Raw genomic sequence first — 258,785 nt, 5'->3', positions numbered from 1 at the left:
ATTTTCAAAGAGCACAATTCACATTGAACCTCGCCACCTTCGCACACATTTTTGTGCCCCTAAATAAAAATAAATTGAAGCAATTATAGATATTTATATAAAAAATATCGACGTATCACAATTGTATTTGGATTTTCTCAAAGTATCTCTTTTGATAACTGAAATGAACGGCAAAAAAATTCATTAAAAAAACTCGAAATATAGATATACAAAAACTTTTAATAATTATTATTATTATTTGAGACCTCCGTGGAATCAAGGATTCATCGAGGGAGGCCTAAAATTACCCAAACAAGCTATCATACCTCCCCTTAAATTCATTCACAATAGATGCACTCACTACCCTCTAAGGACAAATTATTCCACTCACTCACTGCTCTCTGGGAGAAAAACCTAGCTCTCACCCCTTTCTTGACTATGAACAAACTTAACTTGCATGGATGCCCCCATGTTCTCTCTCTCTCTCTCTCCATCTTCCATACAACGAAAAATTTCATCAGCTGATATCCTATAACACCCATTCAAAAGTTGATACACCTCTATCATATCACCCCCTCTTTCTCCTGTTAACCGGAGTCTACAATCACAATCGCAATCTGTCCTCATACTCTAAATCCCACAATCCGGATATAATCTTTGTAACACTTCTTTGCACCCTTTCCACAGCTTTTTTTTTATCCCCTTTGAACCCTCGAAACCAAATCTGCACACAATAACCCAGGTGTGGTCTTATCAAAGCCTTATTAAGAAGCAAAATTACTTCCTTATCCTTACATGTCAAGGTTCGCGTCAATAGCAATTATCCTCTGAGTTGTATTTGCAACTTTTGCTATGTGATATATGCACTTTAAATTCCTATCCACCAATACGCCAAGATCCCTTACCTCTTCAGTATTTTGTAACATAACCCCGCTAATATAACATGCCGCTGGAACTCTAATCACGCCAAAGTGCATAACTTTACACTTACTAATATTAAACTGATAGCCATTTTCGTTTGCCCAAATTTCCAATCTATTCAAATCATTTAGTAATTGCTGAATATCAGTAGCATCCCTGATTGCCCTGCCTATCTTCGTATCAACGGCAAACAATTGCACATCTGATGTTAGATCTTAGATTCTGCCCGATGTCATTAATGTATAAATTGAACAATAATGATCCAAGGACCCCTGAGGTACACCACTGTCACCTTAAATCTGGCAGATTCACACCCACTGTATACCACTTTTTGATATCTGTCTGTCAAGAGTTTATATTCCAATCCCATATTCTCCAGTTTATGCAACAGCCTTTCGTATGGTATCCTATCAAATGCCTTAGAAAAATCCAATATTATCATAGTGTATCCATTCCCTTTATCCAACAGGGCCGTAATAACATTGTTATGAAATACGAGCAAACTGCTAAAACATGACTTCCTTTAGTAAACCCATGCTGCTCCTTGCAGAGCATAACATGTTTGTCTACCCATTTCAGTATGCGAGTTCTTACCAACTTCTCTAAAATCTTCGCTACTACACCAGAGATACTGAGAGATCGGTAGTTAGACACATCAGTTTTTGCATCATCCTTGTACAATGGAATTATTATACATTCCTTCCATTCCTGTGGTATCATTCCTGAGCTGAGACTCAAGTTATACAAACATGTGAAAAGCGTGGTCAATTGGCTGAACATTCCTTTAGCAAACAGGTTGATATTCCATCTGTTTCTATAGACAAATTGTTATCCAGGTTATGCAACAGTTCTTCAATCTCATTTTCATGACTTTCTAATCCTAGGGATTTTTTTCAAAAATTATATTATATATGTTTACATTATTCACATACATGAAGTTGTCCAGAATATTAAAATATAATGCAGTTTATGCATTATATTTCATATATTAAAATGTGATGCAGTATATGCATAACACTTGTATACACAGTAATGCATATACTGCATACAATATAATCGGGAACAGTTGATTGGCAGATCAACTGATTGCCGATTATATTGTAGAAAGAAACTGAATTCCCATAAGGAGCCAGCCTACCATGCATGAAAACACAATTCTGGGAGATATTAATGTTTTCACGTATAAAAATAAATAGCGCATTGAGTCACTTGTTAAGGCAACTAACGGTAAAGGGAGTAAAGGAAAAAATATGTCAGGGGGGGGGGTCAGTCCAGATAAACAATGCGCTCGTGATTCACGCTATTTATTTTGCGCGCTTTTGAAATAACTCGTCGTTATAAGTAATAATAATAAATAAATGTTATCATATGCATAAAAAAGTAAAATAACGTGCTATATGGCTAAAAAAAGGCTCAAAATCAACTGCTGTTGAATTTTATTTTATTCTTTTTATTTAAGCTGCTTTCCAAACTTTGGGTAACTTCTGTTACGGGATTCCTTATTGAGGGCGTTTCTGATACACCACTTGACTTAATTAAGCGGTCTCGGCATGCGCCAGCAGGACAAGAGTATTTTTAAAGTGATTCCCACAACCTTCGGAGAGTACATTATAGTGCATTAGTACAAAGTGGACTAAAGTTTTTTTTAACTAATTTTATAATTTTTTTGTATTTTATTTATTTTTTTACATAGTCCCGAAACCCTGCTCCAACATGGAACTTTTTTTCAAGCCATTTCAGGTCTCTAATAAACAGGGTGGTGGTCCAACATCGGGCGATGAAATTCGTCTTCAGTCTGATATTAAATATAATTTTCTGCTAGTTTTTGTAAATTATTGTTTTGCATACAAGCTTTTTTTTTTAATTACAGTTTTTGTCAATTATTGCCTTTTCAAAATTTTATTTCCTATTTTTTTTAAATTAATTTTTACTAGCACCTTTTCGAATTTTTTAGCTGAGGTAATTTTTAAAATTGTCTATTGTCATCTTAGTAAACTTAAAATGTAGGCTAGTGGAATTAAGAAAATAAAATCAAGATCGTAATGCATCTGTGTTCATCGGAGAAGTATTAGTCTCTCCTGGTTTTTAATAATAATAATAATAATAATAATAATCAGCTAATGCCTTTTAGTCCCTTATAGGAAGCAGGCAAGGCCTTTTAGTCCTATCTAGCTTTTGGAGACTGAGTGGGCGATTCAGTCTTCACCAGTAGCCAATCAGAGATAGCTGGCCCATTACTATCACTAATTATAAGCGGTAACCGATGGAGAGAGAGGAAATAAGTGCTGCCATCTCCTGGCACCTAACCCTAACTCGTTTTGTTTCCAACCGCAAAAAGGCATAATACGCAATTAACAGACATAATACACTGGCCTGGTACCTAAGTTAGTTGCTTCAGCCATAATTCAAAATAAATCTACAATCCAAAGGATCGCTCCACATAATACTAGTTGCATGATTTCTCCTTTTCCTTGAAGCGATTGAAGTAAGTTTTTTTCATACTTGCGGTCTTTATCGTGAAACAAATGGAATGTTTGCAGCAACACAAACAACTGTTAGGTGTCGGGGGGAAGTTAGATACACACACAGACGAAACTTAGAAGCAAGACAGATGCTCATCTAAACTTCAAAATTCTGTCCAAGAAATGTTCGCTTTCGAATGTCAACACCACAATGAACATTTGTAAGAATTGTTTAACCAAAGGTAAGTTAGCTGGTCTCACACAGAGGCATGATTTTTCCCTTTTGGAAACTACCGCTTTAGAAATCGCAAGATGATTGTTGGGTTTGAGATTAGACAAATGTCTAGTTACCTGAAGAATGCAAATAATCATTCACTGACATTATTTCTCTGTCATTTATATGGAAAGGTAATAACTCAGATTCATACAAGTCAGAGGATTATACAGCACGTAGTATTAGCCTAAATGTTCAATGTTCAGAATGAAGAATTCATTTATTCATTCTCTTAAAAAAAAAAAAAAAGTCACTTCAAATATGATTTTTCACGTTTCGCCTAATTCGGTCAAACAAACTAAAACTGAAATGAAATGAAAGAGTTCAGCAGAAATATATTCCAAATTTCCTTAAATTCTATTCAGTCAGAGAAGAATTAACATGTTATAATACTCAAATGCTTTAGCCCTTTTTCCTATCCTATCCTAAAGACCCCGTGAACACACGGCTACAGTCATAAAAATATACTATGGCAAGGAAGGCAACGAGAAACCACCGTGTTCATAATCATTTCTCTAGTATGGGATATACCTATCCCTATTCCCTCAACTATACAGCTAGTAGGGATAGGTATATCCCATACTAGAGAAATGATTATGAACACGGTGGTTTCTCGTTGCCTTCCTTGCCATAGTATATTTTTATGACTGTAGCCGTGTGTTCACGGGGCCAATTTGCCTGTTTTGAGGGATGAAAAACCCCAGTTACCAGGAGGAAAAAAACCATCCACCACCGTATGAGAGCAGTTAATTCACCTTTAGTCGAAAGAGACCAGAAAAAGGTTCCTCACGTCTATAGGTTCCTTCGTCTATACCGAATGAGGTGAGAAGACTCTAGCCATTTTTATGTCCTTGCAAATAGTTCAGTTTAAACTAAAATTGAGATGGCGCGACAAAATTTTGTACAGATTTTAAATACCAAATTTCAATAAAATTCTTTCAGACAAAACAGAATTGTTATATGCGTTCGTATTGCAACAACTCTGCTTCATAATAGATACATAACCGTTATGAGAAAGGCGTCATAAAAGACGGAAGGGGTATCACTTTAAATTATTTCCTATTTTGGTGCTATCCGACTGATACTTGAACATCGGAAAGCACTCTGACTGCTGAAAATCCAGCCAGTGATAATCACTGAAAATGATTTTAGGAATATTATTTTGTTATTAATAAAGTAAGGCGACTTAAACAAGCACGTGTGTTGAGGCTAAAGTGCCTGTGAAGAATTCATGTTAGAGGTTTAATGGAATATTAACAGCACTGAGAAAAGATTAAAACTAATTTTAATACTTCCAATATTTCGTCTCCGTCACAGACACATCTTTGGGGATTACAAATTAAGCCCCACCGTAAACTTGCTACCCTTATCTGCTCCACTAAAGACCAGCTCCCTCCTCTTTCAGTGCCTGGTGTGTATATAGAGTACCTTGTTCCTGTAAACTTGCCTACTTCAGACAAACAGGCAGGTCAGCGTCCATCCGGTTAGAAGAACACAGTTCTTACATCTGCAAACACGATTATGGTCAGTCTGGCCTTGCAGACCATGTTTTGGATACATCCCTCAGGATCTCCTGAAAAAAAAAACACCATGCTCCACCATAGTAAATTCAAAAAAGAAAGACTATTCTTTGAATCTGCATCTGCACTCAGGAATCAACCTAATTCAAACAAATACGACTGCATTAAACTTCCCAAAATTTGGGAAACTTTAATTATCAGAGATCCCTCTTTACATCCCAGGCCACCTGCAAATGCCCATAGAGGGCGCACCACCTACATAGGACTTTCGTTTCACTTATATTATATTTGTGTGTGTGTGTGTGTGTGTGTGTTGTTACAAAATGTTTTTGTAATCCCCGAAGATGTCTCTGTGACGGAGACGAAATATTGGAAGTATTAAAATTAGTTTTAATCCTTTCTCAGTGTTGTTAATATTCCATTAAACTGCTAACATGACTTAAAAAAGCAGTATGATTAATAAAAATTATAACAAAATTCTCTTTATTTCGCTATCCATTTATATTATTATAAGTGTGTGTGTGTGTGTGTGTGTGTGTGTGTGTGTGTGTGTGTGTGTGTGTGTGTGTGTGTGTGTGTGTGTGTGTGTGTGTGTGTGTGTGTGTGTGTGTGTGTGTGTGTGACTCCCATCTACGAAAGCTCGTAATAGGTGGGGTAGAATTTTATTATTATTATTATATATTTTTATACATTTTTAAAAATTTATTACGTAATCTGGAAACCTCCTCTAGAGACCAAGCACAAACCACCCTCTTCAAACCTCTGATAAGCGGAAAGGTGGTCTCACACTGTGCAATGAAATTCATCTCCTACCTAAAGACAATCACAAACATCCATTGTTCACGGCGGGGATTTGAACCAATAGCGTATTGGTTAGAGAGCGGATATGCCAACTATTCGGTCAACCAGGACAAGTATTTGCATATTGTAAATACTTATCGTATTTATAATATATAAATACTATATACGCATAATATATGCTCAAGACCGCTGGCGCGCACATACAAATACTCATGCACATTCTGTCCCACCATAGATGCAAGAACCCTGGCTGGCACAGTGTCAAGAAGAGTCAATTCATGTTGAAGGGAAGAAAGGAATAAGGCGATGTACGAATTCGTCATCAGCACGAAATCACGTACTTTATACGTAAAAATTTCCAACTGTTGTACAAGCAAAATAGTTACCATTTTAAAAACTAGAATTTTCATAAAAGAAAAGCTAATTTTCCGACGTATAATGATATTCCGACACTCATCATTGAATCGTCATCACTCATCGACACTCATCATCACAACCTTATTAACGGAATGGATTCGCCTTCTGCCATGCGCAGAAGTGTGGAGGGATCTGTCATCTGTGGTCGGACAGTATGTATATACTTAAAAGTATAATTTACACATAGTTTTTAAATCAGACCTATATAATCAAACATAACGAACTAACATGTTTGATTAAGAAACGATAAAAAGGTAGGAGCAATTCTAGTTGTGTCAGGGTGCTTGTTTATAAGAATCAATATTCAAAGCCCGAGACGTGTAACGGTTTATATAAAAATGAAGATGTCGAACAAAGATTTATTTTAAAAATAGTAATATGCGGGTATGGTTGTGTTTTGTTTAAAACAACCACACGAAATTAAAAGAAAAACTGTAAAAAATGTTTAAAAATTAACACATTTGTAAGTAAACGTTTCGAAACTAATTCTTAGTTATATCGGTGGTGAATGGGCGTGTGTGTGTGTGTGTGTGTGTGTGTGTGTGTGTGTGTGTGTGTGTGTGTGTGTGTGTGTGTGTGTGTGTGTGTGTGTGTGTGTGTGTGTGTGTGTGTGTGTGTGTGTGTGTGTGTGTGTGTGTGTGTGTGTGTGTGTGTGCCTTGTATTACTATCATAAATAAGAAAAAAATGCTAGAAAAAACAGCATCTTAATGTGCAAGTTTTAATGTAAAACGGAAAACTTTTAATTTCTGATATTTCAAAAGAGCATTGGACAGCCTAGTGGCGTAGCTAGAGCTGTTGCCGCCCCTCTCAATACACACCAAAAATACTACAAAAAATCAAAACGACGTATAGGGGGGAAAAAATTAAAACACTATGTTTAGTTTTGAAGTAAAACTTTAATTTCAACATTCTAAAATGTTATTTTTCTTGCTTTTCTGTTAGCAAAATCATCGATGACATTGGCGAAGTCTATTTCATGGTAATGTAGGTAATTCTTAATCAATTTTTATTTAGAAAAACTCCTCTCACAACTAGCAACACTTACAGCAATTGTGAGGAAATTCGCAGTAGTATTACAATATTTGGAACTGAGTTCTCGAGATTGTATTTTAGAATTAACTGCAAAAGTTCAAAAACGTACAAAGTGTCGCCCGGGTCGGACCTCCCCCCCCCCACCCCTAGCTACCGCTGGCACAGCCAGAAATACTTACCGAAATATACAATGGGTCTGAATGCTCATTCTTAATTAAGTCCTTCTTCCAAAACTTCTAAATAAATAAACAAAATAAAAAAAAGTGCCGTACGTAGAATAAAATGCTTCCCGATATTGATCTTTAACATAGAAAAATGGATCTTCATGAGATATTTACAACAAGCTGTTTGCGGCAAGTTGAAATTTCGTCGATTTGTAAAACAGACTTCAAGATTATCTAAATCATCACTCACCCAGTAAGAGAGGTTTTACAACCTTTCGCGAATGGGATTCGAACAAAAACAATAAAATGCAATGTCCGAAAGGTTAGTAAGCATGTTGGAGAGCGACTATAAATGCTAATAGAAACAAATTGTGGCATTTTTTTTATGTAAAATATTTGTGTGTTAAAAAGTGCGAAGGCACTTTTTAACACACATTTTGTCATCATTATCATTTTTTAAAATTGAACACAAGCCGATAGACTGTAATTATCTTTAATTATTATTATTACATGAATAATATGAAAATGGATAGCTTCCGCTACCATATGAATTTTCAAATTTATATGGTAGCGGAATTTCATATAAATATAAAATTTATATCAAATTTATATAAATTTCATATAAAAATATGGATAGCTTCCGCTACCATTTTCATATGGAAGATATTAAAATCTCAAACATTAATTGCCAATAAAACTACATATAGACTTAAATGATTATATATATATATATACTGTAACAGTGACGCACTCAGGATTTAATCTTGGAGGGGGCCGAGCGCTCAGGATTTAACCTTGGGGGGAACCGAGTTGAGTAGACGATTTACGAATACACACTACGCATCGCATACGACCTATGACTGAGCATCTGCAGTGATCGCTAATTCATAAGTAGTATAGAAATAGAAGACACGACAGAACATAAATTTAAAAAAAAATGAATTTTAATTAGGAAAAGATTTTTGGAAAATTTTCTAGTGTTTTTCCTTTTATTTGGGGGATGCCCCCCTCCCCTCTGGGTGCGCCACTGTACTGTAATAAGTTCATAATTTTTACAAAGTATAATAAAAATAACTTTGTCTATGGCCGACTTTGTGACGCACCCTTCTGTGTTACTACTGCAACATTAGCTTTGAATTACCTACTCAAGTATATTACACAATCAGTGGAAGAAGTGGGGCAAACTCCGTATGCTATTAGCAATGTTATTTCTTTCGGAAGGTTTCGTTTCTAAGTACAAACGTCGGTCTACATTCACCAAGTAGAATTCTTATTTAGTTTAAAGGCAACAACTTTTTTTAAAAAAAGATATCACACATTACCGTTCTTGTATTGGGCAGTTTCTAAATTAACGACGGGAAATGAAAGCTGTGTATGGGTAAATACAAGAATAGGTTAAAACAAATCAACTTTATTTGCCAAATATTTCAATCTGAGACAAGAAGGTGATCTTTAGCAGCGGCTAATATGAACAAGGTAGAACATGAAGGAGATGACCTATCAGTCTCAGGTTGGAATATTTGGTAAATAAAGCTTATTTGTTTTAATAAATATATGCTTGTTTCTATATGTACACAACTTTCGTTGTTATGGTGCGATTATTTTTAAAATAGGCGTAGGAAATGTTTTTCCTTCTTTCTGATAGATCTTCCATTTTTGTTACAGCACCCGCCCTAATCGTTAAAAAAAAAAAATAAATAAATAAAGTAATATGAAAGCAAATATGATGGGTCATGAATCATCCTGTTTATCGAACGTGAACTATCCGGTGGGTTATTTAAGAAACAAACACTTAAAGAAGGAAAAAGGACCTTTTGATATTTTAGTGGTTCTTATTTCTGTTGCTATTACAATGAAATTAGATTAATTTTTATTATTTTTGTGATGAAAGTTCGTTTCATCACGAAATTTCCATTTTGTGATGAAACGAATGTTTTTTGGAGCTTTGAATAAAATTATTCTATCCCTTTTCCGAATACTACAGTGATTAAAGCAAGCAATTCCCCTCTCTCTTTCATTTTTATTCTCCTTTATTATTCCTTTTCCGAATATTACATCAACATAATGATTTACGCAAATAATTCCTCCCTCTCCCTATCACACGGAGCATAAATTTAATTCGTTCATAAGACAGTAAAAGGAACTGCATTATTTTCATTTTATTTACAAGTAGCTAATGGATATAATTTTGGAAGAACACTTACGGGCATTTCGCATCTCTCAAATTCTTTTTCACAGAAAGAACACTTTATAAGTGTCTTAGGACAGCTGTCCTGCAGGTGACTATCATAATCCTTTCGGTGTACTTTAGCAATGCAGTTGGGGCATCGAAGTTTGATAAACTCGCAAACATTATTGTGGTCCTATATAAAAGCACAATAGAAATCACCAAAAAAGTAAAGAAAAATCTACTTTCATGTAATAATAGAAATAACATTAGCATGGAGTGACACGTTTCAAATGGATAATAATGAATGGCGAACGACAAAGAATTCGTCACTGCAGTCGGTCATAATCAGTGGAGAGAAAAACAGATAAATTAAATAAAAATAATGTCAGATTTCTGTTTTAATTTTCCGTATATGAAATCGTATTATGTTAATTATTTGGCTGCATTCATATCTTTACTAAGCATATATTTTATGGTTATGCTATTTTTGGAATGTTTATTTCATATTTTCTTTCTAATATTATTTTTTTAAAAAAGTTCGTTATCGAAATATGCGGGCGTGTTTCTTATATCCTGTCGAGGAGAAAATGTAACTCAATAAATTATTAAAACTCCACGATCTTTGTATATGATATTGTGAGAGGGCGCTCCTGTCCGAACTTTGCAAGCATTATTTTAGGTTAAGATGCTGTGATAATATATACTTGCTTTAATAGTTTTTTTTTTTATTCATTGAAAGAATAAAATATAATAATAAATAAAATGTAATATTACAGCTTCTAATATAAAGATTTCTTTCCAACTTACAAGTATTGCAGTCTTTCGAATCTCCAGTCCACAAAAGAAACAGTTCACAAATCTTTGTGGGCATCTCCCGTTCACATGCTCTTCATAATCCTTACGAACTACCCTCTGATGGCAATATGGGCAATCCAGTGGAAGAAACTGACAAGCACCTTCATGATCCTCAATAAATAAAAATGAAAATACATGTTAATTTCAACAACATAGATTTGTGACTGTCTTCAGGTAGGTTTAAATTACCATCAATTATTATTATTTCTTCACTTCTAGAAGGAGATATATGTTTGTCTAAGGTGAAAATGTCATGAGCTATATTATATGTTGAAACATCGAATGTAGCTTAAAAAAAAGTTACAGATCGGATTTTTTATGAGACTCCCACCCAAGAAAGTTTGTAAATCTATAGTACATTGGTACTGTGAGTGGGCTACGGATTTTTTATAATTTGTAATTAATTTTTTACTTAATCCGGAAACGCTGCTTTAGAGACCAAACATGGAAAGGTTTCAAGGCACTTCAGACCTCCAATACGTGGAGGTGATAGCACACCGGGCGATGAAAGTCATCTCCCATCTAAAGACAATCACAAATTTCTAAGCTCACAGTGCGATTTCAACCCGCAGTCTGTTACTTGGAGAGCGGGTACACTACCCACTCGGTCCATCAGACTGGCAAATTTAGGTTTATAACTGATTAACTCAGTGTGGACAAATAAATAAAATGAAATAAAAATAAATTGATTCATTAATAAGTGATCGACAAATCAACTTATATTCACAGTTACACTCGCTCCTTTACATTCGTCATTTCTTGGATGTATTTAGCGAAATGGAATTCGTTTTATCCATCCATCAAGTACGCCTATAACAACTTCACTTTAGCAGGACGGAAGTTAATGAAATTTGGCATTAAAATTTCTTAAAATTTGTCGAGACATCTCAATATTGACTTATCGCGGGGCATTTTTAATGGTAGAATAATTCAAGTGATATAAGGTAATAACTCCCCGAATGTGATTTTTTTTTTTTTTTTTTTTTAAATCTCATACCCGGAAAAGTCGAAAGTTCTATAGTACACTGGTACTTAGGGTGGGTTCGTTGGATTATACGCAATCTTGAACCAGAGGCTAAACACTGATTTTTTTTTTCTCCCCATGCCATTTCAGGCCTGAAGTAAGCAGGGTAGATGTCTGACACTGCGTGACAAAAATCGTCTACCATCTAGACTTTTAAGAGCATTTATTCCACCTCAAGATTCAAACCCACACTGTTGAATATAAAGAGAGTGTTGAATATATGCACTCATCCTACCAGGTCAGCCACTTGTTTATTTTATTTAGTTTTTATTTTTATTTTTAACGGGCACTAAACAATTCGAAACATGTTCGACAGCATGAAATTGCATATCAATAATTTGCTCATTTTTTATAAATTATACTTCAAAATCGCCAGATCTTGCACAGAGCACATTTCATTTGTGCCAGTCAGTTCAACGGACTGAAATAAACGAAATATATCAGTTAACACGAGAGACAAATGATGACTTAGAATTGCATTAATTTAACAAGGAATAATCCAGAACTTACAATATATCTTGGAAAGCTGTATCCACAAAAGGTACAGGTAACGAATCTCATGGGACAGAGGCTGGTCAAGTGTTCAGTGTATTTCCACGGAGAAACCCATATCTCACAATTCTCGCAGTGGGGCATTGCGAAACTGCAACACCTTGGATCTCCTGAAAATAAACAAAGTAGTATATCTTGTCAAATGTATTTCAATGATGTCTGTGACGGTCGTTCTTATAATTTCTATGCTAAAATACATATTGTTACACCCTGATAACTAAGAATGTAATAATTTCAGTTATCATGGTGTAACAAGAAAATAAAAATATAAAATCCTATGTAAGTAGCTAATACAAAATATTTAAAAACAAAAAAAAAAATGCTTGCATCGAAGAAAATTAAATATAGTAGAAATTATTTGTTTAACTAAATAATAAAAAAGGGAATCTTATTACAAAAAAAAAAGGATATGGAAAAAATAGGTAAGTAAATAAGTAAGACAAAGAAGATTAGAGATAAGAATTTGTATGTGAGAGGCTAGTTTAACACTTGAAAAAAAAGGAGATTAAAATATTCAAGTAAATTCTAAAAAGGGGATTAATTTAGTATAGAGGCTAGCTTAAAACAAATGACGTCGCTCAAGGTCAATTCCCGAAGTGAGACGTCGTCACGTGAGAGTCGCGTGCAAGAAAACCGTAGCATGTTTTGGACAGAAAATCACGACTTTAATTGGTGAGTGAGATCGACTTCAGTAAGGGGGGGGGAGGTGGAAGAGAAGAAGATGCCGATAGGAACCATGCAGATAAAAGGGTTCGTCCTAGAAAAGGCTTTATTTCCTCAAACAAAGTGTGCGGGGAATTCGATTCCGTATTCCAATTGAAAGAGACGAGGAACGCCGTATAGTTACAAGAAGGAAGAAATTGTCTATGTATCTCATCATCCAGTACTCGTATCGAGGGAAAGAAAATCCATACAGAAATCCGTGCTCACGTGATGAGTTCCATAGTGATAGAATAGAAGATCATGTGGTGTGTGTGTGTGTGTGTGTGTGTGTGTGTGTGTGTGTGTGTGTGTGTGTGTGTGTGTGTGTGTGTGTGTGTGTGTGTGTGTGTGTGTGTGTGTGTGTGTGTGTGTGTGTGTGTGTGTGTGTGTGTCCTTTATTCAAGCACGAAAGGTATAGATCGTGAAAACTAGAATTCGTCCTAGAAAGGTACTGTAAAATCTTGTATTAATTGAAATCGCATATAATTGCAATCATTATTAATTACTGGACAGTCGAAGATATAGTAGGACTTTAGTACAAATCAGAGTAGAATGAGAGTAAAACTAGTTTATATTATTTGAGAAGCATTCATGTGCTAGAGAGTTATGTATGCACATGGTATTTCATATGAGTGTCTTAAAGGTCAAATGTATGTATGGGCATAGCGCAAGGATAGTTTAACCTATGTTGTTTTGTTTTGTAAGTTAGATAAGGTAAACTGAATTTAAACATTAATGTCCATGGTATTATAGCAATATAGAGCATTCTGACTAGTATAAGGTTAAGTAAAATGTTAATTTGTTCCAGAATTATATGTGAATATTTATGTATATAAAGTCTGCTTATGATGGCTTGATCACAAATTTCCCCATAGGATTTTGCCCTAATACTTGTATGTTGCTGGTGTAATTTTGTAAATTTATTCTTAGTATTGAATTGTGTTTTATATAATAGAAATTGAATTGTACCATGTTTGAGATCTTAAATAAACCTTTGTTCATTAATAATACAGTTGTCTGAAATTGCTGCCTAATGCACCACTTGAAAAACGCACGAACCAAATCACGCAGGAAATTGATGTGTTAAGTTACGAGATAGAGGGTCACGACTGTTTAATAGTTTCGCATTCGGACATATTTTTGTAATTGCTCCTTGTTTTCGAATTATATATCCTAAACTAAATGTTCTGAAAGGCGCAGTATAATATAAATATTAGGGACACTAAGGGGAGAAAAGGCATAAATGTTTGAATTTTGTAATATCTCATGCATAATTAAGATTTGAATAAAGATATAATAGAGATTCACTTGAAAGGATAAAAGAAAGTTTAATAATCGTAGATAGGGACACAATATAATTTCATATACTTGCTGATCTCTCATATATAATCCTTCTTGTTTGGTTGGTTTCTACTAAGATGGATGTAATATGATAGAAATTCAAAAACTAAACGCCAGAAGCGTGATTGCGGAACAGGCGAATGATTGACTTTTTTTTCCCCTGCAATGTAATTGTATATTTAGCTCGCAAATGGCATATACTTGTGAAACTTAATGCTGGAAAGATGTGTGGGGGAATAGTTTAGAAGTACGGTATCAAATCAGCAAATATAGATGTCTCCTTTCGCTTGCAAGTACAGTATATGTTAAGCATTAAATTCTGCTGGTAAATATCTGACAACTTGATTTTGACAAGATGGCTATTACGAAGAACTGAAACAAAACAAGAACTGTATAACTGTATGTGTGGGATAACATGATTTATTGGACTTTAGTATGTACACTGTTATCACTAAAGATGGAGCGATGAAAAACATAAGGTAGCAAAATGCAGTGCGACTAAAATCAACCATGATGAGTTTACTGACTCCATGGAGGTTGCTGTAATAATAATAATAACTTTAGAATAGTGTAAACTGAGTTGTGGGCAGTTGAGTACTGACAGTCCTTGTGAGATGCGGGTATCACGCAAACATTAATTTAGAAAAGTCTCAGGGAACCCATATCAATGCTAATCTTGCAGTTGTATTTATTTTTAAACTTTTATTAAGCGTACAAAAATATAGTTCAGAAGGCTTGGCTACTGCAACTGCACACCAAAAGCGATAAAAATAAAGGAAACTCCCTATTCGCTGGCTTACATGCTCAAACAGAAGTGGAATGTTTATTTGTTTATTTTTAAATAAATAAATTTAAATTCTAGAATCCCGGTTTCTTCACACAAAACAAATAAACAAAAGTGTAGGTTAACTGAATTGATATACTGTATGATACTGTAAAACTCGATGTAGCTTGGAAGTACCAAAGCGCTTTACATCGATTTTTACAGAGGTCAAGTCTCGTGAGATTGTTACAAAAATAACCTTGTTTGTCTCCATGTATTTTATGCTAAATATTAATGTGAATAACCCTATGGGAATTGACTGTACTTACTGCTTTAACAAAAATTCTAGAATGTAAAAAAACAAAGGCAATGCTTTGCCACCAGAACTTTACATAATAGCTATGTATAAGGGCACAAGAAAGCTGTTTACGATTTAAGTGTATGAGAAAGTTGTTTGTGAGCTCTGCACATAAACACCTTCGAAGTCAGTGTCAAAGAGATCGGCAAGTTTCCACTGCCCGACAAGATATGATTAAACGAGTGCACGAAGGAGAAGAAAGAACGGGTCGGTCTTAACAGAAGATCAAAGAGACATGCCGAATTCTTCGGGAGTTACAACCCTTGGTGCAAGGTCCCGGAGAAAGCAAAATAAAAAGGGACTGAGCCGAACATCGTGGTGGACAGTCATCGGCAGTGGGCAGTTAGAACCAGAGACAGTCACCGGCAGTTAAAAAAGCCCGCCAAATCTCCGACGAGATGCCGCTGAAGCAAGACACTCCAGAAGGAAGCCAAAAACCCGAGATGAAAGAAGAGGCATAAGAACGTTAGTGAAAGACCTTTGATTGAGTGTGACACAGAGCCTCTGTAAGTTTGTTCCATCTTTTATTGTACATTTCCTTTATAATCTAGGAGATATGTTATAGATGGACTGATAAGAATTAAGTTAATAGTAATAAGAAGTATCCATAAGAGAGTCATTTGACATGTTAATAATTGGTATAAGATTTGTGAAATAACTTGGCATAGCTAGCTAACCTCTTTGTGAGTAAATTAGTTTCAATAATTTGATTTAATAAACAGAGAAGTAATTGAGTAATTATATTGTATAGTCATTTAATATTGAAAAGGAAAAGTTTCTTTCTTTATGCTAAAAGTCTAACGGATAGGTAAAGAGAATACCTCCCTATCGTTTAAGTAATGTACTTTGTTATTAATGTAAATAAATGTTTTTATTATATGTCAATAGAGTGCTGCCTGATCTTTTATTTTACAATGCACTGTTCCTAAATAAAATGGATCTGTGAGCGGGAAACAACTAAGGCATTAAAAGTGTAGTTTAAGTACTTCAGAACCACGACTGTTTATGTAAACTTTATTGAAGGAATTTATGCTAGTAAGAGAGAGAGAGAGAGAGATCAACCGGACGTATTACTAAGTCTTATGCCGATATAGAAATACTGGTGGCAGTCTGAACAAATAAATTTTCCAGTGTTCATAAGCATGCGACTAGTAAATACGAAAGATGAATAAAGATAGTACGCAATAGAATAAGTAAGAAAGGTTACGTAAGCAAAAGTGCACTGCTATAAAGAATAAAGATATTACAATAACGCAGTAGACTTCATTCGTTAAAATACGTTACTGATATAGATGTTGACGAAAGGATACGCATAATGGTCCTTTGCATGTAACAATACCACAGCAAGTCAGAATATATTCTCAAGGTTATTATGCATATTATGTAGTTAAAAATTAGAAGCGTTTTACAACTTGCCAGTACTCACTGCATCTGGTACTGTTGTGTCTGTGGGGGGGGGTAGTTTAACTTTCCAATTGCACTGTTAGCGAAACACCTCATATCATCAAATTTGTTCAGAAGGGATTAAACCCTTCGAGATTTACAGAACAATTTTAACATAGTGTGATAACTCAATGACAATTGTACGATTCAAAAATTCACCAACAGAAAACGGTCTTCATCGATGTATGTGTTCATCAGCGCTTCGCAAAGTATCAGTCTTCTAAATAAATAAATGCTTCAATGTCGATTTTCACATGATATTATGGCGTTAAACACTAAATGATGTATATACTTTGCAGAAAGAAAAACGAAGAACGCAATTAAATTATATATATATATATATATATAATATATATATATATATATATATATATATATATATATATATATATATATATATATATATATATATATATATATATATATATATAATTTAATCTGTTGTCTGTGACGTTTGTCACAGACAACAGATTAAATCTCGAAGATAGCTGAATCAGCACTCAATTATGCTGATTCAACTATCTTTCTCTTCCATATAGAAATATTTCAGTAAAAAAGCTATTAGATTTGAGTTATTACAAAGCAGGATCAATTAAGAACATCTTCAAGAAGAGTAAGATATTCACAACAATGATTTGTAGAAATGCTGCAAGCGAACTAAAAAAAAAAAACGGCTGCTTAAGAAAAACATGAACCATGGAATGTTTAAATCATTACTGATTGGACACCAATAATCGCAAAAAATTCCTAGAATAATTATTATTGTGTATATGCTGCGCAGCGATTTTTGAATAAACGTTTTCCACACAGGAGTGCATTCACAGCGGTTACCTAAGCGTCCACGGTTTTGCTGGGAACCAATTTTTGTCTATAAACCTATTAATTCTGCAAATATATTTTGCAAGAGGAAATATGTCGGTTTGAATTTAAAAAAAAAAAATCTCTCCTAAGACCGATTTACTCGTTTGAAATAGGCCTACAATTAATGATAATAATAAAGAATTCATAGTAGATTCAATGGGTTTTCTCATTTATTTTTATTGGAAACAAAAAAAAACTTTCAACTAATAAATTACATTCATTGAAGAAATAGGCAGGATAAACTTACTGCTGATAAACAGAAAGAGCCACAAGGTACATTCTTCTGGAGTCGATTAAACTAAAACGAGAAGCCAGTGTACCATTCGATTGCAAAAAGACCTGAATTCGAACCTCGTCGTGACGTGAGCAATCTTTAAATGGACTTTTTCAACTGAAGGTGACTTATCTGTTATCAAAATATATGAGATCGGCTTTTTCTCGCAGAAGCTTGGGTTTGTCATCCCGCATACAGACAAATCGGCCAAGATAGCATACACAATTTAGGTACAAACGTACTATTGTTGGTGGTGAGCGGTAGATGGCGTTGTGTATGAATGATATTATGTAGATGGAGCATTAAGTAGGAGAGACGGTGAGTTGTACTTAGTGGAGCAGTGTGCCCTCCTACGATGAGTCCTTAAGCTCCTCGGAGGTGTTGCGTAATAATAAAATCAAAAAATCAAATCAGCTAACACCGTTTTATTCCGGTATAGAGAGTAGGCGAGGCCGTTTTAGCCCTATCTAACTTTTGGAGACTGAGTGGGCAGTTCAATCTCCACTGGCACCCAGAGATAGCTCAACAAGTGTCGCCATCTCGTGGTCCTTAAACCTAACACAATATATTTAATGTCTGAAATAGTGTGGGTTCTACGGTCGTTTTTCTTGAGTTTACGGGACGAAAAACCCGAGTTTTCAGGAGAAAAAAACTCGCTTGCCTGTGCCAGAAATCGACTAACTCGGGAACCGGTCAAAATAAGGCTTAGAAAAATTTCCTCTAGTCCCCAACTACATTCGAAACCTTCCTTCGTGCAGTTACATCCGGTGAGCTACACAGGCTCTGCGTAATAATAATGAAAGTAATAATAAAATTCAACTGTCAACAAGTGGTTTACTGGAAATAAGAAGCAGCAAAACAATAAACAGATTGCGAAACAGAGCGCTGGCTCCTAATTCCATTTCTGATACCATTACAACTTTCAAGTTAACACAAACGAAGAAAGGCATCTCTCAAGAGAAAGCGAAAATTTTCGCGGTTCGAATTCAATTGTGGATACTGATGAGAAAGAACGTTATATTCTTATATAAGGAGATAAAAATAAGGAAACGAAGGGAAAATTAATATTGGCCAGCCAGTTCATTAAATTATAAATATCTGTAGTGCTTAGCATGAGATTTTTTATTTTTGTGTGTGTCCAATCTGCGAAACCTATCGTACATTTAGTATAGTTGATGGGCTAAGGTTAAAAATTTCGATTGTTCCATTCTAAAGATTAAACATCACACCACTTCAGACATCCAATAAAATGGACAGTAGTCCCACACGGAGCGAAGAAAATTGTCTATTATTTATTTATTTATTTATTTTATTTATTATTATTTTTTTTTATTATTATCCATTTTATTAATCACCTAAAAATCTCTCTCTCTTAATATGTTATAATTGTGTCATCACTGACTTGAGGAGCGAGAATTTACTACACACACACATTGTCTTGCGTGGGAAGAGAGAGTTGATCTCTTTACATAAAAGGTGCTTGAAGAATTCATAGAATCTGAAAAGCCAAATTGCCAGTCACACATTATTCATGAAACCTTGAAGTGAAACTGCATTAATAATAAATAAAAAAAAAAAAAAAATAATGTCACTTTCTAATCTTGTTCAAACAAGCTTGTCACAAGAATATCGTCCCACAATTTCTGATATAAAATTTCACAAGAAATAAATAGCTACTTTCAAAAGCATGGTAACTAGTCAATACCCCATAGAAAGTGAAATATAATGGATAAATAAAAAATAGAAAAAAAATAATAGAAAATAAAAAATAGAAAAAAATAATAGAAAATAAAAAATAAAATACATCCTCTAATGCCTATTTATTGCAGCAGTAGACAAAACTCTTTTCTTATTTCTTTACATAATAAAATCATGACAATTTTCATAAAATAATGAATAATTGATGCATAGTTCCTCCGCAAAATATGTTACGTCTCTCCACCCCCCCCCCCCGAGTCTAAAGAGGGGAAACCGGTCTTGACTGCCACTGAACTGTAAGACCACTCCGACTCTCCAAACTGCTACAAAAGCTTTGGACCGGCTGTGTTTTTAAGAGATATAAAGGAACTGCAATTAGTGACTTTCTCCCTTTCAGACGAGATGGAGCGAAATTTGTGTACTAACTTTTTAATTTCAGTTTTACCAAATGTCAGATACTTCCCAGAATTTTCTGGCCAATACTTGGAATCTAAAATCTTAGCACATTCAAGCAAATCAACATCATCTCCTTCACGCAGACGCTTTCCAACAGCTTCTTTCAGACTTTTATAGAAGCAGATGAACTTATTGCAGGACTGTGTCTTTCATTTCTGTGGAACTCAATCCCTTTGAGTTTCACGTTCTTCCAACTTTGAAGAGTAGTACGGACCAGGATTTTCAATTCTTTCTTCAAAAAGTTGAACTGTATTCTTTATCTTCCTGTCTGCTTTGTACAAGTCAATATTTCTCTCTTGTAAATCTAGACTTAGTTCACTAAGTTCTTGGAGAGCATCACACAAAAGGCTCAAATCAAGAACTAACTCGCATGACGTTATTTTTCTTAAAAGGCCCTCATAAAGAAAGCATTCTGTTTTTGCTTCTTCTGATGTCTTCTTTTGCCTCCAGAAAGTGATGGACGAGGGCTTCATAGTCTTGCCACACTGCAGAAACAGTGCAAAAGCTAGATGCAACCCATCGAGTGCTTAAAATTCTGCCAATTTTAAGAAGTTGAAGTTCTAGAATCGCTGCACATTCCTGTAGTTCCCTGGCATTCTTAGGTGAAGCATAATAAGTCACATAATGTTTGTCCAAGAAATTCTTAAAGCGATTCACTCCTGCCACATTGTTCATTGTGTCACTAACAGACAATTCAAGGCGATGGCTAGCACAATGCTAGAAAATAATACTAGGAAACTTCTCTTGCATTAGCCTCCTTACACCATTACGCGCACCAAACAACACGGCTGCACCATCACGTTAAAAAAAAAAAAAAAAAAAAACTCCTTTAAGTAATCTTCAGATAATCCTAAACACTCGAGATGACTAATTGAAGATTTAGAATTCCTCTAGCAGTTACATCTGATAATTCGATCACATCTAGGAAAAGACTTACAGGAACCGAAAGTTCAGGAAGAACTACACGAACAATAACAATCGTTATTGTGTTACTAACAGTTGTAGATTCATCAATAAGTAACGATATTTTGTTCTTGGAGTTCGCTATATTGTCTATTAATGTTTTTCTCATTTCATTTGCGATATGACTCACACTGTTAACGCAAGCATTTGCAGAATGAAGAATATATCCCAGGTCTTTTTGGCACGCTTTGTGCGCTGCACTCTCCTTATGATTATAAATCTTTTTTCTTAATGACATTACTGTTGTTTGCGAGGTTCTCCAAAATGACTGATTTTATCATTTGTCCACTCCGCTGAAATTTTCGTACCCATGTGTTTATCCACAGCAAGACTTCTGACATCACGACACACTTTACAGCCCAACATACAGCCACTCGTTTCTCTCGTAGAAATCATTTTTCTGCAAAAGTGTCCACCATTCGGGCCAATCATTATCAGAATCTGCTTCCTTTTGACCACGTGGATCTTCGATCTTGGTTTCGTAATACTCTTCACCAAGTGTATTTTCGGTGCCTAGTTTTCTGTTTTACAGGATCACAAGTAGATTCAACAATTTCTGCTTCTTCTACTCATTGTTCAAAATGAGTAACTACTTATTTTACTCATTTTGAACAATGGTTGCACTGATTTAACTTAGATTAATTCAAAACTCACGTGAACACCTGCCTGTTGCAGAGTGAATATATAGAACTGATAAACTAATATTGGAAGCAATTGGAAGTGAACACAACTTCCTGTTTCCGACTGCGTACCAACCTATGAAACAGGAAAGCAGGGTACCAACTTATGGGTAATCAAAACTGAAAATTCAATTCGTGAACACAGTACCATCTACCGGAACATTTATAATAAATTTTGCTGTCAATAAATCGGAAATTTTTTAAAACTTAAGAAAAAAAGGTGCCGGTACTGCGTACCGCCAGAAAAAAAAGCCCTGATATAAATTATTTATCCAGGTATTCATTCATCACAATGGTTAAGTTGTGATTAAGATGGTAAGTAATTATATGAAGTTGATATCTCTTGTACATCACTATCGTTGCAATAAAAATTGGTAAAGCACTACGGGAAATATTGATAAACATTTCCGACTGAAAATTACTATCAGAAAATTAACCTGTTTCCTGATAAGTTAAACTTGATTTTGTGTGTGTGTGTGTGTGTGTGGTGTGTGTGTGTGTGTGTGTGTGTGTGTGTGTGTGTGTGTGTGTGTGTGTGTGTGTGTGTGTGTGTGTGTGTGTGTGTGTGTGTGTGTGTGTGTGTGTGTGTGTGTGTGTGTGTGTGTGTGTGTGTGTGTGTGTGTGTGTGTGTTAAAGCTCGTGAATATTGAATTAAAATAATACTGTACTATAAATAACCGTAACACTATAACTTTAAATGTCTACGTATGATCTCTTTAGATTATATATACTAATATGAAAGCTTTTCATCTATATAATTAATATCTGATTTCGGGATTTCCAAGCAAGCGAACCGCAAATGGAAGCCCAATATCGCTTCATTACTTTACTGACTTTAGCTTAATAATCTAAAAACAACCAAGTTGTTATATTAGACAATATAACAACTTGGAAATCCCGAAATCAGATATTAATTAGATAGAGAATCTTAGAATAACCTGACATTCCGTACTTAGCCATTAACATTTTAAATTAGCAAATGAGAACTATTTAAAAGGCATAGAACATCAACCTTCATACTGATTTTGATTTTTAACCAAATCTTAGCGATACATACCATACATCGCTGAAAACATCCTCTATACGTTATATATTGTTTTCGAACGATTTTCCTCACTCGGTAGGTGACTACTTATTGGAGGCCTGAAGTGACTTGAATCCCTCTTAAATAAATAATCATACTCCTAAGATCCAAAATAATATCCCTTACAAATAACATATGAATATATGATCTTATTATTTCACAAGTGACCTCGTGTAGTAATTTGACTTAGGCTTACAGTATGGTGAGTAATTCTTGTGTGAGGATATAAATTACACTTTTAACTGTTTGATTTTTCACTATAAAAAAAAAAAGAAAATGTTCCTCCAATTTCGCAATGAGTCTTTTTTTTTTTAAACGATTAACTTTAACAAAATTAATATAGTATTATACACGTATGTCATTCACTGATAGCAGACAGCAAATTATGATACTACGATTATGATTATTATATGATCACTAAAATATGATTGTTCAGTAATCGCAAAACTAAGAATTCATTACTTATCCTTAAATAAAGTAATGCAGAAAAATTAACTTTACATACCACCAAAAATGCAAACTTCTTGTACTTTGTTATTATAAATATTCACAAAAATCCCATTATGGATTGAATTAGCGCCCTCTTGAAATTTGCAAGAAGCAGCGTGTTAGTTAGTCTGTTTTGTTTTTTTTAACTTCGTATATTAGCTAAATTAAATAAAATAAAATAAATTTATTTAATGATAAATTACGATTAATAATGATTTTTAGAATATTTTGAAGTACTCATCCGCTAACGCCTTTAGCATAGGCAAAGAGATTTCGCCATATCTAACCCTTGGGCAGTTTAACTTCCCCCTCTTGAGCTGAAGGGGAAGTTAAAACTCTGCCAGTCATTTTAAGAAGACAAATATAACAAAATATTATTCTCGCTAATGGGACTTACGTTATATTCTATATTTTGGTGTACTGTATTTTAATTTCTTTGTAACAGCTCCATCTGTTTGTTAATTCTACTAGATGAAAATGCATATCCTTTTATGGGAGCAAGTAGAGATGGGGTAACTGTTTTCTGGAATTCTGCGAGTTTTCTAGAGGAATTCAATAGTACCAATATCAATTTTTTTTTATCGATTAGAGTAAGTCATATTTAACCTACACATACCTTGCCATGAGGCCTCTGTAGCTTAGTATAAGTGGAGCTTGAATCTTCTGCGCTAGGCCACCTGAAGATAGACTTACGGTTCAAGTCCGGTCGCCGACTGGAGGAATTTAATCGAAACCTTTCCTCGACCTGTTTCCCAGTTAGTCTATCTCTGGCAAGGGTAAGCCGGTTTTTTCTCCCGGAAATTCGGGTTTTTCGTCCTGTAAACTCAAGAAAATAGACCATTGAACCCAAATTATTTCAGACAGTAACATATCCTGTTAGGGTAAGGTACCATAAGATGGAGCACTTGTTTGCCGATCTCTTCATCGGTAGTTGCCTATAATTACGGATAGACATGGGCCAGCTATCTCTGATTGACTACTGGTGGAGACTGAACTGCCCACTCAGTCTCCAAAAGGTAGATAGGATTTAAAAAAGGCCTCGTTAGCTTATTATTATACACCTTTCCATATTTTGAGTTGATGTCTTTGTACATAACTTTTTTTAATATATATTAAGCAGCTTAATTTCTAAATATTTCAAAAATTTCTCACAAAATGCAAAATGTTTTGACTTTATGATGAGGATCATTCTAGATGTATTTCTTCCCTTCCACAACAATGCTACATTTCTCCTCAAGACTGATATCACTTTAAGGATAACCACTTGTCACATGTTAACTTAAGGAAAGATATAACATGTGTTAAAGTTGCATTCATTGTTTTTCCCCTGCTATTTTAATCCTACATTGTAGTACTGATATTTGTGATCAAGAATGTGTCAACATACTTAAATTTACTTATCACTTTTTTTTTTGTATGGCATTATTTCAGATAGTAACATATCCTGTTAAAAATACCAAGCAATTTTATAAGCTAGGTATTAATCCTTTTTCCCAAGTAAGCAAACAGACAGATAAGTCAAGTTTGCCCCTGAACGTAGTTCAAGTCTAAGGCAACTCGTTGTAAAGATGGAGTAAGCTCCGATCACTCTCCTTAGTATTTTCCCCTAATGCAAAGCACATCCCCTTGCGGAGATGTATGATGCTATGCATTAAAGGCAAGGACCACTACCCAGACCGGTTTCGACCTTTATTGAGGTCTCATCAGTGGGAGCCAGACCTAAAAAATGCCAAGGTTGAAGTAATGCAGCGCTTATAAATTTTACCTAAACAAGTTGCCACAAGGTGCTTTGACCTGAGTAGGTCTGGGTAGTGGCCCTTGCCTTTAATGCATAGCATCATACATCTCCGCAAGCGGATGTGCTTTGCATTAGGGGAAAATAGAAAGTGATCGGAGCTTACTCCACCTTTACAACGAGTTTCCTCAGACTTGAACTATGTTCAGATGCAAATTTGACCTATGTGTCTGTTTGCTTACTTGGGAAAAAAGGATTAAAGCCTAGCTTTTAACATTGCTTGGTATCTTTAACATAGTATATACCCAAGGTAAAAAAACTTTCTACAGTAGCATATCCTGTTAGGGGTAAGGTACCAAGAGATGGAGCACTTATTTGCCGGTCTCTTCATCGCTAGTCACTTATAATTAGGGATAGACATGGACTATCGTATAGCCATTAGAATATAGCTACACGACTCATTGGCACTAAATATTAAAATTATCCGAATTTTCTTTGTTGTACAATAGCAATGTAAGATTATTACTGAATGGGTGTTCTGTTTCCTCTGTCAAACCATGAGAGAGAGAGAGAGAGAGAGAGAGAGAGAAAAGTGTTCAGACTTGAAAAAAAAAATTGAAAAAATCTAAGAAAAAATTTTTGAAAAACTGTAATTATCAAATATTTGAATTTTACAGCATGTTCTAGAAGCAAAATGCCATAATCCCTCCTCCCAGAATCACACTCAAGACTACTCTTCTCAATAGATCTTAGAGTTCCAAATGTCACATTTCCCAGAATATTCCTGTTTAGGTTAAAATTTCCGAATCTATAATTTTATACACTGCCGTGTATCCAGTGGAGCACTCAGGATTTAACCTTGGGATGGGGGGGGGAGAGCACTCAAGATTTAATCTTGGGGGGGGTTAAGTATACGATTTGAGAATAGGCACTACGCATTGCATACAACCTATGACTGAGCATCTGCAGTGACCGCCAATACATGAAACCCGTGATCTCCTCCGAGCCGGCTCGGGCAAACGAAGTAGTGCTCGGTCTGCTCGAGCACTATCTCATTCGCCTTGCTTTCACAGCAGCCGTGACTCCTGAGAGCAATAAGTGTTCCCCTTATGTGACCGCTTATTCACAAGTAATATAGAAATAGAAGACATGACACAACATAAATAAAAAAATAATAATTTTAATTAGGAAAAGATTTTTGGAAATTTTTCTAGCGTTTTTTTTTTTTCTTTTCCTTTTCTGTTTTTTTGGGGGAGTGCGCAGTGGCTCAACCCCCCACCAGGGTGCGCCACCGTGTATCAGTCCCACAGACAAGAAGTTGTAAAACCTGTAGCCGATCAGTGTCATGCGTGGATAGTCTTTCTTAATCGGGAATTCTGTTTGTAAGTCCCTCCTCCCATCGAGTTTTTTTGTAACATTAGTTTTAAGCCGAATTAAATAGCTCCTGATAAAAGAATGACTTCTATCCCTTGTTCACAGTTAATAATCCTTGACTTTGAGCAGGTTCGCAATTATGATTCCACCTGTGGAGATTTTATTTGACTGCAAATATTCAAAATAAGTATTTCCAGGACATTTCTGTGTTGCAAATTAGTTTCTTACGAAGAAATATAAAACAAAGAAATAATAAATTCAAATCAACCCGTCATTTAGCATTTAAATTTTTTGCTTAATATTCTTAATTATACCTCCTTTCATCGAAGGATAGAATCCTTACCTAAGGCTAGGATCCAAAGTCCTTTAGGGGTCATTATTTATGGAGGATCATTTACGAGGACTGTTAAATATTAGAGTGGATATTAATTTTTTAAATATTTATTATTTTGTAATTTTTCACTAATATAATGTTGTTTGAAAGGTTTTTAATTTTTATTAGCATTTGAAAGATAGATGGATTTTGAAAATTGGCTGTTATTTTTATTTAAATTATAACTTTTTTCCATCTGATTGCCTGTGTGTGTGGGGGGGGGGGGGGTAGAATGACCCTCTTTATCTTTCAATCATACAATCTACCGCTGGTTTATGTACAACAAAATTACGTGCACCACTTAATGATATCGAGAACGTATGATTTTGAACCGCTGTTATAAGTCAATGAATAAAAACTAAACGTGTTTCTTTATCATTATATTTTTGCGCTACTCAATGATAATAGATATACCGGTAAAGAATTGCTAATCGTGAGTTTTCACTTCCTTTGACTATCATATAATCTGTCGATAATCAAAATTCTAAAATTCATTTTAATCAACTTTTGTTTTGATCACCTATGAATTTAAGAATCATGGGACCGATAGAATTCGAATCTTGACGTGCAAGGATTTAGGCAGAAAAAAAAAAGAAAAAAAACTTGATAACTGTCCTGGCCTGTTGGAAAATATATTCTTTGGATCTACTGAAAACAATGGGCCAGCAGTACCAAAAATAAATAAAATAATGTTTTCACACATGGCCACTTCAGAATATGTATGTTTAATATGCCTCATTCAAAGTTAGGAAAAGCATTTTAGATTCGCTAACGGTTGGTGATATCTTAACCCCCCCCCCTCCACTAGTATTCGTAATACGATGAGACTGAAATAGATTACAGTACTTGAACAGTGCCCACCGTTTCCAGGTCCCTGCTTCGCGTCTTTCCAAGAATAGTCGATTCATGCTGAAGGGGAGAAAAAAAATGAAGGACGTCCGAATTGGTCGCCAACACGCGAAATCACGTGCTTTATAGGTAAAATTTTCCAACTGTTATACAAGCAACATAGTTAACTACAATAATCATAAAAGAGAAGTTAATTTTCCGACTGGTAATAATAAACAACTCATCCCACTATACGGACTGATTACCCTATTATCGGAATGGATTCTTCTTTTTCTGAGATGCGCAGAAGTGTCGAGGGACCTCAAATCGGTGGGCGAACTATACTCGCCTGTTGCACAGCGTTATTTTTTGAGTTGAGTAAATTTGAGCTATCGTTTTATTTCATTATTTTAATTTTGCTTTATTTTTAATATTTCAGTAATGCATATAATTTTAATGGATTTCGTGGAATATTTGATTCCCCGAGTTCAAATCGGTATCGACGATGTCTTTGGCTGTAAACGCCGGTTCCTGATCTCGTCTAGGATGCGAATAACCTTGGATTTTTAAACTGAAAGTAAATTTGCCCGCCTCATATGAAGTTGGCAAAGGTTTACACTTTGCAGCACAGTTTTCTTTTTCTGTAAAACACGCATACAAATTGACCATCAAAACAGACGTAATTCTGAACAGCAGTACTTGCGTCGGTCGTGATTCAGAAACCTCATCGAACTCGAATCTTTACGTGTAAGGATTGAGGAAGGAATAAAAAAAAAAACAAGTTATCAAATCCAAGGTTGATTTCTTAGAACTTTGTCCTTCTAAAGGTGACAGCAATTATTTATGATGGAGCAAATTATATACGCCTAGGAAATAACTGTACAGGAAACGATAGTTTTTTTTGAATCTACTCAACAAAAATTGCAATCTGCACATTACTCGTTGTAGATTTAATGGAAACAGAGCACAGTTTGAAGATCTAAATAAATCGTTCTTCCTAAAATTAATCGGTAGTGCTTAATTTAATTTAATTTTATCCCTCTGTGCTGCTATTTATTGCCACTAATTCTACATAATGAATGAAAAAAAAAAGAAGGGAATTATGCAATTTTATGCAATAGGCTGCTTCTACTGATATTTTATGTCTGACATGAAACACATAACATATCAGATAGTGTAGCAGAATTATTACCAAAATAATAAAATGTAAGAAAACATAACCTGGAGAATTTGAAGAAAAATATTATTTAAAGAGAGCTTTTGATAGTTGTAAGATTAGGAGTCATAAATGATTCACTGGTTTTAAATTAAGCTACAATTTTTTTTATGTTGACGCAAGCCGAGATAAAATTTCCTCGAATAACAACTGTTGATACTTGCGTAAACATTTACGAGGATCAGGTTAAACACAGCATCGACCCTTCCCCATCTCAATCGTAAGCAGGCCGTAGAGAAGGTCAATATACGCAACATTAGAAAATGGAACCTCCAGAAACGGTGTTTCAAATAAAAAATGTAGCTTATTATCATAGCTTAGAATCATTTGATTCGTAATTATATCATTATCGAAATCTCCCTTTAAATAATACTTTCTTCTGTTCAAAAATTCCTTTGGATTGTTTTCTCTATAAATCTTTTTTAATTTTTTTTTTTTAAATATAATTCTGCTACACTATCTGATCAAAAAAATACCCGGACACCTTTTCATCCCAACTCTCATTGTAATCTGAAAGGCACTAATATGGATTTGGTCCACTCTTTACTGCTTTAACTTTAACAGTCTTCAATATTCATGGAAAGTTTTCCACTAGATTTTGGTACGCTGCTGCAGTTATTACTCTCGGTTTTCCCAGAAGAGCATTAGAGAATTCAGACTCGCAATGGGCAGTTCATTCCACAGGTGTTCGATAGGGTTGAGAACTCTGTGCAGACCAGTCAAGTTCTTTAACTTCCATTGCATCAAACCAGTCCTTACTAGACCTCGCTTTATGGATTGGGACATTGTCGTAAAGTGCCTTCACCGAATTGTTGCGATAACTAGCAAAGGCTGGTCGATTGGTAGAGCCCCTGTTACTAATGGCTCACGCAAGTAGTAGGGGAGGCACTAGTGACCAGATCAAGATCAAGATAAGATAAGGAATCGTGACATGATTGGTTGATGACGTCATTGTGTGCATGGCTTCATGGGTCTGGAATGTTTGGTATTTCTGTGTGGGCAACTGTGTCACTGGCTTCAGCTCTTTGGGGGGGGGGGGGGTGGGGGGGGGGGGGGGTGGGGGGGGGGGGGGGTGGGGGGGGGGGGGGGTGGGGGGGGGGGGGGGTGGGGGGGGGGGGGGGTGGGGGGGGGGGGGGGTGGGGGGGGGGGGGGGTGGGGGGGGGGGGGGGTGGGGGGGGGGGGGGGTGGGGGGGGGGGGGGGTGGGGGGGGGGGGGGGTGGGGGGGGGGGGGGGTGGGGGGGGGGGGGGGTGGGGGGGGGGGGGGGTGGGGGGGGGGGGGGGTGGGGGGGGGGGGGGGTGGGGGGGGGGGGGGGTGGGGGGGGGGGGGGGTGGGGGGGGGGGGGGGTGGGGGGGGGGGGGGGTGGGGGGGGGGGGGGGTGGGGGGGGGGGGGGGTGGGGGGGGGGGGGGGTGGGGGGGGGGGGGGGTGGGGGGGGGGGGGGGTGGGGGGGGGGGGGGGTGGGGGGGGGGGGGGGTGGGGGGGGGGGGGGGTGGGGGGGGGGGGGGGTGGGGGGGGGGGGGGGTGGGGACCACACGGAAATACCAAACATTCCAGACCCATGAAGCCATGCACACAATGACGTCATCAACCAATCACGTCACGATTCCTTATCTTATCTTGATCTTGATCTGGTCACTAGTGCCTCCCCTACTACTCACGCAAAAAGTTAAGCAAGTTTGAGCGCAGTTAGTAGTTGGAAGGGTTCAATCCAATCGTTCGGTGCGGTTGGCACACTCTCCTTCGATAAGTATTTGGACTCCCTGGAGGTGTCACATAAATAATAAAGTTGGAAGCACAAAACTGCCTAGAATAGCATTATAGAATGCAACATTACACTTCCCATCATTGCTAGGAGTCCAGCCCGAAGTATAAAAAACAGCTGCAAACCATCTGCTGCCATCACACGAGAGAGTGTTTGCAATGCTCCAGATTCCACTGGCGGCGAGCTTTATACCACTCGACGATTGCTGTGGTTCTTGCTGATGTTAGGCTTGTATGCTGCTATGTGGCTATGAAAGCCTATGTTCTTCAGCTTCATTCGAAAAGTTCTGGTGCTAGTGTTCCAATGAAAGACCTCGGTAGCGAGCGTTCAACGTAGAAAGAACAGTTACTTTTTTCGCGTCTTTCAGCACTTAGCGGTCCATCTCTGTGAATTTATGTGACCTATCTGGTCACGATTGTGCTTTTGTTGCTCCCAGGCTTTTCCACTTCACAATAGCATCAATTTTGATCGGGAAAGCTGTCTCTAGAGATAAGGATAACTCTCTGTTAACCTTATTTATTTCATAGAGTGCCTGTTCAACGCAGTCTCAAAAATGTCTCAACCTTTGACGATAGTTTCTTAATTTCAAACTGAAATATTTGGCAGTATATATTTATATATTTGGCAGAACCATAGCAATCGTCGGGTGGTATAAAGCTCGCCGTCAATGGACTCCGGAGAATTGAAAACGCATTCTCTCACGTGATGGCAGCAGATGGCTTGGGGCTGATTTTTATAGTTCAGGCTGGGCTCCTAGCAATGATGGGAAGTCTAACGTTGCGTCTATAATGTCATTCCAGAATATTCTGTGCTTCCAGTTTTATAGCAACAGTTCGGTGAAGGTGCCTTCTGAATCGATACGACAAAGTCCCAGTCCATAAAGCGAGGTCTAGCCAGGAATGGGGTTTTAAAGTACTTACTGGTCTTCATGGAGCTCTGATCTCCAACGTATCGAACAGCTGTAGGATGAACTGAAACCGACTGTGAAACAGGCCGAATCGCTGAACGTCAGTGGCTGATTTCAGTAATGCTCTTCTGGGAAAAATTGGAATTGGAAAAAGGATTAAACAAGAATATAATTTTGGCATTAATTTCATTTATAACCAACTGAAAAAGAAACGTATTTATATTGTTGTAGTGTAAAAAGAATTTTCGCTTGACAACGAATTCTCTGCAGCAAGCTTTTGTACACAACTTAAAACTGCTTTCTTTACAATTTTGTAGGCAATTGTAGCTACTTCATATTACTAACATCATCCGCTTACTTTGTGGGATTTTGAGACAGAGTAGTAACGTCCGCTGTTTAAAGATTTCACTAGAAAATTAATCTGCAAGAATGTTAGCAGAGTGATCAACACACCAAGTGAAGTGGACATTACTGAACGTGAAGAGGTAATCCGGTTTTGGTTACCTACAACTGTCTCAACCACTACACGGAACTTCTACTAAGAATCATCTCCATCAACGCCATCTACCGCCCACCTCCACCACAACTAGTATTTTTTGTCTGTAAATTGCGTGTGTTCTGAAGAGCCGATTTGTCTGTATGCAGGATGAAAAACCCGAGTTTCGGAAGAAAAACCCTGCTACCTCCGTATGAGATCGGCTAACTCACCTTCGATTGAAATCGTCTAGATAAAGATTCCTCCCGTCGCGACGAGAATCGAACTTAGGCCTCTTCCAATCGAAGAGCGCAATCTTCCGTCGTTCTTCCAATTGCGCTACGGAGGCGCTTAAAGCGAAATAGAAATACAAATCTCTCACGCCAATTTCGTGTGATAAAATGAATTTTAAAGTTCCATAATCGTGATGTTGAATTACGGAAATATTTTTATCCATGAAGTCATATCCGTATTTAATTTTTAATGCAGCTATTTGCAGCAAAATTTTAATTCATTTTCTGTCCTTTTTCTTATTAATTTCATATAAAGAAATCCAAATTATTTTTTGAATTTCATACAATTCAAATATTTTTTGACAGATATTTTTTAAATACTGCTCTAATGTGTAGAGCAGTATCTAAAATTACAAAAAGAAATTTATATTAAAATTATCTTTCTTATCACCTATATGTGATTCATCACGCGTTTCATAATCAAAAATTACTTTTCTTTGGCGTACTCGACTTTCTTTAAATTTAATTTCTATTTCTAATAGATTTGACAGTTCTTTAGTAATCTCAAAACAGGTATCAAATCCTGATATTCTCTGCTCTTAAAAGTACTGCACTAACTCTTTAATATGCTTAGTTGCCACGTCTATGGGAATTTTTGCGTTTCGTAATACTTTACTTACTAAATTAACTTTTGACAAAAGCTCATACCAAATTACAACGCTTAGTATAAACTCAAATGAATCTATTTGTTCATATATTGAACCCACTTCTACTTTGATAGTATTATCTGATGCAACTTTAGATAATTTTTTAGTGCATTAAAAAATGTTATACGATATTGTTATATATCTTAGAGTAGTTTCAAATACTACCGCTCTAGCGCTACGATCGTAAAATTTATTCCCTATACCAATTACTGTTTATCCTAATGTTATTTCATCGAACAACAGAACGGCCTTGTGCCACCGCACAGTTCGCAAACCCATGAATACGGCTCTGACAACACACACACACACACACACACACACACACACACACACACACACACATCAATAGCCTAGTAATATATATATATATATATATATATATATATATATATATATATATATATATATATATATATAGAGAGAGAGAGAGAGAGAGAGAGAGAGAGAGAGAGAGAGAGAGAGAGAGAGAGAGAGAGAGAGAGAGAGAGAGAGAGAGTTCTTTTAGCCCTAACTCACTGGAATATTGTGAAGATTATGAACATAAGCAGACATCATTGTATTAACCTAATAATTAATTACTATAATTATTAATAATACTTATTAACCTAATAACGCATCCTCTGTGCTTGGCAGTACAAAGATAGAATTACAAGTTCGAGTCTAGTCACCGACTTGAAGAACTTTTTCTAAGCCTTTCTTCGATCGGTTCCTGAGTTAGTCGATCTCTGGCAAGGGCAAGTGGATTTTTTTCCTCGGAAACTCGGATTTTTCATCCCTGGCGTAAACTCAAGAAAATCGACCGTAGAACCCATATTATTTCACACAGTAACATACCCTGTTAGGATCAGGTACCAAGAGATGGCAGCACTTGTTTTCAGCTCACTTCATCGGTTCGCTTATAATTAGTGACAGATATGGGCTGCTATATCTGATTGGCTACTGGTGGAGATTGAGCTGCCCACTCAGTTTCCAAAAGCTGGATAGGGTTTAAAAGCCCTCGCCTACTCCCTATAAGGTAATAAAAGGCGTTAGCTTATTATTATTATTATTTTATTCACATAATTGATACACAGTCAAAACAAGATATCATATACACAAAAATTTGACTGGTGATACAGAACAATTATTTTTATTATTATTATTATTATTAACAAAAGAACTTTTAGGTCCTAACGAAATATATTTTGAAAAAAATTATATACATGAACTATATCCTAGAGCCGTTTGAGGAAGAATAATTTCTAATAAGGGGATGAATTTAGTCCATTGTTTCTATTCAGACTCCAACAGTGAAGTAAAGTTTTGCAGCTTTCATTGTACAATAAGGCACCTAATAAATAAATACACTAATAAATAACAAATATAAGAAAATAACAATAAGAAGCTTCACTAATCTATTTGGGGAAAAAAGCATTAGATGAATTTTTAAATAGAAAAATAACTAAATATCAGTAAATGGTATAGTATTTTTATTAAAACTATGGCAACCTCTATTTAATTGAATATCATTCAATTACTGATATCATTAAATCTCACTAAATAAAAATTAATACTGTAAGGGTGTCAAGGTAAATCTGTTGACATTTTGGTTGCATTCATAGAGCTATGCTGCTGAGAAAGACCGTTACAAGTTCGATCTAGACTTTGACTAAAGGAACATTTTTAGGCTTTTCTTCATCAAGTTCCCATCTGAATCTTTCGTTAGTTGCAAATAATAATTTATTATCAATTTTTTATAATGTAGGCAGCCTATTTCACCTTATGTTAACTTTGAAGTTCATTACTTTTCTGCTTTACTAGAAAATAAATGTTCCTAAAGCAAACTAGTATTTGCTTGTACATACGCATATCTGTTTTATTATTGCTTTTGCTGAAGCAATTATAAATCTAAGACCCTTCCGGTGAAGAAAATCCTACATTCACCACTAAAGATCCACTAAGTATGAAATCCCTAAAGCCTTACCAAAGTGAGCAGGTGAGATCGTTTAGACCTAACTAAATTATAGAAGCTGGGAGGTGGCCATCTCAACAGTTCCGGATTAAACCCTGTAAAGACCCCTAGGTAGTCGAAATCTCGGAGCCCACCTCGCAAATTATTTCCTAAAATTTTTTTAATTTTACCAACCAACAATTTTAATAAACCAATTTTATAATCCAAAACACAAAGCTTTTAAGAGACAAACTGTAATGTGAACCCGATATCTATGGTTTATGTACTTTAAGTTGTTAATGGGTACATTACATTAATACAATATTTTCTCAATAGAGTCTTTAATGTAAAGTTTTCGTTTCTTTGTGTTGATTCATTTTTTCTTTCTTTTGGAAACAATTTAAGTAAGCTTGATTGTAATTTTCTTTCAAGATCAAGTCAATATTATTTTAATCGTTTGTCGTGGGGTCCCTAAACGGCGTGGGACACATTGGACAGTGACTACTCTGCCTATTAGGTAATCCAGCACTGCACCTCAACCCATTGCTAATCACAAATAATAATGACCTAGACTATGAATGATTTTAAAAGTCATCTAGAAAGAGAGCATGGCCAACAACTACCATAAAAAAGAGAATTCTGAATATGTTTCGGTAACTAGATTTGAACTTATAAGCATTCCTTCTATATACCTAGAGTCATGGTAGTCACCAAGAAGGCAACTAATGATTATTGATTACCAGAAGAATTCGAATTTAGTTTGTTTAATATTTTCAATAAAATAAATTACGGATACAGAAATAATAATGATCAATTCGCCAACAAATTATCCTGAGGGGGTGGTAAGGGAATAATCGTATGGATGACTTAAATTATCCAAACATTCCTCGGACAGAAGAAAAATCTCATGATAAGAATGAAGGAGACTTTATTTATGAGACAACTTTCTCAAGTATGTGAAAGAAGTAACACAAAGTAAACAAGAGTTAGATCTGATCATAGTCGTAGAGTCAGTAGGGGTTTGGAGTTTAAGACAAGGATGTGAAATTTGCTACCAGATGGTGGGTGATCATGCCATACTGTTCGAAGAAATCGCTAACGATACGAATGTTCCAAATAGGACAGGTTACTTAAGTACAAAGCTGGAAAATATGCCAACTCAGGAATGCTATGTTGAGTCTAAAGGACTCAGTTACTGAATGGTAAAGATATTAATAATAATACATGAAAAGCTTTGAAAAGGTGCTTAAATGAGGAAGTATCTGAAATGTGTCCCTAGAGATCGAAGAACGAAAAGGGTGGGGTAAAATGGATATGCACTATTATTAAGCAAGAGATCATAAGAACATGATGTGCAAGGAATACTGTGAGAATATGAAATATATGAAACTTATGAAATATATAAAGCTCAGACCAGTTACGAGTATTGTAATGAAAGCTAAATTGGAGTATGAAATGAAATTGGACAAGCTAAAGGCAACCCGAACTTTATCACTAGCTGCAAGTAAGTTATTCTCCATATTCTGAAAGCATTCACTTTTACCTGCTAAAATATATGCTTATCTAGAATGAAATACCCTAAGATGTATTCCGTAAACAACTCTAGTATGTCTTTCATTCTGACTACTCGACCACTTGTTATTCCATCTAGCAAGGTCACTGGGTCACAGTTATTCCTTCTGTGCCAGGAAGCATAATGAAACAGTTCCTTGGGATTATTCCTTGAAATGTAGTGTCAGTGTCCTCTGGTATTCTGTTCATACTATACTAGCTTGAACTTTATATTCCTCATGCAGTTGTCTCTACTTTTCACATACGTTTCCATTACCTTTTTTTTTTTTGTCTACAACTTTCTGAGCTCCTTAGCCATTCATTTTGTCCCAAATCTTTATTTTTCTCACTTAAGGTATAAAATTTGTCATTGCTATTAACAAATATTTCTGACTTAGCTCATCACTATTGACCTCGTTACTTTCCAATTCATCCATCTGTACAGCTGCAGGTTGATTTCTGGGAGTATTATTATTCACCTGCAACATAAGTTCTTTCTTTTTTATTACTATTGTCTGTCGATGAAATGATTATTTTGATTACATAATCACACCGAACACCTAGACACAAAAATGACATTTCAGCAAAATCAAATTCTCTGACACTATAACCAAATTCAAAACTCTTAATCCTTGCTCGTCTACTATAATGTCTTCTCTAAGACATTCGTACCACAAGAATTTCAAAAACTGAGTTTTAACCGTATGCTACTTCCTTTATTTAGTCACTATTACCATAATTGAAATAGCCTATAATAATCACCCACTCTCTACTTTACAAGTCTGTTTGCCTGAATATTTCCTGCACATCATTGTCTACATTCTCTGGTCTATATCATTCCACTAAATATCTGGTTCTGCCCCATCTCCATTACAAGTTCAAAGCCTTATTCATATCTTATCTGGTCCCTTAATCTGAGAGGGCACAACTTATCAGCTATTACAAGTAACATTAATCAACCGTTGCTCTTCCCCCCCCTACTGTCCTGCCAAAAAATATTATACCCTTACCCATTTTCTGCCAGGGTAGCATCCTCCATTTCACCAGTAATATATTTGCTGAGAGATTTAGTCAATCAATGACACAATTTCTGATACTCTTGACATTAATATAGAGAAAAAAAAATCTGATTGCTAATTCTCTTGTATGTATGCCAGCTATGCAAATACTCCTAGTGGCTCATATTATTATTATTATTTGTGACACCTCCAAGAAGTCTGAAGACTCATCGCGGGTGGACACCCACTGTACAACTCTCCGTCTCCACCACTGCCGAACCTCTACTACCAATGAACTACATCAGCGCCATCTACCGCCCACCACCACAACAAGTATTTGTTGTCTGTAAATTACGTGTGTTCTGAAGGGCCGATTTGTCTGTATGCAGGATGAAAAACCCGGGTTTCCGAGAGAAAAAACCCTGCAACCTCCATTACAAAGATCATATATCTTATTATCTTTACCAATGTTCATATTTTCCACATTAGACTATTCCTACTATTCTCAAACATCTTAATTTTGCCCTACAGCCCCACACTTGCTCCAAGGTTGCTGTTTTTTGAGCAAGTGTGGAGCTTTATTGGAGGACGTTATTATTATTACAAGTTATTATTACAAGACGTAATGATAACCTGCCCAAACACTTGCATTCTTCCATATTCAGTTGCAATCCATCACTAGTATACAGCTCTTCTGACAAGAAATACATTATTATTATTATTATTATTTTTTTTATTATTATTTCAAATATCCATGTATTTCTTCCTGGACATCGACATTCTGGAATTATGACTTTCATTATCCTCGTTCTTCTGCGCAACTCTGTATCATGGCGAGTCGGAATACACTCACTATCCTCACACTTTTTGGCTGCATCATATTCTGTAACATTGTTAGAGAATGTGCAGCCAAATTCTCACATCGGTTTGAAAAATCTTTTGCTACCCGATTAACATTCCTCTCAGGTTATTTGTACCATCCATAACTACTGCGTGTCCATCAAAGTAACGCTGTATTGTTTCCAGAGGCAAGCACTCCTCTTAACATTCCCACTGCCCACGCACCCACCCAGCATCATAAAAAAAAAAAAAATCAGCTAACGCCTTTTTATTCCCGTATACGGGGAGTAGGCGAGGCCATTTAGCCCTATCTAACTTTTGGAGACTGAGTGGGCAGTTCAATCTCCACTGGTACCAATCAGAGATAGATGGCCCAAGGCTTTCACTAATTAAGCGGTACTCAGTGAAGAGAGACGGCTCAAATGTTCCGCCATCTCGTGGTCCCTAACCCTAACACAATATATTTAATGTCTGAAATAATGTAGGTTCTACGGTCGATTTTCTTGAGTTTACAGGACGAAAAACAGTTTCCGGGAGGAAAAACCTGCTTGTCCGTGCCAGAGATCGACTAACTCGGGAACCGGTCAAAAAAAGGCTTAGAAAAACTTCCTCTAGTCGCCGACTAGACTCGAAACCACGTCATCCTTCGTGCGGCCAAGCGCCGTGGTTGGCAAACGCCACACTGAGCTATACAGGCTCTCATTGAATCTCCCTATACTGTATTATTTTTTATTATTTAATGATATTAATTATAATGATTTTATTGCTGGCGAAAGTAATGTAGTTTAATATATTATTAAATCTAGATATTAAATGAAATAATAGTAGTTTCTTTTTATGAATTTGTAGTTTTCAAGGATAATGTACCTATTTATTACTATGTTTCATTGGAGAGAGAGAGAGAGCGGGATTATACTGTGTGATACGTCGTGGTAAAGGGAAGACGAGATACGAAAATTCAGAAACTGATGTTACGTAATTCATAAATGAGCCTTTACCGGTTAACTTGAAATCACGTGGACATGGTTTGTCAACAGGTGGTTCCACAATTGTGGAAATTTTTCCCCGAAATGTGAAAGCTTTCCCTTTAACTTACGAAATTAGCTGTGTACTAATCAACTGGTAAAAACAATATTGATTTTATCAGGTTCCCAGGTAAAATCAATATTGTTTATTTATTTTTTAAAATTTTTATTATTATTATTATTATTATTTGTGTGTATTGTAATATTGCAAAATTAATGGATTTTTATTTTGGAAATCAGTAATTTTTATGAAATTATTATTTTTGTGATTATTAAAGAAAATAGTCTTTGAAAGCTATTGAGAGTAGTGATTTATTCTGATAGACTTCGTTGATACTGGTTTACCCAATAATGTAATATACCAACCCATTGTCAATATTCACTGAATGTTATGGTACAAATTGTCAGACGTGGGAATATAATAATAAACCTTGAAATGTGATGTACTAATTGGCGTACACTGCATTATTCAGGTGCGTGTAAGATTTTTAGTTTTGCTTTTTGGCGAAAAATTATCATAGTAGTTAATTATTGTATGTATAATTTTAATTTTATGTTTATAAATAATTTACAAGATATATAAGGTTTTACTGTGTTTTCTGCACACTCCATGTTCAACTAGACAAATTATGCAAAACTAGTCGGTGCATTTTCCAGTTATAAGTTATTATAACAACTATTTAAAAATTTAAACGATATTTTATAATATTTTTCTTGCATTAATATTACTAGCTGGTAATATTAGTAGTAAAGTTATTTTGCCATTCTATTTCTATTCCACTCTTGTCTGAATGTGTAATATATAATGACGTGCCTTTTTGTTTATGCCACAAAAGGCTATTTGTGCCTATAGTTCCAGAGAAATGGAAGATAAATGCAGAGGAATTTCTGAAGTAATTAGACTGGATGGTTGTCATGGGGGGGGGGGGGGGGGCAGTGGAGAGGATTCAGAGTCAAGTGACCAAGATGGTGAGTGGCCTGTGCAATGTTCCCTATGGGGATAGATTGAAGGTGTTTTGATTGCAGAAGTTGTTTGATAGGAGAAAAAGCGAAGGTATGATTAAAACCTTTTAAGCAACTTAAATGTCTCTTAGGATAGATGCGGGGGAAATTTTTCAGCACTTGGCTAGAGGGACCAGAACAAGGGGTCATCCCTGGAAGTTGAATAAAGCTGTGATTAGTAGGGAGTGTGAGGATTAGATTCTTTGTTTGGAGAGTTGTGAATGAGTGGAATGGGTTGCCAAAGTCTGTTGTTAGTGCTTTGTCTCTGTCAGTGGATTCAAGGAGAGGTATGATAGATTGGGTTTTCAGACTTCATGGAGGTGCCTGTACAGTAATAATAATATGTAGAAGAGAAAGAAAGTGATAAGGGAGCAAAAGGAAGTATAAATCAGGAAATGGAACTGAGTTGCAGCAGAACGAGAGGTAGCGAGACTATGGGAGTGAAAGGGAGTGAAATTGTCAATTGCAAGATTTGATGAAACAGTTATTCAAAATGAAAAATGAAATGAGAAATATGCGGATATTAGTGGAAACAAATGAAAGTGTGTAAAAGAATAGATGACAAGTTATTCGAGAATAGCAGTGTATTTAGATTCCATTGTTAGAGGATTGGTTAATGAGAGAGTCCATAAGAAAGGACAATGATAAAGGTAATTCATGCTTTAGACATGAGGAGGACACAAGCAAGAGAATTAGTGGTGGTTGTGGGGACAAATGATTTAGTGGACATAAGGAGAATGCAACAGCGAATATCAGGAGGTTATTGAGAAATTTGAAAGATAACAGTATAGTATGAAAGGTTGTCATTGTGTTGCCGAGGTATGACGATGGGTTGAGATAGAGAGTCAGAATTGTGAATGGTATGCTTGTGGAACTGTATGAGAAGGGAGTACAGTTTGTGGATGTATGGCATGTGTTTGAGGGTAGAATGGAATTATACAGACATGATGGTTTTCATTTGAGTGCTGCTAATGATAGCAGGGAATTGTACCACATAAGGTAGACATGAAAGAGGGAAATAGTGGTAATGGTTATGAGGCCGTGAGGTGGAGGTTGACAGTAAGACATATGTACTTGGATGTTGCTATAGGCCAAGGGATGTGGAGGGTGGTGATGAAGAAATATTTAAACAACTTGGGTTAGTGAACAGAGTAAGGATGATTATTATTATGAGCAATTTTAATTATGGCAGTATGAATTGGAATGAAGAGATAGAATTTGGGAATACAGGAAATGAATTTCTCGAGTTCTTGAGAGACAACCATCTCAGGCAGCATCTCGATCCTTATGTGCCATAAAGGATTGGACATAAGGATCGAGAGTTTTAGATTGCATCATTTCATCAGAGGATGTAATTGTGAGTGGAGTATTGCACTTTCCTCCAGTTGGTGAGAGATCATGAGGTGATCACCTGGGTGGTGGCTAGCCATATGCAGATTTCTGTAAGGAAAGGGCATATATGGATGTATAGGGCTAGTGATTATGACAAGCTTAGGAGACAGCTTGGTGCTATAGCATGGAATGAGAAGTTGAGTGATAAAGAAATGAATGCTGCTTGGGAACTGACAAATATATAACAGCATCAATGTATGTGAATGTATTCTGTAGGTCAAAAGATTGAATAAAGTAGGTGTACAATGGATGAATGAGGGACTTATTATACATGAAATCTGGAAGAAGGCACTTTGGAAACAGTACAAGATGAATGATGGTAATAATTAGTTACATGAGTATAAAGAACAAGACAGGAGAGTGACTGACTTAGTAAGGACAACAAAAGTGCAGAAATTAACAAATCAGGCAAAGAAACCCTAGAGTTTTTATTAGATGTGTGGCAAGTAGAATGAAGAATGATTATGGTAAGATGATGTTAAATGACGAAAATGGTAGAATAGCAACTGCTGCAGATGGCATTGAGGTATTCTATGATCAATTTATAAGTGTTTCATCCTCATCAGGGTGAAATCAAGAGGAGAGGATGGCTTATTTGTGAGCAAGAGGTATTTGAGGAAATAAATAAACTTGATGTCAATAAGGTGAAAGGATTTGATGACATATCACCGTACATAATGGAATGCTCTAGGGAATTGGCATGCCTGTTTAATAAGATTCTTACAACAGCACAGATTCCAAGGTAGTGGAAAGGAGCTAAAAATTGTTCCACTGCATAAAGGTGGTGATGAGACTGTAGCTACAAATTATAAACCAATGTGTGTATCTCAATTTGTGGTGAGGTACTAGAGAGGTTGGTGAGAAGTAGGATACAGAAAAATGGGTTGTAACAAAATGGATTTGTTAAAGGGAGATCATGTTTTACTAACTTATTTATGTGCTATAACAAGGTGACAAATGTCTTGGACAAGGGAGATGCATATACAGTGGTATACTTAGATTTTGCAAAAGCGTTTAGACTGCCACACAACAAGCTGTTAAATAAATTGAAATGGATGGGATTAGATAATAGAGTTCTGAGTTGGATCAGTGAATAGATGTCAGATAGGTATCAGAAAGTTATATATGGGGATGCAGTATCCCAAAAGAGGAAGGTCACTAGTGGTGTGCTGCAGGAGTGAGTTTTAGGACGATTGTTGTTCATGATATTGGGATGGGTTTTACTGGTGATACAGCTGTTTGCAGATGCTTCAAAATTGCAGAGAGCAATACACAGTCAAGCAGATGTTATGGGCTTACAGGAGGACTTGAATAGATTGCATGAATGTAGAGGTAAGTGGAACTGTCATCTCAATGTTGCAAAGTGTAATGGTTTGAGAGTTGGTAAGCAATGATGGGATGCAAAGTATACGCTTCATGGGAAAACTTTAAAGAAGGTAGAGGAGATGAGAGATCTTGGAATGGTGTTGGATAAAAAGGCCTGAAATTCAGGGTCCACATTGCATAAGTTGTAAAGACATCTCATCAGATAATGGCAATGATGTATAGGACCTTGATATGCAGAAATAAAGAGGTTATGATGCCATTGTATAAGGCTTTGATCAGGCCTCATTTGAATTATTGTGCACCGATTTGGTTACTGGGTTTTCATGCTGACGAGGATATGTTAGAAAGGATCCAGAGAAGATTCATAAAGGTGGTCAGTGGTCTTTAGAATGTGAAGTACAAGGACAGATTAAGAGAATGTAAATTGCAAAGCCTCATGAATAGGAGGAAATATGATTGAATTGAGACATATAATCTAGTCAGGGGTTGTTATCAGGTTGACATGGAAAATATTTTTCATAGAATGGGAGAGAGAGAGAGGGTGTGAGGTCAGGGAGAACAAGAAGCCATTCTGGAAACTGTACGAGGTGGGTGTGAGCAGAGAGTGAGGAAAAGGTTCTTTACATGGAGAGTGGTTGGTGAGTGGAATGCATTGCTTGAGTGTGTTGTGAATGTAACATTGAATCATTTTAAGGCATGGTTGGATGAGCTTTGTGTACAATACTCTGTATCTCCCATAGAGGTAAGATGTTAATAATAGTAATATCAAAAGCTTCTGCACTCATACATGACATTATCTTCATGCCTCATCTGTTTCACTATCCTTCCCAACAATTAGGCATAATCCACACCCTCAAGAATTAAGTATGTTCAGTTTTGAAAAAATGAAGACTATCTCAAGACCTGAACTTAGACTCACTCAGATTTATTTAAGCTTAATGGCTATTCCAAGGAAACTATTGACAAGATTTTATTTCCAACGCTGCCTCTATTAATAACCAGAATGTCCAGTATAGAGACTCAGTTGCCATTCTATATATTGGCAATCAACATTAAAATTTTTACCCTTTTCATTGATCATAACATTAGAGTGACCTAAGCTAATTCAAACCATCCACAACCTCCTCAAGTCTCCTAAGGACTGCATCCCCTTCTACAAAAACAAAGGGTTATATAGAATTCCATGCTCATTTGATTTGGCCTACATAGGGCAAACAAACTATGGATTTGAGTTGAGAAAGAAGGAACATATTTGAGATGTTGAGCATAAAAGAAAGGAAAGATCTGGAGGTATTAAAAAAAAAAAAAAAACATACTTCTGATGGTTACTATGCTGTTAATTGGAACTGTTTGACTATGCCGTATTTAAAAGAAACAAAAAATGTTTACTCCATGCTTCTTAAGTAATCAGTTATGGTTATCCATTCATGCAGATCACTGAATAAAAACCAAGGACTTGTATTAAGCAACATATGGAAATGACTCATTAAATCTTTTGAAATTATAGATTTCAACTTCACTAACAATTACCTTCAGGTAAATGCAGACAGTTAACACATACCACATGACTTTACATTCGTTTATTGAGATGAAATTTGTGTTTTCCTTGTAATGATTTTCAGTGTTTAGATAGCTTTGTGATTTATTTTTATATATGTGTATTTTATAAAGATTCCTCCCGTCACGATGGGAGGAATCTTTATATAGACTTTTTCAATCGAAGGTGAGTTAGCCGATCTCATACAGAGATAGCAGGGATTTTTTTCTCCCAGAAACTCAGGTTTTTCATCCTGTATACAGACAAATCGGTCCTTCAGAACACATGCAATTTACAGACAAAAAAATACTAGTTGTGGTGGTAGTGTGTGTGGTAGATGGCGTTGATGTGAATGATTGGTAGTAGAGGTTCGGTGTAGTGGTGGAGACAGAGAGCTGTACAGTAGGTGTCCTCCTGTGATGAGTCTTCGGACTCCTTGGAGGTGTCACAAATAATAATAATAAAAATATTTCTTATGTTAATTAAGTCCTTCATGTGGTTAACAAAGCTAACACCCTTGTTAACCAACGATGTTAAGCTTGTTTGAATTTAGTGCAAACTTTTTTTAGTGTCATGAAAAGAATTTTTTTGTGGACAACTTCAACTGATTAATAATCTTATTTTTAAGGTTTGTTTTTATTAATATTGCTGAGATTCTTATTACAGTGTTTTTTTTAGTAGATGAACTTAATCTAGAAAACTAATGAGATTTATGCAATTTTGATATTTGCTTCCTAATCTCACATGAAATTAGATTCTTAAAATTTCACTGCATATGAATTTTATATTCTTTATCCACTTTCTATATTTAATATTGTAACTGTGTAATAATATAAAATGATTCATGAAATATACAGCTGCTAGTCATCTGTGAGTAAAACTAAAATAATGACTTCCTTTTTGTATCTTTTCCAGGTAGTTTTGTAATTAATTGTCCACGTTATAGTAAAAAACTACCGTGAGAAATGGATGAACAGGTCAAGGATGAATGTCTTCAAAGTTATGAAAAGTGCCCCAGCTGTAGACGGCAGTTTATGAAGAAAGAAATTAAAGTACGATATTAAAGAATATAACAAATATATAAATATGAAAAAAAAAAGTTAATTATTGGATATGTTTTTTCTCCTTGTCCTCATTCAGCCAAACAATGTCATAACAGTATTCCTTATATAGTAAAACCGTCCCTTACAACATTTCACTTTACAACAATTTGCTCATACGATGATCTTCAATTTGTCTGACCAGTGTCAGATAATTCAGTGTTGTATTCACAAATATGACAGTTTTAGTGATATGATGCTGCTGTAAATCAACTGAGGCACAGTTTTCTGGACTCAGTTTGTTTGAAATGTTATTGCTTTCTACATCTTTTGTGTTTTGTTATTTTGCTGTGAATTATAAACTGTTTATAACTATTATAACTAATTGATGTTAATAATGCAAATAAAAATCAAAGTAAGGATACTGTTCTTCAGTGAAAAGAAGACTCATAAACCTTATGAGTCTTCTTTTCACTGGACTTATAAACTAAATCTTACATAGATACTAAAATTAAAACTTTTTAAATTTAGTGATGGTGTATCAAATGGTGAGATAAGCAGCATGCTAAACTTACCTTGCACTACTGTTATTGCAGTTATTAAAACAAAGATAAAATCCATAATGATGTGAAAAGTACTACACCAGTTAATACTATAATTATCTTTAAACATTCTGAAATAGAAACACTTTGTCATTTATGCACATATATTATTGCTTATAATGTTGTTAAACCCTCTTATGCATCTACAAGGTGTGTGTATGTGTGTTTGGGGGGGGGTGCCAATGATTCGCTATATGATGAAATTTGCTATACAATAATGATCTGAAACCTAACTTTGTATCATTGGGATACATCTGTACTTATGAATAACATACTTTTGTACAATTTCCAGGAAAGGCTTTGTTTTCAATTCTGTTTCTTTCCTGAAAAACTTCTTAACATAAAATACTTTGGCATTGTAGCAGGTTCATGAGTCAGTTAAAAAAAAAAAATAAATAAATAAAGTCAGTCGAATTTTTTTTAGGTATAAAAGTGTAACATCTCTACATATTTAACCATAGCAATTATTAAAATATTTGAAAAATTTCTGAACAAAGACAGTCCAATTATTGATTTATGGTATTGTTTTAAAATATGCTATGGTTATTATGCAAAACAAAATTTAGATGGAAGTTTTAAAAACAAGAATGCATTATAGCATTTAAGTGTCTCATTTTGAACCAGAACATTTACATTATGAAACCAGGTCAGTTTGTAGTTTTGTCCTAAGAATATGTGAGTTACAACTTTTAAATTGCTAATAACTTTACATATCCCTAAAATAGTCATCACCATCATCAAATTCCTACCATGATTTCCTCAAGGAGTGTACAGGATATTATAGTACTAAATGAAAAATTATATCATTACTAACATCCAATCTACAATTTTCCTCCAAATCAGTTTGTTAGTTGTTAAGACGCCAACATTATTAGATCTTATATTTCTATCTTCTAAGGCACTTTTTACTGTATTAATCCACCTATATCTTGGTCTTCCTCTGGGTCTTTTTCTTGCCAACCTGGCAGAGAACACTTGTTTTGCTATTCTTTCCTCTCCCATTCTGTTTAAATGATTATGCCACCTGAGATTAGCTCTGCTAACACATTCCTGGATGCTGACAATGTCAAGTTCTTTCTTAATATTCTCGTTTTTAATATGATATTGTCCTTGATGCCATCTGTTCATGCCCTTAATCTTTCTCAGGGCTCTCATATCTGCAGTCTCTAGTAAAACTCTTTGGTCAAATGTTTTACTTCTGACCCAGCTGTCAGATCCATAAGTTAAAATTGGCTTGAATGATATCTTGTATACAGCCAATTTAGTGTTTTGGCTAATTTCTCTCTTATTCCATATAAATTTATTCAGTTGACTTTCTACCATACCAGCTTTGTTGATTCAGTTGTCTATTTCCATATTTAATTTATCATCTTCACTAAAAATCGTGCCTAAGTAGCTGAAATGTTTTACTTGTTCTATAGGTTCTCCATTCATAATGCAGTTGCTATTGTCATTGCTTCTACCGATTTTCATTGTCTTTGTCTTTTTATTGCTAACCTTCATACCATATCTATTACAACAGTCATTCAGTTTAGTCAGAGAATCTTGTAGACTTCTAGCAGATTTATTTAGAAGTGTATGATCATCTGCATAAAGCAAAGAGTTGACATTAACAATTTTGATATAAGATTGAATACCACTTACTTCATAATGCGATCCATATAGGTAATGAATAACAGAGGGGATAATGTACATCCTTGTCTCACACCAGATTTAACATTAAACCATCTTCCTGTGCTTTTTTCAATTCTAACTGCTGACTTACAACTCAAATAAAGACTAAGTATTGCTTGATATAATGATCCACTGACACCATACAACTGTAGCGTTTTGAATAGTTTCTTTCTTGGCATCTTGTCATATGCCTTTTCCATATCTAAAACTTAAATACAGATCTTTGTTATATTCCCATGATTTCTCAACTATTTGTTGTAAATTGAAAATCTGATCCTGACAGCCTCTATTTGGCCTGAATCCATCTTGTTCTTCACCATCCTTCTCAACTGTTTCTCAAGTATAATTGTGTAAATCTTACAAGGAACACTCAGTGGAGAAATGCCTTTTGCAATTCTCACATTCACTTTTATTTCCCTTTTTATATATGGGTACTATGAGAGCTCTACTCCAATCATCTGGAATTCGTCTCTCTCTCTGTCCAGGCCTTCTGAACTATGCAATACAGCCACTTCAAGACTTTTATACCTCCATACTTGAGCATTTCTGGTCAAATATCATCTACTCCTGCTGGATTTCCACATTTCAGGCCTTTAATGGTTTTTTCTACTTCAAGTATGGATATCTATTCCTGACTGCATCCCTGTTGAGTGTTTTTTACCACTGTGCTCTCACTGCTTGTTTCATTTAGCAATGTTTCAAAGTAATTACTCCATGCTTCAAAGATGATCTGTTTCTTCAATTTTCATGTCACCTTTATCAATCTCTGATTCCTTTTACAGCACTCTTTCATACATTTCTGAGCTTCTTCAACAACCTTCAGAATATCTTGCCACCTTCTTGCTATTTATTATTTTTGTGTTCTTACAAAAGTCTTCCCATGACTTTTGTTTAGCTAGTTTTACAGTGTTTAGCTTTGTTACATTTCTCTCTGAATTTCTCTAAGAGCACAAGATGACTTATTTGCCAGGAGCTTTTGATATGCTTTCTTCTTTTCTTTCACTGCCTCTTTAACTTCCTGTGTGTTCACCATGGAGTTCTGATTTTTCTATTCTTGCAGATAACCTCACCACATGCCTCTCTGGCTGAATCAGTCAGTGTTTTCTTCAGGGCTTGCCACTAAATCTCCAAGGTTTGTTCCTGTTCTCAAACTATTTCATTTTTTTCTTGAATAATGTTTGTGTATTTTAATCTACAGTTCACATCTGAGAGCTGCTCAACTGTTATTCCCTTTAAAACTTTCTTATATGTTCTTCTTTTCAATATTATTATTACTACCCAAGGCTCATCTGGGAGGTCCTTTTATCATACATACAGCTCATCATACCATGCTTTAAACACACTTAAATTCTCTGCAGACACCACACTCTCAGGCAAGGCATTCCAATCATTCACAACTCTGCATGAAAAAACCTGCTTCTCACTCCCCTACTCACACCTTCCCTACTCTTTATACACTTTCCAGGGATGACCTCTGGTTCTCTCCTGATCTCCCACTGTTTTCTGTAGAACCTCTCCAACATTGATCGTATAACAATCCCTTACTAACTTGTAGGTCTCTATCATATCCCTCCTCTTCCTCCTGTCTACCAGACTGCAAATTGCATCTTCTCAAATCTTTCCTCATATTTGACATCCGAGAAGTTAGAAACTACCTTAGTCAGTCACCTCTGGACCCTTTCCAACATCTCTTCATCCTTCTGAAAACCAGGTGACCGAATCTGGGCACAATAGTCCATGTGTGGCCTAATCAAAGCCTTATACAATGGAACAAAATTCTGCAAGTTGGTGTTCTCTGCATCATTCCCAGAAGCCTTTGTGTTGTCTTCAGAAATTTGGCAATGTGTCCCCTAAATTTCAGATCCTTATCTACTATCACCCCCTAGATCTCTTACTTCCTCCACCTCCAACAATATATCCTCACCAAGCATAAATTCTGCATCCCATCTTTGTTTTCCAAATTTTAAAACCTTACATTTTGCAACATTGAACTTGCATCCCCATTCCTGTGCCCAATCAGTCAATTTATTCAAGTCTTCTTGTAAGGCCAAAACATCTTCTCTGCTCTTCATGGTTTGTTCCAACTTTGCATCATCTGCAAACGACTGAATATCTGCATCCAAATCTTCACCAATATCATTAATATACAAGTTAAACAGTAATGGCCCTAAAACAGATCCCCTGAGGCACACCACTAGTGACTTTCCTTTTTCTGGATATCGCTCCCCAATACACAACTTGTTGATACCTATCAGATAGCCAGTCTTCAATCCAGTGCTCCAATCTAATATCCAACCCCATCCACTCCAGTTTGACTATCAACTTATCATGGGGTAATCTATCAAAAGCTTTTGCAAAATCTAAGTACATTACTGTGTATCCTCTGTGGAAGCAGTCACCTTATTGTAATAAGTAAGTAGATTACTAAAACTTGACCACACTAGCAAATCCATGCTGTCCATCAAAAATAATACCATTGTTGTCAATCCAATTCTGGATTCTAATTCTCACAAACTTCTGCAACAACTTAATCACAACACCTGACACACACAGATAGGCCTATAATGTGATGCTTGAGTTCTATCACCTTTATGAAGTGGCACAAACTTTCCCTCCTTCCACTCCTTAGTAACTTGACCCAGTGCAAGACTTGTATTAAAAAAAAATATGTTAAGCAGGCATCGATTCCCTGGCACACTCCTTCGGAATACATGGTAATATATTATCAAGTCCCACAGCCTTATTAACATCTGGTTTGCTAACTCCCCATTCACCTCTTGCTCACTTACAATCAGTCTCTCCTCCCCATCAACTGCTCTTAATCTCTCTCTCTCTCTCCATGAAGTCACATTCACAAGATTGAAAGGCCTTTATGAACTGCTCATTAAGTATCTCCACCTCATGTTCCATAATGTCCTTTATACCATTTTCTCCAATCATTGTCATCTTTCCATAATCATTATTTCTTTTGCTGGCTACATATCACAAGAACTCCTTAGGATTCTTTTTTGGCTTCATTAGCTAAATGCTGTTCATACCTCACTCTTGCTACCCTTACCAACCAAGTCACCCCCTTGCTTGGTCTTTGTAATCTTTATGGAATTGACTATACATAATAAATAACGGAAAAACTCACGTAGAAATATTATTTAATAGTATAATTTTCGCCTGTGTGTCACAGGCATCTTCAGTACAATTAGGCACAAAAATTAAACATTAACTGACAATTCCAAAAAGCGCCACCTAAGTAGCTGGTGTAAGATAACTAAAAAGGTCAATAACTTTTCTTAAAAAAAAAAAAAAAAAAAAAAAAAAAAAAAAAATTTAATACAATAAAAAGTTAGGAAAGATTAGCTGATTTGTAAAGTACTATCTCCCATAAAGGGGATAGACGTAAGCCGTCGGATCTGTTTAAGTTAGGAGAATGAAGTAGAGTTTCACATGCTTCTTTATAAAGGCGTTCCATGAGAAACTGACTTTTGTGAAGAACTCTTGTCTTTCTCCAATGAACTCTGTGTCTAGTGAAGATGGCATGTTCTGCAAGTCCAGACTTTTCAGGTTTAAAGTATTCAATATAAGATTGGTGTTCTTCTAGCCGAATGGAGGCAGATCTTCCTGTTTGTCAGAAATAACATAATCCACAAGAGCACGGAATCTGGTAGACACCTGGATGATTAAGATGTGGAAGCTTGTCCTTTGGAGAAGCGAGAAAGGTGGAGATTTTTCTAAACGGTCGAAAGGCAACAAAAATATTCAGTGGTTTTAAAATTTTTGCTATACGTTCACTGATGCCTTGTATATAAGGGATGGTAATGCGCGTTATTTCCTCTGTGTTTGAAGAGGGAGACATATTAAATCTACTCAAAGTTCTTTTAATGAAGCAATTCTTATAGCCATTAGATAGAAAGGAAGAAGTTATATATCGTATTTCTTTCTGTAAAAGATCGTCTGTAGAACAAAAGGAGTGGGCCCGATGAACCAGTGTTTTAATAGTTCCTGCCTTTTGACTGGGATGGTGATGAGATTCCGCATGGATATAATGGCCTGTATGAGTCTTCTTTCTATAAACTGAGAAATGTAGGTTACCATCTGGTTGGCGAAGAATTAGAAGATCTAAAAAGGCTAACTGCTTATTTGATTCTACTTCTAGGGTAAACTTGATCCTAGGATGAAATGCGTTTAACTTATTGAGAAATTGTTGAAGTTCATCAGAAGAGCCATTCCATACAGCAAAAATGTCATCGACATATCTGAACCAATGAGTAGGTCTGGGAGAAATATTGTCAAAGATACGTTGTTCAAAATGTTCCATAAAGAAATTGGAGATAGCAGGAGAGAGAGGATTACCCATTGCTGTTCCTTCAATTTGTTGATACAACTTATTTTTAAAAGAAAAATAACCAGAATTTATTACAAAATCAAATAAGTTTACAATGTCTGAAGGAAATTCCTGTTGTAGTAATTCAATACTTTCCGAAAGAGGCACATTTGTAAATAAAGAAACAACATCTAAACTGATCATGATATCAGAAACGTCCAAATGAAGATCTGAAATTTTATTTTTAAAATCCAAAGTATTTTTTATATAAGTATCAGTTCTTCTAGTTGAAGAGGAGAGTAAATTAGATAAAAATTTTAAGATTTTTATTTTATTTTTTATTTATTTTTTTATTTTTTTATTTTTTATTTTTTAGGAAAGTTATTGACCTTTTTAGTTATCTTACACCAGCTACTTAGGTGGCGCTTTTTGGAATTGTCAGTTAATGTTTAATTTTTGTGCCTAATTGTACTGAAGATGCCTGTGACACACAGGCGAAAATTATACTATTAAATAATATTTCTACGTGAGTTTTTCCGTTATTTATTATGTATAGTTATGTCTACTCACGGTTTACCTCTTTTAAAATTTATGAAATTGGTTATTTCCACTTCTCTTATGCTGTCTCCATAATGTCCTTTTTCTCTGTATCGCATGCTTAATCTCTTTATTCATCCATTTCACACCTGTCTTATTTAACCTTCTCACCCTTGGAATACATTTAGACATTGCATCTACTAGATAGATCTTGAAAATCCTCCAAGCTGCATTCTTCTCTTTTCCAGCTAACTCCTCATTCCATGCTACATCTGCAAGCTGTCTCCTGAGCTCTTCATAATCGCTGCCCTTGTAGTTCCACATATACCCTTTTCTTGCAGAGGTCTCACACTGCTGGCAACCACCTCATGGTCACTCTCACCAATTGGTGGGTGATTTGATACTTCATTTATAATTACATCCTCTAATGAGATGACCAAATCCAAGACCCTCAATCCTCGCAAGTCCTCTGTTACATACTGCCTGAGGTAGTTATCCCTCAAAGACTGGAGAAACTCGATATGAAATTCAATTTTATCCTGCTCAAGACTAAATTGTGATCACTTCCAATTTCAAATCCTCTGTACACTTTGGTGTCCTGCACCAGGGGGAAAAAACGTCACTATCGACAATTTTTCCTTGCCTCTTTCATCCATGTGAATTTGTGCACATAAAAATGTGCACAAATTCACATGGTGATGGTAATAACCAGTTTAGAACATAGTGTTAGTAATAACCAGTCCATGTCCTGAGCATACATCCAACAGGTATTTGCCATTATTATTAGCTTTGCTCTTTTCTCCAAATTTTCTCAAAATATTTTTGTGTGTGTGACAATCATTTCCTACACTGCTATTTAGATCCCCAACAAGAACCAACTTTTGCTTTTTCATTGTGTCATTTGCTTTCTCTAAAGCCTCGAAAAATCCTCCATTTCTACCTTAGTAGCATCTTCTGTGGGACCACAGGCACAAATAAGTCTTGTCGTCCAATTCCCCATTCTGATATTTGCCCACATCACTCTATTTGATATTGCTTGCCATTCAAGAAGATTAGCCTCATATTTAGTGTTGAATTGGCTACTCCTTCTTTTTCTTGATTGTCATTGTGTGAATATAACAATTTGTATTTATTGCTCAGAAAGACCTTTTTTTTTTAGTCACCCCTATTATATCGATCTGGTACTTATCCAATTCTTCAGCCAGCTCCATTTCTTTGCTGTTAATGCTTCTTATGTTGATAGTATACTAATCTTGACCTCTGGTTATGTTGAGTTGAGGTGTGTTTCAGGGTTGTTCCAGTAGCTGACATTTCGCTTTCATCCTGGTTCCCTGGCAAAAACAACAAGAGCTTTTTTTAACAGAATTCCATGCCGGCTGGCGACACCCCAGCCGGCATGGAATTCTGTCATGTTGTACCATCATTTTATATTTTACTTTAAGCCAATAAGAGTACAATTTGGTTGGCTAAATCCCAAATTGCCAGCTCATCCTTATTCGTTCAGTATCCAGGTAGATACCTAACAGGATGCACCATGAGAAGGTGAGGATTGGACATTAGGTTAGAAGGCCCCCTGGTCAGTTCTCTACATATTTTTAAAGGCTATGTAGAGGTCTCCTCTCAGTTATACAGCTTTGACTCTTAAGCATTCTTCCTCTTAAAAATAGTTTTAACCATCCATCCAGCCAGCCATGACATGTATACATACCAAAGTTACCATGCATGCGAAGTGCATATTAAAATTGTAATACCACTGATATTACATTGAAATATATAATGGATACAAAGTGTATGAAGAGCGATTATTTTATCAATATTGGCATCGATATGGTTAAATAACTGCCATTAGAGTGCCTCTCCGAGCCTGATTTTTATGATTGAAATGGAGAAAGCAGTCTTTAATAGAAATAGTATTCTCGACTGTTTTTCATTCACATGACGTATTAACATACTACTTTTTTTATAGAACTTCATTAAAACAAAAGACAAAAAAATGTGATTTCCAAGAATTTATTTTACTTGTTACTCTCTAGTTTGATTTAACTCTTTTAATTTTCAAAATGATGTTTTAATTTTTATGAATAGGGCATTTGCTGTTTACTCTTTGAATAGTAAAGCAGTATGTGTGTGTTGACATTTTAACTATAGTAAAGCTATAAATTTGCCATATTTTAAGTTTTTGCACGGAGGAACTTCAATCGCAACAACTTTTCCAATTTTTTCTTTATATATTTATACACCATAGAAGGTGACAGTTATTTTTAACTCTTGCTCAAAGGGTTAATCTTGCAGGATTATTTGAATTAGCATGTATTTACCTGGTAGGTAAACATTAGCTCCAGTAGAAAGACATTTCTTCATTATAAAGAAAAAGAAAAATTTTTTGTTTGTCTGCTTTCTATAAATTCATTCTTGATTTAATTTAAAATTTTATGATAGTTAAAAAAAATCCGAAAAAAACTATTTCCTTTATCCCACAAAATCATTACCTTATTACAGTAAGTAAATTACTAACACAAGATTTGCATGATATATCCAGTTTCCACATTCCCAAATTCTTCCTTCACCTTTTCCCAATACATTAACCACTACTCTTGAGATACTGATTGGTCTGTAAGGCTCTTCCTCTGTCCTCAAATGTAGTAGAACTATTTTGCAATATTTTCTTGAGCTAAGATTTAAATAATCAGTGTGGTTACTGCACAGTAAATTCTCTTGCATATTCTTGTAACATATGAGCTCCCCTCCAATCCCCACTTCTATTGATACTGGATTTTGTAATATCCTAAACATTTTAGTTTGTCTATTTCTATTCCCACGAGTCCCTGTCACTTCAGTATTCCCCATTTGGATGATCATCCCTGCAAAGTGAACAATTAGCAATTCAACTATTCTTTTTGCTTCTTCTATCAGCATTCAATAAAGTTATGTTTCCATAATCATTATTTTCCTTCTACTTATCAAATACCAAAATAACTCTGACATTTCCTTTTGTCAGCTCAGTTAATTTCTTTCCATAACCCTTTTACCCAATTTTCCCTTCTTTACCATGCCTAGTCAGCCTTCTAACCTGTCAGTCATCATTCTCTCTCTGTTTCCTCCATGACATTTTTTTTTTGTTGCTCTTAATGATTTAATTTCTAATTATGCAGTCTGATACTGTTTCCTGCAAGCATCTCTTGATAATTTCCCATGCACTGCTGATATATTTCCCTTGCAATTTCTTATGTCATCAGGTCACTGTCTCTAGTCACCTGTCTTTAGTTCCACATATACTGCACCTTAACTGAAAATTCCACATTTGACCATCCAAAACTATGATTATTCTTTCCAGTGAGAGGCAATATGGCTTCCTTGGTTATGAATAAATTCTCTGACACTATCATTATATACAGCAACATAAAACCTCTATTCCCATCTATCACTTGCTTTTTTCAGGTAATTATCTCTTAGTAGCTGTATTAATTGCATTTCCTTGCCATGCATTTTCCATTCCTCTTTTCTGGTCTGTCTCCATATTTGAAGTTCTCCATAATAATTACTTCTCCTGCACTCAAGCTAATCTGTCAATACATGTTATCTACATCTTTTACCTCCTTTGGCAAAACCTTCATAGCTCAGTTAGTGATGACAATACTATTTTGTTGAAAAGACCTAGGTTTTAATCCTGTCTGGGATTAAAACTTTTGACTTTCATCTGAAAATGAGTTAGCCAGTCTCATACAGTAATAGATGGGTAGGATTCTCTCTCTCTATCTCTTAGAAATTCCTGACTTTCACCCTGCAAAATGAGCAAACTGTCCAGAACTAAAAGTATAAAAATAAGCTAAAACAAACATTGTACTCTGCTTCATAGCCATAGTTGTTTTGGTTGAAAGCCCTTACAATCCAAGCATCCTGTGGCCTATTCAGAAACAGATTGCTATAGGGATTTGGTATACTTTGTCCTGTTAACCTCTTGTTTCACACCAGATAGCTGTCAATGCACTGTTCCCCACAAGTAATACCCCTCCTGCACAAGCTGTTCCCCCATAAGCAGTACCCCTCCTTGCATTCTCTTCTGTCTTCCTGAAATATCTTTTAACATTTTATCTGTATATCATCCTTCATCAACCAAGTTTTGCTAGTCAAATTAATCAATCCCAAAAACCTCTTCCATTTATTTCTGATGCTTTTGGCATTCACAAACATGAGCTGCAGTATTCCAGTAGGATCACAACCACCCTTGCATCTTATAATTGCTGTTCCATTCAGATTACAGACCTGACAGATTATGATCAACTTTTTTTGATCATCCCATTCTCATATTTACTTGTCTGAAGGATACCTGCACATACACCCACCCACCCACTTTCCTAATAGCTTTAGTTTCCCTGATACAATTCCAGTCTCTCGCTGAACAGTACTTACCTTCTCCAGATACCTGACCTTGATTCTGTTCAAATGTAATCATTTGATTATATTCTTTCATTCATCAGATTTGCTCCATCTACAAACTACATTTCATTACCTCCTGCACAATGTGCACATTGACTCATTTGTAGTCATGACTATTCTTCTCAGTTCACTGTTATCAGTCTGGCAATAGACTTACAATCTTTACTTCTTCCATCATTCTATTCTTTATACGTTATTCTAATTAGCTGTGCGTGCTTTCTCTCTCTCTCTCTCTCTGAATCTTCTTACTTATATTATTACGTACTATGTTTATATACCCTTCGCACTAAGAGTCTTATGCCTAAGATACTAGATCATTTATTTAATTTAGACTGCGCCACTAATATAATTTAATTAGCATAAAACTCAATAATACGGCCAGCAGATTTCTCTCTCTTTAACACAAATTCCTTCAATAAAATTTTACACAAACACTCGTGGTCTATTCTTTTACTTAACTTTATGCTTCGGCTATCTCACATAGTTTCCTGCTCACAAGTCCAATTTATTTAGGCACAGTGCAGTTGTAAAAATAAACAATCAGGCAGCACTCCTTTAACAAAAAAAAATAAAAACACATTTTATTTACATTACTATGAAATATACATGAATTAAACAATAGGGAGATTGCTTTCTCTCTCCATCTATAAAAATTCTTTAGCACAAATGAGAACCTTTTTACTTCAACATTAATTAATCTCTTTAACTCAAAAACCTATTAACTCTCTGCTTACAAATTTAACTTATTAAACTCCTAGTTTACTTGCAAAGAGGTTAGAGTTATTTTTACAAATTTGATACCAGTTTCTAACATGCCAATTGACTCTCTTAAGGACACTTCTTATCACTATTAAAGAAAAATCTTAAATGTCCTTCTATAACAACTATAAGAAGAGAATATACAAAAGTGTGTAACTTACAAAGGCTGTGTATCACATATTCAGTCCAAAATCTTTCACTAAAAGTTCTATGGCAATTCTTTCATCTCAGATCTCGAGCTTTCTTCAGGAAATTTGGCTTCAGTAGTATCTCATCAGAAAAATAGCGGGCTGTAAATAGCGACTTGTGGTACTCATACAGCTCCGGCAAAATGTTATTCTCCCACGGCGAAAAGAAAAACTTCTGAGCGAAGCGTCTTCGGATAATTTACATTGCTTTTTCTCTTTTACTTTGGCTCGCTAAAAATGCCTGGATGACGGCCGTCTCAAGTAGCTTGAACTCTCGCCTCTAAGAAACTGTAATTACCTCCAACTGCTTCTTTTGACTCTCGAATGGGATCCCTCTCTCTTCTCGGCGACTGGAAACTTTTCCAATAACTGAAACTGCCACCAACTCTCTACTTCGGGAATTTACGTTGGCTTTTCTCCTCTGCCTTGGAATCGCCGAAATGCCTTGGAATCTCTCTGGCAACTTCTGGAACCGGGCAGCCTACTCTCTCTCTAGCAATTTCTGGATCCGGGAAGCCCCATATGCTTGGCTCTGTTCCTTTTTTATTATGCCTTTTCTGAGACCTCGCACGAAGTTTGTAACCCCCAAAGAATTCGGCATGATTCTTTCATCTTAAGTTTTAAGTTCGGCCCACTCTTTGTTCTCTCCTGTGCCTTCTTTTGATTGTAAGTTGCCGGCTTCAGCAACCATCGGAAAGTCTTTCTGACTGACTTTGGAGGTATTTACGTGCAGAGCTTGTAAGCCTTTCACATACACACAAAATTTCATAAACAGCCTTTCTTATGTCACCATGTAGATCTATTACATACAGTTCTGGCAGCAAAACCTTGCCTTGTTTTTAACACTCTGAAATATTCTTATTAAAGGAGTATATATAGTTAATTTCCAAAGGGCTATTTACAAAAACATCTAGTACAAAATATACAGAGACAAACAAGGTTTATAATTAGAAGAAACACACGTATAAACCACAGTGAAAATTATTTAATTGTAAATATTTCATCCTAAGTATCTTAGGACATCATCAGTACAGTATTTAAACAAAATTAGGAATAACATACAGTTATTCCTAATTTTGTTTAAATACTGTACTGATGATGTCCTAAGATACTTAGGATGAAATATTTACAATTAAATAATTTTCACTGTGGTTTATACGTGTGTTTCTTCTAATTATGAACCCACCACAGGTTTCGTTATTTAAAAAAAAAAAAAAAAAAAGGTTTAATTTCACATCATTCTTATGGGACTTGACCTAAGTAAAAAAAATCGATGTAATATGCTTTAGAATATTATAGCTACAATCGAGGTTTTACAGTGTCACTAATATCCTTAATATTTGTACTAGGAAAACATGATTTCACTACATTATCATGAAATAAACATATAATACTGTCTTCTTACTTCCTCCTTCTTTCTCTTCCCCCCCCCCCCCATCACTTTGCTTTCCTTTTCTGCTCTATTACTGCCTGCTAGACATTTCTCTCCAGTCATTCAAGCTCATGTAAATGATTTCATGCGAGTGCACTGATTTTTCTTATTACAGCCACCTCATTATTCTCTTGAGCTTCCATCGCCTTTCTCACATCATTGTTCATATTTCATTTATTTGATTTCACTCCCACAACTAGCTAGATTACATCCTGACTCTGCAGCAGTGGAGGATGAATACTTTGACATGAACACTTGACCAGGATACTGTGAATAGACCATGAACTAGTGAGAGCCAGAGTAAGACTAAGACTGAAACCTCCCAAGCAGTCACATCCAAATCAGACATAATGAAGGATTCAGCCAAAGAACATCCAGAGCCCAATTAGAAGATAAAGGTCTCAGAATCAGCATGGGATCTGATCAAGGGGAGGATGAAGAAACAGATGCAGTAACTGATGAATATAGGATTGCTTAGAGAGAAATCAGAAAACATCAGACTTGACAAGGACAAATATTATGCTTAGAAATGTGAAGAGATAGAGCATCAGATGAGAAGACTTAATATAATAGGATGTTTGGGTTAGTTTATGAGGTAGCTTAAGCACAAGTTTAATTCCAAATTGAATGTTAGCACTAACAGAAAAACAGGAGATTAAAAAACAAAACAAAAAACTTCAGTCATTGAAAAAGCATTTTAGAGGGAAAGGAAAATTTGAAGAGACCTTCTCAGGGAATTATGAATCAGAATCGCCTCTGTTACCATGACGTTGAAGCAGCACTAAGGAACTTAATGACATTAAAGTTGTGGGTGCAGATGGAATCCAGGCAGAGTTAATTAAGGCCACAGACAATGGAGCAATAAGTGTTTTTTTAAGTTTAATTATGAGTGTGATCTAGAGATGGGAAGAAATCGTATTTGTATTATTCTAAATAGGATTGAGGCCAAAATTGAAGCTGAGATGACTGAAGAACAGCAGATCTCGGGAAATGCAAAGCTACTAGAGATCAAATTCTTTGCTTCAGGCAGATCAAGAAGTACAGAGTTTCAACTTCCTTTTATAATGTTCTTCATAGACTACCCAGGTGCTTTTTGACTGCATTCATTAAATTAAATTATGAAAGGTAATGAAAAGTAGTGGGTTTCTTCAACACATCATCAGATTGATAGCTAACTTGTCTATCTACTGAGCAAGAAACCAGGAGATAAGTATTTGGATTAACTGATGAGCTTCAGGTAGGTGGGTGAGCTAGTCAGGAATATCTACTTTCTCCTCACCTACTAAAGAGTCCTCAGCAGTATCTATGCTGAGGACATCGTGTATAGCACTGGATAAGCTGAAAAACATAAATTTGGATAAGTGATATATGCATCAGCAATCTGAAATATGCTGATAATACAAGTACTCCTTTGTAATGATAGGAAAGTGCTAAGCAAAACCTTGAAAGTTAATGAGATCACTGAGAGAGAGAGCAGATAACTTAATCATATTACTGGGGTTGAGTTTATGGTTTTTGAAGGAAGTATAGACAGAAGGTCCTGAGATACAAATGTACCTTAAAGGGGAAATCATTGAAGAGTTCAGTAAATTGACGTGTCTGGAATCTATTATTTCTGTGAAGAATTGCTGTTCAGATTAGATCTGGCTAGGACTAAAGTCAGACTTATCAGGAAGGACAAATCTATCACCATAGCAGTGTTTCCTGAAAGTATGGTACTCTTTCTGATCAAGAACCTTTTGTGGTATTCAGCTTTTTTTTCAAAACAATTAAATGGGTACTATGTTTGGCTGTGGAGATTATCTAAAAGTCTACATCTGATCTTAGAATGCTGGATAATACAACACTTTAATAACTCCATTCTTTTCAGGCTTACCCTCCCTATTGGCTGAGGTGGATGAAATAGTAAGACCAAATTGCACTTCTTATCCATGTTATTCAACAGGTGTTACAGAATCGTATCCAGATTTAGCTGGACATCTATAGACGTCATGACCGGTTGGGGGTTAATCCTTATCTTACTTGCTTTTCCTAGAATTTTCTAGAAAAAGTAAAGTATAAATATTTGAAATATTATTGATGGGAAAATCAAGTAAAGAGATAGAGCAAACCAAAAAGCAGGTTAATGCCAAACATGTCAATGCATATTTATGTTTATACTCCTGCTGCAGTAATGGCACTGCAGCAGCCAAGTCAGTGGTGCCCATAGCTTCCATCCTCTCATAGTTGCATAACATAATGAATCAGTGAATGAACAAACAGATTTGCAACAAATATATCCTGATGTGTGCGTGTATTATTAGTTGCTAGGTACAGTGTCGTACATAGAATTATCATTAAAGCATGCATTGTAGTAATATTTAAGTACTTTTTATTTTTATTAATTTTTATGAAATCCATTTAGTGTTGACAAGTGGCTGATATCCCTGCCCTGCTGATATAAAAAAAAAATAATTATTTACTGCAAGGAATTCATTCCTTGCATAAAACAATTTTTGTCTCAAATTGTTTTGTTCCTTGAAAATGGTGTTTTTCCAATCTGTTAACCCCCCCCCGTGAAAGTTGTTCTGTAGTTTTGATTTTCCATATCATCCTCTCTCCCATTCCCAAGAGGAGTATACCAATGAGGTAATGACCCCCCCAAAGTGGTACTGGATGCAGCTGTTGATCTACTTATGAATAAGAAACTTGGAGCCTAAGGAAGTTTTATAGGAAAAGAATACCTGCTTTTGAGATGTAATATTACAGAAGACTGGAGATTTTGTTCACTAAAAGGTAAGCAAATACACAGATCAGGCACTGAATTAGAAATCTTTATGCAGATATGTGTAAATATACAGTGTTTGTGCAAAATACTTGGTCATGTGCATCACCATTGTTCTAGGCAACTATTTAAGAATGCTGCTAGTCAGTAACCATCATTATTATTGATCACAATGGGAAAAACAAAGGATCTTTTGGAGCTCGATAAAGGGCTTATTATGATTTCCGCCTGACTGTAGCCATGATTTTGAAAACAGGTTTCTCAAAAGGTGAGATATCCCAGGTGTTTAATCAGTGAAAAGTAACCCAAATTGCTTGTCTAAGAGGCATAACTGTGGTCCTAAGACATTCTGTTTGGAATGAGATCACGTTATCTGAAAAGCTCGTACAGACAAACAGAACTTCCTATGTACAGTAATTGACTGAAGCATTTAATGAAGGCTGTTCCCAACCCACATCTCACCAAACTATGCACAGGGAATTGAAGAGGATTGGTATTGAGAATTACATGCCTATTATGAAACCACTGATTCTGCTTATAAGTTTCTAATTCTATGGCCAGTATGTGTATAGATTGGTCATTGGAAAGATCAACATGACTTTAAGAAGAATTCCTTAAAAGCATTGAGATAAGAAATTTGAAATACTTTGGGCACATGAAGGAGACTTCTCAAAAACAGTAATAGAGCTGAAGAAAGCTTAAAGTTGCTGAAAAAAAGGGGGATACAGTAAACTCTCACTGAGATGAAATATGTGACTGGTCTTCACAGGGCTGAAGCCTCAAGAAAAACTCACAATAGGATCACCTGACATGAGTTTGTTTGGCACAATTTACATTCCCACAACTGCATTCTCATGAACCTTGTGGATAGGCTTAGATGTTGGAAGTTAATTATCCTGCTTTTAATAGTATAATGAATCATGTAAATTTATGAATAACTCATCATGTTAAAGGTTGATAACATGAACTACACTTCTGGTACTTACATTCCAAATACTTCCAACACACACTTTTTGCCATTCTTGATTATCATCCACAGGTCATTCATCCTCAGTAACAAAAACACATGTTTGCAAGCTAGCATATGCACACACACACTGCGTCTCAAGGTATTTGACAGATACTGCATGGTTTTCTGTACTGTAAGTTAGAGCAAAGAGGGTAGAAAGGTATGAAGAGGTTACCAGATAGATGGACATCAAATAATAGCATATGACAGTGTTAGAATGCAGGTGACCAGTGGTGTACTATGAGGCTCTATGCTTTGCCTATTGTTATTTAATTTGTATATTAATGATAGGAGAAATAATTTGAGGGAGAATTAGCTTTGCTGATGATGCAAAATTGGAATGGGCATTAGTTAATATAGGTGATCTAAAAATCATTCATGATGATGTAAATGAGCACAGTGTTAAGTTTGCACTTCTAGAAATTGATTTATTATTATTTTATATTATATATGTTTGAATATGTCATCAATAAATAGAAACCTTTCATTAAAAACAAAATGTAAGGTAATCGTGATTAAGCAAAAAAACAAAATAAACAAACAAAAAAAAACCGACATAAAATATTATTATTATTATTCAGGCCTCCACAGAGTCAAAAGGCTCATCGTGGGAGGTCCTTTCTAAGAAACAAGTCTATCAAGACTCATCGAGGGGGGTCCCTCCTAGGAAACACAAAGTCTATCATACCACTCCTTAAATGCATTGACTGTTCTCACTCTCACCACTCCATCAGGCAGTGCATTCCATGGTTCAACCACCCTTCATGCAAAGAAACCACTCTTCACCCTCATTCTCACAGTTTCCTTTCGTAACTTCCAGGGATGGCCCCTTGTCATGACTCCTTCCCGCTGTTCAACCAAGCAAAAGAACTCCCCAGTGTCAACCCTGTAACCACCTCTCAACAGTTTAAAAGTCTCAATCATATCACTCCTCCTTCTTCTATCCACCATCGAGAGATTTGGAAATGATGGATATGGGGTTGAAGTTCATATTGCAAATTGGATAAAGTATTTCAAAGGATCATGTGGATGTTTATAAACATACTCAAGTTGAGATAAGGAATTATATATATATATAAGCTTTGGTACAGCCACATCAGGATTGGAAAGTTTTTTTATTTTGCAACCAAGCAAAAAAAAAATTTATAATAGACAAATTATTCTTTGCTTTAATTGTTTATTCAAACATAGGAAAAGTAAGTTTGTGTGTGAAGTATTACCAGAACTAGGATAATTATATTCAGAGGATTGTTTGGTTTCACATCAGTTGCCTTAGGTATCCCATAATACACACCACTCTTCCTTTCAGATGTGTTACTATGCATCATGGGAAGAGTTGCTAACCAGACCACTTTCAGTTTTTGATGTCACATCAGTGGGAGTTAGATCACTACCATCCTCGGTCTATCTTCCACTGATGAGACCTTATTGAAGGTTGAAACCATAGTGACCCCTTCCCATAATACATAGCAGCATGCCTATCCGGAAGGCATAGGGCTAACCACCTTATCCTCGAGTTACGGTTGCGAAGTCCAAGAATACTTAAAGGTCGTGGACGCTTAAGTGCCAGTTAGGATTACTGATAGGATAGCATGCCTATCCAAAATGAAGTATGCTGTATATTATGGGATACTAACACAATGATTTCATTAATTGCCTTAAAGAGGTCAGCAGCGTCTTTACACAAGTACCATAGTTGTAAAGATGCTTTTCTTGCAAACTTTGTTTGCTTACACTTGGATAAAAACAAAAGTATAGTTTACCTGTTAAAATTTATATGTTGACTGCTCTTCACAGATTTGACCATCTGGGTTTATTGGAGAGATGAGGAATGGTGTGTAGAGCAGGAGTATCAAACTCAATTGGGCTGTGGGCCATTTGCTATAAAAGTGTATACATCTCAAGTAGGCCACAAAACATTTTCAACTAAAAAAGCCTTCACTAATTAGAATAGAAGGGAAGTGAGATAATGATTGTAAATAAATTGGAAAATTAATAACAAAAATTGTATTTATTCTAAGTTATTACAAGACATATAAAATAATAGTATAATGATTATGACAACTAAAAAAAAAACAAAGAATATTTTTATTATATTTATATTACGGGAATAAAAGGTGTTAGCTGAATTTTTTTTTTTTTATATATATAAATATTTACAATAGATGGCATTTAAACCAAATTAAACCGAAATTCATTTTATTGTTGCTTTGCGTTTGAGTTAGTGGGAGCACACACATCTAACTAAAAACAATAGTTTTTAGTTAGATGTGTGTGTGAGTATATGTTGAGTATAAAGCCATATGTCCGGTGCAACATATGGCTTTGCCTGGGTCGAAACAGCATGGTTAATGTGGGAGGAGACATGTGATTCATTAGTTAGTGCCATGTTTCTCCCAGTTGTCTCTAATTGCACTAAAGAAATATATTACGCATGTTGAGAAATATACAGGGTGTCCCAAAATTCACGCAAGATTTAAATTTAGTGGCATTTGTGTGGTAAAGTGTTGTCAACAAGAAAAAAAGACAGCGTGACAGCTGACAGTTCAGGTTTATTAAAAATGGAGCGCTACATGAAAGAACAACGCATTTTCATTGTTGAGCAATATTTTAAAAATAATGAAGGTTTGGCAGCTACAGTTTGCAATTTTCATACAAAATGTGGTCGAATAGTGATTTAACTTAATCAACTGTGAAAAGATTAATTAAAAAATTCAAGGAAACTGGATCAATTGGTGATCTTATACACTCTGGCCGTCGTTCAACAGAAAACATCGAAGAAGCAGTTCGTGAGAGTGTTGCCGAGAGTCCAGGAACATCAATTCGGCACTGCAGTCTTGAATTGGGCATTTCGAGAAGCTCTTTACAGCGTATTCTCACAAAAGATTTGCATCTTTATGCTTACAAAGCTTAATTGACTCAAGAACTGAAGCCTACTGACCACACACAGCAAAGAGAGTTCGTTGAATGGATTATGGAACAACAATAACAAGTGGATGCTTATTTTTCTAACAAAATCATCTTCAGCGATGAGGCTCATTTTCATCTTGATGGCTTCGTTAAATTGACAAAATTGTCGCATTTGGGGTTCAGAAAATCCACGAGTGATTGTTGAGAAACAAATGCATCCACAACGTGTCACTGTTTGGTGCGGATTTTGGGCTGGAGGCATCATCGGTCCATTCTTCTTCGAAAATGCGGCTAGTAAGGCAATAACAGTTAATGGTGCTCGCTATTGTGACATGATAATCCAGTTTTTTTGTACCTAAATTGCAAGATATGGATGTGGACGACGTGGTTTCAACAAGACGGTGCCACATGCCATACAGCCCAAGAAACAATTCAATTACTGCATGAGTCATTTCCTGGTTGTGTAATTTCCCATTTTGGTGATCAGAATTGGCCGCCCAGATCATGTGACTTAATGGCGTTGGACTTTTTTCTTTGGGGTTTTTTGAAGTCTAAGGTTTATGCCAACAAGCCCACGACCACCCACGCCTTGAAGGAGGAAATTGAGCACTGTATCAACGAAATTCAGCCACATTTATGCAAAACGGTCATGCAAAATTTCGACAAAAGAGTGCGTATGTGCCAGGAAAGCCGTGGAGGCCATTTACCCAATATGCTATTCCATTCATAACCCTATACTGTATACTTTATGAATCAATAAGAAATTACAATTTTTAATTAAAAACCTGTGTTTTCTATCAAAATTACTTCTTGAATTTTGGGACACCCTATATTACACAGACAGCAAACGTCTCTGTACTTTATGATGTGTGCACAAAACTTTTTTTAATTTTTTTTTCGGAAAATAAAATCGGGTGTGAGTAATACGCGAGGACAAGTTATATTCGCATAAATATGGTATTTCTGTTTTATTATAAAAAGCAACCATCCTTTTTTCCCCATCTTTCCTTGAGGCATCATGGGCTGCAAGAAAAATCATTGGGGGCTGCCAGTTTGACACCCCTGGTGTAAAGCAATGATCTTCAACCTTTCACCTCCTGGGAAGCTGCATTAACTTCTTGAAAGACTTTGTGGGCTGCAGACAAAATCTGTTGACTCTTTTTTTAGAGAGTTACTTAAATTATGCCCTCAGCATCAGAGATGGAGGTAGAGCAAAATACTTGAAAATGTAATAGTAAACAGTAAAATTTAGGGAAAATGGACATATCACATCCATGAAAAATTATGGTGGTCAATGGATGTGCAAAATAAAAAAATAACAATATCTGTGCCTAGTCAAAAGATGAAATTAAACTTATGAAATTAATACAGTTATTTATCAGAAGTTATACATATATGTTCAATGCAATATTTGAGGCTGTAAGTAATCAGAAAGTTTATATTTGCTTCAAGATTTGTGACACACAATCTTAAAATGTTATGCAAATGATCATTTGTAAATCTTATCTACACTTTGATTTGATTGCTTTCATTTTTGAAAATGTTCATTCACAAATATATGTGCTGCTACCAAAAATGGAGAACATGACTGCTTCAAATCTCTTTAGCTTCACAAATGTATCAGGTAGTGCTGAATATACTGATGGAGAATTTCATGAAGTCTCGTATATCATAGACATCTATTATTTATCAAACTGTTTTATTTGCATTCAGAATAATACTCACTTCGGGTTGGGCTGTTCAAATATTACCACATTTATAATCACTTTATCACCAGATACACTTTAGAATTAACTGATAAAAAAAAAAAAAAAACACTTGCACCTACACTAGGGAAGAACTCAAACACTTCAAAAACTTACCTGCATATGTCTCGATGGGTACTGACTGAAAGCAGTGGGAATAATACAGTACTACTAATTTGGATGAATTCACACGTCTCACATCTCTAAATCAGTTGTTTCTCAGAGTATTTTTCGCCCAACTGTCATGGAGATCTTCCGATCTCCATGACAGTTGGGCGAAAACTGTTTGAAATGACACCATCTGTTTCCTTTAAATGACATCAGTGACAAACGGTCTGTCTCTGTATGGGAGGAATTTGAAAGAAATTTTAATGCAAATGTTTTTAATGATTATTTATTCTCATAGGATTACTGAAAGTCAACACTGTCAAACATATAAAAATTTGAAAGAGCAAGACTTTCTGGGAGATCCAGGGCTGCATCGAATTGCTCTGGGAGCCATATGTGAGCTGTAAGTAGGGGATCCCTGGTATAGAGAACTTAGGCGAGTAACAGGACTGTGTAATACCTGTCATAAGGGCAGATTGCAAATTTATGGATTACAAAAGTTGTTTGACAAGCAGAAAGAGGATATGGTAGAAACACCATTTACTGGAAGTTTTATAGCATTGATGCAGAAATTTTTTAATACTTGATAAAAGAGGAGAAAGCAAAGGCTCACCACTAGAAATTGTATGAGTGTGGTTAACAAGGGTGGGTGAACTTGATTATTTTGCTTGGAGAGTGGTGAATGAGTGGAATGTGTTGCGAGGCAGTTATGAATACTTTCTCAGTGAATGTAGAAAATTTTTTCATTTGGTTATAAATTGAATTTAAAATTGTATTCCGGTTTAATTCTTTATACAAGTGTAAGCAAAGTTTACCAGTGAAATGTCTTCATGAGGTCTATCCCCCCAATTTAACTGTATGTCAAAAGTCGAAACTGGTTTGGGTAATGACCCTTCCCATAATGCATTATGGGTAGTGACACTTCCCATTATACACATCTTAAAGGATGTGTGCTTTGCATTATGAAATACCAAGGCAATTAATGTGAAATCACGAGCTTCTGTATACAAGTAGTCTAGTTATGAAGAAACCTTACATGCAGACTTTGTTTACTTACACTGACTCAATGTATTTGTTTAAGGAAGGGTATTGTAGATAGCATATGAATTTATAATAATAAATTTCCTAAAATCATTCTCTCAAGTGAAAAATGACTTTAAACTCTCAACTCTTAAAAAAAAGTGAAATTTTTTTATATGTATGATCATGATTATTGTTGCATATTGGAGCAGATCCCAACTAATGTAACTAATCAAATATGTGTAACAAACATATTTTATACTATTGTTTGTATAATAGAATACTTCCTTGTCACATTTGACAGATGCAAGTGTTTTTAACCATACACACACACACACACACACACACACACACACACACACACAGTCCTACCAAAATTCATGGTACACAGACATAATTTGTTATATACTACAGACAGTCAGGGGTGGCAAGTTTTTTTTTTTTTTTGGGGGGGGGGGCGTGCAAAATTGGCCTAAACTATACAAAAAATAAATCATAAAGTCATTTATTCCTTCTCTGCTGAAACCAGTCTTCAGGGTGTCATTAGTTAAATTTTTACATAAAACTTCATTGTGATGTATATTTTTTAAAAATCATAATAATTTAAAATGTTGTATGTTGCATTTAATATTGCACTGTCAGTGTTAATATCAGACAACGTGACAAAATAGCAGAACGCCTTCTATCTTGCATTTATTTCTGATTCCATTGTTGGCCATGAATTGACCTTGACCTGAGGGTAAATCTCATTTAACCAATGAGGAATTTCCTTAGACTACACTTAGTTTAGAGAAATTAGATGACACTGGCCTTATTTGTGCTTTTGCGAAGTTTCATGTCTCATGTTAAGACATGGCGCGTGCTCTAAAATTTAAAAAAATTATATTTACCATAGTTATGTGTTCGTGATTTAGCAGTTCTTCATTCTACATGACGTGATGAGCATTACTTACATGTAAGTTAATAGTAATACGTTATGAAAACAATATTTTTTAAGTTGTGTTGATAGTATTTGTGAGATTAATGAATTTTGGAGCAATAAAATTGATTTTTCAAATAAACTAACCTTTTAATAATTGCTACTTAATTATAATTGAATTAAAATTTACAGCAGGTGCATTTACTTCGCATTTGACGAGTATACTCGTCTTCGCTTGATTTTAATTCCTCACGCAGATGCACATTTTCAGAACAAAATTCCACTGTTAAAGGATTAATTGTCTCTCTTTCTGTATAAAATATAGTTTATGATAATTTTTCATTAAGTTATGAATTTTCATTAGCTAATGCTACTATTTAGAATTTATGATCAAACATGTTGAAGCCCAGCTTAACATCATTACATTTAATGCTTCATTAAAAGAGTTTTCTTGGGGGGGGGGGCAAAATATGCTATTGCACACTGCAGACAGTATGAAGGAGATCACCATAGCTTAATCTCAGAATGGCAGTGAGTTCACCCTAGGGAATTCATTGAAATTCTCCAGTGGAGGAGGATAATCTAGTGAATTCAATGCTACCAAAACAGTCTTGATTTATTTCTCATAAAGAAGATCTTGAAACCTTTTTTACTTTTGATAATCATTAGATCTTCAGTCAGAACCAGATTTCTCTTCTTGGATTGACATCTCTAAGCTTTTTTGTCACAAACATAATATCCTTAGCAGAACCGGCGCTAGGATCTTTGCCCCCTGCATGCAATTTCTGTCTAAGTACCCCTGTAACGATCCGGGCATGGTTCTTTTACGATAATAAAAATTTAAATTATTTGAAATTTCTTAAATAAATTTTGACAGAACAGCCATACGTTGGTTCACAAACCAGGAGTGTTGACTAGGCAAGATAATCATTAAAAGCCAGAATATTCAAAAAATTCTCAAAAGTTAAAGCAAATTTTGATAAAGCCACTTCATTTAATCATTGAATATAATGATACAGGGATTATAGCGACCAGAATCGCTAACAAAATTAAAATAAATTTTAATTAAATTTAAAATTTATTTGAACTGAAGTTTAAAAAATTCTTGCATTTTACAAGTTACTAAATATTTAGTAATTTGTAAAAATTTTTTAATTTTTATAAGTGGAACTATCTTTTAAGAAAATAAAAGAAACTCAGGATAGATGAGAAAATAAGAAAAGAATTCAGAAATAATTAGAACATTTATTATAAGTATTCAAAATATAACATCTTTACAGAATAACAGAAAATAAATTAAATTACATATATATACTTGAAATTTTTTTAAATTAAAATTTTAGGGTTTTTGATTTCATATTCACAAAATTAGAAATAATGGTTCCGCACATATATCATTTTCAATAGCTATTAACGGCAAACTAACAAGCCTATTTTGTGACATACTTGTTCTTAAGTAGGTTTTAATCAATTTCAACTTGCAAAAGGAATGTTCACTGCTCGCTACACTAATAGGTAAGGTTAATAGTATTCTTAAAGCAATTGAAAAGTTAGGGAAAGATAAATTATTGGATGCAATAAAATTAAGAATATCGAAAGGGTTTTGAATATTTAAATTATCCTTCCGAAAAATATCCCGTAAAGCGCACAACTCGTCATATAGTTCTATTGCATTTACGTCTTTATTGTTGCTGTCCTTTAAGAGAATCTCTGAATCGTCACAATTTTTTCGTAAATCTTCGTTATTAATTTGTAGTAATCTATACAAGAAATTGATGTTATCATAATATGTTTTTAGTTGTTCAAAACGTTCTATTAACGAATACATTGCAACGTCTAGAAATGAATAAAACGCATTCACTCTAAATTTATCTTCTGGTGATTGTGGCGTTTCGTCATGATGCTTGTAGTCAAATTGTCGTGTCTTCTTTCATCGTCAAACTTCCTTACCAGTTTTAAATTCTTGTTCTCCATCCACCTCTTTACTCAGTTCTTTTGCCGTGTTTAGAACTTCTTTAAAATTTGTATCTGATCGATACTATTATAAGAATATTTTTAAGTTTTCGATAGATTCTAAAGCAAGTGTAATGTTCATATTTTTGTCTTGAAGCATTTTACTCACAGGGTTTATTCTGTTAAGTAAATCATGCCAAGTTATAAGAGAGCAAATAAATTTGTAATCCTTTATTTTAGCACATAATGTTTGTGCTTCATGCTGAGTTTCTTTATTAAAATTTTCATTATTTAAAATTTCAAAAAGTGCATCGTAAATTTCTCCTAACTGATATCGTAAGGGCAGATTGCATTAATTTTACTTTCCCATCGCGTTTCTGATGGCTGTTTCAATGTTAATGTTTTTTACGAACTTTAAAAGGATTGCCCAACGTTTGTAAGAGAATGAGAAGAAAGTGTATATTTCTTGAATAATTGCAAAGAAACTAATTGTATCTGCATTCACTTTGGCTGCATCATTAATGATTAAATTTAGAGTATGAGCAGCACATGGCACGTAAAAACTTGAGGATTTTCTTTCAAAAGCAAATTTCGGAGCCCATATTTTTTCTCTTTCATATTTGCCCCATTGTCATACCCTTGACCTCGCATGTCTTCAATGGGAATGTTCCATTTTTCCAGTTGTTCAATTATTGTTGCACATAAACCACGTCCTGTGGAATCTGATATATCTGCAAAACCTAAAAGGTTTTCCCAGATTTTGACAATTCATTGTCACAGGATACAAAATGTTGATTATATATCCTGTGATAATTCCATTGTCACAGGATACTTGTTGATTCTATAGCACTGTATATACAGTGCTATAGAACCAACAAGTGGAGGAACCACATGTAAGGATCATCAAATCAGCATACATCAGTGTAGCAGCAACAAGTCATCTTAATGGAAACATTTCTAACATGGAAATAGTGGCATAAGACAAGGTGACACAATTTCCCCTGATACTATTCGCAGCATGTTTTAGCATAAATATTTTCAAACTTCTTGATTGAAAGAAAAAAGTCCGAAGATAAATTGCAGATATTCAAGCCATTTGCATAACATGGTTATCTTTACGTCCACATAAAATGAAAACTTGTTTTTCATTTTATTTTTTTTTACACTAATAGCATAAGCATTTAATTTTTTTAAACTTTTATTATAATTGTAAACTGTATATATATAATGTAGGCTTGTGTTATTTAACTGAAAATTCATTTTCTTTTTGTTCTAATTTCATGGGGGGGGGGGCTTCTCTTTCCCTTTTATTACCACTTTCAGTTCCTGCGCTTATTTTATTTTTGCCATAAATTGCTTGATAAGCTTTATCAAGGAGTAAGAAAAAATTTAAATTAATCTTTTTGCTTAAAATCTAAATATGTAAATTTTTCTAATTTCTACAGGAGCACAAAAGTAGTTGCGATTATGTTGTGGTTGATTGCATTTATTGCAATGCAACAATGAAATCTCAAACTCTAGAAAGTCACATAAATAATAGATGTCCTATGGTCGGGATGCAGTGTCCATACTGTTCAGAAAAAATTCCCAAGAAAGATTTTGAGGTATGTTTCAACTAATTTAATTATTTGTAATAGCAAAAAGGTACTAAAATACTTGGTTGCAGAAGATATTAAATTTATAAAAATGTAATAATCATTGTTATACAGCATAAAAACAATTATTATCATTATCCCAAGATCCCCATGGAGTTACTCATTGTGGGAGGTCAGTTTGTCACATACACAGCTCATCATACTGTGTCTTAAATACATTCAAAATTTCTGCAGACACCATACTAAGGTAATGCATTCCAATTCACAACTCTCCATGCAGAAAACCTGCTTCTCGCTCCCTTTCTGTAAGAAAGGGTGTAAGAAGCAGGTTTCCTTATACAGCTTCTGAGGATGACCTCTTGTTATCCCCCTCCCATCTCCCACCATTTTATGGAAAACTGCTTCATTGTTAATCCTATAATCCCTTACTGTCAATCCCTTACCAACTTGTACATCTCTATCATATCACTTCTCTTCCTCCTATCCACTAGACTCTGTAATTGCATCTTCAACTTTTCTTAATCCAGAGTTTCCTACTAAAACACTTCTTTACTTGTTATTGTTATTTTCTACACATTTGTATAATTTCTTCACAATCCATAGGATTCAGATTTTAATTTTTCTGATACCTTTCTGAAGATTTGTGTTTTTTATTATTATTATTATTATTAAGAGAGACCTCCAGGGAGTTGAGGACTCATTGAGGGAGGCCACATACTACACACACACACACACACACACACACACACACACCAACTGTCATACTTGTTCTTGAATTCATTCACACTGTACACACAACATCCAAAGACAATCTATTCCAATCATGCACCACTGAAAGAAAAAATCTAGCCCTTACACCCTTCTTAGCAGCATTCATTCTCAGCTTCTAAGGATGTCCTCTTGTCCTTTCCCCACCCTCCATAAAATGAAAAATTCTATCAACTGAAATCCTGTATGACTCTTTCAGAAGTTTGCGGGTCTCAATCATATCACTCCTCTTTGTTAGTGTCTGCAATCTATAAATTCTCAATCAGTATTCCATAATCCTGATATCATTTTTAACACTCTCCTTTGCACTCTCTCTCTCTCTCCCCCCCCACCTTATCAGATCACAACAGAAACCAGGAGACCAGAACTGTGCTCAATAGTCCAAGTGAGGTCTTATCAAGGCCTTGTAAAAAGGCAAAATGACATCCTTATCTTTACATGTCAAAGTTGGTTTTTGCCATTGCAGTTATCTTTTGAGTTGTATTTGCAATCTTTGCTACATGGCCCCTAAACTTCAACTTCCTATCTACTAACACCCCAAGATCCCTAGCCTCATCAGTTTCTTCTAGCATAATCCCACCAGTATAATACAAAAGGATATCTAATCACACCAAAGTGCATGACTACATTTACTGATGTTGAACCTGATATCCATTTTCCCATTCCCATAATACCAGCCTATTCAAATCATTCTGCAAGTACTGCATATCAGCTGCATTTCTGATTACCCTACCTATCTTTGCATCATCAGCAAATAGTTGTATGTTGCCTGTCAAATCCTTTCCAATGTAATTAATGTACAGATTGAATGACAGTGGACCAAGAACTGATCCTTGGGGTATATACTACTGGTTACCTTAAATCTTGCAGACTAACATCTCCTGTCTATCACTTTTTAATATGTCAGGCAGGTATCCTCTTATCCACGTTAATATTTTATAATCCAAACCCATATTCTCCAATTTATGCAACAGTCTCCCATGCTGTATTCTCTCAAAGCCTTAGCAAAATCCAAAAGTCTTCTTATGGTGTATCCATTCTTCTTGTCTAGTTCAGTGGTAACATTATTATAGAATGTGAGCAAGTTGCTAAAACATGACCTTCCCTTAGTAAACCCTTGGTGTTCATTGTAAAGTAGAGATTCACTGTCAACCCATTTCTAAATGAGAGCCCTAACCAATTTTTCCAAAATCTTCACTACCACTCCTAAGATACTAATGGGTTGATAGTTGGATGCATCAGTCTTTGCACTGTAAAATTCCATGTAGCTTAAAATCACCAAAGTGCTTTACATCGATTTTACAGAGGTCAAGTCTCATGAGAACTGTAAATAACCTTGTTTGTTTCTATGTATATTTTGCTAAATATTAATGTAGTTAACCCTATGGAAAGTGACTATTTACTGTTTTAACATCAAAACAAAGGCAATGCTTTGCCATCGGAACTTTGTATATAGTTATGTGTAAGAGCACAAGAAAGTTGTTTGTGAGCTCTGCGCGTGAACACCTTCAAAGCTAGTTTTAGAGAAGTTTCCGCTGCCCGACAAGGAAAATATCAAAGAGGTCTTCTAATTTTAGAGAAGTTTCTGCTGCCCGGCAAGACAAGGAAAATATCAAAGAGGTCTGCTAGTTTTAGAGAAGTTTCTGCTGCCTGGCAAAATATGATCAAAAGAGCTGCACGGAGGAGGAAAAAAAAGAACGGGCCAGCCTTATCAAAAAGATCAAGGAGAAATGCCAATTTTCTTCAGGGTTTACAACCCCTTAGTGCAAGGTCTCGAGATCGCAAATTAAAAGAGGACTGAGCCGATCATCAAGAGGTAGTCGGAACCAGAGCAGTGGCAGCAGAGAACGAGGAGAGGCAAGGCCCCTAGTTATGAAGCAGGAGAGTCCAGGTCCAATTGCCGACAGAGGAGTGTTGAGAGAGCAAAGGCGAAGCGTTGTTACCGAAAAGAGCCAGAGCCAGTCGGCAGCAGTTAAAAGCAGAAGTTCCCAAAGTAGGATCCAGAGGAGAATTTGCCCATGTGCTGAAACTTCTTGCATGTGCTATTCGAGTACTGCAGATTGCAGTCCAAAAGCCCGCCAATATCCCGACGTGATGCCGCTGAAGCAAGACACTCCTGAAGGAAGCTTAAGATCTGAGATGAAAGAAATGCCAGAAAGACTTTAGTGTAAGACTCTTGACTGAATGTGCAACACAACCTCTGTAAGTTCTATCCTTTTTGTACATTTTCTCTTATAATCTAGGAGATATGCTATAGATGGACTGTTGAGAATTAGTTTAATAGTAATAAGAAGTGTTTATAAGAGCGTTAATTGGCATGTTAGAAGTTGATATCAAATTTGTAAAAATGACTTAACAGAGTTAGCTATCCTCTTTGCGAGTAAACTAGAAGTTTAATAATTTGAATTGTAAGCAGAGAGTAAATAAGTTTTTGAGTTAAAGAGATTGTTCAGTGTTGAAGCAAAATGGTTATAATTTTATGCTGAAGATTTTTAGATGGGTGGAGAAAGCAATCTCCTTATCGTTTGATTCATGTATATTTCATATTAATGTAAATAAATATGTTTTAATTATTTGTTAAAAGAGTTCTGCCTGATCCTTTATTTTGCAATGCATTGTTTCTAAAAATAATCGAACTTGTGAGCGGAAAACAACTAAGACATTAAAAGCACAGTTTAATTACTTAAGAACCACGACTGTTTATGTAAACTTTGTTGAAGGAATTTACGCTTGTGAGAGATGAAGAGCCCATCATCTCCATGACCGAAAAAGGCGAGGCAGGTCTGCAGCTCAATCAAGTGCATGCTCATCATCTTTTTCGACATTAGCGGCATTGTATATCGAGAATTCGTCCTCAGGGGCCAGACCGTCAATAGCTAGTTCTACTGCCAGGTTTTAAGATGAGGGAGGACATTCGGCGAAAACGACCAGATCTGTGGCGCGCAAAAAATTGGATGCTCCATGACGACAATGCACCCTGTCACCGAGCTCTCCTCACACACGAGTTTCTTGCCAGAAACAACATGATCTCACTTTCGCATCCACCTTACTCACCAGATTTGGCTCCTGCAGACTTTGCCATCTTCCCGAAGATGAAGATCCAGCTCAAAGGTCACTGTTTTGACACCATTGCGGAGATTCAGCACGAATCGCAGGTGCTTGACATGCTACGAAAAGAAGACTTCCAGGACACATTCCAGAAGTGGCAAGAACGCTGGGAGCGCTGTATTGATATGCAAGGGGACTATTTTGAAGGTGATAGTGTGTAAACGTAGATAAATAAAGTAATTTTTTGTAAACAGAGCTAGCTTTTTGATACCACCTCGTACATTCTTTCCATTCGTACAGAATTTTCCCTGTTCTGAGACTCGTATTAAACAGCCTGGTCAAAAGAATAGCTGTTCAGCTGAACGCTCTTTTAGTACCCGTGCTGATATCCCATCAGCCCCTATTCCTATCCCAATGGCTTTAACAGGCCTTTAAGGCCCACAACCTTCCAAGCATGCTTAGATTTCGTAACCAAAGTACGAGGATTATCAGCCCCTATTTCTGAATCCTTATTCAGTTTGTGCAACAGGTTTAATACCTCCTTTTCATACACCTGAGTTTCTTCATCCTGTGAAGAGATGAAGAGATAGCAATAAACTCACTATTGCATACACCAGGTTGATAGCTTTTATCAAAATGGGCACTCATTAGTTGAACACCCTCTGCATTAAGTAGAGTTGTTCTTTCATAATGTAGTTTTTATTCCACACAATATAAACACTGGTTCCATGTTTAAAAAAAAAAAAAACTCCATTTTATTCTGCAAACAATTTATTCTGTATATTTATCCTGGCATGTTTCTGTATTTAATTTGCTATGTTTACAAAAAAAAAAAATGTACTTTGTAGCCGAAATGTTTTACTTATTTTGTAGGCATTCCACTTATTTTTTTTATATTGCTGATTTGTTAAAGCATTTTTTACATTACTTAATCCTGAAGACTATTTATTTACAGGTATGACATTATCTGCGTAAAATAAAAAATTTAGTTAAACTCCCAAGTAAAGCCAGTACAAGTCATCAGAACTTTTCAATTATAAATCAAATCACATAGATCACTATATGGATCATTACAAAGGAAATCGGCACGATAGCATCCACTTACTGTGATCAAGACAGAAAAAGTACTTGCAATAAGAGTATTTCATAATTGAAAAGCAACGAGTGACCTTTTTTTCCCCCTTTTTTCAAGAAAATATGTTAAAATTAGCACAACTGTAAATTGCACAGACTTAAAGACTCAAGTTTTACTTTACTTACAAAATATTTAAATGAAAAAAAAAGAAAATCAGCTAATGCCTTTTTGTTTCCATACAGGGAAACAAAAAGGCATTAGCCTTATCTAACTTTTGGAGACTCAGTGAGCAGTTCAATCTCCACTGGTAGCCAATCAGAGATAGCTGGCCCAAGGCTATCACTAATTAATCGGCACTCAGTGAAGAAGGCGGCTAGTAAGTGAAGCCATCTGGTGGTCCCTAACACAATATATTTAATGTCTGAGAATAATGTGGGTTCGATGGCTGATTTTCTTGAGTTTACGAGATGAAAAACCCAAGTTTCCAGGAGGAAAAACCCGCAAGCCAGTGCCAGAGATCGACTAACTCTGGAACTGGTCGAGAAAAGGCTTAGAAAAAGTCCATCTAGTCAGTGACTAGATTCGAATGCCTTTCGTTGTGCGGTCAAGTACTGTAGATTGCAAACGCCACTTCTACAGAGCTACACAGGCTCTATATTTAAATGAAAGATTTCATTTTTAGGAACTTACTTAGAAATGAAATATAATCAAAACAAACTCAACTAATACATTACATTTTAATACTAAAAAAACTCGAATTTTATAACAAAACAAATTTTTTAAAAAAATTTTCTTTGGCAACCTGTTTTAAAACAAAACCACCACTTCTGTAATCAGAGTTTGTTAATTCAGTGAACAGTGTTTTACTTTCAGTGAAACAAATGAGGAGTATTCCTTGTAATACTCCTCATTTACAAGGAATACTCCTTGTAAATGAGGAATATTCCTTAGTATTACAAGGAATACTCCTTGTAATACTCCTTATTTACAAGGAATACTCCTCATTTGTTTCACTTTCAGTGAAACAAATGAGGAGTATTCCTTGTAAACATGTGAGTTTTATTGGATGAAGTCTTCTGATCATTTTTCATAGTTACGTGGGAGGGGAAAAGAATTATTTTTGGGGAGAGAGAGAGAGAGGCAGGAAACTTTCTTGCTCTCCTAATATCAGTGTGCGACACAGAAGGGATAAATTTCCGACTTTCTTCTGATCATTATGGGGAGTGAGCCATGTTCTTAAAGAATTAATTTTTGCTTCAATTACAACATCTTATTCAGGATAAATACATCTGACTCATTATGACAATCCTTAAGCTAGCCTTGAATGCTCTAGCTTAGTCATGGTCAGTAAAGACAATAATGACTCCAGTTTGTGAAGTCACTTTCCTTTAGATTTTGACTGTTGAGATCTTTTGTGTATATAGCGGTTCTGATGCAGTTTCTTCAATGTTGAGGATTTTTTCAAAGAGACCTTCAGAATGAACAGGCTCTTTCACATCCTGTGATGTCACTTCAAGGCCGATATGTGCTACTTCAGTTACTTTTTTTTTTTTTTTGCTGTTATTGAGCTTGAATCCTTAATCAGGCACAATTTAAGGTCATAAATTTTTTCCAATATTAATGTGAATTTCCGTTTTATTCTCCCATGTTTTGCCAGTGTCATCTGCAGTGGCGAATCGTAGCTTGAAATTGTAGGGGTGCTGCAACTTTTGGAACATACATACACACTGTAAGTACAGTGTATGTGTGTTTGGATAAAATATCAAAATTATGGTAAAAATTAAAAAGAAAAATTAAACATGAAAAAATATTGTTTATTATCGATAAAATTATACAGTTTGGTATAATTCAAAATTACTTAAGAATAAAATATATTCTTCTTGTTTTGTTTCATGAAAAAATATTGTTTATTATCAATAAAATTATACAGTTTAGTATACCGGTAATTCAGAATTACTTAAAAATGAAATCCATTCCTTTAATTGTAATTAAAGGAATGGATTTACAATTTTTGGACATTACAATTAAATCCCTTAATTGTAATGTCCAAATATTTAAAGAGATGGAGTAAACACGATAAGCACTACAAACACTCTAACTGGCACAAACTGCATATAAACAACAGTGGAACTACATGACAGACAGTGCTGCATTACGCTAATAGCTCGCATCTCACTATGACGTGCATATGCTTGTTGGCATAGCATATGCATGTCACTGTGGTAAACACAGTGCTGCTAGCATCCTTCGCCTTCCTAAGTGCTACAAGATGGATTTTTATTATTTTTTATAAAAAATAAGAGAATTGTATAGGATTGTTGATGATAAAATTAAATATTATAAGCAAATATAAATAAATTAATAAATATATTTATATATCGAGAAAAATTGGGGGTGCTGCAGTGCCTGTGCATGAGCCATCCCTGGTCATCTGTATCATCTCTGATGTTATGGCTCTTCCAAAATTCTTTTAATGTCAGTTAGTCTTTACTGCAAAATATTGTTCAAACATGACCTTAATCCGCTTCATCTTAAAGTTTGCAATGATGCGTTGATTTGTTGGTCATATCAGTAAAGTGTTGAGTATCAGAAATTCACTTATGAATCCTGGGAATACTCAAGGTCTAAGTTATGGGTCTAAGTCAACAAATAGGAAAGCCTTCTTCACCATATTCTTAGTCTGAAGATATTGCTTTACCGCTTGGCATAAAATAATTAACAATCTTGAAAAATTTCTTGTCACATGTACCAAAATTTCTTTTGACAAATTTGATAGGTATATTCAACAAAAGTATCACTTCAGGGTCATAGACAATACTGGTTACTTTTTTTCTGATAGACTCCTAATACTGATACCATTACTTTCTCTATGGATGTAAATCTTTTAAGAATATATTTGAGTGTGGACTATATATAGGACATGAGGTATAAATGAGTTAGTGCATAGGATTCTGTTCCTTCATAATCCTGATGCTGTTGTCTGAATATAGCACCTCCAAATAGAATCTAATTATTGTTTTTTGAGTGCAACTATTTTTACTTCTTGCAGTTATTGATGTTATAAGCATAGCATTCAATTTGTTCAGATATTTTAACAACAGAACATGATACTTTTTTTTTTACTTTGAATTTGTGTCACAGAAGTATTCCAACTTTTTTGCAATAGTATAAAGGCAGGTTTCTTCTTGGCTATGTACTATGGAATTGTGCATGGCCAGGGAATTATTATTATTATTCAGGCCTCCATGGAGTCGAGAGACTCATCGTGGGAGGTCCTTAGGAAACACAAAGTCTATAATACAACTCCTTGAACTCATTGACTGTTCTTGCTCTCACCACTCTCTCAGGCAATGCATTTCATGGTTCAACCACCCTCCATGCAAAGAAACCACTCCTCACCCTCTTGCTCACAGCTTCCTTTTGTAACTTCCAGGGTTGGCCCCTTCTCATTGCTCCTTCCCACTGTTCCACCAAGCGAAAGAACTCCCCAGTGTCCACCCTGTAACTACCTCTCAACAGTTTAAAAGTCTCATATCACCTCTCTTTCTTTCCACCAAACTATGCAGTCCACGTTCCCTCAGCTGTTCCTCATGACTGATATTGTATTTATCCCTTTCAAATCCTGGGGACCAAATTTGAGAACAATAGTCTAAGTGTGGTCTGATCAGGGTCTTATAGAACGGAATGATAACTCTTTTATCTCTGCAGGTCATCATTCATCTTAGTATTGCAGCAATCCTCTGGGTTACCTTCACCACCTTTGCAATACGCTCCCTGAATTTCAGTTTTCTATCAATCATCACCCCCAGATCTCTTGTCTCTCCTACTTCCTCCAGTACAGCTCCTCCAATTGAGTATGCAGCCTCCCATCAATGGATCCCAAACTTCAAGACTTTATATTTTGCTGCATTAAACTGATGCCCCATTCATTTGCCCATTGTCTAGTTTATTCAAATCCTCGTGCAGGACTGCTATATATGCACTATTACTGATAACCTTTCCAGCTTCACATCATCTGCAAACAACTGAATATCCCCCCTCCCCCCCTGCAATCCATTGACAATGTCATTAATATAAAGGTTGAATAATACAGGTCCCAGTATTGAGCCCTGTGGAACCTCACTTGTTATCTTCTGCCTCCTTGATGTTGCTCTACCATACACAACTCTCTGATACCTATCAGACAGCCAATTCTGATAGGTATCAGTTGACTAACCCATGTGCTGCAACTTAAATATCAGCTTACCATGTGGCATCCTGTCAAATGCCTTTGCAAAATCCAAAAAAATGGCAGTATATGCCTTTCCCTCATCAACTGTTCTTGTCACTTTATAATAAAAGGCAATCATATTACTAAAGCAAGAGCACTCCTTAGCAAATCAATGTTGATTATCACAGATAATATTACCCTCATCTGACCAATGCTGTATATAGTCCCTCTCTAATTTCTCCAAGACCTTAACAACTATTGATGACACACAAACTGGCCTATAATTAGACACTTCCAGTCTGCTACTGCCCTTATGCAGCGGCACTATCTTGCCTTCCTTCCATTTATTGGGTACCTTTCCTGCAGCCAGACTTTTATTGAAGAGCCAGGCCAATGGAGCTGTCAGTTCTTTAGCACATTCTCTCAAAACCCATGGTGAAATACCATCCAGTCCCACAGCTTTACTGACATTCAGAGTACTGAGTATTTGGAACACACTCTCCTCTAAACCCTGAGCCTGCCCTATCCCTCTAGTATTTAAACCTTCTCCAGGATGAAATAATCCAATAAAGTGCTCATCAAACTCTCCACTATGTCCTCTGCATCAGTCACTCTATTTCCATTTTTATCACACAATATCATTCTTCCACAATCATTTCTCCTCCTACTGGCCACATAGCTAAAAATTCCCTAGGATTTTCTTTGGATCTTAGTGCCAATCTCTTCTCATATTCCAGTTTTGCCTTCCTCACCACACTAGTCACTCTCCTGGCCTGCGTCTTATATTCTTCGTGCATCTGCTCTCCATCCCTCTCCTTATAACCTTATATGCAGTTCCTATTTGATATTGTTTGTCATCCATTTACACCAAATTGTGTCTGCATCTTCATTCATGGAATGCAGCTTACTATTGCTACTAACAAATATTCCTTCACAATTTCCCAAGCACTAATGATATCCTGGCCTTCCAATTCTGCCCTCTGTGGAACTGCCCCAAGTTGATATCTAAGACTATTATAATCACCTGCCTTATAATTCCACATATGTTCCCTTTTCTTTGATACTCCTGCATGTCTATTCATCTTCCAAGTCAAAACACATGGTCACATCTCTCCAACTGGTGGGAGAGATGTTATCTCAGTTATTATCAGCTCTTCTGATGCTATGAGCAAATTCAAAACTCTTGAACCTCTTGTTCCCTCTATGACATTTGTCCCTCAAGAATTCTAGAAATTCCATTCCTTTATTATTACATGCATTTGTAGCAACACTCTACTAAATATCCTGTCTTGGCGACTTCTACCTCACACCATATGCTTTCAAAACCATTAGTGTCACAGCCTTCCAAAGTCTCCACTCTTAGAGGACATAAGTCATCACTTATCATAAGCAGTACTCCATCTCGTTTTCCTTTCCTATCCTGCTGAAAAATGCTATACCCTGCTACTTCAATTCCTGTTTTTATATCATTTTCTGTCAACCACGTCTCCGAGATCCCAATAATCTTTGGCCAGGCTGATGCTGTCAGTGCCACCAATTCGTCTCCTTTATTTCTGAATACTTCTGGCATTAGTATAAAGCATAAAAATGTCACTGCTTCTATACCTATCATTATCCCCCTCTAGACCCCCCCCTCACCTGGACTCTCTGTTACCTGATGTTATCCCCCCCTTTCCCACAAGAGGCCACCCCCTGCTACCAATCACCCTGGGAATTCTAGTTTCCCTGCATTGATACACTGACTCATTCAGAAAACAGCAATCCCTTCCTACCTCCTTCCTCATTCAAATGCAGGTGGTCTCTCACATATAATTCCCTTCTGTCCTCAAATGCCCTCCAAGCATCCACATATTTCAATCCTCTCTTCTGACATATTCTGGCTATTATGTTATTAAGTATTACTGCTCTTTTGGTCAGCTCATCACTATGATACCTGGGCAACACACATAATCTTTCCTCTCTGCGTTTTCTTTTGTTCAACCTCAAGCAAGAATCTCAGATCTCTCGCCACCCAATTTACATTGCCTCTCAAGTCATTCATGCCCACCATCACAATCATTTCATCCATCCTTTCACCCCTCTTAATTGCCATAGTCACACTTTCTATCGTCCCTCCAGGCAGACACTCCTCTGGCATCCTATCTTGCACAACCCGGATCATCAAGTCTCCATACATCACACCTCTTACCACTCTGTTCCTTGATTGCTCGCCTACAACCCTCACTCTCTAACCCTTTCTCTCTGTGTTTCCCTATTTACCTGCTGTCCTGGCATCACTCTATCCCTGGTTCCAGTACTCTCTCTCGCATTCTTCTCATTTCCTCTCTTCTACTGTTTTTATTCTCTCCTTTTCTATCATTCCCATACCCGTCTCTCTCTCTCTCTCTCTCATTCCCTCTCTTCTACTGTGTAAAATCGTGTATAGAAGGATTTTTATACAAAAATACCTTATATACCGATTTTACTGGTAAACACGATTCATTAAAAATACTTGTGGGCTAATAGAAAAATTTTCATATTTTCTAATTTGAAAATATTTTTGTATATTACTGAATATTGTCACCCCAAAAGGGTTTTTGTAGAAGAACAAAAACCCTTTTGGGTTTTTGTTCTTCTACAAAAGTAAGATAAATTGTCTAAAGAAACCTCTTAGTTTCTTTAGACAATTTAGAATTACTGTCTAAAGTTTCTTTAGACAGTAATTCTAGATGGATTAGGGTATTAACTAATGACCTGGGGCAACTGCAACCTCGAAGATCCATATTGCAAGGGGGGTTTTGCACTTTAATGCAATGACCGAAAAAAAGGTAGCGAGTGCAGAACAACGTATAATACCCAAGGGATTAATACGTAGCAGAACCCAAGGTCATCGGAGAGATATGAGGGGATTTGCTACGGCGATATGGAGCTTTTTAGTGGTTTTGGTCAGCGAGAAGTTACGAGGTCACATGAAGTTACGGGCTCGAGAAGGCGACGAGGTCAGCAAGGATCGAGCATTTACTGGGATAAGATGTACGTTACGGCGACGGAGTTTTGCTAATCATTGTAGAAGATGATTCGCAATCGCCAACAGGACCTGCATTCCAGCCATTAGATGCCAGAAGTGCGAAACAACTAATTTAAGTTATTCCTAGAAGAAAGTAGATACTGGAGTTCAATGCCGCCAAGTTCCCGACTCTGGAAAATAGTAAGAGGAGATTTCAATAATCCCGGAGAAAGTACCCGTGTTCGTTGCTTAAGGGCGGTAGAAGGAATCGATTCCAAGGATCAATCGGAGAGGACCAGACAACTGTTTTTAAAGTAAGATCTTTCTGTTGTTTTAGCTATAGACAGAATTGTAATGGTGACTTGTAGAGTTTGTTTGTTGTGATACTTGAGGACTTTAGGCTTTATACTAACCTTTGAATGGTCTTGTTAAATTATATATGAGAGAAAACTTGGCTAATTGTTAAGGTGAAATATTGCGTGTTTAATATTATTGCTAGTAGCTATGCCTGAGTTTGTTTAAGTGAGATTGCTTTAAGTGTGATAAGGTGTTAACAAAGGAAATATTATAGACGTGGTCTTACAAAAATTGTCTTCATAAGAGTAGTAATTGTGAATTGTACTGAGAATTGCCTTTGAAGCATAGAACCTGATTTACTTGAATCTTTAGTTTTAACCTTTTGTACATTTCCTTGATGATAAATAAATTGTTTTCATGTTTAAATAACTTGCCTGATTTCTATTTCCAATGCACTAATTCGAATCTGTGTGTCCTAAAGTTAGATTGCCACTTCTGTAGATTAGTAAATATACGTTGATAGATAAAAGAGGAAAGTTCCCTACATTTTACTGTGTGTTATTCTTTTGGATGGAGATTCAACTCCTACCCACGAATTTGGTGGTGCAACTGGAAACTAAATAAATTTTCCAAATTCAGTTGAGAATAAACACCAGTAGGTCAGACAAAGAGATTGGCTCCAGCCAGAGGTGATTTCTTTGTTCTGTAAATTTTGCACACGTGAGCTTTATTATTTGCAGCCATAAGTCAGAAGTATAGTAAAGGTTAAGAAGAAAGGTTTAAATGAGATAACTATAGTTTTTACAAAGGTGCAGAAGACAAGATATATTTGAAGATTTGATAACATATTTTAATAAGATAATAATAGAATAAAAACATTTTAACAACTGCTCCTATTCTCTACTCTTCTATCATTCCCATACCTCTCTCTCATTCCCTCTCTCCTACTGTTTCTATTCTCTCCTCTTCTATCATTCCCATAACTCTCTCACTCTTTCTCTAATTCACCTTGCATTGATCTCTTCCATTCACCTAATCTCATCTCGTTCCTGAGACATTCCTCCTCCTACTCCTCTTTCAGCTCATCTGTCTCTCTCTGCAAGTTAGTCACTCTTACTCGCCATTCATTCTCCCAATCCAGACCATCTCCGAAAACTTCAGTCATTCAAGTCTTCCTCACTCGCAACTCTTATTTTTTCATATTTCACTCGTCATTCTCTCCTATCACACTACTCATCGCCTGACATTCATTTCCTTCCCTGATGCAACTAGGTCGGTTATCGAAATATTTACTTTTGTGCATATATGCACTCCCCCTTCTCTCACCCACCACATATCCACTCCGGACATGCATACATGCCACAAAATCCTTTATTATGTTACACGTGTCCAGAGTGGATGTGTGGTGGGTGAGAGAGGACTTGGTGACACGGCATTTGTAATTGGAGCTGCGGCCATCATTCACTTACTGCTGAGGAACTACTAAACTAATCTCTAAATATATATAAACGCTAGATAAACTAAATGCTATATAAACACTAGATAAACTAAATGCTATATAAACACTATATTATGTGTGTGTGTATATGTGGTCGACCTATGTCATCCTTGGCATGCATCGTTTTGACTTTACGGCAGTAATCCCATAAATAATTTAAAAAATGAATTTCTACTTGAAGCAGCATGACGTAAAATTCAAACGTCGCAGGCGAACTTGTTTGTGAGTGCGGCGGAAGAATATGCTGTTACACGCCGTTTATTTGGGAGAGGTGGCACTGCTTGGGTCCCAGCATACACTCTTTGGGTACCGTGTGCTTTGTTTACATCCGCTCTCTCACTTTTGTGTTTGTGTTTTTTTGTGACTTTTTACCCTTCAATATGGTTCCCAAACGTAAGATAGACTCTTCTGATGGCAGTGTGTCGAAGAAAAGTAAAGCCATTACATTAGAAGTGAAATTAGACATTATTAAAAGGGCAAAAAAAGGGAGAAACTGCAACGAACATCGGCCGCGCATTGAACTTAAGCCGTACCACAGTCGGGACTATTATCAAGGATGAAGTTTGCATCCTTGAACACGTGAAAGGATTGGCACCCATGAAATCGACTGTGATTACGAAAAAATAGGTTCATGATTGAGGTGGAAAGGCTTCTTGTTCTTTGGCTGGAAGATGGCCTAGTTCTGTTTCTTGATATATACGTATGACTTTAGGGTGTTTTAGGTTAGGCTATGGTAATTCCTTCTTGCATCGAAAATCGCCTTACGTCGGTCCGTAGAAACGGATCTCCGACGTAACTCGCAGACCCCCTGTACTTAAACGCTATATTTAACTATACTGAATAGCGAAAACTTATCTTCACTTCCACCACAAATCCTTCTGTCTCTGACTTCACCTTCTCAGTAACCCAAAATAACACAATATATAACAACGAAACTCCAAAAGCAGCACCACTAAAGGTGTTAGTGAGAAAAAATAATAAAAGAATTCACACTATACATTGTTTAAAAAACACTTTTTTTTTACCACAGCTCAAATCCACTGCCACGTGTTTCAGCGACTCTAGAGCCACCTGAAGTATATAAGTGTTTATGCACACATGGACTCCATTATTCAACATTCATGTGGACAGTATTGATTGTGAAATGTTTAGACAAATTAGTTGGGCAAGTAAAAGGAAGATGATACTAATAGATTTTAATTATAGGAATGTGGATTGGAAAGAAGAGATTAGTGTATAGTAACAAGGAGAGTGAAATTTTTGAGTTTTTGCAGGATAACTATCTAAAGCACCATGAGGTTTATCGGTGTTGGATTTGGTGATATCCTGAGAGGATGTGGTTGTGAATGACGTATCAACACTACTACCTGTTGGTGAAAATGATCATGCGGTATTCGTTTGGAAGGTGGTCAAACAGGAAAATATTATCAAGTCTATATGTCGATTATAAGGTGGGTGATTATGAGAAGTTCCATAGTCAGCTAGCATCAATATATTGGGTTGATGAATTGAGCTATCATATACGAGAGAGATAAATCAAGGAGTCTGACAGGGATGTCCCCCCCCCCAGCAACTCTTTTTTTTAATATATACCTAAATGGAATAATTCCAATCAAGGTATTAAACTTTTTCCTACTGTGAACTTAAACACTCTCCTTTTTTTGCCAATGACCAAATAATAATTACAAATTCTGAAGATAATTTACAGAAAGCTATTTTAAATCTAAATGAGATAGCCAAAGATTATGGAAAGATAATATCAACAGAAAAACCAAAAACTATGGCCTTTAACCTCCCTACTGGCCAATGTGGATGAAATAGTGACACCAAATTGCACTTCTTATCCATGTTATTCAATGGGTTTTAGAGCTTCATATCCAGATTTAGCTGGATGTCGTGGCCAGTTGGGGGGGTTAAAGGACAGTATCCAGTAAGAACTAAAATAGTAATCGATAACAAGATTTTAGAACAGGTGAATTCATTTTACTACGTAGGTTGTATGATTACATATGAAAAAGATATAAACCTAAAAATTGCAGAATATTTAAAAATAACAATGGTAATTAACTCTATATTTAAACCAAACCTAGTTCAAAAACAAAACAGACTAAAAGTATACGATACATTAGCCCTACCAGTCCTATTGTATGGAAGTGAAATCTGGACAATAAAACAAAAAGACAAAGATTAATAACAGCTGAAATGAAGTTTATGAGAAAAACTGCAAAGTATACTCTATTTGATCAGAAAAGAAATGAAGAAATTATGAAAGAATTGAACCAGGAATCAGCAATAGAAAAAATTAAAAATATAAACATAAATGGATGGAACACATTCAAAGAATGAAAACAGAAAGATTACCATAACAAGCCTTAAAGTACAAGCTATTAGGAAAAAGAAAATCAGGGCGTCCTCTTAAAAGATTCAATGATAACTTCTAAGGCTGGAACAGGCCACTCTAGGTCTAAATCCTTAATAGGCATGATGATGATGAATTCTGTAGAAAAGATGTTGGCAGTGCATAAGAAATTTATCTAAACACAAGCATAACTTATTGCATAACTGCATACCAAGAGTTAAGTGAATAAATAGAGTAGGAGTGAGGTGGATGAACAGTGAAATCAAGCAGTGTTATGGAGGAAGTACAAGACAGTTTGCAGTGAACAAATGCATGAAGAATATAAAGTGCAGGCCAGAAATGTGACAAGCATGGTTGAAAAAAAAAAAAAAAAAGTAGAACATGAGGAGATTGGTCAGTCAGGTCAAAGCTAATCTAAAGGAATTTTTCTATTATGTGCCAAGCAAGAGAAAAATAATTATGGCAGGTTGATACTGGTGGATAGTTATGGTAGAAGAGTAACCATAGAAAATGATATAGTGGAATTATTTAATGAAAACTTCATCAGTGTATATCATAGTGGTGTGAATGATGTTGTGCAACATGTAGAAGGGAGGCAAGAATTAGGAGTATTAAAGATGAAAGAATCAGAGGTGTATCAAGTGTTGCTTGGGTTAGATGTTAATAAGGCTGTTGGAATGTATGACATATCACCATATATATTTAAAGAATTTGAAAAAGAGTTAGCTAGGCCCTTGTCCTGTTTATTTAGTGAAAGTCTAGCAGTGGGAAGGTTCTTGAGGAGTGGAAAGAAGATAAAATAATACTTCTCCACGAGCATGGTTTGAGAACAGAAGTTTCCAATTATAGACTGGTCTGTATATCTGCAGTTGTGATCAAAGTGTTGGAAAAATTGATTAGAAACAGAATACAGGATTGGGTTGATGGACATAGGATTCTTTATGATGGTCAGCATAGGTTTGTGAAGGGCAGGTCTTGTTTTAGCAATCTGCTCATGTTTTATGATAAGGTGACAAATGTGTTGGATAAGGGATAATCATGTACAGTTATATTCTTGGACTTTGCAAAAGCATTTGATAGATTACCACATAAGTTGGTATACAAGCTGCAAAGAATGGAAATAGATAGTACATTGGTTAGATGGATTGGAGATTGGCTCTCTGAACAATACCAGCAAGTTGTGTATGATGGAGCCATCCCAGAAAGGAAGGTGACTGATGGCATGCCTCAGGGTTCTGTTCTGAGGCCCTTTCTGTTGAACTTATTTGTTAATGATATTTCATGTGGATTAACTGGGGATCTTCAAATGTTTGCTGATGATGCAAAGTTAGGTAGAATTATCTGGAGTAGTGCTGATTTTAATTCTCTACAGGAGGATTTCAATAGACTTAGCTTGGACATATAAGTGGGGGGTTGCAGTTTTAATATAAATAAATGCAAAGTAAATGAGATTCAGGATCTTGGAGTTGATGGTAAACACTAGACTGAAATTCCAGGGGCACATCACATGTGTTGCAAAGACTGCACGTTGTATTGCTGCTGCGATAAAAAGTACAGTGACATGTAGGGATGATGAGGCAACAGCACCTCTATATTTAAGGCATTGGTCAGATACATGTGGACTGTTGTGCTCAGATTTGGTCACCTAGTTTTCATTGTGATGTAATGTGAAAACACTAGAGAGGGTCCAAAGATGAATAACCAAATTGATCTGGAATGACTTCTAATGGGGCTATATTAATCAAGTACATATAATAAACAACTATGTTATATCAACTAGTTTCACTAACTAAGGCTGTTGGCATCTTCAGGGTACATAACTGATGTAAGGCACTAAAAAGTAAAAAAACTGTTACAAACTATAATGAACCGATTCCAATTATATTAGACAAAGAACAGAGCATCTACAATACATGCATAGAGCATGCATGATCTTAGTTGTTTATTATATATACTTGATCAATATAGTCCCATTAGAAGTCATTCTAGAGCTTTTATGGTCAAGAAAATTAAATGTTTTTTAACCAAATTGATATCAGGACTTTGGTGTGTTGGTTATGAAGAACGTTTGAGAGAATGTGGATTACAGAGGTTTGTGGATAGGAAGAAAAGAGGAGATACAGTAGAGACCTTTGAGTTGAGGGATTCTATCAGATTAATAGAGAAAAAATTATAAAAAGAGTGGATATTAAGATAGGAAGAACAAGAGGCCATCTCTGGAAGTTGTATAAAGATGTGGTGAAGAAGGGAGTGAGTAGATTTTTTTATGTGGAGAGTTGTCTGTGAGTGCAGGTAGTGTAAATAACATCAAAGCTCATTATGATAGCATGTTACTAGTTGAGTGAGCCTCCCATGATGAGTCTGTTGACTCCATGGAGGCCACCAAATAATAATAATAAATTATTTTATACATGAATTTAGCTCTCTCAATGCTACACTTTCTTTATCAGTTTTCTCATTATTTTTTGCTTTCTATGTTGCTATTGAATGAAATGTTGTGTGATGTCATAGATTTCATCAGTGACATCCAGGTTCTTCACTCTATAGTTAGCGATATAGCTGTCAGTCTAGAAGTAAATATCTTCAAAAATCTTCATTGAAATATTATTATTCTAAAATTTCTTCAGTAATTTTATATATATCTAAAATCCTTTGCACATTAATTAAATGTAAAAAAAAAAATGTACTCTATATGTTGTACTAGTGTATGTCACAAAAAAAAACAAAAAAACCCTAACATTTTGTTAAATACTGATGTAATTATAAAGGTTCTCCTGTTTAGTATTTAATAGAGAATGGATGCTCAGTTCTCCTGGAAGAATTGCATGTAGTTTATTTATGGAACGTGATTATTCTGATAACCTTTAAACTATATTTTGTAATTTGCAGAAACACAAAAATAAGTGTGGCTCTGCTAAAGTGCATTGTCCTCATTGTAATGCTTCAATGAAACGTCAAACATTGAATGGACATATAGATGATAGATGCCCACAGGTCATTCTGAAGTGTCCATTCTGTTTAGCACAAATTCATAAAAAAGAATTTGAGGTAAGTGTCAATTTCTGTATATATTTTCAGTTGAGAAAATGCATTAAAATAAATGTCCAATATTTTGTATTATTTATTTGCCAGTGGGATAAATTTTACTGTATTCTACCTAGAATGAAAGATAATAACAAGACACAAGAAAATGAAGTAAAGCATGATTGCTACTTACACATTCAAAAAATAATTTTGAGAAGAAATTATGGAATATTTTTTTATAAAAATTTTTTTAGGAATGGCTAAAACAGCAGTCAGACTTGTCTAAAATCCAGAAGGATGGATCTATCTCCACAGGAACAAAGTTTAGTATTCTGGATGCAGCTCTTTTTCCAACAGTGACTGATTGTGAAACTTGGAATCTAAAGACTCTGGTAGGGAAAGGATAACCACTTTTGAGATGTGGTGATGTGATGAAAGGATGATACCGATGCTAGAAAGGATTTGGTAGAACTTTAAGGGCTCCTTAAGGATATTGACAGATGAAAGCTGAAATGTTTTGGATATGTTGGGAGGACAAAGGAGTTCTCAAAACAGTAATAGAAGGTAAAATTCCTGGAGAAAGAAGAAGGGGATAGACCCTCAATGAGATGGATGGATGATGTGAGTGTATGAAGTGACCGATCTTTAGAGAGTTAAAGTCTCCAGAAAAACATACAACAGGACCACCAGGTGAGGACTAGTGTGGCACATCACTGAAGAATGGAGTGACTATATGGCATCTGATGATGTCCACTGACTAGATGGATGAATTATGTAATGTTGCAACTTGCATCTTTTCTAGGTCCAGTACAACTGCTTATTCAGTTTGCTATAAAATATTAGTGCCAGCATTGATTGTGACTAATCTATTCAAGTTAAAAATTGAAGAGGAAGGAAGAAAGAAAAAAAAGGGAATGTCATTTGTATTGTATTATAGCTTTCATCAAGAAAGAGTTCTTTGTATTTGAAAGAATAAGCTTTTTCTTTCAAAAAACATGGTTAAATACTATTGACAAATTGCTTAACAGGATTACAAAGAAAAATTTCAATTTTTCACTCATGAATTTGCACCTAGAATCAGTGCATGATGTAACAATCCCTGGATTATTGATGGTGAAAAATACAAAAAAAAATTTGAAACATATTTTATTTGTATATTGTAATTAATGTCAGAGGTTGTTTGTGGTGAAACCGTGATCTGGTTGGAAAAAGGATAAGCAGAAGATCTAGTTATCTGCAGTGTCTGTAGCAAGTCTTATCTCTGAATATGCAAGCCTTCAGTTTGTAGTAAAATTAATCTGATTAATGCTTACAACTTAATTATTTAGAACTGACCTGACAGTGTAGCTAGCTGAATACCCAACTTCACCGTTCATCATCATCATCACGAACCATGGGCTCACTGCCCGTTGATGTCTGATGCCTGTTTTACTATCTTCTTCCACCTTTCTTTGTCCAGTGCACAGTGTTGCAGTTTTTGTACACCCATTCCACACCAGTCTTTTATATCATCTATCCATTGTCTGTATGGTCTACCTCTTCTGTTTAAACCATCCAAAATACCAAACATAAATGTCTTTATCTTCTGGTCCTCACTCATTCTACAGATGTGTCCAAATAATTGCAGCTTCCGTTTTATAATCTTCTGCGTTAGATTCTGTTTTGGTTATATCTTCTGATAGAGCTCTTCATTGGTGATTTTCTGTACCCATCCTATTCTTAGAATCTTCCTGTAACAAGTTCTTTCAAATGACAAAATTCTTTTTCTTGATTCCTTATTTATTACCCATGTTTCAGATCTGTATAGTACACCGCTGAAAATGCATGTTTCTAGTACTCTTAGTTTTGTTTGCAGACTGATCACTTTACTTTTCCAGATGTTATCCATGGCCTTCAGATTTGTTCTTCCCTTTGCAATCCTGATCTTTATTTCTTTTTTACAGTCCAAGTCATATGTCATTCCCAAATATGTGAATTGTTCTACATTTTCTATATCAGTTCCATCCACTTGTATCTTTTGTTTCATGTTCTTCTCACCAAATACCATTGTCTTTGTTTTTTCCAAGTTCCAAGTTCATAACAAGTCCAAATCTCTTCCCTTCCTCATTTAATAGTTTCAGTGTTTTTTTGTAGTTCTCTTTCGTCTTCTTCAATAATAACAGTCATCTGCAAATCTCAGATTGTTAATTCTCATTCTGTATATAGATATTCCTTTGGCATCTTCCTTTAATTTGTCCATTGCTCTTTCTAAATGTGCGATGAAAATGCTTGGTGATATTGGGTCTCCCTGTCTAGTACCTCTGCTTGTTTTAAACCATTTCCCCAAATCATCACCTATTCTAACTGCTGCAACTGCATTCTGATAAACATCTTTTAATATAGCTATTAGTTTTTTTTATCAATTCCATAGGATTCCAGAACTACTAATGTCACTTTCTGGTCAATACTGTCAAATGCTTTCTGAAAATCAACAAAGCAAGTATATGTGTTTTTGTTTTTTCTCCTAGCTTTCTCTGCTATTAACCATTGTCAGCTTCACTGTTGCTAATGTATAATTTCTGTTCTTAATCAGTTCAGAGTTTTGGCTTAAAGTATTCCTTCATCCACTTCAAGACCCTGCTGTTATGATGAGATCAAAACACTATTTTTCCTTGGCCAAGTTTGATCACTCAATTGTATTTTCTTGTGAACTAGTGCCAGAAATTTATGCTGTTGACCAAATATAATCATAGTTTCCTGGATCATATACTGTAACTAGCCCAATGTTTACAAGTTGATAGTCTTTGTACAGCACACACACACACAGAAGACTGGCCTTGTACAATTTTTGCACCAAATTTGTTACAGCAGTAGTGAATTTAGTTACAGAATTCTGAAGACTTGGTATGGGTTTATTTAAGAGTATAACAATAAAGAACTGCAATTGAAATCTGTAACAAATTTGGTATACAAATGGTACAAGGCCAGTACCATTAATTATTTGATATAAGGCCTAATGCCACTTTCCTTCATGATGTGATCAGTATAAAGGATGATGAAGAATGGAGGTAATATGCACGATTGTCTCAGTCAGATCATCTTCCTGTGCCTCTTTCATTTCTAACTGCTGACTTGCAATTCAAATATAGACAGTGTATTGCTTAGCCATGTCTGAACAGTTTTTTCTCTATGCACTTTGTTGGTTGCGTTTTCCAGGTCTACAAAATATAAATATAGATCCTTGTTTTATTCCCATGGTTACTCCGCTGTTTGGATTGGTAATTGGCTTTCTGATATCAGAGAAAGAATGTGTGTGGAGGGGAGGGATGGATACAGTATCACTGAGTAGGAAAGTTACAAGTCCATTACTGTTCAATTTTTGTCCATGATATTCTCACTTGGACTACAGGAGATATTCAATTTGTTTGCAGATGTGAAGTTTGGGGGGGATTATAAGTAATAGTACAGATGTGTTGGCTCTTCAGGTGGATTTAAAAAGCTTGAAAGGTTGGCAAATGAATGGGTACATCAGATTAAAATGATTCTAAATGTATGGTTTTGAAATTTGGGATCAACAGATGGGATGTTTCATACTTAGTGGAGTTTATCTGAAAGAAGTAGAGGAAGTAAGGGATCTTGGGATGATTGTAGATAGAAATTTGAAGTTCACAGAACATATTGCAAAGGGTGTGAAGACAACCTATAGAATTGCTGCAATATTGAAGAGGACATCGACCACCAACAATAAGAGGGGTGGTCCCATTTTATAAAGATCTGATCAGATCACATCTGGATTACTGTGCTCAGATCTGATCACTAGGATTTGAAGGGAATGAAATAACTTTGGAGAGGGTGCAGACAGATAACATAAATGATATGAGATCTTAGAATGTTAGTTATGAAGATAGAACAAAGGTATGCAAACTATAACAGTTTAGTGGATAGAATACAAATGGCGGTGGGGGTATGATTGAAATATTCAAACTGTTGAAAGATATATTTACTGAACTGATGAACTGACACCGGAGAGATTTTTCATATGGTAGAATTAAGGAGGGAATAAGATGAGGGATTATTCTTCAAAGTTACCAAAGAAGGGAGGAAGAAATAAGCCTTTTGCATGGAAAGTTTTGAGGGCATGGAGTGCATTGCCTGAGAGGGTAGTGGATGTACAAATAACACATAAGTTTAAGGAGCAGTACAATAGACTTTGTGTTGTCTAAAGTGTATCTCCCATTATTATTTCAGACTTCCCATGGAAGTCTGAAATAATAATAATTTTTCCATGTGCGGCTACATTGTAGGTGGGGAACTGCACATTGAATCAAACTCTTCCTGAGAATAACTAATTTTTCATCCTCTTGTTTATCACAGGCCCTCTACAAGTCATACCCATGCACAAAAACCATAGAAACATCAAATGAAATTCAAAATAAAAAAAAACATTAGAATCTGTAACAACAAATACACCACTTTTCTTAATCTTGCATTCAACATGGAAATGTTCACTTGGGAAAACATTGCTTGTCTTCATCCAGAAGAGTTTGTAGAGGTTGGCAGGATCTCAGAAATATGTCAAACTGCATTTGGAAGATTATGAAGCAATAATAGTAACACAGTCTGAAAAATTACTTTGTGCAACATCTGTCAGGGAAACACACATACTTAACATGTTCAGGTTGTGGCTGTAGTAGCTTGCTCATTGCAAACCTAACTGGTGAAGTGAGTGAAATTACTGGCAATTTCATTCCTACATTTCGTCGAATGTGCAATTTTTAGTAACGGTTTCTTTGATTGTAATCCACATTGAGTGGGGGGGGGATAGATGAAAAGGAATGTTATTTTCAGAATATATTAAAAAAACAATAATTTTAAGAGAATGATATATTTGATTATTAGTTACTATACTTGATTTACTAAAAGATGTAAAGAAGAGCAAATATAAGGAAGAGAAAGAATAGCTGTGAATAAAAAATACTTTCAGTACTGTAAAATGGATTGTAAATAATTTACATCTTTAATATATTGTATATATACTTGTGTTTGCATTTATGATGGTCATAATTAAAAAAAAAATTATGAATATATGGAAAGGAATTTGTTCATGAAATATAAATCACTAACAGTCACTATACTTCAGATCCAAGAAAAACAAGTAGTTTTATTGTATCACTGAATAAGGTACAGAGACATGTCTGTGCAATATATTCGTCAACAAATAATACATTTAGAGACAAATGTGATAAAAAAAAAAAAAAAAATAGCGCCACCTAATGAAACACTTGTCCACCTCCCACAGAAACTATACAACTATAAACAGGTAATATACATAGACTCAAACAAAACTGTTTGTTGTACTGCCAAACACAGTATCTAAGTAAAAATAATTGTCCCAACATTTGTCAAAGTGTTCAATTACATGAAATAAGTGTTTGTTGATTGCATTTGAAATTTTTGATGTCATTAAGACAGATCACAAATGCTACCTTCCTTCAAATAAAATTCTACCAAAAAAGTTGCAACTAACATGCTGCATAAACTTTGTCAGTGATACTGCCTACCAGCCTGATGCGGAAGCAGCATACAAACAAACCGCAATAAAATTCTATCAGAAGCATTGCAACTAACATGCTGTATAAACTTTGCATCGGTTCAGCCCACCTGCATGACATGGAAAGGCACACAATCGGTAATGAGAAGTCCCTTTGGTATGATAAACATGCAAAACATTTCCCTGTGTTTCGCGTTTCACATGTTTCATTCACACTTTGAAGTGAATGTGTTAAACTTTTTCTGACGGTGTAATATCAGAGTTGGGCCTCCTTGATGTTTCCAATTAAGAGATCTACTCTGAACTTAAGGTTCAAGAAGTGTTAGCCATAAGAAGAATCCTCATATACAGGAATGGACACCCAGTTCCTTCCCACCAGGAACATCATCCTTACCTTCAACACACTAAAACCACCATTTGTCAAAGAGGATTATCTCAGCTGTCTAGGCTCTACATAATGAACCGTTTGTGCCAATTTAAATGTCAGATTCTCAAACTGCCTTTGTTGTTCTGCCATCTATGCACAGTGTGATACTAAAGAGTGAGAATAAAGACTAGGAGCAAAACACCGAAATGCTCTGTGAGGGAGACCACCCATCATGCTTACGAGCATGGCAAAGGTGCAAGGACAAAAAGGAGATCTTAAAAATAAAAACAGAGCAGTGTCTTAACAGAAGGCGAAGAGGCAGTATACCACAACACTAGTAGCAACACCTGCTAAAACTCTCATGCTGAGATGGCACCTGCAACATCCCTGAACTGAACAGTATGACTGGCTCACTAACTCCTTAGAGTGAAGAGGAAGATCAAAGAGAAAAATTGATACGTACTCACTTCTGAAGACATGCCAAAAATGGTCCCACTACACGAAAATCCTCTTATTAAAATAAAAGGGGGGGGGGGCATGTTTTGATCCTCTGTGCACCACAGAGGATCAAAGACATGCCTCTATGCCCTTTGATAGATCCTATTAACAGATAGCATGGATGCTCCCCTCCCCACACATAAACGAAAATAAAACAGGTAATATACCAAAAATGAGTTGAATTTGATGTCCTAGATATTTTTCCTGATGAAGAAGAAACAATGGATGCTTGGCCATCCACAATTCTCTAAAAAGGAAAAAAAATCCAAGACTAATATTAATGATAATAAAACCTCTGAACATAGGAATCCAAATGATACCAGCAAAAAGAAATATTGAAAAACATTTTACAATGGAATTGACATGGATTTTGACACAACATCAATGACATCAAGGTTGCTCTTGTAAAAGTATAAACCAATATGCTTCTACATGTAGGAAGTATATTGGTGATCTGGCATTATGAAATATAATTCTCATTCATAAGGACAGGACCTGCCCATGGAGAAGTTGCCATCCTAGGGTGAACTGCACTCACTTCTAGAAGGTCCCACTCAGTGCTAATATAGAGGCAGTTGCCATCTAAGTTTTAATCAGAACAATTATAACAGTAATGCTGCATTTACTTTCCTCCTGCAGTTACCCCCCCCCCCTTTTACTTTTAATGGAGATTTAAATGAATACAACACTGAGATAGAGCATGAATAAATTAAAGGAAAAGATGTGGAGAGCATGTGCTCATGGGGGCAACACCTTCCATATGTCTCTCTGAACGTTCACTGCCATTGATGTAAATGTTTGATCTTCCGCCCTCTTTTTGCTGTTCAAGTGGGAACTGAAGACAACTTGTGTGAGTGTTACCATTTCTAAGTAATATCAACCTTTTTACACAGGCAGTCATGTACTGAATCACAGATATCACAGCAGAAAATTGAGCAAGCTGACTGGCCCAACTTCTCCACTTTAGCAAAACTCAGTTGTGCGATAGTCAGCTCATCTCCTATTAGTCATTCATTGAATCAGGTGACAGGGTATCACATTAGTTGCAACAGCTGCAATTCCTAAAACATCAAGTTTGTTTCCACATTTTTTCCAATTCCCCAATCCATAATGGAATGATGATGATGATTGCACAGCAGCCTGGGAAACTCGGAAGAAAACATGGAGTATTTCCACAGATACCCAAAACAACGAACTTCATTGCTTTCAAATGTGTTTGAGCCTAAGCAAGACACATCAGTGATCATAGCCAGAAGGAATCCTGGCTTCAGTATACATCTTCTATAACAGGGGTAGGCAAACTGCAGCTCGCAAGCCGCATGCAGCTCCCAAGACAATATTGGTTTTCATCGCTATTTTTTCTAAACTTTTATATTAAAAATCTAAAGTAGTATAGTGTGTACCAATATTAGAATATTTTATTTCGTAAATGCTTTACAGATAAGTAAAAAAACATATATTTTGAAACTTTACATATTTAGTTTTAAATGGTACTGGCCAAAAGGGTTGTTAACATGGTTTTTATTATCGTATTTGGTTGGTAAAAAGTGTTTAGACATTTTATGCCTGTGTCGCTCCCACCAAAATTAGTTACAAAAGTGACTACTATGGTCACTGCATTACCCACCACCTCCATTGCCTAGACTCTGCATCATCACTCTTCATGCAGTACACACAAGTTACATGCTTGTGGTCGTAGCAGAACATAACTAGTGAATTTTAGTGTAGATAAGTACTTTTCTGATTAATAAATAATTAAGATTGATTTTAGTGAAAGTTATAAAACCCTTGTTTAAAATGACTGAGCAACAGAAGAGTATAAAACGGAAATACAAACAAACAAGAAATGAGAGTGTTTAACAAACAATTGGAGGATGATTTTGCTTTTACTGTTAAGGGTGAAAGGGCTCTGTGTCTTATCTGTCATACAACCATCAGCCAATTTTAAACCATGTAACGTAAAGCATTATTACATACACCATGAATGTGATCATAAAAAGTTTGCATCTGAATTTCCTCCTGAATCAGGAGGAAAAACTGCGAAAAAACAAGATAAAACGTTTGAAATCTAATTTAGTCACTCAACAAAATAACCTATTTTCCCTTTGTAAACAAAGTGATTTGGCTAACTGAAGCTAGTTTTGTTATAGCTTGGAATATTGCTCGAAGTAAAGTACCTTACAGTCATGGAGAATTTGTAAAAAAAGAATATTAGTGATGTGATTGCATTCTCGCTCCAGAGAACTCAAAACTTGAACAGGCATTAGAACAAATTCCTATCTCCTGTCGCACTGCTGAGAGATGTCTTTCTGAAATATTTTCTGCGGTTCTTGAACATTCAAAAATGTATTATATGTGGCTCTTATTACCGAAGAACTTGCCCACCCCCTGTTCTATAACAAGAACAACTGAGAGCAAAGAAGTATGGGATAAAATCTGGAAAATGAAAGGAAAATATGCTATCCACCAGCTCTCTATCTTTGAACATAATGATTCCCAATTGTCCAACACACTCAGGGAGATTTTTCCTTAAACATCAGTAATATTTTTTATTTCCCTGAGTTTCTTACTCAAAAATGCAAAGGCAGAAAAACAACAAATTCTGTTTTCTTTGAGTGGTATGAAGAATGCAATAGGCCATTCACAAAGAAGTGAAAGCTGATTTATTTAAATGTCACCAGCTTCTGTTGGGCTAGATAACATCCATTGTAATATAGTGAAACATCTGTTGCTATCAGCCATGGATAAACTGTTGCACTTTTTCAACAGAATTTCTGTGAGAATGAGTTTCTGGATACCTCCAAAAGGCTGCTGTTATTATTATTTATTGCATTTCTGAAACCAGGGAATGGTCCAGAATCCCTAATAAACTATCCTCCAGTTGCTCTGATGCTGCCTGTGTGCAGGATTCTGGAAGGTTAATTCTAATCTTTTGTGGTTTCTGGAGAGAAACAACCTATTTTCTAAAAATGTCACTCTACAATTAATCTAGTTGGAGGCACCCATTAGAGATGCCTTTCTTCAATGTGAACATGCCAGTGTTGGTTTTCTTTGATATGGAAAAAAAACCCCTACAACACTGCTTGGAGATTTGGGATCTTGAATGACCTACACAATTTTGGTGTCAGAGGGGAAATCTTCCTCTTTTGATTAAGAACTTTTATCCAACTGATCTTCCTAATTTGAATTAGAACTGCTCTCTTTCAACCATATATCCAAGAGGAGGGAGTCTCATAAGGTTCTGTATTAAGTGTCATGAATTTTGCAATCATAAGCAGTGTTCTCTATGCAGATGACTTTACCATCTTCTGTCACTCGTGTAATATCAAGATCATAAAAAGACTGCTGCCAGACTATCGCACATGGCCATACAAGCTCTTATAAGATATAGATATTGGAGTAAACAACATAGCATATAAGCCACTAAATATACTTCCACCATGGCATTCATGCATATCACCATATAGCTTTTCTTTCCAGGCTATGCAAATTTTTCACCCCTCCTGTTGTCTACTAGCAGCTCTTTGAATCTAATGGAATTGAATACTCTCATTTATTTATTTATTGTTATGGCAAAAGGAATACAGAACAGCCACAGGTCAATGTCCAGTCTGGAAAGCCAATCCAAGGCCGCATCTTTCACCTTGTGGATATCCTGTAGGCCACCAACCGTGCAATTGGCACCTTGGGCAGTTGTTCACAATATGAGTAAGCGTGTGAGCCACGGGGGAACAATCACAATAAGGGTGGTCTAACATCCTCCATTTATGTAGCAGGTAGCCACATCTGTCCTGGTTTGATCCTGTTGATTGATGACCAAATCTTCCTAGGAAGAGCAAAACCAGGCTGCAGAGCACAGGGATCTTCTATCAGGAAGCCGTTTTGTTGGGAGATTGTTGGACCAGTATTCTTTCCACTTGTCAGGTGTTGATGGCAGGGAAGCTGAAGAGAGTTCATCCATGGACCAGAAAGGCTTTCTAGATTTTAGGTGAAGAATAGGTGGATTTATGAGAGTCTGGTTCAGGGGCAGGAGTGGGTTGCTCATTGCTTTATTAAATTTTTTAATCGAGGCTTGTCTTCTCCGTATTTGGTGGAGCAATGTAGGTAGGAGAGAGGGGGGGGTGCATCTCACTGTCCCACTAATTGTGCACATGGTAGAGTTTAGCTGGGTGTTTATAATGTTAGTATGTCCACTTCCTTCCCAGACATGGGGCACAATATTCTGCTGCAAAGAATGCGAGAACTAGTGCAGATGACCTTAGGACTTCTGCACCAGAACCCCAGGTTGTTCCAGCAAGCCTTGAAATGATTGTTTCTCGTTTTAATTTTGTTGAACACGTTGATGATGTGCCTTTTATAGGGTAGGCTTCTGTCCAGGCTCACTCCAAGGTATTTCGGGTGAGGCTCGTGTTCTACCATTTTTCCACAAAAAGAAAGGTTGAGGTGTCGATTCGCCTCTGCATTGTTCAGATGAAATACTGTGGACACAGTTTTTGTTGGATTGGGCTTCAAGTACCACTGCTTGAAGTACTCTTCCAGGATGTTCAGGTCTGTGTTCAAGGTTGATTCCAGGTTAGCAAAAGAAGTAGATTGATGTAGATTTGCTAGGTCATCAGCGTACATATTCTTGCTTGAGCTGGTATGTGGTAAGTCGTACATGTAGATGTTAAAGAGTAAATGGGATAACACAGAACCCTGTGGGAGACCATTGTGACGGAATCTGGGCCTGCTCTTTTTTTTCTGCCAATATGGACACTGATCTTTCTGTTGGAGCAAATGGATTCAAAAAGTGAAAGTTTTTTTGCACCTTATAATATTTCCTAGCTTTAGGAGGAGGGCCCCTGATCCAGACTGTGTCATAAGCTGATGTTAGGTCAATGAAAGTGGCTCCTGATTTAAATTTCTTCTGGAAGCCTGCTTCAATCTGTGTTGTCAGGGCCAGGACCTGGTCACAGCAACTTCTTCCTGGCCTGAAGCCAGCTTGTTCAATCGGGAGTGCTCTTTTGATGAGTGGTGAAATTCTTTTAAGGAGATTTCTTTCAAAGAGCTTAAAGGTGGAGCAAAGCAAGGAGGTAGGTCGTAGATTTTTGACATCATTTGGATCTTTACCTGGGGGCACGGTAATTATTTTGGCTTCCTGCCACAATTTGATAGTTTTCTAGTCATCGTTTTTGAGAAAAGGGCGCCAGCCATATTTGGCCTTGTTGACTGAGATGTTTTAAAAACTCAAGGAGGATACCATCCACTCCTGCAGCCTTGCCATTCTCAGTGAGTTTTAAGGCTACCTCTTCCCGAGATACTGGATGTACAACTTCAGGATGCTCGGGACCTATCTTCAGGATTTGTCCGTTGGAAGATTGCACAGTAATCTTCCTGATAGAGCTGGGATATATCTTGTAAGTTTTCAATAAATGATTAACCCTCTGTTTTGTGTGTTGTTGGTTTTGCCCCACCTAATTTTCTCAGAAGTGACCAACTTTTCTGGCCAGATGTGGTGAAATAGAGTTCATGGATGGTTGAGATCCATCTTTCCTTTCTGTTTTTATCCAGCATTGCTATGAGCTCCTTAGCAACAGTTGGTTGCTAAGGAGCTCAGTCTCTTCATATTTGGCTAAATTTCTACTCCAGCATGACATGTATTGTTTTCTGTAGCCTCTAGGAATAGAGGTTTTCACTGCAGTTTTGATTAGTTTGACAAATCTTGGATAGCAATTAGGGGTGGTAGAATTGCTCTAATGGTTTGCTCGATTTGTTTCTGAAATGCATTCCAGTTGGACTTGAGAAGGTTCTATCTAGTGATTGGTGTTCCGCTGATGACTGGGATTGATGTGCTTGTCTCTATTAGTGTAGGACAATGCTGACCATTAGGGATTCTGTTGAGAATGGTTCTAGTCATTGGCAAAGGGTGATCTTCAGCGTCTTTAGAGACTGTAAACGGAGTTGCTATTACTTGCTATTTATTAAGCCTTTTATAGAACCTGTTTGGTTACTGTGCCTTTGAAATACCATTATTCTAATTAACGGTGAATGCTTTCTCTCTCATAACTTACTTTCTTATAATATTGCGCACTATGTTTATCTACCTTTCACACTACGAGTCTTATGCCTATGGATACTAGAAAATTTATTTTATTGAGACTGTGCCACTAATATCTTTTAATTGGCATAAAACTCCGTAAATTTCTGTCTCTTTCTCTAACACAAATTCCTTCAGTAGAACTTGACACAGTCATGGTTTATTTGCATCTAACTATACGCTTCGGCTATCTCACTTGGTTTCCCGCTCACAAGTCCAATATTTTTTTTAGGAACAGTGCATTGTAAAATAAACAATCAGGCAGCACTCTATTGATACATAATTAAAACACATTTATTTACATAAAAAAAAAACCAAAGTACATTAAATAAGCGATGGGGAAGTTTCTCTCTCTACTTATCCTTTATACTTTTGGTATAAAGAAACAAACTTTCCCTTTTCAATATTAAATGACTATACGCTATATATAATTACTCTGTTACTTTTCTGCTAAAAAATATTAAATTGCCCAGACTAATTTACTCATAAAGAGATTAGCTAGCTATGGCAAGTTATCTTACAATTTATATTCCAGTTAACAATTCAGAGGACTCTCTTATAGATATTTCTTATTACTAATTCTTATCAGTCCATCTATAACATATCTCCTAGATTACAAAAAGAATGTACATTAAAGGAGATGGGCACCCTTACGGAGGCTCTTTGTCATGACACCTTCCAGAAGCCCTGCATCAAAGTCTCTATGGATTTTCCTTCATCTCAGGCCGTGCTTCAGGGGGCGTTTCATCGGAATATCAGCAGTTTTGGACTGCAATCTTCCCGATACTCAAAAGCTCAGGCAAGAAGTTTCAGCATACAAACTTGAAGATTGTTCTGTGGCTTTTGGCTTCCGTTGACTTCCCAATTTTTTCCTCTGGCATGGGTTTGCCGTAAAGTCTGTTTCTCTGGGTCAGTATGCTTCTGGTTCTCTGCCGACTGCCTATGGCTCTCTTTGGTAACAGCGCTTAGCCTCTCCTTCTGTCAGCAACTGGACCTCGTCTCCTCTTGACTTCCTCTGGTTCTTTGCCGAAAAACTGCTCACCCTGATGTTTGGCCCACTCCTCTTTTATTTTTGCATTCTCGGGACCTTGCACCAAGGGTTGTAAACCCCGAAGAAATCGGCAGTTCTCCTTGATCCTTTTGTTAAGGCCAGCCCGTTCTCTTTTCTTCTCCATGCACTTTTTTTTTTCTTGTCGGCAGCGGAAACATCTCTGAAACTAGTGCACCTCTTTGATTCTAGCTTTGAAGGTGTTCTTGCACAGAGCTTATAAACAACTTTCTCACACACTTAATTGTAAACAACTTTCTTGTGCTCTTATACATAGCTATTATACAAAGTTACGATGGCAAGGCATTGCCTTTGGTTTTGACATTCTAGAAACTTTAGTTAAAATAGTAAATACAATCAATTCCCATAGGGTTATTTACATTAATAAAATACATAGAGATAAACAAGGTTATTTTTGTAACAGTTCTCATGAGACTTGACCTCTGTAGAAATCGATGTAAAGCCCTTTGGCATTTCTAAGCTACATAGTTTTACAAGACTATGCACAGATTTGGGGGGTAGGTTCTGTTCCATCTGGCTGAGTGGAGAGTTCCTTCCTGCTTCGCATCGTAAATCAAATACAGGTTATGGATATATGTATCCATCCAGTTAACTAGATTATTACCGTCCTGGTTTTTAGAGGAATAGCCCCACATGGTGTGATGAGAGTTGAAGTCAGCAACATAGATAGTAGGGTGAGGTGGTGGCTGGTCCATCTGATCAGGCCAGGATTGCGATGGTGGTTTGTAGACATTGTAGATGATGGTATTTTGAACTTTAATACCTTGGACTATTCTGCATCAGGTAAACTTTGGGTTGTGTCCTTGCGGCCAAGCCAGATGTAGGTTGCTAGGCCATATTTTGGAATAGTCCATAGGTATTAAAGTTCATATTTTGAACTTTAATACCTATGGACTATTCTGCATTTGGTAAACTTTGGGTTGTGTCCTTGCGGCCAAGCCAGATGTAGGTTGCTAGGCCATGCTTGGAATGGCAGTTATAAGACACGAGAATTAGTCCTGGGATCTTTAGTCTATTGAAGGCTGTGTCAGGCACATGGATTTCCTGGAGAGCTAAGACATCAACTGCTTTGTCTTTAGCTATTTTGCCAATGGTTTTGGATTTAGATAGTCCTTTCTATGTTTAAGGAACATATCTTGAGAGAGTGTTGTTTAGGGGACTGTAACTTATTTTTCAAAGCTTGCCCTCTACCTGAACAAGCAACGTGATCCTTGTTATTCCAGGCAACGATCAAGTCAGCATGGAGCTTTTTAAGTTTATTCATCATAGTTGCTATAAGTGATCCAGGGGGGCTTGGTACCTTTTGGATGCCTTATTTGAGACATTAGCTTCATGTTACCTGTGATTCATCTCTGAGGCTTCTTTTGTCTGAATAACCAGCAATGTATCACACAGTAACACTACTAGTGGGGGAGGGGGACACGGGAAAGTTGTCTCAATCCCTCCCCCCCAAAAAAACACCAATAATTCAAAATCAGAAGCTTTAGTAAGATCTGCAAAATGAAGATCCTTGATTTTCAGAACGTGTGCTTTACATCGATGAAGCTGGATTCACTAGGGAATACATGTGGAACTGCCAAAACAGCCACATTTGATCTAGGGACAATCCTCATGTGTCTCACTGCTATGGATTCCAGAACAAGTTTGTCACCAACATGTGGATAGGCATCATTGGTGATGAGTTGATCAGACTGTATCTTCTTCCACCCTGCCTAAATGGCCAACCCATATACTTGACATTCCTGCAAGAGACACTGCCACAGTTGTTGGAGGATGTGGTATTGTGCATTAGGCAACACATGGTTTCGACACAACGATCCACCACCACACTTTTCACGTGATGTCCTACACTACCTCAACCAAACATTTGGTGGGCGATGGATTGGCAGAGATTGCATGGGCTGTATGTCCTGTGAACGTCTGATTGTGCGTGACCTGTGCCAGACATGCAGGCCATGTCACCACTGCCAGTACATCACCTGTACATTCACTGGATTTGACTCCATTGCACTTTTTTGTCTGGAGTCACATGAAGAGTCTCGTGACCAACTCCCTTGTGGAGTTGGTAGATTTGTTGGCAAGGATATTGACTGCAGTGGGCAAGATCCAAACTATGCCAGGCATTTTTGAAAGAGTGTACCAGCACTTGCTATACAGGTGTAATTAATGCTGTGAAGTTGGTGGTTGCAACTTCGAGTATCTTTTGTAAATGTTCATGAAATTTAAATGTAATTTATCCTTTGTCTGATGTTTACATTCTTTGTGATGTGCACACAAAATGTTTTCAACTTCTGCCATTGCAACATCGCATTTGGGGATGTGGGTTGCTAATCAAAACCTGATCTACCCTTATCCCCATACATACCCCAAAATATATATATCTACATTCATATGCTTTAGTATAGTATCTTATAGATATTGGATCTTTATGCTGTATCTGTATATATATATATATATATATATATATATATATATCTTCTAGGTGTTGATACAAATTTTTCCCAGCTTTTTTCTGTGCTAATTTGTCTTTTGGTTGTTGTTCATCTTTTCTATATTTGACTTCATCTTTTTTTATACATATTTGATTTCATCTCTTGTTTTATTAAACCCTCTTTTAAAGGCTAGCTTTTTATTTCCAATTATTGTTTTTATTTCATTGTCACATATGTGCAATTTTTTAATTTTATGGTTTTTTTTGTATTTCCTAAACTTTCGTATGCTGCTGATGTAATAATTTCTTCCATATTATGTTTGAGAGAAGAATGAAATTATACAAGTGTGATGGGTTGCATTTGAATGGCTTTGGAGTGAGTGCACAGGAGAAAGTGTTGCAGGATGGGAGCACAGCGTGTGATACATGCAAGAGATCAGAAGCAAGAATGAAATGAAAAATCAGGAGAGTGGTATTGAAGAGACAGAAGTGCTTGGCAGCGAAAACAGTAGTAATGTGAGAGATAAAGAGAGAATGGGGAAGGCAAGAGGAATAGGGAAACGGGAGGAGCCCAGGTGGAACAAGGAGACATGGCATAGGGAGAGTGGATGTTGAAAGCGGCAGTGAATGTATGTATGAAGATGGGGTATATTGTGATATGAATGTAGACATTGAGACGGAGCAGTTAAGTGAACAGAAATCACGACCAACAAGTGGCTTGTATAGGACTGTTTATAGACCTAAAAATGAATTACTGTGTTTATTTACAAATGACAAAAGTATCAGAAATAAGGGAAATGAAATGATTTCACTCATATTTATAAATTTTGGGACACAAAAACACACGTGTTGAACAGATTATTTTATTAATTACTAATAAAATAAAACTTGAAGTTTCGACCCCTGTATCGAGGTCATCATCGGAAGAATACAAGTGTATAAGGAACCAAGCTACATGCTCATGCCCTGTATACCAGTAAACTAAATCTACGTAGTTAATTAATCCTTTTCCTTAGCCTGAACTCTAGTGGGAAAAAATAAAATAATAATAATAATAATAGTAAAAATAAATAAATACAACTACAATAAACTGCTAAATTCCTCATGTATTAATATTCTTCTGGATTTCTACAGTTCTGATTGTTATAATATGATTTCTTTCAGTTGCTGTTGAATGTTACAAACACTTCACCAGGTTGTCTTCTTGTAGTGGGATTTTTTTATGGCTAGTTTAGGTTGTTATACAGGTTGTAGATGGGTCCTCCACATTCTTGAAATGGTTAGGCCATCATTTTTGTTGAGGCTTTGGGTTGTGTTTGAGCATTTCACATGACTTTAAATTTTCTCTCAAACCAGGTTTTGGTGCGGTGTAGGGACTTGGTATTTTTCCAATCAATTCTGTGGCATGTTTGGAGTGCGTGGTCAGAAAGGCCGGTTTTTTCAAAATGGAGGTATTTAATGTGTTGTTTGTGTTCGTCTTGTCTGATTGGGATAGTTCGCCCTGTTTTCCCTATGTATGGTATGTTACATGTGCACTGTATTTTGTATACCCCTGGGTGGGCTAGGTGTGGAAGAGGATCTTTAGAAGAACTGAGTAGGCTTAACTTATTTGGGGGTTTAAAGGTGGTTTTAATGTTGTATTTGCATAGTGTTCTGTCTATTTTTTCAGAAATGCCTCTAACATAAGGAATGGCAATAGCATTCCTGAAATCTTTTTTTGTTCTTACTGGTATCTTTATGGAGGATCTTGTGAATAGTTTTTTTACTGTATCCATTTTTTATAAATGTTTGGTTGATGATCTTGTATTCCTGGTTTAGAGCCTGTTCATTAGAACAAATAGAACTCTGTGTTTAAGGGTGCTTATGACACTTAATTTTTGTGTTGGGTGGTGGTAAGAATTTTTGTGTATGTATTGGCCTGTGTGTGTAGGTTTGCAGTAAACTGAGGAGAGACAGCCAGAGGGAAGACATGTGACAAGTGTGTCTAGGAAAGGAAGAGAGTTGGATACACAAACGTATCCATTTCAATGGTGAATTGGATACGTTTGTGTTGTTTATTTAGGTGGCTAAGGAATGTATTTAGAGCTTCGTGGCCATGGGGCCAAATGGCGAAAATATCGTCGACGTATCTAAGCCAAATTTTGGGCTTTAGATATGCTGTCTCTAGAGCATGTTGCTCAAAGTCATCATCAAATTCCTGCCATGTACCCTCAAGGAGTGTACAGGATATGATAGTACTACATGAAAAATTTACATCATTACTAACTTCCTATCTACAATTTTCCTCCAAATGAGTCTGTTACTTGTCAAGACTCCAGCATTACCAGATCTTATATTTCTATCGTCTAAGGCACTTTGTACCGTATCAATCACCTATATCTTGGTCTTCCTCTGGGTCGTTTTCCTGCCAACTTGGCAGAGAACACTTGTTTTGCTAATCTTCCCTCGCCCATTCTGTTTAAGTGACCATACCACCTGAGATTAGCTCTGCTAATGCATTCCTGGATGCCGACAATGTACAAAATATGATGGTTGCTCAAAGTCTTCCATATAAGAGTTAACTATTGGGGGGGAAAGCGGTGAGCCCATGACTGTATCTTCTTTATGAAGGTAAAAATTGTTTTGCCACACAAAATATCCGGAGAGGAGTATGTGGGCAAAGAGGGGCCGTGATGTTGTCTGGAAATATGTTCTGTAAGAGCAAGATAGTGTCACTGATTGGGACATTGGTGAAAAGGGAAGTTATGTCAAAGCCGACTAATAAATCTTGGTCGTTAGTGTAATGTTTTTAATTTTATTAATGAAATGTTGTGTATTTTTTATGTGATTGGAATTTTTCAGAATTGATTGGAAAAATACCAAGTCCCTACTGCTCAAACACAACCCAAATCTCAACAAAAATGATGGCCTAACCATTTCAAGAATGTGAAGGACCCATCTACAACCTGTATAACAACCTAAACTAGCCATAAAAAAATCCCACTACAAGAAGACAACCTGTGAAGTGTTTGTAACATTCAACAGCAACTGAAAGAAATATATTATAACAATCAGAACTGTAGAAATTCAGAAGAATGTTAATACGTGAGGACTTTAGCAGTTTATTGTAGTTGTATTTATTTATTTTTATTTATTTATTTATTTATTTTTACTATTATTATTACTATTATTTTATTTTATTTTATTTTTTCCACTAGAGGTCAGGCTAAGGAAAAGGATTAATTAACTACGTAGATTTAGTTTACTGGTATACAGGGAATGAGCATGTAGCTTGGTTCCTTATATACTTGTATTCTTCCGATGATGACCTCGATACAGGGGTCAAAACGTCAAGTTTTATTTTATTAGTAATTAATAAAATAATCTGTTCAACATGTGTGTTTTTGTGTCCCTAAATTTATAAATATGAATGCTGATCACCGTGTAACCTTAAAAGAAAGAAATGATTTCACTGATTGAGTTTATTTGCCCCAATATCTTTAGAATAAGTGAACCATGGTTGAATGAAGATGATGTTCTAATGGAAATACATATGGAAGGATACAGTATTTTGTTTTGTGAGGATTGAAAGGACAAAAAGGGAAGGGGAGTGCTGCTGATGATAGCAGGGGAATTATGTCCACATAATGTAGACATGAAATAGGGAAATAGCGGCAGTGGTTATGAGTCAGTGTGATGTGAGGTGGAGATTGACATTAAGACATTTAGTTGGACGTTGCTATAGACACAGAAATGTGGAGGGTGGTGATGAAGAAATGTATAAACAATTTGGATTAGTGAACAAAGGAAGGGTAATTATTATAAGTGATTTTAATTATGGTGGTATAGACTGGAATGAAGAGATAGCATTTGGAAATAAGGAAAATGAATTTCTTGAGAGATAACCATCTCAGGCAGCAAGTAAAGGAGGGCACGTGACAATCGAGAGTTTTAGATCTGATCATTTCAGTAGAGAATGTAATTAACAGTGGGGTTTCATACTTTCCTCCAGTTGGTTAGAGTGATCACCTGGGTTGTGGCTAGCTATATGCAGATTTTTGTGAGGAAAGGATATATATGAAATGATAAGGCTGGTGATTATGACAAGCTTAGGGGAACAGCTCGGAGATATAGCATGGAATGAGGGAGTCGAGCAGTAAGGAAATAAATGCTGCTTGGTAACTGACAAAGAAATACATAATAGCATCAGTGTGTGAACATATTCCGAAGGCCAAAAGGCTGAATAAGTTAGATGTAAAATGGGTGAATGGGGAGCTTAAGTATGAAATCTGGAAGAAGGAGGAGGCAGTAAAAAGTGAATAATGATAATTCGTTACATGAAGAGTATAAAGAACAAGCCAGGGAAGTGACTTAGTAGGGAAAACAAAAGTGCAGTGTGAGCAGAAATCGGCAAATCAGGCAAAGGAAAACCCTAGAGAGTTTTTTAAATATGTAGCAAGTAAAAGGAAGAATGATCATAGTAAGATGATGTTAATGGATGAAAATGGTAGAATGGTAACTGCTGCAGAAGACATTGCTGAGGTATTCAGTGATTAAGGGTCGAATCATGAGGAACTTAAGTGTATAGGACATCAGAGAGAATGGCTTAATTGTGAGGCAGCAGGAGTTATTTCAGGAAATAACCTTGTTGTCAATAAGGCAATAGGATTTCATGACAAATCACCATGCATCTTAAGGGAATGTTTCACGGAATTGGCAGTGGCATTGGCATGACTGTTTATTAAGAGTCTTACAAAAGCATACTATAGGAATGGAAGGAGGATAAAATTGTTCCACTGCATAAAGGTGGTGATATGACTTACTTCAAATTATAGGCCAATCTGTATATTGGGAGTTTGGTGAGAAGTAGTGTAATAATAATCATAATTTAAAATTATGAATATTTTTACAAATTGTTTGTTAGTGCATTATTAGTTTTGGTTTCATAACGCATATTGTCGGCACTTGTGATGTGCCTATTATTGATGTTATTTTGTCAAAATGAAATGTAAAGTATTTAACAAATTTATATACTTACTGGATTTGGATAGTTGTGTTACTTTCAGAATTTTTATTGCAATTTAAAATTGTTGAGATTTGTGTTTTGTAAAGACATTCTTATTTTGCTAACGGAGACAACACATCAGCTATTATACGTAACTTCTCGCTTGCCATTTTACATGGAATGCACATGCTCACTGAGGAGTGATGGGTGATTGACAGCTGACAGAGCATTCGGTATCAAGGTAACAAAGAAAACGAGAGAGAGAGAGGGCGCCTATGGAAGTTGAAGAATGCAGACCAGAGGAATTTTGTTCTTATAAAGTTTATTTAGTTTTATGTGACATTCGGAAGAATATTAATAGTAGATTCCGAAATGGAATAGGAAAACTGTTAATCTTTAAACTGGACGAGTTGAGACTGTCATCAAGTAATTAGTAAATAAAAGAAGATATTGCAGTTGATATTCTAAAGGAAATTTTGAGGAAACGCCAATTGGAAAGCTTCATCTGTCTTAAGGATGCTGGATATATTTGTTATTTCTACTGGAAAGGGCAACTGAATTAGCTCAACTTAGATATGCTGTTTTTGAAATAGTAGAAGAAACTTTTTTTTCTCCAGTACAAAAATTAGTAAAATTGAATAATATTGTATACTACATAAGGGTAATAAGAAAGGATCCCATGGAAAATAAGAAGAAAATGTTTATATTTTCGGAAAAGGCCCTAACAAAGAAACTGACTATGAACATTTTTGTTGTTGTGAAAACAAGGAGTTTAGTCTGGTAGATGTGATTAAGTATATGTTAAACAATCCAGTAATAGAATGGGATTGTTTAAAGTGTATATATTGTTTTAGTTTTATTAGTGTATACTTTTTGTATTTGGTCTTGAGTCACTGATTTTCCGAATTCTAAAAGAAGCAGTTAAATTCATTGCACCAATCAGAATTGAACCCTTGTGTAAATAATAATAAGCACTCGGAATATAAAAATATCTTAATAGAGATAATCTCATTCCAAATAGCAATTAATAATTTTCTCTAAACAGTAGGATACAGAAATGGGTTGATAACATGCTGTTAACCACAGTATTCTCTGTGGTTAACAGCATGGGTTAAGGGAGATCATGTTTCACTAATGTACTATAACAAGTGACAAATACTAGGACGGGGGAGAGATGCATATACAGTGGTGTCCTAGGATTTTGTAAAAGTTTTTGATAGACTTTCACACAATAAACTTAAATAAATTGAAACATATGAGATTGGATAATAGACTTCTGAGTTGGATCAGTGACTTGCTGTCAGATAGGTATTAGAAAATTGTATATGGAGATGCAATATCCTGAAAGAGGACGGTCACTAGTGGTGTACTGCAGGGGTCAGTTTTGAGATCATTGTTATTCAATTTGTATGTTAATAATATTCGGATTGGTTTAACTACTGATATTCAGCTGTTTGCAGGTGATGCTTGATTGGGGAGAGCAATGCAGATGTTATGGACTTACAGGAAGACTTGAATAGACTGCATGAATAGGCAAGTAAGTGGGACTGTCAATTCTATGTTGCAAAATGTAAGGCTTTGAAATTTGGTAAGCAGTGATGGGATGCAAAGTACACACTTGGTGGGGAAACTTTAAAGGAAGTAGAGGAGATGAGAGATCTAGGAGTGATGGTGGACAAAGACCTGAAATTCAAGGCCCACATTGCATAAGTTGTGAAAACGTCACATCACATAATGGCAATGATGTTGAGGATCTCGATATGCAGAAATAGAGAGGTTATGATTCCGTATAAGGCAGGGTTTCCCAAATTGTGTTCTGTGGACAGTGAATAAGTGTTCCGTGAAAAATGATCAAAATTAATATTAATATGAGCCTGAAATAGTTTTAAATGCTGTGACTCTAACCAAGGTGTTCCGTTAAAAATTTCAGGATTTATGAAGTGCTCTGTCGTAGGAAAAATTTGGGAAATGCTGGTATAAAGCCTTGATCAGGCCTTATATGGATTATTGTGTACAAAGTTTTCATGCAATGAGGATATGTTGGAAAGGTCCAGAGAAGATTCACAAAGGTGGTCAGTTGCCTTTAGAATGGGGAATACAAGGAGAGATGGAGAAAATGTAAATTGTAAATCCTCATGAATAGGAGGATGAGGGGGGGGGGATATGATTGAATTGAGACATAATCTAGTCAGGGATTGTTATCAGGTTGACATGGAAGAGATTTTTCATTGAATGGAGAGGGATGGAGGTAAAGAAGAGGTTGTCATTGAAAACTATATTAAATATAGTTTTCAATGTCAAAAACTATAAGGGTGTGAGGAGAAGGTTCTTTGCATGGATAGTGGTTGGTGAGTTTAATACGTTGCGTGAGTGTGTTGCGAATGTAGACACATTGAATCAGTTTAAGGCATGGTCGGATGATTATTGTGCGCAATAGTGTGTACCTCCTATGATGAGTCTCTGACTCCATGGAGGTCAGATCATAATAGTAATAATTGTTCCATTCTTTCTGTATTTCTTCATTTTCTTGTATATTTTCTAAATATTTATTAATCCTCTGTTTGGTATATATTTCTTACATTTAAATTATTTAGGTTTTATTTTTTTTAATAACCAATTTGGAAGGAACCTCAATTTTGCCTTTACCTACAGATCTCTATATGTTTTTAGCCCTCTCCTAACTTTCGTATATTGGAAGAGGCTTGTTGCTTTCTCATTCTACATAGTTCTTACTTTGAACACTCAATAAATAAATTCCTTTGCCTTTTCTTCTTCCTAACATGGATTTTAGGCCAGGTGGCCTGTTCTGGTCTCATGCCATCTCTTTCTTGGTCTTCCATTTCTTCTTTTTCCACTTATTATATAATTTGTATAATACTTTCAGTAGTCTGCTGTTGTCCATTCAATTTAAATGTTTTATCCATTTTTGTTTATACCGTCTTATGTAGTGATTAATTCGTTTTATATTCAGAGATTGTAAAAATTCTTCATTTGTTGTATGGTCCCCCTTGGTATATCCAGCTTTTTTCTGAGAAATTTCATTTCTGCTGTTTGAATTAGTTTTTTCATCTTTCCTTTTTTCTTTTGTAATTCTCAGAATGATTTTTATTTATTTATTGTTATTTTAATATGTATGGGCTATGAGAGCTCTATTTATCAGAAATTCAATCTACTACTAAGCCTTTTGAAATATCAGTATACTATACCCACTTAAAACTTTTTACACCTTCATATTTGAGCATTTCTAGTCAAATAATCATCTATGCCAGCTGTCATTCCTGACTTCAGATTTCTAATGATTTTTTTCCTCAAATAATAAACATGCTCATGATGGTATTTCTCCTGGATATTTTTTATTATTGTGTTATCATTTTATGTAACCAGAATGTTCTCATCTTTCATTTTTTATGCCACCTCTATCATCTTTGATTTCTCTACAGTATTTGTTCCTTCTTTAAATTTAATACCTTCAGAACATTTTAACACATGTGATATTTAGCTTCTGTATTCTTATCAGGCTTCCCATGACTTTTCAAATGACTTAGCTCTCTTAAATTTTTCACTGTATTCTTTATGGACATATGTTTACTTACATGTCAGGAACTTTGAGGTTATTTCTTTTCCAGGTCTGCCTCTTTTAACTTCTTGGGTCCACCACAAAGCTGGAATTTTTCTATTCTTGCACACAACTTCATTTCATGCTTCCTTTGTTTGTAAACAAAGTTTAATTCTTGTTTGTAACTTTCTTTGTTTCTCCAATATTGTTTGTATTTTCAAGTCCATAGTTCACTACTGAATGCTGCTTAATTTAGATTAAAAAAAAACAAAAAAACTTTCATGCATGTTTTTCTTATCAGTTCCTTACTATTCTACTAGGATTCACTTTAATCATATTCAAAACTATGTGGCGATCATTTCCTATTTTAGATTCCCTATATCATTGTATCTTGAACTATTTTGGAGATATCACTATCAACGATAGTTTGATATTCCATGTGAAATTATAACCATTTTAATTATAAAATGTCTTAATGACTAGTTTCATGCCCTGAACAGAAATCCAGCAAATCCATCATTACTTAGTTTTACTCTTTATTATTATTAGGTCCCCATGAGTCATTGACTCATCATGATAGGTTCTCATCATACTGTGACTTGAATGCATTCACTGTCTCCACACTTCTCATATTTCCTCTAAACAGTTATGTTTGATATTTATTTCAACTTTGCTTTGCTGTTTGAAGCTTTCCTTATATCAGCTATCCTTTCTGACTCGGAATTGCTGTATTTCTTCTCTACTATAGCTTTCTCTGGGACCATAAGTGCAATTAAATCTCATTGTCCAATAGCATGAAATTTCAAGTACTATGCCACTAGCATGAAACTGCATTTCATGCTAGTGGCATAGCACTAGCATGAAATGCATCAACTTATCTTCATGTTTATTGTTGAATTCTATAACTACATGTGTTGAGGCTTAAGTGCTGTGAAGAATTCATGTTAGAGGTTTAATGGAATATTAACAGCACTGAGAAAGGATTAAAACTAATTTTAATACTTCCAATATTTCGTCTCCCTCACAGAAACATATTCACAGATTACAAAACTTTTTGTAACAACACACACACAAATACAATACAGAGTGAAACTAAAGTCCTATCTAGGTGGTGTGCCCTCTATGGGCATTTGCAGGTGGCCTGGGATGCAAAGAGGGATCTCTGATAATTAAAGTTTCCCAAATTTTGGGAAGCAACCCAAATGCAACCGTATTTGTTTAAATTAGGTTGATTCCTGAGTGCAGATGCAGATTCAAAGAATAGTCTTTCTTTTTTGAATTTACTATGGTGGAGCATGGTAGTTTTTTTCAGGAGATCCTGTGGGAAGTATCCAAAACATGGTCTGCAAGACTAGACTGACAATAATTGTTTGCAGGTGTAAGAACTGTGTTCTTCTAACTGGATGGACGCTGACCTGCCTGTTTGTCAGAAGTAGGCAAGTTTACAGGAACAAGGTACTCTGTATACACCAGGCACTGAAAGAGGAGGTGGTAGGACTTTAGTTTCACTCTGTATTGTATTTGTGTGTGTGTTGTTACAAAAAGTTTTTGTAATCCCTGAAGATGTCTCTGTGACAGAGATGAAATATTGGAAGTATTAAAATTAGTTTTAATCCTTTCTCAGTGCTGTTAATATTCCATTAAACCTCTAACATGAATTCTTCACAGCGCTTAAGTCTCAACACATGTATTCTGATCATTCATGGTGATGAAATAGCATGCAAAGCAAACTATACGTTAAGTCAAAACTACTCTTATCGAGGCTATTAAATCAGCTGGCCTTTTTAAAAAGATGTCGGGTCAAAGTTATTCCTAACTGTGTTAGGCTTAAAACCAAATTTAAATCTAATAAAGCCCTCCGGATATACAAATGTGCCAGTCTGGCACTATTATGAGAGCAGATTACTGAAACTCTCGCCATCCTAGCTATGACAAATGCCTCCATTGGCTCATTACAGACAGAGCTCTCCGCTATACTCATTCCTGAACTTTGGTCTATTCTCCTTAGCATTTCAGAAGCTTCCTCTCAAAAAGAATTCTGGAAAATAAAAAATAAGCACATCAAAAATTTCAATAACCTTTGCAAATCTAAACTGCTATCAGAAGTTCAACCGCTCCATACAGTAGTCAACCTATCTTCTAAAAAGACTTGGCGAAGATGCCGTTAGTGCCCTAAGCCTCGGACACAATTTTTCCGCCGCACCTACTGATGTTCCAGTATTGGATATTATGTACAATATTGAATGCAGAATCTGTTACTTTTGCTCCAGAAACAGCCAATAACATCAGACTTTACGTAGCTAGCATTCTCTCCCGTTCTTCACCTCCTAAAGTTAATTTATCTTCCAGTCAACTCTCTGTCCTCAAAAAAATTACGGAAAGAAAAAAGTATTGTCATCACCAGAGCTGATAAGGGTAATGCCACTGTTGTTCTCAACGCCTCAGAATATAATCGGAAAATGGATATTATTCTCCATGACCGTGCTACCTACATACCACTGGAACACAATCTCACAAAAACTCAAGTTAAAAAATTAAAAAACCTACTTAAAAAAAGTTTCTTCCTGGACTCCTGACATTACAAAAAAACTCAAACCATTCTGTTCTTGTCCCCCCCACCCTGGATATACGGTTTACCCAAAAATCCACAAACCTAATTCTTTTCTAAGACCTATAGTAGATGCCACCAGTGCACCTTGCTACAAATTATCAAAGCAGTTTGCTAACTCTTTGACCCCCTCACTGGTCTTACCTCATGTTATGTAAAAAGCTCCACCCATTTTAAAAACTTAATTGAAAATCTTACTTTAAATAATACAGATATATTGGTCAGCTTTGACATCATCTCTTTGTTTACAAATATTCCCTTAATTGACACCGTAACACTCTTAAAAAACGTTTTTCCTTCTGATATCTTAGAGCGCTTTTCCTTTGCCATCAACTCTGGTTATTTCTCTTGGAAGAACAAGATCTACAAACAGATAGAGGGAACTGGCATGGGTTTCCCTCCCTCTTGCCAGTTATAAATGGAAAATTTTGAAAAAACGAGCCATTGACTCTTCCCCTCTAAAACCTTCTATCTGGCCAAGATATGAGATGATGTATTCTCTATTTGGCCTCATGGCCCAGACACATTAGATTCCTTCCTCAGTCACCTCAATAGTCTATATCCAAGAATCCATTTTATGATGGAAAAGGAAAATAACAATAGTTTACCCTTCCTAGACACCTTAGTAACACGCCTTCCTAATGGTAATCTTTCTTTCTCTGTATATAGAAAACCTACTCATACAGGCAGATACATTCACAAACTCTCCCACCACCCCTCCCAGCAATATGGCATTATTAAAACTCTGACCAATAGGGCCCACAATCTTTGTTCCAGTAAAACTGCCCTTTCAACCGAACTCAAACACATACACAACACCTTCCTTTCCAATGGCTATAATGACTACAGAATTAAAAAAATAATCAAGTCCTTCCCCATTCCCCGACCATCTCTTCAGAAGGACTTCAGAAATGACATTACCATTCCTTACATCCATGGTACTTCAGAAAGAATCGCCAGATCATTAAAAAAGTACAACCTCCATACAGCTTTTAAGCCCCACCGTAGACTTGCTACCCTTATTTGCTCCACTAAAGACCAGCTTCCTTCTCTTTCAGTGCCTAGTGTATATAGAGTACCTTGTTCCTGTAAACTTGCCTACTTCAGACAAACAGGCAGGTCAACGTCCATTCGGTTAGAACAACACAGTTCTTACATCTGCAAACACAATTTTGGTCAGTCTGGCCTTGCAGACCATGTTTTGGATACTTCCCACAGGATCTCCTGAAAAAAACTACCATGCTCCACCATAGTAAATTCAAAAAAGAAAGACTATTCTTTGAATCTGCATCTGCACTCAGGAATCAACAAAATTTAAACAAATACGGTTGCATTAAACTTCCCAAAATTTGGGAAACTTTAATTATCAGAGATTCCTCTTTACATCCCAGGCCACCTGCAAATGCCTATAGAGGGCACACCACTTAAATAGGACTTTAGTTTCACTCTGTATTGTATTTGTTTGTGTGTGTGTGTGTTGTTACCACGAAGATGTCTCTGTGACGGAGACGAAATATTGGAAGTATTAAAATTAGTTTTAATCCTTTCTCAGTGCTGTTAATATTCATTAAACCTCTAACATGAATTCTATAACTATTGAATTGAATTCAATAGTTATAGTATCAACTATTATTGAATTAACTTATCTTCATGTTTATTGTTGAATACTATAACTATTCTTTCCTTTCCTTGATCACTGTTGCATGAATATAACATAATTATAACATCTTATAAAAAGAGTATCGCACTTGTTTTTTCTTCGCAACACTTCAGCATGCATTTCTGTAATTCCTGTACCAGCACCATTTTATTTCTGTTTCATTAATGCTCATGTTGATGGATCTCATTTTCAATTCTGCCAATGTTAAAGTTGTATGCACTCAGTTTCTTGTTCATCAGAAACTAAACTACATAGTTTTTAGTGTATGTGCATATGCACCACCCCTCACTCTGGTTCTTTGAAAACAGCTTTTCTCAAAAACTTTTAGATTGTCAGAATATCAGAATATTTGGATTATCAGAATAGGTCAACATTAGTTTCCAGCCATGTTATAAAAATTAATAATAAAAGTCTAGCAGGTATAGCTCACAAAAATGAAAGAAAAATATCACATTTAGATGAAGAATTGCAGTATACAATCACATATCACCTCATGCTATAGCCGGTCTCACTTTAAAAAGGGTGACATGTCAAGTGTTGATACTTGCTTCAGTAAGTTTGACAAATTTGAATCGATAAATGCATTTTTCTTTATGTTCAATTTGTCCAGCTTTCATTTGAATAACATTTATATGCTGAAATAATGAGTTGTTATTTCTTGAACATAAAATTGAAGTATTGAAATTGTTTTGCTATTTCTTTTAGGAACACAGAAGTAGATGTGATGGTTCTTTTGTTCAATGTCCTAATAGCAGTACTTTTGTAAATCACAACACATTTGATAAACATTTAAAAAATCAATGCCTTCAGACCCATGTGAATTGTTCTTACTGCTCAAAAGAAGTTCCCAAAAGAGAAATTGATGTAAGTTTGAATTACTAAATTGTAGTGATATAAATTTAGTAGCTTTGATAGAAATAGCAGTATATGCAATAGTTAGGACATATATATCTCACTCTTAACAGTTTAGGACAATGTTTGTTCTTCAGAACCCTAGAGTTGAATGAAAATTTATATGGGGTTCTTCAGATTTTAGAGATATTTATAACTTATATTAGATGTAGTTTTTTTTTGGGGGGGGGGAATCTTCAGTGAATAGGAAAAATACTAATTTTTATTTAAATTGACTTATTTATATTATTTATAAAATAATATTACTTTATTTGTAATATTATGCATCATGTTTTCTTGATTGGATTATTTTTCAGGTAATGGTTCATTGTCGTAATTCCATTCTGATAATTTATTTTAATGAAAATTTTGATAGGGGTTCTGCAAAAAGAATTGTTTTTGTATGGGATTTCATTGACTCAAAGTTTAAGATACACTGGTTTGAGACATGTTTATTTAGAATTATATATACTCATTTTCAAGGATCCAGAAATCCACTTGCTACAGGTGAGTTATTGGAGACAAGTGACAAGTTAATTTTCAGCCATGTTCTAAATGCATTCAAAATATATTAATTTCTTTTGCATAATTTACACATATTTTAAAAGCATCATCTCATTCACTGTTAAGTTATTTGTTCATGGATGGCTACCAACAAATTTATTAAAAAAGTTTTTATTTTCAACTATCTGGAAATAAAACTTCTAGATTTGAAATTCTTAATTCTAACACTAGCATTTCCTTTTTAAAGAATCCCAAAAGCACTTGCAATTTTAGTTGCTGGTTTTGTCTAAAAGTCATGTTGTAAACCAATCATCTTCACTTTCTTCTGTCTTTTATCTTGTAAGATTCAGAACTTTGTTTTTCTTTGTATATGAAATATTATGGAAATATGAACAGTGATTAAAAGCAATCTGTCATATCTTTTTCCCATAACCAGTGTCATAATATAATAACTGATAACCTTTAAACATTTTTCTTTCTATATGAAGGACTTCAAAAATATCTGCTACTGAGTTGCAAAAATTCCCCTAATTTCTCTCGCAGCAATATTATAGTGCTCCACTACTAGTCATACTTCTGGTTTTCATTTCAATCATGAAGTGAGAAAGATGAGATTGCGTGTTATAGTTATGGTGCTTTACTTGAAAACTGTAAATCTCATACACTTGAAGTGTGTGAGAAAACATATTTTAATTTATAAAAATTAATTTAAACATATTATTCATACCACGAATATATTTAAATTAAATTAGTTATTTCTAATAAATTGTTGAATCAAATCAGATTTCCATTCATTTAGTTCATTATTAATCTTACACATATTTACCATAAGCACAACATATGTAATAATCTATTATTTTAAAAAATAATTATGCTTTCTTACAATATAATTTTATTAAAAAAACAACAACAGTAATTTGAAACATAAAAATTAAAATTGGTGCAATCTAATTAAATACTGTAGTATATCTGTAAATTTTATTTTTTCAACATCTTTAAACCCCTTAAATAGGACATGATTGTAATATAGCATTGTCCAAAGCTTATTTTCTCAGTTCACAACTTTAATTAGCTTAGTGTAATTAAGTAATTGAAAATTTTGCATAATAAAAATTCTTTTTAATTCTGTTATTTAAAAAAAATGTAATTATCTTGCAAAGATAAGTCAAAGACTGGATCATGTGAGTGATTCTATCATGAAACGTGTTGGCTCTACAGTGAGTGCTACCCAGGGTTGTACTTATGCACAGGTACACAAGGCTCTAGCTGTATGCCCCAAAAAATGAGGGCCAATTTAAGGGACACAGACAATGAGGAGGGGGGGGGGGGGAGTTCCAGAACACTTTAGTACCTCAAGCCCTGCCAGACTCGAGAAAAGTGTAAGTACAGTCCTGCTGCCTGCCTGCTTTCTTGTTTTCATGAATTTTATTATTGCCTTTCCCATAATTATTGTTTATGGATAATTTATATAAATTCACCCTTCATTATGAACAATAAACGAAAGAAAACACAAACTGAAGATGGCAATTAAATTAAGTATTTTTGAGATCCTTACAGTTAAAACATTAGTCAGTTATTACACAACTTAGGAGAGTTTTTATGATAATTTCTGTTATGACCAAGGTAGGCCGTAAATTTCAGTTGTGTGCTGAGTGGATAGAAAATAGATCCATCTCCTAATAATTGTAAAAGAAGGTTATTTGTTTGCTAAACAGTAGCTGAGGTGTTGAATGTTTAGAATTTGGGGATGACACAATGACCATAACAATAATTGAATAATAATTAATAGAGTATGTACAAAAGAATAATGTGTAATGGCTACCTTTCTGTTATATAAGAAATACTTGTTCATGCAATTTAAACAGAGTGTTTTCCTGTCTAATGAATATACAGTTATGTGTGCTTAATGTACTTAAACCAGTAACTCAGCTTAAATATTTTATTTGCAACAATTTCAAGTTGCTTATCTCTACGTTACCATTATTTTTCTTATGTCATCTGAATTCCTATTTGGGTGTGAGATGAGTTTCCTTCTCCGATAAGAGACCATGGCTCTGCTTGTTTGGAAGCCTAAAGTGACTAAAAGTTTCGTGTTTGGTCTAGAGCAGGGCCTCTGAAGCAGATAAAATTATAAATCTTAAAAAATATATATTTTTTTTAAATAAATAAAAAATCCAAAAATATTATAAAGATTAATAAAAATATAAAAAAATAATCCTGAGCTACCCATGGTACTAATGTATTACAGATTTTACAACTTTTCATGGGTGGGAGTTACATAAAAAAAATGCTTACTGGTCAGTTTCTCTTAACACACTTATTCAACAGATTACTGTTGACAAGTGGAGTTGATTCCTAGGCATTGAGTGTAACTTCACAAGCACAGAGATAAAATTTTACACACTATAGTGTTGAGCAGGATACTGAATTTTGTCAGTTCTGAGAGACAAGTCTAGAACATTCTTCAACTCATTTCTTGGCCTTCTGTATTAGGAAATTATTATTATTATTATTTATTTATTTTAAAATTATCCCATGGTATTATTACACCAGATCATAGAGATCAAATTCATGTATTTTATAGAGCACCTTTTCTAGGTTGTTATAAAGTTCACATTTAGAAATATTCATGCAATTTAGTAAATGCATTGATGATGCTGCCTCGATGTTACAGATTTTGCAGATGGGGAAGACTTTTTTTATACCTTTCTAAACTTGATTGGTCTTGAGGCGAGAGATCATGGTAGTGGCACATTGATTAAACTTGGAGTTGATGGTAGTGCCTGGTTTTTCTGCTGAATACCAGTGGTGAGTCATGTCCTGGAGAATCATTCTTTTTATGTTTTCTTTTTGAGTAGTTTTAAAAAGATCAAAATCTGTGGTATCACTTGATGTTACATGCATTTTTGCTACTTCATCTGCAGTTTCATTTCCCTTTAATCCCTTGGAAATTTATTTCGGAATCCTTATGTAGTTTGTTTATGTTTTTTGCTATGTCTCTAAGTATTTCTTGATGGCTAGTGTAGCAGTTCATAATAGCTCGAAGGGCTGCTAAAGAATCTGAAAAATATAAATTCCTTTGGATTTTCTTTATCCAAATGTTGCAGTGCTATGTTAATGGCTGTTAATTATGCATGGTATGAGTTACATCCTATACTGTTGGGTGTTTTTAGTTCTATATTTTGAAAGCCATACATGAGTATGCCACTCCCAGAATTGCCGTTGGAATTTTGGAGCCATCTATGTAGATCTTTATTGAGTCAGGTCCGTATTCCATTATTTTTGAAAGAGCTAATGATCTTAAGATTTCGGGGTTTTCTAGGGTTTTTTTTTTTCTCATGTTTCCCTATTTCAAAATTAATAACTATATTTTTCCTGTTGAAAGTTTATTTTTCACTTGGTCAGACTATAATAAATTTATTTTAATCCTTTATCCAAGTGTGTGCAAACAAAGTTTGCCTGAAAGTATCTTCAGGACTGAGGTAAGGTGGTACAACACTGGGCGACTCCTTGCAAAGGTGGAGCAAGGTACCAACACTTCTATCTCAGTATCTCCCATAATGCAAAACACATCTCCTTGCAGATATGTATAATGTTATGCATTAAATGGGAAGGGCCACTACCCAGACTAGTTTTGACCTTTATTGAGGTCTCTTCAGTGGGAGCCAGGCCCAAGTGGAGATACCAAGGCAGAAGCATTAGCAAGGTCATCTCCTCCTATAGGAGCTGCCAAACGGTGTGCCACCTTTTTATTAAATTACTCTGGAATTACCAAGTGAAAAATAAACTTTGAACATCTTTCTCTAAATCCAGAGTAATTTAATAAAAAGGTGGCACACCGTTTGGCAGCTCCTATAGGAGGAGATGACCTTGCTAATGCTTCTGCCTGGTATCTCCACTTGGGCCTAGCTCCCACCGAAGAGACTTCAATAAAGGTCTAAACTAGTCTGGGTATTGGCCCTTCCCAAGTAATGCATAACATTATACATATCTGCAAGGAGATGTGTTTTGCATTATGGGAGATACTGAGATAGAAGTGTTGGTAGCTTGCTCCACCTTTGCAAGGAGTCGCCAGTGTTGTACCACCTTACCTCAGTCTTGAAGATACTTCCAGGCGCAAACTTTGTTTGCACACACTTGGATAAAGGATTAAACTAAATTTATTATATTTTTCCTGTCTTGATTTGGAGGAAATGCTGGGTAGTTGGCTATTTTATTTGGACAATCCAAGGGAATTTTATTTTCCATGATTTCATACATTGTTGATTTTTTCTTTATTCTGTTTGTTGGTTGCCACTTTTTAAAAAGTTCACTTGTTCTATGATGTGCAAGGTTGGCTCTTTTTTCTACAGATTTAGTAAGGTTTTCTTCCTACCTAATTTTTAAAGGAAAAAGGTTGGATTCGAATTCTGATATTTTTCCAGGAGTTGTATTCCTTAGTCTATATTTTTATTCTATAGTTGTATTCCTTAGTCATATGATTTTAGCTGCATTTTTCTGAATTTTTATATGCTTGTCTAAACTGGTTTGTGATGTTTGCATCCAGATGGGCGAAGCATTTTCCATTATGGGTTGGTAAATAGAAGTGTGCGGGTACTTAAGGGTGAAAGCTGTATAACTGAGAGGAGAACTCCACATAGCTTTTAAAGGAATGCAGAGAACTGACCAGGGCTTCTGACCTAATGTCCAATCCTCACCTTCTCGTGGTGCACCCTGTTGGGTATCTACTTGGATACTGAACGAATGAGGATGGGCTGGTAATTTGGGATTTAGCCGACCAAATTGTATTCTTATTGGCTTAAACCACAATATAAAATAATGGTACAACATGACAGAATTTCATGCCAGGTGGGGGGTGTCACCAGTTAAACAAGGTCCGTTGTTTTCACCAGGACGAACAGCGAAAAGTCGGCTACTGGAACAAATCCTAAAAACCCACCCCAACTCAACATCACCAGAGTTTAAGATCGGTACTATTAACATAAGAAGCATGAATGGCAAAGAAATGGAGCTAGCTGAGGAATTAGATAAGTACCAGATCGACATAATAGGGGTGACTGAAACAAAAATAGGCAAAAACTGGTGAGATCTTTCTGAGCAATAAATACAAAATGTTATATTCAGGCAATGACAATCAAGGAAAAGAAGGAGTAGCCATAGTATTCAACACAAAATACGAGGTTAATCTTCTTGAATGGCAGGCAGTCTAATGTAGAGAGATGTGGGCAAATATGAGAATGGGGAACTGGACAATGAGACTTATTTGTGCCTATGGTCCCACAGAAGGTTCTACTAAGGTAGAAGTGGAGGAAATTTTTGAGCTTTAGAGAAAGCAACTGACACAATGAAAAAGGAAAAGTTGTTCCTTGTTGTGGATCTAAATAGCAGAAGAAGAAATTATTGTCAGACATATAAAAATATATTAGGAAAATTTGAAGAAAACAGCAAAGCTAATAATAATGGCAAATACCTGTTGGATTTCTGCTCAGGACATGGACCTGGTTATTATTAACACCATCTTCCAATATAAAAATGCACACAAATTCACATGGAGAGAAGAAGCAAGAGAATAAGAAAGAATAAGACAATAACATAGTCTCATTGACTATGTTATTGTTGACAGTGATGTTTCTGTCAACAATAACATAGTCAACAATAACAAAAGGGAGAAAATTATAAAGCGAATAAAAATTGAGCAGCTTTCAGATATGAACTGTAGACTAAAATACACAAATATTATTCAAGAAAAAATTAAAGAATTTGAGAACAGGAACCAAACTTTGGAGATTCAGTGGCAAACTCTGAAGAAAACGTGGATTGATTCAGCCAAGAGGCATGTAGTGAGGTTGGCTGCAAGGATAGAAAAATCAGAACTCTATGGTGGATACAGGAAGTTAAAGAGGCAGTGAAGGAAAAGAAGAAAGCATATCAAAAGCTCCAGGCACTAAGTCAGCTTGTGCTCTTAGAGAATACAGAGACAAATGTAAGAAAGCTAAACACTGTGTAAAACTGGCTAAACAAAAGTCATGGGAGGACTTTGGCAAGAACATAGAAAATAAGTATCAAGACGGTGGCAAGATATTCGGGAAGTTGTTGAAGAAGCTTAAGACTGCTGTAAAAGGAATTAGAGATGATAAAGGTGACATGAAACTAGGATAAAAAAGATATCCTTGAAGTATGGAGTAATTACTTCGAAAAATTGCTAAATGAAATGAGCAGTGATGACAGCACAGTAGTAAAAAACATTCAACAGACATGCAATCAGGAATATGTATGTGTGTGTGTATATATATATATATATATATATATATCCATACTTGAAGTAGAAAAAGTTATCCAAAGCCTGAAATGTGGTAAGGCAGCAGGAATAGATAATATTCGATCAGAAATGCTGAAGTATGAAGGTATAAAAAGTCTTGAAGTGATTGCACTGCATGGTTCAGAAGTCCTGGACAGAGGGACGAATTCCAGATGATTGGAGTAGAGCTTTCATAGTACCCATATATAAAAAGTGAAATAAAACTGAATGTGAGAATTAGAGGTATTTCTCTACTGAGGGTTCCTGGTAAGATATATGCAAGTATACTTGAGAAACAGTTGAGAAGGATTGTGGAAGAGAAGCTTGGTGAAGAATAAGCTGGATTCAGGCCAAATAGAGGGTGTCAGGATCCGATTTTTACTTACGACAGATAGTTGAGAAATCATGGGAATATAATAAAGATCTGTATTTAAGTTTTGTAGATCTGGAAAAAGAATATGACAAGGTGCCAAGAGAGAAGCTACTCGAAACTCTACAGTTATATGGTGTCAATAGGGGCATTATATCAAGCAATACTTAGTCTTTATTTGAGTTGTAATCAGCAGTTAGAATTGAAGGAAGTACAGGAAGGTAAATCTGGTGTCAGACAAGGATGTACATTATCCCCCTCTGTTATTCATTATCTATATGGATCACCTCATGAAGGAAAGTGGTATTAAACCTGATATCAGAATTGGAGATGCAAATAACAGCTCTTTGCTTTATGTGGATGATGTTATATTTCTAAATAAATCCACTACAAGTCTGCAAGATTTCCTAACTAAAATGAATAGCTGTTGTAATAGATATGGTATAAAAATCAGCAAGGCAGATTTTCATACCATATCTATTATAGGCAGAAACATTGAAAATATCAACTGCATTATGAATGGAGAATCTAGAACAAGTAAAACATTTCAGCTACTTAGGCACAATTTTTAGTGAATATAGTAAATTAAATATGGAAATAGACAACAGAATCAACAAAGCTGGTATGGTAGGAAGTCAACTGAATAAATTTATATGGAATAAGAGAGAAATTAGCCAAAATGCTAAATTGGCTGTATACAAGACAGTATTCAAGCCAATTTTAACTTATGGATCTGAGAGCTGGGTCAGAAGTAAAACTCTTAAACAAAGACTAGAGACTGCAGATACCAATAGTCCTGAGAAAAATTAGGGGCGTGAACAGAGGCAGCAATGGCAATATCATATTAAAAATGAGGATATTAGGAAAGAACTTGACACTGTTAGTATCGAGGTATGTGTTAGCACAGCTAATCTCAGGTGGTATGATCACTTAGCAAAACGAGTGTTCTCTGTCAGGTTGGCAGGAAAAAAGACCCAGAGGAAGACCAAGTATAGGTGGATTGACACAGTAAAAAAAGTGTCTTAGAAGACAGAAATATAAGACTTGATAATATTGGAGTCTTGACAGGTAACAGTAGGGGCGAATTCTCCATGCTTGCTGTGCAAGCTCATTACTCGAAGTAACATTTATTTGTTAATAAATGCGTACATTTATAAGCATTCCATTTAGGCTTTTATTTTTTAGACAGAAGACATCTTAAGCCTGTGCGGCAATAATTGAGCTTTGCGTTGTGTATTGAAGGCAGATGCTTGCTCATCTAGTCAAAGCTACCTTGGTTTGCTCAGTTGTGGGAGCTTCCAGGTCCTCGCTGCAGCACTGTGATTTCATGCATGCATAGCCATTTCCGCTCCCTTCATGTCTTCTTAAACACAGGACGCAGTCAAAGTAGCTCTAGTCAGTGAGCTTCAGCCAGCCTTTGCAAATGTGCATGTTGCTTGGGAAAATTAAGTTACAACCAACTTTTTATGACAATGTTATTGACCAGTTCATAAAGAAGAACCGTAGGGTAGAATTTGTATTCAAGTAGCTAAATTGAAAAAGATAGAATATCATTTGTAAAATAAATGTTGTATTTGTATGATTAAATGTACATAAATTTTTAAATATATAGTTTTAAATCATTATTATGCTAATCAGACTTCAATCACACCTCTGACTCCCTGAATGATAACAAGAGCAAGCATGAATTTCTTGACCAGCATTTGCCCCTGGGTAACAGACTGATTTGGAGGAAAATTGCAGATAGGAAGTTGGTAATGATGTAAGTTTTCATATAGTACTATCATATCCTGTACACCTCTTCAGGAATTTGATGATGATAATAGAGGTGTATGTGACTTTTAAGGTTTCAGCATTGGCTCCCCACTCTTTACCTGAGATACTCGTCATGATATTTAGTCTTCTTTTTGTTCTGACTGCAACATTGTTGATATGTTTATTGAAGCTTGGTGATGGAGTTGTCATGGAGACAAAATTAGGAAATTATGGAATGGCATACTCTTCTTAGCTTGAAAATATCTAATGTCCTGAATGACGAGTTAACTTACAGCTTACCTACTTAGAGATTAGTAATATATCATAGGCTTCCAGCATGAGCTTAAGTCATTGGTCTCTTCTGGACTCTCACCCACTTCTGTGAGTATTTCCCAAACAATAGTTGGGGGATGACCTTGCAAAGAATAATCATAGCCAAAATCCCTTTTAACAGGAATTGTCTTTAGTGGCTAGAATCCTGACATAAACTTCATTTAATATGAAACCATTCCAGTAAATGTAGACTTAATAACCTTTTCTAGACAAACATGGTGTTTTCAGCCACTACCCCTAGGTTGTTAATCATAAGTCAGTTTTGATTCAGATGACTCAGGCATATTGCCTTTGAATTCTAACTAGGTACTTGGCATATGACAACATGTAGTCAGTTTTTCTTCTTTTACTTGTTTCTAGCTAGTCTGCTCCTTTCCACATTCTGAAAGCTTCCTCCCTGTGGACTTTTCTCTGTCATTTCCCCCTTTTAATTCTCTAATTTTCCAGGTCCATTTTCCAGAATCCCTTCTCTCCAGTCATTCTCTTGAATGAAGGCTAACAGCTTCTTTATATCATTATAACTTAAACATGACTTAATCTGAATGTTTCATTGCACTCTCAGTCATGGTGCTGTTAATTACTATCACAAGATCATCATCAAATTCCTGCCTTGTACCCTCAAGGGTGTACAGGATATGATAGTACTACATGAAAAAATTACATAATTACTAACTTCCTATCTACAATTTTCCTCCAAATCAGTCTGTTACTTGTCAAGACCCCAACATTATCAGATCTTTATATTTCTATCGTCTAAGGCACTTTGTACTGTATCAATCCACCTATATCTTGGTCTTCCTCTGGGTCGTTTTCCTGCCAACCTGGCAGAGAACACTTATTTTGCTAATCTTTCCTCTCCCATTCTATTTAAGTGACCACACCACCAGAGATTAGCTCTGCTAACACATTCCTGGATGCTGACAATGTCAAGTTCTTTCCTAATATCCTCGTTTTTAATATGATATTGTCATTGATGCCATCTTTTCACACCTCTAATCTTTCTCAGGACTCTCATATCTGTGATCTCTAGTCTTTGGTCAAGTGTTTTACTTGTGACTCAGCTCTCAGATCCATAAGTTAAAACTGGTTTGAACACTGTCTTGTATACAGCTAATTTAGCGTTCCGACTAATTTCTCTATTATTCCATATGAATTTATTCAATTGACTTCCCACCATACCAGCTTTGCTGATTCTGTTGTCTATTTCTATATTGAATTTACCATCTTCACTAAAAATCGTGCATAAGTAGCTGAAATGTTTTACTTGTTCCACAGGTTCCCCATTCACAACACAGTTGACATTTTCAATGATTCTTCCTATTTTCATTGTCTTGGTCTTTATATTGCTTACCTTCATACCATATCCATTACAACAGTTATTCAATTTATTCAGAGAATCTTGTAGCGGATTTATTTAGAAGTATAACATCATCTGCATAAAGCAAAGAGCTGACATTAACATCTCCAATTTTGATATCATGTTTAATACCACTTTCCTTCATAATGTGATCCATATAATAAATTTAGTTTAATCCATTATCCAAGTGTGAGCAAACAAAGTTTGCGCCTGAGAGTATCGTGATCCATATAGTTAATGAACAACAGAGGGGATAATGTTCATCCTTGTCTCACACCAGATTTAACATTAAACCATCTTCCTGTACTTCCTTTGTGTTGTAATAGGTTTCACGGTATGATAAGAACACGGGTGGTTAAGAAAATAACTATTTATTAACTTAAAAGCTAATATTTCGCTGGTATTATATCGAGCATCTTCAGAGCACACAACACAAAGTTTGCTACAAATGCAAGACAACCACAATCCGGTGTAACAGTGGGGCTAGTATAAGTGATTGCAGCGTGCAACACAAGACTAAAGTCCTAATATGGCACCATCTAGGTTTAAAAATAAAAAAATAAAAAAATAAAAAAAAATTCAAGTTTTGAAATAGTCCAAATGATAGTCTTAAAAATTTTGAAAAAATATAAATTAAAAAATAAAAGTAATAAATATTAATTTGGTCTTAGGATGACTGTCTCCCAAATTATTCTGTAGACCGGAAAAAATTTGAAATCCTCTAGCAACGCAGTGTTACACAGCGGCCGCAATTTCATCAAGATGGCGTCGTTGTGAACCTGTCATCGACAACCTTATCCAAAGAGGCCACGAGTGCATTAATTCTTGGACACAATATTGCCATTACTCCAAAAGATGTGCCTAAAACCAAAATAATGGCTTCCGTTGAACGTGGGATTTACCACTTGCCTCCAGCCTTAGCCAATAATATTAGGTTAGACGTGGCCAATATCCTTATCCATTCTAAGCCTCCCAAAAATAATATCCCACATAAAGAAATAATAGCTCTAAAAGAACTACGCAATAATAACCACATTACAATAACCAAATCAGACAAAGGAAATGCCACTGTAGTAATGGATACAACAGAATATGAAAGCAAAATGCATGCACTGCTCCAAGACTGGTCTACATATCAAATCATAGATCGAGATCCCACCAACTCACAAAAGAATAAGGTGTGCAAGTTACTGAACAAAATCACTTCCTGGCCTAAAGAAATTGTCAAAAAACTCAAACCCATGCACATTAAAGCATCCAGAATATATGGTGCTCCTAAAATACACAAATAAGGTACACCTTTGCATCCTATTGTAGATAGTATAAACAGTCCTACATATAAACTAGCTAAACATTTAGCAAAATTACTAACCACTTACAAACAATTCTCCCTCTTTTGTTAAAAATTCTACCCACCTAAAAGTATTTTAGAAAACCACACCTTAAATAGTTCAGACCTAATGGTGAGTTTTGATATCACCTCATTATTCACTAATGTACCACTGATTGAAACACTTAACTTACTAAATTCACAATTTCCCCCAGATATATTTCAGCTATTTAAATTCACAGTACAGGCAGGTTATTTTACATGGAAAGGGAAAATATACAAGCAGTTAGATGGGACAGCTATGGGTTCACCCCTTTCTCCCCCCCTTAGCCAACTTCTACATTGAACATCTGGAAAAATTAGCTATCAACACAGCCACTCTCAAACCTAGTCTCTGGCTACGATGTGTTTGCTATTTGGCCACATGGCCCATACCCATGGAATACATTTTTAGTGCATCTAAATAGCCAGCCCCCTAAAACCCACTTTACAATGGAACTAAAATGCCAATGACTGCCTGCCCTTCTTGGACACACTGATCACACGTCTTCCAGAAGGTTCCTTATCATTTTCGGTTTATAGAAAACCCACACATACAGGGAGATACTTACACAAACAATCACACCGTCACCCTTCTCAACAATATGGTATCTTAAAAACACTAACCCATAGAGCTAGAGCAATCTGTTCCAATGACATTGCTCTCACTGCTGAACTTTCTCACCTACGTCAAACCTTCTTAATCAATGGTTATAATCCCCATAAAATAGATAACATACTAAATGTTACCCATAAATCCCCTCTATCTACCACAGAAGACTACAACAAAACCATCACCATCCTATACATTAAAGGCACATCTGAAAAGATATCTAGGGTGCTTAACAAACACCAGCTACGCACAGTATTTAAACCTTATATAAAATTAGCAACTCTCATCCGTTCACCTAAGAACAAATGCACTCGTTTATCACATCCAGGTGTCTATGAAGTGCCCTGTTCTTGCCATCAAGCCTACTACGGACAGACAGGAAGAAATGTGGACATCCGCCTCAGTGAACACAAAAAATATATCCGACACTTTCGCTATGGTAAGTCGGGTCTGGCAGACCATGCTTTGGATACCGCTGCACACAGGATCAATTGGAAAGAAACAAAAGTAATGCACAGAAGCTTCTACAAGTCAGAGAGGTTGTTCCTGGAATCAATAGAAGCCTTAAAACATACTCCAAACATTAACAAGTATGGCTGTATAAATCTACCAAAGATTTGGGAGACAGTCATCCTAAGACCAAATTAATATTTATTACTTTTATTTTATAATTTATATTTTTTCAAACTTTCTAAGACTATCATTTGGACTACTATTTCAAAACTTGAAATTCTTTTTTTTTTTTTTTTAACCTAGATAGCACCATATTAAGACTTCAGTCTTGTGTTGCACGCTGCAATCACTTATACTAGCCCCACTGTTACACCGGATTGTGGTTGTCTTGCATTTGTTGCAAACTTTGTGTTGTGTGCTCTGATGATGCTGTGTGTAATACCAGCAAAATATTAGCTTTTAAGTTAATAAATAGTTATTTTCTTAACCACCCATGTTCTTATCATACCGTGAAACCTATTACAACATGTCTGACGAACACATAAGCCTATCCATGTGTACTTCCTTCAATTCTAACTGCTGACTTACATGTCAATGGGGCATTATATCAAGCAATACTTAGTCTTTATTTGAGTTGTATTATATTCAGTACACTACAGTTATATGGAATAGCTTCTCTCTTGGCACCTTGTCATATGGCTTTTCCAAATCGACAAAACTTAAATACAGATCTTTGTTATATTCTCATGCTTTTTTGACTATTTGTCGTAAAGTGAAGATCTGATCCTGACAGCCTCTATTTGGCCTGAATCCAGCTTGTTCTTCACCAAGCTTTTCTTCCACAATTCTTCTCAATCGTTTCTCAAGTATACTTGCATAGATCTTGCCAGGAACACTTAGTAGGGAAATACCTCTGTAATTCTCACATTCAGTTTTATTTCCCTTTTTATATATGGGTATTATGAGAGCTCTTCTCCAATCATCGGGAATTCGTCCCTCTGTCCAGGTTTTCTGAACTATGCAGTGCAGCCACTGTAAGACTTTTATACCACCATACTTCAGCATTTATGGTCGAATATCATCAACTCCTGCTGCCTTTCCACATTTTAAGCCTTTGATGGCTTTTTCTATTTCAAGTATGGATATGTATTCTTGACTGCATGCCTGGTCAGTGTTTTTTACCAATGTGCTGTCATCACTGCTTGTTTCATTTAGCAGTTTTTCAAAGTAATTACTCCATACTTCAAGGATATCTTTTTCTTCCATTTTCATGTCACCTTTATCATCTCTAACTCCTTTTACAGCACTCTTTCTTCCATTTTTAAGCTTCTTCAACAACCTGCGGAATATTTTGCCACCTTCTTGATATTTATTTTCTATATTCTTACCAAAGTCCTCCCAGTTCACATCTGAGAGCTGCTCAACTTTTATTCGCTTTAAAACTTTCTTACATGTTATTCTTTTCAATATGAAATTCAATTTATCCTACTCAAGACTAAATAGTGATCACTTCCAATTTTAAATCCTCTGTACACTCTGGTGTCCTGCACCAGGGAGAAAACATCGCTATCAACAATAACATAGTCAATGAGACTTTTCTTATTCCTTGCCTCTTCTCTCCATGTGAATTTGTGCACATTTTTATGTTGGAACATGGTGTTAGTAATAACAAGTCCATGTCCTGAGTAGAAATCCAACAGATAAATTCCATTATTATTAGCTTTGCTCTTTTCTCCAAATTTTCCCAAAATATTTTTGTATGTCTCACAATCATTTCCTGCTCTGCTATTTAGATCCCCAACAAGGTCAAACTTTTCCTTTTTCATTGTGTCAGTTGCTTTTTCTAAAGCATCAAAAAATTCCTCCGCTTCTACCTTAGTAGAACCTTCTGTGGGACCATAGGCACAAATAAGTCTCATTGTCCAGTTCCCCATTCTCATATTTGCCCACATTTCTCTACTTGAGACTGCCTGCCATTCAAGAAGATTAACCTCGTATTTTGTGTTGAATACTATGGCTAATCCTTCTTTTCCTTGATTGTCATTGCCTGAATATAACATTTTGTATTTATTGCTCAGAAAGATCTCACCAGTTTTTGCCTATTTTTGTTTCAGTCACCCCTATTATGTCGAACTGGTACTTATCTAATTCCTCAGCTAGCTCCATTTCTTTGCCATTCAGGCTTCTTACGTTAATAGTACTGATCTTTAACTCTGGTGGTGTTGAGTTGGGTTGTGTTTTCAGATTTGTTCCAGTAGCTGACTTTTTGCTGTTCGCCCTGGTTCCCTGGTGAAAACAACGGGGGCCTTGTTTAATCGGGCGACACCCCAGCCGGCATGAAATTTTGTCATGTTGTACCATCATTTTTTTATTTTGGTTTAACCAATAAGAATACAATTTGGTCGGCTAAATCCCAAATTGCCAACCCATCCTCGTTCGTTCAGTATCCAAGTAGATACCCAACAGGGTGCACCACGAGAAGGTGAGGATTGGACATTAGGTCAGAAGCCCTGGTCGGTTCTCTGCATTCCTTTAAAAGCTATGTGGAATTCTCCTCTCAGTTATACAGCTTTGATCCTTAAGCACCCCCAATTGCAAGATGTGATTCTTTATTTCCTTGTCAGTTAACATGCAAATAACTTTTGTGAGAATTCAGTCATATTGAAATAATTTCATTGGTGAAATTGAACAATTCCATACATCAGAAGTTGAGCCTGTAGTATTATAGATGGGCAAAAAATTAAAGAAACCTATTAATATTAGATTTGAAGACTTGCAGAAGTCTTCAAATTGTAAAATTGGAAATTGTAAAAGACTTCTCTCTTTTCAATTGAAGACTGTTTCAATTGAAATGAAATGATTCCATAAAGAAGAAATTTGGTCTGTGAGTAGCACTATGAGAGGATGGTTACTGCCCACTACTTGTTTTGACAGGTTTAAAGAGTGGGAGAATTACTGATGGTGATACATGCAAATAAATGGTAGAAAAGGCATGTAGCAAAAACCGAACATTTGTGGGAAAGTGAGAAGCAAATTAGCTGGATATCTGGATCACTTTTTTCTGTACTGAGTCCAAGATATTTTAGGAACTCTTAGGAAAGTTGAAAAGTATCCACTAAATTGTGTTTCTTAAGAATTCTGGAAATGGGTTCTGAGATGCCAGAGATGCAAAGATTTGGAACTAGGCATACTGTTTCTTTATTATTTGAGCTAGGATTATACAATAGGAATTAAAAAGCTGTTGCATGGTCTTTTCTGAGAAGCCACTGAATTTCATATATTGTTTGATGTTTAAGAGTTCTTGCTGTAATAATTGATTACAAATAGTAATCAACTATTTTATTACAAATAGTATGAGTGCACATCATAATAAAGTTTTTATAATTCCAGTCTTCTGTGATGGATGGTGAGCTGATTTCTGTTGAATGTAGTGTCCAGTGAAAGTAGGCTTTCAATAAATGGAAGTAATTTATTCGCCTGACTTCTGTTGCTTTTATTCATCCTCATTTGCTCATTGTTAGTGCATGCACACATCATTGTTGTTTGTGATCCCTGATGATGGTGGTGTAACATTGCTGAAATATAGGAAGGTATTGATTAATTTTTTTAAAATGAATATTCTAGTATATATTGTCATTTCCTGTAAAATTAAGAGCTATGTATAACAAACATATAAGTTTATCCACAAGGAACACATTCATCAATTAAGAGAAAAGCACAAAAGAGCATTGAATATCTTCTGTACTCTTTTCAACAGAATTGGGTGTGTTTGAATTTTCCTTGCTTTTCCTTCATTGTGCACCTGGTTGATCAGAGCTTGATTATGGGTTCTGAGTCTTCTTTTCTGCAAGGGAGTGCACCCTGCAATGGTTGGATTCAATCCATCATCAGGGTATGTGAATGAGCAAATACCTTTTGTGCAATGCCCATTCAAAGTCTGTCGAGGCAAATGAAACTTCTGTGGTGCATTCTGTTCACTTCGCTTGAGAAAGTAATGTAGTTTTTACTAATGTTGATGATCCATGTATACTTGGACAGATCTTGTCAGACTCGGACAAATTGTATAAAGTTTTTAATTTAAAAAATAAAAATAATTCATACAAAACATTTGATTATAAATATATGTGGATATGGCATTGTTCAATTGTTAGTGATCATTGCTATGTTATGTTTTCTTTCACATAACATGTTATTTACTTGTTGAAAGTTTTTTTGCTTGGTTATAATTAAATTAAAGATGTCAAGAAATTATGTTCTTGTTTAATCCTTTATCCAAGGAGCAAACAAACTTTGTGCGTGAAGTATGTTCACAACTAGGCTACTTGTATATAGAGATTAATGACGTCATATTAATTGACTTAGTATCCCTCAGTGCAAAGCATGCATCCTTTCAAGTGTGTATAATGCTATGTGCTATGGGGAGGGGCCACTGTCTGGAGCAATTTCAACCTTTATTGAGGTCCCATCAGTGGGAGCCAGACCTAGAAGAGATTACATGGTTGAAGTAATACATGACATCGTAAATACATCACACTCAAACTTCATTTGCTTGCAGTTGAATAAAGGATTAAATAAGAATATAATTTCTTAGCATTCCTAATTTAATGTTATTTATTTATTTAGCTATTTATTTATTACCTTGTGTATTGCTGCAACCATTGTAATGGCACAGTGTTACCTTTGCCATCCACCAGCAAACCAGCCAACTCTCTTACTGAGAGTTCAAATCCACTCTGAGCATGGATATTTGTGAACATCTTTAAATCATAGATAAATTTCATTGCCCAGTGTGAAAAACAGACATGCTTATTTTAAGACCTGAATTGGCTTGAAAGTTTGTCTAGAGCCAGATTTCTAGTATTAAGAGTTAAATAATCCCTTTGTACTAATGCTAATATGCTACAGGAAGCCTGACCTCATAGTAAAGAGAGGAGATGAGTTTGTTATTATCGACATGCAGATTGAGTGCTGTGACCACTTACTACTCTCCATCATCAAGCTGTCTACTCTGCTGAAAACCAAGACTTGGTGTGGCTACTTCAGGAAGAACACCACATTATATCAAATTTACCTCTGCAGCCATATTCTTTCAACATGTATAGTGTCAGCAAAGTTATATGGACTTCCTAAACTTTGGGCTCTCTCTCTCTCGGGCAGTTTTCACAATGATCCTTTGCATGTCTTGCAGGTCACACTGGCAGCTTTCAGGACTTACCAGAGAATGACCTCTCAAATCCCCAGGTCTGGAGTTGGATAGCGCAGAATATTGTCGGAAACTTGAGCCTCTTCTGGTTCTACATTGTGGAACCATGTGGAACCTTTTCTGATTAGGATTTACATTGAAAAAAAAAAAAGTTGTAGCCATTTTGCACTACACAATATGAATCTACCATGTAAGAAAACAGTGATTTAACCAACTTATTTTAAACTTTGAATTATAATGATAGTCTTGTTCTGAGAAGTTGCTAAATGTGGAATTCTCTGTCAAGAAAAGGTTTATGTTGAACTATAAAGCTGGTAATTATATTATGATAGACTTAGAAGGCATTCTGGAACAGTGCCATGGCTTTAAAAGCTAGAAAAGAGTGTCAGTAGTGCATGGGAAGTGTTCAAGTATTGTTTGTGCATATTCATGGTCAAGAGGATCAACCAGGAGGTGTGGATTAAGTGAATGAATAGAGAGAGAGAGAGAGAAAGCAAGAGCTGCAAAAAAAAATAAGATGTTCTGGAGGGAATATAAAGAAAAAGGTAATTGGCATACTCATGAGCAGTACATAGCATAGGCAAGAGTGGTGACTAGTATGGTGGGAAAGGCCAAATCAGATTATGATAGAAAATTAGCTAAGTGGTCCAAAATAAATCCAAAAGAGGTTTTTTTTTTCATTATGTAGCAAGAGAAAGAAAGATCAAGGGGAAAAAAAAAAGGAAGGTGACAAGAGCAGAAGAAATAGTTGAGTTGCTGAGTAATTACTTTGCAAAGGTGACTCATCAAGGTGGAGATTTTGTAGTTGTTGTTACAGACTGATGTTAGAATTGAAGTAGTGAATCATATTGTAAAACATCAAAGTGACAGCAGTGGGACTGAATGGCATGGCATTCCATGTGCACAGATGTGCAAGAGAATTGGCAGTGCCTCTGAGGAATGTTTCAATATAAGTATCAGCTGTGACAAGACTCCAAGTGAGTGGAAAGAGCGTAAGTAAGATGGTTCCATTGCATAAAGGTGGCTTCATGATTGCAGTAGCAAATTACAGACCAATTAATATCTCAGGAATGATTGTTAAATTGTTGTAAAAGTTAAGTATTGGAAAATTTGATTAAAGATAAAATCCAGTAGTAGGTAGATTGGAATACGATACTCTGTGGTGACAGCATCCCATTTACAAAGCCATGTTTCCCACCATCATCAAATTCTTGATATGAATCCTCGGGGGTGGGGTGGGGTATTCAGGATCGTTATTATAGTACTACCTAAAAAGTTACACCATTACAAACTTCCAATCAAAAATTTTCCTTCCAGATTAATCTATTATCTGTCAAGACTCCAGCATTATTAGATATTATATTTCTGTCTTTTAAGGCACTTTTTATTTTATCAATTCATTTACATCTTGGTCTATCTCTGGTTTTTTTCCCTGCCAACCTGGCAAAGAACAATTATTTTGCTAATCTTTCCTCTCCCATTTTGTTTAAATCACCATACAACCTGAGATGATCTATACTAACACATTCCTGAATGTTAACAATGGCAAGTTCTTTCCTAACATCTTCATTTTTAATGTGATACTTTCATTGATGTCATCTGTTCACTTTACTAATCTTTCTCAGAACTCTCATACCTGAAGTCTCCAGTCTTTGAGAGTCAAGTGTTTTACTTCTAATTCATCTCTCTCTCTCTCTCTCTCTCTCTCTCTCAGATCCATAAGTTAAATTGGTTTGAACACTGTCTTGTATACAGCTAATTTAGTGTTTTCACTAATTTCTTTCTTACTCCATATAAAATTATTTAGCTGAATTCCTAGCATACCAGTTTTACTAATTCTCTTGTCTGTTTCCATATTTAATTTGCTATCTTCACTGAAAATTGTGCCTAAATAGCAGAAATGTTTTACTTGTTCTATAGGTTCACCATTCAGGATACAGTCGAGGTTTTCAGTGTTTCTGCCTATTTTCACTGTCTTTGTCTTTTTTGTTGCAAATTTTCATACCAAATTTGTTACAACAGTTATTCAGTTTAGTGAGGGAATCTTGCAAGCTTGTGCTGGATTTATTCAGAAGTATAATATCATCTGGTATGCTTAAGGGTCGAAGCTGTATAACCAAAAGGAGATCTCCACATAGGCTTTAAAGGAATACGGAGAACTGACCAGGGCTTCCGACCTCATGTCCAGTCCTCACCTTCTCGTGGTGCACCCTATTAGGTATCTACCTGGATACTGAACGAACAAGGATAGGCTAGCAATTTTGGATTTAGCAGACCAAATTGTTTTCTTATTGGCTTAAACCACAAATAAAATGATGGTACAACATGACAGAATGTAATGCCAACTGGTGCATCACCTGGTTAAACAAGGCTTCCGTTGTTTTTGCCAAGGAACCAGGGCAAACAGCGAAAAATCAGCTACTAGAACAAATACATTCCATTCACCAGAATTCAAGATCGGTACTATTAACATAAGAAGCCTGAATGGCAAAGGAATGGAGTTGGCTGAGGAATTGGATAAGTACCAGATCGACGTAATGGGGGTGACTGAAACAAAAAAAAAAAAAAACTGGTGAGATCTTTCTGAGCAATAAATACAAAATGTTATATTCAGGCAATAACAATAAGGGAAAAGGAGTAGCTGTGGTATTCAACACTAAATACGAGGCTAATCTTCTTGAATGGCAGGCAATATCAAGTAGAGTGATGGGGTAAATATCAGAATGGGGGAACTGGACAATAAGACATATCTGTGCCTATGGTCCCACAGAAGGTTCTACTAAGGTAGAAGCGGAGGAATTTTTTAAGGCTTTAGAGAAAACAACTGACACAGTGAAAGAGGAAAAGTTGGGCAATGTTGGGGATCTAAATAGCAGAGTAGGAAATGATTGTGACATGCAAAATCTTTTCTCAAAATATTTTGGGAAAATTTTGAGAAAAGAGCAAAGCTAATAATAATGGCAAATACCTGTTGGATTTCTGCTCAGGACATGGACTAGTTATAACTAACACAATGTTCCAATAAAAATATACATAAATTCACATGGAGAAAGGAGGCAAAGAATAAGAAAGTTTCATTGACTGTGTTATTGTTGCATGATACTAGAGTGTACAGAGGATTTGAAATTGAAAGTGATCATCATCATTTAGTCATAAGCAGGATAAAATTGAATTTTATATTGAAAAGAAGAACATGTAAGAAAGTTTTAAAGCGAATAAAAGTTGAACAGCTCTCAGGTGTGAACTGTAGACTAAAACACACAAACATTATTGAAGAAAAAATGAAAGAGTTTGAGAACAGGTGGCAAGCCCTGAAGAAAACATTGATTGATTCAGCCAGAAAGGTATGTGGTGAGGCTGTCTGCAAGGATAGAAAAATCAGAAGAACTCCACGGTGGACACAGGAAGTTAAAGAAGCAGTGAAGGAAAAGAAGAAAGCATATCAAAAGTTCCTGGCAAATAAGTTGCCTTGTGCTCTTTGAGAATATAGAGACGAGTGCAAGAAAGCTAAACAAAAGTCATAGGAAGACTTGGCAAGAACATAAAAAAATAGATATCAGAAAGGTGGCAAAATGTTCTGGAGGGTGCTGAAAAAGCTCAGAAATGAGGAAAGAGTAAAAGGAATTAGAGATGACAAAGGTGACAAAAACTGGAGAAAAAGATTATTATTATTGTTACGTGACACCTCCAGGGAGTCCAGAGACTCATCGAGGGTTGGCACCTAATCTACAGCTCTGTCTCCAACCTCAGTCCACTAACTACAACGAACCGCAACTACCATCATCGTCTACACTACACTGCCATCTACCACCCACCACCACCACTACTAGTATATTCACAGAAAATCGCAAATGTCCATGCTAATGGTGGGATTCAAACCTGCATTTTGGCTGGAGAGCGGACAAGCTAACCACTTGGCCAACCATATCAGCCATTTCCTTGATATATGGAGTAATTACTTCGAAAAATTGCTAAATAAAACAATCAGTAACAGCACAGTGGTAAAAGACCTCAATAGGTATGCAGTCAGGAGTACATATCCATACTTGAAGTAGAAAAAGCAATCAAAAGCCTGAAATGTGGAAAGGCAGCAGGAGTAGATGATATTTGACTAGAAATGCTCAAGTACGAAGGTATAAAAGTCTTGCAGCGGCTGCACTGCACAGTTCAGAAGCCCTGACAGAGGGACAAATTCCAGATGATTGGAGTAGAGCTCTCATGGTACTCATATACAAAAAGGGAAATAAAACTGAATGTGAGAATTAGAGGTATTTCCCTATTGAGTGTTCCTGGTAAGATTTATGCAAATATACTTGAGAAACAGTTGAGAAGGATTGTCGAAGGGAAGCTTGGTGAAGAACAAACTGGATTCAGGCCAAATAGAGGCTATCTGGATTGTATTTTCACTTTACAACAAATAGTTGAGAAATTGTGGGAATATAACAAAGATCTGTATTTAAATTGTAGACCTGCAAAAGGCATTTGACAAGATCCCAGGAGAAAAGCTGTTCAAAATACTACAATTATGTAGTTTCAATGGGGCATTATATCAAGCAATACTTTGTCTTTATTTGAGTTGTAAGTCAGCTGTTAGTATTGAAGTACAGGAAGATGGTTTGATATTATCTGGTGTTGGAGAGGGATGTACATTACCCCCCCCCTCTGTTAGTCATTATCTATATGGATTGCATTATGAAGGAAAGTGGTATTAAACCCTGATCAAAATTGGAGATGTTAATCTCAGCTCTTTACTTTATGCAGATGTTATACTTAAATAAATCCAGTACAAGTCTGCAAAATTCCCTGACTAAATTGAATAACTGTTGTAATAGATTTGATATGTAAATCAGCAATAACAATACAGAGACAATGAAAATATGTACAAACATTGAAAATATCAACTACATTATAAATGGAGAACCTACAGAACAAATAAAACATTTCAGCTGCTTAGGCACAATTTTTAGTGAAGACAGTAAATTAAATATGGAAATAGACAACAGAATCAACAAAGCTGGTATGGTAGAAAATCAACTGAATAAATTTATATGGAATAAGAGAGAAATTAGTCAAAACATTAAATTAGCTGTATATAAGACAGTGTTCAAACCAATATTAACTTATGGATCTGAGAGTTTGGTTAGAAATAAAACACTTGACCAAAGACTATAGACCACAGATATGAGAGTCCTTAGAAAGATTAGGAGGCATGAACTGATGGCATCAATGTCAATATCATATTAAAAATGAGGATATTAGGAAAGAATTTGACATTGTTAACATCCAGGAATGTTAGCAGAGCTAATCTCAGGTGGTATGATCACTTAAAAGAATGGGAGAGCAAAAGGTTAACAAAATAAATGTTCTCTGAGAGGTTGGCAGAAAAAATCCCAGAGGAAGACCAAGATATAGGTGGATTGCTACAGTAAAAATTGCCTTAGAAGACAGAAAAATATGATTCTGATAATGTTGGAGTCTTGACAGATAACAGATTGATTTGGAGGAAAATTGTTGATTAAGAAGTTAGTAATGATATAAGTTCTTCATGTAATACTATCATAATATCCTGTATATCCCCCTTGAGGAATTTGATTAACATTGCCAATTTTGATATCAATATTTCCACCATATAGATAATGAATAACAGTAGAGATAATGTGCACCCATGTCATGCACTTGATTTGACATCAAACCATCTTCCTGCACCTCTTTCAGTTCTAACTACTGATTTGCAGCTTAAATGGAGACTGTGTATTATTCAATATAATATCCCATTTAGATCATATAACCGTAGCATTTTGAAGAGCTTTCCTCTTGGCACCTTGTCATGTGCCTTTTCGATCTACAAAAATTAAATACAGATCCTTGATATATTCCCATGCTTTCTCAACTTTTTGTCTTAAAATGAAAATCTGATCCTGACAACCTCCATTTGACCTGACTTCAGCTTTTTCTTCTCTAAGCTTCTCCTCCACAAATTTTCTTAGTCGTTTCTCAAGAATACTTCCATAAATTTTACCAGGAACACTCAGTAGAGAAATTCCTCTGTAATTGTCACATTCAGTTTTATTAACTTTTGGGTACTATGAGTACTCTATTCCATTAATCATCTTGAATTAACACCCTCTGGCCAGGCCTTCTGAATTATGCAGAGTAGCCACTATAAACTTTTATTCCTCCATATTTAGTCTCCACATTTATAATCAAGTGACATCTATTCTGTCTACCTTTTCACCTTTCAGGTTTTTGATTATTATTTCTTCTTGAAGTATTGAAACATACTCCTGATTACATTTTCTGTTGCTACTTGGTTTCATTTGTCAGTCTTTTGAAGTAATTACCCCAGACATGTACATACAATTGCTTCAGTTTACTTGTCATTTTTGGCATCTTTGATTCCTTTTACAGTACTCTTCTTTTTTTTTTTTCTCCAATAACCTCCAAAACATTTTATTGACACTGATATTTAGCTTCCACATTCCTGCCAAAGTATTTCCATGACTTTTGTTTACTTACTTTTTCACATTGTTTTGGTTTTTTACATTTTTCTCTGTATTCTTGCCAAGCACATGCTGAGTTACTTGCTAGTAACTTTCAATGCACCTTCTTTTCCAGGATTGCCACTTTAACTTTTTTTTGGAGTTCACTGTGGCGTTCTGATTTTTCTGTTCCTCTAGAGACAGACACTCATTCATTTGTCTGAATCAGTCAGTATTTTCTTCAGTTTGCCACTCAGTCTCTAAGGGCTGGTTCTTGTTTTTACACTTTAATTTTTTTGTTAATAATATTTATGTATTTGAGTATAGTTAGCCTCTGAAATTGCTTGGCCTTTTTTAAAAACTTTCTTTCTTATTTTTCCTTTCAATATTAAATTCATTTTTATCCTGCTCAAGACTTAAATGGTTGATTACTTCCTGTTTCTATTCCCCTGTATAACTTTTTGTCTTGAGCCAGTGTCAAGATGGTGCCATCAACAATAACATGCTCAATGATACTTCCTTATTTCTTGTATCTTCTCTCCATGCAAATTTTTGCATTTCTTTATGTTGGGAAATGTTTGTAATGGTTAGTACAGTGTTTTTTTTTTTTTTAATACTTTTTTTTGAGAGTGTGTGGGGACTCTACATAAAATTCTTTTTTTCATGGAACTCCTATGACTATTATCATAAATTATTGGAAAGGAATTTTGACAGTGAGACATGACCTGTAAAATGTTTTAAATAAGAAAAAAAATATATATATATATATATATCTTTTTTTTAAATAATGAAACCTGTGGTGCGATCATAATTAAAAGAAACACACGTATTAACCACAGTGAAAATTATTTAATTGTAAATATTTCATCCTAAGTATCTTAGGACATCATCAGTACAGTAGTTTAAAACAATAATCGGAATAACATACAGTTAGGGTGCATGATTACAATAGAATCTCATTAAACGTGCGTAACAACGTGTTACAGAAAAAAAAATTTATTATTTAACACAATTTTGTATGACAATTTCCCATACTTTAGGAATAGTAAGAATGTCATTGTGGTTTAAGTTTGGTCTGTGTAGTAGGGCTTCAGAACTTTCTTTGTATAAACGTTCATGTTTATATAAAGATCTATGTAAAAGTTTAGACTTTTCCCAATGAATCCTGTGGTTTGGATTTTCAATTCCATGTTGAGAGAGGCCAGATTTTTGCGGTTTAAAGAGACGAATGTGGTCTTGATGTTCCGAGATGCATTTCTGAACAGACCTACCTGTCTGTCCAAATTATGAAGAAATACAATTTTGCCACTTCTTACAAACCTATCAACCAAATTTACAACTTGTTACCTTCTCCTAAGGACAAACTCTCACCTTTGATGTTGCCTGGCATTTATGAAATTCCATGCTCATGCAAATTGTCTTACTTTGGACAGACAGGTAGGTCTGTTCAGAAACGCATCTCAGAACATCAAGACCACATCCGTCTCTTTAAACCACAAAAATCTGGCCTCTCTCAACACGGAATTGAAAATCCAAACCATAGGATCCATTGGGGAAAGTCTAAACTTTTACATAGATCTTTATATAAACATGAACGTTTATACAAAGAAAGTTCTGAAGCCCTACTACACAGACCAAACTTAAACCGCAACGACGTTCTTACTATTCCTAAAGTATGGGAAATTGTCATACAAAATTGTGTTAAATAATAAATTTTTTTTTCTGTAACACGTTGTTACGCACGTTTAATGAGATTCTATTGTAATCATGCGCCCTAACTATATGTTATTCTGATTATTGTTTTAAACTACTGTACTGATGATGTCCTAAGATACTTAGGATGAAATATTTACAATTAAATAATTTTCACTGTGGTTAATACATGTTTCTTTTAATTAAGAAAATATATGATACACAATATTACAAATGATAAAGTAACATAACTGTTGTAGAAATCACTTAATGAAAATTGTAATTCTTCCTATTCCATGAAAATGTTTTTGGAAACCACTGAATCATAAATGTCTTTATGCTCTAAGGAACTCTTACATGTTTTTGCTGAATATAGTTTAAGAAACCTGGACTAGTACATGTCCTTAACAGAAATCACTTGGTACTTTTCATTATTATTAGCTTTGCTCTTTCTTCAAATTTTCCCTAAACATTTCCATATGTCTAGTATTTATTTCCTACTCTGTTGTTTAGATTTTCAAAAAGGATCAACTTTTGCTTTGTCACCTGCTTTCTGTAATAATTGAAGAAAAGGTATTCCTCTTCTTCCTTTCAGAACTTTCACTGGGACTGTAGGCAAATAATTCCCATTATTCAATTCTCCAAGCCCATGTCATTACCGAATATTGATTCCCATTCAAGATGATGATTTTCATGGTTACATTTTCACATTTTCTGTTTGTTATTTAGATGAATCGCACCTTTTTTGTCTTTGTTTTGCAACACCAATAATGTTCACGTGATACTTCTCTAATTCTGATAACTTCTTTTCCAATGATGATGGTTATCTTGAATTATACCGATGTTGAGTTGGAGTTTGTTCCAGTAGCTGACCTTTCACTGTTTACCCTGGTTCTGTAACATAATCAGCTGAGGCCTTGTTTAATCACCATACTGGCCTCGATGTGTCTATATATCCATGATTACATGAATGCAAAGTGTCCATTGATGTTAATGTAACCTTTGGGTATTATAGAAATAATATGGATATGAAAGTGTAGATTGTTTGGTATATATTATTTGCGTGGCTGTTTGGGTGGTTAACCAGACAGTGACCCAGCTATCATGAAATTTGTATTGGCTTAAGCCAATAGGAATGCAATTTGGTTAGCTAAATACAAAATCATTAACCTATCCTCTTTCATTTGGTACCAGCTGGTTACCATTTAATGGGGTGCTCTATGAAAAGGTAAAGATTGGCTCCCAAGCACTGGTCAGTTCTCTGCATTTGTTAGGGCTGTGTAGAGGTCTCTTCACATTTATCTAGCTTTGAACTATAAGTGACCCCTACATTAAAATACACCAAAATGATATAAGGATTCTTTTGAACTGGAAAAAAATGAGATGAGATAGTGCAAGAGTTGTTATAATGGTTAATTTAAAAGTGAAAATTTTGATTTAAGATGTTCAGCCTGAATTAACATTTTTAAACTTCAATCAAAGAATACTTGCATCAGGCCTACTGATGTAATAGCACAATATACATCTTGTAACTTATGGAAACCAAAATTTTTTTTTTTTTTAGTATCCAAATATATATGATATAATAATGACTAGTATATTCGCTTTGTAGTGTAAGATGAATTAAATGTTTTTTTGTATTTCGAGTTTTATTTTAACACTTCATAAAATCACAGTTGAAAAGCATTATTGAACATAATATAAACCATTATATTCTATAGTTTGAATCCATCCTCTAAAAGGTGATCCCATTATGATTTTAGGCTTGGTCCTTGGAGTTACGAAACTTACACTCATTTTGGCTTCCTCAACATTGAATCAGTGATGATCATATCAGGTCTGGACTATATGCTGTTTCCACCCCCCCTCCTTTTTTTTTTTATTTATAATCCAGAATTCTGTGTAATTTATTGGAGAACCACTTTCATTTGATTAGTATCAGATAGCATTCATAGAACTATGAATGGTATAAGGTTTGTGCTCTCTCTCTCTCTCTCACACACACACATTCACTCACTTACTCGTTGAAAATGGAGATCATTGGTGATGGCATATCCTTTCTAGAATCAGCTCAGAGCATTCTATTACTCTTGAAATTTCACTAAGCATATGTTTACCTTGGGATTTCTAATGTTACTTTGTGTGGAACTTATCATTAACTACTGTTGATCTGCAATATATGAGAGGCAGGATTAGCTTTGATGAATTGATGCAATGTCTCAGAATCCAATGAAAGTAATGTATAGAATAAAGTTGGTCTCTAAGAATGATATTACTACCTTGAGCCAGTCAAGGGCAGTGTCTTGCAGATGTTTTGCACTGCTTCTGTTGTGGTATGACTGAGGTCAATGAAATAAAAGTTCTTCCATTTTGGATATTTATTCTAAAAAACTTTTAAACATAAATGATTTATAGATCGTCGATCTTTCATGATCAAGCTCCTTAATTTATTTTACAAGATAATTGTAATTTCTTATAACAGAAGATTAAAAATGAAATTACATTATAAAGAGATTAATTTGAAAAGTGTTTGAAATCACTCTTTTAAGATAAATTACAGATGCCAAGAAATTATATTCTTGGTTTAATCCTTTATCCAAGTGTAAGTAAACAAAGTTTGTGCCTGAAGTATTTTCAGGACTGGGCTGGGCAACTCGTATATAGAAGCTAATGACTTCACATCACTTGCCTTAGTATCCCATAACACAAGGCACATATCCTTATGGACATGTATAATGCTACACACATTATGTGAAGTGTCACTACCCAGACCTGTTTTGACCTTCATTGAGGTCTCATCAGTGGGAGCCAGATCCCCAGAGGTGATACCAAGGTTGAAGTAATGCAGAAGTCATATTTTCATATACAAGTAGCCAAAAGGTGTCACATATTATTAAAATACTCTGGATTAGAGATAGCTGTTGGAAGTTTTTCCACTTGACTATACTATAAATTAAAGATGCCAAGAAATTATATTCTTGGTTTAATCTTTTATACAAGTGTAAACAAACAAAGTTTGTGTCTGAAGTATTTTCAGGACTGGGCAACTTGTATATAGAAGATAACGACTTCACATCACTTGCCTTAGTATCCTATATGAGTTGCCCAGTCCTGAAAATACTTCAGGTGCAAACTTTGTTTGTTTACACTTGGATAAAGGATTAAACCAAGAATATAATTTCTTGGGATCTTTAATTTATAGTATAACTAAGTGGAAAAATTTCCAACCACTCTTTTAAGAGCAAACAGATTTAATCCTCAATGAATGAATTCATATATTTAGTTTGAGATATTAGAATTATACTTTTAAATTTTGTAATAGAATTTCTTTTTATTTACAAAATATAATAAATCATTAAATTTATTTTTATAGGATCATGAACAATCTTGTGACTATGCACTTGTTGATTGTGTAGACTGCAAGGCTGAAATAATTCGAATGAATTTTAACAAACACATAACTTCAGGTTGTGCTGGAAAAAGAATCCCATGTTCATCTTGTAAAGAGTACATCTCTATAGAGGAATTTTTGGTAAATTCTATAGATTATGAATTTATGATCCAACGAATTTCACATATGTTATGATTAATCATAAAAAAACATGTTTTTGTCTGTCTTCATAGTATTGATTAAATTTGGCTTTTGTAGCTGCATTTAAAGTTTTTTTTATATTGTTACATATGTAGATTATAACTTTTTTTTATTGATTTTTTTTTTTTTTTTTTTTTTTTTTAATATTAGCCTCACACGAGAGGTCCCAAGAACTATGACATAACAGTGTCATGTGTGTGCAAGTGGCTACAAGGAAGAAAGGAATTTTTTCCAAGACCTCAAGGTTGTAATCATTGGAGAAAAAAGTATGGGAAGACTTTCAAAGAACTGAGGTGTAAGGAATGAAAGTGGAGAATGAGAATTTGGTTTAATGAGTTTGAAGTTGCACTGTTTATGGATGTTGACCAGCAGATGCTCATGTTCATATAGTATTAGAAGAAAGTCGAGGATGGTAGCAGCCAGTTCCATGGAACAGCACCTATAGAAGAGACATAATAATGCAGTAAGAGCATCTGTGGAAAAGCAACTACAGAGTGAAGGGGGGGGGTGTCATCAGTTAGCTGAATTGCTCGTCTGTGAATACAATCAAGAATTCTAAGGGAAGTCTTAGATATACCACCCCAAATATGGGAACAGTACTCTAAGGTTGGACAGATTTGAGATTTATAAAGTCAATAGTAGGAAAGAAGTACTATTTGAATGAAAAAGAATACCAAGTTTTTTGATGCTGAAGAAGTTATGGATCTGAAATATTAACCTATGATAGATTGGATGTGAGAGTTAATCAGGAATGGAAAATGGATTCTGGTTGCTGAGAAGAGTATTGTCAAGGAAAAACCCTGCCACCCACCTCTGTATGAGACTGAATCTTTTAGCTGAAAAGCTTTTATGAAGGTTCTTTATGTTTTAGACAGGATTCGAACCTTGGTCTTTCCAAGGGTATCATTGTTACATTGAGTAACAATGATCTGTTGTGTTTATTTATCATAAGAAACTTTATAACTTTCCAAGAAGATCTAAGTAACAAGCATTAACTTGTTTCAGCATGTAGAAACATATCAGGTCATATTTGTAAATTTAGGGACACAAAAACACACGTGTTGAACAGATTATCAGCTGATCACCGTGTAACCTTAAAAGAAAGAATATCAGTTCATGTTACATGTGTTAGTGCTTCATTCTTGTCAGGTTCTACTCACAAGTAGAAATGCATAGCTTTGTGTACAAGGCTATATGTTTCTGTTTTATCATTTTAATTTAAGCTGTTCAGTCTTCCTCAACACTGTAGATTTCTCTCACTTTTATGTTTTTGTCTTTTTTTCTTAGTTAATTTTTTTGAATTACTTTGATTTTATGGAGCGATCCTGCACTTACTGAATTCCAGAATCTCCCCCTCCACACACACACTTAAGTCTCATGGTTGAAAGACTAAGAATAAGACTGGTGCACTCCCACCTGCCCATGAAAAGTTTCTGCAAACCTATAATAATTGCCTGTCACAGGGCACATACCACTGGTCACCTGTGTACTTGAACTTAATGACAGAGGAAATGATTTGAGGATAAATATCCAGTTATTCATAGGTGATGTAAAGTTATAGCGATGTGGAGTTCCTGCAGGATGGCTTAAATGGACTGACAGTTCTAGAGGAGATAATGGTTATTTGTTTATTGTGGCAAAGTTTAAGATAATGCACTTTGGGATTAAAAATTTACAAGCTGTGTAGCACATTTTGATGGAACTGGACTGCAGAAAATTGAGAGTAGATATTTGAATTTCAGAAGGCATATTGCAAAAGTTAACAAGTATTATAAATGTATTGAAGAATACACTGATAATCAGAGATAAAGAGGTTATTATTCTGTATTAAAAGCTTTGGTATGGTCACACCTGAACTACTGTGCACAGATTTAGTTGCCTTGGTCCCTTGAATATGTGGAGGTCCTGGAGAGGATAAAGAGACAAGAGTGACCAAAATTGTGATCAATCTGTGGAGCTCCCTATGAGGATAGACTGAAGGTTTGTGAGTTCCAGAGTTGATGTACAGAAAACAGGATATATTATAGACACATAAGCTATTAAAGGAAAATTTTATTTTATAGAGTAGACTGAAGAAATGTTCCAATTCATACAGGATTGGAGCTGGTTAGGGGGTCACCCCTGGATGTCACATAAGGTGTGGTGAGGTGGTCAGGTTTTGAATCTCCTCCATGTCTAGATGTTTGTGGTTGGTGGATGATGAATTTCATCATCTGATGTGAGTTGTCCCACTTATTGGATGCCTGGAAAGTTCCGAGTTTGGTCTCTAGAGCAGGGTTACCAAAAATAAATAAAAAAGATATATAATTAATGAAAATAGAAAAAAAATCTTTAGTCCACCCATGGTACAAGTATACTATAGGTTTATAACTTTTCATGGGTAGGAGTCACAAAGTCACAAAAAAAATCTAGTCTGCAAAGACTAGATTTTTTTTGCTTAGAGAGTGATAAATGAATGAAATGGATTACCATTGTAATTGCTTTGTTAAGGAAAGGATGTTGTGTATTGTATGAATAATGATTAGTCTGGGCTTCTTGCAGTGAGCTCTTGGACTCCATGGATGTTTCCATGTAATAATATTAACCTTTAAGAGATACTGTCATGATCAAGTTTGCATTGTTGTTATCTTTCTGTTTGTAATTTGTTCTATTTTTCAAATCTGCAGTATTGTCAGGTGTTAATTATTTAGAGATTTCTACATTGTATATATTTTCCCCCTTAACTTTTGGGTTCTTTCCCCAGGTCTATAGTAGTGACCCTTTTACTCATTCATGCACATATAACTTTAAAATAATGGATCTCCTGGCATTAAATACAAAATATCTGCAAAGGCAGAAGTTAACATTAGTCAGAGACTCAAACATAATAGAAAACTTTGCAGTCTTCCTGGAAGCCAAGACACAAGTTCCTCATCAATCCTTAAGTTCACTATGGGAAACAGTGGCAATAAATTTTCTTGTGCACAATCACACAAGAAAATGGCAACGCATACCTGTGATTCAATACATGCTTTACTTATAGCATATTAGTTACTACTTAAAACAAATACCTAAAACATTGACAGTTCATAAAATTCAGCTGTCTAGTACAGAACCAGAAAAAAACGTATATGGAACATTTCATCATTTTTACTTGACAACTTCTAAACACAAAAAAAAAAAAAAAAAAGCTTTTCATCTAATCTTCACTCAAAAAATCAAAAATTATAACAGTGAAGATACATAAACATTCTCAATAGGAATGTGAACATATAAGGAAATCATCACAAAACATAGCTATTCAACTCTTATATTTTTTCTTATTTCTTAAAGGGAATTATTTCCAACTCTCTTATATTCTACCATTCATTTTTTTTTTATAATACCTCTCCACACATACAGAAGATAGATCTGTCTTCTCTCTCTCATATGCATCAGCTGTTCATTTTCATATCGCAGTCACGCATATATTATTCTCTCAATGGCTACTGCATGAAATGATCTCACAACAACCGGGTATCACAAACACAAAGAGAAGGTTTTTTTTTTTTTTTTAGTAATGGCAGATTGGATACATTTATTTGTTTGGGCAGTGAAGTTTCTTTTCCACTCAATAATTATTTCATTGTACTCGGTATAAGCGCACTAGTCAATCAATAATAGCAAAACTGCAAGCACTGCTGCTATATCCTTTTTACAATAAAATATCATTTTAACATGTTTTATCAACATAACGATATTTTTATACATCTTTTATTTAATTTTCAATTACCTAAAAAAAACATTTTTAATATACAAAATCATGTTAAGATATTTAACCTATCTTGACATAGACCCCCTTCTTAACAGAAAAAAAAAACTACGTATATTTTTTTTCATGTAAAAAAAAAATTATAAAAAGGGCTTATCTTAAGATAGTGTTGATAAAATAGTTATTAAAATGATAAGAATATCATTAAGAATATCTCTTACTTTTTGGTCTCTGCCATCAGCCCAGCTAGAGCTTGTCAGCCAAAGAGCCAAAAGTCAATCAAGTTTGACTTTTGGCTTTTTTTTCTGATATATGATACCTACTTTGCCAATAGTCCTTCCATTCTTTAAGTAACCATGCTGTTAGATATCTACTCTCACATTCCTGAATATTTATTATCCTTATTTTTAATGATCCTGCATTTTTTTCATTCAAGTAATTATTTTGCAGGGCACTCATATTTGTTCTGTAGTCTTTGTAGTCTCTGAAAGCAGAGTTAGAAAGAAAACAGTTTTCAGATTGATAACTTATGATTGATCTCTTTCCAAGTTTAATTTGCCATCTTCATTAAAAATTTATTACCTTTGTAACCATGCTGTTAGATATCTACTCTCACATTCCTGAATATTTATTATCCTTATTTTTAATGATCCTGCATTTTTTTCATTCAAGTAATTATTTTGCAGGGCACTCATATTTGTTCTGTAGTCTTTGTAGTCTCTGAAAGCAGAGTTAGAAAGAAAACAGTTTTCAGATTGATAACTTATGATTGATCTCTTTCCAAGTTTAATTTGCCATCTTCATTAAAAATTTATTACCTTTGCAGTATGACATCATGGTGAGCTTTGATGTTCTACTCTTCACTTGCATACTTTTAGAAATAGCAATTCAGTTCTTTTCTAAAGACTTTCCAGCTGACATCCTTAATTTATTTGCCTTTACACTTCACTTGGATTAGTTTTTGTGGAAGGAAAAGTTCCGTAAGCAAGTTGAAGGGTGTGCCATGAGTTCTCCTCTGTCTCTATCAAACTGCTTTATAAAAAATACTTTGAAGAATGTCCTTTCACTGTCACTCCTTGTCCCTTTATTTAGTTCTACCGTTGATGGTTTTTCTGCATGCTGACACTGCAGAAATTAATTTATTTTTACTTATAATCAGCAGCTTTTTTTTTTTCCCCTCTGGGTTAAAATTTATCTGAATTGATAAATTAAAGAAAGCATGAAGACAATTTTCTTAGCTTTTATAGGAAACCTTCATTCACTGGAAGATGGATCTTCATGATTTTATGCATCACCTAACTGAAACTTAGTCAACAATGCCTTTGATGGAGTGTACTGGTGTTTCTCAAAGACAAGAATTATAGTGTATTAATGGTAATGATTCTCAATGGTTATTTCTCTTCTAAAATACAGCAAGTCTTGGGCCCTCACTCTCTTGGAATGTATCTCTAGAGTTCTAAAGGTTAATGTGATGCTCTCGTGATGAGTCTTCTGACTCAATGGAGATATCCTCATAATAATAGTAATGTATGTCTACCTGTTCTATGGGATGACCTTTTAAGGTTATGTTTAGGATTTTATCCATCACTTTATCTGTGAGTATCATTTCCTCCCCCTCTGTGTTTAGTTTTAATCTGAATTTATTATAGCACTCTGCTAATTTATTAACTGTACTTTGTAGAACTTTTGTTTTTGCTGATTAGTACTGTATTTTTTTCTTACCGTAGGTTATTTGTTTCTTCTACTAATTGAGATATCTTTGTTTAGATTACTTTTCATTTCTCTTTAGAAGATCCCCAAAAACAATAGTAATAATACACATTCCTGTTGAGCTACTTTTTTTGTATCTTGCCATTCTGAATGTATGTTTATTTTTATTGTATATTGTTGATTCCAGTATGTGTTTTTATTATTCTTAAATGATTTGAGTCCAGATGAATGTTTTTTTTAAGATTCCTAAGAGATAGTGTTGCATGTCTTTTCATAATGTACAAAGCAGAGGTAGATTTTGTACAGCAATTTATCTTTTACATATCATTGTGAGACTTAGCAGTGCTTGTGGCCTTTTGCACTTCTGAGTTCAGATCATTCTTCTGTTATTTTATTTATCCAGTTCTGACATGTCCAATATTCCTCGAAAAAAAAAAAAAATCCATGGCATTGCTCATTAAAATAACTGCTTGTGTTCATTACATCTCACTGAATTTGACTTCAATTTTTTGTTAATTTAATGAACAAATTTTAAAAAATTTTAAGGTATTATAAAATTAAAATTTTTGTTAACCGGATGATAGCACTATCTCTTATATATTTAAAAATATTTATCTGTAACTAAATCCAGACCTGGTGCTTTATTTTTAGTATTATTATTAAAAATAAATAAAAGATATTTATTAACTAGCTTATCTTTTGCTAGATTTCAGATTAGCAGCATCCTCAGAGCACAATTTTTTTACTCTACATGCAATGAGTACAGGAAACAATTCAAATTGTAATGGACAGAAAACGTCAAGTCCTAATTTAGTGCCCTCTAATGCTGAAGAAGTTATTACACTTGATGTATTGAAGTTGATCTTAAGACAAATGTCTCTCGAATTTCTGACAGATTAATGCAATACCTGTTGAGGTTAGCAGACTTCTTCTTCTTCTTGTAGAGAGGCTTATACGCTGGTTATGCATGATAACTAATAATTAAGGAATTGATAGAGTATACTAGAAATATAAATTAAATAAACTTTAATATATACTTTCCGATATTTCGGCAACGTCACATTGCCATCTTCTTGGGAACTGAATACAAGGACAAGTGCATGCAAGTACTACATAACAGAAAAATGAGAAAAGAAGCGAGGAAGATACCGTTTTCCTAAAGTCCTGATGGTGCCCCCCCCGGCAGGCTATATTGGTAGTTCTTGGCCTTTGGGCTGAAGTTCTTCTGATAAATGTTTCCCAAATTTGGGGCAGTCTCATGCATCCAAATTTGTTGAGGTTTGGCATGTTTCTAAGGGTTGAGGCTGATTCCATGAATAGTCTTTCATATTTGAACTTGCTGCGGTGTATTACTGTGGCTTTCTTCCACCTTATTCTGTGGCGAGTATCCAGAGCATGGTCTGCAAGCCCAGAGTGGCTGTACTGGTGAAATCAGATGTAATCCTTGTGTTCTGAGATTCTGATATTTGCTGTCCTGCCTGTTTGGCCAAAGTAGGACAATTTACAGCTGCAAGGGACCTGGTATACACCAGGTAGGTCTAGGGGAAGTGGTTGGTCTTTAGTGGAGCGGATAAGGGATGCCAATTTTCTATATGGTCTGTAACAAGTGGTCAAGTCATGTTTTTTAGGATTTTGTTGATTTTTTCCGAGGTGCCTTGGATGTAGGGAATGGTGATGGATTTAGAGTAATCTTTTTTGTGAAGGGGGGGGGGTTGTGGATAACTGGTTTAAGTATTTTTTGGATTCTTTTTTGGGGGGGGGGGTAGCCATTGGCTGAGAAAGTGTCAAGGATGTGATTTAGTTCAGTGGTTAAGGATTGATCATTTGAACAGATTAGTTTTGCCCTGTTCAAAAAGGCTCTCCATCCCACTCAGTCTCTTGTCCTTTCTTTCAGCAATTGTAAGTTCAAGTTGCAAGTTCTTTTATGTTGTCCATCCAACTCTTTTTACAGTCTTCTTCTTATGCACTCAATCTTCCCCAATATAACTGTCTTTTCCAATGATTCATCTGCTCACACAGTATGGCCAAACAAATCTATTTGCTTTCTGTCTTTCTTCTTAATAACGTAGCTTTCATATTCATACATCACTACTGGAAATGCCATTGCTTTGACAATTCTAACTGTTGTGGGCTTACATCACTATCTCATCATTTTTGTCAAGTTTAACATGGGTGAAGAAGATTATGCAGGAGGAATGGTATGCAGTTTATAGATGTGTGGAGTGAAATTGATGGACTTAAGGACCTGTGTATGCTTGATGGACTGCACATAAATTGGTTTTGGAGTTAGATGCTTGGAGAAAGTGTTGTTCAGTGAGAGGTTGGAATTGCAAAACCAAGAAAACTAGAGATATTAGAAGGGAGGCAATCAAGTATGTGTCTAGCCATCCCTGGGACAAATGAGTATGAGTGCAGGAATTGACTATCAAGAGCTGGGTGCAGTTTTCCCAGGTTTCAAATCTGAATGGGCAGGTGATGATGTTGAAATGCATGTACGTGAATGCCCAAGGCATCAGAAATAAAGGAGAAGGAGTTTTTAGCATTTGTCTCAACTCAACTTGGCCAAAAATTATTAGCATCGGTGAGACTTGGTTGTCGTAGAATGATGTAGTCACATGGATAGAATGTAATAGATATTGTATTTTCAGAGAAGATAAGAGGAAAGGGTAAGAGGAGGGGTATTTTTAATGATAGCTGAAGAACTTCAACAAACAAAAATATAAGTTAAGATTGTAAATCTGATGGAAATTGTTCATTTGAGACTGTCTGGTGTGTGAAATAGAGGGCCAATAGGACAAAATATATCATTGGTTGCTGCTGTAGACATGGGGTCCAGAAGATGTGGATGACATGCATCAGCAGATTGGAAGGAGAAAAGGGCATATGGCAAAATGGAAATGAAATTTATACAGTTACTATGGGATAATTACCTGAAACAGCATGTGACAGAAGGAACCAGGGGATTTGAGAGTGTTGGATCTGGTAATAGCATCAGAAGATCTATCTATAACTACAGTATAGTATGCCCACACTTTGGAGAGCTTTGCTTGGATTTCTGCCAAGAATAGTTGATTCATGCTGAAGGAGGGAAGAAAGAAATGAAAGATGTACTAATTGGTCACCAACATGCGAAATCATGTGCTTACTGACCTGTAATAATAAACAAACTCATCCCAGAAGATAGATTGATTATCTTATTATTGGAATGGATTCTCCTTTTTTGTGACATGCGCAGAAGTGTCGAAGGATCTCAAATCTGTGGACATACTATAGTAACTTTTCCTCCAATTGGGAAAGTGGTCATGCAGTCTTGTCCTGGGAGGTTGCTCAATGTGGAAATGTCAGTCAAGAAAAGGTTTATGCAGAACTACAAAGCTGGTGATTATGACAGACTTAGGAAACAACTTGGAGCAGTGCCATGGCATAAGAAACTACATGGAATGAATGTCAGTGCATGGAAAGTGAAGCAGTATCAGAGTGCATATCTAGAGTCAGGAGGATAAAGTGATAGGGATTAAGTGGATGACTAACAATATAAAGCAGGAGTTGCAAAAAAAAAAAAACATTGTGGAAGGAATATAAATAAGGTGATAGTATTCCCATGTGCAGTATAAAGCACAGGCAAGAAGGGTAACTGGTATGGTAAGGAAGGCTAAATGAGATTTTGAGAGAAAATTAGCTAAGCAGGCCAAATGCCTTATAGTAAGTAAGAGAAAGAATGATTATGGAAAGGTAACTTTACTCAGTGCTTATGGTAGGAAAGTTACAGAAGCAGAAGAAATAGTTCAATTACTAAGTGGTTACTTTGCAAAGGTATATCATCCAGGTGGTAACTTTTCAGTTACTGAAGTGACAGAGACTGATGTGAGTATCGAGGTAGTTGAACTGGAGGCATTCCCTATATTTAAAAATATCAATGTGAATATAGCAGTGGGCCTGGACGGCTCTGTACTAGGACCACTACTCTTTAATTTGTACATTAATGATATAGCAGAAGATTTAAAAGAGTGTATTCAGTTGTTTGCTGGTGCAAAACTAGGGAGGGCAATAGTAGTTGATAAAGGTGATGTAGATATCTTATAGAATGATTTAAATAAATTGGCAGTATGGGCCAAAAGACGGTAGTTGTCAATTCAGTGTTGTAAAATGTAAAGTAATGCACCTTGCAGTGAAAAGATTACACACTTTGTATCATGTTGATGGTACTTGTTTACAGGAAATTTATGAGGCCAATGATCTTGATGGATAGAGATTTGAAATTCAGAGGAAATATTTCAAGAGTTATTATTTCACACTCTTAGACAACTTCCAACATCACTTGGAAGTTGTCTAAGAGTGTGATTAGTAAGGGTGTGCATACTAGGTTCTTTTACTTGAAGAGTGATGAATGAGTGAAATGAATTGCCAGAGGTGATTGTGAGTGCCCCAACGTGAATAGGTTTGAGGAGATGTATGATAGGTATTGTGTTAACAGATAGTGAGTCTCCCACAACAAGTCTTTTGACTCCATGGAGTTTCCATATAAATAATAATAATAATACCATACCTTTTCCCCCCATAGCTATTCTTTTAATTTCATCTTCACATTTACCATCATTTCTTATTCTGGACCGTAGTAAATCCTAACTTTTAATGATTTCTGTTTTATCTTTATTTTTGTTTTATCGGTAGATGGCATTGATGGAGATGATTCGTAGTAAAGGTTCGGTGTAGTGGTTGAGACAGTTGTAGGTGTCCTCCTGCAATGAGTCTTCGGACTCCTTGGAGGTATCAGGAATAATAATAATAATAATAATAATAATCTTCCTCTATCATAAATTCATCTAAATTGCTGGAAGCCATCACTTTTGTTTTGCTGTTATTTAAATTAAGCTCAGTTTGTTACTTTCCCTCTTAACTAATAGAATCAGCCATTTCAGATCTTCCTCAGGTTCTGCTATGAGTGTTGTATCATCTGCATATCTTAAATTTTTTTTTTGCCATCAATCTTAATTCCAGCTGGGTCTTTGTATAAGTTAGCCATTCTCATAATATATATTCACTATAAATATTAAAAAGATAGAGCAACAGTATTCAACCCTGCTGCACCCCTTTTTCAACTTGAACACTGTTTCTTCAAAGACTGTTTGTTGAAGCTTCTTGGTTGTCATATAGTTCTCTTATCAAGAATTAGATGCTAGGGTATTCCCATTGATCTCATTACAATCCACACAATCAAAAGCTTTCTTATAATTAATAAAACAGATGAATACTTCCTTCTGAAATTCTCTTGTTTTGTCCATAGTTCATCTCATGTTTGCCACCTGGTCTCTAGTTCCTCTACTTCTCCTGAAGCCTACCTGTTCTTGTGGCATTTATCTATTCACGTATGGTTCCAGCCTTTGTTGGATCGCTTTCTGCTTAACTTTACTTGCATGTGAAATTTAAGTAATCGTTCTATAATTTTCACAATCCTCTGGGATTTGATTTTTATTGGACTTTGGATGAATAGTGATGTTTTCCAATCTCTAAGTCGGTATATTTTCTTCCAAATCTGTTGACAAATTTCAGTTAATATATATTCACTACAGCTGCTCTCCATAATTCCACAAACACTCTAGGAGCTTTTTCTTTTGGCAGCTGTTCCATTGCTGATATCACTTCAGTTTTCATTATCATGGGTTCCTCAACAAATTCTCTCCTTTCATATTATTATTATTATTTAGGCCTCCATGGAGTCAAAAGACTCATCGTGAGAGGTCCTTTCTAGGAAACACAAAGTCTATCAAGACTCATCGTGGGAGGTTCCTCCTAGGAAACGCCAAGTCTATTATACCACTACTTAAACTCATTGACCGTACTCGCTCTCACCACTCTATCAGGCAATGCATTCCACGGTTCAACCACCCTCCCTGTGAAGAAACCACTCCTCATCCTCTTGCTCACAGTTTCCTTTTGTAACTTCCAGGAATGGCTCCTTGTCATCACTCCGTCAACCCTGTAACCACCATTCAACAGTTTAAAAGTCTTATCATATCACCTCTCCTTTTGTCCACCAAACTCTGCAGTCCACATTCCCTCAGCCGATCCTCATAACTAACACTGTTTCCTGAAACCATCTTTGTTATCTGCCTTTGTACCCTTTCCACAGTTAATTTATCCTCTTCAAATCCTGGGTACCAAATCTGAGAACAATAGTCTAAGTGTGGTCTGATCAGGGTCTTATACAATGGAATGATAACTCTTTTATCTTTGCAGATCAGCTTCCTGCTCATTATTTCAGCAATCCTCTGTGTTACCTTCACCACCTTTGCAATGTGTCCTCTGAATTTCAGGTTTCTATCTATCAATCATCAACTCCAGATCTCTTGTCTCCCCTTCCTCCTCCAGTATGTAGGAGACCTTACATTTTGCTTTTGCATTAAACCGATACCCCCATTCATTTGTCCATCTATCTAGCTTATTCAAATCTTCTTGAAGGGCTATCACATCTGCACCATTACTAATAACCCTTCCTAGCTTCATTCAGTTGTTTGCTTCATCCGCAAACAACTGAATATCTCCCTGCAATCCATTGACAATGTCATTGATATAAAGATTAAACAATATAGGTCCCAGTACTGAGCCCTGTGGGACCCCACTTGTAACCTTCTACCTCCTTGAAACTGCTCCACCATACACAACACTCTGATACCTATTGGACAGCCAATCCTGAATCCAGTTGACCAAACTGACATCCAAACCCATGTGGTGCAACTTAAACATCAGCTTATCATGTGGCATGTCAAATGCCTTCACTAAATCCAAGATAATGGCAGTATATGCCTTTCCCCCTTCATCTATTGCTCTTGTAACTTTATTATAAAAGGCTAGCAGATTACTAAAACAAGAGTGCCTTTTCACAAATCCATGTTGATTCTCATAGATAACATCTGCCCAGTGCTGTATACAGTCCCTAACTAATTTCTCGGAAATCTTAACTACTGTTGACACACAAACTGGCCTATAATTAGACACTTCCAGTCTGCTACCGCCCTTATGCAATGCCACTATCTTACTTTCCTTCCATTCCCTGGGCACCTTTCCTGTAGGCAGACTTTCATTGAAAAGCCAGGTCAAAGGAGCTGTCAGTTCTTTAGCACATTCTCTCAAAACTTGTGGGGAAATACCATCCAGTCCCACTGCTTTATTGACATCCAGAGTACTCAGTATTTGGAACACGCTCTCCTCCTGCACCTAAACCTCAAACCTGCCCTATCCCTCTAGTATTAAAATTTACTCCTCCAGGATGAAATATTCTAATAAAGTGTTCATTGAACAATTTCACTATATCCTCTGCATCTGTCACTGTATTCCCATTTTTATCCCACAGTGTCATTCTTCCACAATCATTTCTCCTCCTACCGGCCACATAGCTAAAAAATTCCCCAGGATTTTCTTAGGATCTTAGTGCCAATCTTTTCTCATATTCCAGTTTGGCTTTCCTCACCATACTGGTCACTCTCCTGGCATGCATTTTATATTCTTCATGTATCTGCCCTCCACCCCTCTCCTTATATCTCTTCCATAATCTCTTTTTCAACTGCAGTTCCTGTTTGATATTGTTTATCATCCACTTTACACCAAATTGTGTCCACATCTTCACTCGTGGAATACAGCTTACTATTACTGCTAACAAATATTCTTTCACAATTTCCCAAGCACTAATGATATCCTGGCCTTCCAATTCTGCCCTCCATGGAACTGCCCCCTAGTTAATACCTAAGACTATTATAATCACCTGCCTTATAATTCCACATACGTTCTTTTTTCTTTGATACACCTACATGTCACTTCATCTTCCAAGTCAAAACCACATGGTCACTCTCTCCAACTGGTGGGACAGATGTTATCTCAGTTATTATCAACTCTTCTGATGCTATGACCAAATCCAAAAACGCTTGAACCTCTTGTTCCCTCTATTACATGTTGCCTAAGGCATTTGTCCCTCAGAATTCTAGAAATTCCATTCCCTTATTACTACATGCATCTTCTTCTCCCCAATTTATACTGCTGTAGTTAAAATCTCCCATAACAATCATTCTTCTTGCACTTGCGAAGCTCAACTGTCTAAACATCTCCTAGTCCCCACCCTCTGTGCTCCTTGGTTTGCAGCAACACCCCACTAAATATCTTATCTTGCCCACTTCTACCTCGCACCATATGCTATCAAAATCATTAGTGTCACTGCCTTTCAAAGCCTCCACTCTTAGAGGACATAAGCAGTACTCCACCACCACTACCATGCTTTCCCTTCCTATCCTGCTGAAAAATGCTGTGCCCTGCTACTTCTATTCCTGTTATTATATCCTGTTCTGTCAACCATAGCTCAGTGATCCCAATAATCTTTGAGCAGGCTGATGCTATCAGCGCCACCAATTTCTCTCCTTTATTTCGTATACTCCTGGCATTAGTATAAAGCATAAAAATGCCGCTGTTTCTATACCTAGCATTATCCCCTCTATACTCCACTGGGCTAAGCGTTACCTGGTATCGTCTCCCTTCTCTCAAGTACCCATTTCCACAAGAGGCCATACCCTGCTACCATTCACCTTAGGCATTCTAGTTTCCCTGCATTGACCTACCGGCTCATTCAGAACAGCAATCTCTCCGGATGCCTACGTCCTTCCTCATTCAAATGCAAGCGGTCTCTCGCATACAATTCCTCTCTGTGCTCAAATGCCCTCTAAGCATCCTCATATTCCAATCCTCTCTTCTGACACATTCTAGCTATTATGTTATTCAATATTACTGTTCTTCTGCTCAGCTCGTCACTATCATATCAGCACGCACACTATCTTTCCTCTGTGCGTCTTCTTTCGTACAACCTCAAGCAAGAATCTCATATCTCTTGCTGCCCAATTTGCATTTCCTCTTAAGTCATTTGTTCCTACCATCACAATCATCTCGTCCACCCTTTCACCCCCCCCCCTTAATTGCCATAGCCACACTTTCTATTGTTTCTCCAGGCATACACTCCTCAATCAATCCTATCTTGCACAAAACAGATACAGATCATTGAGTCCCCATACATTACACCTATTACCACCCTGTTCCTCGATTGCTCACATGATCCCTCCCTCTCTCTCTCCCCCCCCTAACACTTTCTCTCTGTGTTCCCTTATTCACCTGCCCTCCTGACATCACTCTATCCCTTGTTCCAGTTCTCCCTCGCATTCTTCTCATTCCCTCTCTCCTACTCCCATAACTCTCGCTCATTCCCTCTCTTTCACTTTCCCTATTCTCTCCTCTTCTATCATTCCCATAACTCTCTTTCTCATTCCCTCTCTTTCTGCTGTTCCTATTCTCTCCTCTTCTACCATTCTCATAACTCTCTCTCTCTCATTCCCTCTCTTCTACTGTTTGTATTCTCTCGTCTTCTATCATTCTCCTTCAACATTATCATATTTCTTGTACAAATCCTCCATGTGCTATTTATGTCTCTTTTTCACTGTTTCTTCCATCAAACATTTTCTGAATTGCTTTCCAAGGAACTAGTAGCAATGCTCAAGGAGTTGGTATATGAAAACATACACTTCATTGACAAAATTAAGAATGTCACACTCAGCAAAGGTGATTTATATTAGTCAGTTTGATGTATCTGCCTATTTCACAAATGTCCCAAATTTCTAACTGATATTGTGACCCTCTTTGCTCACTTACTACATTCTGGTTAATTCGTATGGCAATAATTTTTATCTACAAAAAGAAAGGGAACATGGAAAAGTCCAAATGGAAGAACTACTGAAATTGACTTTATCCTCGGTAATCAAATTTATATATTTCAGGCATTGATCTTGTGTGGTATGAAGTAAGATTCAAGTAAATTCCCAAAAGAAACAAAAATGTTTTGAATACCAAACTAGGACTTTAATGTACAACTCAACAGTAAAAAATATATATTGCAATGTGAATTAAACAACAGATTTAAAAATCTTGACACAGATAATAATACTGATCTAATCTATCAGCAGATAAACCTTAATACCAGAACCTTTTGCTGTACTCGCTTGAAATAGCTATTACTACAGAACGAAAATAATGAATGAAGGCAACCACAGCCTCAAAGGGGGGGGGAAGCAATAAACAATTGGTTGTAGCAAACTACAAGAAGGAAACTTACCCAGAAATAGATATGTTATAGCAAAAAGAATTGAATTTTACTCCATATTATATCAGGATTGACAAAACCGATGAAAAGACAATGGAAATAACCAAGGTGTCACAAATTCTACTGGAAGAAGTTGTGTGGAGCATGACAAATGGAAAACTGCAGGTAAGGATGTAGTTATAGCTTAACTTCTAAAAGTAGGTGGAGAAGCATTCTACAAAATCTTGGGCAAACTTTTTATCCTTTGTAAAAAAAGAAGAAAAATGATGTATCAAGAGCATGGAAAAAAAAACTACAGTTATTCTGATACACAATAAAGGTGAAGTAGAAGACTATTAACTCATCAATCTGCTGTCAGTGATTTTCAAACTGTTTACAAAAATCTTGGCTCATAGGCTTTTGTCTACCTCTAGACCTTACACAGCCAAAAGAACAGGGCATTCAGCACAGTGGACCATACTCAATTGTACAACAGATTATTGAATACTGTAATGAATATCACCTTCCATTATGTCTTGGTTTTATTGATTATGAGAAAGCCTTTGGTTTGCTAAAAATTTGCGTGATACTTTAGTCACTATAAATTCAACAAGTAAAGGAGCTGTATGTAAGCACCATCAAATCAGCATACACCACTTCAACAGCAACAATTCATTTTAATGGAAACAACTCCATTGTGGAAATAAGGGCTAAAGCAACTAAGGCAATGCCTAGAAGTGGCAAGTTTGGAGGGTGGAAAAAACTGGCAAAATTATATCTCACTTATAAAAACACCATTTTTTGTGTTTAATTCTACATATTTTCTTGAATTAGGAGCAGCAAAATAGTGCTCGCCCAGGAGTGGCATATACTCCTGGTGGTAATAGAGAGGCATAAGACATGTTAACACAATATCTCCAAAACTATTCACACCATAGAAGAAAGATTCAAACTCCTGGATTGGGAAGGAAAAGGTCTAAAGATAAATGGGAGAAATTTAAGCCATTTATGCTTTACAGATAAAGGTTACTCCCAGTGAACATGAACTACAAACTCATATCATTAAACTACAAATTGCTAACAAAACAGCTGGCTTACAGATCCTACTTAAAACTTAAAGATATCAGTTGATCAAAATGCTGTGGAAACAGTCAAAAGATGGACAATGCTTGGCTGGAATGCATTTAGAAAAGTACAGAAAAGTCAAAATTCAAAAACCAATTACCGCTAAACCCAGAAAAGGAAAGTTTTAATGCATTCTCCTTTTATTAGCATTATTTTATGTTGTTCACTCTCCAGTTGAATCTTAGTTTATTGGCATGTTTTTCTAAGCTTGAAGATCAAGAAACACAAAGCTAAAAGGCTAGATCAAGAAACACAAGGCTAAAATTGAAAGCAGATGAAGTTAATGAAGTTCTTAAAGGGAAAGTAATACATTAAAGACAAAAAAGTAGTAGTATATACCAGGGGTGGCCAAAGTTTTTGCAGTAAGAGCCATAGTTACCTACCAGAAATTGTTAAGAGCCACAAATTTACTTTTTGTTAATTGTTAAGAGCTACGAATTTACTTTTTGGAACATTTTTAAGGACAACATCAAAAGCTTTCTTAATATCAATGCCACGAGTACTATCTTTTAATGCTATTAAATCTAATAATTCTTCTCGCGTCATTCCATCCTCAAGAACGAAATGAATAAAAATTGCCAATTGTGGTTGGTCTATGATGTCAGTTGATTCTTTTGTATCTTTTAATGTATCTTTTTTAATTTTCTGATAAGGTAATATAAATATAACTACGTTGCCGAACATCAATGTAGTTAACTGAAAAATTAAAAACAATAGAAAATTAAGAAAAATTGTAAATTTTTTTATTTGTTAGTTGAGCCACAATAAAACTTAAGAAGAGCCACATGCGGCTTGCGAGACGCGATTTGGCCACCATGGGTATATACAGTTGAATATAATATGGAATAAAATTATCTTACTGGAGAAATGTGAAGAAGTTTGTAAAAAGAAAAAAAGCCGATGCCTAAAGAAAACATTGGGAATGAAAATAGGGACATTCTAAGAATTGGAGAGAGTAATGGATTTGTCTTTTAGTTGTAAGTTAACATTATAATAAAAATTAAATACAGATTACTTGCATAAAAAATTTCTTTATTCACAAAATTTCTGCTCTGTATCATGAGTAAAAAAGGAAAGTGACTGATTTAAAAAGCAGAACAATTGAACAAGTATAAATGACTGGAAGATTAACAATGTGGAGGTAATATCATGAGTTGTAGAGCAGTATGGTCTGAAGATAATTGATGTCCTGACAAGTTTTAATAAAAGCTATAAAAATAATAGTAATAATTACCATTTAGCAGTGTTATTGCAAGTACTTCAATTAATCATATATACATTGTTAAGCTTTCTGCCATGTGTGATTGTGCTAGTGTTTCATCTTTCAAATCACTCATAAGGAAAAAGTCTATGAATAAAGAAATACATCTTTTTATTTTAGTAATCCATATTAGAAATGAGTGATAAGGCTTGGAAGAGGAAGGATAGAATGAATCAGAACATTTTAATGTCCTGATTTATTTCATCCCTTCTTGCATCAAACAGGAAGGAATGAAGGAAATACCCAAAGAGTGTAAAAAAGAGCTTTATTATTCTAATTTCAATAGATAAGATATGAATGTTACACAACTCTATAGGGATGGAGCTAATGGAACATTTACTGAAAACTTTGAAAAAAAATGATAGATCATAGACTTCAGACCTGCAGTTTGAATTTATGAATGTTAAAGGCACATTTACTGGTGCTACACTTTTTATTTTAATCAAATCCCATCTATGAAAAGCTATTAGCCTATAGTACATTAGTATTAGAACTATGAGTGCACTGAAGGTTAGCTAATCCAGAAATGCTGCTCTGAGACTGAACATGGAACTCTCTCAAGACACCTCAGGCTTTCAGTTAGCAGGGTGATGGTCTCACACTAGGTAATGAAATTCATTTTTCACCATTCACAAGACATCATACCCATGATGGAATTGGGCCCACAGCCTGTTGGTTGGAGAACAGATATGCTAACCACATGGCCAACCAAGCTAACAGGTACTAGAAAAATAGTTATACTGGCATTAAGAAGGAATGGAGTAACAGAGTACAATACATATACTCTGCAATGTTTGAGGCTGAAAAGTAATACACTGTACTTTGACATTAAGAAAGTTTCTATCATCATGTTTCTGTGGTATAGTTCTAGAGCAGGAGTCAGCAAACTGCAGCTCTTTGGGTATGTACATGTGGCTCTGAAGTAAAAATGAAAATAAAACTATCATAGTTTCATTTATAAAATTTTTAAAGAATTTTATTCACATAATGGTGACTAATTAGGTTTTAGGGTACCTCGACATCTGAGATCATTTGCAGAGCAACAAAGTGACTAATAAGTGAGTGCATGGGTGCCCCTACTGGGTAAGGCAATGTTGGCAATGGCGAAATGCTAAAGCAGAGTCCATGTTGCTTTGCTCTTTCTGCAACTTAGTATTCTCTTTTGGCTGAGTGCATCCAGAAACTGCATTAAGGTGATAAAGGCAACCTGGCAATTATAATAATATATATAATTTTAAATATATATATATATATATATATATATATATATACGTAGGCTGTTCAATAAGTTATAAGACTATATTTATACAGAAAACAGATTACTTTTAATCATCATCTTTTACATGGTCTTTTTCGAAGTAACTACCGTGAGATGCGATGCATTTGTCCCAATATTGCGTCCACTTTTTTTAAACACATGTGAAAGTCCGTTTTTTGAGAGTTCTTTCAAAACCACCTCCGCAGCTTTTACACATGGTTTGTTGCTTTCGAAATGGCGACCTCTTAGTGGTTTCTTGAGCTGAGGAAACAGCCAGAAATTGCACGGTGCGAGATCAGGACTGTATGGAGGGTGTGGTAGGATATGTATGTTGTTCTTCTGCAAAACGTCCACTACACAACCAGCAATATGTGGCCTTGCATTATCGTGGTGCAATAAGAAGCCATTCTTCAGCAATGGTACAGCATGTCAAAAAGGAAGCCTTTTGACATGCTGTACCATTGTCCGTAAAACGTCCGCATAGTATGAGCCATTTACAGTATTCCCGGCTTCTACAGCTTGTTGGTAAGCAATGCCTTCGTAGTCAAAAAACATTATGATCATAACTTTACCAGCCGATTTTACAATTTTTGCTTTCTTGGGGGGGGGGGGTAGGCGAAGACGGATGCTTCCATTCACTGCTTTGTTGTTTCATTGTAGGGTCATAGTGATACAACCAAGCTTCATCTGCTGTAATGATGCGTTTTAAGAAGTTGTCGCCTTCTTGTTCCAGTCTTTCTTTTCCTTCTGTGCACACATCCACTCGATGCTGCATTTGCTCTGGTGTCAAGAGTTTGGGAATCCATCAGGCGCAAACATGTTTCAGTCCCAAATGTTCAGCCATGATTGAGTGAACACTTCCCACAGAAATATTCAGGACAACATGCAGCTGGCGGACTGTAATTCTGCGATCCTCCTTGATGATAATCGCTGCTGTGTTGATCATTGCCTCTGTGATGGACGTTGAAGGTTTTTCCTCATGTTCAAGATCTTCCACATTTTGCCTTCCTTCCTTAAAAGTTTTATGCTAGCGAAAAACACTTGCCCTCGACATTGCTTCATCGTGGAAAGCTTCGCATATCATGTTAAAGCGTCCGATGCCGATTTTTGCAAACGCACACAAAATTTAATCGCATGATGCTGTTCCAAGGATGCTTCCATTTCGACGACTAGTCACGGCTCGTAGGCACAGCGAAACAAGCTTGCATTTAGTCATGTGACACTCTGGCATATCAGCCTGTATATGCCATCTATCAACCTCTTTTGTTAATACAGACAGCAACATTTTTTTATTCCACAGAAATTAATATTAATATTGTGATAAGTGGTTTCGCGACAGTAAAATTAGTCTTATTACTTATTGAACAGCCCTCGTGTATGTATGTATGTATATATATATGTATATATATATATATAATATTGGTTTTATTATATTTAGATACATTGAAGGTCGCGATTTACCGGGGCGTGTTTTATTTCACGTGCAACTGTTACAATGAAACGTGTTACTAGTGAGATTTATTTTTATTATATTTTCAAATTATTGTCATTTATTATTTTGAATAATCACTTAGTTCTTTTTATTTTCTTTTTATATAATGTATTTATATAACGTGTTAAATAAAATATATTGTTTAGGGTGCTTTTCAACATGGCTATGAAGAAAAAAACTAAGAAAAACAAGATGAGCATCATGACTTTAAAACTGAATGGACTGAATCTTTTGCGTTTATCTCGAACTCAGATGGTCTTCCAACCTGTCTTATTTGCCAAGAAGAACTGGCGCACAACAAAAAGTCAAATTTGGAGAGACACTTCATGACAAAACATGCCACATTTTTTTAATTATTATTATATAACACCTCCAGGGAGTCCAAAGACTCATCGAGGGAGGGCACTTACTCCACAACTCTCCATCTCCACCACTCGCTACTACCTTCATCATCTACACCAATGCCATCTACCGCCGACCACCACCACTAATATTTTCACAGACAATTACAAACATCCATGCCACGGCGGGATTTGAACCCGCAGCCTTTTGGCTAGAAAGTGGATACGTTGACCACTTGGCCAACCATGCTGGCTAATTTGCCAGAAAATATCCTGTCGGTGACAAAAAAAAAAAGAGAGCAGTTGAAGAACTTCAGAAAAATGTTGAAAAATCAAGTTCTGTATTTAATTATTGGAGAGAGTCTGCCAATGATGTTAACATTGCAAGCTTCGTAGTGAGTCAGGAGATCGCTAAGAGAGGAAAACCATTCACAGATGGTGAATACATAAAATGTTGTTTTGTTAATGCATTTGGAGAACTTTTTCAGGATTTCAAAAACAAAGCGGAGATTTTAAATAAAATTAAAAACAGCGTTATCTGCCAAAACAGTAACAGATAGAACAGTTACAATGTCCTCAAATGTGACCAACCAACAAGTCGAAGATGTTAAATTAGCTTCAGCTTTATCAATTGCAGTAGATGAGTCTTGCGACATCAAGGACACAGCCCAAGTTTCCCTTTTTGTGCGGTATGTATCATCTGAGGGTTCAAGAGAAGAACTTAAGGGATTATTGCCACTCAAGGGCCAAACGCGTGGAGAGGACATAACAAATGTCGTCCTTGAATGCATGGAAAAAAATCATATCCCACTCAATAAAGTTGTGTCAAATGCAACTGATGGTGCAAAAAGTATGACGAGAGCGAAAAAGGGTTTTGTTTCAATTTTAAAAGGAAAGATTAATCATGAAGTGATTACTTTACATTGTATACTCCACCAGGAAGCACTTTGTGCATAAACATTTAAGAAATTGGTAAAATTATGGAATTGGTAATTAAGATTACCAACACCGTTATAGCAAGGAGACTTGACCATCGACAATTTAAAGAGTTGCTAAGTGAAATGGAGAGCGAGTATTCAGATCTTCTCCAGTACAACAGGGTTCGATGGCTTTCGAAGCGACATGTTAAAGCGTTTTGCATCTTGCATAAATGAAATCAACCATTCCTCGACAACAAGGATGTTCATTATCCAGAATTAACAGATCAGTGGTTGCAAAAATTGTACTTTATGATGGACGTTACATCACAACTGAATCAGCTCAATCGTAAATTACAAGGCAAGGGAAATACTGCTTTTTCAATGCTTAATATATAACAAGTTATAATTAATATTATAACTTATTATATATTACTATAAATTTACTATAATATTACTTTAAATTTTCCTTATTTCTAAAAATATATTTATGGCTCTCGAATAATTCTTAAATTGTTGTGAGGGAGATGTTTGGCTCTTCCGTCTCAAAAGTTTGCTGATCCCTGTTCTAGAGGCACTGATAGAAAAATAAATAAATAAAGACATATTGAGATATACTGTGCAGATGACTTAATTATCACCATAATAGAAACCTACAAAGCCTTTGTAGATTTTTCTTGCCGCTCCACAAGTGGAGAATTGAAAATGGATGTAGAAAAAACTGAGACACTGGGGAAAGAAAAGTTATGGATAAAGGTAAAAGGCTAATAAAATGTACAGAAATCTTTAAATACTTAAGTATTATGGGACCAAAGGAAGAAGAGGATTGGGAAAGTGGTTTAAAAGAAAGAATGCCTGCAGACTGGACAAAATTAACACATTGTCTGATTTATAACTAAAAGGTGCCTTTTATCATGATCTTATAAATAATTTTTATTATCAGATTTAAATGTTATATGGAGCTGAAACATGAACCCTCTAAAGTTAAAAACAGCAGCGCCTTAGGCAGAGGAGAAGAGGATTGTTGATTCTGAGATGGACAAAGGGAGTTATAAAGAGGGATTATAACTGAATTTGAAAATATATGGGCTCCTTTTAGTGTAAGAGAAAAATAAAAATGAGAAAGACATCTTAGATGGGCCAGATGTGTGAAGAGGTTATAAGGAGGAGCAAATTAGAAAAGTGTTTGATAATATAGTACCAGAAAAGAAGAAGGTCAAGAAAGAGATGATAAGAATCCATTAAGGAAGATGTATAGGGAGTATGAACTTTGTAAAATAATACAGTGGTAGTTAAATGGATTAAGATAGTCTGAATGACACAGTGTAGAATAAAATAGAATTAAACTGCTAGAACTGAGTTAGCTGATTCATTTTTTCACTTGACAGCATAATTTGTATGTTGAAAGGAATGAAAAAATAAGTGTTTTTGTTTGAAAACATTATTGCAAGTTTATAGATTTTCTTTTCAAATATAAGTTAGCATTGTTCAATCTATTCTTTAGTTACAATTTTGGAATGATTTACATGAGAGGGAATTCAACTTCAAAATAAATCACACTTTCACATCTTTTTAAATAAAATTGCATTTTAGATAAAGCAACCCCAATATCAACAAAAGAATATTTATTCTCTTTCAGGAAAAAAATAAAGAAATTGAGGAATTAAAAAATCAGTTGAGGATTGCTACATGTACTATTGAGGTTTGCTTTTATACATTTATTATTTTCTGAAAAACTTAAAGAAACCTTTAATGAGATTTATCAAAATTAATGAATATTCAAAATTTTTGATAAATTCTCGAATTTTATTGAAAAATTATAAATATCTCATTAGCAATAAAGTTCACAGGATTTTTAAGTTTGGACAACCTCAAGAGAGGTATTGAACTGGTCAGTAAAAGTTGTAGCTTCTAAATTTGTTCATTATAGAACATTTTGATGACAGTTTATTGATTTATGATATTATTGCAATGCTTTTTTTTATTATGGTACAGTGCACATATCATCCCATCTTTAATTTTATTTATTTATTTTTAGGACTGTGGATAATGCAAACACTAATTCAGTTTACATTTCTTAAAACGTTTTGCAACATTTTATGTTTAAACATTATCTTGCAAGTCTCAGTTATAAACAAATCTTGGATTCCTGTATGGATACATTCAAGATACCATTTAAATATGAAATGTGAAGTTTTTTCTATGTTGTAATATCTTGGAAGTGAAATATCGTATGAAGGAGAAAAAGACATAAAATTAAACACTTCAAACTTTTTACAGATTATAGGCCTGATAAATAGAACACTCAATCCAAATATAGTACAAAAAGAAACACACTTGAAAATATACAACACTTTAGCAGTGCCCACATTATTATATGGCAGTGAAATTTGGACAATAAACAAACAAAATAAATAAAGAATAAAAACAAGCGAAATGAGATTTATGAGAACTGCAAAATACACATTATTAGATCAAAAAAGGAACGATGACATTTTAAAAGAACTAAAAACAAAATCAATAGAAGAAAAAACTAAACAATTGTAAACAAAAATGGATTGAACATGTAAACCGAATGGCCATCACCCGACATCCTAAACAAATACTAAAATATAAGCCAATTGGGAAGAGAAGGGAGAGTAGACCTCAAAAAAAGGATATTGGATGGATAATGAGACCAGAACAGACTGATATGGTCTGTACCCATAATTAATGTTATGATGATAATAATGTTTATATAACATTATTCTATTTATATCATTCACCAGTTCTTGAAGTTCCAAAAATTGGATTGAATTTATATATTATAATAAAAATATTGTGGTAATGCTTACATTTTCGAGGTAGAACATGGAACCTCCATGGCTTGGTCAGTAATTATTATGCTCTTTCGTTGGAAAGACCTGGATTTGAATTCCCTTTTAGGATGTAAAGCAACCTTTATAATGACTTTTCAATTGAAGTTGAGGTAACTGGTCTCATACAGCATTGGCAATGGTTTTTTTCAAGAAATTCAGGTTTTTCATCCAGGAAGCATGCAATTAATAGCCATATGCTTGGCATCATAGCATTAATTGCTTTGTTTGAAATTGCACATAACTCAACCCAAGTGGAAAACACAACACATACACACTATATATATATATATAAACAGAAAAATGCTATATGATATTTTGCGTTTTAGTAGAAATTGCATTGCATTACTCTGAGCTTGATTAATGAAAAACTACCCAAGAATTTGAATACTTGACATGTTACTTTGGAGAAAAATCAAGATGCTATTTTTCACCCACCCAGCTATTAACTGTATGCAGAGGAGAGCATTTAGACTCATAGATGATCGCTCTCACATACACTTAAATCTCTGTCTCACAGATGTAGCATTTTGGCTCTGTCTGTTCTACAGGTATTTCCATTGTCACTGAAACAGTTGGACTTGTTAAAATAAGCAGCTGCCCAACATCCTTTTTCTGTGCAACTGCAAGTACACTGAATCTGCTGATACTCTTATTTTATTCCATCTATCTTTGTCCTCTGGAACAGCATTCCTTATGAAATATTCCCAAAATACAACCTGACTCTTCAAGAAAAGTCTCGGTACACTTCTCTCATGTATGGGTAAGATTAACATTAGAAATCCACTGAAGTAGTATACAAGGTGTGACAAATTCCCAGAAAGCATACATAAAAACTACTCACTTACCTGTAGACTAGTGGCTACTGTAACCTTTGAAGTAATTGATTTATGCAATAACACACTTAGATGATACTGTCATCATTCAAAACATTTCTGGAACTTATCTTCTAGAATGCTTTTTAGTACTGTTATCACATGATACTGAATGTAAGAAATGTCAAAAAAGTTTGTATCCTTTCAAGACATTCTTCAGTTTTAGGAACACCCAAAAGCCACAAAGGGCTAACACTGGTGAGGATGGTTCAGTTTTTAACCAGAAACTCGCACACAATTATTGCATCATATTCAGGAGCATTGTCATGATGAACAGTTTCATTATTGGACCAAAGTTCAGGTCTCCTCTTACAAACAGCTTAATCTTGCCAGTGCTATTAAATAACAATGTTGGTTTGCTGTTTGTCCTTGTTTAACACATTTGAATAGAAATATGCCTTTACAATTGTTGATCCAGACAAACTTTTTATTGTTTCATTCATGCCTTCTTCAATCTTGAAGATGTTTTCCATTCCATGCTTTGGCATTTTGTTTCAGGATCATACTATGCCAAGTTTCATCACTAGTTAATAACTATCCAAAAACAGCCAGTTGTGAAGAAAGATCAGAACAAACAAACATGAAACCACCTCTTCATTTGATCTTCCCTCAAAACTTGCAGAAGCATCTCTACAGAAATTTTTCTCATTCCTAAATGCTTGATCAAAATCTTCCTTACTGTTTCTCTGTCTAAACTTAATTTTTCTGTCATTAACTATGGACTTAATCATCTGTCAGACTGAACTAGATGCCTGCGCTATGCCTATGTTTTCATAGGTTCGATGGGTTTATGGACACTTGTTTCTTTCATTTTTTCTCGCACCTTCCACAGCCTTTTTCAAACCTCTTACCCCTCATATACACTATACTTTTTCATGGCATCATCATCATAAATCACTCTTAACATATCTAGAGTTTCACTTGCACTTTTGTCTAACTTTGCACAAAACTTGATGTTTAATGCATGGTTCTAAATCATTCACTTATTATTCTGCCAAAAGCAACAAATACATGTACTCACTCTGCCGCTGCTTGTCAACTACTGGCTTGATTGTTTTGACTTGACTGAAAGTAATAGCATAGACATGTTAAAACATGCACAATCACATAGTTTTGCCTGACTTGCCATATGTAATTCTGGAAATATGTCACATTTCATATCCTGCAATAAATTTGACCACTACGATAATAATCCACTGCTTTTAGGTTCTTATATAAATGGATGGATTTAACATGTGAATAGGATGTCACCAAATATCATCACAAAATAGATAAATAAAAATATAAACAAAATGAAAACAACAAATAGAGACAGATCCTTAAATGGATTTTGTGACCAGAATAGTGCATAAGACCTACCACCATGAAAGACAGACAATAATGGAATTAGGAGATCTGTTAATGTTATCTATAGAAAATTCTAGTTTAATGTTACAAATATTATTTTGCTATCAGCTTTTTTTGCATTGCCTTCCAGTGATTGATTAAATGATGTCTGAAGTAATGCACAACTTAATAAAAGCCTCCATACATCACGCAGAATAAAGTCCTCATTCCTATTAAGAGTTCAACATAATCTGGATACATTAAAATGATGTGATAAGAACTATTCCAAATAGTGCATTGTATTTTTGTTTCAATGCATGATATGATTTGGATGTATAGTTAAACTTTTCTTTTAGTATATATATATATACTGTGATACTGAGCAGTAGACTGTGATTGATGCACTTTCCTTAATCACATACTGTATATATGTCAGCATATAAGACAAGGCCTAAATTTTAGGCTATTTTTAGGTTTTAAGCTTATGTCAGTTGTATAAGATGCCCCCCCCCCCAATTGCTTCTTTCTTGTATTAATGCAATGTTAGGTGTATTGTTGTTATATTTGTTATTTTTATATCTATGCATATCCGTTATTTTTTTTACATAGCATAGAAAAATGGAAAATTAATAATTAATTATTAATTTTACATTTTTTTTTAATTTTAGGATTATTAACATTATCATTTAAGATCATGGAACCAGCAACAAAACAAAGAAGGTATGAAGTTCGATTTAAAATAAGGGTAATTGAAATTGCAAAGCAAACTAATAACTGTGCTGCTGCAAGAAAGTTTGACATAACTGAGAAGATGGTAAGTGAATGGAGGAAGAAAGAAGATATTTTAAAAAATTGCCAAAGAAAAAATGTGTGATGAGAATGGGGATCACCTGATGGCCACAACTGGAAAATCATGTTGCAGAATGGGTATTTGAACAAAGGCAGAATAGTTATCTTGTTACAAAAAAATATGATTAGAGCATATGCACTCAAATGGTGAAGATCGAATCTGGATGAAAGTATAGAATTTCAAGCTACTTCAAGCAAGAAAGTTTGACATAACTGAGAAGATGGTAAGAGAATGGAGGAAGAAAGAAGATATTTTTAAAAAATTGCCAAAGAAAAAATGTGCTATGAGAATGGGGATCACCTGATGGCCACAACTGGGTGGTGTAACTGTTTTATGAACAGACAAAATCTGGTAATACAAAAAAAAAAAAAAAAACGAAAATTGCTCAAAAACTACCAGCAGATCTTGACCATAAATTTACCAGTTTCCATAAATTTATTATTCAGTTGAGACAAGAATATAAATTTCTATTGTCAAATATTGGAAATATGGATGAAACTCCTATGAGCATTGATATGATAAGCAATAAAACAGTGGAGTCTGAAGGTAGTAAGAGCGTGCAAGTTCGAAGTACAGGTCATGAGAAAAACAAGGTTTACGGTTGTGTTATCATGTTTGGCTGATGGAACCAAGTTAAAACCAATGATCATCTTCAAACGTAAAACAAATGAAGAAAATTAACATGAAAATTTGAGATTAATAATTATTTGTTTTTTAGACTTATATCTGTTGTAATATTTTAAATAAATTTATGTAACAAAAAATTAATCTGATTTGTTTATAAACACTATCTATTTTCTTATATAACGATGTATTGCAACTACCTGAATGTTCATCCAAGAAATTAAGCTTCCCTTTTTATACTCTCCGTATAAGATGACCTATGATTTTAAGGGGTTTTCTGTAGTATTTGAGAGTCGTCTTATACGCCAACATATACGATAATTTCTTCCCGTTAGATCAGTGTAAGACTTTCTGCAAAAGAAATTTTATAGCCACCTGATGGTTTTTGAAATGGATTGCCATCTTTAGGAAGCCTCAGGAGATAGCATAGTTTTTGAACTGTCTTTTGTAGGACTGGTTAGCAACGAAGCAAAGTATCATAGAAAATTCCCAATGTATGGTTGATGGTAATATATAATGTATAACCTTATTGTGAAGTCATCAGTCTGTATATACAAGTAGGCCTAGTCATGAAGATACTTCATGCACAAACTTTGTTTGTTACACTTGGATAAAGGATTAAACAAGAATATAATTTCTTGGTACTTATAATTTACTCTCTATGCCTTGCTCTCACTGAAGAAACCTCAAAGGTCAAAACCAGTCAGGTGGTGATCCTTCCTTAATGCATTACCAAAAGTAGATGTGCCTTGCATTATTATTATTATACTGGTATCTCCATGGAGTCAGAAGACTCATCGTGGATGATCCATTTATTCATGTACTAGCCATCATTTACACAATACCTGTCACACCTCTTCTTAAAATCATTCACTGATGAAGCATCTGCAACCACCTCTGGCAACCCATTTCACCCATTCACCACCCTCCAAGCAAAAAAACCTGGTCCTAACACCCTTGCTAACCACACTCTTATACAACTTCCACTGGTGACTCCTTGTTCTCTCCCTTCTTGTCATGTACTGAAAAGTGTTCAGTGTCAGTCCTATAAAACCCCTTTGAATAACTTAAATACAGTCATACCCCGACTTATGCAAATCTGGAGTTACGTGGTTTTTTATATGTACGTATTCCCGTCCCGCTTCACGCCTCACCACTAGTTGTATCTTTCAGGCTGCATTCGCCAGTGTCGCACATGCTGTGAACAAGCACTGACGTGTTTCGCACGGTCTCCATTCATACACGATTTTTATAGCCTACAAACCTTGCGATTGTTGAATGTTATGTTCTTGATAAAAATTTTATCACATAAAAAATAATAATGTCGTCCAAAGAAAGCAAGTCCGATTCTTCTACGACTTGCAAGAAAAGAAAAACATTGACTTTGGAAACAAAACTCAACATTATTAAGGATTTTGAAAGCGGAATGAAAATTTGTGAGCTAGCAAAGAAGTTCGATCTACAGGAATCCAGTAAGAACAATCATAAAAGAAAGGTTTACATTTGGAGGACATACATTCTAACGAGGAACGAACTGCAGCCACAAGGCAAAAGGCAAGGAATAAAAAAATCATTAGCTTGCTATGAAGAAATTTTGCATGATAAGAAAAAGACATTATACCGTCAGACAAATCTATTAGATTTTATGAAACCATCGACATTGAAATAACTTTCTTTTTTTTATGTACGAAAAACTACAATTATGATTATATTTCTTAAAAAAATAGGTGTTTTTGTAAACCCTTGGTCCTAATTGTATGTTTGTATATATAAATTACATGCAAAATTATACCTCGAGTTACGTGAATTCGACTTATGCGCTTTTTGTTGGTCCCACCTCCCGCATAACTTCGGGGTTTTACTGTACTTCTATCATATCTCCTCTTTTTCATCTATCAGCTAATTCATTTTCTGAGAATGTCATGAGAATTTTCTGTTCTCATCGGAAGCATTCCACAGACCTGCCACAATCGTCACACTCCTCTGGATGCTCTCCACAACTTCATCATCTTAGAATCTGGGCGTCCAGATGTGGGCTTATTAAAGCCTTATATAGGGGAATAGTAACTTTTTCATCTCTGCTTGTTAGTGTGTTCTTCAACAACCATGTTGTCTGATGTGCTGTTTTGGTTACATTTGCAACATGCTCTCTAAACTTCAACTCCTGTCCACAATCATACCTAGGTTCTTGGTCTCATTGGTTTCCTGAAGGTCAGTTCCATCAATATAGTGCACAGCTTCTGATCTCTTCCCATTGCATTACCTTACACTTGGCCACATTAAACTGACAGCCATTTACCTTTTCCCCATACTGCTAGTCTATCTTCCTACAGGATCTCTGCATCATCTTCATTTACCATTGCTCTTCCCATTTTAGCATTGTCAGCAAACAACTGAATATTTCCTGTCAGATCATTTCTTATAGCATTGATATACAAACAACAGAGAGATTGATATTAAACAACAGAGGACCAAGTACTGAGCCCTGTGGTGTATCATAGGGCTCAGTACTTGGTCCTGTGTTGTTTTGTAAATTCTCAGTAAATGTCAATTTATATATTCATATTCAGTGGATGTCAGACTTAAAATTTTACACCCAAATACTCCAGAATGCCAAATTTCAGTCCCATCCATCATGGTGATTTCCAAATCTATTGGCAGAGTCTTGAAGTTTCACCTGATAGCTAAATATTTTTCTATAATCAAAATTTCTAATGTTTTTGCAATGCAAAAGATGAACTTTTGCCCGTTTCTCTTACTAGTGTTTATCATATTCCTTGTGAATGTAGTTTAACAAATGTTGGACAGACTGGTCAGTCTGTAAAACAGAAAATTAGTGACCATTGGTACTACACTAGAGTGCCTTAAGCCTCAATGGTTTGGGGTCTCACACAATACAGCATTGAGCTGAGTACAGTGTACACTGGAATAATGCTTGTTTAATTCATAGAAGCAATTTTATGAAGGAATGTGTCTTCAAAGATAGTTCAAAGGTCCTTTTACTTAATCAAAATGATTGTTTCTCAATCCTAAAAGTGTGGAAGATTAGCATTCTTGGTAAATATAAAAAATGATTGGTTATCTACTTGATATGATCTTTCTAGCTCACAGCACTTATCATTACTGGGTTGTTGTATTTACTTTCCTTTCTATCTCTTTGAACTGCTTATTTCTTCCACACTGACATAGCTGTTAATTTCAGTATGAAATATCATCATCCAATGTGAGGAACTTAAGGATCTTTCTCAGATATAGCCAAGTTAGCTGGTCTTGGATGCGGACAGCAGGATTTTTCTCCTCAGTTTTGCTAATCTTTCCTCTCCCATTCTGTTTAAGTGACCATACCACCTGAGATTAGCTCTGCTAACAATGTCAAGTTCTATGATAATATCTTCATTTTCAATATGATATTGCGATTGATGCCATCTATTCACACCCCTAATATTTCACAGGACTCTCATATCTGCAGTCTAGTCTTTGTTCAAGTGTTTTATTTCTAATCCAGTTCTCAGATCCATAAGTTAAAATGAAATAAATTAGTAATTACTAATTTAGTGTTTTGACTCTCTTTTTCCATATAAATTTATTTAGTTGTCTTCCTACCATACCAGCTTTGTTGATTCTGTTGTCTATTTCCATATTTAATTTATCATCTTCATTAAAAATCGTGCCTAAGTAGCTGAAATGTTTTACTTGGTCTATAGGTTCTCCATTCACAATGCTGTTGTTATTTTCAATTCTTCTAGCTATTTTCATTGTCTTTGACTTTTAATTGCTGACCTTCATATCTATTACAACAGTTATTCATTGTAGTTAGGGAATCTTGCATATTTGTAGCAGATTTATTTAGAAGTATAACATCATCCATATAAAGCAAAGAGCTGAGATTAACATCTCCAATTTTTATATCAGGTTTAATACTATTTTCCTTCATAATGCGATCCATATAGATAATGAATAACAGAGATGATGATGTGCATCCTTGTCTGACACCAGATTTAACATTAAACCATCTTCTTCTACTTCCTTCAATTCTAACTGCTGACTTACAACTCAAATAAAGATAAAGTATTGCTTGATATAATGCCCCATTGACACCATGGGGCATTATATGGAATACAGTTGTATGGTGTCAACACGTTTTGAATAGCTTCTCTCTTGACACCTTGTCATATGCCTTTTCCAGATCTACAAAACTTAAATACAGATCTTTGTTATATTCTCATGATTTCTCAACTATTTGTCATAAAGTGAAAATCTGATCCTGACACACCTCTATTTGGCCTGAATCCAGCTTGTTCTTCACCAAGCTTCTCTTCCACAATCCTTCTCAACCATTTCTCAAGTATACTTGCATAAATCTTACTAAGAACACTCAGTAGAGAAATATCTCTGTAATTCTCAAATTGTTTTATTTCCCTTTTTTGTATATATTGGTACTATGAGAGCTCTACTCCAACCATCTGGAATTCGTCTTCTGTTCTGGCCTTCTGAACTAGTAGTGCAGCCACTGTGAGACTTTTATACCTCCATACTCGAGTATTTCTGGTTGAATATCATGTACTCCCTGCTGCCTTTCCACATTTCAGGCTTTTGATGGCTTTTTCTACTTCATGCATGACTGTGCATGCCTGTTGAGTGTTTTTTTTTTTTACTACTGTGCTACCAGTGATTGTTTCATTTAACAATTTTTCAAAGTAATTACTCTATACTTGAAGGATATCTTTTTCTCCAGTTTTCTTATCACCTTTATCATCTCTAATTCTTTTTACAGCACTCTTTCCTCCATTTCTAAGCTTCTTCAACAACCTCCAGAATATCTTGCCACCTTCCTGATATTTATTTTCTATGTTCTTGCCAAATTCCTCCCATGACTTTTGTTTTCCCAGTTTTTATGCAGTGTTTTGCTTTCTTACATTTGTCTCTGTATTCTCTAGGAGCACAAGCAGACTTATTTGCTAGGAACTTTTGATATGCTTTCTTCTTCTTCTCCTTCACTGCCTCTTTAACTTCCCTTGTCCACCATGGAGTTCTGATTTTGTTATCCTTGCAGACAACCTCACCACATGCCTCTCTGGCTGAGTCAGTCAAGGTTTTCTTCTAGGCTTGCCACTGAATCTCCAAGGTTTGGTTCCTGTTCTCAAACTCTTTCATTTTTTCTTGAATAATCTTTGTGTATTTTAGTCTACAGTTCACGTCTGACAGCTGCTCAACTTTTCTTTGCTTTAAAACTTTCTTACATTTTCTTGTTTTCAATATGAAATTCAGTTTTATCCTGCTCAAGACTAAATGGTGATCACTTCCAATTTCAAATCCTCTGTGCACTCTAGTGTCTTGTCTTGCACCAGAGAGAGAGAAAACATCACTATCAAACAATGAGACTTTTCTTATTCCTTGCCTCTTTTCTCCATATGAATTTGTGCACATTTTTATGTTGGAACATTGTGTTAGTAATAACCAGTCCATCTCCTGAGCAGAAATCTAACAGGTATTTTGCCATTATTATTAGCTTTGCTCTTTTCTCCAAATTTTCCCAAAACATTTTTCTACATCTGACAATCAATTCCTACTATGCTATTTCGATCCCTAACAAGAACAAACTATTATTTTTCATTGTGTCAGTTGCTCTCTGTAAAGCCTCCAAAAAATTCTTCCATTTCTTCCTTAGTAGAGCCTTCTTTGGGACCATAGGCACAAATAAGTCTCATTGTCCAGTTCCTTATTCTGATGTTAAAGATACCAAGCTATTTTAAACCTGGTTTTATTCCATTTCCCAAGTAAGCAAACAGACAAATATAAGTCAAGTTTGCGCCTGCAAGTGTTGCAAGTCTAGCTGACCCTGCACGTAGTGCAAGACCAAGGCAACTCATGGTAAAAGTAGAATAAGCTCTGATCACTAATTTTAATATTTACCCATAATGCAAAGCACATCTCCAGGAGGAGATGTATGATGCTTTGTATTAAAGGCAAGGGGCCACTACCCAGACCAGTTTCAACCTTTATTGAGGTCTCATCAGCGGGAGCCAGGCTAGAAATACCAAGATTTTAGTAATACATAGCTTATAAGTAGTTTACCAGAAGAAGTTACCATAAGGTGTTTTAACCTTAGTAAATAAAAATCTCAGGAGGAGATATAAATGTAGAAAGTATTTTACCTTGGGTATAATAAATGTTAAAGATACCAAGCTATTTTAAACCTGGTTTTACTCCATTTCCCAAGTAAGCAAACAGACAAATATAAGTCAAGTTTGCGCCTGCAAGTGTTGCAAGTCTAGCTGACCCTGCACGTAGTGCAAGACTAAGGCAACTCATGGTAAAAGTAGAATAAGCTCTGATCACTAATCTTAATATTTACCCATAATGCAAAACACATCTCCAGGAGGAGATATATATGATGCTCTGTATTAAAGGCAAGGGGCCACTACTACCCAGACCGGTTTCGACCTTTATTGAGGTCAGGGTCAGCTAGACTTGCAACACTTGCAGGCGCAAACTTGACTTATATTTGCCTGTTTGCTTACTTGGGAAATGGAGTAAAACCAGGTTTAAAATAGCTTGGTATCTTTAACATTTATTATACCCAAGGTAAAATACTTTCTACATCCCTATTCTGATATTTGGCCCCCATCACTCTACTTGATATTGCCTGCCATTCAAGAAGATTAGCCTCATATTTTGTATTGAATACTATGGCTACATCTTCTTTTCCCTGATTGTTATCGCCTAAATATAACATTTTGTATTTACTGCTTAGAAAGATCTCACCATTTTAATCTTTTTTGTTTCAGTCACCCCTGTTATATCTATCTGGTACTTATCCAAATCATCATCTAGCTCCATTTCTTGCCATTCAGCTTCTTATGTTGATAGTACTGATCTTGCACTCTGGTGATGTTGAGTTGGGGCATGTTTTAGGATTTGTTCCAGTAGCTAACTTTTCGCTATTCGCTCTGGTGAAAACAACGGGGACCTTGTTTAACTGGTGACGCCCCCAGCTGGCATGAAATTCTGTCATGTTGTACCATTATTTTATATTGTAGTTTAATCCAATAAGAATACAGTTTGGTCAGCTAAATCCCAAATTGACAGCCCATCCTCGTTCGTTCAGTTTCCAGCTAGATACCTAGTAGGTGCACCACAAAAAGGTGAGGATTGGACGTTAGGTGAGAAGCTCTGATTGGTTCTCCACGTTCCTTTAAAGGCTATGTGGAGGTCTCCTCTCAGTTATACTGCTTTGACCCTTAAGCATCTCAGTATGAAATATTTGTTGCTAATTTCACTCAAGTTAGTATTTGAGTTTAGTCTTGAGTTAATAGTCTTCTATTTTACACTGTAATAAAACACTATTATTATTCTCTAGAATAAATTAGATTCTTTGAATTACCAAAGTAATGTTTTTTTGAAGGAAGATATTCAAACCTGGTGGTGCAGAGTTTCAAACCGCAAAATTATTTTAATAGTAGAATCACTTGCAAGAACAGGAAGTAAAGGTATTCATGTTGTGTAACTCAAAATGCCCAGTTGTGGTAGTTAGGAAGGGTAGGAAAAGGTTATAAAACCCATTGTTGTTCCTGCAGTTAACATTATTATTTTGTTCTTAATGTGAATTCCATCCACAAAGGGAATTATCCAGCATAACCTGTATAAAACCTTTACATCTATTTTGAGCATTTCCTGGTGAATATCTTTTACCCTGCTGACTTTCTACATGTTGTCATGTTTCTGTTAGCTTTTTACTCCTGATTGTATTCCTATTGAGTATTTTCCACAGTTCTCTCATTGCTTATTTCATTTAAAAATATCTTTCAAAATATTTAGTTCAGACATCCAGAATATCATTATTTTCAGTTTTTATATCAGTTTTATTTCTGAGGACTAACCACATAATTTCCAGAAATAATCCCTTGTTTTGTCCCTCTAGCCATGTACTAAAAATTTTCTTATGTATCAGTCCTATGAAGCCCTTTTAGCAACCGAAATATTTTTTCTCTCATATTCCCTTGTTTCCATATATCAGCCAACTTCTGCAACCCATCAGTCTGTCTTCACAAGGACCATTCCAGAAACCACTCATCTTGATTGCTCAGTCCATCCTCCCCACCACGTTTGTGGGTCCCACCCATGAAAGGTTTATTTGTAAACCTATAAATACACTTGTACTGTGGACCAACTAAGGATTTTTTTCTTCCATTTTTATTGATTTCATATATTTTTTTGTATTGTTACTTATTTTTTATGTAGTCCTAAAACACTACTGCCCTAGAGAAAAACATGGAACTTTTTCTAGCCACTTCAGCCCTTCATTAATTAGGACAATGGTCTCACACCAGGTGATGAAAATTATCTTCCACTTAAAGACAATCACAGACATCCATGCCCTGCAGCCCTGTTGGTTGAAGAGTTGATTCAATAATCAAGTAATCTTATGAGCTAATCTTTCTCCAAATCTTTCTGTTTTTCCGGTATTCATTTTAATCTATTTAGAATTCCAATAGGGACAAGCTTTTCCTTTTTTATGTCAGCTGCTCTCTCTCTTTAATTTAAAATTCTTGCACATCTTCCTTGGGTAAAATTTCTTTGGGACCATAGACATAACACAGCAACAAGAGAAACAGTGGCTAAACTTTCCTATCAATGTGCTAGAGCCATACAATCAGCCTTTCATTAAGAAGGAACTATAAAAACTCATGTCAGAATCCACTTGCAGTGGATTCTGAGGACATCCATTATGAGACGATTAAACGTATTCCATCATCTTCAATGGCTCTCCTTTTCCGGTATGAGTTAATTGTCATTGCTATCTCAAAATCTGGAAAGGACCAACACAAGCAAACAATTATTAATCTAGCACACTGACCAACTGTCTTTGTAAGATATTGGAAAAAGTGGTAAATGCAAGGCTTCTATATTATTTAGAAAGCAACAAACATCTTTCCAACATGCAATGTGGCTTTTGTACAAATCATTCAACATTGGATCATTTGATCCATATAGAAACATATATAAGAAATGCTTTCCCAGAAACAAGAACATCTGGTATCAGTCTTCTTTGACGTGGAAAAAGCTAATGATAAAGACCTCTTTAATCTTGATCTGAGGGATCAGGTAGATGTTTCCTGAGATCAAGATTTGAGGAAAACTTTGTCTAGCTGAGTTTTCCAAGTCCAAGTGGGAAGCAAGCATAATATCTTAGCCACATCATAAAGAAAGTGTTTCTCAAGTTTGTCTTAAGTGTTATCCAAGTTAATTCAGTCAATGAATAGCTTTCTCCCACAGTAAGCAGTGCTCTTTACATTGATGACTTCACAATTTACTGTTACTCCTGTAATTTGAGGGTAATTGAAAGATCACTTCATTAACAAGCAATCGATTGTCTCTCCATGGGCTCTTAATAATGAGTTCAGGTTTTCAGCAGAAAAAAAATATCTGTGTACACTTCTGTCAAAAATATATTCTTCACTCAGATCCTGATTTAAAAATGGGACAAATATTATTCCAGTACCACCAGAGGCCAATTTCTTAGCACTTATCTTTGACAGAAAGCTTACATTCTTTCTACCCATTTGTCAACTTAGGGACAAATGCAAAAAAAGCATTGAATCTCCTCCACACTCTATCCTCTACAGAACGGTGTGCTTATCAATGTTCCTTGCTTTGCCTTTATCATGCACTTGTATGATCAAAGTTTGAGTATGAGTCCCAGGTTTACAGTTTTGCAAAGAAAAGCACTCCAATTGGACCCTATCCATCATGTATACAAATAGTTATTGGTGATTTTCACACATTGCCTGTTCAAAGTCTTTATGATAAAGCAAATGACCCTGCTCTATCAATTAGACAAAAAAAAAAAAAAACAGTTGTCTCTTATTTATGCTCTGAAAATAAAATCTCTTCCAAAGCATTCTACGTGGACTAGCATGTTTTCTCTGCATTGGGAAGCTCAGTATCACACATATCAGATTGTCACACGTCCCATTGATGTGCTTGTTAGAGATTAATCTTTACATGCCATCTTACACATTCTTATGTATTGAGGGCTAATGAACCACCGTATGTGTTTTAAAAAAAAAAAAAAAATTGCACATCTTATCATTTATCAATATTCTGTTGGATTTCCAGTATACTTCACACAAGAGAGGAATGAAATTTTTACTGATCTAGCTGATCAGTTTTATTGTGTGCTCACCAGGTGGGATCTTTGTCTAAGGGTGTATAGGTATTAGAATCTTGAAAATTTATTTATCACTAGGTTAGACTATAATAGATTTAGTTTAATCCTTTATCCCAGTGAGAGCAAACAAAGTTTGCGCCTGAAAATATCTTCAGGACTAAATATAGTGTTGTACTATCTTATCCAGTAAGTAGTGCAACACCAAGGCAACTCGTGGCAAAGGTGGAGCAAGCTACCAGGCACTTCTAACCCAGTATCTCCCATAATGCAAAACACATTTCCTATGTGGATATGTATACTGTTATGCATTAAAGGGATTGGCCATCTACCCAGACTAGTTTCGACCTTTATTGAGGTCTCTTCAGTGGGAGCCAGGCCCAGAGCTGGAGATACCAGGCAGAAGCAGTAGCAAGTCATCTGTGCCTATGGGAGTTGCCAAAAGGTTTATCACCTTTTTTTTATTAAAAATTACTCTGGATTTAGAGAAAGATGTTGAAAATTTATTTATCACTAGGTTAGACTATAATAGATTTAGTTTAATCCTTTATCCCAGTGAGAGCAAACAAAGTTTGCGCCTGAAAATATCTTCAGGACTAAATATAGTGTTGTACTATCTTATCCAGTAAGTAGTGCAACACCAAGGCAACTCGTGGCAAAGGTGGAGCAAGCTACCAGGCACTTCAATGGGAGATACTGGGTTAGAAGTGCCTGGTAGCTTGCTCCACCTTTGCCACGAGTTGCCTTGGTGTTGCACTACTTACTGGATAAGATAGTACAACACTATATTTAGTCCTGAAGATATTTTCAGGTGCAAACTTTGTTTGCTCTCACTGGGATAAAGGATTAAACTAAATCTATTATAGGTATTAGAATCTTCAAGAAGAATTTTTTTTTTTTTTTTTTTGTTATAATCCTTTGAGTTCATGACTACTGTCGCATTCAGATATCCCATCTGGTGAGCTCACAATAAAACCAATGATCTAATTAAAAATATACCTAATTGGACTGAAGAACTAAAAAGGACTCTTTTTAGATATATGGAGTACCAAAAATTCATAAGAAAGATACTCCTTTAAGACCGATAATGGATGGAAGAGACTCTCCGACCTCAAATCTTGCAAAACATGATTTTACCACACATGTGAAAAACAATATCATTCATTAAGAACAGTGCACATTTTATTGAGAAAGTAAAGGATGTAACTTATACATAGAACCTTCAGACATCTTGGCAAGTTTGGATATAGTCAGCCTCTTTACAAATGTTCCCAGAAATGAAACAGTGAATCTCCTTGAAGACCTTTCGCCACCAGACATGGTAGAGCTATATAAACATTGCATAAAAAATACGTTTTTGCATGTATCAAGACAAATTTTGGGAACAAAAAGGACTGACAATGGGCTCCCCCACCTCTCTCTCTCCAACTTTAGCTATATATGGAAAATTTTGAAAATAATGCATTGAAAAACTATCATAAAAAAAATGAAAATTTGACTTCTTTGTGTAGACGATATTTTCATCACATATGGCCAGGAACAACAGAGGAACTCACTGCTTTTAAAGATTATCTTAATAATCTACACAACAATATAAAATTCACTTTGGAACAAAGAAGAACATAAAAAACTTCCTTTTCTTGATATCCTAATAGAAATCAATGAAAAAGATAATAGATTATCTTTCTCCATTTATAGAAAATTCACCAACGCAGGAAGATTTCTTAATGCGGCCTCACACCACAACCCAGGCAAAAAATAAGTTTAATAAAAACCTTGAGGGATAGAGCTTACAATATTTCCAGCACAGAAAAAAAAGAGAAATGAAGAATTACATTATTTAACACAGATCCTCAGAAAAAATGGTTCTGAACCTAAAATAATCAAGAAAATCCTCAAGACACCTCCTACAAGCATCTCACAAAGACAAGATTTCAAGAACGCAATCATGCTATACATCAAGAATGTTACAGACAAATTGGTCAAATTACTAAGCAAACATAACATTAAAGTTGCTTTTCTTCTACTAGAAAAAAATATCAAAATTTCTACATCACCCTTTAAAAAAAAAACAGGTGTATATAAAATTCATTGTTCCTGTGGCAGCTGCTATGTAGGCCAGACAGGAAGATCAGGGGAAATTCGTATGAACAAACACCAAAAAGATGCAAAAAAAAGGAGAGAACACAAATCAGTCCTAGCATCCCACACAACTTCCACCAGCCATAATGTACTCTGGCATAAAACAAACATGTCTTATGTTGAAAAAAACTGTTTCACAAGGAAATTTAAAGAAGCTGCTAATATGCTTAGAATTCCAATGCAACGTAACAAAAAACAGGGCCTAATTCTACACCAAGTTTGGTCAGCATTGATAAAAAATATACCTAAGTCAGACCTCGGACAGTGTGAACGTGAACTACAGAACGTGACAACATCCAGTATTGTTCAAACTTAGCGTGCACAGATTCTGAATTTGGATTTTTTTAAATTTAATGAACAATTAGATGGCCATAACATCATAGAATGGACTATTTTGAGAAATTTCTCATTTCTTGTGTTTAAATTTTTAGTTATCTTTAACCCCTGAAGACAGTAAGTCAAACGATATATGAAACTTGTCAGGTTTGTTTATTTTTATTTATCTTAATAAACATATGGTCTCAATACTGGAATCTTTCTTTTGAACTGCTAAACCACAGAAACCTACGCCTACAATGTTGTAACCTTTGTTTTGACACAGTATGACCTTTACTGGCCTTGTGCCAGTAAATCATAAATCACTCACTCGATCTGTCATCTCATTTCTGTATGTGATTTCCCTTACCATATTTTCCAAAATCATCACTACCACTCCAGAGATACTGGTAGGTTGATAATTAGACACATTAGTCTTTGCACCACCCTTGTGCCATGGGATTGTCATAGATTCTTTTTACTTCTGCAGAATGTTTTCCTATGCTGAGACTCAACAGTATAGCTAGTTCAGCTGACCACTCTTCTAGCACCTGTGCTGATATACCATCAGTTGTTACTGAATTCATATTCAGTTTATGCAGCAGCTCTAGTACTCCTCAACTACCCAAATTTCTTTCTCTGATGTAGAGTGTAGAGATAGCTTTGAGCTCCATTTTGCATATACCATCAAAATGGGCACTCAATAGTCGAACAATTTCCTACATGAAATAGTTCTGTTCTCTGAGTACCATTTTAGCATAAAATGGATTCTAGATGTTTGATCTGAAAAGAATGTGGTACCATCCTTCCCACATCAGAGAAAGGGACACTTACAATGGAAACAGTGTTTTTGTGTGGGCAGAATAATAATCCATCTTCATGTTTTTGTCAAGGATACTGTAACTGTACTGAGAACAGATCCTTGAACCCTGTGTGTAACTTTATAGGGGATGTGGTTGACCTAGATTTCTTTTCTTTTTCATGCATGATCACCAGAGGAAAACATTGCATGCTGACAGCCCCACCACCTTGACACCTAAAATATGTTAGTATTTCAGGTGTCATGGGGTAATTAAGAAAAACTTATGTTCACTGCAGTTTGTTTGATGGTGGGAGAGTTTTACTAATTCATTCTAAAATGTTTTGAGATAAAGAATTTATTATGTAATTTGAAGATTCTGTCTTGTTATAGCAACTACAACAGGAAAATAAAAACCTGAAAATTGAGATGACACATACTTCAAACAGACTTGATGGTTTGCTGCATGATATATCATTCTACAGTGAGGTAAGCTGTGTCTTGATAAAACACTCATTTCACTCATGAATAAAATCAATCTATTTTTATTTGTCTATTTTATGCAGCTATAATTTTCATTTATTACTTATATACACTATAAAACTATTCTATTTGTTATGATGGCATTCAGCTTGTCAATCAGTGTCTTTTTTTTTGAGATGGATGCATATTGTTCTGTTATTACTTGCATAGCCTTGTCAAATAATATCTTACTTAATGAGACTGGAGAGGGATATGTAGTTTAAGAAGAAAGAGCAATTTTAAGACATGAGATAATTATGAATTTGTATGTCACCAATTTTGATAATTTTGTGCATAAACAAAACTGTTTTTTAAAAAAAAAAGTGAGGAGAACCTTTTGCATGTCTGGTAATTTCACAACTGTACCACACTACATAATCTTTTATTCTGAAATTTGTATGAGGCAATGATGCACTTAGTAGAACCATGTAAACAAAGTGACTCAGTTGCCGAGTTTTAAAGAAAGCATGAAACTGAAGCCATAATTTTATATACTCTCGATGAATGCCATGCCTGATGATCAGAGTACCGCAGGCTCTGTAAAACCAGATAGTTGTCATGTTACGTTAGCACTGCCATATCGGTTAATGTTTAAATTTCAAATAAAGAATGAGCTTTCTTCTGACATTCAAGTCTACATATCAACTACCTATTGGTTTTGTAGCTATTATTACTCCTGACCTCCATGGAGCCATAAAATTCATCTTGGGATGTCAATGCCAGACAACACAGTCTAGCATTTGTACTTTTTAATGCATTACATGCTCCTACCACTCTCCATGCAAAACACTTCTTATCTTACTACTTTTTTTTTGCAACTTCCAGGAATGGCCTGTCATCCTTGTTTCTTCCCTTCATTCTACCATATGATAGGGGGGGGGGGGACATATGAAAATCTCTCTACCTTTCCACAGCTTGAAGGTCTCGATTGTATCCCCCATCCTTCGTTTTCTATCTACCTAACTCCATAATTTTACATGCCTTCAGTATCTCCTCATAACCAACGTTGTATAGTCCTGATATCATTTTTGTTATCTGCCTCTGCATCCTCTCCAAGGTTATTCATCCTTTTCAAATCCCAGTGACTAGATCTGAATACAGAAATCTTGATATGGTCTGATCTAAAGCTTAATACAACAGGACTGCTGTCACCCTTTCCTGTATTGTGGCCAATGTCCTCAATATTGCATTATTCTCAACTTTTGTAATATGGTTTCTGAACTTCAAATTTCTCTCTACAGTCACTCCAAGATCCCTTGCTTCCTGCACTACTTCCGGTATAACTTCAAGTGGATCTCAAATACCCACTGAGTGAGTATGAATCATTCATCTCATCTATGGATCCCAAACTTTAGAACCTTATCTTTAATTACTTATCTCTCCATTCATTTGCTACCTATCCAGGTTATTCCAATCCTCTTGAAGAGCCAAAACATCAGCATTATTACTATTAACCTTCCAAAGCTTCACATAATCTACAAATAATATTCTTGTGTACTCAATGATATCATTGACAATAAACATTGAACAGTAATTGTCCTGGTACTGAATTCTATCTAAATCCATATGCAACTTTCTTACCTCCACCATATACAACTTTTTATCTTTCAGAAAGTCGGTTACCAATCCGATTCCTCTAACCTGATATCCAAACTCATATGTTGCAACTTAAGTACCAATTTGTCATGTGATACTCTGTCGGGTGCCTTTGCAAAATCCAAAAAAATGTCGACATATGCATTCATGCACTGCTCTTGTTACTATATTATAGAAGATCACAAGATTAATAAAACAAGAACATCCCTTTAACAAATCCATGCTGGCCTTCCCTCCTTACTATGGGTCATCTTCCTACCTTTCTGGGCTGAACTTTATATTCCTCATGCAACTATTTTCCGCCTTTCTTTTTATGTCTTACATAATCTCATCTTTCATCTGCAATTCCTCCTTTTAATTTCTCTTGTCACCCATTTCACTCCAAATTGCTTTATCTTTTTTACTCAAATACAATCTGCCATCTGTTAACAATTTTTTTCTTAAGTATCTGCTATGCACTACTGAGCTTTCCTCCTTCAAATTCTTTCATCCATTGTATTGCTGGAAGTTAATTTCTAAGTATGATAGTTGCCTGCCTTATAATTCCACATAAATGCCTTCTGGCTTTATACCTCTGCACGCTTATTCATCCTTCAAGTCAGGACTACATAGTCACTCTCACTAAATGGGGGGCAAGTATTACATCTCAGTCTCTATCAGATCTCTAATGCTATGATGAAGTCCAAAACTCTTTAAGACAATACTTCCTCAAGAAGTCCAACAATTCAATTCCCTTATTACCGTGGGTTGTCTCCTCTGTCTAGTTTATATCACTATAATTGATGTCCTCATAATGATCACTTGCTTTGTAGTTGTCAAACTAATTTGCCTAAACATTTCCTGCTCATGACTATCTATATTCTTCACCCTTTAACATGCTACTATATTTACAAGTTGTGAATATAGTAGCGTGCATTAAATGTAGGCACTTCACACTGCCTACATTTAATGCATCCTTACACATTCCTGTTCTCTCCACATTTCAGCTCATGGGAGGTGTACATTCTAGGTGCTACATGCTATAGAATCCTTGATTATACCATTAATAATATGGCCGTTAAATGGTAACCATTTGAGTAACAGCATGTTAAGTCTAGTGGCTGTCATGATAGATATAAGCAGAGTTAGATATAAGATAAATGATAAATACACTGCTTTTTAAAAAGAAAAAAAAAAGTCTGGGAACATGAGTCATTATTTGTCACTATTTACCCAGACTTTTTTTTTTCTTTTAGTCAGTATAAATTGGAGGATTATGATACTACTAAGTAAGTGTAACTGTGTCTGGTTGAAATGACTGCAAGAAGGGTACTGACAGAGTTTGAAAGAAACATTGTTCACTTACTTAGTAAGTGCACAATGTCTCTTTCATCAATTGCAAGTGGTAACTGCAGTGGACAACCCACCTCACTCAACTCACAGAATGTGAGCATAAGGTGCTACGAAGGACATGTAAAAACCACCATTCGTTGACTGACACATTAAATGCAGAGTTCTGGGTATCAGCTGGAACACAAATCTGCACAAAAATAAACATTCAGAACCTAGTCTCACAACATGGATTTTCCATGGTAAGACTGCAATATGTCCCACATTACCCAAACCAACATGCAGCATCATCTTCAGTTGTGCAAAGAGTGGGAGGTGGAAGCATGCAAAGCTTATGGAGTGACGAATCTTGCTATACCCTCTACCGAGCAGATGGACTGGTATGGTGGATGCCCAGTGAACATCTCTTACCAGAGAAAGAGATGTTTGCTGGGCATCCACCAGAGTGTGTAACCCCAACTATGAAGTTTGGAAATGTCAGTGCGATGGTATGGTCTTGTTTTTCCTGGTTTTAGCCTCAGAAGCTACAAACATTGAATTCCAAGAGGTATATGAACATTGTGGACAATGCAGTGCTTCCTACTTTGTTGTGTTCTGACCATTGTCTCTTTCACCAAGACATTCCATGTCATAAGAATGCTGCTGTAGCTGCGTGGTTTGTGGACATGAATGTCACCACACTTGACTGGCTTCTACAGGGCCCTGATCTCAACCTATTGAACATCTGTAGGATGAACTGGAGTATAGGGTGAAGTTAAGGAACATCTGTTCTACAATAGTCCAGGACCTGATTACATGCCATGCCTACAGGAAGAATGGTCCAAAATTCCCATTGATCGCTATTGTATGTCCTATAGAATTACTGAAATTGTTGCAGCAAAAGGAGGTCTTACATCTTATTACGGTGGGCACTATGGCTGTTTGTTGTTCACGCTATGGTGTCCATTGACTTCTTTCCAAGCAGTGTATATACCAAAAAAACTATACCAATGATACAAAGAAAAACAGTAAAACTTAGTAGAGCAAACTGAAAACTAGTATTAGTAAATGCATACACACAGTGTCTTCTCTTAATACCATTACATGTGTATTTTTTTTTCCTGCCTCACATCAGCAGTCTGCTTTATCCTCACATACTAGCTTCACCTTATTATGACAAGGCAACCTAATCTCTGAGCTTTGTTTATTATGAATACCATACTTTAGATGTATTCTCCAGGCAGTTTGTCTGTTTTCATTAGGACAATCTCTGCCTGTGATTAATCTTCTGATTCCAAGGAGACCTACAAATAATGCCTATGTCAAAATACTAATGAATTTTGACCTCCAGTTGACATGAAACATATGAATTGCAAAAGTTTCAATACTCGGAGATTTTATCAGACCACTTGAAAAGAATACAGGAATTTAAAAGATAGTCAGCTAGTGAATCCAAAAGTACTAATAAATAAAATGCTAAAATAGTATCTTTCAGGATAAAGAAATCTTGGCAAAGGTGAAATAAGATAATAATAGAAATAAATAGTTTTGAATATATAATAATGCCATCATATTCAAACACTTATTTTGTCCAGATATTTCATTTTTCTTTCATAAAATTAAAAATTAAGCATATGCAGTAGCTTTCTAAGTGAGAAGAATTGGATTTTAGTCCTAGATGGAAAGAAATGTATGTAAAAGCTTTATCTTATGAGAAAATTAACTGGTTTCATGTGGAAGTGTCGGAGATTGTTCTCACGAAAACAGACTGACTGCTTGAGGAATACATTTGAAAAGAATTCTTGGCTGTATTCAGAGGAAGGCAGTACACCTAGCAGGTGACCTCTCATGCATGAATTTTTATATTCATTTATAAAAAATTATAATGATTATATAGTACCATTTAATCTTACAGTATTTCCATGAATTCATTAATTTTGCTAAATTTGTGCCCTGTATATGTTAAAAATGATGCAGCTTGTACACCAACTTATTGTGTGGTAATTTTTGTGTGTCCTCATATGAGGTCCTTATGCATAAGAGGGTTAAAACTACAACCCCACTCCTTTGTCCAAGTCAAAAGTCTATTCAAATCTTCCTAAAGGGGAATGATGTCAGCAGTGCTACTTATAATTCTCCCTAACATCAACAAACAAGTGAAGATACCCAGTCAGTCCACGTGATATATTATTTACAAAAAGTGAAGCAGCAGGGGTCCAAGAACAGTACCCTGGGGCACCACTGGTTACTCTCCTTTTTTGAGATTCACAACACACATCATACACAACTTACTGGTATTGTTTGGAGCCAATCTTCCATCCATCTAATATACTATTTCTAATTTACTATACTATTTTCATTTTCTGCAGCTTGTACACCAACTTATTGTGGTCATTTATCAAACTCTTTTACAAAGTCCAAGAATATCACTGTATATGATTTTCCCTTATCTAGCACACTCATTACCTTATCATAAAATGCAAGTAAATTGCAAAAACAAGACCTACCCTTGATAAATCCATGCTGACCATCATCATAAAGAATTCCATGTCAATCCTGTGTTGTATTCCTAACCAATCTCTTTAAAACCTTGACTATAACTGCAGTTATACAGACTGGACTATAATTCAAAACTTCTGTCCTAGAACCATGCTTGTGGAGAATGGTACTATTTTGCCTTCTTTCCACTCCTTAAGAATACGTGGTGATATATCATCCATTCCCACAGCCTTATTAACATCTAACCCAATCAACATCTGATACATGTCTCATTCTTTCACTTCCAATTCTTCTAATACTGGCCTCCCCATCTATATATTGCACTGTATCATTTATACCAGTATGATGTACACTGATAAAGTGCATGTTCAATAATTCTACTATATCGTTTGCAACTGTTATTCTGCTGCCATGACTATCAACCAGTGTCAAGCTGCCATAATTATTCTTTCTCTTGCTTGCCATATAGTGGAAAAATTCCCTTGAGTTAACCTTGGCCTGACTAGCCAGTCTCCTCTCATACTGCATCTTTTCTTTCTTTACTATACTTATCACCTTCCTGCCCTGCACTTTGTACTCTTTGCAGATCCAATCATCAGTACCTGTCTTGTATTTTCCATAGCATTTTCTTTTCCAATACAGCTTGCTTGATTGCACTGTTCATCCTTTTGACTACTACTCTTTACTCATTTAACCCTTTGGTAAGCAGTTATACATTGCTTGTGTGAGTACTGCCTTGTGAATTTCCATGTTGTCAACAACTTTTCTGCTAAGCTCATCTACCCAATGTACTGATGCTAACTGACTACACAGCTTACTATAATCAGCCACTTTATACTTCCACATATATCCATTTTGGTAGTCAACTTTCTTGTTTCAACACTTCCCAAACAAGTACCTCATGATCACTCTCACTTACCAGCAGCATTGTCAACAACTCATTGACAACTACATCTTGTGAAGTTATCACCAAATCCAAAACGTTAAAGCATCTAGTTGCTTCAATCACATGCTGCTTAAGATATTTATCTCTTAGAAATTTAGCATACTCACTCTCCTTGTTCCCATACTCTATCTCTTCCTTCTATTTTATATTCTTGTAATTAAAATTTTCCATCAGGATCACTGTCTTTCTACATGTCCTACCAATTTGTCTAAACATTCTGCAATCAGTATTTTCTACATTCCCTGGCCTATAACAGTCTATCAGATATACTAGCTTGTTAATTTCAACTTCATATCATACAGATTCAAAATCTGTATATGCAATTATCAATTTCCCCATTTTGTGGACACAATTCCTCTGCAATCATTAACCCCCCCCTCTTCTTTTTACATTTCTATCTTTCTGTAAAATTATATATCTTTCTCTTTCTATTCCCAACATCACATCCTCCTCAGACAACCAAGTTTCACTTATGCCAATTATCTTTGGGCATATTGACCCAATCAATCAACAAACTCAGTCCTCTTGTTTCAAATACTCCTCCTCCTCCTTACATTTGTGTACAAACATATCCATCCCTATGTCTTTGAGGCCATTATACCAGCACCAACATTCTTTATTCTAGCTGCTATACCACACCTCATATGGATATATTGAGTGAAAAACTCATTAATGATGATTACATTTTTGTCATATGATAAAGTAATCTAAAAATATATTTGTATGTGTTCACCTTTAGTTCTGCTGTTATATCTTAGTGTTATTGGAACTGCCATGTGGTGAAGCGGTAGCATAATAAAGGAGACTTAATGTAGTTATATGTAGTAAAGTTGCTTATCGTTTATTGTAATCCTTAAGGAATAACATAGAAATGATGTATAATATTGTATTTTTTTATAGTATAGTAGTGTTCACATGTCACACTATTACTGTATAACGTACAAGCACTGTAGTAACTGCAGCCATTTTTGTCATTTGAATTTCGCTTTGAATCTCAATAACAGGCATGCATATTATTTGTTGTTTTTTATACCAGTTGTCGCTGGGTAACAAGAATGCTAGCTAAGTAAAGAAGAGGGAAGGAGAGCCAGAACTAAGTTCTGGCTCTCGAGATTACAGAACTAATTTCTGTAATCTCAGCCAAGTTTTTAATATGCATTTTATTTATTTATTTTTTTTTTTTTACATTTTATATTTTTATATGCATATGCAACTTATCCAAGGAGGAACTATGAAGTTAATGTTGAAGGACAGTATAATATGTTGAATCTTCGTATATTAAGGAAATTGTTATGTAATTAATGAGAAACAAGTAGTAAATCTGTAGTAAAGTTCCTTTTATTGGAAGTGCATTTGGAACTGCTCAATTGTATATTATCTGATTGATTATTCTAAATGCCTACCTCAGCAAAAATGAGAGAAAAATGTGCTTAAGGGAACTTGCTTACTGAAAGAAGACATATGCAGGTATTTAGTTAAGTGAGGCCTTTTAACTTTGAATGTATTGATGAGGGTGATGTCTGAAAAGTTCTCGGCCTCGACCATAGATGGCAACACTATGGGCAAGATTTTTTTTTTTTAAGTTACTACATCTGTCATAAGCATCCATGTCAAATTGCAAGTTATTTTATCAAGTAGTTTATTTTATAGCTGTCTGAAGCAAAAGTGAAGAACATAGTTAATGTTGTATCCCTTGAAATGGATAAAATTGAGTACTGTGTGGTTATAAAATTCTTTGTAAAAGAAGGTTTAACACCAAAAGAAATTCATTCGAAGTTCAAAAAGGTTTATGGGCACTCTTCTCCTTCATTTTCAACAATTAAGAAATGGGCTGCCGAGTTTAAACGTGGCTGTATCAGCTTTGAAGATTAATCCACATGAAGGGCGTGGGCAAGGAAGTCGGTTCCAAAAAGTATAACAACACCAGAAATCATTGATCAAGTGCATGATATGGTATTGGATGACTGGCGAGTGATATTGCTGAGACTACAGGCATTTCAAAAGAACATGTAGGATATATTTTGCATGAAGAATTGCAAATGAAAAAGCTTTGTGCAAGATGGGTGCCGTGCTTGCTCACAGCAGATCAAAAACGCACTCACGTGAAAATCTCTGAACAGTGCTTGGAGTGTTTTAACAAGAATAAAACTAATTTGTTGTGTCTATTTATTACTATGGATGAGACTTGGATTCACCATTACACACCAGAATCCAAACAGCAGTCAAAACAGTGGACAGAAGCCAGTTGTTCAGCACCAAAGAAGACAAAGTCTGTTCTATCAACAGGAAAGGTCATGGCATTGATGTTTTGAGATGCTAAAGGCATTTTGTTTATTATCTTGAAAAGGGTAAAACGATAACCAGGGAATATTATTCCAATCTTTTAACCAGACTAGATGAAAAAAATTCATGAGAAAAGACCTGGTTTGCAGAAGAAAAAGATCATCTTTCATCAGGACAATGCACCTGCCCACAAAGGTGTTTTGGCAATGGGAAAATTAAGGGATCTGCACTATGAATTATTGGAACATCCACCCTATTCCCCAGATTTGGCTCCCTCTGACTTCTATCTCTTCCCAAAGGTAAAACTCTTCCTCGTTGGTCAGCATTTTTCTTCAAATCAAGAGGTGATTGCAGCTGTAGAGGGGTATTTTGCAGATCTTACTGAGAACCACTACAGGGACTAGATAATGGCACTGGAGTATCGCTGGAATAAATGTATTAATCTTAAGGGAGATTGAAAAATAAAACTAATTTTGAAATTATAAATTTTGTTTTTTCATTGTTAGGCCAAGAACATTTTAGACTACCCTCATATTCTAAGGAATTTGAGAGAAAGGCAGAATGAATAAGTAAAAACGATGAAATAAATGCTGTGTTTAGTTTGTTTTGTAAAGTAGTTATTATTTCCTTAAAATTGAATTTAGCTGAGAAAGAATTCAATTCTCTTGGAACTCATAGAGTAATTCTAGAGGTGCTAAAGGATCAAAGCTCTATAACTGAGAGGGGATCTCCACATAGCCTTTAAAGGAATGTGGAGAACCGACCAGGGCTTCTGACCTACTGTCCAATCCTCAACTTCTCATGGTGCACCCTGTTGGGTATATATCTGGAAACTTAACGGATAGGTATGGGCTTGCAATTTGGGATTTAGCTGACCAAGTTGTATTCTTATTGGATTAAACCAAAATACAAAATGATGGTACAACATGACAAAATTTCATACCGGCTGGGACGTCACCCAGTTAAACAAGGAACCCCCCCCCCTTTCCCATTGTTTTTGCCAGGGAACCAGGGCAAACAGTGAAAAGTCAGCTACTGGAACAAATCTGAAAACACACCACAACTCAACATTATCAGAGTTAAAGATTGGTACTATCAACATAAGAAGCCTGAATGGCAAAGAAAGGGAGCTAGTTGAGGAATTAGATAAGTACCAGATCAACATAATAGGGGTGACTGAAACAAAAAAGACAAAAACTGGTGAGATCTTTCTGAGCAATAAATACAAAATGTTATATTCAGCAATGACAATCAAGGAAAAGAAGGAGTAGCCATAGTATTCAACACAAAATATGAGGCTAATCTTCTCGAATGGCAGGCGGTCTCGAGTAGAGTGATGTGGGCAAATATCAGAATGGGGAATTGGACAATGAGACTTATTTTTTCCCAATTCCCCACAGAAGGTTCTGCTAAGGTAGAAGTGGAGGAATTTTTTGAGGCTTTAGAGAAAACAACTGAAACAATGAAAAAGGAAAAGTTGGCCTTGTTGGTAATCTAAAGAGCAGAGTACGAAATGATTGTCAGACATACAAAAATATTTGGGGAAAATTTGGAGAAAAGAGCAAAGCTAATAATAATGGCAAATACTTGTTGGATTTCTGGTTATTACTAACACCATGTTCCAACATAAAAATGTGCACAAATTCACTCGGAGAGAAGAGAAAAAGAATAAGAAAAGTCACATTGACACTATTATTTTTGAAAGTTATTTTTCAAAAAGAAAATTCTTGCAAAAAAATATGGAGATGAAATTGAAAAGTTTTTAAGGAAGCTGTTATCAGAGGAACAAGATTTATCAGTAGATTTTAGAGGATGTAAGACAGGTGAAAGCAGTATCTGCATCAACTCAAGATTTCTGCATTGATATTAGTAATCCAGAAGATACCTCAGTTTCATCTTGGCAAACCTCACTATGAAAGAAAAATAATGGTTCTCTTCAAACTGACTATGTTATTGTTGATAGTGATGTTTTCTCCCTGGTGCAGGACACCAGAGTGTACAGAGGATTTGAAATTGAAAGTGATCACTATGTAGTCTTGAGCAGGATAAAATTGAATTTCATATTGAAAAGAATAACATCTAAGAAAGTTTTAAAGCAAATTAAAGTTGAGCAGCTCTCAGATGTGAACTGTAGACTAAAATACACAAACATTATTGAAGAAAAAATGAAAGAGTTTGAGAACATGAACCAAACCTTGGAGATTCAGTAGCAAGCCTAGAAGAAAACCTTGATTGATTCAGCCAGAGAGGCATGTGGTGAGGTTGTCTGCAAGGATAACAAAATCAGAACTCCATGGTGGACAAGGGAAGTTAAAGAGGCAGTGAAGGAGAAGAAGAAAGCATGTCAAAAGTTCTTGGCAAATAAGTCTGCTTGTGCTCCTAGAGAATATGGAGACAAATGTAAGAATGCTAAAAACTGTATAAAACTGGGTAAACAAAAGTCAGGGGAGGACGTTGGCAAGAACATAGAAAATAAATATCAAGAAGGTGGCAAAATATTCTGGAGTTTGTTGAAGAAGCTTAGAAATGGAGGAAAGAGTGCTGTGAAAGGACTTAGAGATGATAAAGGTGACATGAAAATGTGAGAAAAGATATCCTTGAAGTGTGGAGTAATTACTTCGAAAAATTGCTAAATGAAACAAGCAATTATAGCACAGTGGTAAAAAAACACTCAACAGGCATACAGTCAGGAATACATATCCATACTTTAAGTAGAAAAAGCTATCAAAGGCTTGAAATGTGGAAAGGCAGCAGGAGTAGATGATATTCAACCAGAAATGCTGAAGTATGGTGGTATTAAGTATAAGTCTCATAGTGGTTGCACTGCATAGTTCAGAAGTCCTGGACAGAGGGACGAATTCCCGATGATTGGGGTAGAGCGCTCATAGTACCCATATATAAAAAGGGAAAAAAACTTAATGTGAAAATTACAGAGTGTTCCTGGTAAGATTTATGCACGTATACTTAAGAAACGGTTGAGAAGAATTGTGAAAGAAAAGCTTGGTGAAAAACGAACTGGATTCAGGCCAAATACAGGCTGTCAGGATCAGATCTTCACTTTACGACAAATAGTTGAAAAATCATGGGAATATAACAAAGATCTGTATTTAAGTTTTGTCGATCTGGAAAACGCACATGACAAGGTGCCAAGAGAGAAGCTATTCAATACACTACAGTTATATAGTGTCAATGGTGCATTATATCAAGCAATACTTAGTCTCTATATAAGTTGTAAGTTATCAGTTAGAATTGAAGGAAGTACAGGAAGATAGTTTAATATTAAATCTGGTGTCAGATAAGGATGTACATTATCCCCTCTGTTATTCATTATGGATCACATTATGAAAGAAAATGGTATTAAACCTGATATCAAAATTGGAGATGTTAATGTCAGCTCTTTGCTTTATGCAGATGATGTTATACTTCTAAATAAATCTGCTATAAGTCTGCAAGATTTTCTGACTGAATTGAATAACTGTTGTAATAGATATGGTATGAAGGTCAGCAATAAAAAGACAAAGACAATGAAAATAGGCAGAATCGTTGAAACTATCACTTGCGTTGTGAACGGAGAACCTGTGGAACAAGTAAAACATTTCGGCTACTTAGGCACGATTTTTAGTGAAGATGGTAAATTAAATATGGAAATAGACAACAGAAATAACAAAGCTAGTACGATAGGAAGTCAACTGAATAATTTCATATGGAATAAGAGAGAAATTAGTCAAACACTAAATTAGCTTCATGCAAGACAGTGTTCAAACCAATTTTAACTTATGAGAGCTGGGTCAGAAGTAAAACCATTTACCAAAGAATAGAGACCGCAGATATGAGAGTCCTGAGAAAGATTAGAGACATGAGCAGATGGCATCAATAGCAATATCATATTAAAAACGAGGATATTAGGAAAGAACTTGACATTGTCAGCATGCAGGGATGCATTAGCAGAGCTAATCTCAGATGGTATGGTCACTTAAATAGAATGGGAGAGGAAAGATTAGCAAAACAAGTGTTCTCTGCCAGGTTGGCAGGAAAACGACCCAGAGGAAGACCAAGATATAGGTGGATTGATACAGTACAAAGTGCCTTAGACAATAGAAATATAAGATCTGATAATGTTGGAGTCTTGACAAGTAACAGACTGATTTGCAGGAAAATTGTAGATAGGAAGTTAGTAATGATGTAAATTTTTCATGTAGTACTATCATATCCTGTACACCCCTTGAGGGTACATGGCAGGAATTTGTTGATGATGATGAGTAATTGTAGAATGTCCATTTAATTATTTGTATGTATTAAAAAGTTAGATATATAGAATAGTAGTAATTAATTTACTAATTATAATTCTATAGAGTAAAGGAATGCCATATCTCCTTAGAGAGAGAAAATGAATTACTTGGCATACATAATTTGTATCTGTTGTACAGTATATATTGATATATTTACAGTAAATATTTTATCATTTTTATAATTGAGCTTCATTCTTTGAACGCACAACATGCTCATTTTGAAGTTAGTGCATCATCACAGATATTAATCTGAAACATTCTAATCAACTAAAATAAAATTATATATAATACATTGGTATCTTACTCCACAAGTGACTTGAATATATAGGGAGTGTATAACATGTAGCAATTAAGCTTCAAATATTACAATCCTTCCATACTCATTCTTCCTCTTAATTGCTGCATAACAAAAGAACTCTTTGGCCTGATTGGCTAGTTTCTTCTTATAATCAGATTTTGCATTCCTTACCATGCAGGTCATCTTTTTCCTTGTATATCCTACACAACAATTTGCAGCTCATGCTTATTGATACTACTCATCCATCTAACTCCTCCTGATTAACCCTACTGACCTTGGGTATATGGTCTGATAACTTCCAGATGCACTTTAACTATCTCCTATCCTTCTGCAGTTATGTGCCATGGGACACCTCCAGGATTCCTCCTAAGCTTGTGATAATCACTTGCTTTGTAGTTCCACATATCCCTTCTTGATAAAATATTCCAAGTCAAGACTACATGGTTGCTCTGCCTAGTCGTAGGCAACGTTGACCACCTTGGTTATGATAGCTCTTCTGATCCTGTAACCAGATCAAGTACGCTCATACTCTGAGTCCCCTCTATCACATACTGCCTCAAGTAATTATCTCTCAGTAGGTGTATAAATTCCATTTCCTTCCTGCCTTGTGATCCTTCTTCTTTCCAATCTGCATTTCCATGGTTGAAGTCTCCTAATAATAATTACTCAACCTGCACTTGTACTAATTTGCTGATGCATGTCTTCCTGATCATCCCTACAACCCTTTGGCCTATGGCAGCAACCAGTTGTATATTTTGTGTTATTGGCCTCAATCTCACACCATACTACTTTAACAGAACAACCACCCTCCTGTCTATCTCCTTTTCTTTTTGTCTGCAGTTCACCTGCTGTCATCAGCAGTAATTCCTCCCTCATACCATTTTCTCTCTCCTCCCTGAAAATACTAAATCCTTGACATTCTATCTCTGTGACTGCATTATCTACTGTTAGCCAAATCTCAGTAATGCTTATAACGTTTTGTGAGGTTGCACTAACCAATGCAAAAAAACTGCTCCCTCTTGTTCTTGATACTTCTGGCATTAGTATATAGAAATTGTAGCATCACTTTAGGCTTCCGTCTAGCTTTACTTCCTGAATTGGCTGTTCTATTTAATGTTGTTTCTTCAGAAACTAAATTCTACATTTGTTGGTCATTCTCACATCACTTGCCTCATGAGTGCCTATACCACCCTCTCTCTCTCTTTTCCAGCATCCACCCTAATTGCTTAAGTTTCTCTGACATTGCAGACTTGGTGAACAAAGCTCTCTCTAGACATCTGACACCACCAAAACCATTTAAGTGCAGACTGTCAGCATTATATAAATCCTTCTTTCTGTCAAACTCAGACCATAAGTCCACAAACCCTACATCATTCTTTCTGCACAACTTGTATGTTGATTTGTTTTGCATTCATCGCCTGCTTCTTCAGTTTACCTCTATCATAGCATGGCAGGATTTGTGCAGTCTTCACTTTGTTTCATCTAATAACTTCTTCACATTATTATTATTACTACTTTATTCACATAATTGATACACAGTCAAAACAAGTTATCATTTAAACAACAATTTGACCGGTGATGCAGAACAATTCAGATTCCACCCAAGAATCTAAGAATAATCTGTCAGGTAGCATCACAAAATATGGACAAGTATTGCTATTTTTTGTAGATCATATGGTGTCACTTTGTTGATGTTTAATTGCTGTAAATAATAATTATTATTATTATCCGAAACCTCCAGGGAGTCAAGGACTCATCGAGGGAGGCTGTAAATCACCCAAGCCAGCTGTCATACCTCCCCTTAAATTCATTTACAATAGATGTACTCGCCATCCCTAAGGACAAATTATTCCACTCACTCACTACTCTCTGGGAGAAAAAAAACCTGACTCTTACCCCTTTCTTGACTGTGAGCAAACTTAACTTTCATGGATGCCCCCGTGTTCTCTCTCTCTCTCCACCTTCCATATAACAAAAAATTTCATCAGTTGATATCCTATAACACCCATTCAAAAGTTTATAGACCTCTATCATATCACCCTCTTTCTCCTGTTAACCAGAGTCTGCAATCCACATACTCATAATCTGTCCTCATAATCTAAATCCCATAATCTGGATAAAATCTTTGTAACTCTTCTTTGCACCCTATCCACAGCTTCTTTATTCCCTTGGAACCTGGGAGACCAAAACTGTGCACAATAATCCAGATGTGGTCTTATCAAAGCCTTTAAAGAGGCAAAATGACTTCCTTATCCTTACATGTCAAGGTTTGCTTCAACAACACAATTCTCCTCTGAATTGTATTTGCATCTTTTGCTGTGTGACCTATGAACTTTAAATTCCTATCCACCAATATGTCAAGATCCCTTGCCTCTTCAGTTTCTTGTAGCATAACCCACTAATATAATATGCTGCTGGAACTCTAATCATGCCAAAGTGCATAACTTTACACTTACTAACATTAAACTGATGGCCATTTTCGTTTCCCCACATTTCCAGTCATTGAAATCATTTTGTAATTGATGAATATCAGTTGCATTCCTGATTTCCCTGCCTATCTTCACATCATGAGATGTGCAAACAATTGCGCATCTCATGTTAGATCCTGCCTGATATCATTAATGTACAGATTGAACAATAATGACCCAAAGACTGAACCCTGAAGTACACCACTGGTCACTTTAAATCTGGCAGATTCACAACCATTGTATATCACTTTTTGATATCTGTCTGTCAACTATCCCCTGATCCAAGTCAAGAGTTTATATCCCAATCCCATATTCTTCAGTTTATGCAACAGCCTTTCGTGTGTAGTATCCTATCAAATGCCTTAGAAAAATCCAACATTATCATAGCGTATCCATTCTCTTTATCCAGCTCGGCTGTAATTGTTATAAAATGTGAGGAAATTGCTAAAACTTGACATTCTTTTAGTAAATCCATGCTGTTCTTTGCAGAGTATAGAATGATTGTCTAACCATTTCTGTATGCAACTTCTCTAAAATCTTCACTACCACACCAGAGATACTGATAGGTTGATAGTAAGACACATCAGTTTCTGCACCACCCTTGTACAATGGAACTATCATACATTCCTTACATTTCTGTGGTATCATTCCTGAGCTGAGACTCAAGTTATACAAACATATGAAAGGTGTAGCCAATTCGGCTGAACATTCCTTTAGACAATGAGCTGATATTCCATCTGTCCCTATTAGACAAATTCTTATCTGGGTTATTCAACAGCTCTTCCTCATTTTCATGAACCTCTAACTCTTCATCCAATGTAGCAGTAGCACTGTGCACCATGCTACATACACCTGGTTGATATATCTTAGCAAAGTGAGCACTAGCACTCATTAACTTAACATTCTCATTAGCTTCTGACACTCAAATACTATCTGCATTCAATAAAGTTATTCTTCCACATTCCTTCTTTCATTTGCTTGCAGCATAACGATAAAATTCTTTTGGATTGCCTTTAGCTTGCATGGCCAGTTTGTTTTCATACTCTGATTTAGCTTTCCTCACAAAACTCATTACCTTTCTGGCTTTGAGCTTTATATATTTCATAACTCTTCCCACTCTTATTCTCAAGATATTCTTTCCACATTATCTTCTTGTGGATCTCTTCCTTAATAAGGTTGCACATCCATTTCACTCCCAACCTATTTATTCTTCAAACACTCGGATATATTCAGATACTGTCTTATTTAAGCACTTTTTCAAAGATTCCCATGCATTGCTGACATTTTTCCCATTCGGTAACTGATACCATAGGACCAAAGATAGTGTTCTCCTAAGTTGTTCATAATTTCCAGCTTTGCAGTTCAGCATGTAACCTGTTTTAATCGGAGCATCAATACAGTTAGATACTTCCCAAGGTCACCAATTGGTGGCAAAATAGCCATGTTCTTGACAGAGACCCATTCTGATGCTATGAGAAAATCCAACACTCTTTCACCTAGAGTTCTTTCTTAGCATGAGATTTCTCTCCTACCCAATCAATGTTTGGAAAATTAGTCACCCAAAATTCGTCCCCTGCAACTTATCTACCAGGTATGTAGCAACACTCCACCATATATTTCATTCTGTTAACCTCCACTTCACACCAGATAGACTCAAAACTCAGCTACATGGGACATTGTTACCATCATCATCATCATCATTGTTTTCTTGTGTTTCTACCTCAACTGGACTTAAGTCATCTGATATCATTAGTAGTACTCCTCCTCCTCCTCTCCTATCTCTTCTGTCATTCCTAAAAATAATATACCCATTACACTCAATCCAAGTTATCATATCTGATTCTGATAGCCAGATTTCACTAATGTCAACAATCTTAGGCCACATCATATTGAATAAAGCAATGAACTCAACCCCATTGTTTCTGAAGCTCCTGGTATTTGTGTACGCATAACAAATTACCACCTAGCTTATTCTTATAAATTAATTATGCAATCTATTTGATCTTGTTCTAGAATTTTTTCTTTTCACTTCTCGCATACATAACCATGTTTGAAAACATTCATATCTTTATCGCATTTGCATACCATAGCTGAACTTGCACACATTTTTCCCATTCCTCCCTCGATGATGTAGTTTCCCTGACTGTCTGCATTAGGTCACATACCAAGAAGTAATTTCTCCAGGCTTAGTTCCTTCAACTTATCTAAGAATAACATGACTCATATTAACTTTTGTACTAGAAAAACAGTTTTTATTATATCTGCATTAAATACACTGCTTGGATAGAAGCTAGCGGACACTCTCATGAGTAAGGTGCATCATGCAATGTAACAAGTCGTGTTTGTAGCCAGTATAAATTGGAGGAATATGATGCCCCAAGTCACTGCAACTGTGTAATCATAGTTGCAGTGACTTGGATGAAGTGGCTGTGAAAAGAGAACTGACAGAGTTTGAAAGAGACATGATAGGATTCTGTGTTGCAGGCCTATTTGTTCAGCAAATTGTTAACAAATTGGACCATCCCAGATCAACAGTCAATTATACCATACTGAAATGGAATTGTAGAATCAACTGCAAGTATTACTTGCAGTGGACGATTCACTACACTCAGTGAATGTGACCATGTGCTACGAAGGATAATATGTAAAAACCACCATTCATTGACCAACATGTTGAATGTGGGGTTCTAGGCATCAACTGGAACATGAATCTGCACAAAAACATTCATAACCAAGCCTCACAACATGGGTTTCCCATAGTAGGACTGCAGCATGCAAACCCCACATTACCCAAACCAACATGCAACATAGTCTTCAGTGGTGCAAAAAGCATGTATGGTGGAACATGGAGGCTTGGAAACCTGTGTTGTGGAGTGACGAATCACGCTACACCCTCTACTGAGTGTGGTGGTTGTCTGGTGAATGTCTCTTACCACAGTGCGTAACCCAAAATATTAGTATTAGTATAAAGGAAGAATTCAGAATAAAAACAAAAAACTGATTCACTATACACACACTGCTCAAAAAGAAACCAAACTTTTTGAAAATAGAAGAAACAAGTGGTACCATCTGTTGTATCTTTTTGTCGTCGAAAGCAGCAACCTTCATTAGTGGTGTGTAAACTGTTTGACATTTGTTTTATTAGAAGCTGAGTTATAGTGCCAAGAGTGACAGCGTGTTTTGACGAATGGTCGGAAAATGAGTTTCAAACAGAGAGCTGCGATTGACTTTTGTGTTAAACTTGGTAAAAGTTTAACCGAAATGCATCAGATACTTCAAAAAGCATGCAGTGATAAATGCTTATCCTGTACTTACAAGTGGTTTAATGATTTCAAAGTGGTCGTGAGACGCTTGAAGATGACAAAAAGCTGGGCCGTCCAAAAACTGGACTGAGCAAAGTTAATTTCCAAAAAGTGCGTGATTTCATCAAAGAAAACCCGAAATCGTCCATGAGATTGATTGAAGATGAATTGGGGATTCCAAAATCAACTGCGCACAATATTTTGACTGGGAGTTTGGACCTTCGTAAATTGAATTCGCGATTTGTTCCCCACAAGTTGACTGAAAACCAAAAAATGTATTGAATTGAACACTGCAAGGACCTCCATTAAAACCGCTCGTAAGGACTCAAACTTCTTTGAAACGATCGTTACTGGTGACGAAATGTGGTGTTTTGAGTATGAGCCCAAAACAAAATGCCAGAGTGCTGAGTGAAGACCACCAGAAGAGAGGCATCTGAAAAAAAAAAAAAGTCGCTTGGAGAATTCAAACCTAAAGACAGTGCTGATTTATTTCTATGATTCCAAGAGTATTATCCACAAAAAATTCATTCCACCTGGCCAAATGGTCTATCAATGGTGAGTTTTATCTCGAAGTTTTGAAGCGGTTGATAGCGAGAATTCATCGCATATAGCATGAATATCATGATGCAGGCAGCTGGTCACTTTTGCACGATAATGCACCATCTCATCATTTGAACATTGTGAGACAGTTTTTGAGCAAAAACCAAATTTTTGTGTTGGATCATTCGCCATATTCACCTAATTTAGCACCCCGACTTCATTTGTCGATGAAAGGAAAGCGATACGACACCATTGAAAACATTCAAGTGGCGGTAACCACTACCCTCAACAGTATCCCAAAAACCGATATAAAAAAACTCATTTAACAAATTAATTGACTGTGCCAAACGCTGTATCAAAGTGAGGGAGAGTATATTGATTGAAATAGATTTAAATAATTATAATTGGCCTGTGTTTTATTTTCTATCAAAAGTTCGGTTTCTTTTCTGACAGAGGGTGTACAACAAAATTCACTGTACAGTGGTGGTGGTCTGGAACTTAACATGTCATATGACTGGGGTATGCCTGTATATATCTAATGCATATTTATTTACATATCTGTATATATGTGTTTACATATACATATTTGCTTTATTTTTAGGAAAAAGGACTCCTACTAAACAAAACATCTGCTAATAAGCCAGTGTTAACTGGTGATACAAAGAAGCAAAAGTTAATCGGTCCCCAGCTCCGTGTTTTGCTGCATGCTTATCAGTGTCGACAACTTCAAAGAGCATCAAATACTGGTACACGTTGGTGTTCTGTTCCTCTGTGTAGAAGAATGAAAAATGTTCTGAACCACATGACTTCCTGCCATGCTGGAAAAGAATGTCCTGTTCCACATTGTGCATCTTCTCGAGAAATTTTGTCCCATTGGAATAATTGTTCTCTCGCAGATTGTTCAGTTTGTAACTCATGACACAGGTCCATTTTAAGCATCAGAGAACTTAGTAAACTATTTTTTATGTAATAGTTTCATGTAACTTAAATTTCATTACTCTAAAATTCATGATAACAGTAAAAGATTTGAATTAGTGCACATCAGCCAGCTGAATCTCTAGAGAGAGGAATGCATTTCCTGAAGAATAGAAATCCCTTGAAAGAGATAGTATAGATATCATTGAGAATGACCGAAGGTGAAATTTCATTTCACCTTCAGTTATTCTTGGTTGGCTGAGTGGATAGCAAACCTACTCTACAACTGACAGACTGCAAGATTGAATTTCACTACAAGGATGAATGTTTTGTAAATGTCTTTAGGTGGTCAGGCATAATGCTATTGTATCTTGTGAACCCTCTCACAATTAGTCTTTTGATTCTGTGGTGGCCTGGTGACAATGAACTTTGTCACTTGACATGCATCTCCTAACTTTGGCTCACCTATGTTACTAAATATACAATAGGTTTACCACTTTCATTGGTGGAATTCACATAAATTTGGTGTCAATTGTAATACCTAGAAAGTTTCAGTAGTATGAAGTGATAAGCAGTTACTTGAGAGACTACTTATTCTCTTGATATTTCTCAAAGAAAAATGTTTGTAATAGTACATTTTAATGCTATTCTTTGTTTTTCCAGGTATAAATTTTTGACTAGTATATTTCTGTATTTCATGAGTGACATATTCTTGACTCATAATCATAGAATCTTGTATTAATTTCATCACAGGTTTAGCTTGAGAAAGGCATACTATAGAGGAACTGTGAGCTCTATTTTTGGCATACCATGCCTTGAAGAAGATCATAATATGAAGTGGCAGGTAACAAAATGCCATATATTTCTTGTGACAAATATGAAAGAAGGTTTTAGGAATAGGTTACCATCTCGAACTTATATTTTTATCCCACACACGAAAGGCAGAAGAGCTTTATAGCAAACAGATGCTATGTGAGGGTGGGGGTCAGGAATGCAGTGATCTGATATTCTTATTGAATTGTTGAAGATTGCAGTCCTTTGGAATTGCTTCATGAGGGAGACTGTTCTACAGAATTAAGGTGGAAGGAATGAAAGATGACTGGGAGTAGCAAGTTTGGTGATATGCAGTTTTGACTCTAAAGAGATGCCTTGAAGAAGATCATAATATGAAGTGGCAGGTAACAAAATGCCATATATTTCTTGTGACAAATATGAAAGAAGGTTTTAGGAATAGGTTACCATCTCGAACTTATATTTTTATCCCACACACGAAAGGCAGAAGAGCTTTATAGCAAACAGATGCTATGTGAGGGTGGGGGGCAGGAATGCAGTGATCTGATATTCTTATTGAATTGTTGAAGATTGCAGTCCTTTGGAATTGCTTCATGAGGGAGACTGTTCTACAGAATTAAGGTGGAAGGAATGAAAGATGACTGGGAGTAGCAAGTTTGGTGATATGCAGTTTTGACTCTAAAGAGATGCCTTGAAGAAGATCATAATATGAAGTGGCAGGTAACAAAATGCCATATATTTCTTGTGACAAATATGAAAGAAGGTTTTAGGAATAGGTTACCATCTCGAACTTATATTTTTATCCCACACACGAAAGGCAGAAGAGCTTTATAGCAAACAGATGCTATGTGAGGGTGGGGGTCAGGAATGCAGTGATCTGATATTCTTATTGAATTGTTGAAGATTGCAGTCCTTTGGAATTGCTTCATGAGGGAGACTGTTCTACAGAATTAAGGTGGAAGGAATGAAAGATGACTGGGAGTAGCAAGTTTGGTGATATGCAGTTTTGACTCTAAAGAGATACTGAGCAGCTGTAGTACAAGTTCTTGTAGATCTAGAAGAAATCTGAGGCGTAATGGATGCTAGTTCAAATGATGGTGACTTGTTGAGAAGCTCTTGATGCCAGACCCCTATCTAAAGCCTAGGAGATGTCGAGAGCCAACAGTGCAGATTTCTCCAAACTTGTCCATGGAATGGGTCCATATGTTGAGTGACGTAGGCTAGGAAAAATCACCTGTGGATCTGGAGTGGTGAAATCCATACCCGTGATCACAAATTACATAGCAGTTCTGAAGGTGTTGAAGAAGCTGACTGTTGATGGCCTTCTCCATTACTTCAGACAAAACTGATGTAAGAGCAATAGGTCAATAGTGGATGGTAAACATTTATCTCCTTTTCTGGTATATGAGCTTTCTTATATCCATGCTAAAGAATGGATGTCAGCTGAGTACAGTTTGGCAAATAGACAAGAAAGAATAGGTTCAGGAGTACATCTCTTGAGCGCAGTGAAGGGAATTCCATCAGGACAGGCTACCTTTGTAGTATCCAACTTATTCAAAATTCTTCAGATGTCCTTCTGGCAGAAAGTCGCAGGAGATGTGAGATACAGTGTTCTAGGCAAGGAAGGGGGTAATTGCCATGATCATCTCTAACTATAGAATAACACATATGCCATAAATATTTTGTCTTCTGTATAATAAGACATCAGTACAATTATTGAACAACAATAGGAATTGAATTCAAAACTGGTTGCGCACATGCTTAAATTGGAAACTCTCTCTCTCTCTCTAGGTATACAGTTACATGTTTCTGGATTAAACTTAATGGGTTGAAATTAAAAATAATTAAATTAAATTACAATAATATAACAGATAAATTTATTTTATACAATTGAGGATAACAATTTCCCAAACTTTTGGAATAGTGAGACAGTTGTTCTGATTAAGATTAGGTCTGTGAAGTAAGGCTTCAGCACTTTCTTTATATAAACGTTCATGTTTATATATGGATCCATGTAGCAGCTTAGCGTTTTTCCATTGGATCCTGTGGTTAGCGTTTGCAATTCCATGTTGTGCAAGGCCAGATTTGTGAGGTTTGATAAGAGAGATGTGATGTTGATGTTCAGAGATGTGTTTATTTATAGATCTTCCTGTTTGTCCATGGTACTTTGTATATGCCAATTAGCATCATTGGTAAGAGCTTGTCTTTTGGAGAAGGTAGCAAGTTGTGAATTTGGTTGATGGATTTATATGTAGTAGCAAGTTGTGAATTTGGTTGATGGGTTTATAGGTAGCAGTGAGTTGAGATTTTTAGATATTACTTTAATATATGGTATAGGAGTCCTGTGGGCTTCTTCTTGACTGGGTTGATTTGTAAGAGAGTGGTTAATTATTTTTTGGGTTATTATTGGATTATATCGATTTAGTAAGGCTGTTTCTTTGATAATTTCCAGTTTTTGTTTTAGAGATTCTTCTGAAGCACAAATGTTGTATGCTCTGGATACTAAAGATTTTATGATGCCATATTTTTAAGATGGATGGTGAGCTAATGTATTATGGGTATAACGACCTGAAAAAGTTGGTTTTTCAGTAGACAGAAGTGGAAATGGATCCATCTTGTTTACATCAAGAAAGGAAATACCTTTTGGTGATTCTTTTTCTAGTGTGAATTTGATACACGGATGTAGGGTGTTGATTTTTTGTAGAAATTGGTAGTTCTGGTTATGCGTGACTCCAAACTTCAAAGACATCATCAACATACCATAGCCAAATTGTTGGTTTTTGGGTCAAATGGTCATCTCTGTAGGAATTGGAAGAGAAGAATTGTTGATCACAATAGTCCCCTTACACAATTTTCTTCAAAATCTCTGGATATCTCCTTATCTGCACTTACAGCTTCTCCTGTGATTAGAACATTATGTAGGCTATTTCTCTTTTTGAAACGCTCAAATCACCCAGCACTAACGTGGAATTCTTCTTTTCCATGATTGATAGCCCTTTTCCAGGTTACAATGAGACGGTGCTTTTTGATTTAATAACGCCAACGTATAGTGGGATCCGTTTTACAATCTTCGATCCATGTAAAAAGACATCTCTCTAATTCGATCATTATAATACTTTGATTTCAAGTGCATGCATGATGAACTTCAAGCAGCCTTACCTTTCTCTTTGTATTCAGCTGTTGATTCGCCCATTTTTGTGTTCTTGTCCTATCTTTGCTCTGGACTCACCTTGTTCATTTTGCTTTATTATTTCAAGCTTTTCTTCCAATCAGATTACATTTCGAATCATTTTCACACTTCTGTTTTTTGCTCACTAATTCTTTTATTCATGATTAGGAAAATAATTTTAAATAAAAAAGTACGGAAAAGCACCAGATATGATCAGCAAAATGTTATGACTGCTAAAGCAGATGACATAAATTTTGGCAGTAAATTTAGAACAAAGCGTACATGGAAATAGTGTAGTATGCCATTAAAAAAAAACTCTGTAAAATGTTTCAAATCAGTAACTAAATTATTTCATCCTGGTGAGTGATTTTGTAAAATAGTTAGCCATAAAATGTATAGATCAAAAATTTTTAAAATCTATAACATTTATTTTTAAGATGTATATAGGTGCACTAATCGAATTTGGGTATCAAAAAAATGATGTACTAATCGGAGGTGCATTAATCGAGGGATATATATATATATATATATATATATATATTTATTACACAGTTCCCATAATGCACAGTAAATCACAACTTAATTTTTAAAAAAATTAAAATTAAATGAAAAATAACTTGACCAGTTTACATTTAATGCAAGTTTTTTGTTATTTATTTTGAAAATTAATTATCTGTTGTTCAAGTTACTCCTTGAACAGCACATTTAATATTCAAAACTAACATCTTGAACTACTACGATGATGGAAGACTTCTGTTGAATCTGAGAACTGTAGATGGTCTACTCAGTATCAGCTAAGTGTGGCATGTGATATCGTTATGCATTGAAACGTTGCTATCATACACTTTTCCTCAGGAAACCCCCCCACACACACACACACAATTCTAAAACATTAATAAACCGACCTGAAAAACACACTTTAGACATAAATTGGTCTTAGCTTTTCTAGCTGTACTTCCAAACAACTACCACAATTTAATACAACCATCTTCCCCATGCTATTGCAGAAGTAATAATTAGGAATAAGATTGGAATAATGAGATGTTAGCACAAAGCATGTTATATTTGTATACATCCATATTGTCTTAATCATGGTCTCCCAGTTTTCTGACCATTAAGACATTCACAGTTAACAAATCAATAGAGTTAACTGAATGTGCTGTGTAATTATGCATTCAGTTACATGTACAATCCCTCATTCAACTGAACAGAAAATCAATTTCCCATTGCAACCTGATAATTGAGAAATCATGCACTTATATTAAAGAGGGTGGTAATTTCATCTGCTGTGTTCAGATTAAAGCATTATCAAATTAGATATGGTCTATGTTAACTATTTGTAATCGTTCATTTGGATGCTTATGAAAACTTATTATCCGGTTTTTCATTTTTAAGCAGTTGTATTGGAAATGCATTGAGCAGATAGAACTCTGTTTTAAATGTAGTGCATACCCTACTGGTGCTCGTGGAAAAAAAATTCAAATTAATATTCATACGAGGGGAGGAGGGCTTGGAAAGTTCTGATAAACAACTAGAACAAAAATAATCGTTCATTAATCAAGCTCAGAATAACGCAATGCAATTTCTACTAAACTGCAAAATGTCATATAGCATTTTCTCTTTATATTTTGCGTGTGTTTTCCACCTGTGTTGAGATATGTACAATTTCAAACAAATCAATTAAGGCCAAGCAGGTTATTGCTATTAATTACATGTTTCCTGGATGAGAAACCTGAATTACTTGAAAAAAAAAAAAAAAAATCATCCACTGTCGTATGAGACCAGTTACCGCATCTTCAGTTGAAAAGTCAGACAAGAAGTATTATTATAGTTATATTATTCAATGCTAAATATGGAAGGCAATATTAAGTATTGATGTAGGAACATATAAGTGAGAAATTGAACAGAAATTATTTGTGCCTATGGCCTAAAGAAGGCTCTATGAAGAGAAAATGGTGGAATTTTTTGAGGCATTAGAGAAGGTAGATGATGCAAAGAAAAAGGAAAAGTTGGTCCATGTTAGAAATGATTACCAGACATATAAAAATGTTTTGGGGAAAATATGGAGAGCAAAGCTAATAATAATTGTAAGTGCCTTCTGGATTTCTGTTCTGGACCTGGAATAGTCATTACTAACACCATGTTCCAACATAATGATTTGCACAAATTCACATGGAGTGAAGATGTAAGAAATAGTCAGTCCCACTGACTACATTATGGTCTAGTATACAAGAGTATACATATGGTTTGAAATAGGAAGTGATCACCAGTTTAGTTTTTAACAGGAAACAACTGAATAATATTATTATTATTACATGATACCTCCAAGGACTCACTGCATATTGAAAAGTATAAGAAAGTTTCAAGAAGTTGAGCAACATTCAGAGGCGAACTGTAAATCCAAATACACCATTATTGAAGAATAAGTAAGTTTGAAAACAAGAACCAAACATTGGGGAATCAGTGGCAGACCCTGAAAGAAAAAAAAAAAAAAAAAAAAAAGTAATGATTGAGCCAGAGAAGTACGTAGTAAGATCATCTGAAAGAACAGAAAAATCAGAACTCCATACTGGACTGAGGAAGTTAAAAAGTGATTGTCAAAGATAAGGAAGAAATCACAGTGAAAGTTACTGGATTTAGCATGTTCTCTGAGAATCCAGAAACAATGTGTAAAACTTACTAAACAAAAGTCATAGGAAAACTTTGATAATAAGAACATAGAAATAAATATCAGGAATGTGAGAATATATTTTGAAGGTAATTGAAATGACAACATAGAAATAAATGGAATGTGAGAATTAGCTACTTAGCTAGTCTCATACAATAGTAGCAGTTTCCTTCTGAGAAAATTAATTTTTTAAATCTCTCTAAATAAGCTAACTGGCTGTTAAACAATTAATAGACACAACCAATGCATTACATCTGCTAACTGAGGCTTAGCTTCTTCCATAATTCTCAGCAAACCAAAGCTTACAATATAATCGTTTGCTTCATCTTATATCAATGAAAAACTTATTCATTTATTATTTTATTGAAATCATGGGTTTGGAAAAAACAACTGGGGGCAGGGGGAGAAAGAACTTCCATTTCTATGAGATATAAAAAAATATACAAGAGCAAATGAATTATGGTGTTAATTTTTATACTAGATAGGAAGAGGAAAGACCATTATAAGTTCTATTCCACTTACCAGTACAACTTTTTTTAAGGTGGTTCTTGATCTCTGTAACAGGCAGATATGATTTTTTTTTCTCCCAGAACTAGATGATTATTATTGTATGGGCACCTCCATGGAGTCTGATGACATTACAGGAGATTCAAGCTATCCACACAATTTGTCATAGCTCTTCTTCTTCTTATTGTGCTATCTTCTATCGAAGGGCAGCGACCATCTTGGCGAACAAACTGCGGTCTTGTGCTAATCTGAGCAGTTGTGCACTGCTCTTTCCTGTCCACGTCTTGATGTTGTCAAACCATGATATTCTTTTTCTTCCTCTAGTTCCTTTGCCATCAATTCTTCCTACCAAAATAGTCATAGCTCTTAATGAACCAATTAACAGACAAAGTCAACTTCCAGGAATGACCTCTTGTGCTTCTCCCTGTATCGAAGTTCTGAAACCCTTTCCCTGCATTAATCCTATAAAAGCTTTTAAGTAACTTAAATGTTTCTATCATATTCCCTCTTTTTGCTTTTCAACCAATTTCTGCAACCTACAAACCCTCAATCTATCATCATAGGGAGCTTTTCATAGACCACTCAACATCTTGGTCACTTGCTTCTGGATCCTCTACTGTTTTCTCAACCCCAAGAAACCCAGTTGACCAGACCTAAACATAATAATTCGGATGTGGAATATCAAGGCGTTATAAAGAGGAATAATATCTTCCTTCTCTCTACATTGTTCGTGTGTTCTTCAATAGCCAAGTAATCCTATCAGCCACTTTGGCATCCTTAGCAGTATGCCCTATAAACTTCAACTCTGTATCTACTATCACCCCCAAATCCTCAGTTTTCCCATTCCCACTTTCCTGGAGTACAGATCCATCAATGTGGTACAGAGATTGTAATATATTTATCCTAAAATGCATAACTTGACATTTCTCCACATTCAACTGATATTCTTTTGCCACGTACTGACAGTCTATTTCAGTGGTTCTTAACCTTTTCAGTCATGGAACACTTGATTATAAGAAAAATTTGAGGAACACCAAAAGCATTAGGGCCATAAAACTACCAATAAAAATATGCATTAACTTGCCTTTTATAAAAATGAAACTTATTTTAATGCGATACTTCAGCTTGTCGGATTTTGCAGATTTCAGCAATATCAGGTCTAATATGTGATATAGCTACCCTCATCTCTTTTCTATATTAGTAAGCCTTTCACGCTTTTTAGTTTTTATATGGGTTAATTTCGAGAAACCGAGCTTACACAAATATGATGTTGAAAATTGTAACAAAATTTTCAGTGGAGAGAGCTGGGTATTCAGCTTGGACAAAAAGCCAAAATTCCTCCAGAGTTATTTCAGAGAATTACATTTTTAGAGTATGATCCGTTGACAACGTAACTAATTGTTCTTGTAATGAAAATTGACAACCCATTAACTGTGGCAAATGGAATTCGTATCCAGTTGTGTATTTAAGGAAGGAACGTAACTTGAAATATTTTCTTCGAATAGTGTTAAATTTTTACACATTAAAACTAGTACCTATAAACGGTATTCCATTGGTTTAGAAGTCAATGTTCAAAACAGTTTTCAGTTGTTAGGATCAATGTAACCAATTACACTCAGAACTGTTATGTGACTTCTTTCACCGCGGAACACTTGTTACCAGTTTGCGGAACAAGTGTTCCGTGGAACACCGGTTAAGAACCATTGGTCTATTTACATCGTCCTGCCATCTCCACATCGCCTTCATTCACTGTTACTGTACCAAATTTTGCTTTATCAGCAAACAACTGAATATTTCCTTTCAGGTTATTTCCTCTATCATTTATGTACAAATTAAACAGTAGTGTTCCCAGCACACCACTTCTCGCCAGTTTATATTATATATATAATCTGCTAGCGCCTTTGATACTCCCTATATAGGGAGTAGGAACAGGATTCGAACTGAGGTCTTTTCAGCAGATTACAGTGAATCTTCAGCAAAGATAAGTACCCAAGAGATTGATTTTTAACTGCAGCTCAGTAAAATACTGCAAAACACATTTCATGCAGTAAATGCTAAAGATTAGGAAAACCACTTTGCATTTAGCAAGCAGCAGAAATGCAGTAACGGAAAGGAAAGGTGTCCAGGTATGTACTAATTTCCAAATCTGTTTTATTAATAAAAAGGCAGAGGATAAAATATCTCCCCCACCAGCACACTTTATTTTCCAAAAGAATGTGTAGCTCTTTTATCCTTTTAAAAAAAAATCAGCTAATGCCTTTTATTCCTGTATAGGGAGTAGGCGAGGCTGTTTTAGCCATATCTAACTTTTGGAGACTGAGTGGGCAGTTCAATCTCCATTGGTACCCATCAGAGACAACTGGCCCAAGGCTATCGCGAATTGAGTGGCACACATTGAAGAGATGGCTCAACAAGTGCCAGCATCTCGCGGTCCCTAACACTATATATAATGTCTAAAAATAGTGTGGGTTCTACAGTCGATTTTCTTGAGTTTACGGGACAAAAAACCCGCGAGTTTCCAGGAGGAAAAACCCACTTGCTCGTGCTAGAGATCGACTAACTCGGGAACCAGTCGAAAAAAGGCTTAGAAAAATTTCCTCTAGTCGTCGAATAGATTCGAAACAGTTCATGCAGTCAAGTGCTGTGGTGTGCAAATGCCACATCCACTGGGCTACACAGGCTCCCTTTTATCCTCTCAAATATTGGAAATCAGCTGGTCTATGTGCTAGTAATTTATTTCATTTGTAGATGAGGGAATAGGACAATCACCACAATCTGGTGTACCTAATCGTAACTAGTATCTATAAATAAAAGACAACAGATTTGTTTATTTACTAGTGTATTATTATTATTAAAGAGAGACCTTCGTGTTCTTAAATTCATTCACACAACATCTGATGGCAATAGATTGCCACAACGCAGTGCTCTATTAGAGAAAAATATAGCTTAACGGCATTCATTTTCAGCTTCCAAGGATGCTTTCCCATCCATAAAATGAAAAATATCATTAAATCCTGTATGACCCTTTCAATCATATCACCCTTGTTTCTTTTTTTTTCTGTCTGAAGTCCACAAATTCTCAATGTCTTTATAATCTATTCCTAGGGCTCGACCATAGCGAGTAGCTGTACAAAACATTTTTGTACAGCTACTCGCTATGTTTTCATTTAATAAAAAAATTACTTTCAAAAACGCTTTTTGTTGAAGAAAACAAAAAAAAAATTGTAACAAATTAATGACTAATGAAACTATTCTAATGACCTAATTAACGTAACCAATTATATTTTCCAAAAATTCAGTATTAATTTTACAGTTCTTCCTATTTATTATTTATTCAATTCTCCTTGAAATGATTCTCACATGATGGAAATCTTCAAACAACTATACAGCCACTAATCACTTTATGGAACTTCTCTGACTTATTGGGACACATCAAAGGAGAAAAAAAAGAAGGGAAAAAAAAGGGGGGGGCTTGTGTGAGTACTTTTGTGCATGGCATGTAGGAGTTTTGCATAATTTGTCAAGTCCTGTGTACTCTTTCCACTGTTATGGGTCCTGAGACCAGACCTGCGCATAATAGTCCAAGTGAGGTCTTATGCAGGCCTTGTGAAGAGCAAAATGACTTGTCTTGACACATCAAGATTCATTTCAGCATTGCAATTATCCTCAGTTTTATTCGCAATCTTCGCTAAACTTCAACTTCCTAACCAATCTCTAAGATTCCTAGTCTGATCAGTTTTTTCTACCATAATCCCACCAATATAATTAACATTGGATATCTAATAACTGCAAAGTGCATGCCTTTACATTTATTAACATTCGACTGATGGCCGTTTTCTCATGCCTACAATTCCAGCCTATTCAAATCGTTCTGTAAGTATTACATTCCTGATTACCCTGCCTATCTTTGCCACTTCATCGGCAAAGAGCAAATGTCTCCTGTCAAACCTTTCCAATGTCATTAATGTATAGGCTGAAAAACAATGGACCAAAGACTGCTCCCTGTCGTACTCCACAGGTTACTTTAAATCTTAGACACATCTCCCATATATAATACTTTTTGATCAGCCGGCCTCTTATCCATGTTGTATTCTCTCAAGAACCTTAGCAAAATCGCAAAGCATTATGGTATGTCCATTCCCGTTTTCTAACTCAATGGTAACATTATTATAGAATGTGAACAAGTTGCTCAAACATGACCTCTTAGTAAACTCATTTCTGTATGTGAGCTCTAACCACCTTTTCAAAAATGTTCACCGTTCCAGAGATACTGATAGGTCGATAGTTGGATACATCAGTTTGCACCACTCCTGTGCAAGTTTTATGGTCACCTTTCTGTACTGCTGGTTAAAACATAATTTTGCATGGGGGGAAAAGGCAGCTGATTTTTTTTTTGTTTTTTTCCCTTGAAAATTCGTCCCATAAACTCAAAAAAATCGACTGTAGAACCCACATTATTTCAGACAGTAACACCTTGTTAGGTTTAGGTACCAGGGGAAAGCCGCACTTTTTGCCTATTTCTTCATCGGTGGCCGCTTACAATTAGGGTTTAGTCATGGACCAGCTATCTCTGATTGCCTACCAGTGGAGATTGAGCTGTGCACCCAGTCTCCAAAAGCTAAATAAGGTTAAGCGGCCTTGCCTACTTCCTATAAGGGAATAAAAGGCGTTAGCTGATTTATTTATTTTATTTTAAATATGTCAAATGCTGGTTTTTGATGTGATGCAGATTCGGAGATGCAAAACTACTTGTCCTATCGCTAGAGAATGCACTTCATAAGAAGTATTCAAAATGGGATAGACATTGAATGGGGGAGGGAGCAATTAATTAAATTTATAGCTGACTATCACTCAGAAATATACTTGACCTATGATTTAATAGTATGCACACTTAATTGTCTGTATGCCAACATCGGGTCAGTATTCCTTATTTGAAATGAATTACAGACAGAAGATTGCTTCACTTGGCTGCTGTAATTTCCCTTGAAAGCCTCAAGCTTTCTATCAGAACGGCTGCCAACAGCTCAAAAGTTATGGCTAAAGAGGCTTTGCCTATTACCTATGTGAATAAACAAAAGCTAACATCTTTCATTTGAAAGAGGATTTATTTACTATTAAACGTTTCTAGAGTGCAATTTGCTTGGTGCCTTGTGGCCCTTCGATTGAAAAAGACCAGAGTTTGGTTTTCGTCACGAGAGGAATTTTTATGTGGAATTAGCGATATCATAAGGTTGCGGTGTTTTCTCCTGGAAACTCGGTTTTTCATCCATCATGTAAATTTAAAGACAGCACATACTATTAGCTATAGATAACGCTGTGTTAATGATAGTTGTGACATGCATTTGGAGAATTAAGTAAAGGATGGCGAGTTATAGGTGTGCACATCCACAACGAGTCCTCTGACACCCTGGAAATATTGCATAATACCGGTATCCAAAACTTAAAGATGATCAATTTTTAACGATTACAACCACAAATTCAATCGAATAAGTCTGGCAATTTGACGATTGTGTAACTGACTATTTCAAGTAGAAATCGGGTACACATTCAAATTTTCGAATCGCGCACAAAGGGGTCACGTGGTAGCACTCAACAGGATGAAAGGCTGTGCTAAGTAAATTGCGTTTCGAAGGAAGCTCTTTTCGTAAACGAATAAATTTGCAAATTTGGATGTCTTGTATTATCTCCAAGACATCGTCTTGATCAGTGGTTCTCAACTTTTGTGAGACTGCGGCCTGGTAAATTCTTTTTTTATAAGACGAGGGTCCGGTCCCAACACATTTACTCGTAAATACCTTTCCATTTTTTTTTTTAAAGTTCATGTATTAACATAAGTATTAATAATTAATTATGGCATAATCATAAAGAGTATTAGTGCACTTATGTATATGGTGTGGCATGTTGACAAATATAAAATTACATTTAAATTAGTTATCAATTACTAGAGTAATGAAATCTTTAGCATATTGCAGTTTCCTCAGGCTAGCATCATTAAATTAATTTGTGCTGATTTTCATTGACATAACCCATTCTAATCACCAAAAATGTATTATTCAGTGTAAAATCGATTATTGTATTATTCAATTGATTTTAATAATGTTAAAAAAAAAAAGACAGTGAAAAATATTTATGCATTATAACTCACCGTAGAAGTCATCAGGGAAAGCAGCAGAAGGATGTCAATTTGTCGGCGAAATACTTATCACACACACCAAATATTTATATATGCAAAGTATGTAATTTAATAAATAAAAATGTATGAATCTCTCAATTCTAAACATTAATTGCAACATTAATTAATATTTTGAATTTAAAAACGCAGCATTTTAACACAGCAATTACAAGTTATTGAAAAAGTTAACCTTAGTTTCTTTTATTACAACTAAGTTTTTGAAGGTTTTAGTTAGGCTAATGAGACTTGTTGCTGTTTTCTGTCCGTTAGCTTATTAATTTTGGGATGAATTGAAGTGGTAGCCAAACGGAGACAGAAAGTTCCAGACGGTTCCTCTGTTTCTTTTTAAGTACAGTTTCACAAAAAAGAAATCTCATTGCTATTTAATGTAAATTTGGATATTCATTTTTCATTCTTATCCAGAATTTCGAATTACTCATAGAATTAAAAGTACTTTCCAGTCCTTTGTCCGCTGATAATTCAATAAGTTGAAAGGGTTCTTCAAGTGGAAAGGACTGTCTCTTTGTGTTCAACTAGCCGCCGTAGCGCAATTGGAAGAACAGCAAAACATTGCACTCTTCGATTGGAAAAAACCTGGGTTCGATTCTCGTTGTGACGAGGGGAAATCCTTATATAAGGATTTCCCTTCGTCATATAATATAAGGAAAGATATAAGGAAAAAGCCCATATATATACAGTATATATATAGGGTTAGCAGGGTTTTTTCCTCCCGCGAACAAATCAGCCTTCAGAACACAAGCAATTTACAAACAAAACATGCTGTTGTTGGTGAGGATGACGTTGATGGTGGTAGTGTCATAGTTGGAGAATTGGGTAGTGGTGGAGAAGATGGGATGTATGAGTATTTGGCGAGGTAGGGTAGTGTGCCCTCCCATGATGAGTCCTTGGACTCCGTAGAAGTTCACGTAATAATAATAATAATAATAATAATAACAACAAAGGGGTTCAGAATCCACATATTTTGCCTCTGGGAATCTTCATGTTCGGAATAATATTTTGCAAACGACAACATCTTCAAATGTGCTGCAATAATATCTGAAACTGAATTCTGTGAATAGAAATCATCTGCTTCGATTATATAATCTGAGTACGACAAACAGTTCATTATTTCTTTCTGCAATCATATTAAGCCAGAGGTTGAGTTTATTTTTGAATGATTCAATCTTGTTCCTAGCATTAAATATTGTATCTGGACTATGAAGTTTTAAATCCAACTCGTTTATTTATGTAAGAAAATATGTCGCTGAGATATGCCATCCACTTGTTATCCTGGAAATAATTGGACAGGTCACTTTTCTTATCATTTAGAAACAGCTCAACTTCCTTTTGGAGTTCATATAACCTCTTGAGAACTTTACTGCGGGACAGTCGATGAACTTCCGAATGGAAAAGATTTTCATAATCAGAGCCCATTTCTTCGCGCAATGCTTTTAACAGTCTTGGATTTAAAGTGCTGTTTTTTTATCAAAAAAAAAATCAGCTAACGCCTTTTTTTTTATTCCCGTATACGGGGAGTACGCGAGGCCATTTAGCCCTATCTAACTTATGGAGACTGAGTGGGCAGTTCAATCTCCACTGGTACCAATCAGAGATAGATGGCCCAAGGCTATCACTAATTAAGCGGTACACAGGGAAGAGAGACGGCTCAAATGTGCCGCCATCTCGTGGTCTCTAACCCTAACACAATATATTTAATGTGGGTTCTATGGTCGATTTTCTTGAGTTTACAGGACGAAAAACCCGAGTTTCCGGGAGGAAAAACCTGCTTGCCCGTGCCAGAGATCGACTAACTCGGGAACCGGTCGAAAAAAGGCTTAGAAAAATTTCCTCTAGTCCCCGACTAGACTCGAAACCAAGTCTTCCTTCGTGCGGCCAAGCGCCGTGGTGTGTAAACGCCACATCCACTGAGCTACACAGGCACACTTTTTTATTTTATTTTATATATAATTAATAATTTTAACAGATTGAGACAGGACTTTATTAAGCTCAGGTGCCATTCTTTTGGAATGTTTTGCCTAAGGATGTAGCAATGAGTTGACAATAAGTCATTGCCTACCATATCCTTAATTTTAGTGACTAAACCTGAATTTCTACCTGTAAGACAGGCAGCACCGTCAGTACAAACTCCAATGCAATTTTCCATTCGAGACCTCTCTCTTCAATGAAACCATTTAAATCTGAAAATTTCACTGCTGGTAGTGTGTAGAAACACTTAAAATGTCTTCAGGTCACTTTCATCATGGTCAATATATCGTGTATACGTAAGTAAAATGCTGTTGTTGTGAATATCTGTAGATTCGGCCAGTTGTAATGCAAACAATTTCGATTTTTTAATTATTTCAATGAGTTGCCTTATCTTCTGTATCTTATGCCATATCGGATATCCGCTTTTCAACTGCATTATTCGATAATGGGATGTCTTTCATTTTAATTGCCGCAGAATGGCTAATATATCATTACAGGCAGCAATCAAACAAGGCTTAATGAGTTCTTCGCCATTGGAATACGGTTTTTTACATTTAGCTATCTGTAGTGATATTAAATAGGATGCCGTAAAAAGTGAAGTGTCAGTAGTTGAAGCTTGGGAAATAATTTTCTTTTCTATTTTAAGTACATCTCTTTTAGGTATAAAGAATTCAATGAGTTTATTGACTAGATCAGAATGTTTTGTGTTGAGATGTCGAATAAGTCACGATGGCTTTATAGCTCATTTCCCAGAACAGTAGCACAAATGACACATTGAGGTGGCAATTGTCAGCGTAAGGGCATTGTATGAAACCAAATTTTAGACAGCTGTCCATATACTTACGAGCAGGGGCGCGCCAGTAGTGTCCGGCGCCTGTGTGCAAAACTTTAGTTGGCGCCCCTATCCCCCCCCCCCGTCAATAAAAAAATCACTTAAAAAAACCTTTTTTTTTTTTTTTTTTAAGTATTTCCTCCTTTTTGACGCCTGTGTGCGTTGCACACATTGCACACATGGCCTGTGCTCCCCTGCTTACGAGTGGATGCAGACTTTTTCTTCTGTGCCTTGATAGTTTTCCCCTCCTTTTATACATCCTGGAGATCGCTCTGCAGGCTTGAGGTGGAGGAATCAATAGTTGTTACATCACAAATACCCTCAAAAAGAGATTTCTTAACACCAAAAATAAACATAGCCCCTTGTCTCTTATTCATATTAAAATTTAAATCTGTAGGCCTATTACTTTTCAAAAATCACGGCGCTCTGGTTTCGAAACAAGCACTTACACATTGCAGTGTGAACTAACGAATAGTATTCAGTATTACGAGATTCGAGAACCGGATACAGGCTACCTTGATCTACAATTTCAGTGGAAAATTTTCTTTATACTTCCTTGCTTATTGGTCACTGATATTTGCAACACAGATGTTATTTCATTCAATTTTGAGAACAGAGGATACGTTGCCGACTGTTGTAATTGGCTTGCAGACAATTTTTATGAGAGGTCAAAAGCGGCAATATTCCCTTTCCCGAATGTTGAAAGATTTCGATGTCTGAAAATTCCCAATCATTCATATATACTTGCATGTTGAAAAATACGTGGCTTGGTCACTAACATTTGCTACACACATGTTATTTGTGCATTCTGGATCTGAGCTTTTCGACACATTTACGAATATTATTCTCCTCAGAATATTTCCACTATTAAATATTTATTTATTAAAAATGCTTAGAAAATTAAAATGACAAATTCCAGGAAGACCTCTCGCGATCCGGTATAATTGATGCCAGGGTCTGGTACCGGGAAGCGGCCGACGGTTGGGAAACATTGATGTAGATCATGGGTGTCCAAACTTTTGGTTTCCCTGGACCACATTGAGTGAAGAGAAAATGTCTTGGGACGCATACAAAATGTAATATAGTTAATGTATATAAGCAGTGGTGAGCTATAAGGGTCTCGCGTGAGCCCTTTGTTAAATTTTTCTCAAATTTGCCAGCCCCTTGTTCTTCTTGTTTACTTTTTTATTTAAAAAAAACAACAATTTTTTTTAAACATATTAAGCGACAAACTCATACGGTAAACTAACAAAAATTACTCTATTCGGCAGTGTATAGATTATTTGGAATTATTGTTTCAACTCCTCTATAACGAATGTACCCAAGTTGTTATTATTACATGACACCTTCAGAGTCCAAAGACTCATCAAGGGAGGTCATCTACTCTACCTCTCTCTCCACAATTACACCACTACCGCTAGTATTTTTCACAGACAATCACAAACATCCTGCCCACGCGGGATTCGAACCCGTCGCCTCTTTGGCTGAAAAACGGATACACAAACCACTCGGCCAACCAGGCCGGCTAAGTCTGAAAATAAAATAAGCGCATGCGCTATCTTTACCTTCTCCCTTCTGGTAGCCAATCAAATGTTTTATAAAAGACTATAAAATATTTCATTCTTATTATATTTTGATAGTTGATATGCGGGGGGAAGTGGATATGCAGACATCAGTGAGACAGTTGAGTGTAAGAATGTATATAATGTACCTGAGCCAGACTAAGGACAAGAAATCGGAATGGGTTAGTTAGAATAACGCATCAAGATAGGGATGGGACAAAGGGATCACTGCATTTCATGTATACTAATGCCAGTAGTATTAGGAACAAGAAGGAAGAATTTTTGGCCTTGATTGGCTCTTCCTGGCCACAGGTTATTGGCATTAGTGAAACATGGCTGACGGAAGATGATATAGTTAGTGGCATAGAATGTGTAGGTTATAGTGTGTTTAGGAGGGACAGAGAGAATGAAATGGGGGAGGAGTTTATTGATGATATCAGATCAACTGCAGCCAAGGAGAATTGAAGTTGTATTGCAGGATAGTGAAAAGAGCTCATTTGAGGCTATTTGGTGTGAGATTGAGACTAGCAGAACAAAATATATAGTTGCATGCTGCTATAGACCAGGTGATGGAATAGATGGTGGAAATAGTGTGCATAAACAAATTGATGAAATGAGTGGAAGGAGGGTAATTATTATGGGGGATTTCAACTATGGTAACATTGATTGCAAGGAGGGGAGGACACATGGGAGGAAGGAAATGGATTTTATTCAATTATTAAGGGATAACTATCTGAGACAACATGTAATTGAAAATACTAGGGGTTTGAGAGTGCTTGACCTGGTAATAGCATCTGAGAATTTGACTAATGAATATGACCATGTTGCCACCTATTGGTGAGAGTGATCATAAGGTCTTGACCTGGGAAGTGGCTAAAGGTGTGGAATTTTCGATTAAGACGGGGTATATGTGGAATTACTGTGCTGGCAAGTATGACAAGCTTACAGTTCTTTCAATATGCTGCAAGCAAAAAAAAAAAAAAAAAAAAAAACTGGACACGGCAGAATGATTTTAAGGAATGACAATGGTAAGGAAGTCACAGAATCAGTCGATATGGTGGAATTACTGAGCGAGCACTTTGCAAGCATATATCATCCAGGTGGTGACATTGAAAAATGAAGGAACCATTATTTTATACGGGAATTGTGATGAATGTTGTGGAGGTGAATAGTCTATTACAGAACCTTAATGTGAATACATCTGAGGGATTGGATGGTTCTGTTCTTGGACCACTGCTGTTTAATTTGTTCATTAACGATATAGGGAAGGATTTAAGAGGAACAGTTCATTTGTTCGCCGATGATGCAAAATTAGGTAGGGCAATAGTGAATGCAGAAGATGTCAAAATTTTGCAGGAAGACTTGGATAGATTGGAGTTCTGGGGTAAGGAGAATGGGTGCCAATTTAATGTGACAAAATTTAAGGTTATGCATTTTGGGGTGAAAAGATTAGCAGCATTATACCACATTGGTGGAACTGTACTCCAGGAGATTGACGAGGCCAGGGGCTTGGGAGTGTTGGTGAATAGGGAGATGAAATTTAGGGGGAAAATTGCAAAAGTGGCTAATCAGCTCATCAACTCACTTGGTTGTTGAAAAATACTTTGACGAGCAAGTTATTGCACCTCTGTACCGAGCCTTGATAACACCTCATCTCGACTACTGTGCCCAGATTTGGTCACCTAGGTTTCTTCTTGATGGGGAGGAGGTGGAGAGGATCCAGAGGAGAGTGAGCAAGGTTATGGAATAAACTTTATGAGAACAGGTTGAAGATTTGTGGGTTGCAGAAATTATTTGATAGGCGGAAAAGGGGCGATATGATTGAGACATTCAAATTGCTAAAGGGTTTCTATAGGATTAATTCAGAGGATATTTTTGAGATCAGGACTGGTGGTCGGAGAACTAGAAGACACCTATGGAAGCTAGGCAAGAGTGTGGTTAGCAAGGATGTTAGAGCTGGGTTCTTTACTTTAAGAGTGGTAAATGAGTGGAATAAGCTGCCAGAGTTTGTTGTGGGTGCTATGATGGTGAGTGAGTTCAAGGCAAGGTATGATAGATACTGTGAGGATATCATATGGTTGTGTGGATATGATGTTTAGGACCTCCCTCGATGAGTGTAAGGTCTCCCTGGAGTCGCCCGTAATACTAATAATAACAAATAATAGTTAAAAATGTTTTTCTAATGTAAGATAAATTAACACTGTTGATTGTGTGCAAATATTTCATGTTTAGATCATGAAATATTTGTTTAAAAATGATAGCCTTTAGAGGTTGATTATCCTCTCATACTTTTTGATTGGAATTTGTACACAAGCTGTATTAATAAAAAAAAAACATATTTGTGAAATACGTTTTTTTTTTTTGTTCGACGATGCCCTTTGTTAATATTTCCATAGCTCAACACTGTATATAAGTAATAAAACGTACCTTATTTTAAATTTTTTTATCATAACATTAGTAAAAGAGGGCAGCATAAATACAAAACTAGTGAAATATTGGGTCTTGTTTACGTGAAACCAATGCATCAATGTCTGGTTCAATGGAAGTGAGCTCTCAAGGTTCTCGTCAGATCTAGCTTTCCTCTTCGTATGCTTCATTCTTGAAAATAGTTGTTCACAAATGTACATACTACCAAAAAACCGATGACATGAATAAAGCATGATTGTGAAGTTAATGATATTTTTCTCTGGAAAGATAGGTCCTATAAAAATCTAGCAAAGAGAAATGGTCAAATTTTTCTTTGAGTTGAATATCTGATTGCAACTCTGCTTACCATCGCAAGAATGCGCTTGAAAGGTAGAGATACGGCAGTGCTAGGATCGTATGTATTATTATTAAGAGAAACCTGCAGGGAGTCAGGGTCTCATCGAGGGAGGCCATACTACACGCACCAGGTATCATACTTATTCTTGAATTCATTCAGATCGCTTGCACTCACAACATCCAATAGCAATCTATTCCATTCCACGCACAACCCAATCAGAGAAAAATTTAGCCCTCACTCCCTTCTTAACAACATTCATTCTCAGCTTCCAACGATGACCCTGTCTTACCCCCACCCTCCATAAATTGAAAATTTTCATCAACTGAAATTCCGTATGATCTTTCAGAAGTTTCTAAGTCTCAATCATATCACCCCTCTTTCTCCTGTTTGCTAGTGTCTGTAGTCTACAAATTCTCAATCAGCATTTTCCATAATCCTGATATCATTTTTAACACTCCAATATATCAGAATCACAACGGAGACCAGACCCACCCACCCACCCACACACACAGACACACACACAATAGTGCAAGTGAGTCTTATTACGGCTTTGTAAATAAGCAAAATGACATCCTTAACTTTACATGTGAACGTTCGTTTCAGCATGCAATTATCTTTTGAGTTCCGTTCTCAATCTGCTACAAGGCAGCTGAACTTCAACTTCCTGTCTACTAACACTCCAAGATTCATAGTATTATCAATTTCTTCTAGCAAAATCCCACCAACATAATATGACATTGGATATCTAATCACACCAAAGTGAATGACTATGTTTACCCTGAACTGATATCAATTTTCATATGCCCATAATTTCAGGTTACTCAAATCATTTTGCAAGTACTGGATATCAGCAGAATTCCTGATTACCCTGCCTACCTTTGCATCATCAGCAAATAGCTATGCCACTTGTCAAATACTTCCAATATCATTAATGATCATTGCTCGTGGTTCACGACTTGTTACCTTAAATCTTAGACTTTTTGATATCTGTCAGTCAGCCATCCTCTTATCTACAGTAATCTTCTATAACTCATATTCTCCAATTTATGCACCAATCTACCATGCTGTATTCTGTCAAAAGACTTAGCAAAATCCAAAATTATCATGGTGTATCCATTCCCCCTTGTCTAGTTTGATGGTAATATTGTTACAGAATGTGAGCAAGTTGATTCATGACTTTCCCTTGGTAAACCTATGTTGCGCATTGCAAAGTAGAGATTCACTGTCAACCCATTTTTGAATGCGAACCCTAACCAATTTTCCAAAATCTTCACCTACTCCTGAGTTACTAATTGGTCGACAGTTGAATATATTAGTCTTTGCACCACCCTTGTGCAATGATATTAACATACATTCTTTCCATTCTTGTAGAATCTTTCCTGTTCTGAGACTCATATTAAACAGCCTGGTCAAAGGAATACCCAGTCCAGCTGATCACCTTTTAGCACACTTGCTGATATTCCATGAGTCCCTATTGCTGAATTCTTATTCAGTTTGTGCAGCAGCTCTCATCCTCATACACCTGAGTTTCTTCACCCAGTGAAGAGGTAGCAGTGAGCTCAATGTTGCATACACCAAGTTGACAGCTATTAAGAAAATGGGCACTCATTAGTTGAGCAACCTCTTTTGTATCTGTAACCTTCCCCCATCTGCATTAAAAGATTTATTCTTTCATATTTATTATTTCTTTTACATGCAGATTATCAATAGAGTTCTTGTGGGTTGTCCTTAGCACCCAGAGTCAGTTTCTTTACATACTCAGACATTGTTTTCCGTACAACAGTTGTGACTATTCTAGCCTGCTGCTTATAATTTGCATAATGCACATTACCCTTATGCACACGGTATTCCTTCCACATTATCCTTTATTATTAATCTCTTGCTTAATAAGATTACACATCCAATTGACTCCTTCCTTTCCAGCAGCTGATCCCATTCCACTGAACTCAGTATACTCCTCAGTTGGTCATAATTTCTTGTTTTGTTGTTCAGCATGTAACCTTTTCTGAATGGAACATTCACGAACTTAGTCACTTCCCAAGTGAGTACCACATAATCACTGTCACCAACTGGAGACAGTAGACATCTCTGCATCTTTAACTGAAATGCCCTCTGACAATATAATCAAATCTAACACTCTTTGACCTCGATTTCTTGTCACATGCTGTGAGGAAATTGTCCAGCATCAGCTCAATAAATTCATTTTCATTCTTCTCATGAGATTCTATCTAAATTATCAATATTTAGATAATTAAAGTCTCCCATTATGATTATTCCTTTCGTTCTCATCTTTTCCATTTGGTGATGCATTTCTTCATCACTAGCAACCGATCCACCAAGTCTGAAACAACACCGGAGTATGTAATTGATCTTGTTAGATTCCACCTCGCACCAGATGGCTTCAAACTCACTGCCACATGAAATACCGGTAGTGGTACTACAATCATAGGTCTTAACTCTAACTGGATTCAAGTTATCTGATATCATTAGCAGCACCTCCTCTCCTCCCTAAAAATGTCTCGATTCTGATAGCCAGGTCTCACTAATGCCTACAATCTGAGGTCCCAACATATTGTCCAAGGCAACAAACTCTACCCCATTTGTTTCTGATACTCCTTTCATTCGTGTACAGGCATAATAATCTACCTGCATGTTCTTTGCATAGCCTCGTTTACAGTTGGAAAACTTGCAGATCTCTTTTCTCTAGTGCCTTATAAATGTAAACATCTTTGCACAGGTTTGATGGATCCAAACCGGACGAACACAAAGTCGAAATCGTTCTCTCCTTGTCAATATTTCCATCATAAAGCCTGTTCCCGTTATTTACACAGCCCATGCATATGTATGGGGAGGCATTATGCTTAACGGATGCACCAAGCTAAAAGTGCTGACAATGTGAGTATTACTAAGCAACGAAATTATCCAACATCATGTTCAATTGTTCCGTGATGCTACAGGCAAAGAATTCATTTTTATGGATTACAGTGTCACACCACCTCATACATGAGCAGTAGAGATACTTATGGAGACCAAGGGTATTAAATCCAATAGTGGCCTGCACTCTCCACAGATCTCAATCCCAAAGTTTGGGACGTAAACAAAATTCCCTTTCAGAAAACTCAGCCTTATCCTTTCTCTGAAGGAGTGGGTCAGTTCATCTCAAGAACTCCTGAATCCCTTGTGCTAAGCATGGTACGACATTGTGATTACTGCATCGCAGCTCAGGGTGGGCATATTCCATACTGAAATGTGTATCAGCAATTTTCTGTAAACACTGTTGATCAATTCCTTAATTACGTCCTTAGTATATTACACAAATATAATAAATTATATTTGTGCAATATAATTTATTAGTATGCTGGCAATAAATTTATGTTCACGAGTGGTTGTAGTCATGAAACTTTTTTCATATACAGGTAAAAATGTAGTTCATCCTTTGCTTTTGGACACGTCTCTTTCTGTGTGTATAGTTGGCTAACTTCTTTTATTCTTGTATAGGCAGTTTTAGTTCTAACTTTTGGAAGCTGAGGGATTTCAATCTCCATCTGTAGTCAATCAGATCTGGCCCAAGACTATCACTAATTGTACATAGCATACAGTGAAGAGAGAGAGGTGGCTGAGAAGTGCTGTCATCTTGTGGTTCCTAATCCTACCACTATCTTTACTATCTGAAAATAGTATGGGTTCTACGGTAGACTTTCTTGAATTTGCAGGACGAAAAACCTGGATTTCTGGGAGAAAAAAATCCGTTTGCCCGTGCCAGAGATCGAAAAACTCAGGAACCGGTCGAAAAAAATGCTTAGTACAGTTCCTCTAGTCAGCGACTGAAATAGAACTTCTGACGTTTTCTTCGGGTGGTCTAGTGCCATGGAAGGTACATGAGCACAACAGCTTGCAGCTAGTCAACGAATTCATTCTAATGTTAGCAATCCGTTAATAATTTAGAACTCTGATGTGCCAAAGTAATGTTTCTTTTATGTTTTTTCTTCTTCTATATATTATGCACCTAGTGAAATCTAGAAAGACAAAACTAGTAGTGCCTTTAAAAATAAATTATTTTCACTTGAGAGATACACGTGCATGTGTGCGAGAGTGAGATCCGAAAATATTTTGAAATTATATAATGAACTTGAAAAAAAAAAAATTAAAATCATACAATCAACAGAAATTGCACTAAATCCTGTTCACCTTAATGTCATCTTCAGCCACGAACTTTTTGACCACGTACCTGTGCACAAGAACAACAACGCAGCTAGTATTAGCAACCTAATGCTAGCTGCGTTGTTATTCTAAATGAATACTAGCAACATAGCTAGTATTCATTCTAATATTAGCAACTATTAATAATTTAGAACTTTGGCGATGTAACAAAAGTAATGTTTTTTTTATGTATCTATTTTTTCTTCCAAGTCTTTTAGAAAGCCAAAACTAGTAGTGCCTTTAAAAATAAATTACTTCTTTTCTATTTTAATATTTGGTTATATAGTTACATACGTGATTTTCCTTATACACACACACATTATATATATACAGGGTGTTCGGGATAAATTTGACAGTTTCGTAAGGAAAAAGAAAATCTTCTTTGTATCTATTAAATTGAATGAATTGACAAAAAAACATTACAGGCAGAGTTAATTACAATACTATCAACAAGATTTACTCAAAATAACCACCATTAGCATCGATCACAGCTTCAATTCTGCTTCGGAACCTCGAACAAGCTGATGCTACAGTCTCCCTGGGAAGGGCCGCAAAAACTGTTTTAATTTTATCCATTAACTGGGCTTTTGTATTACTGGAAGTGCGATTGGTGTCTTTTTCAACTGCGCCCCATACAAAATAATCCATGGGGTTAAGGTCTGGTGAGTTTGGAGGCCAAACATTTGGACTGGTGAAGTCATAGAAATTTTCAGACAACCATTTTTGACTTTTCCCAGAGGTGTGGCAAGGGGCCGAATCCTGCTGCCATACATACGGCCTACCATTGGCTACCCTTGTTATCCAAGGCTTGACTACAGTTAGCAACTCCACGAACAAAGCCCGAATTCCAATGCCAGGGTTCTTCAACACCTGTTCCTGCAGATTTGCGAGGAATTCTGCTGTACGAACGCAATCAGATCGTCTGCTAGGGATCTTTCTTCTTGCTACATCCTCGTAGTCACCATTGCAAGTCTCTAGTTCATGCCTGATTGTTTTTACTGTATTCAGGGAGCATTGGGCAGCAGTCGTAATATCCTTATTTTGATGGCGGGCACGAATCATCATGATACAAGTTATTCTCTTCCATGATTCAGGTGGGTTCCAGCTATCCATCCTTTCTGACATCTTGTATATGAATGAAGAAGGGTCCAAACTTTTAAATGAAGAGAAGTGTGTGTTAATACATGTAACTTACGGAAAAATATAATTAATTATAAATATGTCAAATTTATCCCGAACACCCTGTATATAATGTGACACCTCCAAGACCACTCATCAAGGGAGGGCACCTAGGCTACAACTGTCTCCACCAATTACAGCTACCATCATCATCTACACTAACACCACTACTTTCAATCCATGCCATGGGCATGGATTGAAACTCACAGCCAATTGGCTGAAGAGCGGATATGCTAACCACTCGGCCAATATTTGTAATAAATTATTCTGAGTAATTATAATATATTATGATTAGCTGGAAAAGAAAACATTATGGAGAAGGTACAAGATAAGAGAATTGGTGGCAATCAGATCCAGGAAGAGTATAAAGTGTAAGCTGGGAAGGTGAAGAGCATGGTAAAGAAAAACAAAGGTAAAGTATAAGAGGAGATTGGCTGGTCAGGTCAAGGTTAATTCAAGGGAATTCTTTTGCTATATGGCAAGCAAGAGAAAGAATAATTATAACAGGCTGACACTGGTGGATAGTCATGGCAGCAGAGCGACTGCTCCAAAGGATAGATAGTGTAATTATTGAATAAGCACTTTATCAGCATATATCATACTGGTGTAAATAATGCCATGCAATATATATATACACTAGGGGCTTCGCCCCCCCCCCCCCCCAATGTTCCGGACTGGTAGGCAGGTTCTCCTTGAATTCTGATGACTCGACACTCAGGGGCTATCCTGGGTGTCGAGTCTTGAAAGGGGGGACCCTGTGGCACTTATCCCCCCCCCCCCCAATGTTCCAGACTGGTAAGCTGGTTCTCCTTGAATTCCGATGACTCGACACTCAGGGTAGCCCCTGAGTTTCAAATAACTTGACAAACACGTTACAGCCTACATCACACTTGTTTCCAATTTCAGCTTATCATTTTATAGTATAGAGTAGATATATAGAAGGAAGGCAAGTATTAGGAGAATTGGTTTTAATGAAAGTGTTGCAATTGGTAAGGTTCCTAGGAAGGCAAAATAGTACCGATCCATAAGCATGGTTCTAGGACAGAGGTTTTCACTTATAGACCAGTCTGTATAACTGCAGTTGTGGTCAAGATGTTGGAGAGATGATTAGGAATAGAATATAGGATTGGGCTGATGGACATAGCATTCTTTATGATGTAAACATGGATTTGTAAAGGTAGGTCCTATTTTAGCAATTTACTTACATTTTATGATAGATAAGAGGGAATGATATACAGTGATATTCTTGGATTTTGCAAAAGTGAAATGGGGTACAAGCTGCAGAGGATGAGATTAGCTAGTATATTGGTTAGATGGCTCTTAACGATATCAGCATTGCGTATGTTGCAGCAGTGTCTCAAAAAAAGAGGTAACCAGTAGCATGCCCTGGTGTTGTTCTTGGTCCCGTGCTGTGCTGTTTAACTTGTTCATAAATCATATGGAGTGATTTGGTATTTTAAGTTGTTTGCTGATGATGCAAAGTTGGGGAGAATTATACATAGCATTGCTGATGCTAATTCCCTTTGGGAAGATTTGAACAGACTTTTGACTTGGACAAAGGAGTGGGATTGTATTTCTAATATTAGTAAGTGCACGGTATTACATTTTGGTGTGCAGAAATATAATGTTATGTCCTTTATTGATGACACTGTAATGCAGTAAGTGAATGAGATTCAAGATTTGGGAATGATAGTTGAGAGTAGAATGAAGGACAATGTGGTGCTATGCTGATGTTAATTATTGTAAGAAGCACACTGACATGTAGAGATAAGGAGGTAGTTGTGCCACTGTATGAAGTACTGGTCAGAACTATTGTGCTCAAATTTGGTCACCTGGTTTTTAATGTAATGTAGAAACATTGGAGAGGAGTCTAGAGATTGACTAAGACAATATTAGGACTCTGGAATGTTGGCTACAGAGAGAGAGAGGTTGAATGCGAATTGCAGGAGTTTGGTGGATAGGAGAAAACAAAGTGATATGATAGATATTTTTTAGTTGAAGAGATTTCATCAGATTACTACCAAGGGAAAGAACCAGAAGCTATCCCTGGAAATTATATATGAATGGAACACATTACTGGAATATCTCGTTAATGTTAGAAGTTTTTCTTGGTTATACTATAAATTAAACCAAGAAATTATATTCTTGGTTTAATCCTTTATCCAAGGGTAAGTAAACAAAATTTGTGCCTGAAGTAATTTCAGGACTGGGTAACTCATATATAGAAGCTAATGACTTCACATCACTTGCCTTAGTATGCAAGGCACATATCCTTACAGACATGTATAATTCTATGCATTATGGGAAGGGTCACTACCCAGACAGTTTTTGACCTTTATTGAGATTTCATCAATGGGAACCAGTACCAGAAGTGATACCAAAGTTGAAGTAATGCAGAGGTCATATTTCCATATACGAGTAGCCAAAAGGTGTCACACCTTATAGCAGTATGGGATACTAAGGCAAGTGATGTGAAGTCATTAGCTTCTATATACGAGTTGCACAGTTCTAAAATTACTTTAGGTGCAATCTTTGTTTGCTTCCACTTGGACAAAGGATTAAACCATAGCCAAGTATATTTTCTTGGCATCTTTAATTTATAGTATAACCAAATGGAAAAAACTTTCAATAACCAACAGATGCAGGCTCATATCCTGGTGTGGGCATGGATATGTATGTGATTCATTAAAATTGAAAGATACTTTACACCGAATAATATTTGCCATATATGAACTTGTGTAAAATGAGAATAGAACATAATACAAAGTACAGATTTTAATTAGTAAAAACAAATTTTAATAAAATTTTGGCAAAATCTAAAATATTTAAGTTAAATTTAGATAATCATCATTTTTCTACTTTGTCAGCAAATACAGGACTACAAATGATAATCTTGTAATATAAAGGCAAATTTATTTACATTAAAAAATAAATCAATTTGAATTCGAATTAACACAATGTAAAATAAATACTTTAATATATTTTTTTATAAATGGCAATAAAATCTCTTCCTTAAAATGTGTTAATTCAAAAGTACCTTTGGCTTGATTAAGGTTACAAGAGATTTCAGATATTTCTTCATATTACAAATGATACAAATCACACCTCTCCCTTATATCTCTTCTTTGAGATGAATTTCGAAAGTAAGGATTATTACGTTTATGTACACAAACATAATTAAGCATGCTAATTATGTAATAATATTACATAAAAGCATTTTTACAACTTCAAGCATCTCCAGAACAATGCAAATTTCAATCCACATCTGACACAACCAGATTTGAAACAAAGCACAAATAAATTACATCATATATGAAAGGACTCAACTCATATTAATCAGTTATTTTTCAATATAAAATATTTTCTACAACTTTGTTCCTGATTAAAACACAAAATTAAAAATATTTACAGGTTTATAATTTTATATACACCAACTTTCTTACAGGATTAGATTAGATTAGATCAATATACATACAGTGGGGACCATACAGTAGGAGATTGTTTCTTTGAGGCCCTAGGCGCAATTTTGTTATAAGGTCCTTTATATGTAAAAGTGTTTATTTTATATTAAAAAGACAATAAAATCCTTAAATAATAAGTTTTTTCTTTATAATTGTTCAATTTATCTAGTTGTATTACAACTTACAATGTTACCTTTCATACTTTTAAATCTGCAACTCATCGATGATGTTATAATTTAACAAATTAACTATTATTTTCTATAAACATTATAGATAAATCATTTAAATGAGTCTGTCCTAAACTATTTCTTAAATAATTTTTTATTCCTTTTATGACTGAAAAAGAATTCGCCACTAGCATTGCTTATTGGTAAAGTCAAAAAAATTTTTAAGATTGTCTACATTTTTAGAGGCATATTACCTTTTTGCTATTGTAACTTTTGAGGCCCATCGAGACAACGGGGTCCTAGGTGCATGCCTAGTACACCTATTAGGTAATCTGCCACTAGACCATAAGTTCAGACATAAAAAGCATAATGAAAAAGTGAACATTGCTATATACATAACAATTTTTTTTAAAAAAAAATGTCAATAACTAACATGGCTATTAATTTTACATAATCTGGCATGACTTATTTATATACTTGTTATTTTGATATTAATATAGTCACTGTTTCTAACCTGTTTCTAGTCATTAGTCTAGAAACAATGAACTTCATAAATATCTATAAAACATTAGTTATTTTCATTTAGGGTTGAAGAGAATTAATTCATTCTCATCTGTTAGAGTTCTGAAAATGTCATGTTTTTTTCTGATCAACATTTATGATTAATTATGCAACAATTTTATTTCATTATTAAAATTGTTCAATTTATTGATATTTTTGACATTCACATAAAAATACTATTCTACGATTTTTTAATGTGTAGAATAGTCACACACGCGCACACACACAGGCGTCTGAAAAACTGTCAAACTCAGCATTGTTATTCTGTGATAAATTTCTAATTATATCACTTTTCATATTTTATTGCTAACAAGCACAATTCTGTAAACAGTGTCTAATCACCTACATATTAATTTTTTTTTATTTACTGTAAACCAATTTCTTTGACCCTAAGTTAGGTGTTTATGCTGTACTCTGCCCACATCTCCTTGACTTACTGATGCTAAGTTAGGAAGGATGGCAAGGAATATTTCTGACACAGAATCCTTGCATGTTGATCCATGTAGCTGCCTGAGTTCAGACAATGGAAAAGATTGCACAGAGGGTAACCAAGATGATGATACCTGACATATGTAATTGTGCATTATAAGAACAAATTGAAGGAAGGCAGTCTTCCGTGTTTGAGGAAGTACGCAAGTTCCAGGATTTTCTCACGTAAAGACACTGTGCAACTTGGAAGAGGCCCATCCTCAAGTCTTTGACATCCTGGTGTCAAAGACTTGAAGACGGGCCTCTAATAATAATAATGAGCAGCTGTATACCTAGTATCCTCCAGTAATTTTATGTACATTAATTAAGGGCACCCCCAAATATCCTTCCTTATGTTATTGGGACACAACCTTGGTTGAGCTATGTAGATCACATAACAATTATGAGAAAAAAGATGCTCATTGGCTGGTTTGCATTTGAGGGACCATAAGCTATTTCCGACGTTCACTATGGTTGTTTAAAGACAAAGGGCAAATAGTCAAAAACATAAATGCATAATATATAGGTTTTTAACAATCTGGACTATTCACAAAGAACTATATGGGGTATCTCAAAAGTCACTGTGTGATTTTCTAATGAATTTCATCATGAAAAGTATATTTACTCTTTTTTTTACATAAAAAAAATAAGTATCTGTAATGTGTTAGCGATGTTTTTATAATTTTCATTAATTTTTTAATGCTTTCTTTTCATATCCATAATGAGTGACAAATGTTCACGTGCAAAATTTTTGTTATAACATCCTGCATCAAAGGAATGAAGTGTTGTGAAATTAGACAAAGCTTTTCAAGGAGATTTCATAGAAATCTCCCTGGTCCCACAAACAATGCAATTAGAGCACTAGTTGCAATGCACAGATCTAGTTTAAAAGAACTAGATCTGTGCATTGCAAGAGAAGCGGATACCCAAGGACAGCATATGAAAGCACTGAATCAATCCCAGAAGTGCTTGAAGAGGACCCAACATTATCAGTTAGAGAGAGGGATGTTGAAAAACTAAACATACCCAGGATATCAGTATACAGAATTTTGCATTTGATACTGATGAAAAAAGCCCTACCATATCCACTTGTTGCATGACCTGCATGAAAAAGATTATCCACTTTGAGCAGCAATGTGTGAAGAATTGCTAATGAAATCTAAAATAAGCTTAATGGACATCTTGTTCTTTGATGAGGTGAATTTTCACACCTGTGGTAAAATCAGTCAACATAATCGTCAGCAGAAGCCCATATTTGGGCTTCTGAAAAACCATCCGAGTTTGCAGAATGGCAAAGAAACTCTCTGAAAGTAAATATGTGGCTTGGGATGATGAAATCAAAAATTTATGGATGTTTCTTTTTTTGCAGAAGCAATGATCACAGGAACTGTTTACCCTCGATTCAACAGGATGGTGCACCATGTCATTATGGTCAAGATACCCTGGAATACCTCAGAAGGCATCTTCGAAATTGGTGGATCAGGTGCAAGGAGACCTAGACCTTGTGCAGTGCATTCTCCTGATTTAACTCCCTTGGATAATTAATTTGCTTGGTATTTCATAAAATCAAAGGGTTATCACAGAAAGAAAGATTTTCCTGAACTTAGAAAATGCATTCAAGAGGCAGTAACAAGAAATTATCCCCAAAATGTCTGCAAACATTTTCTGCAACATGACTGAGCATGATTTGAAATTTGTAGGAGCACTGATGGGGGGGGGGGGCACATGTGAAAAGCAATGTCTTGACCTTTGTAATTTTTTTTTTTGTTTTGTTTCAAGCTTGGATTTTGTATAAAAATAAGCTTGTAATTATGCTAGTAAGCCATTCATCTCAAATTCACCAAATTTCACAAAAATATATGACTTTTGACACGCCCTACATTTTGGAATACAAATATTTCTGTGAGTAAAAGAGAAATTTTTCTCACAGCTTGATAACAGATTCAAGATTAACATCAATAAAACAAAGCCTTCATAGGAAACACTTCAGACAGCTTACTAAGAGAGAAAAAGCTGATCAATTTATCTAGCTGGGTTCAATGCTCTCTGCTAATGGAAATCATATGAAGGAAGCAAGAAAATGGATTATAATGGGAAGATCAACAATGGCTCAGCTCACAAAGATCTAGAAGGGCAGAAAAATATCAACACAAAGTTCAGAGTCATATTATGGTCTTCTTGTGGTTCTTTTACTGCTTAGTCTTGAACAAGGCAATTAATATCAATACTTTGAGTCTCTGCAACATTTCTCAAATATATTGGAAACATCTTAAGAGGAGAGAACACTGAATTTGCATGCAGGGTAGGATGCTTGGAGTTAGAGGCTGCAACTGGAATGAAACAAAGGCAGAAACACATGGAGGAGACTAATACATTAAGTCATAAATCCTTACCCAGGGGGAGATTGACACAGGGAAATGTACACAGGGCATCTCTTAAAATTTACAAGTGTTCTCTTTTGTAAACTTATTTTTCAGATTTTAGCACATAAAAGAAACATTAAAGGATACCACTGTGGTCTGATTATATGCACTTATCTTTCAAAGTGAAAAATCAATTGTTTTCTTTAACAATTCTTTTCTTAAACCTGTGGGCTGCAGATCCTTAACAGTCTACAACTGTTCAGGAAATTAATAATTCTTCCCAGCAGATTAATAAAGTACACATATACAGACCATATAACTGTATAATGTATATTTGGAAAAAAAAGTAAAAATTGCACTCTTTCTGTTTTTATTACAAATTTGTCAGTTAATTGCATAATGCTTATTTGCATATAACACATATTTAAGTCAGATTTCACATATTATAATATGATTAATTAAACAGTTTTTCCTTCTAAAAATGTATTTTTCTGTTTTGCCAAAATGGCTTCAGAATTTTTAGAAATTGTTCAGCTTACTAGTTTTTGAAGATGTTTCTCAAATCTGCATCTAAATGGCATGCTATGTCAATGTATGTATGTATGTATTCTAATTACATATGCCAATTAATGTAATTAAGTATCCTGTGGAGTGAATAGACCTTCAACACCTTGATTAAAAAAATTTCCCATATACTGTTTGCTCTTCTTTTGTGGCCTGGGATATTTTGTATTTTTTTTTGTCAAAACCTATTTGCTCTGCTGAAGATAACAAAAACACTGCTTTAAAAAATGTACAGTGCAAAGTAACATTCACATTTGACAAAGTTAAAAGCAATGAACAAGAGACTCACATGGCAGAACTGATGGTACTTATGAAAATCCCCTTCCTCCACATGAAACAACACACAACACTTTATAAATAAGATGAATATTACACTTCATGATTTATTAGTTCAGTTTTAGCATATATGCACCTTTTTCATAAATGTCCCAATCAATGAAACTATTTTTCTTTTACAGGACAAATTTCTGCTAATATTAGAGACTTTCTTTGCCTACATAATACTTTCTGGTTACTTCATGTGACAAAATATAAAAAAAAAAAAGGCATGGTCACAAGAAGCTGAAAAAAGTAGATGGCACTTGAAATAATGAAAACAAATTCTTTAAAGTGATATTATCAAAACCACCAAAAGAAAATCTTGTGCCTAAGAATAACCCTTCCCCTGAACAGATTGCTGAGGATGAGAATACAGTTCAATTACTGGGTGCAGCTGAAACTGAGTCGGAAGTTCAGTTACATCATCAAAACAGAGATAACCTGGGACCAGAATATCAAAATGACATTGGGTTATGGCAAAACATTACGATGAAGTGCAGGATTTTTGGTGTAATAGAGACCCTGTGGAATGTCAACACTTTGATGGCGATTTTTCTGCTTCAAGCAGGCAGTATGAAGATCATCAAAAATTTTTTCTCATTCTCTGATCATTCGAAAACATGCAAATGGTAAAAGAAGTAGATGCCATTCAAAATAATGAAAACAAATTATTTTTCAAATCAAAAGAGAATGGATCATGTACTCTCCATCCACAGGAAATGTGTACTGTTTCCCATGTCCTTTTTAATGAAACACAAAGGCCAAACTCAATTTTCAGATGGATGTTCTGATTGGAAGAATGCCTTGCAGTGAATGAAAATGCATAAAGGACAGTGCAACGCATTGGGCATGTGCACAGAGACTGATCAGTAGACGACATGCAAACGATCGAATCAACAGCTCTTTGGAAATTCAGTTCAACATTTCAACTAAAGAAGAATACCGGATCAAAGTTCTGCAAAGAGTAGCGTCAGTGATCAAATTCCTTTTATCACATGAATTAGCTTTTCGCAATGATACAAAACTACTTGGTTCTCAACATGATGGCAACTACTTGGGAATTTTAGAATTAATCGTGGAGTACAACCCTTTTCTAAGTTCACATTTAGCCAAATATGGTAATCAAGGTCAAGGAAAATCCTCCAATTTGTCTTCCACAATTTGCGAAGAAGTAATCAAAATAATAGGAAATAAGGTTCTGAAAATTATTGTAAAGGAAATACAGGAAGTCAAGTAATTTTCTCTGAGCATTGATTCAACACTAGACATATCTCACATTAACCAACTAACTGCTTGGGTATGTTGGAGTGTCAGAATGTTTTCTCTTTCATCCCCATAGCAAGCCACACCGGAGAAGCACTTGCCACCACTGTTTTGACCTTCTTAAACAAATGTGGCATTGACATAAAAAAACCCTGAGAGGACAGTCTTATGGCAATGCAGCAAACATGTCAGAGTGCTACAATGGTCTTCAAGCACATATTACTAAAATAAATCAGCTTGCACACTACATTCCCTGTGCAGCACACTCACTCAATTTGGTTGGAATATGTGCTGTAGAAAGCTGCATTGGAGGAATCTCATTCTTCAGGCTTGTGCAAGCAATGTATACAACTTTTTCTCGGCATCAACCTACCAATGGGTGGTTATGCTCAAATATCTTGAGGACAAATATGGTGACCATCAGCAAGGCTCTGCAATAGTTTTAAAAAAGTGACTAACACATGGTGTGCAAGAGCTGACCAAAGCTTTATCCCAAGGCTACAGCAGCTTCCAGAATGCTTTGCAGGTTATTGTTGAAGATGTGAATCAGTAGCCAGAGACAATTCACAAGGCCAAATGTCTGCTAAATGACCAATCAAAGCAGGAAAATGTCATCATGACAGGCTTCTGGGCTGTAATCCTAGGCCAGATCAATGGAGTCAGCAAATCTCTACAAAAGGAAACAATAGAACTTCAAACGGCCATCGATCTTCTGAAATCACTGCTCAATTTTTTTGAACATCACAAAGAAAAATGTTTGACTATGGGAGGAAGGCAAATGAGAAAATCAATGCACAACACACTGATGAAAGCGAGTGTGCGCGTAAGAAAAAGACATCATGACAATGATGATGAAGCGGAAGAGGTTGTGCTTCGAGGAAGAGAAAAGTTCAAGATTGAAACTTACCTACCAATACTGGATAAGTTATGCGCAAAGCTTTTCCATCATATGGAAACACATAACTAAGTTCATTCTCTATTTGGGTTCTTTGTTGAGTTCCCATCGAAGACAGACACCGAAAATTAAAGCTGCTCAAAGATTTACAGAGAATTATCCTGAGGACATCGAGTTGGAGTTTGCAGATGAAATGGTTCATTTCAAATATTTCATATCACAGTTAGAAGATTTGAAACTTGAAACAGTGCCAGTATTGCGATCGTACAAACTCATTTTTGAATATATGGCGCAATCAATATTTCCAAATGTTACGACAGTGTTAAGAATTTATAGTTGTTTCATGATCATGAACGCTACTGGTGAATGAACCTTTCGAAGTTAAAACTGCTGAAAAATTGTCATTGATCTTCAATAGCACAAGAATGACTGAACTCACTTACTATTATGAATACGACGTCTTGCAAAAGGTAGACTTTCAAGATATCCTAAAAGATTTCACCACAAAAAAATTGAGGAAAGTGAATGTTTAAAGTTTTGTTTGTTTATTAAAATTAAAAATTCCTTACTTTTTGTTTAATAATAGTGTAATATTGTTTAATAATATTTAATAATTATTGTTTAATAACAATATGTTTATTTGTTTAATAAAATTGGTTTATTAAAACTGCTGGTAAAATTAAAAACATATTAGGAGATAATTTGCAAGGGGGGGATTTCGACTTTGTGATGTTAAATCGATAAGTGATTTCAGAAGATCAACGGCTGTTTGAAGTTCTAGGAGCCTCCACAAGATTTAATCTGGCACTGCACTTGACTTCAAACTAGCATCACATCTCTAGAACACAACTACTTGTGATAATAAAACACAAGCAACAATGAGCATAGGAAACAATTCAAGCTGTAATGGCAAAAGATATTTGACACACAGACCTAAACTCAACATCACCAGAGTTAAAGATCAGTACTAGCAACATAAAAAGCCTGAATGGCAAAGAAATGGAGCTAGCTGAGGAATTAGATAAGTAACAGATCAACATAATAGGGATGACTGAAACAAAAAAAGACAAAAACTGGTGAGATCTTTCTGAGCAATAAATACAAAATGTTATATTCAGGCAATGACAATCAAGGAAAAGAAGGAGAGTAGCCATAGTATTCAACACTAAATAAGAGGCTAATCTTCTTGAATGGCAGGCAGTCTCAAGTAGAGTGATGTGGGCAAATACCAGAATGGGGAACTGGACAATGAGACTTATTTGTGCCTATGGTCCCACAGAAGGTTCTACTAAGGTAGAAGTGAAGGAATTTTTTCAGGCTTTAGAGAAAGCAAGTGACGCAATGAAAAAGGAAAAGTTGGTCCTTGTTGAGGATCTAAATAGCAGAGTAGGAAATGATTGTCAGACATACAAAAATATTTTGGGAAAATTTGGAGAAAAGAGTAAAGCTAATAATAATGGCAAATACCTGTTGGATTCCTGCTCAGGACATGGACTGGTTATTACTAACACCATGTTCCAACATAAAAATGTGCACAAATTCACATGGAGAGAAGAGGCAAGGAATAAGAAAAGTCTCATTGACTATGTTATTGTTGATAGTGATGTTTTCTCCCTGGTGCAGGACACCAGCGTACAGAGGATTTGAAATTGAAAGCGATCACTATTTAGTCATCATCATGCGTATCAAGGATTTAGGCCTAGCATGGCCTGTTCCGGGCTTAGAAGTCCTCTTAAACGATTCAACGATGACATTCTGTTTTCTTTTTCCTAATGGCTTGTACTTTAAGGCTTGTTTTGGTTAATCTTTCTGTTTTCATTCTTTGAACGTGTTCCATCCATTTATGTTTATATTTTTTAATTTTTTCTATTACTGGTTCTTGGTTTAATTCTTTCATAATTTCTTCATTTCTTTTGTGATCAAATAGGGTATAGTTTGCAGTTTTTCTCATAAACTTCATTTCTGCTGTTATTAATCTTTGTTTGTCTTTTTGTTTCATTGTCCAGTTTTCACTTCCATACATTAAGACTGGTAGGACTAATGTATTGCATACATTTAGTCTAGTTTGTTTTTGAACTAGGTTTGGTTTAAATATAGAGTTAATTACATCTGTTATTTTTAAATATTTTGCAATTTTTACGTTTATATCTTTTTCATTTTCATATGTGATCATACATCCTAGGTAGTTAAATGAATTCACCTGTTCTAAGATCTTGTTATCTATTACTATTTTAGTTCTTGCTGGATCTTGTCCTTTAAAGGCCATAGTTTTTTATTTTTCTGTTGATATTATCATATCACAATCTTTGGCTATCTCGTTTAGATCTAAAATAGCTTTCTGTAAGCTATTTAGTCTTGTAGTTCTGTAAACTATTTAGTCTTGAGCAGAATAAAATTGAATTTCATATTGAAAAGAATAACATGTAAGAAAGTTTTAAAGCGAATAAAAGTTGAGCAGCTCTCAGATGTGAACTGTAGACCAAAATACACAAAGATTATTGAAGAAAAAATGAGAGTTGAGAACAGGAACCAAACCTTGGAGATTTGGTGGCAAGCCTTGAAGAAAACCCTGATTGATTCAGCCAGAGAGGCATGTGGTGAGGTTGTCTGCAAGGATAGAAAAATCAGAACTCCATAGTGGACAAAGGAAGTTAAAGAGGTAGTGAAGGAAAAGAAGAAAGCATATAAAAAGTTCCTGGCAAATAACGCAGTTTGTGCTCTTAGAGAATACAGAGACAAATGTAAGAAAGCTAAACACTGTTTAAAACTAGCTAAACAAAAGTCATGGGAAGACTTTGGCAAGAACAGAAAATAAATATCAAGAAGGTGGTAAGATATTTTGGAGGTTGTTGAAGAAGCTTAGAATGAGGAAAGAGTGCTGTAAAAGTTAGAGATGATAAAAGTGATATGAAAATGGGAGAAAAAGATAACCTTGAAGTATGGAGTAATTACTTCAAAAAAATTGCTAAATGAAACAAGCAGTGATAGCTCAGTGGTAAAAAACACTGAACAGGCATACAGTCAGGAATACATATCCATACTTGAAGTAGAAAAAGCCATCACAGGCTGGAAATGCAGAAAGGCAATAGGAGTAGATGATATTTGACCAGAAATGCTGAAGTATGGTGGTACAAAAGTCTCAGTGTGGCTGCACTGCATAGTTCAGAAAGCCTGGATAGAGGGACGAATTCCTGATGATTGGAATAGAGCTCTCATAGTATCCGTATATAAAAAGGGAAATAAAACTGAATGTGAGAATTACAGAGGTATTTCCCTACTGAGTGTTCCTGGCATGATTTATGCCAGAATACTTGAGAAACGGTTGGGAAAAATTGTGGAAGAAAAGCTTGGTGAAGAACAAGCTGAATTCAGGCCAAATAAAGGCTGCCAGGATCAGATCTTTACTTTACGACAAATAGTTGAAAATCATGGGAATATAGTATACTTAAATAGAGATGTTTGTTCTCTATTTAAGTTTTGTCGATCAGGAAAAGGCATATGACAAGGTACCAAGAGAGAAGCTATTCAATACACTACGGTTATATGGTGTCACTGGGGCATTATATCAAGCAATACATAGTCTTTATATGAGTTGTAAGTCAGCAATTAGAATTGAAGGAAGTACAGGAAGATGGTTTAATTTTAAATCTGGTGTCAGACAAGGATGTACATTATCCCCTCTGTTATTCATTCAATATCAGAATTGGAGATGTTAATGTCAGCTCTTTGTTTTATGTGGAAGATGATGTTATACTTCTATATAAATTCACTACAGGTCTGCAAGATTCCCTGACATTGAATAACTGTTGTAATAGATATGGTATGAAGGACAGCAATAAAAAGACAAAGACAATGAAAATATTCAGATCGTTGAAAATGTCACCTGCGCTGTGAACGGAGAACCTGTGGAACAAGTAAAACATTTCAGCTACTTAGGCACGATTTTTTAGTGAAGATGGTAAATTAAATATGGAAATAGACAACAGAATTAACAAAGCTGGTATGGTAGGAAGTCAAATTAATAAATTCATATGGAATAAGAGAGAAATTAGTCGGAACACTAAATTAGCTGTATACATGACAGTGTTCAAAGCAGTTTTAACTTATGGATCTGAGAGCTGGGTCAGAAGTAAAACACTTTAGGAAAGACTAGAGACCGCAGATATGAGAGTCCTGAGAAAGATTAGAGACGTGAACAGATGGAATCAATGGCAATATCATATTAAAAACGAGGATATTAGGAAAGAACTTGACATTGCGTTAGCAGAGCTAATCTCAGGTGGTATGGTCACTTAAATAGAATGGGCAAGGAAAGATTAGCAAAACAAGTGTTCTCTGCCATTAAATTGACCCAGTGGAAGACCAAGCTATAAGTGGATTAATATGGTAGAAAGTGCCTTAGATTACAGAAATATAAAATTTGATAATGTTGGAGTCTTAACAAGTAACAGACTGATTTGTAGGAAAATTGTAGATAGGAAGTTAGAAATGATGTAAATTTTTCATGAAGTACTATCATATCCTGTACACCCCTTGAGGGTAAATGGCAGTAATTTGATGATGATAATGATGTATAAATATAATTAATTATTTTTAACAGTTGTTGGATTGGAGATATTAAGATGACTGTCTCCCAATTTCTGGCAGATTAATGGAGTTTTCTGCCACCTAATTCTGTATGAAGGAGTGTCTAAAGCATGGTTTGCAAGTCTGGTTAATTTTTACATGGAGAACAAAGCATTTTTTGGAAAACAAAGCATTTAGTCTGGTTGCTACATGGCTAAATGTTTGCCATTTGGATGGATTTTTATTTATAAATAGATAGAAACATAGTAAACCGTCTGAATTAGATTATTTTTCTAATGGGAAGTATATTTTAGGACACTGACTGTTTTTAAATGAGTTAAAAAAAAACCCTTAAGTATCTAAACAGAAAAATCCTTAAAATACACTTCACATTACAAAAAAGAATCAACCCTTTCTTGACACACGCACACACACACACTAGCCATACATATTTCAGATGGTTTACCATCTTTTTATCTATTTACAGAAAGTCAATACATGTATAAACAACTACACCATCAATCTCACCAATATCCAATCCTCAAAATACTAACTCATAAAGCCTAGGCTATCTGGTCTAGTGATGCAACTCTTGCCACAGATCCTATACCTTTACCACACTTTTTCTGGCCAATTGCTACAGCTCTTGCAACAGATAAGATACTACATCTTATCTGCAGATGTTGCAGATGAGATATAGCAGGGGTATATCTGAAAAGATTGCTAAAACTAAAGAAATATAATGTTTAAACCACATTTCAAACTAGCACGATGTGCTCACCAAAGGGGGGAAAAAACTATTATCTATCACATCTGGAGTTACGAAGTGCCCTGTAACTGGCCTATTATGATTGTGGTAAGCGAGGAGTGGAAGACCATACCTCCTTCTTAAAGAATTTGATGTAGCATATGTTTTTTTGATGAAAGTATACTACATCATTTTTTTAGAACTGGCAACAGTTATGAACACTCATAACTTCAACAGGCTCTATTAATCTGCCAAATATTTGAGACAGTCATCTTAAGATCAAGTCAAACCCAACAACTGTAAAAAGTATTATTTATACAATATTACAGCATATCAAATTAAGACTTTAGTTTTTTTTTTTTTTTAAATCTGTTACAGTCTAAAATGTTTTCTATATTTTTGCTTGGAACCATTTGTGCAATACCCTATTTCAATGTCTTTAGAAGCTTAAGGGAGAAAAAGATTTTTAAATTCTTGTCTTTACAAAGGGATACCATATCCAAAAATTTGTTCTGACTTTTCATTGGGAAGGATGGTAATTCTCGTAGACAGGATGACATTACTGAAGTCAGCTATAATTTACAAAGATTTAACAATCTATTATTATCTTGTATGAGATGTGTGTTAAAATAAATAAATAAAAATAAATTGTTTCTATCTTGAAAGAAAATTGACTCCACCAGAGGTTCACATAGTGAAATTGTTTGCGAAGATAGAAAAATCAAAATTTTGTGGTGGACTGAAAGTTAAGTAAAGAAAACATATGAAAAGTTCCTGGCAAGTAAGTGTCTTCAAAGAATAAAACAGCTGTTAGCAAAAACTAAGCTTTGTGAAAAGAAAATAATAAAAGCTAAACAAAGGTCAGTAGAAGACTCCTAGAAAAATCCAGAAGATAAATATCACTAAATCACTAAAGGAGTAAAGCATTCTGGAGACCACAGAGGATGCTTAGAAATGGAGGCAAGAGTATACAAAGGAATTAGAGAAGGGTAATATATAAAAACTGAAAATAAAGACAGATATTCTGGATATCTGGAGTAGTTACTTTAAAAGACAGTCAGTGACAGAATAGCAGATGAAAATATTTACGTTAAGTATTTAAATATTATTGTAAATAATAATAATATAGATATTCTTAAATGGAATAACTAGAATGTAGAGATGTTCTAACAAATTGTAACATACACTATTAAATATTTATTGTAATATTATAATTATCAATAGCTGTTGGAATCGCTCTGCTATGAACAGAGAAAAATTTAATTCTCTTATTATCTGAAATAGACATTAGACAAGGTATGTGAAAATACTGAAAAAAGTATGGAATTATAATGCTTCAGTGAACTTATAAGAAATCACTTATCTCCAATAAAGGCACTTGACAACATCATAAACAAACATTAGAGTGAAGCATCCACATGTGATGCATAATTTATGATATCACATGGCATATATTAATTTAAAACAATAGCACTGAGATGTGTGTATGTAGAGGGTGAGGGTAAACAACTGGTTGTATAAAGGAAAAGGTGGAAAATTTGAATGCTATGGGAAACATGAATAAAAGACAGGATTGAGCCTTTCAGTCAGAACTATAAAAGAATAAAATACAAGTACATGGACATATACTCTAATAAAAGCAATTAAAATGTTAGTACTTTTGGAAGTACTTCTGACAGAATTCAGTAAGCACTTCTGTTAATGAGTGTCCTCTATTACTAGAAGGCAGAAATATTTCTTTAGGTTTCCCTTGTTGGAAAAGGGACTGGATTTAAACTTCATAATTTACTATGGGGAATTAATATAATCTGTCTACTCTGCTTTGTCTAACAGAAAACTGATAGTATTGTAACTGAAAATTTCCCTAAAATGCAGACTGTGATGAATACTGATTCTATTTTTGGCCTCTGTTTTCTCATTATGTGATTTTTCTGAGCTCAACATCCCCCCCCCTCAAGTTTAACCTGAATGAAAATATAAGAGTGAAATCATTAATTTATACTTGTATATACAGATTTGTGTACAAATATTCAACAAATGAATTTGTATAGAATAGCTAGAGATAATATTTGATTCATCAAATTGCTTATGTTATACTTGAAGAAATTTCTGGCTTCAGCCAGAATATTTTGATAAGGTTTCTTTGTACTGAGTTAAACATCTGAGTCTGAAAATCAGTAACAGTGTTTCCTAAGGATGAACTGGGTTAGGAGTTCAGAATTAAAAGGTTATCAAAATATAAATAAATATTAGGCATGAAG

At 35.6% G+C, this 258,785-nt stretch overlaps 2 protein-coding genes across 3 annotated transcripts in view; one reads left to right on the top strand and one right to left on the bottom strand.

Moving 5' to 3' along the window:
- The window catches only part of LOC150105758 (TNF receptor-associated factor 6-like), a 6,184-nt gene extending 5,279 nt beyond the window's left edge, over nt 1-905 (bottom strand). Inside the window, exons 1-2 of the mRNA XM_090394547.1 lie at nt 885-905; nt 1-59 (exon numbers count right to left, since the gene is read on the bottom strand). The exon at nt 1-59 is cut by the window's left edge and continues 100 nt beyond it. Coding sequence (XP_090250673.1) covers nt 1-59; nt 885-905 — 80 coding nt within the window. The remainder of the gene's footprint in view (nt 60-884) is intronic.
- Nucleotides 906-39,229: 38,324 nt separating this feature from the next.
- LOC150105757 (TNF receptor-associated factor family protein DDB_G0272098-like) lies at nt 39,230-215,374 on the top strand. 2 transcript variants are annotated; one of them, XM_090394342.1, is made up of 9 exons: nt 39,230-39,367; nt 45,410-45,546; nt 73,355-73,513; nt 92,635-92,793; nt 122,254-122,412; nt 152,239-152,397; nt 176,039-176,101; nt 194,747-194,842; nt 215,006-215,374. In XM_090394342.1, exons 2-9 carry the CDS (start codon nt 45,460-45,462, stop codon nt 215,321-215,323), a joined length of 1,200 nt encoding a protein of 399 aa, XP_090250468.1. In that variant the 5' UTR covers nt 39,230-39,367; nt 45,410-45,459; the 3' UTR covers nt 215,324-215,374. The 2 variants fall into 2 exon arrangements, with proteins under 2 accessions (XP_090250468.1, XP_090250467.1); XM_090394341.1 differs by lacking the exon at nt 39,230-39,367 and adding an exon at nt 39,558-39,710.
- Nucleotides 215,375-258,785: the final 43,411 nt, after the last annotated feature.

Source organism: Typopeltis vanoorti, chromosome 6, assembly GCF_054136105.1.
Source record: "Typopeltis vanoorti isolate ZY-2024b chromosome 6, IOZ_Tvanoo_1.0, whole genome shotgun sequence".
NCBI classification, from domain to species: Eukaryota; Metazoa; Arthropoda; class Arachnida; order Uropygi; family Thelyphonidae; genus Typopeltis; species Typopeltis vanoorti.
Note: the sequence above shows the minus strand (reverse complement) of the source record. Positions and strands in the feature narration are given on the sequence as shown.

Coding starts and splice junctions, on each gene's coding strand:
- LOC150105757 (XM_090394342.1), top strand. CDS start 45,460: ATGGATGAACAGGTCAAGGATGAATGTCTTCAAAGTTATGAAAAGTGC. Junction 73,514..92,634: donor TTCCCAAGAAAGATTTTGAG/GTATGTTTCAAC, acceptor TGTAATTTGCAG/AAACACAAAAATAAGTGTGG. Junction 92,794..122,253: donor TTCATAAAAAAGAATTTGAG/GTAAGTGTCAAT, acceptor TATTTCTTTTAG/GAACACAGAAGTAGATGTGA.